Genomic DNA, 260,462 nt, shown 5'->3' with positions numbered 1-260,462 from the left:
AACCGGGGTGGGGATAATGATGCTGTAACAGGAGTAAGTGCGACAGGAGGTAGGATTGTATCAGGTCGGGAGGACAGTGGGCCTCCAACACAGTTGGGAAGCCCCAGCCTGTCTGCTGAGTCACAGCCCTCCAGGGATCTTTCAGGAAATCTGTCAGGTGTCCTTGGGCTGTCTGGGACGCCCACCAGAGCGTGGTCAGGCAGGCCGTTGGCTCAAGGGCCCACAGACCCTGCATGGACACTGCCCAGACTAGATCCCGAAAGCTACGTAGTGTCCCTATAGGGTAGGAATCATGTTGCTTACACAATGGCCCGAGCTCCCTTCGAAATCCCTTAAAAGGGCCCGGGATTTAGGTCAGTGATTCTGCCGCCTGCCTCGCAAGCCCAGGGTCCTGAGTTCGATCCCCAGTACCAAAACAAAAGAAAACAAAACAAAACAACCGCCCACCCCACCACCACGAAATCCCTTAACAATCCCTAGCCAAAGAGCCCTGGGGGGTATCCTGCTCAGAACCCCCTCCTGGCTAGCGGGAGCTTTCTTGCCTTTATTTCTTTTCCTTCCATGCCTTTATTTCTTTTCCTTCCATGCCTTCCTGTCTTTTCAGTAAAATTTCTTACACCCTGCCTCCTCCGTTTGTCAGTTTCATTCTCTGTCTCCGTGGGACACGACTCCAGCGTTCCATAACAAGAACGCCCCTGTAAAGAGGTCACTTAGGAAGCTGCGCAGGGACGTGTAAAGCATATAGGAATGCCTTCAGTGCGCGCTAGAGAAAGCCAGTTCTCATCTGTAACAAATCTCTGCTTCACGGTGTTGGGAAGAGGAGTCCTGCCCACCCTGCGCATTCCTGCTTCATGTCCACTTCACCTGGCTTTTTCTCCATTACCATTTAGCATCCTGTGGCATAGACACAGATGTACAGACACGCGGGTATATAGACGTGTTCACAAATACGTGTTTTATTGTTTGTTTTCCATCTTCACGGTTGAGATTTTGTCTGGTGCTCTATGGTGCTCATTCTCTGGCGCGTACTTTATAGTTAATGGATATCCGCTGAATAAATGAGGGTCAAAGGGGACAATGCATAGGATGTGCTGAGTCCACTTGCCATGAGTCGAGGCTTCCCCCAGCCGGTGAGCTCTGCTCCGTTTCCCAGTCCATCTCCTGCTCGCTCATTTGCTTTCCCCTGAGAAGAGGGTGTTCTGCATTTCGGGTATGAGGGTGCTGGTTAGTGGAAAGGAGTATCTCTCCGCCTCTCCCGGGGAACACAACGATCTTCTTAATGAAGAACACGTTTTTGTCTTTGGTTATCTTTTTGTGTGTGTGTGTGTGTGTGTGTGTGTGTGTGTGTGTGTGTTGATGGTGGCAGTGGAATCCAGGGCCTTGCCAGACAAGTGCTCTGCAGTTGAGCCACACCAGGAGCTTGCTGTACTTCGTAGAAAATGTAGTCAAATCAATTACTTTTTTCTCTTATGGATTCTAAGTGTGGAGACGGAAGCCCGACACATGTGTCCACGTGGGCCAAGCCTAGGATTATGTGCAGCCACACGCCCCCTCATCTGGCATCCAGTCCACCGCCTCTTGGTCAAGATTCCTCGAAGGCCACGGGCACCTCTAGTAGCCAGAGCCGAAAGGCCTCCCCGACCCTCATTCCCTGACACCCTGGGCTGTTCCAGACCTTAGAGTGGGCCCCACGTCTCGGAAAGGATGAGGGTCACAGAAATCTAGACCAAAAGGTGTTAGGTGGAATTGATAGCCGACGGGACTGGTTTCCCTTGGCGGTGGGGTTGGTTTTTCTTCAAGAGGTTTGAAGAGAAACCTCTCGGTATGCTTGGTGCTTCCCCTTGCTTGCCTCACATGTGTTTTCATTCTCTCCAAGAGCATCCTTTAAAAAAATTCTTAAAATTCATTTATTTGTACCCCATTCCCCTCCTCAAGCCCCCTTCCCTCCCTATGTACATTTGTTCCTTCTAGTTTCACTCTTTTTCTTGTCCCTTCCTTCCTTTCTCCCTCCTTCCTCCCCTTTTCCCCTTCCAAGGGCATCCTTTTCAAAGCAGAATTATTCCCGAGTATGAAGTTGTCCAGAGAAGGTTCTCCACTCAGTGTTTTTTAAGGCTAAAATAAATTTTTATTAAGTGTTTAAGAGGTGTACACACAATTCACAAATTCTTTACAAAACAGTCGGCAGTCCTGTAATTTTTGTGAGTTTCTGTACAGGGTTGATAATTTTGCTAGGAAATCAGGTTTATCAAATATTTCACTTAGCACTGAAATGCTTATTTCAGGCAAAATAATGTTTGCAGCTGAACTCTGCATGGAAGTAAGCGCTCAAACACCCTCATTCTTTATCCCAGTGAACAATAATGGGAAAATGAACATTAAGGTGTTTTCTCCACTGACTTTTAATGAGAACGGAATGGCTTGTCCCTTGAAACCGAAGAATGAACAAAGACCACCATTATGAAGGGTTTCTCAGAGTGTCTGTGGGGGTTGGGGCGGGCGGGAGTGAAGGTGAATGTGGCCGGCAGGCAGCACTGAAGAAAAATGGTGTGAAAATCTAGAAAATATTTTGCATCACAGGAAGCCCACAGAGTGACGGATGCTCACATGGCAGATGTGGTCCCTTTCTCTTCAAAGCGGAGAAGCTAGGCAGAAAACGGAAATAAATCTCACCTGGCTAAACCTAACTGTGCTGCTTTATATGTGGCCCAAAGGAGAGTCCAGCTCTTTCCCGATTAGCTTCCTTCCTCCCAGTCACAATGACCCTCTTTCTGCCTCTTTACTTCAGTGCGAGCGTGAGAGATGAGTTCTGAAAGCGACAGAAACTTGACTCTGGTTAACTTAAAGGAAAATAGAAAAGTGGTGGCGATTGACGGTAACAGGGTGACCCACCGAACGAACATCCTCTAGAAGGTTCTGGAGAACTAGAACAAGCTGGCCTTGGGAGACCTAGGAGCAGGAAAGCTCCAGGCAGCTACCCAGCAGTGCCCTCGTGAAGGTGCTGTCCTAAAGCCATTCATGTCTCAACTGCAGCCTTGTTCCATCTGTGAGTCCTTGCCATTAAGATGCAAATTGTGGAAGGAGTGTTTGCTTGGCCCATTTTGGTCAGCGTCCATCCCTCGCAAAGGGCTAGGGGTGATGGATTGGAGTACCTTCCTTGTCAGGCCCCACTCATGGGTTTCGGGGGTGTTCTTGGAGGGAAAACCAAATGCTTCTACCAAAGGGAGGCGCGAGAGACCCCGCGGGGGACCTTTGGGTGGCTTCTGCTTTGGTGACATCATCATGCATGCCACTCCCCCGTGTGACTTCTCCGAAGATGTGAGGCATGCCGGGTTCTCCATCGAGGGTGCCTCGGGCTGGGCTGAGAGACGCCGGGGAAGTTGGTTCAGGGTCCTGGCTCCTTTAGAAGATCTTTGTTTTCTCGGAGGAAAACAGCACTTTTTAGCTCTTCTCTACTGGATTTGGCCAGCTCCTAAAAATACCTTTCAGAAGTTAAACATAAATGTCCAAGCAAACACTCGATAGCTCTTTTTCTAGTGTCTTACACTTACCAAACTCACTTCTTATGTGCCCGCTCTGTACCTGCTCTGTTGTAGGTGTTGCCATCCAGCATCTCTCTCTCTCTATTTATCGAGTCTTTACCGTGGGTGCCGGGGACACTGCAAAGAACAAGACAGAGTCCCTGGCTTCACGAATGGAACCCACATGCTAGTGTATCCCCAGTACCTGGCTCAGTAGGTAATTGTTGAGCCAACAGTTGCATGACACCAGCTCATGCGATGTTGATTCGAGCAGGGTTGGTTGGTTGTGGTTTTTTTTTTTTTTTTTTTTTTTGTGTGTGTGAAATGCATCTTCGATGTGGCATTGGATTAAATATCTTGAATTTCTAATTTTTCCCCTCTATATGTGCTTTTCCCTCCAACACGTAGAAGTTGTCAGTAAAGTTTAAAAAGCGGTGGTGTTCCAAGGTACACTAGTTGTTTTCAAAACAGACTGTAGAGTTTTCCCTATCGTGGAGAAATCTAAAAAGAGAGGCCAGGGCCGGGGATGTAGCTCAGTGGTTCTGCCGCCTGGCGCAAGTTCCCGAGTTTGATCCACGGTGGTGGTGGTGGGGAACAAACAAACAAACGTAAAAAGAGAGGCCCACCTGTTTCCTAGTTCTGCCTTGAAAACGGGCAGCTGAGGAGTCTGTCAGTCACCGGTTGCCCCAGGGGACTGCCCACTGCCCCGACATCAAGTACCCAGGGGTGTTCTGAAAAATGTCACATGCTGCTGTGTGTGGCTCATGGTGCTGGTGTCAGTTCAGGCGGCAGAAGCACTCTGGCACCTTTCTAAAAATGGAGTCGCTCATTGCCCTCCTGTGAATGATGTCTGAAGTAGGAACTAGGGAAGCTGAAATATGGTCTCAACTACCTAGAAAGCTGAAGCTAGAGGGCCTGGTAGCCCTACCTAAGGTCGGCTTTATGAAAAACAGGAAGGGGAGGAAGGCATTCAACAACTGGGAAGAAGAACGCTATGCAAAACGCTCGTATGACAGTCCTTTCTGACGTAATACATAGAACACTTAAAAAGAATGAGATAGTGTTATGTGTACTAACAAGGATACGTTCCAAGACACATTATTAAATGGAACAAGCACTCATACCTTTTATTAAACAAACAAACAAACAAACAAAACACCTCACCATTAATAACCCATGCAGCGAAAAAAACCCAAAAACCAAACCAAGAAAAACCCCACGCAGCGATGCTGTATCACAGGGGACGCATGTGTATAGTCATGTCCCGAAAAAGGTTTGCACCATACTGGTGCTGATGTTTACCCTGGAGAGTGCAGGAAATAAATCAGAGTTGTAGGTAGTGATCAAAGAGAACTTGACCGTAGTATTTCAGGTTATTTTTTCGGGGGAATATCTCATTTATAAAACTCATTTTAAAAGCAAATTAATTTAGAAAGAAACATAGTAGTTGTTCAAGTGAGCATATGCTAGACCTGATCCTTGGTGAGGCAAGGCATTAACCTCTAGATCAGGTACATTAAACAGACATGGTTCTATGGCTTTCTGTAAATATCCTGTCTGAGACGGACCACAGAAAAGATGCCCACGGGTTGCAGAGGTACGAATGTGAAAGGAAATGCCTCCATGTGCAAGCTGAGTGCCGATTCCCCCAACGGGCCTGGATTACTGGGATCGGGTCAATACTGTTGGATTCTGATGTTTCTGAGGCTTTGTGGGTTTTAAGTGATTTCATTTGAGTCTCAGAACTGTGCCCGGGAGGGGCAGATTTGTCCTTTCCACTTCACAGGTTAGAAGGCTCAGCTTGAGAAAAACTGGCATCTACAAACCAAAGTTAGTAAGAGGAAAAGCCTCGGATGTCCCGGGAGCCGCATGCTTTTTCTAATTTCTCCATTCTCAACAGATCCAACTCTAGCAGTTTACAGCAGCTGTCAGACCCCAGACTTCATCCTCTTGCTGGCTGAGTTCACATTTTGGCGGCATCCTTTACCCACTGTCTACTTGAACCTAGGCACGGTACCTCAAAATCCAAATCCAACACCCAATTTCAGAACATGGTTGTTACTACCCGGGGGATTTTCCAGCCAGTGGGAAGTTTGCTCTTGAGAACAGCACTCCGCCTCCAATCCGGCACCAGTTCTGAGTGCTAAGTGAGCGTGCTGGGCTTGATACCACAGCTCTGGTGACAGCTGGTACTCTGTCCCATGTTGTTAACATTTCGTGATGGACCCAGGGCCTGCCTCTCCGAGTAAGAGGCTGCAGAGACCTTCGGTTCCTTTTGCTTATCCTTCAGTAGCCTCGGAATGATCGTGTGCTTGGTAAGTCCCTCCAGCCTCATAAGGGTGCCAGAAGAGGACGAACCTATGTGTAGTAACGCTTTTAGAAATAGTAAGTCTCCCGTGAGCTTTGACACTTCTAAAAATAAATTCTCACCCCTCTGCCTCAGCCCTCCAAACCTGCTCTTCCACACTCCTGCCTCGCTCAACTGCAATTTAGCCTTCACACCTTAGAAACCCCAAGCCTTAAAGTCACTCTTCTCATTTTTGCGCTTTACTTGCAATCTTTGACCAGATCTTGTCGGCTTGACATTCCCATTTCATCCGGAGTCCGACCATTTCTTACCACTACGACTGCCGTCATCATGTTGTGAGCCACTGCCCTGTGTCACTCACGTCATCAGCACGGCCGGTACGTGCACCTCCCCACGACACATCTTGGCACCGAGTTTCTCCTCAAGACAGCAGCCAGGGCCGGGGATTTAGCTCAGCGGTTCTGCCGCCTGTCTCAAGACAGCAGCCAAAGGCGCCCGCTTCCATCCAGCTCAGTCCATGTCACTCCTATCCAAAAACCTCCAAGGGTTTCATCTGCTGACGAGGAGTGAAACCAGAGCCCTTTCTGATGCCCTACAAGATCCACCTTCCCCCGTCTCCTACTACTGTCCCTATAGCCCCCTTGTCTCCAGGGCCTCCGGGGTCCACGCTCTTTCTCAAACACCCTGCAGTTTCTTCTCTGGGTTATGACACGTTGCCTTCACTCTGCCCGAGAAGCACTTTTTTCCTGGTGTCCTGGCTAGCTTGCTCATCATCAGGTCTTTGTCGAAATGCCTCAGTCTCGGGGAGGCCTCTTCTCTGGCCACCTCATTTAAAACTATGTACTCCCTCCCCCGTCTGCCTGCCTCCAACACACACACACACACACACACACCCCTCCCTGGCGCTTCTCGTCTCTCTCCCTGCTTTCGTTTTTTCCATAGTACATGCCACTTTCTAAATGCCAAATAAATTTACTTATTTATCTAACTCCCCACGTAGAATGTTTATTTCTTCAGAGCAATGACTGTGTGTTTGTTTTCTTCGCTGCTATATTGCTATCTCCTAAAACATGCCTGGCACGTGACTGATGCTCAGTACATATTTTTCACCTAAATCAATTTGGCAAAGACAAAATACTAACTTGCACCCTGCGCTGATGGGAGAGGGGGTTTCATATTTCAGAACGTACACTGGGATTATCAGTTGGAGAGCAATTTGGCAAGATCCATCAAAATTAAAAGGGCATCTTACCCAGCAAATCAACTGCCAAGCATTCATCCAGTAGATAGTCTTACAGATACGTCTATGTACGCTGGTTCGAGGATGTTCACTGCAGCCTTAGTAACAAAAGGCTGGAGTTAATCTGAATGCCTGTCGATGAGGGTCTGGTTAAATAACATCTGAGCATCCAAAAGAATGGGTGACACGCGACTGTTACAATGTAGACACGCGCCCTGATACCGTGGTTCCCAACATACTCCGTGAAACACGCCAGAGGCAGAAACGTGTGGAGTGCGCTGCTGTTTGGGCAGAAAAGGAGGTGGATATGTATATGTATGTGTATATGCATGTAAGTATATGTGTATGTACTTTACAATTTCTACACCCGTGAAAAGCACCTATATGCCTAACTCCACCCATACGTGAACATGGAATAAATAGCTCTGGAAACTCACAAGTTGTTGCACATTTTGAGGCGACAATTTAAGGTCTGAATGTCTGAAAACATTTATTTTTAAACCATATATTGTGAACATATTACTTCAAAAGACCTCCCCTCCACGATGCATCAGTTCTAGTCTTTTCCTAACTAGTACTCAGCGTGGGGCTGGCAGGTGGGTGGCGAAAACGTCTACTTCCTTCCGCAGTGAAGCCAATAAAAAGTATGAATAGATTCAGCCGGCCTCGTGCTCGCCGGTTCCGGGCTTTCCCCTGGCCGCCCACCCCGAGACCCGGCTGCCCGCGGATTTTGCGCTCTGCTTGGAGTCCCAGCTTTCTCCTTAGAGGGCAGCAGCGGGGCGTCTCCGGGACGCATGCGCTCCGATTTGCGCCCGGGGAATTAAAAGAAAGGGAGAAAAAAAGCTGTACCGAAACACAAGCTCCAAACAAAACCTAAGTGGCGGGGAGGCGCGCGGCCTGCACCCCCGGGCCGTGGAGCGCCTCCTCCCTCGTCCGCGTCCCCGGCCTCGGCGTGATGCGCACTGACTGGCCCGACACGCAGTGGCCGCCACTGTCCCGGCACCTGGACGCTGGGGTGACCGCGTCCCAGGCTCCCGCGCGCGCAAGGACCCTCACTCTCCATGGGGCTGAGGACCTGGCTGCGGAACGCCTGCTGCTTCTGCCCCTGCCCGTGCCTGGAGGAGCCCTCCCTGCCCGAGAAGGAGCCCTTGGTCAGGTGGGTTCGCCGAGATCTGTGGTCACCTGGCCGCAGCCTGGCAGCGCCGGCGTGGATCCCTGTGTGCCCCTCTGAACTGGGTCGGTGGGCTTGCTGTAAGGTCACACTGAGATTAGCTCAGCCTCGTGGTCCCTTACCGGGTATCTTGGATGAGAGTTTTTAGACTTAGAGAGACCTTGGGCAAGATTGTTTTCCCCAAAAGTACAAATCCTCGGAGGCATCTGAGACCCGGGCGGATGCCTTTGTGGGAAGTGCCAAAGAATCGGGGACAGTTGCCTTGGACAGGGAAGACGAGGTTTCCAGGGGGATTTCATAAAACACAAATGTGACTGGGTATTCGGGAGGCGTATTACAGCAAAGTAGGCAACTGTGGATATCTGTGACACTCGGCAGAAAAGTTGAATACTTGGTCATTCATTGTATTACTAAAAGAAGACAATTTCAGCGACTGAGCACGAGGAAATCTTTTTCACATGAGAAAATGCATATTGTGTCAGAGACAGCCTGTTCAATAGGATGTTGATTCATTATAGGTTAAACTATGAAATGTGAGGAAATGTAATTCATGCTTATTAGCTTCGAGCTAAGAGGCTTTGTGAAGAAATCCTACACTACAGTTTTGTTTAGTGCAGTGATTTTTAAGCCCTGATTTTATATCTTGAGTTTTCTAAAATGAAGACTCTACTAGGTCATTCCTTGGGGGTAGATATGATGGAAACAGATTATTTAAAATGAAATTAGGAGAGTCCACAAGGTGAAATTCGAGGTTTGGGTAAGCAAATAGTGAAGCCAGAGTTTCTTTCTTATGAAGTGTTCCGCTCACGTAATAATGCTTTCACAACTTTTTCTAAAGCATGACTTAGCTTTTTTTACTCTATCAAGTCCAAACACTTCCCTCAGTTTTCGAGATCTTACATGACCCCTTCCTGGCTGTCCACTCGAATTTTCCAATGCATTAAACACTCTGTGCTCCTTGCCGTGTGGGAACAATCCACTCTTAGTCTCTCCACGCATGCCTCTAGAGGTGACCTTCTGCCTCGCTGGCCTTCTCAAGCAGTCTTCTTTGATTACGTTGCCCTTTGTTCATCTTCCTCTCCTGTGATTTAGGACTTGGAATTTATCATTTGTTCTGAGTTTACTCTTTAGTGAGCACACATGTGTGTCATGTGTAATATATATATATATACATACAATAGGTAATTTTTTTTATTGTTTTTGCCGATGGTACTTGGATTTCTAGATTACTGTGGGTAGGGAGAAAATGAGTCCTCTACTCTTAGTTTAAAAGGTAGTGGGTGGGCCGGGGATTCAGCTCAGTGGTTCCGCCGCCTGCCTTGCAAGCACAAGGTCCTGAGTTCGATCTCTGGTACCAAAAAAGAAAGGTACTGGGTAAGAATCTAGAACTTACTGCTTTGAATTATAGTCTCGACTTGCAATGCTTTTAGTTACCTTGAATTTCAGTCTTCTGCTTAGTTTCATCCTTAGAGCCTTGGGTTCTTCCAGTGTTCTGTCTAGAATTGCTATTTCAGTTAATAATTTTGGCTCTTTAAAAATCTCGACCCTTTCCTATCTTGGCTTATAGGTAGTGGATGTAAATCAGTGAGTTGGGTAAGTGATTTTGAGAAGACAGGGCCAGTTTGAGCAACATAGCATAGTATAATGAATCAGATTGCCCGGAATGAGTCACCTAACCGGGTGAATGGGCATAACTTATTAAAGTTATTTGTGCCTCATTTTCCTCATCTGTAAAATGGGGATGATAATAGTCTGTACCTCAAAGGATTGCAGTGAGAAATGAAAGGAGATAATATGTGTCAAGTGCTTAATACAGTGTCTTAGACATAATAAACAATAAATTTCAGTTATTATTAATTATTATTGTTATTCTTCTGAGCATGTGAATATGAGTGCCCTGGTTTCATGTGGCTTAGTGTCCAGTCTGGCATAATTTCAAGACAACTACTTATAAGAGCAGCTTTTTTTTTTTTTTTTTTTGGTACCGGGGATCGAACTTGGGTCCGTGTGCTTGCACAGCTGGCAGCAAAACCACTGAGCTAGATCCCAGGCCCTAGGGCAATTTATTAATGGGCAAGTGGAACAATGCTATGTGTGTATATGGTGCCTGCATGTTTTTTCTAGTACAAGCCATTTGAAGGTCTGGTTTGAAATCTTTCTGTTGTTTACTTTTAATTTTTAAGATATACAATACAGTGGTTTTTGGTGTGTGCTCAAAGTGTATACATTAATTCAGTGCATTTTCTTCAACCTGAAAAGAAACACTATACCCTTTAGCAGTCACTCCTTTCTCTCCTTCCAGTCCTCACCACACCACCATTAATCTATTTTTTGGCAGTATGGATTTCCTCATTCTGAACATTTGGTATAAATGGAATCATACAATACGTGGCCTTTTATGTCTGGCTTCTTGCACTTAGTGTAATGTTTTCAAGAGTTGCATTGTAGCACATATCAGCATGGCGCCTCTTTTTTATGCCCGGATGATAATCCATTATATGGCTATATCACATTTTCTTTATCTGTTCACTCGTTGATGGACATTTGGGTGGTTTTCACTTTATGGTCATTCTGAATAATGCTGCTGTGAACATGTGCAGGTTTCTGTGTGGCCATGGTTTCGGTTCCCATGGATAAAGTCCTGGGTGTGGAATCGATGGGTCATATAGTACCTGTCTGTTTAATTTTGAGGATTTTCTGTATTGTTTCCAAAAGAGACTGGTTTGAAATATCGATGTGGTGAAGTCACGTGGCCAGATGGTCTGAATTATTATTTATCGAGAGCTTCATTCTTTGTGCCCCCCCATCTAAAAAATATAACCTAATCCTTTGTTGTCTACAAGAATGGTTTTCAAGTTTTATACCCCCCAGGGCAGGGCTGCTAGAAGAGGTGCCGTCAGGGCGAACAACACTTGTCATGTGTGCCTGGTCACCTCCGGTCCTTTCTCAAAACACACGAGGGACTCTTATTTTGGGAAAAGCGGCTCTGGGTCTTAGCTCCTTTGCCGGGCTGACAATGCCGCTTACATTTTTGCCCTTAGTCCTTTTGCTTTTTCTGGCACCTTGAACCTGTGGGGGAAAGCTTGTACCTTCTCTCATGTACATCTGTGCTTCCCTCACCCACTAGATTGTTTTCCTTTCCCTTTTATCTAGAAATATTCTGAAGGGTGCCCGACTAACAATTCATCTTGATGTCGCCATGGCTTTCAATGACCATTCTCTGCTGTCCTTTGCTCACGCAATGTCTTTAAAGAGTTGGCAACTGTATCCCCCATCTCCTTCTTCACCGCTGTTATTTTTTCTATAACCACCTGGTGAACCTGGTAAAATTGCAGCCTCTGGGACCCATCCCAAAGAGGTGACTTGGTCGGAATGGGGCCTGGGAATCTTCCTTTTAGTAAAAACACCAGGTGGTTTGGCTGTGATGTGCCATGGTGAGTGCCATGGAAGAGCATAGCTCTAGAAGCTCACTCTTGAGATGGGATCGAGGGATTAGCTGGCCTTCGTGGGGCAAGCCCATTTAGGGAGTTTCTACTGTTTGCCAAACCCTGAAATCTGGTTTCTGCCCCTGTATAAGTCCATGAAAACTGCTCCACGAGGAAGACATTGGATTGTTTTCTCAGTGCATGTGCAGTATTTCTGTGCCGACCGTTCATCCCTTCTTTTCATCGCCTCCTCTCTGGACTCCTCTGAGTTCGCATTCTCTGTCTCTGCCTGTGATCAGGCTCATAGAACCGTGATGTCTTTGCCCATGCCATCACTGTGAGTAGAAACAGGTTTTTATTTTCTTGACTTCTTCAAACTCTCCTCCGAACTGAGAGTGGCAATCCTAGCTACTCAGGAAGCTGAGGCAGGACGCCCCCATGTTTAAGGCCAGACCGAGCAATTTAGTAGGACCTTGTGTCAAAGTTTAAAAAAAAAAAAAAAAAAAAAGGACTCAGTGGTCCCTGGGTTCAATCAATCCCCAGTACCACAAAAACAAAACCAAACCTCTGCCCAGTGTTAGAGGTCCATGACAGTTGTTCCCTTTCTGATGAAACATTGGAGCATCTCCCTTAAAAGTATGGTGTCTCTTTTCTTGCTTGTTACTCTTCAGGTCCCTTCTGCCACCTGTCTAGTATCAGTGTCATAAGGTGGGTGCTGTAACCATCGCAAGATCAGAGCTCTCAGCTGGGATTACAGAGGCTGAATCTTCCCCACCTTCGTATCCCCTCTAGTGTCCAGACCGTGCACCCAGAGAGCAAGAACGGAATACCTTTTCATGAATAATAATTATCATAAAAACATTCACTTAAGGGCCAGGGATTTAGCTCAGTGGTTCTGCTGCCTGCCTCGCAAGCATAAGGACCTGAGTTCGGTCCCCGGTACCAAAAAAAAAAAAAAAGAAAAAAACCCCCAAAACCCCCACATTCACTTATTAATTCTTACTATGAGTACATATCAAAATTATTTAAAGGCAAATACTATGAAGAATAACGAGACACTCACAAGCCTAGCACCCACCTTAAGAAAGAAATTATTAATGACAGAGTTGAAGTTTCCCACACATATCCCACAGTATCATCCTCCTCCTACTGCCAAAGGGGACTTTTAACCTCCATGTGCTTGTCATTCTTAAACTTTATACACGTGGTGGATCCTGCATGTAGGCTTTTGCAGAGGTGTTCTCCTCCCTCCTTTCCAACTTCCCTCCCTCCCTCCTTTCTTTCTTTTTTGCAGAGCTTAGAATTGACCCTATAGGGCTTTGGTTGTGCTAGTCATGTACCCTGACATTGAGCTACCCTCCAGCCCTTTTCATTTTTTATTTTTGAGACAGTGTCTCAAAAAGTTGCCCAGGCTGGCCTTGAATTTGCAATCTTCCTGCTTCAGTCTCCCCAGTAGCTGGGATTACAAGTGTGGGCCAACACGTTGGGCTTAAAATTTCTTCACGTGTGTCCATTTTCATTTATTTATCACTATGAGCAAATTAGATAGAAGTTAGTTATTTTCATTTATAGATGAGAAACCCAGGACTTACAGAATTTCAATAATAAAATCAAAGTCACAGCTAATATGTCAGAGAGCCAGTATTTAAATCCATAATTGTATAATGTCAAAGTCCATGCCTTGTAAAAAATTCAGAAAATTACCAACCTTTTTCCAAATGTAACATATTTATGTTCTAAAAATTATTGGATATCACTTCCTTAGCCTTCCTTCGCCTGGTTTGTATGTTCCTTTTATCAAAATTCTTCCAGTTAGATGTCGGAGTAACCTGGCCCTGTGAACCCAACCCAGTGGGAGGTAGGAGACCTGCGTCCTAGTCCTAGCTGTTAGCCCACTGTGGGATTTGGAGGAAATCTCTTTCTTCTGTAAAATGGGGAGATCTGAAGGGCCACTGCAGGCTTGACTGTCGTCTTTCTGTTTTCTTTCTTTTTTTTTTTTTTTAAATAAAAAAAACTGTATTTACTTAGAAGCATTCAGAATGTCAACAAAACAGCTGCAACTTTTTTTTTTGCAATTACAGAGTGGTATTCAGTTAATAGAACAACATTTCGTATAAGCTGCATCAGAGACAACTGAAGATGAACAACTACCATCCCCATGTATAACTAATTTGTGCTGTGCACCAACAAGAACCTGCTTTAAATTTCTATCCCAATTTACAACCCCCATACTGTACCAGGCAAGGTTAGTGGCTATTGAAATACCACCAGGACAGGGCTATCGAAAGACACATTCGGTAGTGTGTTAACGATACAAAAAAAAGACACTGTACAGTTTAAAAACAAATCTTACACAGCCTTACATTTCAGTTTTTTTCTTTAAAAGGAGTGGGCTGTGGACAGGGGGGTTAAATGCTTTATAGACAAGAAAAAACCCCCGCTAGAACCCACTTAGTCATCATCATCATCTTCTTCATCTTCATCCTCTTCATCTTCCGCACCTTCTTCCTCTTCCTTCTTTCTCTTGCTTTTTTCAGCCTTGACAACTCCCTTTTTGCTGCATCAGGTTTTCCTTTAGCTCGGTAGGCAGCGATGTCCTTTTCATACTTTTCCTTCAGCTTGGCGGCCTTCTTCTCGTAAGGCTGCTTGTCATCTGCTGCAGTATTATTCCACATTTCTCCCAGTTTCTTTGCAACATCACCAATGGAAAGGCCAGGATGTCCTCCTTTGATTTTTGGGCGATACTCAGAACAGAACAAGAAGAAGGCCGAAGGAGGCCTCTTGGGTGCATTGGGATCCTTGAACTTCTTTTTTGTTTCTCCTTTGGGAGGAATATAGGTTTTCATTTCTCTTTCATAACGGGCCTTGTCCGCCTTTGCCATGTCTTCAAATTTTCCTTTCTCTTTAGCAGACACGGTCTTCCACCTCTCTGAGCACTTCTTAGAAAACTCTGAGAAGTTAACGGAAGCATCTGGGTGCTTCTTCTTGTGCTCCTCTCGGCAAGTTTGCACAAAGAATGCATATGATGACATCCTGCCTCTCGGCTTCTTAGGCTCTCCTTTGCCCATGTTGACTTGTTTTCCTCAGCGAGGCACAGAGTCGCCCAATGCCCGTCCGGCTCTCACTTGCCCCGGCGCTGTCTCTGTGGAGCTCAGTGGACTGCAGTGGCTGTGAGAGCGGGAGCCAGACTCAGCCACCTCACTCTCTCCGCTCTGTAACATTACTCTCTTGACTGTCCTCTTTCTTAAGGACTCATACTGACTGACATTCTGTGTGAGCTGATGTGGAGTATACAATAAGGATGTCTGTAGTACCAGGAAGGAATCCGAAGTCCCAGGAAATGTGAATCTTACTCATTTCTCCTACTCTTCAGCTGCCCAGGGCTGGTTCATAAGTGACTAGTTGAGTAGGCATTCCTTTTTTTTTGTTTTTTTCTTTTTTTCCTTTGCAATGCTGGGGATGGAACCCAGGGCCTCATACATGTTAGGCAAGGGCTCTACCACTGAATTACACCTCCAGGGCCACAGTCAGCATTTCTAACACAAGGAGGCTTGAGAACAAGTCCAGGCCTGGAGGAAGGACTCGCGGCCTGATCCTATCCTAAGCTTCAGTCCCAAAGAAAGCAAAAGGTTTGTTCAATCTTTGAACCATATACTCACTGTTTGCTCACCTTCCGTGGGACTGAAGTCATGTAAGGACTGAGTCATATAAGATTCATCCTGTCCACCATCTCTATATGGCTTGAGGTTCTGTGTGTCATGCTTCCCTACACTGATCCTAAAATCGGGTAAACAGTGATCAAAACAACAGTAACGATGCTCCAGTTTGCATTGAGGAGAGGCTAATAGTGAAAATGGATGTTTTCGAATGGCCATATCACTGATGATTTCTCTATAAAAGTTGAGTGACCTTTTGGTTCAAGATTTTGTTACTAACTGAAAGAAACATTTTGGGCATGTGTTATCACTTCCTTAGGGCTAACACGGAAAATTACTTCAAACTCGCTTAGTTTAAAACAGCAGAAACTTATTCTTTCTTGGTTCTCTAAGTCAGTAAGTCTGAAATCAAGGTATTGACAAACCACGGTCCCTCCCAAGCTCTAGGGATTGTGAAATGCCCTCTCCCTAACTCCCCAGTACTGGGGATTGAGTTCAGGGCCTCACACGTGCTAGGCAAGCACTCTGCCATTGAGCTACATCCTAGGGCCAACCACCCGCCTTGGTGACACTGAGGCGCCAATCCAGGTGTGTTCTGCCACTGAGGCACATCCCCAGCCTTTTTTTTTTTTTTTTTTTAAAAAGGAAGTGTGATCAGAAGCTACAGGGAATGTTGCTGCTGAGTGCCAGCTGACGTGTTATGGCTCAGGTCTAAATTGTCCCCCCAGATTCTCATGCGTGTGGAAGGTGAGGGTGCTGTACTCATCAGTGGACTCATCCGTTGATGAGTTTAGTAGCTGAATGTGCTAATAGGAGGTGGAGCCTGGATGGAAGTGGGTCACTGGAGGTGTGACCTGGAAGGGTGTATACTTGTCCCAGTTCCTGCCCTGTCTCTCTTCTTCCCTGCTGCCATGGATTGAGCACTCTTTTCCTCCTTCTTGGTCCTCTGCCATCACGTTTCTGCTTTGGAGCCACCTGACCAACGAGTGAAACCATGAGCCCAAATAAACCTCTCCTCCTTAAAGTTGTGGGTGTCTGGTGTTGTGTTCCAGTGATGTTGAGAGTAACTAAGATATAAAGGAAAGGGGGAGATCATCAGTGTGAGAAGAGGTGTATCGAACACTAGTAACAGTGTGAGCTGGAGTTGAGAGAGGGTGCTTCTGGTTTTTCTTGTCGTTTCTTTTTGAGACAGGGTCTTTCTATGTAGTTCAGGCTGGCCTTGAACTCATTGTGAGAAAGTGTGTTTTAAAGCGTGTGGCAAATCATGGGTCATGAACAACGAATTAACGTGAAATTTTGTCAATTTCATTGGAGTGGTGTAACCATGCTGCTTCAGACTTCACCTTTTAAATTCATATAATCATGCGAAATGAAACTTGAGTCTATGGTTATGTTTTTGTTTTTTTTTCCGTGGTATGAGGCTCAAACACAGGACCTTGGGCTTGGGAGGCAGGCAGGCAGTGAGCCACTGACCCTGGCCCAAGTCTATGGTTATGATCTGGAGACCGAGGTTTAGGGTTCTCAATGGAAATCACCCAGTTCTCCTCCTGTGAAAAAAATCGTGTCGGTCAAGATTCAACATCAAAGTGATGTTGCTTTTTGACCTTGATGGAATTGTGTGAGCTGAGTTTGTACCCAGGAACACTACAGTAGACTCTGAATATTAAAAGAGCTTATTAGAGTATTTAAGAAACCACGTGTATAGGAAACAGCCAGAGAAATGGGCCAGTGTTGTCATCCTGCAGTATGACATTACTCCGCCATGACAATTACTTCTGGTATGGGAATTTCTATAAAAATTTTACAGAGTGTCCTCATCCTCCTTATTCATAGGATCTGGCACCGTGTGACTTCTGGTTGTTTTCCAAAGTCAAAAGGACCATGAAAAGTAAATTTTTTGAATTGAATTAGGATATCAAGGCAGCCATGACAGCAGAACTGAAGACTCTCCCAAAAGAGAACTTCCAGAACTGCCTCAGAGAGTACCAAGAATAAGTGTGTTCAAAGCGAGAGGATTATTCTGAGAGGGATTAAGGGCAATGTATCTTTTACTATGATACATTTTAAAATCTAAATGTTCACTAGTAGTTTCTGATCATATTTTTAGACAAAGTCTCACTGTGTTGCTCAGGCTGGTCTTGAATTTGTGATCCTCCTGTCTCAGCCTCTCAAGTAGCTGGGGTTATAGGCATGAGCCACCATGCTGATGTGAACCATTTCTTGCCTGATTTTGGGGGCTTCTGTTGTTCCCTGGCTTGTGGTAGAACAGCTTCAGCCCGTGCCTCTGTCTTCTGTGTGTCTCTTGTCTTTTGAGTCCCAAATCTCTCTCTCTTTCTACTCGTGAAGTCATCAAACATTGGATTTAATGTCTCTAAAATCCAGAATGATCTCATCTCAAGATCCTTAACTTACTTATATATGCAAAGCCCCTGTTTCTAAATAAGGCCACATTCATAGGTACCAAGGTTTAGCACTTGGGTATATCTTTTCAGGGGACACTATTCAAACCATTACAGAGTACTTTTGGAAAAACGGTTGAACTCAAAGCATTGGTTTTTGTTGCACCATTGTAGCATGGGTTTCTTTCATCAGTGATAAAAGCAGGTTCTTGCCCTCTGAAAATCCACCTGAGCATGAGTTGTTTTCCTGGATGCCCAGTTGTAGTCACCTGTAAGCAGAGAGAGGCCCAAATCTTCTGACACCATAGAGCCGACTGCCACATAGCATCCAGGACAAACATCAGAGGCCTGCAGGAGGCTGAAATGGAGCATAAGGGAGCTGGTGCAGTATAAATTCCATGAACTACAAAGTTACTTTGAGCCTCTTCAAGGAAGTATAATTATTATCCTTTTTCATTGGCTATTAGTAAGTGATAAGTGTCATCATCACTGTTGGGTTGTTCAAAGGCCAAAGAAGAAATAGAAAGAATGGACGTCTGTGAATAAGTTGTAAACTACTGGTGACTCGCTTAAGCTACCTAAGTGGCCTGTACAACCAGATTCTTAATTTTTTTTTTTTTTTTTTGTACCAGGGATCGAACTCAGGACCTTGCGGTTGTAAGGCAGGTGGTGGAACCACTGAGCTCAATCCCTGGCCCCAGATTCTTACTATTTTGTCCTCTGTCTCGGTGCTCACCTGCGGCATGGTAACAGGATCATTGCATACACCTGTGGGCAGTGAGGAGCGAATAGAGGTCAGGGTTTTACACTTCTACAGAACCTGGATTCCTGTTAGGGAAAAATAATATCTAGTTCGTGTAAGAAGATTCTACATATAACAGTTGTTCTAAGAAGGAATTTAGCGTCTTGGAATGGCCCACAGGTCCTAAAGGAATGGCGCAGTTTGAGTCATCCTGCTTCTCGATGCAGACGAGAGGAGAGCTAAGGCTGGGGAGGAGGCATCTCTGACACTGGGTCTTCCCTGTCTTGCCCTCCTGGCCCTTCGCAGCTTTCACTAAGTGCTCGCGGTATAGCAGGCACCATCGTAAGTGCTTTAGATCTGTTGATTGCATCCTCGCTGTACCTCTATGAGGTGCAGTTGGGGCTTGTTACTTGTAGCAGTTATGCTCTGTAAAGCCACCTTGAGCGCTGGCTGTGTGAATACTGAGCCACTGCTCCCAAGGGAGCTACAGGAAGTGTTAGGCTCTTGCCAGCTGATTCACCAAATGATCAATATGTGATCTTGTTTTATGTATTTCTTCTTCAAGCCACTTTATTTAACATGTACTTTTGGTTCATTAACATTGAACTCATGGTCAACAGCTGCTATGTGTCACATCTGAATGAAGCTTATCTAACACATGTGTTTTAGCATTTCAGCACCACACTTAGGGGACATTCTAAACAGTGAAATCACCAATGAGAGTATAAAAATGCACAATATTCCACTAACCATACCACAAAAAAGTCAGTTGTTTCAGTATGAGAGCTGAGACAGGAAGGCAGACTACTGCTTGTTCAGCTGCAGTTGGGAATGTTTACCTTGGTTATCACTGCCCAGCCCATATCCACCGGGGACCTTGAAACGATCGCTAGTATTTTTTTTTTTGTACTGGGAATCGAACTCAGGACCTTGCACTTGCCAGGCAGGCAGGGCGCCACTGAGCCAAATCCCCTGCCCCCAAATTTTAGGTTTACTGGGTGAATTTTAGTGGGTAGGGTGATCTGCAAAGATGAGATCTGTGGCTAATGAGGATTCACCGTCATGATGTCTGTGATTACTACCGGACAGTGGAAGAAACTGAGGCACAGAGAACTTCAGTAGCTGGTTCAAAGGCACATCTAGCTGAGCTGGGATTCATGGCCTGTTATATTTCAAAGCCATAGAAAGAGCAGAGCCCTTCCAAAATGCAGGGTGTGGTGTCATTAGCTGCTTATATGGTGTGTGCTAGAAAATGTGGTTGCGATATGACACTCCCTGAATTGTGCTTGCTAGGGGTTCAGAAACACTGGGCCCATTTTCCCCTACTGAGGCTATATACCAGGTGCCAGTAGGAAGGAAGGGAGGGGAGGGATAAGTGAGGGCTCAAGACATTTGAATGGGAATCACCACTAACTCCAGAAGTACAATCATCTTTCACATGTGTGGGGTTTTTCTTTTACCATGTGGACTCATGTGACCTTTGAGCATCTTCCACCCTTGGATGGGCTTTCAAAAAGTGTTGGCAAATGTACGTTGGACCCTTGACTTACCAACTCCATCGGCTCCCGAGGGCTGGTTGTAAGTTAATACAGCTGAGATCTGGATGTTTACCTGGGTACGTGCCGTAGATAACAAGAGGCAGATGAATCTTTCACGAACCAAATTAACCCAAGTTGCTTGCATGTCAGGCTGGTCTTAACTTGAGGGTCCACTGTAGTAGTGTCAGTAAGGTCTCTTAGAACAGGGTCCAGATGGGCTGATTTTTTTTCCCCCACAGCATGCTGTCAGATTCCTGGAGCCCAGCCTCTGAGCAGATTGTGAAGAGTTGACACATTTCATCCCTGGCTTCCCACAGCAGCCTGCAATTTATAGCCAGTAGCCCTGGGGGCAGGTGATGATTCACAGGAGGTACCTGCAGAGGCTTGAAGGTCTCTGTGCAGGACCTGCTCAGGCTCCAGGAATCCCGCTCTAGGGCTGGGGATTTAGCTCAGTGGCACCACACCTGCCTCCGGAGTGAAAGGCCTGAGTTCGATCCCCGATCCCCGGCACCACAAAAAACAAACAACAAAAGAAAACAAGTATCTCACTCGAAGGCTGGCATTTTAACCTCCTTGAGAGACAAAGGAGAGATGGGGCTGTTCCTGGGGCAGGGCCTCGGGCCCGATAAGTAGGAGGTTGACCTTTTGTAGGAAGTCAGCTGCTCACAGTTCACAAGGGTGACTTTTGAATTCTTTTTTTTTTTTTGGTTCCGGGGATCAAACTCGGGTCCTTGCGCTTGCGCAGCAGGTGGCGAAACCACTGAGCTAAATCCCCGGCCCACAAGGGTGACTTTTAAAGGCGTTATTTCCTGGCAACACACAGCATCCCTCTTCTGCTTTTGTGACTTATACTTGTTAATCTTAGTGACATTGGAAGTTCCCTAGAAGACGAAATTTCTTTCTCTTACACATCATGTGATCCAAGTTTCCTGGAACTTTCTAGATATCTTTTTAAATTAGTCCATATTAGGTATGCAGCATAATAGGTATACAGAACAATGAACAGTAAACAGAAAAAGTAAACTAGGAGAAGTAAACTAATAAGTGTGTAGGAAAAAGAAAAGAGTCAGGGAGGGAGGCATGTTTGCAATTTCAAATAGATTGTCAGGGCAGGCGTCACGGAGAAGGTGGTTTGAAGAAGGGGCAGGAGGAAGGCATGTGGGCGTCTGGAGGAAAATAGCATAGGCAGATGGATCAGCCGGGGTCGGGCCCTGAAGCAGGAGTGTGACTGATGGGTTCAGAGAAGAGCAAAGAGGCCAGAGTGGTTGGTACCGTGTCAGGCCTATGGACCATTGCCCGACTTTGGCTTGGACTCTTAGGCAAAGGAGGTTTCTGAAAGGTTTTGAGCAGAGGGCTGACATGATCTGATTTACATATTTAAAGGCTCATGTTGGCTGTTAAGAACAGAGTTTGTGGGAGGCAGTGGTAGAAGGAAGTGGATCTCAGTGAAAAAACTACTGTGGGAAGTCTTATGCAAGATGTAAGAAGCCTTGGCTCAGGGCATAGTGGTGGGTATCTTTTGAAGGTAGAGCAGTAAGATTTTCTGAGGGTTTGTAGGGCTGTAGGGGATGAGAGAGTTGGGATGACTTTGAGGGTCTTGGCCTGAGCAAGGGGAAGGGTGGAGCTACCATCACGGGAGTGAGGAGCCTACGGGTGGTCAGAGGAAGCGGGAAATCAGCTGCTTGTTTTGGTCCATGTTGAGCTTGTGCTGCCCATCAGACATCCAGGTGGAGAGAAAATCTGAAACATGGGAGAGAGGTCTGCACTGGAAGTTCAGGCAGAGGTCTGGGGCTCTTGCTCAGGTGGGTGGTCAGATGAATTGACCAAGAGTGAGTGCAATTAGATGAGAGGCTGGGGACAGAGTATCACCTTCCTCAGCCCCAGAATATCCTTAGCTGCCCGCGGCGCCACCTTGAAAGCAGGGTGCACGTGCCTGAAACATGACCTTGAAAGCAAGGCGCACATGCCTGAAACACACTAGAAAGGGCTGCACCACAGCTGTGGAAATGAAAAGCCCAAGGGGAAGGAGCACTTAGAGAGGGGCCGGAAAACACATGCTGGGGGTGAAGGTGACTTAGTGTGAGAACAGCTGCAGAATGCATGGAATAAAGGTTCAACTTGGGGTTGAAGACTAAACATTGGATCAGTAGGTTAAAAAAACGGAGCCAGAATATCTGCTCTGGAAACAGTAAAGGAAGAAGGAAAGAATGAAATAAGGAGAGTGAGAGAGGGAAAGAGAGTAGGAGAGAAAGACAGAGAGGAGGAGGAGGAGGAGGAGGAGGAAGAGGAAGAAGGAAAGGGAAGAGGAGGAGCAGGAGAGGACAGGGAGGAGAAAGGGACGAGGAGGAGGATTGCAGATGCACTTGCTCCACAGAAGGAGGCAGGGAAAGGATCAAAAGCCAGGGGTCTCTAGGCTGCCACTTCCTCAGAGGGAATCACACAAGGAGGCCTGAAGTAGTGAGATCTGAGTCTCCTGAGATCTGTCCTTCTAGACACTGGTGGCTCCATCTCGGCACTATTTTCAGAGCTCAGTCTTCCGTCCGTGCTGACTGACATGCTGCCCTTGGGCAGAGCGGTCAGGTCACTGGAGCTCTTGTCGTCAGCAGCCAGCTCGTATGTATGATATTTTGTGAGATCTTCCCAAAATCTTTTACACACAGGTTTTTCTGTAGTAGAGAGGAATCCCAGCAGTAGAGTAGAAGTGGAGAGGGATCCTGGCTTTCTCGGTAAACACTTTCATGTAGGGTAGCACTTTACAGTCTGGTCCCCTGGCGGAGATTAGCATTTATTAATCCCTCCCCCCTTTGCCACAGACCCGGTTGAAGGAAGACACCAGGTTTTTGGGTTTTATGCCCTCAGGTGGGGTTAGGGTGAAATCTGAGACATTTCTCTTCCTGTCTTCTGGGAGTGAAAGTGGCCTGTGCTTTGGATGTAACATCAGAGCAGCCTCTCAAATGGCCCAAGTTAATAAAATATTGATCATCAGCACATGGTGGCCAGGGGCAAAGCAACCTCTCTTTCTTTCCTCAAAACCTCTTAAAAATCATTACGTGGAGGAAGAGAGAGAAGTGAGCTTGTGACCTGCAGCCTCCTTCTTTTCTTCCTTCTGTCCTCCCAGGGCGCCCGGGGCCCAGACTTCAGGTCCTTTGCACTGAATTCTGTATCCATGCACCCAGAGCTCTTCCTGCTCACAGATTCACAGAGGTTCCCAGGCTGCTTCTCTTCTGGCTCTTTGCTTTAGGCTTTGCTCTGTCCTGGTCTCTCTGTCCCGTGGTTCCAGAGTTTTTGAACACAGTGGGTTGATGCCTTGGCTGGGTAGCAGTGCAGGAGTAAAAGGAGTGCTTGGGACCTGTGAGCCTGCTCAATCCAAGAGCCAATTCTGATGCTGTCCAGTGAGCTTGTAGCCCTTGTTCATTTTCCTCTTCACCCCTCTTTTGAAAGAAATTATTGGTGTAATTATTTAATAGAGGTAAAACCCCGTCTTCCCAACGCCCCCAGGAAACCTGCTTGTCATTACTGGGTAAGAAGAACGCATTGGTATGAGATCCCCATGGAGGAGGCCATGCAAGGAGCTGGGGAGGTGGCCCCACAGGGAGCAGCAGCTCAGGAGGGCAGCTGGAGTTCTCTGCCAACCCCGCAGGAGAGGCCCTGGTCCTTCTGGGCAGCGACTGCTGGTTCTCATCCCCGGTTCACATTGTCCCCTGAGTATCGGTGAGTAGGCAGGGTCCGAGGCTCCTAGGAGACATCAGGGACACTGTTTTGTTTGTTTGTTTTGGTGCTGGGGATCAAACTCAGGACCTTGTGCTTGCCAGGCAGGCACTGTGGTGCTGAGCTACATCCTCGGTCCCCAGGGGACACTGTTTCTAATTAGGGCAGGGCTGGCTGTGCAGAGGACTTGGGAGGGGCTGTCTGGAGGAGGAGCTCTTCTAAACAGTCTGAGTGTTGACCTTCCTCATCCCTCTACTCCCTGGGTAAGAATGAATGGCCAGGGGCCAGGGATTTAGCTCAGTGGTTCCGGCACCTGCCTTGAAAGCCTGAGTTCCATCCCCGGTACCAAAAAAAAAAAAGAATGAATGGCCAGTGTTGGACACTAACTGGCTGAAGGTGTGTGTGTGCGTGTGTTTGTGCGTGCGTGTGTGTGTGTGTGTGTGAGAGAGAGAGAGAGAGAGAGAGAGAGATGGTGGGGGGGAGAGAAAGAGAGAGAGAGAAATTGACTGAGGGTAGCCAGGGTGGCAGCCATGGTAAACTTCTCAAAACAGGAAAAGAATTTGTGGCTTAGTAAAGCAAAAGATAGCTAGACTATATTCATTGTCAAATGTTTTTACTGATTAGTCAAGCAGATGCTGTCTAATTTCTAAACTTCCCTCTTTGGGAGGCTTTTAAAAAGTGGTCATAGGACCGGGGATTTAGCTCAGAAAGCACAAGGTCCTGAGTTCCATCCCTGGTACCGGAAAAAAAAAAAAAAAAAAAAAAGTGGTCACAGTTAGTGATGCCTGGGGTTTCCTCTAGCAGGTTGGAATCAAAGCTGTTTGTTCCACTCAACAAATACTTATAAAGCAATCACTCTGTGCTGGACCCTGCTAAGTGACATGGGGCATAGAAGAGTGACTGGATACAATCCCACCTCTTGAGGAACTTACCAACTTGGTAGGAGATAAGAGTTACGGAAATAAAACAAATTTGGGGAAATACAGGGCTGGTGTCAGGAAAGTACAAGGCTTCGATCGCCCTGAGGTGTGTTTTCTGTTCCACGGTGGCTTCCCCTGGTGGAAGCTGTGCATCAGGGCTGTCTGACTTTAGCACCGCGGCCCTGGAGAGAAGCCCAGTACTGGGAGCATGGACACATACGGCTGTTACTTGAGCTACTGTGTTTGTGGGTGCACCTGAGCCACAGCATTTGGGGGTCCAGTCATAGGATGCTCAGTGACACCCTAAAGGGCCTCATCTGGGAGAAGTCAAGCAACCCCGTATTCCTGATCTGATCTGCAAAGTGGGATAAGGCCTCTCACTCTTCCTGCCCCAGACGGTAGTATAACACGAGGGTTGGAATGTGGGAGCCTTTGGCACAGAGGCTGACTATAATGCAGTGGCTTAGCATCGGCCACAAGAGCTAGGTAGGCAGAAAGAAATGGGGTCAGTGCCTTTCGTGGCTTGACACCTCTCTGATGTCTACCTGTTCTTTTGGACCCCTCTTTGCCCCAGCCGTCTCTTACTGGGCTCTCCCATTCTCTCCAATGAGTCATTCCTAGGAGATCCTTCCTTACTCCTACTACTCCACTGATCCCATAGCTTCCATGGTAACATGCGATGCATGTGCTCTTGTCCCATCTTATGGTTTGGACATGAAATGGCCTGGAAAGCCTCATGTATTTGGATTATGATCTTCTAGCTAAGTGTGCTGTTGGAGGCGGGGCCTGCTTGGAAGAGGCAGATCACGGAGGGGGTGACTTGAAGGGTGCCTCTCCCCCCAGGCTCCTCCTATCTCTCTGCTTCCTGGCTGCTGTGATATGAGGAGTTTTCCTCTGCCAGATCCTTCCACCATGAGTTTCTGCCTTGCAGCCAGCTAACCAAGGCCTGTAACGGTGAGCCAAAACAGACCTCTCCTTTCTGTTGTGGATACTGGGTATTGTGTCCCACGAATGAGAAAGCGACTAAGATATCTCACATCTATTTTTTTTTTTGGTACCAGGGATCGAACTCAGATCCTTGCGCTTGGGGAGCAGGCAGCGGAACCACTGAGCTAAATCCCCAGCCCGATATCTCACATGTCTGTCTCTGCCCTGTCCTGTGCCCAGACCCTCCATACCTCCTGAGCGTCCTGTGGCTCACCAACTCCACCTTGGATTCCACCCTGAGTCTCAGCTGAAGCTGTCACCCTCACACAGTTGCCACCTGAAGGCATTTGTGCTGCCCACCATGGCAGCCGTGGTCTCCCTCAGATGAGGCTGGGACCGGTCCTCTCATTTCCTCTCTTGCTGGCGTTTTGCTGGCTCATATGCTCATTCATTTTCATCTCAACCATTATTTCAAAACGTTTAAAATTATATATGTATTTATTTGTTTAGCAATAAGATGCTTTTCCTTGTTACTATACCGGAGATTTGAGTAGAATGACTGCTCTGGCTGTGATTGGTTTGCACAGTTCACAGAACAAAGCCTAGACTAGCACTATCTTCAGTCTGACTCCAGATTACCTTTTCATCTTCATGCCCGTGGTTTCCCTGGATCCATGCATCACTGTAGTGGGCATGCAGGAGCCCTTCCAATGCGCCAGCCTGGGGCAAACGAAGGCTCTACTGGCTGTTCCTGCTCCAGCCATGCCCTCTGCTGACCTCCAGCCTCATTCAGAGTTCAACATCCTCCTTAAAGCCTGTAAGTACAGAGCACCAGGCATTACCCGTCACCCCTTTCACTGGCTCATCATCCCTAAGAAGAGCCAGGATGTGGGGGCTCTCTCTGTTTTAGAACCAAGTGGTTTTGAGAAGAGTGTGAGTCTTTCTCCTCTCCCCATAGTGCAGATGAGCCTGTCCAGTCTCAGGGCCTGAGCTTCGAGGGCACAGCCAGAAGCCAGAGGGATTTCAGGAACACTGTTCAGCACCCAGCTCCCAGCCCTGTGCTGGTTAGGTGGCTGATCTCCTGCTGGCCTTGGCTCCAACATCCTGTTCCCACCTCTGCCCCAGTCTTCCCGTGTGGGCCCTGAATGTCTTTTCTAAGTCTGAGGCCTTGATTGTCTTCATGCCTAATCTGCACCCCGTCGCTCCAGCACTGGAGCCCCTTTTTTGCTGTGTGATTTGTGCTGTTGAACTCCAATCTGGTGACTGGTACTTGTGAGATTTCCTTAGTGCTGACTTCTGAGTACATCACATGGGTGGACATCTTAATAGTTACCTGTGCCTGTCTGTCAGGTACTCGCTTTCTTTTTGGTACTGGGGATCGAACTTGGGCCCTTGCGCTTGTGAGGCAGGTGGCGGAACCACTGAGCTAAATTCTCGGCCCTTGTCAGGTACTCTGGTTCCACCTTCCCAGGTGCCATCTGGACGTCTTCTGTCTGTCTTCCTTTGCCCCGCCCTCATGGCACACCTGCAGATGTGTGTGCCGGTCCACATCCCTGATGGGGGGGAGTGGGGATCTTAGGCCTGCTTCAGAGAATGGCATCACTCACCATCCAGGTGAAGAAGCCGGAAGCCAGGAGCCTTGGAGTGGTCTTTAGCTCTTCCCCCTCCCTGTGGCGCTCTCCCACCGAGTTTACCTCCAGGTCCCTTTCATTCTACCATAGTCCTGCCTAGTGCAGTGTTCTCCAGCTTCACACGGCATGGTTCTCACGCCAGTCCCGATCCCTGTCACCTCTCACCTGACTTACTGCAGGTGCACCTTCATGACTCTCCTAAATCCTCTCCGGACATCTGTCCAGCAGTCTGCACACTTTAGCTGGAAAGTGAAAATGTAATACTGTTTAAATAGCATCAGAATTCTGCTGAAAACTCGTCCAGATCTTGCCTTGCTTTTAGGAATAAACACTGACGTGGAAAAATGTTACAAAAAGGACCTACAAAGCCATGTGTTTCTAGCCCCAAGCTAACTCCCAGCGTCCTCTTATTCTCTGACCAAGGCTCCCTTTCTTCTATGCACCCACCCTGTTTCCTCCCACCTGCTTTTCAGCATGCTGCCTCCTTTCTTGCACCTCTGTTCTCATCTGTCACCTTACAGCCCAAGCATGCCTGTCTGTGCCCACCTCCACTGGGATCTTCTGTTAGCATCTTTCACGTGCTCTTGCAGCTCCCTGCACACCCCCTTTATAGCACTTAGCACAGTTTTAAATTACAGAGCCATGTGATCTTTCATAGATGTTTTCTCATACTTGGCTCCAGTGAGGTCCACAGACAGGAACCGTGTCTGTTTTGCTCACAGTTTTATGGAGCCCTGTGATTAGCATGTAGTCAGTGCTTCATACATATTATTAGACGAAGTGAATAGCCCCTGTGTGCCCTGTTCTGTCTCACAGAAGTTAACTGAGGCTATGTACAGGCGTGTCCTAGATGTGATGCTCCATCACTGATATTTCCCCTAAGCCCAAACATGGGAACCTCTTTATTTAGGAAAAATCATGAAACACATGTACAGAAGGGAGCTCCTGAAATTCTTAGTCCATATCCTGCATTGTTTATAAAAATATTTACATATGCATATTTCTTGCTTAATTTTCTTGGTGTAATGATTTTCATAGATACTGCGTATCATTATATTCTAAGTTTACTGTGCTTCTTTGAACTCAGAGCCAACAAAAAATACATTTCTTCATGTTAATTGCATGCTTCTTTTAATCTATTAACAATTCCATTCCGTATGGGATTCCTTTTTGGTCTTAACTTCTGGGGTACTCGGTGCAGAATTTCATGTTTGACTGTAGTGAGTGCCTCTTCCCACGTATCTGGTTCCATTTCTTTTCTGCTCTTTTTCAATTGATTTATTTTTTGTCTGTTTTTATTGTTGTATTGTGTTATATTTAATTATTAAAGACAATTTAGACCTTTTTGTTATAAATATATATTACATTATCTATCTATCTATCTATCTATCTATCTATCTATCTATCTATCTCAAAGTCCTTGTCCTTTGTCTTTTTTTTGGTACTACAGTGGTAATAATCCGCATTCTTCATTTGGAGCAACTCTGGTGAGGGATGATGAAGAGAATTGTGGAGCCTACCTCATGATGTGTCCCACACAGAGGCGGATGAGACAAAATCTTGTACAATTTGATAGTCATTTGTAATCAGCAAGCCAAAGACTCAGAGGTAAGCACTTTTTGACATCTTGCAGATGATACTGGACAGCAAATATAGCAGTTACAAGAAGACCAGCTTGAAATAAAGAATGAGCTGTTTGATGTTTTTGTTGTTGTTATTTCTAAAAGTAATTTTATTGGTATACTTTTGATATACATAATGATCACATTTATTGTAGAGAATTTGTACCTGTACATAACATATCTCTATTCTTCTTTTTTCCCCATTCTGTTGTTTGTTTTTGAGAGTGGGTCTCACTATGTTGCTTAAGCTGGTGTGAAATTCCTAGGGTTCAGACACCACCTCAGGCTCCTGAATATCTAGGACTATAGCTATGCACCACAGTGCCTGGCTTATGCATGAGATACTTGAGACAAACAGCAGGGATAGCAGACATTTTTGTTAGTTGCTAATTATAGCTAGTCTTGATAGACCTGCTTGATACCACAGATCAGACCTATTTCTAATTATTACCTTAATGCTACAAATTACATGCGAGGCAATGCTGGAAGATAGATCATCGTAAGTAGTCCATCTCTAATCTTTTCAGTTGTTTAACAAGCCCTGGTTAGATGGTTCACCCTGAAATTTGAAGGATTCTTTACATTATTAGTAATTCTGAATTAATGGGGTCTGAATTAATGTTATATTTCCTGTTTAAAGCTTCTTAAATTGTGCCCATTGTTTAGACAGTAATAGATCTGCTATATTTGGGATGGTTTTTGTGATAAAGCTTCCCAGTGACTGCAAATTCAAAGAATTCTAAATTAAAACAGCAAAAGGATTGTGCTTTTTTTCTCCTTTCAAAATTAGTATTAGAGTACTGTAGTGAATGGTATATAAAGTCCTTTTCCAAATAATGCAGCCTATGTTTTTTGACTGCTGTGTTATCAGCTCCAAGTAGACTTCTGTATTAAATACACACTCCATGTTTCTTTGTGTCTTGCAGAAGTTCAGGAAAATAGCTCTGAAGAAAAGCCCTAGAGTGTGTGGTGGGGGTGGGAGCTGTGTATGTTATTTATCCCTTATCAAGATTTCTCTATTTTTTTTGTTTTGTTTTGTTTTGTTTGGTACCGGGGATCAAACTCAGGTCCTTGCGCTTGCAAGACAGGCGGCGGAACCACTGAGCTAAATCCCCGGCTGTCTATTTTTTTTGTATATCCTTTTATTGGTACACTTTAGATGTACAATATAATGACATTTATCATTGGAGGTATGCACCTTTACATACTCTCTTGGTTCTTATTTTTTTCCTCCTTCACCTGCCCTCCCTTCAACCCCTCCATCCCTCCCTATTTACAAAGACTTTGTTTCCTTTTTTCATTTTCTCATATTAATTCCATTCCCTTCTTTCCTTTCCCCTGCCTCTCCTACTTCTCCTTCTCCTTTGCCCCTTTGCTTTTGAGATTTCTCTATTTTTGCAAATCAACTAGCTTCAGAAGGAATCAAAGCAATGTGAACAACTTCACCCTCCACTGCAATGTTATTCAGGAATCAGAAATGACCTGAGATTTCAACACACTATGAGAATGGCATAGATTTTTAAAACTTTTGAATTATTTCTGAAATTTTATGTTTTATATTTCAGACCATAGTTGACCCTGGATAACTGAATCAGTGGAAACTAAAACTGCAGATAAAGGGAGGGGGCTGCTATAAATGCTCACTCTTTTTCTTCTTCTCTACTACAACCTAGAGAGGCATGCAAAGAAGATAAGAGCCACCAGATTAAATGCTTAAATGGTTAAGACTGAGGGTATTCAGAAAGGACATTGAGACAGCACTAGAATTAGTCACTTGTGGGATGGAGAGGGTGGAGCAAGAGCCACAGCACTTTCCAGAGGGAGCAGATTCTGACGAAAGCTGACTGCCAGAGGCTGGGCTGAGGGGATGAGGTGGCAGGAGACACATTTTACTCATTAATAGTATTATTTGTGTTTCCTTCTGAGATTGGGACTTAAAAGTTGTTTGTTTGTTTGTTTGTTTTAAAGTGACTTTTCACTTAGGCCTATTGATGTCTAGTAATAGCTAAAAGTAGAAAAAAGTTTGACATTCGTTTTGTAAAAACTGGATCATGGGCCGGGGATTTAGCTCAGTGGTTCCGCTGCCTGCCTTGCAATCTCAAGGACCCGAGTTCGATCCCCGGTACCAAAAATCCCCACAAAACTCTGGATCACATCCTCAGCTAGTCATTTAGGAAGTGTCTGCCTAAAAGTTGGCAAAACAGGGTTTATTAGACCTAAATTTACCTGACTTTTCTCATTACTCGAAGACTGAGAACACCCACATCAAGAAATTTTCCTTGCACTATACCTCTGGTGACTTTGGATTACAACAGAGGCTCAAATGACTGAGATTGCCCTTGAAGCCATGAAGCATTACCTACAGGGAAGCCAAATTACCCCTCAAGTCATGGGGATTCCTCAGGACGTATGAAACTAGGACTGAGATAATGATCAACTAGATCCCAGCCTGACATAGGAGAGATATAACTCCCAACCTGCTAGATGTCAAATGTGCCAAGTTCATGTCCCCCAGATATTGAAGAAAGAATTCCAAGGGACAATGGAGATTAAGAGTAGGAAAGGTTTACTGATAGCTCCTGAGAGACAGGAGGGGTCTCAAAAGTAGATTGCCACTGAGACCCCTTGTCAGGGGTAATTTATACAGCAAAGTCACAATACAGGTACAGCGTGGGTCAAACTACAATCAAATCTATAGGATTTTAGATATAACCACTTAGCTAATATTGATGCAATAGGGAAATGAGTCACATAGCCAGGCTACATGGAAAGAACAAAGACATTTTGGGAAGGCATGAGTCCAGATGCTCTGGCCACCCACCTGGGTGACTGATGCCTGTCTAGACTTACTGGACCAAATGGTGCTAATTACAGTACAATTTCTAGTTATTATTTATCCCTTAGACAGGCATGTATGCCTGGCCATTGCATATCTTTCTTGAGGTCTGGCCTTCTTCAAATGTGCCTCCAGCCAAAATTCTCGTGTCTTTATTTTTGTGCTGACTTCCTTGACAGCCCAGTCCCTCTCTGATTATATATTAATTTTGATATAACTTAGCTACCTATATTAAGCCCATTAAAAGCACCCCATAACACCTGTCCCTTTGCTTCATTAGTGGGCCAATCTGATGCTCTTTATCAGACTGTGCCTGCCCCCTGTCCTTTTTCTATCCTTATTTTCCAATTAAAGCTTTTACCTATAAATTCACATTGTTGCTTTAGTTTTAATTTCCATTATCACTAAAGCAAGGACTCATGCTAGTTGGTAACATCAGCTTCCCTTTCAAGCCATTTAGCAGCATAGGAAACATGGGAAATGGAGCTTGGTGAGGTCAAGGGGTTAATGGAAGGGCACTATGACTGCTTGCATCAGTGAAACTGGTACAGGGATGATATAGAAGATGAAATAGGACCTCTAAATGATATAAGAGAAATATAATTTTAACATGTTAGCTGTCTGATACTCTAAGTGTGTGTACTCTAAAATCGAAGAATGAATTCTAGGAACAATGGAGGTTAAGAGTAGGAAATGTTTATTGAGAGGATAGCTCTTGAAAGGCAGGAGGGGGTCCCGAATGGGTAGCCGAGGACCCCATTTTTCAGAGGAAGTTTTATAGAGCAAAACCCATGTTGGTGCAATGTTGGTTAAAGCTATGAACAACCAATAAGGTTACAAGTAAAATTGCTTAGGTAACAGTGATCCAATGGAGAAACAGTTCACATAACAAGAGTGCATGGAAAGAATAAAGACTTTTTCTAGAAAATGATAAGTCCAGAGGTCACCCACCAGGGTGATGGCTGTCTGTCTAGACTTCGTTAGGCCCAGTGTTTGTCGTTTGAGGAAGTATGCAGGCCTGGTCATTTCCTCTTTATCTTGAGGTCCAGTCTCCATTACATGTGTCTCTGGCCACAGTTGTGATGTGTTTGTCTTGACTCTCTTGAGGACCAAGGCCTATCTGACTGCCTGTAATATTGTTATCTAACTTAGCTGTCTGTAATGATCTCTTGCAATCTTTTATTTTGATTAAAGCCTCTGGAGAAAATCTGGCTTCTTACATATCTACAGTTAGAAAATGAAGGGGCATTTTAATACCCTTTTCAGATAATTGTGGCTATTTTTTATTTTATAAAAACCCCAAATTTATAATAAAATAATAAGAGAATAATAACAGTTAATACACTGTGTATCATTATCGTCAAGTTAGTTACTCAGAGTACAAGACATAAACCAAAAAGATGCTTACAAAAAAGAAACATGATAACACAAAACTTTCTTTACTATAAGGACAGGTGGCACTGTAGGTAGGGAAAAGACAGGATAAAGGCCTTATTGAACTTTACTAAGATCAATAGAGAAACTTACTAAAAGCAATTTCTGCCCTCACGGGTAAACTCTGCAGTTAGGGTAATTAGAAAGACAAAGGAGGGAAGAGCTAGCTAGACTTGGGAGAGGCACCAAGCAAAAGTTATCAGGAAAGCCAGCTCCCCCTGCCACCTGACAAAATTCAAGGGCAGTAAAAGTCAGCCACCTAAGGACTCATTTAATATATAAGACATGCACATGCACGCACGCGTGCACACACACACACACCTATGCATATACACATGTATGTTCTCACTTTAACATCAGTATAATATTGCACCAGATACACACATGTACACATGTCCCCTTTATTTAATAATTAAATAAGCTGCCTTCCCCTTCATTTATTCATTACGAAGCAGCAAAAAGAAAACAAATGGCCTCGGTTAGGATCCAAAGCAGTCAAGGAAACAGATCAGATATGGACAAGTGCCCACCTGGGGGATGGGAAATACACTAGTCCCCAATAAAAGGAGCCAGGGATAAGAACACATGGGCTTTCAGCTCTGAAGCCTCCTGCTACCTCATGGTGCCTGTCTATTCTCTTTCTTTTCCATTTCCATCTTTTTTCCCCAAATAAGCCATCATTTGTTATGCTAGACTTTCCCTTTTTTTAGTTTTTTATTGGTACTGGGTTTAGGATCATGGAAAGCTGCATTTTCAGCAGAGCAGTGGCATGGCATGGCATGACTTGGTGAGCTGTCCACCTCGGGATGTAACAATATGCTTGCTCTTTGCTGATGCCAAAATCTGAGGATATTTAAGTACCTTATATAAAATGAATATTTGCATATAATCTCAAGTATTGGGGCTGACTCTCACAAAAGCCTAGAGGAGGGTGTTATTATTAGAGACAGCTAAATTCGGTAGAAATAGTATAGGCAGTCAGACAGGGCTAGGCCCGGGGAAGTCAATACAGAGCATTAAAACATTACAACTGTGGCTGGAGGTGCATCTGTTAGAGGCCAGGCCTCAAGATAAAGACAAAATGACCAGGCCTGTATACCTCCCTCAGAGATAAACAGTAAATTAACATTAACATCAGTCACCCTGGTGGGTGACCACGATCCCCTGATTCATCCCTTTCTAAAAAGGTCCTTGTTCTTTACAGGTACAGTGAACCCTCAATTTACGACCAGCCTCATATGAACAACTTGGATTAGAACCAGAATTTTATTTTTAATTTATGACCAAATTCTTCAGTTACAACCCGAATGCTGGCTACTTGTTCGGTTGTAAACAAAGACTTGCAATGCCAGAGAAGCATATGTAAGCATACGTAAGTGTCAGTCTGAGCCCAGACACACGTGTTCGTGGATGTGATTTTGGTCAGTGTTTTATATAATCACTATGATTACTGCTAACAAAATGGCCCCCAAAAAGCTAGAAAAGAAACTAGGAAAGGAAGGGAAGGTAAAGAAAGCAATCACAATCGAAACGAAGAAGGAAATTGTGGAGAAATATGAGAGTGGTGTTCGTGTGACTGATCTTGCTAATATGTACAGCATGTCGAAATCCACCATCTCCACAATCTTACAGAGAAAAGATTTGTATAAGAAAGCTAGTGTTGCTAAAGGTGTTACTCAAATTAGTAAGTCACGATCAACAGTGTTAGATGAGGTAGAAAGGCTATTATTAGTATGGATAAATGAAAGGCAAATGGCAGGTTATAGCCTGTCTGAGTCTATAATTTGTGAGAAAGCTAGGGCTATAAATGCAGATCTCATAAAGGATAATCCATCAATGAGTGATAATGCTGAAACATTTTGTGCCAGTAAGGGGTGGTTTCACAATTTTAAAGCAAGGACTGGGACTCATAGCGTAACCAAGCATGGTGAAGCAGCCAGTGCTGATAAAAGGGCTGCTGAAAATTACATACACTACTTTGAAATGATGACACAGAGAAATGGCTTTTGCTCTCATCAAGTTTTCAATTGTGATGAAACTGGCCTTTTCTGGAAGAAAATGCCCAGGAGAACATACATTACCCAGGAAGAGAAGAAAATGCCAGGCCACAAGCCTATGAAGGATAGGCTAACCATACTGCTATGTGCCAATGCGAGTGGTGACCTCAAGATAAAGCCTCTCTTAGTTTATCACTCTGAGACCCCTATAGTGTTCAGAAAACATAAAGTCATGAAGAATAGGTTAGGGGTCATGTGGAGATCTAATGTAAAAGCCTGGGTAACAACAGTACTTTTTCTTGAGTGGATCAGGGAGGCTTTTTGTCCTACTGTTAAGAAATATTTAGAGGACAGAGGTTTACCACTCAAGGCTCTCCTCATCATGGACAGTGCTCCTGCTCACCCACGAGATTTGGAAGAAGAATTGGCTGAAGAATTCCCATGGCTCTCAGTGGAGGTCCTCCCACCTAATACAACTTCTCTACTGCAGCCTATGGACCAGCAGATTACAGTTAACTTTAAGAAGCTATACACCAAGGAGCTGTTCCTGAAGTGCTTTCAGATGGTCTCAGATACAGATTTAACCCTTACAGAGTTCTGGAAGGAACATTACAACATCCTTTCCTGTGTGGGGTTAATTGAGAAATCATGGGCCAATGTCTCTCTAAGAACACTGAGATCTGCCTGGAAGAAAGTGTGGCCTAGAATTGTACAGGAGAGAGACTTAGAAGGCTGTGTAGAGGAGCCTGAGCCTTCAGTTGACCCTGTGGTTGATGACATTGTCGCTATAGCAGAATCCATAGGTTTGCAGATAGACAGTAGTGATGTTGAGGAACTAATGGAGGAACATTCAGAGGAACTGTCTACAGAGGAACTTCAGCAACTTTTGGTTGAGAAACAGAGAATGGCAGCTGAGGAGCTTTTTGAAGAGGAAGGGGAGTATCAACAATCAGTGCAGCAAAGTTCTTCTGAAATAAAGGAAATCCTGAAAAAATGGACAGAGCTACAAACATTTGTAGAGAAGACCCACCCAGACAGAGAAAAAGCCAATTGTTGCATTCACTTGCTTAATGACAATGTCATGTCATACTATAGAGCAGTGTTAAAGAAGAGACAGAAACAGACAACCTTAGACCAATTTTTAGTTCTGAAAAGGTTGAGACTCAGTAAGCCAGAAGCAGGTCCTACTGGGCTACAGACTCTCCCAAGGAGAGAAAGGAGACCAGAGAGCCAGGTTTCTGATGTTATGGAAGGGGACTCTCCTTCCAAACAGTAACCACCTTCCATTTCATCCTCCCTGCAAGCCAAAGATATCAACTTGAATGGTGAGTATAGCATGAAATTATGCTTTCTGGTAAACTAGGCATATTTTATAACTTTTTGGTGAATACACTAGGAAAGTTATGGTGTTTCTAGTAAAGTATGTACATTTTACAACCCTTTTTTCATTAAGTTTATTGGTACATTTTAGGTATACAATATGATGACGTTCATCATTGAGAACTTGTACCTTTACATGACATATCTTGGTTCTTATTTTTTCCCCATTCCCCTACCCTCTCCCTTCTACCCCTATACCCCTTCCTATTTATAGAGACTTTGTTTCCGTTTTTTCCTTTTCTCATATTTTTTCTTTTCCCTTCTTTCCTTTCCCCTACCTCTTCCACTTCCCCTTCCCCTTTAGACCTTTTCTTCCTGTTTGACATTATCAGTTATACATTTTGATCCTTATTTACACTCTCAGTTTCTCACACCAGAGAAACTATTCGGTATTTACACGTGTGTCCTATTTATTTCACTTAAGAGTATGGCTTCAATGTGCATCCATTTAGCTATAAATGACTCTAGTTTCTCATTCTTTATGGCTGAGTAGTACTCCATTTTATAAACAAACCACATCTTTTTTATCCAGTCTCCAGTTGATGGGCAATTGGGCTGTCTCCAAGTTTTAGCTATTACAAACTGTGCTGCTATAAACATGGGTGCACATATATCGCTGTGGTATGATTCTTTTAATTCTTTTGGGAAGATACCCAGCAGGGGAATAGCTGAGTCAAATGGAACCTCTAATCCTAGATTTCTGAGGTTTCTCCTTATTGATTTCCACAGTGGTTGCACCAGTCTGCTCTCCCACCAACAATGGAGAAGGGTTCCTTTCTCCCAACAATCCTGCCAGTATTCGTTATTGGTTGATTTCTTGATAGCAGCCATTCTTTCTGGGGTGAGGTAGAATCTCAGTGTTGTTTTCATCTACATCTCTCGAATGACCAGTGATGTTGAACATTTTTTCATATGTTTATTTGCTGCTTTTACTTCTTTGTCTGAGAAAAGTCTGTTCATTTCAGATGGCTTCAGTCTTTAAATTTGGGGTGGGGGGATCTTATTTTTTTAAATTCTTTATATATTTTAGATAGTAGTCCTTTGTCTGAGGAACAGCTGGTAAAAATGTTTTCCCTCATTGTAGGTTGTCTCTTAGCTATGCAACCCTTTTTCATTATGAAAAGGTTAGTTAATGGGTGCTTTGGGAGATTTGGAATGCATTATGGGTAATTTCCATTATTTCTTATGGGAAAAATAGTCTTGACTTACAACCAACTTGAGTTACAACCAACCCTTGTGGATGAATTGAGTTTGTAAGTCAAGGGTCCACTGTACGTGACCTGCTTTCCCATTGGATTAATATTACCTAAGCGGCTAAACTTGTAATCTTATTGGTTGGTCATAGTTTTGTCCTGTGTGTACCCACCTCGTAATTTTGCATCTATCTTGTGATTTTGCTCTGTAAAGTTTCCTCTGTAAAGTGGGGTCCATGGCAACCCATTTTCTGGGTCCCCTCCTGTCTCTCAGGAGCCCTCTCTCTCTCCCTCAATAAATATTTTTTATTCTTAACCTCTATTCTCTAGGATTCATTCTTCAGTTTTGGAGAAAATGAACTTGAAGTGTCGGACTTCTATGAGGTTGGGAATTACATGTATTTCCTCTATATTATGTCACAGGCCTCAAGGAAAATTAACTACTTAAGCTAAAACGACCCTAGAATTTCCTGAAAGTCTCTGATTAACACATTTGTTGACATTTCCCCACCCTTTTCTAGTTGTTATAGACACATGAATGACTCCTTCCCAAGCCAATTGGGAAGCTGCCTATGAGTCCTAAATTTAGCAGCTGTACTGTTTTTAAGACCTCTGCCTTTTCAGTCATCTGCCTGCTTCCTTATCAACACGGTAGGCTTCCATTAATTCAAACAAAACCTTTAAAACAATGCCCGTGGGTTTAAAATGCCAGAATGTAGAGAGAAGAGTGGTGTGGCTGTAATCTAAGACAGGGTATACTTTAACATATTTGAAACCATTTTTTAAAAACTGTGGAGTGATCTTACATAAGAGATCATTGTATAGTTGTTTTCCAAAAGAAAAGAAACGGGGCTGGGGATTTAGCTCACTGGTTCCGGCACCTGCCTCACAAGCACAAGGTCCCAGGTTCGATCCCTGGCACCAAAAAAAAAAAAAGAAAAAAACCTGTAGATGAAAATATTTCATACCTATAAATGAAAAAGCTAGAAGATACTCAGGATTTTTTTCTTTTCTTTGGTACCAGGGATTGAACTCAGGACCTTGTTTGTGCTTGCAAGTGTGGTGCCACTGAGCTAAATCCCTGGCCCTGGTTTTGGTTTTTTTTTTTGAGATAGGGTCTTGCTTATAGTTCAGGCCGGCCTTGAACTCAGTATGTAGCCCAGGCTGGCCTCGAACTCACAGCAGTCCTCCTGCCTTAGCCTCCTGGTTTGCTGGGATTACAGGCATGTGACACCATGTATTCACTTACAACCAATTTGAGTTACAACCAGCCCTGAGGAACTGATCGAGTTTGTAAATCAAGGGTCCACTGTGCAAGTATAGCTGCTTAGTGAGTATTGATCCAATAGGGAAGTGAGTCACAAAGCAAGGGAATGTGGAAAGAACAAAGGCATTTTTGGAAAGGGATGGGGTTCAGATGCTTTAGTCACCTACCTGGGTGACTGATGCCTATCTGGACTTTACTGGACCAGGTGATACCAATCACAGTACAATCTTAAATTATTGCTTATCCCTCAGGGAGGCATGTAGGCCTGGTCATTGGATCTTTATCTTGAGGCCTGCCAGTGAGAGCGAGTGAGTGAGAGACTCCCTTCAAGAGTATCACTGGTGACTCACCTCCATCACTTGGGCTCCACTTCCCAATAGCACATTCAGCTACAAACTCATCAATGGATTAATCCACTGATGAGTGAGATGCCCCCATGGTCCAATCACCTTCCAAAACCCCCACAAGACTTCTAGGGGACATTTTAGACCCCAGAAACTACAGGATCATTATCCTTACCTATTTTTAAATCCTGAGATCCCATGTATGGGTCACTTGGATTCAAATCCTGACCTTCATATTAGCTGTGTAACCTTGGAAAATTGCTTAGCCTCCCTGAGTGGTTTATATCGAGACTGTCCCCCAAAGGCCTCAGGCTTTTTTGGAAGAGGATTGGATCATGGAGGTTGCTATAGCTAACTTGCTGATAGGTGAGGCCTGATGGGAAGAGGCACATCACGGGGTGAGACCTGTATGGGTATATCTTTCTCCCTACCTCCTCCCTTCTCTCTTTGCTTACTGGTCACCATGACATGAGCAGCTTTCCTCTGCCAAGACCTTGCCAGTATACTGAATATGGACTAAAACTTCTGAAATGTGAGTCAAAATAAACCTGTCCTTCCTTAAGTTGTATCAGTGTCCAATGAGGAAGTGACTAAGACATTGAGTTTTAGCCTGCAGTGCTGCACCCTAGAAATATGTGATTCATGTAGGTAATTTTTTAGTAGCCACATTTCAAAAAAGAAAATAAAGAAAAAGGTGAAAATTAAGGTTACTGCAGTATTTATTTAAATTAGTATGTCCAAAACATTGCTTCAACATGCAATTGATACAAAATTATTGATTTTTTTATATACTAATACTTCAGTTCATGAATGCTTTTGATTGCAAACAATTTGGTTTCTGAACAGAAGTTAGTGTTCAGGAAAATTGTGCTTCCATTCGGGAACATTGCATTGTGTGACAAACATGACCGTGGCCATCTTCCCCAGAATCATGGAATGAATTAAGTTCATGGACCGAGGTACCACTGTATTTGAATACCATGTTCAGAGTCCATGTGTATTTTACACTTACAGCACAGCTAAATTAGAATTAAACATTACGAGTGTCACAGGTGGCCAGTGGTTGCCACTAGACAATACAGGTGAGTAGGATGGAGGTGATAATAGCAAGGTAAATGTTACTGTTGAATGAAATAAAACTCCCACCTTGAGAAAACAAATATATTTGTGTTTGGTCTCCCAAAACTTGGTAATCAAGAGAATATCTCTATCATCTTGATAATACATATCACATTAAAATATTATTTACCTTGGTTACTGAAAGGCTGGGGGGGGACTTTGCACTTTGTCCTATAAGACTCATCTCAACTAGTCCTGACTCTGGATAATAATAAAACCCACCTTGTTAGACTGTTGAGTGAATTAAATGAGAAAGTTCCTGGAGATCATTTTGCCTAGGTGAAAGCATTTAGGGCTAGTTTTTATTATCCCTCCCTAGTTATCAGACAATAGTATTAGGCTTTCTGTTGCATAGGGGAAATATGATTGCTTGAGTTTCTTTTTCTTTTTTTGTACCGGGGAGCAAACTCAGGACCTTGTGCTTGCAAGGCAGGCGAAGTACCACTGAGCTAAATCCCTGGCCCTAGTTTCAGTCTTAATCTATGATTGCTTTTTGTTTTCTGAGATCAAATAAAAGAAATACAAACCCAAGTAAACTGAAATTCTGTAGAAGAGTGGGGAAGGTACATACTGCTTCTGAGGCAGAGAAACTTTATCCAAGGGGCCTGGACCCCTGTGCTCCACCAAGGCCACCATAGCAGTCACTTCTGTGGTCCTGCCAATTCTTGCCAGATCGTCCCACTTCGCCCCTGCACTAGGCCAGTAGCCACCTAAATGCTTCTATTCTGATTCAGTCCATTGTGCCCATCATGAACTATCCATGTTTTAGACACTCAACAGACCTTACCCCATGCTGGGCACATGATAAAAGCTGGCATAGAGACATAATTCCTGATGAGGGCCACAGGATTAGATGACTTCTAGCAGACCAAAAAATCAGCCTGCCCAAAAGGGCAGTGAAGATAGAGTTGCTATTTATAGGGGGTGTGGAATATAATGCACAGTTAGGTCGCTGATCAGATGTGGGGTAGGGTGCAGGGGCCCTTAAGAGGGCATCCTGGAGGAGATGACACCTACGCAGGATTTCATCTGCTCAAGAGGTGACCAGTGAGGAGGAGGGAGTATAACGTCTAGGGACCTAGGATTTCCGGTAGCACGACCCCCATTATTCGGGTTCTTGCCTTCACTCTGGCGAGGAAATGGGGGGGGGGGGCGGTGACTTAAAGCCAAAGATCCCCCAGGTGCTGAACGAGGAACTCAGAAATAAAAGTAATGCAGGAGCATAGGTTTATTCACGAGAACGAAGGTGGAGAAAAAAGTTAAACTGCCACAAAGAGGGGAGAGCCTGACGGCTTCTCAACAAATTTTGCCCCGCCCATTCTTATAGGGATTCTAAGCCAATCAGGGTTTCAGCCTTTGTGTTGTGGGCTAAGGAACGTGGGTTTTTTAGGTTTCCAGGGTATGCAAGTGGGTCCTTAAAAATAACTGTTTTACACTTGCAAAGGTTTCACAAAGGGCAATTTTTCCCAGTAAGCAGGCGGTTATCTCGGACTGCCACATCAGCCATGTTTTGTGAGCCATTTCGGTTTATGTCCCTATCTCCTATCTGTCCCTGCAGCAGGAAACCATGTGAGCGGGGTCAGCTGCACCCACCAATCCCGGAGATAGTTCTGCAGACTCGTCAAGGCAGCGAGGGTCGCAGCTGGAAACCTCTCGGGGCTCGCAACGCCATCCCTCCCCACCTTCCCTCCCGCCGTCCACCAGCTCCCCAGCCTCGCGAAGAAGCCGCCCCGGGGCCCGCGCAGGTGACAAGTGTCTCGCGACCTGCTTTCTCTTCAGGGAAACCGGGACACTTCCCCCGCCCGCTCCCCATTTCCGGGTCCCCCACATCCCGCCTCCTCACTCCAGAGGGAAACAGCAGGAAGCGGCTCCCAACCCCACCCTGGCGCCAGGCGCAGAGGCCGCCGGGAGAGCGGAGTCCGCCCGCCGAGCCACGCCTCCTCGCGGACGGGCGGGGAATGCAGATTAGCGGTGGCGTCCAACGGGAGGGACCCCGGGACCAAGAAGTTCGGGTGGAGTTGGTCCTGAAAACCGCGAAGAAGAAGAAATGGGCAGCGAAGGCTGATGAGGTCCGCCTGGGAGTGAATGAGGAGCGGGAGAGGGCAGAAAGACTAGGGGTCCGTATTGTGACCGCGCGTTGAATGTGAAGGCAGGGAGGGCGGCTAGGCTGCGGGTGGAGTAGTGGGTTGGTTTTTATCCCGTTTATTTGTCAAGTTAGTGTAGCCTTTGTTGTAAATTTAGTATGTAGGGGGTTTTTTTGTTGTTACTGTGGGGGCGGGGGCGTTGAGCTGTATTCTTTTCGCTCGTGAGGTAGGGGGTGTAACCACTGAGCTAAGTTTTTCGCTCCTAACTTGTTTTTTTTTTTTTTTTTTCCTTTGGACCTGCAGGCTATGTATGAGGTGGGACTTTGTAGCTGAGAAGTTAAGTAGGAGCGTGTTTCGTCTGCTCTTTGTACTGAGTTGGTGTTGAAATAGTGTCAGGAACAGTATTTTTTTTGAGTCTGATTGTATTAAAAGAACTGTTTCGTGTTTTACTCTCAGGATGTGGGGTTAAGTTGGTGAACCGTTGTTTTGATTTGTAAGTGTTTAGTAGTATTTTGCTTGTGCAGTTTGTTAGGTTAACCCTGTTCCTGCTTTTGTTAAGGAATGGGTCTATTTTCCGCAGGTCTATGTTTTGGTTAGGAGGTTCATTGAAAAAGTTTTGGATAAAGTTACTGTTTCCTACGGAGGTTTTTTGGAAGGAAGCTCACACTTAATAGAGGTCTCTGCTGAGACTGCACTTATATTTGGGAGTAGGTGGGGTCAATCCGTTATAGATTAGGTTCATAAGTTTTTTTGTTTTTGGGTACCAGGCATTGAACTCCGGTCTTTTCGGTTGCCAGGCAGGAGGCGGGACCGCTGAGCTAAATCCCCGGCTCCAAGATTAATACATTTCTGTTAATCAGTATCACCCACATTAAATTGTGGTATCCACCACATTAAATTGAGAAAGGCCTTCCTGGAAGTACTGATATATGCTACGTGGGTCTTTCCTAGTGGAAATGAACATTAAAACACAAATATGCAGAAAATTACTTGGTTGGAACATAAAAGGATAAGAAAAGATTTTAAGGAGCTGAGAAGCTCCTTAGACAACGGAAGTAAGAGAAAATGAGGGAATGATCAGATGAGGTTCAAACCAGGTACCAGCTTGAGGTGATTTAGTTTCCAGGAAAGGATTGTTTATGGCAGTTTCAGTCATGTAAGGCTCTGTTTTTCCTGGGACTCACGTGGACGCAGGTGTGGGAAAATGGCTGGAAAGTTCAAAGCATTACCCTAGAGGGGTCTGCAACTGGACGCTGTCAAAAGATGTCCATATCCCCAAGAATCCTGAATATTACTTTAGTTATTTTGTTGTCCTTTGTCTTGAAGAGGATGAGATAGGCTAGGTAAATTTAGGGGTAATAAAAATAATTGACTTTTTCTAAATGATTAACCTATTAAAAGATACAGAATGGGGCCGGGGTTTTAGCTCAGTGGTTCTGCCACCTGCCTCACAAGCTCAAGGTCCAGAGGTCGATCCTTTGTACCAAAAAAAAAAAAAAAAAAAGATACAGAGTGAAGGTCAAACTTTGTTTTGCTTTTAGTTGCCTATGAGGGGGATCTGTAGGTTCAAATGAAGAGTTATGGGATTTAGCAAAAACTGCTTTAAAGTCCCTGACTGCTTCAGAAAGAAACCTAAATCATGGGGTTTAGTGGGGAGGAGGCATACTTGGAAATGAACCTAGGTTCTTCATGCTGAGCCTACATTCCCAGCAAGTTCTTGGTAAATCACTAAATTGACCAAGCTCGGATAGAACTTGTGATCCTCCTGCCTCAGGCTTCTGGACTGGTGGAATTACAGTATTTGGCACCACTGCCAAGTCATGTGTTTAATGAGTAACAGGTTAAAGACCCAGGAGTTTGTTCTTTGCCCCTATGTATCCCGGTGGTGGCCTCTTGACAGTGTCTTGTGACAAAAACATCATGCTTACTGGAAAGAAAGGTCATATATTGTGTCATCCAATTTACATGCAATATCTAGAACAGATTAAATCCAGAGTCAGAATGCTTATCCCCAAGAAAGGAAATGGGGAGCAACTGTTTTAATGCACATGGAGTTTCGTTTTGGGGTGAAGAAAACGTTTGGAGCAGGGAAGATGGTTGTGCACCACTGAGAATGCACTAAATGTATTTCATTTAAAAATGGTTAATTTTATGTTATGACAATTTCACTGTAATTAAATAAAATGAGGTAACACACAAACTTCCTTGGAAGCAAATTCATTATATTGAAAATAACCCACTTTTAGAGGAGCCTTCATTTTTTTTTTTTTTTTTTTTTTTTTGGTACCAGGAATCAAACTTGGGTCCTTACGCTTGCACAGCAGGCAGCGAAACCACTGAGCTAAATCTCCGGCCCTAAGCCTTAATTTTTGAGTAAATGGAAATTATTTTGTTGTTACCCTGTCCTCAAAGTAAACTTATATTGCATGTTGAGTCAGAACTACTTGTACTTATAATTGGGCACTTTATTCATGTAGTAGACACTCAATACATAGCAAAAGCATGTAAAACTGTAAGCAAGTCATTTAAACATGGGAGATAATTTGTGTTTGCAAGTAAGTAATATTGTCCTTTATTAAATTGGAGAATTGTGATTCATACATATTTAAAAATCTGTTGAAATAAAAAAGTTTTTTTTTTTTTTTTGGGTACTGGGGATCGAACTTGGGTGCTTGTGCTTGCGCAGCAAGCGGCGAAACCACTGAGCTAAATCCCCAGCCCTGTTGAAATAAAAATGATGTTCAGAGATTTCAGGGTCTCTAAGATGATTATTTATTTATTTGGAAAGGCACACTCCAAGCAAATATTTAGAATTACTTGATGAAAATTATTCATCTGTTATTAGTAAAATGTGATGACCTGCACATGAATATTTTGTTTTAATGTGTTTGGTGACAGAAACAGAATAACACTGCAAGTTTATTTTTCAAGCTAAACATTAAATTGAGTTGAGTTATATTTAAACAAATTACTCCATCAGTATTACCCAGCATAGTGAGCTCCAAAAATTTATTTTTAATTTTTTTTTTGAGACAGGATCTCGCTGTGTAGTGCAGACTAGCCTTGAACTCAGTTTGTAGCCCAGGCTGGCCTGGAACTCACAGTAATCCTCCTGCCTCAGCCTCTCAAGTGCTAGGATTACAGGTGTGTGGCACCACTCTCGGCACCATCAGTGACTTTTATTTTTTATGTATTTTTTCGTTTATTTATGCATTTATTCACCATTCAGCCAACTAAAACTTTCCCAGTTTTTTCATACTCATTTCTGTGCTTACAGTGAGTTTGCAGTCTAGTAAGAGGAAGATGGTAACTAGTTACAAGACCTTTGTGGAGGGTGGAGAAGGGGAGAAGTTCTTTTTTTATTAATAAATTTTATTTTATCCCATTCCCTCCTAAGCCTCTCTCCTCCCTATGTACAAAAGCATTGTTTCCATTTTTTCCTTCTCTTTTCTATTTAGGTCCTGCAAACAAGTAGCACAGAAGAGAAATTAAAAGACAAACTGAAGCTCTAGTTAAATCTTTGCAGGCAGGACCTAGAATCCCAGGAAGGCCCGGCCTGGACAGGCTGGTGTTCCATGATTAACCACAAGAGGGAATTTGTTGAATCACATCAGTATGTTAGGAATGCATGAGGCCCATAGTGATTGTATGGTTACAGGATGTAGTCATGTAGCAGTGTGAAAATGTGCCCTTTAGGCCCCCTACCAATGTGGAACATATTTGATGTCAATCAGCCCAGCTGTTATCTCTCAGGGATCCCCTTGTGTCTTCCCTCCTGGGCGGGTCCCAGCCAGTGCCTGGTCACAGCCAAGCTGTTCATCCAGGTCCTGTCTCCATAGGTGGAGTTGTTACAATGGTTGACTCCTGGTTGCATGCTTCCCATCACCCAGGTTCATCCTTTTTTGGACTGTGGTGCTCTTATAGCCAGCTAAGTTAAACAGGAATTAATATACAGTGAGAGAGGAACTGGGCCCTCAAGGAAGTCAGCATAACAAATAAAAACAGAATTGTGGCGAGAGGCAGATACAAAGAGAGCTAAGGGTCAGGATGGAAAACCAATAACCAGAGCTGCATACCTTCCTAGAGATAAGTAACAATTTGAGATTATACTTTAATTAGCACCACCTGGTCCAGTGGGGCCAGATACATAGATGGGTGACCAGAACATCCAGACCTATCTTCCCCACCCTTCCCAAAAATGCCTTTGTTCTTTCCATGCACTCTTGCTAAGCGATTTGTTTCCCTATTGGATCAATATTAGCAAAGTGGTTATACTTGTAATCCTATAGATTGATTGTAATTGGAGCCATGTTGTACCCACATTGTGACTTTGCTGGGTAAATTACTCCTGACAAAGGGTATTGGTGGCCATCCCAGTTGGGACCCCTCCTGGAAATCCAGGAGCTATTCTTCTTCCCCTTATTTTCAATAAAACTCTCCTAACTTCTTCCTTTGGTTCACAACTTCATCCTTCCATGTTGTGGGACCACATACTCAGCCCATTTGACATCTAACAAGTTGGGAGTTATATTTCTCCTATATCACTGCCATCAGAGATTTTGCCTACTCAATCCTCCTTCCTTGACTTTCTACTTCACAGTTGTCAGAACTTTTTAAAAATTTTACTTTTATTAGTAAATGTTTGTAGTACATAATGATCATATTCATTATGGAGAGATGGTACATGTATATGACACATCTTAATTCTTTTTATGTTCCTTTTTCTTCCCCTTTGCCTTTTCCCTTTACATTTCTTGCTCCTCTACACGTTTGCAAAAGACCTACCTCCTTGTTTCCTATTATCTATTTTATTTTTCTCTTTAATTTATTTATATGAGAAATGATGTGATAGTTAAGCTTGGTGTGGATTTATTTTATTTGGGGGGGGGGTTCTGGGGATCAGACTTGGGTCCTTGTGCTTGTGCAGCAGGCAGCAAAACCGCTGAGCTAAATCCCCGGCCCTGGATTTATTTTACTTAACATTATGATCTCAAGGTGCATCCATTTTCCTACTAATGACTCAAGTTTATCCTGTGTGATAGCACAGTAGTACTCCATTGTGTATAAATACCACATTTTCTTTATCTATTCATCTGTTAATGGACATATAGGTAGGCTGCTTCCAAGATTTAACTATAAAGAGTTGTGCTGCTATAAATATGCGTATGCATGTATCATTTTGGTATGATGTCTTAACTATTTTGGGAAAATACCTAGAAGGGGAATAGCTGGGTTGAATGGGATTTCTATTTTTAGTTTTTGAGGAGTCTCTATACTGCTTATCACAGTAGTTGTACTACGTAGTTTACATTTCCACCAGGTAAAAAAAGCTCTGAAGGACATGAAGCAAAGCCAGAGAAAGTAAGAAATTTTACAAGGGCACAAATTTTAGCTAATTGATAACTGTATCTGTGTTTCAGTTTGAGTTGATGTTTAATTGGTGTGCTTAAAGTATTTCTAGTACATTGCAAATTCTTCAATTGTAATTATAAAGTTAACTTGCTCTTTTCTGTACTTTGTTGATTAAAAAGAAAAACCTCAAGGTTACTACTGTTCTATTGGCAGCCTACCAAATTTAGTGTAACAATCTGAGAACGAAAAAAGGGACACTTTAAAGTTTTAACAGCTAAAGACTAATTTGTGATAAAAGGTCTATAGTAAGATAAAAAAATATATATTTAAAATCTATAAGTAAAAGAGATATAATTTTGATATAAAAAATTTTGTACGTTTGTCTTGTTAAAAATATAAAAAACATACAAGACCAGAAGGCCTAGGTATGTCAAATGATGCACAAAAGTGATTTATCAAAAAATATGTATGTTTGCTGGTTTCAAGTATGTTATAAAAAGTTTAAATATGTTTACATTAGTTGTCATCAAAGGGTTAAATTCTAAATATGTTACTATAATATGTGTACATTGGTCATCTTCAAAGGATTTAAGAGGCAACAGGTTACAATATGACCTTCTGCTTTGTAGTGAGTTAGAAAAAAAACTGTTGGAAAAGGCACAAATATGTCAGACCAAGGTGCGATATTTGAGATTTGACTTTAAAAAGGATAAAAAGAGGCTTGGTCCAGAGAAAAAAGTCATTTATTCTCTGCCAAGACCCCTCCAAAATGCTTCAATTATTTGATTCCATCTTTGCTATCCATTGTCCTAATTGGGAGGACTGTGAAAAACTTTGTAGAACTTTGTTAACCTCTAAAAAATACAGAGTTTTAGGAAAAATTAAAAAGTTAATGCCACTAGAATGCTGGGTGCTATGCAGAATCCAGATGCTTGATATGAACAGCAATTCCCAGTAAATATGTGGCCCAATTGGGATCCCAATACCCAAGCAGAACAGGAAAATTTGAGAAATTATTGGACAGCCTTTTTAGCAGGAATGCAGGCTGCAAGTAAAAGACCCACTAATATAATTAAAGTGTCAGAGACTCAGCACAAGCCAAACGAGAGCCCTGAGAAATTTTATGAGCAGCTTTGTGAGGTTTACAGAATGTACACACCATTTGACCCAGCAGTTTCAGAAAACCATCAGCTAATTAATACAACTTTTGTAACCCAGTCAGCACCAGACATTAGAAGGAAAATCCAAAGGCAGGAGACTTGGGAAGGCATGAATATAACGCAAGTGTTGCAATTAGCTGGGAAAGTGTATGTGAATAGAGAGATAGTGAAAGAGAAAGAGAGCCAGGAAGGAAGATAGCAGTAGCTATGGGAGCCAAAGAAGAGAAGGAAAAAGAAAGACAAGGCTCAAGGAAAAGAAAAAGCAGAACTTGAAGGAAAGGAAGGATACTGGCACATTGTTGCCTGTGATGGAGGACAGTGACGGACACAGACTGGGCTCAATGCAGCTAGGCCCCCATGAGCCCATGGTGGATATATAGATAGGGGGCCAAAATATGTCCTTAATGGTAGATAGTGGTGCAGAACATTCAGTAGTAACAGCTCCAGTTGCCCCTCTGAGCGGAGACCACATCCAAGTGATTAGTGCCACTGGAATTTCAGAAAAGCGCCAGTTTTGCTATGAAAGGACATGTGAAATTGGAGGACATAAAGTGAAACATGAATTCTTGTATATGCCAGAATGTCCTATTCCCTTACTAGGAAGAGATTTATTATCTAAATTGGGAGCTACAATAACTTTCACCCAATGAGGAAATGCATCTCTACATTTAGACCCAGGAAGAGATCTCATCATGATGGTAACAACTAAAAGCGAGGGTGAATGGCAGTGTTACAATGTGGATGATGTTTTCCAGGCTCCACATGAATTAAGAACTATGTTTCCTGGAGTATGGGCAGAGGAATCGCCCCCAGACTTAGCTAAAAAATCATCCACCCATAGTTATAAAATTAAAAGATAATTTGGCCCCATTGGTGTAAAACAATACCCAATGTCCAGGCAAACCCAAATTGGAATTAAACCCCATATCATGAGACTAAAGGAATTTGGGCTTATTAGAGAATGTATGTCACCTTGGAACACCCCTTTGCTGCCTGTTCGGAAACCAGATGGGGACTATAGGCCAGTGCAAGATCCACAGGCTGTAAATGACAAAACAGTAACGCTGCACCCAGTGGTCCCTAACCCCCCTATACTTTGTTGGGTCTGATACCCCCAGAAGCAGCATGGCTTACTTGTTTGGATTTAAAAGATGCCTTCTTTTGCCTTTGCATTGCTCCCCTTAGTCAACCCATCTTTGCATTTGAATGGGAAGACCGGAGTGATGGGAAACATACTCAGTTTACTTGGACCAGATTGCCACAGGGATTTAAAACTCACCCACACTTTTTGGGGAAGCCCAAGCCAAGGACTTGCTTGCCTTCCCCGTGGAACAATATAGCTGTGTCCTACTGCAGTATGTGGCTGACTTACTGTTATGTAGCTCAACCCAAGAGCGGTGCTGGGAAGACACCAAAAAGTTGTTGCTGGACTTACAAGAAAACTGGATGTAAGGTATCATGGGAAAAAGCCCAGATTTGTGTACAGCATGTTAAATATTTAGGATTTCAAATAACACAGGGCATGCATTGCCTAGGAAATGAAAGGTTACTGGTGCCATCCCTAAGGCCCAAACGAAGAAGCAGCTGAGAGAGTTTCTTGGGGCAGCAGGCTTCTGTAAAATTTGGATTCCAGGTTTTACAGAAATCTCTAAACTCCTCTATGAAGCCCTAAAGGGACAAGAGGAGAATCATCTGCATTGGACTGTAGAACAGGAGGAAGCTTTAAAAAAATTAAAATTGACTTAGGCAGCTGCCCCAGCCCTAGGCATACCACATGTAAAGTGGCCTTTTACTCTATATGTGACTGAAAAAAACCATGTGGCCCTTGGAGTGTTGACCCAAGAAGTAGGCCCACGGAATCAACCGGTGGCATATTTGTCTAAGAATTTAGATTCAGTAGCAAAAGGATGGCCTCATAGTTTTGGGGCCTTAGCAACTTCAGTTCTGTTGATTCAAGAAACAGACAAGCTGACTTTAGGTCAGGAACTGACTGTGCAGGTTCCACACCTGGTCCTAGAACTGCTAAACACAAGGGAGCATCATTGGCTCTCAAATAATTGGGTTACTCAGTATCAAGCCCTTCTCTGTAAGAATCCTCACTTGCAGTTTATTCTTATAAAAACTTTAAATCCTGCTACCTTTTTGACCACGGAGAGAGGCCCTCCTGATCATGACTGCTTGAGTGTCACCCATGAGCTCTTTTCTAGCTGCCCTGACCTACAAATGACACCCTTATCCAATACTGACCTTGTTCTGTTCACGGATGGGAGCAGCTTTGTGGAAGATGGGGTTCATCATGCTGGATATGTGGTAACCATGAAGGATGAGGTGATCCTAGCCAGGGCCCCTTCCTTAGTCGGTGCAGTGTGCTAAACTCTGGGCACTCATACAGGCACTCCAATGGGCAAAGGGTAAAAAGGTAAATACATATACGGACTGTCGCTATGCATTTGCTACATTACACATCATTGGCATGATTTATGGAGAGCGAGGTCTTATGGCAGAATGGAAGCTAATTAAAAATAAACAGGAAATTATACAGTTGCTAGAGGCAGTGTGGGAACCTAGCAAAGTCGCAGTAATATATTGTTCAGGACATCAGAAAGGCAAAGACTTCATTGTACAAGGTAACAGTAAAGCTGATGCTGAAAGCCGAGAAAGACAACGCACTCAAAGCCCTGCTCTCACCACTCTGGAGGCTGGTGAGTCAACGCACAGCTGAAGAATGGAAGCACCAACAAGGCCGACATGGATTATTGTGCTGTGCCAGATCACCACTGCCTTAAGTTTGTTTGTTTTCGAACTGTGGGTGTTTAGGCCCAGTAATGAAAAGTTTGATGAACAATATGTGACTTTTAAAATGGTAAAATGGGAACTGGAAGGCTATCCATTTACAATATTCTTTGATAAAAAACATTATGGGGGACCTGGGGTAACTTCTGACTGTGGGGGGCTATTCTAATGAAAAATTATACTGCAAAGAGAAAACACAAGTTTGGATCAATGGCTCCCTTGTTGGACCAGCCACTGGTAATTGTAACAATTGTAAAAAAGGTCAATGTAATCCTATATCTATGTATATGCCAGCCCCATGGGATCTTATTTGGCTACAAGGAGTAATATACTTCATTAGGATAAGAAATTTAAAAAGATCTTGAGGAAATTTGAGACACACTTCAGCCTTTAGAAACCCAACTAGATTGACTGGCCAATGTCATTACAGAATAGGCATGCTCTCGATTTGCTCACAGCCCTGAAAGGAGGGACTTACTTATTTCTTGGTGAAGAGAGTTGTTAATATGCTAATAAATCTGGTGTAGTACAAGAATCACTAGACCAACTAAAAGATCAGATCAAGGCTCTTGATGAGAAAATTTGATATAGGAGAGCTGTCCTATGGGATTAATTTTACTTGGGCAGGATGAAAAAACTTGGATAGGACCTCTTCTGAGTCCCCTTCTTGTTATAATATTAATATTAATGTTTGGTCCTATGTCATCCAATGGATTTCAAAATTTATACAGTAGTGCAGTGCTGCAGCTCAGGACTACCAAATGCTAGTGTTAAGAAAGGTAGATAAACTGGATAGAACTTATAATGGATAGAAGAATTATCCCAAAGTAAACAGAGGGAGGAATGATACAGAAAAGTTTTAGATAACTTAATAGATTGAATATTAAGGTAGTTGTAGAAGCAAAATAAGTAATGTGTTCTTTTTAAGATTTGCTTTTCCCATAACTCCTTGTTTAAGGTGACTATTATCTGATTAACGAGGTGACTTCATTAACCTAACAAAGTTACCATGCCAGGGTGAATTTACAATGTATATGTGCCTATCTTGTGTCTGTGACTTGTAAATAGGAATTGGAATTGTATTTATACATCAAAGACCACTAGGGATGAGATAGTGGCTAAAAGGGATATAAAAAGGGAAACACTGAACAAAGCGGGTACGGATACTAGCCAGACTGGTTTCTGGCTTTCCTGACTGCTCGCAAGAAGAAATTTTATTATTTTGTCCGAATTCTGTGTCTCCATGTATTTCTTTCCGAGATTTCTGCAACAACATTCATCATTGGAAATTTGCACTTTTACATAATCTCTCTTAGTTCTTATTCCTCCTTCCCCTGACCTCCCTTCAACCCCTCCATCCCTCCCTATTTACAAAGACTTTGTTTCCATTTTGTCATTTTCTCATATTAATTCCATTCCCTTCTTTTCTTTCCCCTACCCCTCCTACTTCTCCTTCCCATTTGCCCCTTTTCTTCCTATTTCACATTATCTGTTATACCTTTTAGTCCTTATTTACACTTCCAGTTTCTCACACTAGAGAAACTATTTGGTATTTGCACATGTGTGTCCTGTTTATTTAACTTAAGAGTATCACCGCAATGTGCATCCATTTAGCAATAAATGTCTCTAATTTATCATTTTTTATGGCTGAGTGGTACTCCATTTTATTTTAAAAAACCACATTTTCTTTATCCAGTCTCCAGTTGATGGGCAATTGGACTGCTTCCAAGTTTTAGCTATTACAAATTGTGGTGCTATGAACATGGGTGTACATGTATCACTGTAGTATGATTCTTTTAATTCTTTGGGGAAGATACCCAGCAGGGGAATAGCTGGGTCAAATGGGACATCCAGTCCTAATTCTTTGAGGTATCTCCATACTGATTTCCACAGTGATTGCACGTCTACACTCCCACCAGCAGTGGTGCAGGGTTCCTCTTTCCCCACATCCCTGCCAGCATTTGTTATTGGTTGATTTCATGACAGCAGCCATTCTTTCTGGAGTGAGGTGGAACCTCAGTGCTGTTTTCATTTGCATCTCTCGAATGACCAGTGATGTTGAACATTTTTTCATATGTTTATTGCTATTTCTACTTCTTTGTCTGAGAAATGTCTGTTCATTTCAGATGCCCATTTTAGGATTGGATCTTTAAATTTGGGAGGTCTGATTTTTCTAAGTTCTTTATAGATTCTAGATAGTAGAACTTTGACGAACAGCAGGTGAAGATTTTTTCCCACATTTTGGGTTGTCTCTTCACACTGCTGATGGTTTCTCATGCTGTGCAGAAGCTTTTTTTTTTGTATCGGGGATTGAACTTGGGACCTTGCACTTGTGAGGCAGGCAGCGGATCCACTGAGCTAAATCTCTGGGCCCAGAAGCTTTTTAATAAGAAGAGATCCCACTTGTTAATTGTTTGTGCTAGTTCTCAGGCAACTGAGGTTTTGTTCATAAAATGTTTTCCTACACCAGTGTCTTCAAGAGTTCTACCTAACCTCTGTTCCAGCCGGTTCAGTGTTTCTATTTTAATATTTAGATCTTTAATCCATTTTGATTTTAGTTTAGTGCATGGTGAGAGATATAGGTCTAGTTTTAATCTTTGGCAAGTTGAAACCCAATTTTTCCAGCACCATTTATTAAAGAGGCTATCTTTCCTCCCGTGAGGGTGTTTGGCTCCTTTGTCGAAGATGAGGTGGCTGAGTGTGTCTGGAGTTGTTTCTGCATCTTCTAATCTTTTCTACTGGTCCTCAGGTCTGTTTCTTTGCCAGTGCCGTGCTGTTTTTATCACAGTAGCTTTGTAGTATAGTTTCAAGTTGGGGGTTGTGATACCCCTTACCATGTCTCTGTTGCCTAGAATTGCTTTTGATATTCTTGGTCTCTTTTTGTTCCAAATGAATTTTTGGATTGTTTTCTCAAGGTCTGTGAAGTTTGCTGCTGGGGTTTCAATTGGTATTGCATTGAATCTATATAGCAGTTTTAGAAGTATGGCCATTTTCACTATGTTGATCCTTCCTGCCCAGGAGCAGGGGATGTCTTTCCATTTTCTGATATCCTCTTCAATGTCTTTTTTCAGAGTGCTATAGTTTTCAGAGTAGAGGTCTTTGATTTTTTGTTGTTGTTGTTAGGTTGATTCCTAGGTATTTCAGTTTTTTGTATGCTATTGTGAAAGGAATTATTTGCCCTATTTCTGTCTCAGAGAGTCTGTTGTTCATGTAGAGGAAAGCTATTGACTTTTGTGTGTTGACCTTGTATCCAGCTACTTTACTGAATTTGGTTATTAAATCTAGAAGACTTTTGGTGGAGTTCTTGGGGTCTTCTATATAGAGTATCATGTCATGTGCAAATAATGACAATTTGACTTCTCATTTCCTATCTTTATTCCTTTTATTTCTTTCTCTTGTCTAATTGCCATGGCTAATGTTTCCAGAACTATATTGAACAAGAGTGGTGATAGTGGACATCCTTGTCTTGTTCCTGACTTGAGTGTGAAGGATTTCAGTTTTTGACCATTTAGTATGATATTGGCTGTTGGTTTTTCATAGATGGCTTCTATCAGTTTGAGGCAGAGACCATCTATTCCATTTTTTTGTAGAGTTTTTTATCATAAATGCATGTTGGATTTTGTCAAATGCTTTTTCTGCATCTATGGAGATAATCATATGGTTTTTGTCCTTGGCTCTATTGATATAGTATATTACATTTATTGATTTGTGTATGTTGAATCATCCCTGCATCTCTGGGATGAATCCCACTTGGTCAGGGTGTATGATCTTCTTGATGTTCTTCTGCATTCTATTTGCCAGTATCTCATTAAGGATTTTTGCATCTATGTTGATTAGTGAGATTGGCCTATAGTTCTTTTTCAGTTGGGTCTTTCTCTGTTTTGGGGATCAAGGTGATGCTTGCTTCCAGGAATGAATTTGGGAGTATTGCTTCCCTTTCAATTTCATTGAAGAGTTTAAAGAGTAGTGGCAGGGGTTCCTCTCTAAATGTCTTGTAGAATTCAGCAGTGAAGCCATCAGGACCCAGGCTTTTCTTAGTTGGTAAGTTTTAAATTATGGTTTCAATTTCATTGATTGGTATTAGGTCATTTAGAATTTTTAGGTCTTCTTCATTCAACTTTGGTAATTCATATATATCTAGGAATCTGTCAATTTCTTCTGTGTTTTCCATCTTATTGGTGTATAGGTTCTCAAGGTAGGTATTGATGATCCTCTGGATTTCTGCTGGGTCCATTGTAATTTCACCCTTTTCATTCCTAATTGCATGGATTTGGGCCTTTTCTTTCCTTTTTTTGATAAGGTTGGCTAAGGGTTTGTCAATTTTTTTTTTTTATTCTTTCAAAGAACCAACTCTTGGCTTCATTGATTTTTTGTATCTTTCTCTTAGTCTCCATTGCATTGATTTCTGCTCTGATCTTTATAATTTCCTCCCTTGTATGAGCTTTTGGCTTGTCCTCTTCTTTTTCTAGAAGCTCGACGTTCAACATCAGGTTGTTTAATTGGACTCGCTCTGTTTTCCTAATATGAGTATTCACTGCTATGAATTACCCTTGTAAGACTGGTTTCATTGTGTCCCATAGAATCCTATATGTTGTACTGTCAACTTTGAAGGAACTTTCTGATTTCTTCTTTAATTTCCTCTGTTGCCCATTGGCTATTCAGAAGTGTGTTGTTCAATTTCCATGTGTTTATGAAGTTTTGTGGTTTCTTTTGCTGTTGATCTCCAATTTCATCATACTATGGTCTGATAATATACAGGGGATAACGTCAATTCCTTTGAACTTACTTAAACATGTTCTATGAGCAAGTATGTGCTCTATTTTGGAGAACGACCTGTGTACAGCTGAAAAGAATGTGTATTCTGGGCCGGGGATTTAGCTCAGTGGTTTTGCTGCCTGCTGAGCAAGCACAAGGACCTGAGTTTGATCCCTGGTACCAAAAAAAAAAAAAAAAAAAAAAGAATGTGTATTCTGATTTTGTGGGCTCGAACACTCTGTAAACATCTGTTAAGTTCATTTGTTCAAGAGTTCAATTGAGTTCTAGTATTTCATTACTTATTTTTTGTCTAGTTGATTTATATATTTGTGACTGTAGGTCCTCCACTACTTTTGTATTAGTGCATATATGACTTTGCATGTCTATTAGTATTTGTTTTATATAGTTGGGTGCACTAGTGTTTGGTGCATATATATTTATGATTGTCATCTCTTCCTGTTGGATTGTTCCCTTTACAAGGATGTAGTGTCCTTCTTTGTCTCTCTTAGTGTTGGCTTGAAATCCACTCGATCTGCAAAGAGGATAGCTATTTCTGCTTTTTTTTCTGGTTCCTGTGGCATGGAGTATTGTTTTCCACCCTTTAACTTTCAGTCTATGAGTTTCTTTTTGAATTAAGTCTGTTTCTTGTATGCAGCATATTGTTGGAATTTGCTTCTTGACCCATTCTGCCTGTTTATTTCTTTTGATTGGTGAATTGAGACCATTAACATTGATGGTTGGGGTGGGGGATTTAGCTCAGTGTTTTTGCTGCCTGCCTCAGAAGCACAAGGACCCGAGTTCAATCCCCGGTACCAAAAAAACAAAAACAAAAAAACCAAAAAAAAATTGATGGTTGTAACTGATACATATTGAGTTATCCATGACTTTTTCTTTTTGTTGGCTTCTCCCCTTTACATTTAATTTCTTGTCAGGTCCAACAGATTCATTCTGCTGTGCTTCCTGGGGTTGTGATCCTCATTGTCTTTTCCTAGGATAGTGTCTAAAATTTTTTGGAGTGCTGGTTTGGTATTTATGAAGTTCCTCAGGTGCTCTTTGTCATGAAAGTATCTTATTTCTCCATCAATTTTGAAAGATAGTTTTGCAGGGTACATCAATCTGGGTTGGAGGCTGTTTTACTTTAGGGCTTGAAATATGTCACTCCAAGTCCTTCTAGCCTTGAGGGTTTGAGTTGAGAAGTCTGCTGTGATTCTGATGGGCTTTCCTTTGTATGTGATTTGTTTCTTTTCTCTAACTGCTTGTAGAACTTTGTTCTTCTGTTGGGTTTCTGGAATCTTAACAATTATATGCCTATGTGTAGTTCTTTTTGATCAAGGCTAGTTGGAGTCCTATATGCCGCACTTATCTGTATGTCAAGTTCTTTTCCCCTGCTTGGGAAGTTTTCTGCCATTACTTCAGTTTTCTTATGTAATTTGCACTCTCTCCTGTTTCTTCATTGACTCCGATCAGTCTTATGTTATCCTTCTTTGCATTGTCTAGCAGCTGCTGGATTGATTTCTCATGGTTCCTTACAATTTTAAAGCAATTTTTCTTTTCCTGTTCACTAATTGCAATCTTATCTTCTATGTCTGAAATTCTGTCCTCACATTGACTCATTCTGCTGTGTAGACTTTCAATGGAGTTTTTAATCTCCTGGAAATCTGTTTGTATCTGGTTTATGGATTCCATTTGTTTCCTATGTTGGGATTCCATCTTGTTCCTCAGCTCTCTCTAGATTTATTCATTTATATTTTTTGGTACCGGGGATCGAACTTGGGTCCTTGCGCTTAGATTTATTAATCATGTCTTTCACTATGAGCACAATCTCTGCTGTTATCTGAGAAGTTATTTCTGATTTTATTTTTTCCAGATCCTCTTTTGTTGGTAGCTCAGGGAGTCCAGGTGTTTGAGTATCAGAGTGTTCCATCTAGTTTCCCTTTGGGGTTGCTGTAGGTGATCTGGAAGTCTGGTTTTGAGACTAATGTCCATGTGTATGGGAGTGTGCTGCTGGTGCCCATGTGGCTCACCTCCTCTGCACTGGGAGCAGTGGTACAGGGGCCCGGAAGCCTCCTCTGCTCTGGGAATGGTCGATCCACATTTCCTTTTTGTGCTGGTACCATGGTGTTTTGTTTTTTTTTTAATCTCTGTAGCTTTATAACATAACTTGAAGTCTGGGGTTGTGATGCCTCTTGTTTTGCTTTTGTGGCCCAGGATTGCTTTTTCTATTCTGGGTCCCTTTTGGTTCCATATGAGTTGTATAGGATTTTCTCCAGTTCTGTGAGGAATATTGGTATTTTAATTGGGATTCCATTAAATCTGTGTATCAGTTTTACATTTATGCCATTTTGACAATATTGGTTATGCATACCCAGGAACAGAGGCTATCTTCCCATTTTGTGATATTCTCTGCAATCTCCTTTTTCAGAAAATTATAGTTTTTATTATGGAGGTCTTTCATTACCTTTGTTAGGTTCATTCCCAAGAATTAATTTCTCTTGAAGCTATTGTGTTGGTATTGTTTTCCCACTTTTTTCTTGGTGGGTTCATTATGGATGTACAGGAACAGTATTTTTTTGTGTTGCTTTTGTATGGTGCTACTCTGGTGAATTTATTTATTAGTTCTACGAGTTTTTGGTGAATTTTTTTGTGTCTTCAATTATTATGGATAGCTAAGTTAGGTAGGAATATTATAGGCAATCAGACAAGGATAGGCCTTCAAGGGATTCAGTGCAGAAGATGAAAACACATCAAAACTGGCTAAAGGCACATCTGAAGATTAAAGTCACAATGGCCAGATTTACATACTTCCCTAAGAGATAAGTGAAAGATTGAGATTATTGGTACCACCTGTGTGAGATTTCCTGTGGGAGACCACCCCATTGATTATGCCCAAGGCAATGCAGGCTGTGAAGAGTTAACCCTGCAATTATCCTGTTTATAGAAGTGGGTCTGGCTAAAGCCTATATGCTGAGGTCAGAGTGACTCTTACCCAATTCTGTTCCCAGAATTAAAACCTTCTTTACTAAAAAAGAAAAGGTTAGCTATTAACTACTTATATTTTGTCTGTTCTGTTTCTTTTCTTTTTCTTTTTTTGTACTGGGGATCAAACTTGGGACCTTGGACTTGTGAGGCATGTGGTGGAACCACTGAGCTAAATCCCTGGCCCCTGTCTGTTTTGTTTCTAATTCAAGAATGCTTTGTCTCTCCTTTACAAGCCTTGCCTGCATCAGCAACATATCTAGGGCAATTACACATAGTCCCTTCACGTGGTCCCTTTACCTCATTCTAACTGTGATGTCACCAATGAATACTGACAGCTCTGGGTGTTCAGGGCCTTTGTTTGTTAAGCCTTGCTTGTAGGAGCATTGATCATCTCATTTCTCTGTCTCTTTAATTCTGTCTTTGAGTTTTTCTTTTAACATTGCATCAATCATATCACTAAGCTTGAGGTCAGAACCCACCATGGGGGTCTCCAATAACTTTCCATATAAATAAACTATTATCTCATTATGGGTAGGCCTTTCTCTCCCACCCACTAAGACTGAGAGTAAGATTACTAAGTCTAAGACTAAAGACAAGACTAAGACTATAGATTATCAACCAAGGTCAATAATGTCATCCATATGCCCTTGCTACTATTGGATCAATAAAGCGACTATACTTGTAATCCTATTGGTTGAGTATAGTTTTGACCCACATTGTACCAATCTCATGATTTTGCTCTATAAAACTTTCTCAGAGAAGTGGGCTTATTGGCAACCCATTTGGTGTTTCTCCTGTCTCTCAAGAGCTATTCCTCTTCCCCATTCCTATTCCCCAATAAATTTTCCTACTCTTAACTTTTGTTGTTCCTTAGAATTCATTCTTCAGCTTCTGGCAACATGAACTCAGCATATCTAACATCCAGCAGGTTGAGAGTTACATATTTTCCCCCTGTATCAGTATTTAAAGGACCATGTCATCTAAAAATATAGTTTGCCTTCTTTCCTGTACATATCCCTTTTGTTTCTCTTGCTTGATTGCTCTGGTTAAAGTTTTGAGTACTGTAGTGAACAGGAGTGGTGATAGTGGACATCCTTGTCTTGTTCCTGATTTTGGAGGAAAAGCTTACAGTTTTTCTCCATTTAATATGATGTTGGCAGATTTGTCACAAATGGTCCACAATACCTATTTTTTTCAGAGTTTTTTTTTTTTTTATCATGAATGGATGTTGGATTTTCTCAGACTTTTTCTGTGTCTATTGAGATGATCACATGATTTTTGTTTTTGCTTTTGTTTATGTGGTGTATTACAGGTATTGATTTGTGTATATTGAATCATTCTTGCATCCTAGGCAGAAGCCTACTTGGTCATGTTATATGATCTTTTTGATGATTCAGTGCATTCTGTTTGCCAGTATCTTGTCAAGAATTTGAGGCTCCCAGTGCCCAGGAGGAGGCTTCTGGGCCACCATACCACCCCCTCCCCCAGCACACAGGAGGTGAGCTGCTCCTAGCACCAAGGAGGAGGCTTCCAGGTTGCCATACCACCCCTCTCAGTGCCCAGGAGGTGAGCTGCATGGGTGCCATCAACACCCACCCACCGCCTGTCAAAATGAAAAGACACTTAAATAAGTCTCAAAACCAGACTTTCAAATCACCTAAAACAACCCCAAAGGGAAACGAGATGGAACACTTTGATACCCAACCACCTGGACTCCCTGAACTGGCAACAAAAGAGGATCTGGAAAAAATAAAATCAGAAATAATTACTCAGATAACTGTGGAGATTGTGCCCATAGTGCAAGACATGATTAATAAATCTAGAGAAAATACAGATAAAAAATAGAAGAACTGAGGAACATGATGGAATCCCAACATAGGAAACAAATGGAATCCATAAAACAGATACAAACAGATTTCCAGGAGATTAAAAACTCCATTGAAAGTCTACACAGCAGAATGAGCCAATGTAAGGACAGAATTTCAGACATAGAAGATAAGATTGCAATTAGTGAGGAGGAAAAGAAAAATTGCTTTAAAATTGTAAGGGACCACAAGAAATCAATCCAGCAGCTGCTAGACAATGCAAAGAAGAATAACATAAGACTGATTGGAGTCAATGAAGAAACAGGAGAGTGCAGATGACATGAAAAACTTCACAGAAGTGATGGCAGAAAACTTCCCAAGCAGGGGAAGAGAACTTGACACACCGATAAGTGAGGCATATAGGACTCCAAATAGCCTCGATCAAAAAAAATCTACACATAGGCATATAATAGGATTCCAGAAATCCAACAGAAGAACAAGATTCTACAAGCAGTTAGAGAAAAGAAACAAATCACATACAAAGGAAAGCCCATCAGAATCACAGCAGACTTCTCAACTCAAACCCTCAAGGCAAGAAGAGCTTGGAGTGATGTATTTCAAGCCCTAAAGGAAAACAGCCTCCAACCCAGATCGATGTACCTGCAAAACTGTCTTTCAAAATTGATGGAGAAATAAGATACTTTCATGACAAAGAGCACCTTAGGAACTTCATGAATATCAAACCAGCACTCCAAAAAATTTTAAACACTATCCTAGGAAAAGACAATGAGGATCACAACCCCAGGAAGCACAGCAGAATGAATCTGTTGGACCTGACAAGAAATTAAATGTAAAGGGGAGAATCCAACAAAAAGAAAAAGTCATGATAATGATAAGTCAATACATATCTGTACTGGCTGTTTATCATCTTGTGTCTACTTTTTCATTGGGTTGTCTCTTAATGAGCTGTAAGAGTTCTTTATATATTGTGGTCTTAGGTTATATCTATTATAAATATGGTCTGTTTCAGGGCCACTTTTCATTTTCTTTCTTTTTTTTTTTTTTGGTACTGGGGATCAAACTTGGGACCTTGCCCTTTCCAGGCAGCCGGTCGAACCACTGAGCTAAATCCCTGTCCCACTTTTCATTTTCTTAACAATGTCATTTAAAGTTCTAAATTTTGATGGAACCTCATTTATCAATTTCTTTCTTTTATACATCATGTTTTTTGTATCCTAGGAAATTCTTGCCTACCCTAAATTTATGAACATTTTCCCTTATAATTTCTTCTTAAAGTTTTATAGTTTTAGTCTCTCATATTTAGGTTTGTAGATCCTTTCAAGTTATTTTTATGCATGGAAATAAAGGGTTGAAGTTAATTTTTTACATATGGATACCAGGTGTTCTAGTACCATTTGCTGAAAACACTATCTTTTCCTCTGGTCTTGAATTGAGTTTATGTCCTATAAAATGTTAATTGTAAATAATCTTTCAAAACTTAGTGGACCGTATATGTGTGGTTCTGTTTCTGGATTCTCTGTTTTATTCCATTGATCTATATGCCTTTCCTTACACCAACACTGCCTTGATTACTGTAGCTTTAGAGGAAGTCTTAAAATTAGGTAATAAATGTCTTCCAACACTGTTTTGTTTTGTTTTTTCTTTTTACTTTTCTTGGTCCTTTGTGCTCCTGCATAACTTTTAAATTTCAATATCCAATTCTTCATTTATGGCAAGTATATATAGACCTGAATTTTTATATATACCTTGTGTCTTCTAATCCTGCTAAATTCAATTACAAGTTCTAAGGGCTCCTAGAGATTTATTAGTGTTTTCTCTAGATGATCATTTCACCTACATATAAAGATTTTACTTCTACCTTGCCAATTGTATGCTGATTGTGTCTTTTTATTGCCAGACTAATTTGGTTTGGGCCTCTGTTTCAAAGTTGAATGGAGAGATGAAGAATAGGCATAACTGCCCTTGTTCCCCACCTTAGGGAGAAAGCATTGTATCATTTCCATTTATATAAGGCTAGAAGTATGTTGGAAGCATGGAGTACATGGCTTATCTGTTGAGAAGGTTCTGTTCTACTTCTAGTCTCCTGATAGCTTTTACCATGAACAGCTGTAGAATTTAGTCCAATACTTTTTCTCCAACTAGTGACAGGATCATATGGCTTTTTCCTTTCCTCTGATAAAATGATAACTTGGGGCCGGAGATTTAGCTCAGTGGTTCCCCCACCTGCCCTGCAAGTGCAGGGACCCGAGTTTGATCCCCAGTACCAAAAACTAAATAAATAGATAAAATGATAACTTATGGGGGTGATCTTCCAATGCTGAATCAACACTGCCATTCCTATAATAAAACCACTTTCCACATACTGCCAGATCTGACTTCTAAGAGTTTGTTTTGTTAAACAAATTTTTATCTATGTTCATACTTTTTTCTTCTATTATCTTTATCTAGTTTTAGTATTAGCACAATGTTGATTTCCTAAAATGAGGGGAGAAGTGTTCCTTCTTTCTTCTGCTTTAAATGTTTGATATAATTTATCAGTTAAAATGTATATGAGCCTGCTGTTGTCATATAGGTAGGTTTTCAAACTAGGAATATATTTTCTTTAATAGGTGCTATTCAAATTTTATATTTCCTCCAGAGTTAGTTTCATTAATTTGTCTTCCAAGGTACTTCTTAGATGTTGTCAAATTTATTTCAGAACAGATTTTTGAAATATGCTTTCTATATCCTTTTAAATTCTGTAAAATCTGTGGTAATGTCCTCTAAATTTTGATAGTATAATTAAAAAATGTATAATTGATATTGTGTAATAAGAAGAAAAGGTCTAAAGGAGTAGGGGAAGTGGGAGGGGTAGGGAAAAGAAAAAATATGAAAAAAGGAAAAAAATGGAAACAAAGACTTTGCAAATAGGGAAGGGTGGAGGGGGTGAAGGAAGGGCAGGGGAAGGGGAAAAAAATAAGAACCAAGATATGTCATGTAAAGGTACAAGATTCCAATGATGATAACTGTATTTTGTACCTAAAATGTACCAATAAGCTTAAAGAAAAAAAAAAGAATTTGACCTGTAGTTTTATTTTTCAGTTGAGTGTTTGTCTGGTTTTGAAATCAAGATAGTGCTAGCTTCCAGGAATGAGTTTGGCAGTATCTTTTCGTTTCAACTTAATTGAAGAGTTTGAGACATATGAGTGTTAGATCTTCTCTGACTTTCTTGTAAAAATCAGGGTCAATCTATTGTGTCCTGAATTTTTCTTAGTAGGTAGGTTTTGTTTTTATTTATCTATTTATTTACTTGGTACTTGGGATTGAACTCAGGACCTTGAGCTTGTGAGGCAGGTAGTAGCACCACTAAGTAAATCCCCAGTCCTGTTTTGTTTTAAATTATCTCTTCAACTTTGTTAACTGTTAATGGATTATTCAGTGTTTTTTTATCTTTTTATTTGGTTTTGGTAATTTATAGGTATCTAGAAATCTATCCATTTCTTCTAGATTCTCCAATTTACTGAAGTACAGCTTTTTGAAGTAGTTTCTAATAATTTGGATTTCAGTCTTGTTCATTGTGATTTTGTTTGTTTGAGACAGGGATTTGCTTCTTGCTATATGTAGTTCAGGCTGGCTTTAAACTCAGTACAAAGCTAAGGTTGGTCTCAAATTCTCAGAGATTTCCCTGCTTCAGCTTCCTGAGTGCTGGGATCACAGGTGTGTGCCACCATGCCTGATCTTCTCTTTTCCATTTCTATTTGTATGGATATGGGTCTTTTCTTTCTTGTTTTTGGTAGGATTGGCTTAGGGCATATTTGTTTTGTTTATTGTTTTTTGGGGGGTTTTTTGGGTACTGGGGATCGAACTTGGGCCCTTGCACTTGCGAGGCAGGCGGCGGAACCACTGAGCTCCCCAGCTTGTTTATTGTTTTGAAAGAACAGCCCATCAATTCATTGATTTTTGTAATTTTTTAGTCTCAATTTCATTAATTTCTGCTCTAATCTTTATAATTTCTTTCCTTGTAATAGATTCAGATTTAGATTTTTCTTGTTTTTCTAGGACCTTGAGGTGCATAATTAGGTTTTCATTTGGTATTACTCTGTTTATGTGATATGGGCATTCACAGCTATAAACTTTTCTCTTAGGACTGCTTGCATTGTGCCTCATAGGTTCTGATATGTTGTACTGGCATTATCATTTGTAGGAACTGTCTAATCTCTTCCTTGGTTTATTCTGTGACCCATTGATTATTCAAGAGTGTTTTATTTAATCTCCACATGCTTGCATAACTTTGTGGGTTTTTTAAAAAAAGATCATTGATTTCTAGTTTCATTGCTCAGTGATCTTTTTTTTTTGGTACTGGAGATCGAACTTGGGTCCTTCCACTTGTGGAGCAGGTGGCAAAACCACTGAGCTAAATCCCTGGCCCATTGATCTGATAATATGCATGGGATAATTTAAATTCTTTTATATTTATTTAAACATGCTTTATGTTTTGGAAAAAGCTTTGTGTGCTTCTCTGCTGATCTTCATTTATCTTTGGGACTATTCAGGGTTAACAGCCCTTTTTAATGCAACTTATTCTGCCCACACTACTCAAGATAAGAACTACAGGTAGATTTATAGGATAATTCAAGGGAGCTTTTGTTGGAAAATGTACTGTGGGACCAAGATGAACCTAAAAAAATGCCATCTTGGCCTGAAGATGAACTCCCCTCATACCCCTCCTCTTACAGAGTGCATTTTTGTAACTGCTTGTGCTGCTTCTGTAAACTTGCTTCATCACTTCTCGGAAAGGGATGGTGCCTGGTGCCTCCCTTTACTGTGAATTGCCCTAACCTGACAAGGCAGCAAGATAGCTGAGTGGTGAAAAATGTTTTGCAACTGAGTAAGAAAACATGTAGACCCCCGCCTTGAACTTCTTTAAATAACCATCTATAAAAGCTGTGCTGTTATAACACCCTATAAAAACTGTGCTATTCCTGAACTTGGCACTTCACTCTATTAGAGGGTGGAGTCCACATGCGTGAATAAACTCCTTTCAGTTTTAACTTTGTCATTTGTCCCAGTGTTTGGTGATTTACAAGCTCGCTTGGTACAACATGTACCATGGCATAGTAGTAGTATATTGGCAAAAGCCTTCCTCAACTGATTGAGAAGTATCAGAGTTCTGCTTATAATGAGTACCAGTGGGCCATACATCTGCACTTTTGTACCTTTCAAGGACCTGCTTGACCACTTTCATAGTGATGAGGACATGGTGGGGGCAGATAAGTATGGAATCATCAGGATTGTCTGTAGGGTGGGATCATCTGGGATAGGTCTGAGTTTCAATCCCACTATGACCAAGGAATATATCTCCTGGAGCAGCAGAGGATATGAGATATTTGTAGTTGTCATGGCAATAGTTGGGGGGCACTTTGCATTGTGCACCTAGCTGCTTGATTAACAACGCTGACATCTTCCTAAAAATGGCAGGGATGAAATCTTGACTGCCACTGCTTTTGAATATTTAGGCCTGGCACAAATGATCATGAAGCCTTGGGTTTAGAGATTTGCAGGATATCAACAGTGAGCCCCAGTCCTTCCCACATCTTTGCCCTATCAAGTATGGTTTCCCAACTGCTCTTTAGAGAGAAATCATCAGCATCTGTAATGGCCTGGAGAGGGTAAGGGTAATAGCTCCTGTTAGAATGACCTGGAGGATGCCCTGAAGTAACCCCTGGGTTGCTGGGAAGGCCCTTGAGCTAGTGACCCTAGGCCACCCCTGAGGAGGCAAGAATGTAATGCATGGGAGGGGCTTAACAGCTGCCAATCAAGTCACTTTTGGCTGTAAGAAAATAGTAGGTGTCTCAGTTGCTTTTCTTGTTGTGTCAGCAAATACGTGACACCCAAAGTTAAAAGAAGAAAGGTTTATTATAGCTCAGAACTTGTAGAAGTTCCAGTCCTGGCTCCAAGGCAGGGTGCCATGGCAGAGAAGAAAAAGTTCATGGCAAAGAATGGCAGGCAGAAGGCAGCAAGCAGCAAGTGCTGGCAGTGGCCCTCTTTTTGTCCCTTATATTCCATCCAGGCTACCCACCCTTGTGGGGGTAGTACTCACTCCCAGGGTGGTGCACCTTTAATCTCAGCATCATACTATTAATCCCAGCATCACATTCTTAATTCCAATATAACACACCCTAGATCCAGCCACCTTCAAAAAGTCCCACCTATGACCACATGATACTTTGGGGGGATGTCTAGATGCAAGCTTAACTTTCTACCCTTGGCCCCTAAAACACTCATGTATATCTTTCTATGCTTAAAGCATTAGTCCATCTCTAAGAGTTGCCAAAGTCCTAACAGTTTTAGCACTGCTGAAAAATCCAAGTCCAAAGTCTCCTCTGAGATCTAAGGCTTCAAGCCCCTATACAAATGAAAAGAGAAACACTTCTAACATATAGTTGCACAAGATAAACATTACATTCCAAAAGGTACAAATAGAGGGATAGAAAGAAACAGATCCAACACAAGCCCAAAATCCAGCAGGACAAATAAGTCCTGTAATTTCATGTGTAATCTTTTCTTGTATAATCTTTGCCAAGATCTGAACTCCAAAGGGCTTGTTAGAACCATCTGCCCCTGTGGCACTGCCAATAGTTGTAGTTCCCATGGCTTCTATTTTGGGCTGACTTTGTTCACTCCTTGCAGCTTTCCTCAGACCATGTTCCTGGCTTCTCCAAACTTCTGGCCATACCTTCAGCTTTATACTCACAGCTTCAAAAACTGTCCTCTCAGGAGCACACTGCCTATCCTCCCAGGTCTAATGAAATCTGGGTGGAAGCCTTCCTGACCCCACAACTCTTACATTCTCCATACACTTAAAACCAGCACCACAGGGATGATGCCAAGGTCTGCTGCCAGCTGGAGCAGTAGCTAGGCTTTCTTCTCTCTTGGCTGTAGGAGTCAAGTGCCTGGATCACTGAGCACTCTGAATGAAATTCTGAGGAACAAATTCTCTAGACCACCACCATTCTGGAACTTAGTGCTCTGGGGCTCTCTTCTCAAAGCAGTCTTTCACCTTTGTAACTTTGAGGCTGCAAAGGCCAGAGACGTGCTGTTTCTTATGATGTCTTCAGGCTGTCTTTCTCACTGTTCTGTTCCTTCTCAGCAACCAAGTTCTCCTCTGTTCTATCTCTGCAGTCCACAGCTATACTGGAGCTTCCTTTCTGGTCAAACTCACAATGTTTTAAATCATTCTGCTGGTCTTTTTGCTCAGATCAACATAGATATGGCTAAAAGCCCCAGTAGTAGCCCTGCCACCGCCTCAACATTAGACTGTCTTGAAATTTCTTCTGTAAGATTTATTAGTCCACTGCCTTTAATTTCAGTTACAGGCAAAGTCGCTGGACAAGAGAAAAATGCAGATGAACTTTCTGCCAAAGGATAATATACATGGTCTGGAGTTCAACAGCCAATGCACTCCTTGTCTTTTTTTGTATGTGTGTGGTACTGGGGATCAAACTCAGGACCTTGTATTTGTCAGGTAGGTATAGTGCCACTGAGCTAAATCCCCAGTCCTGCACTCCTTGTTCTTAACTGAAACCTCTTGAGTCTGGTCTTTGCCAGTTGCATTTCTATCAGCATTCTGGTCTTCTGAATTCTCATCAGAATCTCATTAAGTACAGTTTAAAGCACTCCAGGGCTGCTTCTTCAGCATCTCTAAACCTTTCCAAACTCTTTCCACAAGCCAGTTCCAAAGACTCCTGAACCACGTGGCCATGTAACATCACAGCAATGATCCCACTCCTGGTACCAAAATCTGTTTCAATTACTTTTCTCATTGGTGAGACAAAATACCTGACATTCAAAGTTAAAGGAGGAAAGGTTTATTATAGCCCAGAGTTTGTAGAGATTTCAGCCCTGGCTCCAAGGCAGGGTGGCATGGCAGAGAAGTAACAGTTTATGGCAAAGTAGGACAGACAGAATGCTGGGAGCGATGCATTGTAGATTACTATAGCCAGGTCTAACTCACCTCCTCCCACTGATGAGGCAGGGCCCCCAAAAGAAGAGAACAGCAACAAGAGGGCATGGTGGAGCAAGGCCTGGCAGAGAAGAGGACTATCTTCCTTCCCACCCATTTGCTAGAGAAACATCAAGCATTATCTCCTGCAGATCCCAGCAGTTTTCCCTGCTCCAATCAGGCGTCCCCTTTCGTTTTCCTTATCTATGCTATAAATAAAGGTGCTGAGGATGCAAGCCAAGCCTTTTGTCTCATAGGACAAAGGGTGTCCACCTGGCCTTAGCTTTATAAACTTTACTGTCATCTTTGTCTTCTTTCTTTGACTTTCTTAATCTCCCACCATCGTTTCTCACTCTGTGAACCCTTCAGCTATGTGGGTCGTCCCTGACACTCAAAGTTAAAGGAGAAAAGGTTTATTATAGCTCAGAGTTTGTAGAGATTTCAATCCTTGCTCCAAGGCAGGGTGGCATGGCAGAAAAGTAACAGTTCATGGCAAAGCAGGGCAGGCAGAAGGCATCAAGCAGCAAGTGCCAGCAGAAGCCTTCTTTTTATTCCATCCAGGCTGCCTGGCCTTAGGGCAGGTAGCTCTCACATCCAGGGTGGGGCACCTTTAATCCCAGCATTATACCATTAATCCCAGCATCACATCCTTAATCCCAGCATCACACCCTAGATTAGATTCAGCCACCTTGGAAAAGCCCCATCTATGACTGCATGAGGCTTTGGGGGGACATCTAGATACAAACTGTAACAATTGGGTTAGATATCTTTTCTGTCTTACGAGTCACTACCATGGCCACCTTACTAGATCTGGGCATAGAGGTTCTGGAGTTGTTTTTTTTTTTTTTAATGCGCCTTCTCAAACCTATTGGTGCCAACTTACAACTTATGTATTCATTAAAGTTCTCTTTACTCCTTACTGGCCAACCCCTCATTAGAAAAATCCCTTGTTATAGTTAATAATTCTTTATATTAAGCATTCTACTGTTCAAATTACCATGTGGCATCTGTGCCACTCCTCACAGTAATAGTTACGTATTTCAGGTAATAGTTTGTCTTCCTTGTCCACAGGGACTCAGTACCACCACTACCTGCCTCATCCATGGGCACAGCATCACAACTCCATAGCATCTCACCAGGTGACCCACATCCTAGAGAAGGAGATGCCATATGAGGGAGGTGCCCAATCATGGAGCCACTGACGTATCATGTCTTTAAGGTTTATGCAGATTTGACTTTATGAGTAAAACAAGCTACACATTGATAATTACCATAAGGCTTTATTGATCCAAAAGTATTTTTCACCAAAAATAAGATGTTATATAACTCTAGTTGTAATAATCACCATTATGTGACAAGTTAAATACATATTCTCCCATTATTTTCATACTAAAACCTTCTGAGAGTGATGATTCTTCTAATTATTTTTCATTTAAATTATTTCATTTTTCACATCTTTCTTAGAAATAAGAAGTATGATCATTTAACTGCGTTAATCTCCATTCCTTAAAAAATTAATCTTTAACATGTTAAAAGACGGTGATGAGGACATAAAAGTGCACATATTTAAGGAATCATTTTTGCATAGATATAATTCATCATATCATAAAACCAGAAGTGATTTTTTCCCCCCATACAAATTATAAGTGCTTTTAAAGTACACATGTGCTTTCTCAAGATGCTAAGGCACTCTGGAACAAATGTAGTGGTTGTTTCTTTGGCTTAGAGCTTTGCTTTCTCTTTAAAAGATTCCTTGAGCTTCTTGACAGTGGAAACATCCCAAACTCCCTCAGGCCAGTTGTCATGATCTGTTAGGTGGAAAACATCATGTCACTTGAAAATGTTGTTAACCTCCTTTGTCCTTAGTTTCCACTCAGTCCTCTAGTTGTTGACCCTGACTCATACAGGCAAGAAAAGAAAGAAATCCTTAGGACAAATGGCAAAGGTTTTGTGAAGGGGCCTGGATTTGAATCACTAACTTTTCCTAATTTTTTTTTTTTTTTTTGGTACCGGGGATTGAACTCAGGTCCTTCTGCTTGTGAGGCAGGTGGCGGAACCACTGAGCTAAATTCCCAGCCCACTTTTCCTAATTTTGGGAAGCTACTCTTTTAAGCCTCAATCTTCTCATCTACTGAAGGGAATAGTAGCTATCTTTAAAAGTTGCAAGAGTTAAATGTAACACCATTTCTATAGAGCCTGGCATACTGTAAACATTCAATAAATAGTATCTCTTTTGGGCTGGGGATTTAGCTCAGTGGTTCCGTCGCCTGCCTTGAAAGTGCTAGGTCCTGAGTTCAATCCTTGGTACCAAAAATAAATAAATAAATAAATAAATAAATAAATAAATAAATAAATAGTCTCTCTTAACCCTTCAATTCCTAGTGTTCCAATTTTGGAACACCTATAACAATGGAACATAATAAAATTTCTTTCCTCTTCAAATTCTTGTTCCTTGAATTTTTCTAGGTATAATACATGAATTTCACACACACACAAAAATTGCAATCTTTGGCATAAAAGGGTTAATAATTTTTAAATAATCTGCTAACTTCACATGAGGCTCGGTTCGGTGTTCCCCAGCATACAGTCCTCATCTCCTTTTCCCAACATCCTCCATTTCCACTGGAGAATTCAAGAACATCTGGGGAAGTGACTCCCCCACCAGGGGAGGGGAGTGAGGGCACAGGTGAGGCAAACTGTTGGTCAGTGCTCTGCAGTGCCCTGGCTGTGGTTATTGGATGAGCACTAGTATTGATACTAGTATCAATACCTAGTATTGATCAAAAGTGTATTAAAAAAAAAGTCATTTCACAGAGACCCAGGAAGCAGCTATCTGAAATTTCTTTTTTTTCTTTTCTCTTTTCTTTTTAAAAGAAAAACAATGCAACTCACCATAACAAAATACTGGCTCAGGAAGTAGAAAAGCTCTGTCCTACCCTCACTCTTTTAAATACTTCTTAAACAATACTGCATGTCCATTTTGGGGCATTTTTGCCAAATGGGCATTTTTGTCTTTCCAATCTGAGTTCTTATAACTATATCAATGTTATCAGTAAACAAATATATAAGGGAGGGAAAATAAGTAAAATTAAAGTGCTATCGGGCCAGGGATTTAGCTCAGTGGCACTGTGCTTGCCTCAAAAGTGCAAGGTCCTGAGTTGGATCCCTGTCTCCCCCCGCCCCCAGTGCTATACTAATCATTTACTAAGGCATAGAGGATCTCACACTTTGATCAGACTGTCAGCACAGAGTAGGCTCAATCTGGGTTCCTAATATAAAATTCAGATACACAAGGGTGATATCAACCATGCAATTATTTAGTGGTAGCTACTTAATCAACTATCTTTAGCAATAGAAGGTTAAAAACATTTTTATTTTATATCATTTTTCTTAGTTTTCTAAGAAAACTGATTCAGCATTTTTAGCATAGTTTTTAGCTTCTGTGGATTTGTTTTGTCATATGTAAAATTAGGATGTAAAGGCTGGACATGGTGGCACATGCCTGTAATCCCAGCCCTTGGGAGGCCAAGGCAGGAGGATTGTTGAGAGTTCAAGGCCGTCTTAGACTACATAGTGAGTGCAAAGCCGGCTCAAACTACATAGCTAGACCCTGTCTCTAAAAAAAAAAAAAAAAAAAAATTAGGATGTAGGAATGTTGGAAGTTTTAGGACTCTTCCAGCCTCAAAGGACTCCAGTTGAGCTATGACATAAGAGCACACACACACACATCATACAAAGAAATACATTTGTGTGTAATATCAATATCTGATGAAAACTATAAGATTACATTTTATACATTAAAAAAGTTTAAATTTGGCAGTTTCATATTATTAAACTTAATATATATCCCCCAAAGAGGGCAAAGTACAAGCATACTACTCCTCACCTAGCAGTTCTATTCTTCTGTCCAGATATACAAGGCACTTATTGGAGGAAAAAAAGAGGACTTAAATATATGGCAACCTCTTGCCCTTTTCTATGATTCTTTCTACATATACATTAATAGAGCTATGGTTTTAAAGTTTCAAATTCCAACAACTTATGCACATAAAAATCCTTTCTAAATATATAAATCTAAGAAAATAATAATAAATATATTTATATGCTTTCTGTGACTAGAAATGTTTCCTTCAAAATCCTATCATCAAGCTAAACATTTAGCTCCTAAGGAGATACATAAGAAATTTTGGGCACCTAAATATGAAAGGCATACACTGAGTGACTTGTCATTCCCTGCTCACCTGGTATGTTGTAAGTTTGAATGTACCCAGACTGGCCCCCATCCACATTCACCAACTGTCCAGTGACAAAGGAAGCTGCAGGCGACAGCAGGAAGCAAACCACAGAGGAGACCTGGAGGCAGGAGCACACACACACATATGAAAGCAAAGGGTCCTCTCCATTTCTAGGAGCTCCGTGTTCCCAAGTAAACACATCTCATATCCTACAGCTGTGATGTGAATCCTAATTTGTGCACCATAATCTGACAGCACATGGACAACTTTTCTATTTGAACCTGATTGAAATTTGGCGGTGATCAGGGTAAACATGGCAAGATGTGAAGAGGCTTTATACAGTGCCAATGCAAAAGGCCAAAAGTGAACAGGGTGCTAAATCTCTGCTGTTTCCTACTTCAAACAGTTCACTTCTTTCCATACCTTCCATCATCCAATGCAATCCCATTTCCATCACTGCTATGTGCCTTTTATATTTTTGTCCATGAAATAGCAGGTCTGTGTAGCAATAATTGGCATGCTGATTTAGCCAGTCTAAGGTCCAGCTGGGCCCAGCAACATGGATGGCAGTTTTCTACAAGGACGACTTTGGAATCCCACTGTATCCTCTAAAAACTTATTTATTGATGAATTCAGCAACATTTACCGTCAAAACTATACAGAAACAGAGAATTTCTTTTACTGACCCTAAAGGAACAGAAGCAGTTTTTTTGGATGGTGATGATTCTAAGTACCTGATCCTTCTGACTCTCTCTGGGACTGTCACTTAACAGAAGGCAACCCCCTGATAAACAGGCCAGCCAATGGCCTGGTGTGAGATTTTCCCCCACCTACACACAGACCCAGGATACAATGTGGTAGGGGTCAAACTCTCTTTGTTCTGCACTTCACTGTAGCTACTATTATCTGTCCTTCCCTTCCTTTTCAGACTTGGAAGAAATCACCTACATTAGCACTTGTCAAAATGTAGCTGGCCAAAGTCTGTGTGTTCCTAAGAGCTTTTCAAGGTCAAGACTATTTTCATGATAATGCTAAAGGCTAATTTGTCTTTTTCACTGTGGATATTTGTACTGATGGTGCCAAAGCAATGACTGGAAAAACTGCCTAATCCTTGGCATGAATCATGACAGATATACAAAACTGTGGTAGCTTTCATACAGCTGGGGTGGGGGTGGGAGTAGCAATTTCCCTTTGTCATGTCCTTGATGAAGTAGCAAAAAGCATTTATTGTAAGAAGTCTCAACCATGAAGGGCACATCTTTTTACTATTCTGTTTGATAAAATGGGAAGCACATTGTCTTAATTACTTTCTCATTGCTGAGACAATACCCAACACCTGCAACTGTAAGGAGGAAAGGTTTATTTTGGTTCACAGTTTGTAGAGATTTCTACTGGCTCCAAGGCAGGGTGGCATGGCAGAGGGCCATGGCAGAGGAGAAAATGGCTTAAGGCATGGGACTGGGAGCAGAGAGATCAAGGGAGGAGGGAAGGAGATATATGCTTCCAGTCCATGCCCCCAGTGACCTACTTCCTCTGACCAGGTTTTAACTCCCAACACCACATTTAGATATAAATTCATCACTGGACTAATACACTGATAAGTATCACACCCTCACGATCCAGTCATGTTCCCAAAGCCCTACCTGTGAGCGCATGAGGCTTTGGGTAGGGGGGGAACATCTAGATATAAACCATAACATAAAGCTCTTCCATTGTGCAGAGTATAGTGGTTGTCTCAGGAAAATGAATGTGCCATTAAACTGTGGACTGAACTTGCTACCTTTTCATGAAATAATATTTTTTTACTTGACAGAATGGCACTGTGTCTGTTCACATTTGGGTATTAGGTAGATGTTTTTTTCAAAAACAAACAACGTGAGATTATCACTTCAAAGAAAAATAAGTGGCAGTATTTGTTGTCAATGAGAAGATGTGAACTTTGTAGTGAAAATCAGGATTTTGAAAAACTTGCACCTGCAACCATGAGCTTGCCAGTTTCCTGATACATAAACTTTTTTGAAGAGGTGAGTGGAGGTATTAACAAATGTGATCTTTCCACAGTGGACAGTTAATTGTGCCAACATTTAGAAGATCCATATAACTCAGAATCAGTATTTTTCAATGTACCAACCCTGATATTCCAAAATCATACACGGGTGAAAGATCTAACATTTGAAAAAGAGAATAATACAATGGGACAAAAAGTTCACTGACATGGTTTCAGATTCCACCTTGCAACTAATCCTTATGAAACTACTACTTCTTGAATTTCAAAAAAGAATAGCATGATTATCTGAAAAGGCTATTAAAATGCTCCTTCCCTTTCCAACTGTAGAGCTTCAGAAAGTCAAATTATATGCTTTAATCGGGCCCAGGATTTAGCTCAGTGGTTCTGCCGCCTGCCCTGCAAGCTCAAGGACCCAAGTTTGATCCCCGGTACCAACAAAACTTGCCAAATTATATGCTTTAATCAAAATAACAGATTGCAAGAAATTGAATGCAGAAGCAAAAGTGAGAATCCACCCATTTAGTATAAAGCTGTACATTGAAAATATTTGGAAAGGTGTCAAATATTAAAAATATGCCTTGGAAGGGTAGCTATTTTTATTTAAAATGTTATTAATGTTAATGTGTAATGTCTGTAGTCTTATTTATAAATGAATTAATAAAGATTTCTTACATCTCTTTTAATTTCTAACATGGCAACTACAGATCATATAATTCATATAAATAAAAAGTATTCTATGAGAATAAAAATTAACAATATTATATCTTTGGTTAAAATCACTTAAAATCTACATTTAGTTTTCAGAATAAAAATTTAAACATCTCCTTTAATGGGTTAAGTATATGATTGAACAATAGCTTATATTATGTTTTGGGTTTTTTTTCTGAGCAGAGAACAAGGTTTATTGAGCAGACACAGAAGGGTACATTTTTCCACACATGGGGAAGGGTATAGCATCTATAAAAGGCCTTTTACCCTTTAAGAAAACCTACAGTGAAGTTGCTTTGGGAGAGGAACCACCACAGAACATGCTTAAAATGAGCTCCTGTCACCCCACAGTGAATATAAGTACGTATAGAGATGGCAGAGAATGGCACAAATGACCAGAGTCGGGACTGTGGTGTAGGTGCCAGGTGAGGACAGCAGTGTTGTAGGAGACCAAGCTGGGAAGGGAAACATCTCAGACATCAAAATCTGCCCCAAGACAGCAGGTTGAAATGGTTGAGGGTGAAATTATAAGAAACATCTCTTCCTTTGTTCGGACAACACCAAAAATAGGAGACCAGAGAGAGGAGAGGGGTGAAAGCACTTCAGTCTTACCAAAGGGGGAGACTGTTGAAAAGTGAAGCAAACAGCAGGGTGGCTATTCTGCCTCACTGATTCATGGGCTGTGATGCAGAAATCATTTTCAGTCACTTTCAACTTCTCCCAGAAAGCTCTCTCCCAGAATGCTTCTCCCAGAAGCATCCATGTAATTTATGTGGAAGTATAGGGTTTTGCAGTATGGCTAATGAGTAACAAGTAGCATGAAAAGGAGAACTGGAAATTATTTTGGCACCTGAAAAAGTAAAAAGGGCCAAGCAGTAAAGAGAAAACAAACGCTGCTGGGCACATTTTCAGTGAGGCAAAAAGAAGTATCCATTCTCTTCCACCAAGACTCTGCCCACTGCCTAAGGTGAACACAGATCAAAATACAGAATAACTACCTCTTATTCCTCTTGCCATCATCTCATTCAGATGGATTATGTGTTGTTACCAAGACTAAGCCCTGGGAAGCTCTTCCCAAGTGTCTGGCTCTGGTCAGCCCCATACAGATCAAAAATAGGTCTTTGGATAAAAATGGAGGAAAAAGACAAAGGGGTGTAAAATCTGAGATGAATGGACCCTTCCCAACACACACACATTCCCAGGTGCTGCCCCTTCTTCCCTGCCTCTCCCCAAGACACACATGGAAGGAGCAATTGCAAAGGTCCCAACTATGGCAACCATACTAGAGGTCTAGTGGCCAGGCAGCAAGAAGCACTAGACCAAAGCTCAGAGGACACTGAACACCTCATGGAGCAGAAAACATGAGGTGGGAACTAGTGACTGCAGATTTAATATCCTAGCAGAACTCCTTGGGTCAATGCTACAAGGGAGACCCACTAGAATCTGATGTGGGTCCCATCCAGGCAACCTTGCTAAGGCCAAAATAACAGTCCCTCATGCCAGTAAAAGAGTAACAGAAATGACAGATCCCTAGAGGGTAGATTCCTTCAGCTAGGGTTCACTGCCTCAGAATGACAGGTCACTAAAGTACCCCTGGGAGGGATCCTTTTTTCTCCAGTACCGAGGATTGAACTCAGGACTTGCACTTGCCAGGCAGGCGGGGCGCCACTGAGTTGCATCCCTTGCCCAACTTGAGACCTTGTGCTTGCAAAGCAGGCAGAGGAACCACTGAGCTAAATCCCCAGCCCCAGGAGGGATCCACTTTTAAGCAGCCTGGATCCATGTTTTTTTGGGAATTGGACCTTTTAGCCTCTTTGGCTATCCAGTCATCAATCAGGTCTTGTCTCTTTAAAACTAGGTGTTTTCCTTTCCAGAGAAGCACTTCTTTCCAGTAACTGTGATAGGTTATAAGCCCAGATCCAAGAGTTCTGAGGAGCCAAGTTTTTCTTCCACTTTGGAGAGTAAATAGCTGAAGTCAACGAGCATCTTGCCATATAGCCCTGTTTCACGTACTGAGGCATGGTAAGGCACTCAATATATTATAATTGCAGAATGAATTCTTTTCTTTGGAAAAATACTTATCAAGCGACAGCCAGTGTTGTCTGCTTCTACCATAACATAGAACAGGAGAGGTTCTACAGTGTAATATAATGTCTTGTGGTCCAGAAAAGGCTTGGCCAACAGGCACAGGTTTTCAGAGTTGATCTTGTTTTTCTTGCCATCTACTTCAAACTCTGTGATTGAGCCTTGTGATATTCTTCATCACCAGGTGGAAGATTGCACACATGCTTGGTCATGTGCCAATGGAGTATTATTTGGCTCTTCATATACTGTAAAGAATTCACACATGTAAAGATGTCCTAGCCATGCATACTCTTCAAGATAGGGAAGGGCCAGAGATTTAGCTCAGTGGCACGGCACCTGCCTTGCAAGTGCAAGGTCCTGAGTTCAATCCCTGGTACCAAAAAAAAAGGAAAATGGTACCAAGTATCAAGCTCATAGAAGCCAAAAGCAATTGTCTTAATCATGTTGCTCTCCTCTATGATTTGGACTTGTGGCCTTAGCTCCTCTGAATCCTCTAAAGCTTGGGCTTTTGCTCTGTGGAAAAAGATCCAAGTCATACTTGCTCATCAGGTTTTCCTGAGTGTTCCCATAAGGTCTGTCTGTGTTCCATGGCCATCACTCCAAGTGTCCTTTCCCTGGAAGGGTATATTATGTTTTATATTAAATGTCCCCCTAAAGCCTCATGTGACCTTTGGAAGGTGGGACCCTGAGAAGGTGTATGGATTATAGGGGCATTTAAGCCATCTTAGGTGTTAGGAAGGGGGGATGTGTTAGAAGAGGCAGGTCACTGTATGACCTGGAGGTATGTATCTCTTCCCAGCTCCTCCCTTGTTTCCTGTTTGGCATGCCCTGAGCAACTCTCCTCCACCATGCCCCTCTGCCTTGAAGCTAGCTGACCATACAAGGATTGACACTTCTAAAACGTGAGCCAAAATAAACCTCCTCTCTTTTAAATTGTATCTCACCTCCAAGAAAGACAGCTTACAAAATTTAATATATAACCATCTTTTCCTTCAGGCATTTTACTTTTAGAAATTAACCCCTCACACTATAGTGCATGACTATGTTTAAGGATGTTTACTTCTAGATTATTGCAATTGCAAAAATATAAACAGAAGCCAAATGTAGAACAATAGGGTCTGATTAACTATATTATGGCATATCCATAGCAAGGTGCAGAAACAAACATGAAGCAGGATCCTGTTTTTGTAAAAAAGAAAGCCAATATAAATATTTTTAGGTATATATATATATATATATATATATATATATATATAGTAAATTTGTGGGAAGATATTAAGCATTTGCTAGTTCTAGAAACTAGAACCACATTTTCTTTTAAGAGTTTTATGGTTTTGCTTTATAGACATGATAGGTTACATAACCGAGTGCCCTTTCTGCTCCACAAGTATCAAAAGAAGGAGCAGACCACCGTGGAAGAAATGTTGCACATTGTGTCCCATGATTACTGTAAGCACTTCCTTCTGAACTTTAGGGAATTCTGTGAGTCGGTGCCTCTGGGCTTAGGTATTGAGATGGGGAGTGGATCCCTCTGGGGACACCTATGTCCTTGTGCCCATCTTGGGCCTCACTTTCAGTGGCACACTGGATGATGATGAAAAGACCATTCCCAAAGTCGACCGCCTGATGTATATCCTGACTGTAATCTTCATAAATGGCAATAGTGTCAGTGTGGAAAAACTAAGGAAACAAATTACAAGTTGGGAGTCGTTAGTTCTGAGGGAACGAGTTGTTATTGGGGATCCCTGGAAATTTATCACAGAGGATTTGGTATGGGATTTGGTATGGGAACAGTACCTGGTATATAGGCAGGTTCCTAATAGTGGTCCTGCTAGCTATGAGTTCCTGTGGGGGTCCAAGAGCCCACGCTGAAACCAGCAAGATGAAAGTTCTGGAGCATTTGGCCAAGCTTCACAGGTCAGATCCCAGGTCTTACCCACATCTATGTGAGTGGGCTTTGAGAGAGGAAAACGTTATAGTCAGGGTCCCTGAGGGGCAAGATGTGTGAAAGAGACAGGGGCAGGGAGTGTCCTGCAACCTCTTCACTGGCTTAGTCCCCACCCCATGTGAAATGAGCCCCATTCTGTCTGTGTTTGTGGAGTGCAGGCAGTTTTCTAAGTAGTGTAGGACCAGGAAAGGAGGTAAAATACTGTGCATAGCATCTTTCTGTCTCTTCTGTTAGGGATACTTGGAAATGGACAGGGCTTTTTGAAGTATTGTTCTTTTTTTGGGATACTAAAGTAGCTTCCAAATTTATTTGAAAAATGGTATTGATCTCCCATGTATTTTTAGTTTTTTGATGTTGATGTTTGTGTTTTCTGATGGGAATGTGATTTTGTGTGACACTGAACACAAATGGAGTGCCTTTTCCATTTCAAATGTAACAGTATTTCCTGTTTTATCATACAAACAGAAAAACCATTCAATTTATTTATGATAAAATGGGAGTGAAATAGGAATTTCCTTGGAAATTATAAGTTTACATCAAGTTAGAGGGGCCCTAGAAAAAGTGATAAGGATGAAAATCATATATTGGCTGCTTATTTCTTTTCCCCTGTTCATCTATACTATTAAACTTTATTTGTTGCATACCTGAAAAAAAATTCATTGAGTTCCATTAATTTTAGTCTGTGCCAGGGCTAGCACCAGGCATTGTAACTAATACAGCTCTAAACTATGTTTTGGGGGGCTGAGTCACGTGTCAGCCAAAGATAGCTGCCCTGGGGAATCAGCAAAAGTTGAGCTCCAGCCTGGTGGAAGAACAGGAAGTACTGGCTGCTGGGAGGTGAGTCTAAGGCTCAAGATGGAAGATCATAAACCAGATAATACAAGGAAAACTTACTTGATACCATAGCCAGAAACATTAACCAACTTCCAGAAACAAACAGGAATCTACCTGATAAACAAACATATCCTGGACTTAATACTGCTTTCTGTGGCCTAATAGTCTGTTTTCGCATGTGACAGACTTGTATAGTTGCTGGTTTACAAATGGCAGTAATCCCATTTTTGTCAGCAAATCTCTCTCATACAAGTTTTGGAAGTTTACTTCTGAGTGCATGTGATTTGAACTGTGAAACCTGAACCATGACACAGGATGGACTGGTTGGTTTAGTTTTTGGTGGTCAGTACCCTGGCTTTCATGGCCATACCTGTGAATGGTGCCCTAGCAGCCAGGAATGAATCAACCTGCTACCAGAGAAAGGAAACATCTTAACATACTGGATTGGAATTTCCAAGTCTGTCTTTAGAAAAATATTATCCCCCTCCCCTTTTTGTGGTATTGGGGATCGAACTTAGGACCCTGCGCCTGCAAGGCAGATGGCAGAACCACTGAGCCAAACCCCTGGCCCTTATTTCCCCTTTTACTTCACACTGTTTACAACATACCCTGGGTCTATACAATATAAACTACTCATTAAACTTCTTCAGTTACTTGAGCTGGGCCTAGAAATTCACTGATTTTTTAACCAAATATGTATGCAAAAATAAAACAGTGAAAATAACCTGTCTCTAATGTTAAAAATAAACATACCCTTGTAATTTAGCACATTAAGAACAAGGCTACCCAGGGCAACAAAAGGCTAAACCCCAGTAAAGACTACCTTGTTAAACAAGAGTCAAGGCAGGGGTTGTACTCAGTAGTAAAGTGCTTGCCTGGCATGCATGAGGCCCTGGGTTCAGTCTCTGGCACTGTGCCCCCCCAAAGCATAATTTCTCTATAAAGTTTGCTCAACATTGCCTTTTCCAACTAGCTTGTGTCACTCCTTTACTTTAGGCATTGAGTCTGGTCTGTAACCCAAAAGGAAAAGCTAATCATACAGTAGTTTTTAGTGAAGATTTCACAAAGCCAGACAGAAAGGAAAAAGTTTAAAAAGATTTATCAATATAGCAAATGTTACACTTGCATCATTTTCTCAGTTCAGTGTTTACATAGGATTGTTAACCCATAAAATCTTAGAATGCATTCGGATAGATTTCCCTCCAATTTAGGGTGGCTGCTGTATATAATAGCTACCTTTTTCTCAACATGCCCCTACTCCCATCAAAAGAGTAACCTAGGTAGGTAGGTTTTCAAGTTAGGAATATACTTTCTTTAATAGGTGCTATTCAAATTTTGTATTTCTTCCAGAGTTAGTTTCATTAATTTGTCTTCCAAGGTACTTCTTAGAAGTTGTCAAATTTATTTCAAAATAGATTTTTGAAATATACTTTCTATATCCTTTTAAATTCTGTAAAATCTGTGGCAATGTCTCCTAGGTCTTGATATTTTAATTTTAAAAATGTATAATTGATATTGTGTAATAGGAAGAAAAGGTCTAAAGGAGCAGGGGAAGTGGGAGGGGTAGGGGAAAGGAAAGAAGGGAAAAAAATATGAGAAAAGGAAAAATATGGAAACAAAATCTTTGCAAGTAGGGAAGTGTGGAGGGGGTGAAGGGAGGGCAGGGGAAGGCGGGGAAAAAAAGAACCAAGATACTCATGTAAAGGTACAAGATCCCAATGATGAATGTAACTGTATTTTATACCGAAAATGTACCAATAAACTTAATGGGGGAAAAACAAAAAAAATAAAAGCAACAAATAATATGTAAAAATTAAAAAAAAAAAAAGAGTAACCTGATACTTGCTCTCCTTCTAGCAACTAGTGACACCACAGGCTCCTCCAGTCCCTAGCCACTACCTCACTCAACCCCACCTCAGCTCCTACAAGACCCACCCCCACTCCTATAAAAGGCACTTCCTGTCCTGGCCATATTGCTTTTGTCTCTCTTTTGTTCAGAGACAGCCCGGCAGATTGTCCCAACAATAAAGGCTTGTTGTGGCCTGGTCTGGTCTTAGTTTTCGGTCTTTTACCTGACACATTTAATAACTTTCCTCACAACCTTCCTCACAGTCCCAATCTATATCCTTGGAAAGGTCTATTTTTATAAGATTTAGGCAAAATCTCTTTTGAAGGTTCCAAATATTTTGGGATAGTTCTTTAGAATCACAGACTTGAGCCTTTTTCAGTGTATGATGCTAATAACCCTTTGAACCCTCGTCAGTAACCTCACTCAAGGCTGGTATTGCATATGTAAGTTGCCTAACATAGCACCTGATAAATCAAGCACTAAAATGATATCCATATCCCTTGCATTGCTCCTTTTTTGCTTCCTGAAGTATGCTATGGATTCATTTCCTTAGATCTTCTAAATTTTTGAAGTGGTCTGCTGTATCCTCTTTCCAAACATTTCTCATCCGAGTTCTTTAAACTATTTTTTGTGACAGCATCCAAATCAGCTCAACAGTACTTTCTGTGACAGAAATGTTTTGTAGCTACACTGTCAATGTTAGTCACTAACAGTATACTTTTTGAACAACTGAAATGGAGTTATATAGCTACAGTATCAGACAAGGCACTGATCTAGACCAACACTTTAAGAAGAAAGCCATTCATCACAGAAGAGTACAAAGCAAAATCTTAGGTGTCATCCTAGATCATATTCATGAACACATCTTCCCTAGTCCTTCCAAATACAGTGATTTATCTTAAGTAATATTATGTTAAAGTTATATAAAGGAGAATTTTAAAAAGCCAGCTTTGCAAGTGAAATAGTCTTTCTGTCTGTTTAGAAAAAAATAAAGGAGTGCTGCCAGAGACTTAAAATTCAAGTAAAATTAACAAAGTAATTTTTCAGTTTTTCTGAAAATAAAGATTTATTTTTTCAACAGGCGCATAACGTGTATTCTCTACCAAACTTATATATGCACAAAGAGAAAGGTAATATGCCAAAATGTTTACTGTGGATATCCTCTGTTGTTGGGAGCAATGCTACATAATTCTAGGGAAAAATCATTTGGTTAGCCTAGTTCTCTTGCCTACAGCCCAGCTACAGAATAACTCCAGTTTGGCCTCCGGTCACAACTGAGACTTCAGTGATCCAGTAATGCTGTGATTCTCCAGGACAAGAAACATCCTGGGAGAACAAACATCTGCTCAGTTCCTCATTGTTCTTGGACTGTTAACATCTTGTTTGCCGGAGATGTACTGAACTCTCTGCAAGCCTTCCGTTACACCTTGTTTATCCCAATGTGAACTATTGAACTCTCTGCAAGTCATTTGTTACATTTGTTTCTCCCGATGTACTGAATAAAAGGTGTGGTAAGCTGGGGGCTTTGTCTTTGCTGCCCAGAGCAGCACTGATCAGACCCAAAGCTCAGCTTCTTCTCAGTCTCATTTTTCTACCTTTCCTGTAATTCGCCGTGTGCTGCCGTGGCTCGCAGGAGACCAGGACTCACTGCAGAGGTTCTGGTAACGTCCCCTTCCCCTGTCCCCTACACTCTGTATTATAGTTTTTTTGTTTTTTGAGACAGAGTCTCACTATGTAGTTCAGGCTGGTCTTGAACTCACTATGTAGGGCCAAGGATTTAGCTCAGTGGTTCCTCTGCCTGCCTTGCAAGCCCAAGGTCCCAAGTTCGATCCCCGGTACCAAGAAAAAAAAAAGGAACTCACTATGTAGCCCAAGCTGGCCTCAAACTCACAGCAATCCTCCTGCCTCAGCCTCCCCAGTGCTGGGATTACAGGTGTGCTCTACCATGCCCGGCTTGGATTATAGTTATGAGTGATTTTTCTTTTGCCTTTATTTCTGACTTCCCAAGTTTTCTATAATGAATGTGCTTGAACCTCACAACGAGAAAAAAAAAAAAATCTATGTTTTGATTATTTGGAAGAGCAAATCCTCTGAGTATTCTGTTTCAAAACACTTTTGGTAATTTTGCATAGATTTTTTATTTTTTGAGACAAAGTCTCATTATGTAGTCCAGACTGGCCTTGCACTCACTATGTAGTCCAGTCTGGCCTCGAACTCATGGCAATCCTTCTGCCTTAGCCTTCCGAGGGGTAGGATTCAGGCATGTGACATGATGCCTGGCAAATTTTTGCATAAATATTTTTCTAAACAAACTTTAGAACTAGCATGTTACCTTTAAAAATGTATTAAATTTATAGATTAAAGAAACTTGAATTTTGTAATAAAATTGGCTTTCCCCCCTAATGAACATGATACCTCTCCATTTATTCTGGCCTTTTTTCTGTTCTTCAGTAAAAAGTTGTTTTTGTTTTTTATTTAGAGCTAATTTTGTTCCTAGATATTCTAGTTTTTATTATTATCATGGAAAAGATACTCCTTTAAATTTTAAGATTTATATTGCTGGCATTTGAGAAAGCTATTAATATTTACATACTTCAATCGGGCCACCTTACCTAAAGCCACAACCATTTGACTTGCTTTCAGGCCTATGTACTGACAAGTTATCTTGCGATAAAACTATGTAGCTGAAAAGTAAAATGAAACAATAAAACCACGCTGTTCTTAATTCACATTGCATTCACTCTTATGTTAAAGCCTGTTACCAGTGGTCAAAGAACCACCAGGATATTCTCAAGAGCCAAAAAGCCCAGGAGAAATGTTTTGGTGGCAGCGACAGAAACAATCTCAATCAGCTAACCAGATTCCTGAAAAGTGCTCAGAATGTTATGACTCTCCAAAGCATAAAATGTGATCATTGTCATCAATTCTAGAAATATACAGCACCTCTTCAGGAACTCCCATTCGTTTAGCTGGGATTTTCTGAAAGGAACTTGTAAAAATGTCTTCAGGATAGTTGTCCATAGCAGTCTGGGAATAAATTAATCCCTGTGATTAAAAACAAAACAAGAAAAGATAAAGTATAAAAACTCAAAGTTTAAAAAAAACAAACCTCAAAGTTTAATTGTAAATACATCAAGGCAGTTCATCAATCAATACCAAAAATTAAGTGGTTTAACTCTAATAGAAATGTTAACATTTCCAACACTAATTTTTCCCATTACTGTAAAAAGGTATACAGTCAAGTACTAGCCACGTGTGGATTATTTAAATGCTATTTTGTGATTGCCTCTCCCTCAGTAGCCAGCCAAGTTCTGGATGTTTTGGCTATTTTCATGAAAGACTTGGTTTTAACTGTCAGTTTAACAGGGAATAACCAGTCCATTAGGTACCTGTGCTTTATAAGGGGTAAAGAACTGATCAAGGGCTTAAAAATGCAACATTTTTCATCCAGAGAGAAATCACAAGTAAAACATGTCAATCGGCTCTAAATAAATTAATTTTAATTGTTTAAAAATACTTTCATAACCGAGGTATGGTAGAGCACACTTAGAATCTCAGCACTTGGCAGGCTGAGATGGGAGGGTCATGAATTTGAGCCAGCCTGAGCTATCTAGCATGCTCAAGGCTAACCTGGACCACATATATGGCAAGACTGCCTCAAAGCAAAACAAAACAATCTTTCATTTATCTTTTCCTAGCTTTCAAGGGCTTACAGGTCATGAAAATTACTTGAAAACTGTTTGACACAAGATAAAACTGTTTGTAATTGATTCTGACTAGGAGTAATGCAGAGACAGGGAAGAAAAAGAAATAGAAGTCAAATGAAGAAATCTGTCAGTATTACTTACCCTGAAGGACACTAGAAAGATATACTGGTTTCCAACTAAACAATTCATGCATATGTTAAAGAGGATGAAACCTTTTTAGAAGTATTACAGTGTAGGGCTGGGGATTTAGTTCAGTGGCACTGCACCTGCCTTGCAAGCACAAGTTCCTAAGTTGGATCCCCAGTACTGCAAAAACAAACAAAACAAAAGTATTGAAGTATAAACAGTAAACTTCAAAAAATCTCTGAAGGACAGACATGAATTTGTATCAGGTTTATCATACTGATACACCATCAAAGGTTTTTTTTGTTTGTTTTTTGGTACCGGGGATTGAACTTGGGTCCTTGCGCTTGTGAGACAGGCGGCGGAACCACTGAGCTAAATCCCCGGCCCTACCATCAAAGGTTTTTTTAAAAAATACTCTTTTGGAGGCCGGAATTCCAAGGTATCAACATTAAGAATGTAACTACTGGCTGGGGATTTAGCTTAGTGGTTTTGCTGCCTGTTGCGCAAGTGCAAGGACCCGAGTTTGACCCCCCCCCCCCCCGCAATAAAAGAACTATAGGGGGCGGGGATTTAGCTCAGTGGTGCCGCTGCCGCTTGCAAGGTCGAGGATGTAGCTCAGTGGCACCATGCCTGCCTCGCAAGTACCAGGTCCTGAGTTTGATCCCCGGTACCGCAAAATGAAACAAAAAAGAATGGAAGTGTAATTAATTTGTGTTAAAAAATAGTTGAGTATAATACAGATAAGTTAATATACCATGAAAGGCAGAAGATAGTTTTGGCAAAAGAAGTTTTGGGGTAGGAAACTGTAGTTTTGTTAGACTTCAACCAGTCTGGTGCTTAGCTCTCACTGAGTAGTGTGGATAATAGATCCAGAGCCAATGTATAGTAAATCTATACATAATATCTAAAGGTAGTATAGCATTTCAGATAGACTACTGTCATCTAAACAATAACCAGAGAACATCACTGACAAAGTAGAAATTAAGCTTAGTTGTACAAGGTAAGTTACTTCACCTAACGTCTCTCTTGTAAGATGTGGCCAGTATGTAATACCAAGGAGGTCAATGCTACAGCTTATTTCACAAAAATGAGTTTTTCAAGTTGAGTGTATTGTGATTTTCCCCTTATTTTACACTCTGATTCAGTCAAATTTTGTCTTGACTTCTGGTTAATCTATAGCGGGTAGTTCCTTTCTGGAATACTGACATTCAAATTCTCTCCTAAAAAAGGATTAATGATAAAACAAGAAACAACAAAATGATACTGAAAATTATTCTTTGAGGTTTCTAGGCTGCTTTTTAAAATACAGGCTCCTGGACCCCCTGATCTGAAGTGAAGCTCATATATCACAACTGTTTAAAAGATCACATTAATATATAGCCGGCATTGAGAATCACTGTCTGAATTTAACCTTCCTGACAATCTGTCAACCAAAGAATACTTCTATCCTGCAGGTTGGACTTTCTAGTTTCATCTATTTATTAAAGCCAATCTTTCATCATATACTTGCACATTTAAGCTGCTAGAATACTCCCCACAGAACAGTGACTTACAGGAGCAACACAGTTGATTCTTACTCCACTGCTGGCCCATTCCAAAGCTAGGGACCTGGTGAGATTGTAAACACCTGCCCTCGCAGCGCCACTGTGACTTCAAAGACAAAATACAAACAATACAATTAGCTTCTGTTGAATTTATTTATTAACATTCTTCATATGAGTCTCTGTCTTGTTGAGTCTCTGCTAAATGATAGGGAAAGAACTGGGTCTTTCAATGTTAAAGCCAAACCGTAGTGCTCTGATCTCAATGCATCCACAGAGTCCCCTGAATCACCATGTGCATAAGAGGAATATGCTAATGAACTTTTTATGACAGAAGAAAACAAATCAATAATTTTAAGAGTTACTAGTGAGTAGTCATTATTAAGTTGATTTTAAATATGTAATATGAAATCCGTGTATCTGGTTAGAAATATTATGATAGCATTTCTAGGTATATCAAAATCTAAATAAACATTACTGCCCTTCCAGGTAGGAGGTTCAAATTATTTAGGTGTGCATCTGTGATGGAGTCTACCGCAGAAGGTAAAGAGATACAATGATCCAGAATTTCTAAATATACCATAGTAGAGCACACTAAGAACCAAAGGGAGAATGATTTAACAGGGAAAAATTAGCCTCCGAAGCTAATTAGGAACCAACTTCATCCAAGAATATCTGAAATCAGCTGAGGAAAGACAGATTATTTAGTAAATGTTGAAGGACTTACTGTTAAGATTTGTTTTTGTTCAGGTCTGCTGGTGATAAATTGTTTCTGATGGAGAACATTTGAAAAAGACTTTATTCCACCTTTTCTTTTCTTTTCTATTTTGGTACTGGGGATTGAACTTGGGACCTTGTACTTGCGAGGCAGGCACCAGAACCACTGAGGTAAATCACCGGCCCAATTCCACCTCTTCTTAAAAGACATTTTATTGGGCATAGAATTCTGGTTGGTGTGGTTTTTCCCTGCCAGTACTTAAACACTATATTCTACTATCTTTTTTTTTTTGTACCAGGGATCGAACTCGGGACCTTCTGCTTGCGAGGCAGGTGGCGGAACCACTGAGCTAAATCCCTGGCCCCACTATCTTCTAATCTGCATTTTTTTTTCTTCTGGTACCGGGGATTGAACTCAGTCCTTGCGCTTGCACAGCAGGCGGCAAAACTACTGAGCTAAATCTCCGGCCCCAGAACCATGTTTTAGGAAATCATAAACCTCAAATTCATTTCTAACACCCGACCAGGACAATTGTAGTAGACAATACTGATATTTAAGTGAAGTTCAACAGTGTACTATTCTTTTTTTGTTTTTTGGTACTGGGGATCGAACTCGGGACCTTGGGCTTGCACGGCAGGCGCCGGAACCACTGAGCTAAATCCCCGGCCCCCATAATCTGCATTGTTTTTAATGACATCTGCTTCTGTGCAGAGTACACCTTTTTATTTTGGGTGGATTTATTTATTTGTGGTATGGGAATTGAACTCAGGACCTTGTGCTTGGCAGGCAGGAGGGGTGCCACTGAGCTACATCCCCAGCCCACTTTGGCTGCTTTTAACAGCTTCTCTCCCACTGGTTTTGAGCAATACGATTATGATAAACTATGCAGTTTTTCATGTTCTTGTGCTTAGGGTGTTGAACTTCTTAGATCTATATAGGGTTTTAGTTTTCATCAAATTTGAAAAAGTTTTGGCAAAAGGTCTTCAAAAAATGTTTTTCTGTCCCTGTTTCTTTTTTCTCTTTTTTGAAGACTATCTCTCAGCTCACTGATGCTCTGTAATTTTTTTTTTCTTCTCTGTGTGATTAATTTTTGAATAGTTTCTATTTCTATAGGTTCAGGTTCACTATTTTTTCTGAAATGTCTAATCTGTCATTAATCCCATCCACTGCATTTTTTCACTGTAGTTTCTATCTGTAGATATTTGATTTAGGCCTTTTAAAATCTCTTCTGTTGCTAGTTAGCATTTTCCAGTTTCCATTAGCTTCTTGAACATACAGAATACAGTCACCATAATTCTCTCAAGGTTCTGCCTATTTTTTTTTCAGTACCAGGGATCGAACTCAGGACCTTGTGCTTCCGAGAAAGGTGCAGTGCCACTGAACTAAATCCCCAGCCCTATCTGCCTATTAATTCTAACATCTGTTCACATCAGAATCTCTTTGGATTGACTTTTCTTCTCAACAGTAGTTGTATTTTCCTGCTTATTTTCATACCTAGTAATTTTTTATTGGATGTCAGATACCTTTATAGTCCTTCAAATATTGTTGAGGTTTGTTCTGACCTCTGTTTAGTAGGTACAGAGCTGCATTTAATTTAGGGATATTTTTCCCCACTATTGAAACAAAACCTTTTTTTGTACCAGCTTTTTCAGCATTCTTTTATCTGGTTGTGAGGTTTTCCTGTTTCCTGTTGGGAAGAGGCACTATGCTAGGTCCCAAGAGAGTGCTGGACACTGTTTCAGGTGGTTCTTTCCCCAGCTCCGTGTATTTTGTCAGACACCTGTGCTGACCTGACCTCTACACATTTACAGGCTGCTCTTTTATCACAGCTCTCTGCTCTCTCACTTTAACCTCTGGAGCTTTTTTGATCCCCTGGTCCTTTCTCTTGACACAGGGAGATTGCCAGTCTCTGGTTCAGTTCCTTTGCTCTAAGTCACGATCCAGAAATGTTCTTCAGGCAATAAACTGGGATAAACACACAGCTTACCTCTTTTGCTTCCTGTGTTTCACAGACTACTCTGCTTTGCTGCCAATGTCTAGTGTCTCAAATGTCATCGCTTCATGTATTTTGTCTGTTTTATAGTTGTTTCAAGTAAAAGCATAAATCCTGTCCTTGTGACACCACCTTGCCATGAAGCAGAACTTTTGATACATTTTGCTTAAAAATTGGTTCATAAATTAATGTTAAGTTAAAAAGGAAGCAGAAGAAGGGTATTTAAAACAACCCACGTTTGCTTTTTAAAAAGTGTATAAATATCCTCATACATGTATGTCATTTCTTTTATTTGTCCACCTGACTTGCACATTTTAACTTAAGAGATTAAGATGTACTAGGATGTGTTAAGCATAAACAGGAGACTTTTTTGCATATCTGTATTTCCTTTGTTGAAAACATGTAACATTAAAAAATCAACAAAAACATCCACCAGACTAAATCCTCTTTAAATAACTTTTTAGAGATTATCTTCAAGTGATATTTTAGAAATTTTTTTCAGTTTTAAAAACTACTGCTATTTTATGTCTTCTTTCAAATCACTATATTATTCATATAATATTTTTTTCAGTACCTTATATCTTAGGGTATGGAATAAAGCTTTTTCTACTGCCTTTTATGCAGTCTCTGGCTTCCTAAAAAAATCCAAGAGATCAGAATTTACAAAAGATCCCAAGAAATCATCAAAAACTACATTTTTAGATTACACTTTTCAATCACTACACGTATGATTTTCAAGTAGATTTCTTACATGTTGTTGTTTTTCCAGCTGTGGTATTTCGATAAACTTTTAGACTATTATGAGAGAGCTAAGCCAGTATATTAAATGGGTATTTCACTTCTGTTATTAAAAAAGCATCCATGGGCCGGGGATGTAGCTCAATGGCGCCGCATCTGGCTGGCAAGTGCAAGGTCTTAAATTTGATCGCCAGTACCACACACACACACACACACACACACACACACACAAAATCCATTGTCATGTAAAAACTTATCAAAATCAGAATAAGAGTAATATATAATATATTCTATGAAGTTGAATTTCAAGAGATAATCCAAATTCTTTAGTTTCAGATCTTATACAATATTTACTAGCCAACAAACATATTTTAATTATTTGAAGATACTTGGTGTAAAAAAAAGTGATAGAACTAAAGTGAATGCCTAAATGTTCCCCCCAAACAAGTAGATGATGCTCCCCAAATTATTACTTCCTTGATCCGCACCATTCTTCATTTTTTATTTATAATACATATTTTAACATAAAAATCTTGCTACTCAGCTTTTCATTACTTTATATAGTAAGTACACAGATAATCAACTTATAAAGGGAATGGGTTTATTTTGGCTCACAGTTTTAGAGGATTCAGTCCATGATTAATTGGCCCCCTTGTTTTCTGCAAAATCACTCACTTCATGGTCAGGAAACAAAAGCAAAAGAGAGGAAGAAAACATTGGGTCCCAGAATCCTCTTCAAGGGCACACCCTTGCCTCTATTCTTGTGTTTTTTTGTTTTTTGTTTTTTTTTTTTGGTACCAGGGATTGAACTCAGGTCCTTGTGCTTTCGAGGCAGGTGGCGGAATCACTGAGCTAAATCCCCAGCCCTTGCCTCTATTCTTTACTCTGCTTTTGATAAAACACTTTAATTTCCACTTGAGGAAATCACCTCAAGTCCATGTCTGAGTGGACTTTGTTGTTCTCAGTTCCTCAGGCTGGCTGTGTACAGCAGAGCAACCCCATTCCCATAGCATTTGTTTGATGGCTGCACACATGACCCCGTCACAGTCAGCTCATGAATATCCTCTCTGGGAACTGCTGGCACTGGCATTACCATTATTATTTTTCAGGCAGTACTTGAAAAGTTCTCTCAAATTTCAGAGTTAGGTAGAATTTAGATGTTGACCTCCATGTCACAGATACTCTCTTTTGGCCACATGTACAGAGAGCCTGCCTAAGAAGGAAGGTGAGCCTGGGGCCAAACCAGAAGGAGGCAGGTTCCTGCCACTATGGTTGCCTGAGCCCACCATACCCTGGTTCAGTGGTTCTGCCTGACCAGCACCACCTGGGGACTTGGGCACATGGGCTGCTGGGCACTGTTCCCACAGCTCTTGATGCAGGAGACCTGAGGGGCTGGAGGACAAACAGTTCTGACACATATCCCCATAAGCTCATCTTGCTGGTCTAGAACCCACACTTGGAGAAACACTGACATCAATTTTTAAGCCAGATTAAAATTTTTTTTCCATCCCACATAACTGAGGGAGTCCTGTAATACAAGAAGCAAGCAGATTGTTGGAATTTGTATAAAGAAGCAAGCACTTTACTTGTCGACTGGCCAATTAGAAGTACACAACCTCATAGACTATTGGTAAATAATTCTGCCTTTCAGTTGGGAGTAACAATTTTGCATTCCTTCTAAGATCAAACAGGTATATTCAAAGTAGTTGTCTAAATTAACATAGATTTTGTGTCCACTGGACCTTAACAAAGGAGCTCTCCCCCAGTGGTGACAGTTTAATAACATCCAGATTAGAGTTGCCAGATGAAATATGGGACATACAGTTCTATATGAATTTGAGGTAAACAAGAAATAACTTTCTAACACAATTATCCTCCACACAATATCCTACAGATATTTATACTAAAAAATTAAATCTCTGGGTACCTTGTGTTTTGCCACCTTTCTCACTCAATATAGTAACCTTACTCTGAGTGATTTAGGACAATCTGGCATGTTTGAGAAAGACAGTTTTAAGGTTCAAATAAAAGGAAATGCTAAGTATTGAGGTCTCAGCTCATTAAAGGCATTAATCATATTGACTTAAGCAATTTTTCCTTTACTTTTTTTTTTTTTTTGGTACCGGGGATTGAACTCGGGTCCTTGAGCTTGCGAGGCAGGTGGCAGAACCACTGAGCTAAATCCCCGGCCCTTTTCCTCTACTCTTAACCTCATTCAGAGACAAAACTCAAGGACATAGCAAGAAAAAAATATATAAAACTGCTTACACCATTAATGGTTGTCCACTAAGAAGGATAATGATATTAACAATAGATCCTCCATGTGCTTTCATCCAGGAATTGTAAACTGCAAAATACAAACAAACAAAAATCATACTAAATAGTCTGCTTCCCTAATATCCTGTTCCAGTAGCTGCTTGTTTGTTATGGTTTACTTTTTTTTTTTTTTCCAGTACTTAGGATTGAATGTAGGGAATGCTGATCTACATCCCAGCTCCTCTGTTTGTTTGATTTGAGAAAAAGTCTAAGTTTTCCAAGCTGGGCTCAAATTTGCAATCTTTCTGTCTTAGGCTTCTGGGTAGCTGCTATTACAGGCATGTGCCACCATGTCTGGCTTAATTTATAAATTTTTTTTATAAAAAGCCTGACTGTGATACAATTTATACATCACACACAGGTTCAGACATTTGGTGTATGTGCTTGGCTGAGGAGCCAATGGGGCAAAACTACCATCTGTGGGATTATGTCTGAACATCTCTAAGCCAGAATCCCGACCAGGCAGAATGATACGGCTGCGTCGAAGGAGCCTCAGTTGGCCTCGTATAGAAAAAAAAAAATTGTACGTCACAGAATTCATCCACTGTAAATGCACAGATTAGTCATTTTTAACAATATACAGAATTTTGCAACCATCATCCCAATTCTATTTATGAACATATTAACCATCCTAAAAAGTTCCTTTGTACTTATTTGAAGCCAAATCTATTTCTGGAAATCATTTATTTTTCCATTTCTGTAGATTTTGCATTTCACTTTTCTGTACACTTTATGTAAATTGAACCACACAGTATGTGATCTTTTGTGTCTGGCATTTTCCACTTAGAATAATACACGTGAGGTTCCTCCATAATGTGTTAACAGTTCCTTCTTATTGCTCAGAAATACTTGTAGAGATATATTCTGTTTATCCATTTGCTAGCTGATAAACTTTTGGATTGTTTGCACTAAGAGTGATTATGAATACATATCTTAGTGTGCCAAATAACAAACTCACTGAGAGAGAAATGAGGGAAACAACACCTTTCACAAGAGCATCCCCCAAAAAAGAAATATGTAGGAATCAATCTAATGAAGGAAGTAAAAGACCTTTACATGGAAAAGTACAGAACTCTGAAAAAGGAAATTGAAGAAGATATCAGAAAATGAAAAGCTATCCCTTGTTCTTGGGTAGGAAGAACCAATATAGTGAAAATGGCCATACTTCCAAAATTGTTATACAGATTTAATACAATTCCAATCAAAATTCCATAGCATATCTCACAGAATTAGAGAAAACAATTCTAAAATTCATTTGGAACCAGAAGAGAACTAGAAATACCAAAAGCAATACTGGCAACCAAGACAAGACAGGGGCATCACAATCCCTGATTTGAAATTATACTATAAAGCTACTCTGATAAAAACAGCATGGTAGGGCTGGGCATTTAGCTCAGTGGTTCCACTGCCTGCCTTGAAAGTGCAAGGTTCCAAGTTCGATCTCCGGTACCAAAAAAGCAAAAAACAAAACAAAACAGTGTGGTAACAGCAAAAAAACAAAAACAAAAACAGACTTGAGGATCAATGGAACAGATTAGAAGATGCAGAAATAACTCCAGACATACTCAGCCACCTTATCTTTGACAAAGGAGCCAAACACCTTCACTAGAAGAAAGATAGCCTTTTTAATAAATGGTGCTGGAAAAACTGGGTTTCAACTTGCCAAAGATTAGACCCATACCTTTAACCATCCACTAAACTAAAACTGAAATGGTTCAAAGATCTAAACATCAAAACAGAAACACTAAATCTTCTGGAAGAGAGATTAGGTGTCTTGAAGACATTGGTATAGGCAAAGACTTTCTGAACAAAACCTGACCACACAGGAAATATCACAAAGAATCAACAACTAGGATCTCATCTTATTAAAAAGCTTTTGCACAGCACAAAAAAAGAAAAAAAACAAACAAACAGAGTGAAGAGAAAACCCGCAGTGTGGGAAAAAACTTTTGCCAGCTGTTCCTCAGACAAAACAGATGTTTGTGGGCCAGGGATTTAGCTCAGTGGTTCCACCACCTGCTTTGCAAGTGCAAGGACCTGAGTTCGATCCCTGGTACCAAAAACCAAACAAACAAACAAAAAACTGCCCCCAAAAGCAGACACTTGTCAGATGAAGAAGTAGAAATAGCAGATATATGAAAAAAATGTTCGGGCCGGGGATTTAGCCCAGTGGTTCCGCCGCCTGCCTCGAAAGCAGCGCAAGGTCCTGAGTTCAATCCACAGTACCAAAAAAAAATGTTCAACAGCATTGGTCATTTGTAAAATGCAAATTACTTTTTTTTTTGGTACCAGGGATCGAACTTGGGACTTTGTGCTTGTGAGGCAGGTGCTGGAACCACTGAGCTAAATCCTTGGCCTGTAAAATGCAAATTAAAATGACTATGAGATTTCATCTCACTCCAGAAAGAATGGCTGTTATCAAAAAAATCAACTAATAACAAATGCTTGCAGGGCTGTGGGAAAAAAAGAAACCCTTCTCTACTGTTGGTGTGAGTGTAGACTGGTGCAACCACTGTGGAAATCAGTGTGAAAATTCCTCAAAAAACTAAAACTAGAGGTTCCATTTGACCCAGCTATTCCCCTTCTTGGTATCTTTCTGAAAGAATTAAAAGCACCATAACACAGTGATATATGCACTTTCATGTTTATAGCAATACAGCTTATAATAGCTAAATCTTGGAAACAGCCCAAATGCCCAGCAAGTAATGAGTGGATAAAGAAGATGTAATTTTTTTATACAATGGAGTACTACTCTGCCATAAAGAAGGATAAGCTTGAGACATTTATAGCTAAATGGATGCACCTTGAGACCATACTCTTAAGTGAGATAAATCGGACACACATGTTTAAATACCACATTCTCTGGTATGAAAAACTGAAAGTGGAAATAAGGACCAAAATATATAATAGATATTGGGAAATAGGATGAAAATATTCAAATGAGAAGGGAACAAGGGAGGGGGAGGGGGAAAGGAAAGAAGGGACAAGGTAAAAAAGAGAATAGAAGGAAAAAATGGAAACAAAGCTTTTGTAAATAAGCAGGGGAAGATGAGTGAGGGAAGGGGAAAAAAGAGGCAGGATGTGTCATATGTACAGGTACAATTACTTTATGATGAATGTTATCATTATGTATACTAAAATGTACCAATAAAGGTTTTGCTTAAAAAAAATCTTAGTCTGGACATATCTTATATATTTTTATTTTTCTTGGATATAAAGCTATGAGAGAATTTACTGGGTCATATGTCAACTCTGTATTTAACTTTTTTTTTTTTTTTGGTACCAGGGATCAAACTTGGGTCCTTGTACTTGCAAGGCAGGTTCAGTGCCGCTGAGCTAAATCCCTGGCCCCCTATATTTAATTTTTGAAGAAAGTGCCAAACTGTTCTAAAGTGGGTCCATCATTTTAAACGCCTACTAGAAATGTATGCAGGTTCTGGTTTCTCTGCACTATTACTGTCTGACTTTTTGATAGTTCCTATAGTAGGTATACAGATGTACCTCACTGGGGTTTTGATTTCCATAATGACTAATGGTGTTGATTATCTACACTTATGCCAAAACCACACTGTCTTCAAGAAGTAGCTTTGAAAGCAAGAAGTATATGCCCAAATGGTTTTTCATTACTGTATCTGGGTTGTATTTCCATATATATTTTAAGATAAGCTAGGCAATGTCTGAAAAAATTCATAAGGGTTATACTGAACCTACAGATCAATTTGGGAAGAACTACCATCTTAACAATATTGAGCCTGACATTCCAGAAACATAGAATGACTGTACATTGTTTAAACCTTCTATAATTTCTCTCAGCATTGTTTTGTATTTTTTGGCATACAAGTCTTATAGTTCTTTAGTTAATTGCATTCCTTCTTTTTTTTTGGTACCAGGGATCAAACTTGGGACCTTGTGCTTGCAAGGAAGGTGGAGGAACTACTGAGCTAAATCCATGGCCCTTTCTCTCTCTCTTCCTTCCTTCTCTCCCTCTGTTCTTTTTTTCTTTCTTGTAATACTGAGATTTGAACCCAGAGCCTTGTGCATGCTAGGCAAGTGCTCTACTACTGAATTACATCCCCAGCCCCTTATTAAAATTTTTCTGAAACAGTCTCTCATTGAGCTGCTGAAGCTGGCCTTGAAGTTGGGATCCTCCTGCCTCAGACTCCCAAGTAACCCGGGATATAACCCTGGTTATATGTGCTACCATGCCATGCTCAGCTATCTTTCTTAATGATACATAGAATGCTGGTGCATTTCACAATTGATTTTGTCTTTAACACAACAAAATACAATGATCATTTTTAGACAATGTGCTCTGTATACAGAATGCTCAGAGGCTAATTGAAAAATCATTAGATAAAGATGGAAATCATCAAGTAAAGTTACAAGATGAGCTTTAAAAGAAATTCTTCAATAAACCAACAGTAATAAACCCAGCTGAAAAATAATTAAAATGAGCCCATTCAAAATAGTCATAGTCATAAAAGTACCTAGGTATAACTTGAAAAATGTGAGATCTGTATGATAACAAACACAAACCTCTGTCAAAGGATATGAAAGAATAATTCATTAATAAAAGGACACACAACAGTGGGGAGACTGGACATTTAAATGTGTCGATTATTTTAAAATTAAATTCAACACAATTTCAATCAAATTCCCTAACATGATTTTGGAGGTAGAAAGTTTAATATAAAATTCATCTGAAAAAATACATGGTGGTGGGCCGGGGATTTAGCTCAGTGGTTTCACCGCCTGCTGCGCAAGCACAAGGACCCGAGTTCGATCCCCGGTACCAAAAAAAAAAAATACATGGTGGTGAACTGTCAAGGTAAGTTTGGAGCTGAAAAGATACAAAACACTGTTTCTCAAATCAAATATTAAAAACTAGTAAAATCATTTGATTCCAGTATAAGAAAGGAGAAAACATTTATTTCAATTACCCAATGTAGATTTCCTCCTTATGGATAAATACCACCATATAGTTCACAGCTCTGAAACTGCCTTTGTTTGACAAGTTCCCAGGGCTCAGATGGAGTTATATCTTCAGATAATCAAGAGAGAGGCCAAACAACCCCCAGGAACAAATGGAGAAGAAAGACAGACATGTAAGAAGAACTTTTCCTAATGGAAGGTTCATAAGCCACTGCAAAGATGAGAAGAAATCACAGCAATTGTAACATGAAATAATTTGGAGAAAGCTAGAATGTCATTTTTCTAATGTATAAAAAGGATGAACCCCACAGTCTAAGTTGATTAAGCATTCTTTGTTCTTCCAATTTTCTTTTATTGTGGTAAATACACACAGTATCAACCATTTCAAGTGAACAATTCAGTGCTAAAATTTTAAGAACATTCATATTATTATACACAATCACCACCATCCACCTCCAGAACTCTTTTCATCTCACAAAATGAAAGCTGCCCACAAAGCAATTATTTTTCATTCTCCCATTCCTAGCAATTTGCAACCTCCATTCTACTTTCTGGATCAACAGTTCTTTTACAAAGTTTGAAATTATTGTTTGGTGGGTTCTGAAGTAGCATGATGTATATAACAGAAAGCAGATGTGGCTTTAGAAGAGTAGGGTCTAAGGCTTGCTTTGAGGTTATCTTGATCTAGTTGTCCTGAGTCTCAGCTATAATAGTAATAGGATACTTTTCATCTTGCATATATGAAACATCTGCTATGACATGACATGACAGATTACCTGCTATGTACGGCCACAGCATTTGCCTCTCTGCCTTATGAGGATACAGTAGTGTGGCCCACAATACACAGTGAGTGACCTTGGACTTCCCAGCCAACAAATCAACTACTGATGGTGAAATATGCCATGGTTCAAGCCAGGCAGATCCAGACCAGGTACCAAGCCCAGAAGTGCTAAATCTAAAGTTGACATAAAGGGGACATAGCTCAGAGGCACAGCACCTGCTTGGCAAGTGCAAGGCCCTGAGTTTGATTCCTGGTACAAATAAAAAAGTTGAAATAAATTTTTATTGGTTTTTTTTTTGGTACCGGGGATTGAACTTGGATCCTTGAGCTTGCGAGGCAGGCGGTGGAACCACTAAACTAAATCCCCGGCATAAATTATTTAGTCTAATGTGTTTTCTTACAGCAGCTCAAACAACTGTAGAAGAAACATTTTCAGGTGAGAGGAAATGTAATCTAGAACATATAGATAGGATTTAACCCAGAATAGAGATAGTTTAGTATGAGAAAAGGCAGTGGAACAGGTTCAGATGTAAATAAGCTAGTGAACTGTTGGTGGAAAGAACAGGAAGTTGTCCTGTGATGGATTTCATTTTCTCAATAAAGACAAGTTCTAAGAATGCAGTAAAGGGAGTTTAAACTGGGGGTGTAAGGGAAAAGGTTTAAAATACTGATTTCCAAGAGCAAACCTACTAGGGAGTTATAGGAATGTTAGTATTCAGTGTGTATTTGAGATTGAGATTGGTACTTAAAATGAGACTAACAACAAAAAAATACATATGCATGTATTTCCTATACGAAACTCACCTCATCCAAGAAGTACATAGACTGAAAGGGAAAACATTTGTTAGGGTTAGATAGGTTGGGCTTTTGAGAGGTGATTGGATTATGAGGCTTATAGCTGATTGGCTGTTAAGAGGTGGCGTCTGTTCAAAAGATGGGGGTTATTGTGACGATGGAGCCAGCAGCAGACCTTGGCATCATCCAAGTGGTGCTGATTTTACAAGCATGAAGATCTGAGGAAAGCCACAAGGAGCGAGCAAAGCCAGCCCAAGAAAGAAGCCATGAGGGTTACAATCACCAACAATGCTGCCCAAGCACTTTGGAGTTCTCATCTCAGTACACTTTGCCCTGGGTGCAGAATATAGAGCTATAGGATTTAATGTTTGCCCTGTTGGGTTTGGGTCTTGCTTTGGTCCCATTGGTTTCTGTGCTTCTACTCCTACCTTTTGGAATGGGAATTCTTACCCTGGGCCTTTGTATGTCAGCAGTGTTAAACAGTTTTTTTTATTTTCACAGGGCTCACAGCTAAGAGTTTGCTTTGAGTCTCGGAAGACTTGTGGACTAAATGCATTTTGCATAAAGAGATGCACATAAGTCTTTTGGGGGCTAGGGGCGAAATGCTATGGCTTATGCTCCTGAAAGCCTCATGCAATCTTAGGTGGGTCTTTTTGGGAAATGATGGATTATGAAGGCATTACAGCTGGTTTGCTGGTAAGAGGTGCGGTTGCTCAGAAGAGGCATATCACTGTAGGCATGACCCAGAGGGTATATGTGCCTTCCAGGCTCCTCTTGTGACTCTCTGCTTCCTGTCTTCTATGCCTCTGTGTCATGCTGTCCTATCTTGGAGCCACCCAACTATAGTCTGAAATACAAGCCAAAAGAAACACTTCTCCTTTAAGTTGTGGTTGTTGAGTATTGTCTCTCAGAAACAAGAAAGTAATTGAGACAGTGCCCCCAATAGTCTCTTTTTCTGTATTCTCTATAGTGTCTCAGTAAAGACACGAAGATTTGGTAGATATTATGATACTTACCTGCTTTGCACATATAGAAGGTACCTGTCAGGTTGGTTTCAATCACAGCATTCCATCCCTTTGAACTGATGTTTTCAGTAGGAGACAAGAACTGGCCACCACCATTGTTTACTAAGAAATCAATCTTACCATAAAGAGCTAAGGTAGATTTCACCAAATTATTCACCTAAAGAAAAACATTAAAGCAGGGGATTTAGCTCAGTGGTTTCGCCGCCTGCTGTGCAAGTGCAAGGACCTGAGTTCGATCCCCGGTACGAAAAAAAAAAAAAAGAAAAAAAAGAAACACATTAAATGTTTAATAACCTAACTTGCTAGTTAGACCCATCACATGTTCTATCGGGTGGACTGAGCTTGCAGTACTACAACCATACTACAAGTACTACAAGTACTACAACTGAGCTTGCAGTAACTCAGTACTACAACCATAAATATGAAGTCAACATGAATAAACCTAAAAAATTTATACCAATGAGTAATTTCCTAATGTTCAATACCCACTGGTCATGAGGCTAAAATTGTACTTTTGATGACATGCTACATCCAAGAGTCTAGAACTCTTCTAAGTGTATTAATTTGCAAGTACCAACCTCAAATAATGGATAATGATGAATCAGGTCAAAATGAACATTAAGAAATCTCTTATAGCCGGGGATTTAGCTCAGTGGTTCTGCTGCCTGTGAAGGTGCAAGGTCCCAAGTTCATTCCCCGGTACCAAAAAAAACCCAAAACAAACCAAGAAATGTCTTATAGGGCAAAAGACACAGAAAGAAGTCTCTAGCTGAGATCTCGTCCTTGCTTGTTGCTTCTGTCTTCCTTCCCTCCCTCCTCTTCTCCTTAAGCCACTTGCTCAATAAATCATTAGCACAACAGTCTGCATACAGTCTGTTTCTAGTGATTCTCATCTAAGACAGCTACCCCAGAAGAACCTGAGGCCCAACCAGGTTCTATAAATGAGCTTGAGTAGTAAATGGTACAGCTATGTGGATTACCTCCTCTTCTTTCCGGATGTTGCACTGTATGGGACTGACTTGAGCCTTGTTGCTGGGAGGCAGAGTGGCTTTTAGTTCTTCTGCAGCAGATTTTAGTCTGTCAAATTTACGGGATGCAATGACCACATTACACCCTGTGAAGCAAAGAGGCAGAAAACAAGTATCATTCAGGAATTGTGCAAATTGCAACAATAATATTGTATAGACAGTATTTTGTGTGTTCTTGTATTCAGACTATTCTTGCTAAGTTTTTCACATAGAAATAAAATATTTTAATACTTAATATTGATAACATTTTAATTACAGTGTAGTGAAGATATTATTTTACTATTTTTATTTATTTATTTTTATTTTTGGTACTGGAGATCGAACTCAGGACCTTACACTTGTGAGGCAGGCGCTGGAACCACTGAGCTAAACCCCCAGCCCTATTTTACTATTTTTAAATTTTATTTTCATTTAATAAATAATTATACATCCTTTATGAGGTACAATATGATATTTTTATACATGTACACACTGTGGAATGATCAAATCAAGCTATGTAACATATCTCACCTTCCATACCACTTCATTCTAGTAAGAACATTCAAAATCCACTCTTTTAGTAATTTTGAAATATATAATAAATTACCTTTCATTATAGTCACCATGCTGTGTAACAGATCATCAGAACTTACTCCTTCTAAGTGAAACTTTGTACCCTTTTCAACAATCTCTCCTCACCAAACTGCTTTGGTCTAGTTTTACTAGTTTTTGTTTCATTTCCTCATACATTTATAACTGATAGTATAAGAATTTCTAACGCTCTGACAAAAATTCTTAAAAATCATGAAACAGTTGTAATTTCCCCCACTGATTACTAAGTTTGCTTTGCATGGTTTCAATTTGAACTAATTATTGTCTGGTTTTACAAATGCCATGCAAAGCCAGGAATACCTATAAACTGTTTAGTGGCTTTTACATTCTGTGTAAAGTAGAAGATACACTCTGATAAGCCTAATAAGTATACAATAAAGCCCTAACCCACATCTTAAAAATAAAGATGCTTTATAGGTCAAAAGTTTAAAAAAAGGAGATAATGGTAAAACTAAAAATACTAAATATTGCACAAGAAAGCAGAAAACAAGGGAAACGAAATGGGAACAAAGAACAGATGGGAGAAATAGAATAAAAATAACAATATCATAGATTTAAATTCAACTATACTGAAACTCACATGGCATAAATATTGTCTAAACACCCAACTTAACAACACAAACTTTAAGAATGAAAAAGCAAGATCCAACTATGTATTGCCTACAAGAAACACACCAAAAGTTAAAGAAACACATAGATTTAGAAGTAAAAGATTGAAAAAAAGATGAACCCTGCTAACACCAGTCAAAAGCAAGCTCAAGTGGGTATATTAATGCTGGACAAAGTAGACTTCAGATCAAAGAATTTCCCCAGGGATAAAAAGGTATATTCCATAGACAGGAGTCAATTCCCCAAGGATATATTGGTACAGACTATTTGGTAGTTTCTTAAAAGGTTAAACATTGGGCCAGGGATTTAGCTCAGTGGTTCCACCAACTGCCTCGAAAGAGCAAGGTCCTGAGTTTGATCCCTGGTACCAAAAAAAAGGTTAAACATTCATGTCTTATATATGCCAGATGTTACACTGCAGATGTTCAGTCAGCCTTGAAGTAGAGAGATGGAAGAGCTCACTGCCTCTGAAAACCCTGCTAACCCTCTTCCCTCTCCCTTAGGTTCTCTGATCCTTCTACATGCTCCTATATCTCTGTCTTCACCCTCATACAGCATTTAACCCCGAGCTGTCTCATCCTGTACTTACCTGTTTACTTAACAGTCCTTGCTGTAACTGTTATGCTATCATACAGTCTACTCCAACAGTCACATGCTGAAGGCATAAATGACGTTAACGAAGGCCATCAAGAACATGGCTCTTCATTTGGCCAGAACTATTTTAGTGGTGTAGGATGAGGTGGCCACTGCATCTTGAAATAAAGCACTTTTTTTTTCTTTCTTTTTTTGGTACCAGGGATCAAACTTGGGACCTTGTGCTTGTGAGGCAGGTGGCAGAACCACTGAGCTAAATCCCTGGCCCAAAAATAAAGCACTTTTAAAACTACTTTTTTTTAGCTAGGCAAGGTGAGGCATGTGTAGTCCCAGCTACTCAGGAGGCTGAGGCAGGAAGACTGAGACCAGCCTGGGCAACAGAGTGAGACCCTATCTCAAAAAACAAAGAAACGGGGCCAGGGATTTAGCTCAGTGGTCCTGTGGCCAGCACAAGGTCCTGAGTTTGATCCCTGGTACCAAAAAAAAAAAAGAAAGAAAAAAACAATAAAAAAACCCCCGCCAAAAACCAAAACTAAACCAAACAGTCTCAGTCTTTTGGGCTGGGAATTTAGCTGAGTGGCGCCATACCTGCCTCACAAGTGCAAGGTCCTGAGATTGATCCCAGTAAAAACAAAAACAAAAACAAAAAAACCCCCGAAACATACACACCAACCCCCCCAAAAAACAAACAAAAAAACAAAACAAAAAACCTCGAAAATTAAAATTTTTAAATTAAAAAACTATTTTTCAAGTTTAGGTTACAACTTAATAAACTCCAAATGGTGATAACTCCAGAATTCTAATGGGTGATCTGAGAGGGTTTTTTAAGGCAAGCATGAGAAACATTGCCTTGATTTCCTAATAAGATAAGGCTAACTTCAAAAAATAATTCAATATGCCAGATTTACCTATAATTTTTAGCAACTCTATTGCTTTCTTTTGTTTCTAGAACATGTTTACCTAAAAAATATTTGAGCCATGCAAGGTGGCACAGACCCATAATCCAAGGTATTCAGAGACTGAAGCAGGAAGATCTTAAGTTCAAGGTCAGCCTGGACAAAATAACAAGATCCTATCTCAAAATAAAAAAAATTTTTAAGAGCCAAAGCTGTATCTTAGTGGTAGAGCACTTTTCTAGCATACAGAAGTCCTTGGGTTCAATCCCCAGTGGCACGAACAAAAGAAAGAAAAACAGAATTAATTTTAGAAAGATTGTTAATGTTATAAACTTTCTTCCAGTCCTTTTCTCCATATATATATATTTTCATTAGCAAAATAAAGTATTATTTTTTTAGAATCTCACTTTTTTCAATTACAGGATATGCATTTCTCCACATAAAGTCTCCAGGAGCAAGATATTGAAATGTGTGCATAATATTTCATTGTTATTGATTTAACTGTTTCCCTCATAATGGATATTTAGGTTATTTCTGTTTTCACTACTCAAATAACACTATGTTCTTGTATACAAATCTTTGCTTGTCCATTCTCTTAGAGTAAGTAACATCTTGAAAAAGGTCATAGAACATGAACACTGTAAAGGATTCTGGATTTTTTTTTTTCCAATTTGCCCATCAGGCAGGTAATAATTTATATTCCTTTCTGCCTTTTTCATTCTCTTATCAGCACTTAAATTTCCCCCAATGTTTTTAAGTTGTGTTATAAAAACAATGATATCTTATTTGTATTTATCACCAATAAAGTTGATTGTTTTCTTAAAAATTTATTGTCTATATGTAGTTAGTCTTTTGGGATGTTTTATACACACACACACACACACACACACACACACACACACATATTTTTTTTTCGGTACCGGGGATCGAACTCAGGACCTTGTGCTTGCAAGGCAGGTGGTGGGGCAACTGAGCTAAATCCCCGGCCCCAGCCTATATTTATATTGGTACATATCGTGGTTCTTTGATTTATTTGCGAAAGCTTTTTATGTAATAAGACTACTTTTCTTTTTCTTATTTTTTGGTACTGGGGATCGAACTCGGGTCATTGAGCTTGCACAGCAGACGGCGAAACCACTGAGCTAAATCCCCGGCCCTAAGACTACTTTTCTTATGTTGTAAATATTTTTCTTCATATACCTTCAAATGTCATTCTTTTTTTTAACTCATTGAAGATTTATATTTTCATAGAGGTAAATTTAACTATGTTCCCCTCTGTGGCTTTCTTCCTTGTGTATGTTTTCGAAGCTCCTTCCTCCACCCGCCGGAAGGTAAATATTCACTCTATTTTCTTGCTGGTTTTAACAAGAGATGAGAAGATAGTAAGATTCGAGTCTCCCGGGGCGGGGTGGTGGTGGTGGGGTAACAGTCTCTTCTAGGTAAAGGAAGTCTCCACGTGTTTCCTAATTTGTAGGTCTGGGCAGCATTTAGAATGGACTAATTTCAATAAGAGCCTGCAATTCCCGGCGTGTTTCCGGGCACAGTATCTTTGGCTCTCAGCCCCTTGACCTTCTATTCAGTGGCTCATCTGCCAAAGTGTGAGACCAAAGCGACTCCATTTTGCTAAAATGCACCACTCCCCTAGTGTCTCACAAATTAATGGTTAAAATGTGCTTGCTCTGGGACAAAAGACACAATCTGTAACGAAGCAAAGTTCCTAAATTAATTACTCAACCAACTGTTTGCCCAGGAAATGAACGTTCCGGGTCCACTATCTATAGAACAATCTGTCAATGTGCTGACCACCAGTATGCGACAGTCGACCACCTTTGTCCCTCTTTTCCCCCGTAAAACCTACATGTAACCGCCCCTCAAACCCCGCGATGGGCCTAGCCAATCAGAAACATACACTTCATGCTTGCTAAATGCCAACCAATCATGTAACTGCTAAGTGAAAAATCTCCAAACCTTGCTGTAACCACAATAAAAATCCCGCTAATTTGAAATTCGGGGCTCTCAATTCTGATCCGCTGCGTCGGTGGCGGTTGGGAGCCCCTGCTCGAGCTTGAATAAACGGCCCTCGTGTGCTTACATCGGAATCGGCTTCCTGGTAGTCTTTGGGACTTCGCGATCTGGGCATAACAAAAGCTTCTGTAGGATTTCTGATTTCCCCTTTGCTCCGCATCCCACTTTACTTTAGCCTCGCCAGCACCCCTAAACGGGAACCCACGTGACCACAGCCAGCCCTCTGCGGACTCTGGTCCCCCGCCTAAGTCTGCTTCGTACCCAGGTGCAGGAGCTCCTTGGCGATGGCTTTTCCGATTCCTGTGGCCCCGCCGGTCACAATGGCCGCATGGTTCTGCAGCAAGCCGGGAACCAAGCAGCTCTGGCCTTTCTCCCAAGAGCCCATCGCCTTGCGCTTCAGAGTGAGCAGACCGAGGCTGGTGGAGGTCTAAAGAGTCTGCAGATGTGGGCGGGGCTACGGGTCTGCGCCCACGTGACCGGCTGGGCCGCCCTGTTCTCGGCCCTGCCCCCCGAGGCGGCAGCGCTGCCTCTTCCCAGGCTAGACAGCTCCCTGGTGGCCGCCTCTCCTAGTCTGCATCCTCCGTGGGCGTCGGTTCCTTGGCACGTGTGAGTGAGACTCCTCCTTCATTAAAAATTTTGTTTTTAATGTAAAAAATTTCCGATATCATTTGGGGAAGGGAAAAGGACATGCAAAAAATAAATAATACAAAGTGAGCATTGCTCTATTTAAAAAATTCAATCCTCTGGGCCATAGCTCTTAGGGTTAATCAAAATTAAATCTCTAGTGCATTTGGATAAAGAAAGGCTCCAGGTCTTGGCCCTTGCTGCTCCCGCCCGGAGTATGGGCCATGTTTGGGCTCCAGCTGCTGTGTTGCTGCCTGGGAAGGGGAGTAGGGGCAGGATTAGGTGAGGGGGAAAATGTCCAGCTTCCAGACCCCTTCATTCTCAGAGAGGCAGTGCCAGGAAGGGTTTTAAGAGGTAGAGGAGGTGCAGTGGTAGCTATCCACAGAACCAAGATAATAAATGATTTAAAAAATAAAAGCTGGCCCACCTCCACCTTGTCGCCTGTGCCCCACCCGGATATATTAGAAGAAACAACCTTGGGCAGATTTGTGATCTGATCCGCTTCAGCTGGGACAGAGCAGGTCAAAAAGGTTATCTTTCATTGGAGGGTATATGCTTCCTGCAAGATTCGTCTGTAGGTTTATGTGTGAGCTTGTCTTCTAGTTCATTTCTTAAACAGACTGCTTAGCCTGCTGAGGATGAGGGAAATTTCTCATCTTCGTGTTACTGCCCAGTAACAGGGATTTATTATGCAGATTCTGCTTCTTATTCTTACTTTAAGAACTTTACAGAACTAGAGAATGTACCAGGTGCAGTGATCTTAATCCAGGCAGGATGCTATTTCTAAGTCTTAAATTTCTATTTCTAAGTCTGTTACTTGCTAGATATTAAAATAATGTAAAGGCCAAAAGGTTTTTTGTTGTTGTTGTTGTTGTTAGGTCCACCACTTACAATTCATTAAGCAAATTGGAAATGGATCTGGTTGCAAGTGGAACCAGACATCGCTTTCTCCATGGTGTTGCTCCCACCAGCAAGGCTGCAGTTCTTGGCCAGCCACATTTTCCCCCTGTTGCTCTATGCCTATGCCCTTGTCCGTCCTGTTTTTAGAAACACTTCTTCTATCTTTGCTGCTGAAGAATTCTGATCTACACTCATTAAAGAAAGAAAGAAAGCTCTTCTGGTTCCTGCCATCTAGCATAGTGGAATCATACCGCTTTCTGCTTAACTCAGTTATGACCAACAACATCATCATCTTAAAAAAAGTAAATTTGAATGAGAAAGTTCAAAGTATTGTTTCAGAAAAATATAACTTCTGGTGCTTTGTTACCAATGACAAAAGGTTTTTTGTTTTGTTTCAGGCCTTGCACATGCTAGGTAAGCACTCCGTCCCCAGCCCCCAAAGTATGTGTGTGTGTGTGTGTATATATATATATATATATATATATATATATATATATATATATATATATTGTACCAGCACCACTGAGCTAAATCCCTGGCCCCCAAAGTATATATTTTTAAACAGGAAAAGAAATAGTGACTCAATTCTGAGTGGTATCTTATTCTAGAAAATACCAGGCTTTCTTTCCCGGAAGGTAAGAGAACATTTAAAATTTCATTCAAAGATAATTGTAGTGAAGATGTAATTTATTGTGCTTGTGTCCAGGTCTGGACCTGTGGATTATCAGAGTTGTGCCAGGGCGGGGGGTGAGTATGGAGCTGGCTGTACCTCTGTGTGACCACTGCATGGACTGAGACAGGGACTCTGGTGTCTTTCAGTGACAAAGTGACTGTGCCTGTGAGCCAGTGATGTCCATGAGGATGACAAGGTGCCATTCCTCAGTAGCATAAGCAGCCAGAATACTCATTGTCATAATTTGGGCATGACCTGTGATTAAATGGTCTTAAGGGATCTCTTCTAGGAATTTTTTGTTAAAAACAAGGAGTCACTGATCTCTTTGCCTATGCCTCTGACCTCAGAGTTTGAAAGTCTGCTAAGCTCCTAAAGCCTGCAGGTAAAGCACTTCTGCTGCTTGGATGAGCTTTGTTTTCAGATTTAATTCTGGCTTTACTTGAGCCTTCTTTTCCCAGGGCCAGCATGCCATGCTGTGTGGACCACTGCTTCGGCTGACTCAAATGGTGCTCTTTCCCGTGCTCTGCATCACTGCTCTCTTTGTCCTGGAGAAAAAGGCATCGCTGTATCCATGTTCCTCCCACACCCCCTGCTCTGTCATACCCCATTAGCAACCACTCCCTTCCTTTTATGTGATGCTTTTGCTGCTCACCAGCTCCCTGCCCCTCCCCCACCCCATCTGCCCAGTAATTTCCTTTTCTCCCTTCTGCAAAGCAGCTGCCAGCTCAGACTAACATGAGTCTCAACATGTGGACTCCCAGAATCTTGATGCCGAAGAAATGCCAATGAGGCCTCAGCCCTGCCCCTGCCTTGAAGCAAGACACTGGCTGAGCCAGCTCATATGAGTAAGACTCTTCACCAGTTCACAGTATTCAGCCAGTATTTATTGAGCACTTGCCATGTGCCAGGAAATATTCTAGGCACTGGGATACAGTGCAGCAGTGAGAAAATGAGGTTTCGCTGTCTTTGTATGGTTTATATTCTAGCATGTAGGAATGGTGGGAGTGGGAGGTTGAGAGTATATGTGTGCCATGAGAGGTAAGACAGCCAAAAAAAGGAAAAAAGAAAAAAATTAGAGAACAGATCAGCTCCTACAGCTCTCACAGTAAGGAGATGCTCAAGGTCCTTGTAACCAACAACCTTCACTACCTGGAACTATCCCCCTTTAGACAGTCAGATATACCGAACCTGCCTCAGTATGAGAGCCTTTCAGCATCAGTTAGGAAATGACAAGAGAAATGCTGCTCAGAAGACCAGGAAGGAGGGGCCGGGGATTTAGCTCAGTGGTTCTGGGGCCTGCCTCCCAAGCGCAAGAACCCGAGTTCAATCCTTGGTACCAAAAAAAAAAAAAGACCAGGAAGGAGCAAGCCTGACTGTGGGCACAGCCTAATCACAGCAATTGGCTGGGGTCTGGGAATTTGAAGGTGCTGCCGCATGCGGTTCCAATCACTTAATGCATGCCTGAGCCAAATTCCTTTCCACCTTCTAGCTCCTTCTCTCCAGGAGGGACTAGTGGTGATTTTTCAGTGGTGCCATGGTAATGTTTTATTGCCTAGTCAGTGGTAAACCTAATGGTGGTAAATTAAGATGTAATTGGCAGAGCCTGGTCATCCCACATAGTTTATTTGTGATCCTTTGAGTGACAGATACACAAATCAGGGAATAGTTTAAAGAACAGTAGGACTGGGCAGGGCACAATTCATGATAGTAGTGGTAACCTAACTTCAAAATTCCTTGGGCTGGGGATGTAGCTCAGCGGCACAGAGCCTGCCTGGTAAGCACAAGGTACTGAGTTCCATCCCCAGTACCAAAACAAAAAACAAAACAAAACAAAACACCAATTAAAAAAAACGCAAATAAACAAATGATAATATCCCATTTCCTTTTTCCTTTTCCTGTTAGGCTAATAAGTACATATTGACTTTAGCTACATGTCCAGCCCCAGAGTCTTCCCATTGGTGATAAAGAAGAAATCTAAGACAGTTCCTGGTCTGTAGAAGTTTGAAGCTATCTAGGAGGATGAATAATTATGACTGCGGGAAGTTGTTGATTCACTGAGTAGGTTTAAAGCTGGTTCTCACGTCTGATTTTTACCATGATTTCAAAAATAGTTCACCCTTTTTCTACGTTAGTGGGAACATTTTGTGTTCTCAAAAGGTACTGTTCTAATTATAGGGCATTTGTGAATCATGTTTCCAGGTGAATCGGGGTGGTGTCTGAATTGTGAGCAGATACTGGCTAAGCACCTATGTAAAAGTATCTGTGTCGGTAGGAAAGGATGGTTTCCTAAGGGAAATTACTATGAGCTCACCAATCCTTTGCATTTCATATTTCCCATCAAATGTTTTTAGTAGGACCCCAAAAGGTCATGTCTCTCTTCCCCTGCATACTGGATTGTGTCCCCAACAGGATTAGTTGACAGGTTGGGCAAATTTCTGTCTATACCCCCAAGAGACTTCAAATCTCTTAACTTCTGTTGTCTATATTTTTCTGTCTTTGGGCTCAGGAAGCTTTTTCTTTTACTTAACACTGGTCTTTCCCTTTGTGGCCACTCAAGACAGTAGTATTAGATAGAGAGGCACACATTTTCATGTGTATGATGCCCATCAACAATGGTTGTCACCTCCATGCATGTATTTACTATACCACACTACATCTTCCTAGAGCACCTCTCCTTTAACATAAGAGAGAACAAGAGGATTGCAACTTGCCTTCTCACTGCACTCTTTGGTATTTATCTGAACATCTTGGCACATCTTAAAAGAAAGGGAGGAGGTATAGCAGATGAACTCTGTTTCAGCTCCTTTAATCTGCTCAAAGCTTCACAACTCCTAGTTTGAAAACTCACGCTGTATAGAAAAGCCAGGGAAGGAAACTACAGAGGAAAGCAGAAAGTCTAAGCAAGAAAACACTGTGGGTCACCGTATAACCTCCCAAGCTCTGATATCTGTACCCCCTAAAAGAGTTTGCTCAGAGGTCGTCTATACCCAGGATTACCAGAGTTTCCATTTTACTAGAGGAATTAGACCAGGGAAAACATTTTGTATTAAACACAGACACTTAGTAGAATTTAAAATTCACAAAAAATTTTTAACAAGGAAACTTGAAACTTTTAACCTGGAGGAGGACAATGTCCTCCCAGTCTTTACCTCCAGTTGTCCTGGGTAGACATCCACTGCTCTCTGTTGGGGCTACTTTGGTGAGGAGCCCAGGGTGAGTTCATTAATACTTAAAATCTACTCAATATTCTGATAGTTGAGTTCTTTGTCTTCTGGAGGTTTTTGCCTTGGGTAATTCCTCTGCCCTGACTCTTCTTGCATGTAGCTTTACGTTTATAGACACCTTAGTCAAATGAACTCTGTGGCCCCACAACCTCCTCGGAGGTCAGCTGAATTTCAGAATCATAGCTGTTAATCCATTTGTAGAAAAATAGATGCACCTTGAGACCATAATGTTAAGTGAAATAAATCAGGCACACAAGCTTAAATATGTGGTTTCTCTTATATAAGAAACCCAAAATATAAATAAAAGATAATAGGAAGTAGATGTTTCTCAAATTGGGAAGGGATCAAGAGATGGGAGGAGGGGAGGGGAGGGGAAGAGAACAAAAAAGAATTAAGATGTCCGGGGTGGGGATTTAGCTCAGTGGGCCGCCTGCTGTGCAAGCGCAAGGACCTGAGTTCGATCCCCGATACCTAAAAAAAAAAAAAAGAAAAAAAGATGTGTTATGTACGTGTACCAAGTCCCCACAAGTAGTGTAATCATTATGTACAGCAAACATGATTAATAAAAATGAAAAAGAATCAGAGCTTCTCAGTCTTCTCAAATTTGTCTGCTTTGCTTAAAATTTCAAACTACAATTAAGGCTCTTTAAATTTTCTCTAGACATGCAATATTAATCCAAGATTTATTTTTTTCAAGCACAGACAATGCACTGAGAACACAGGGCCTTCTTTAAAAGACATAAAAAGAATTTAAAGATAATTGTGCTCATTCTGTTTAGAGAGGCGACCAAGGCAAAGTCAGGTGATGAGAAGATAGTGAAACCTGCTAATTTCTTCCTGAAGAAATTATATCTTTCCAATCAGAATTATATCACTGGGCCCAGGATTTAGCTCAGTGGCGCCACTGAGCCTGCCTGGAAAATGCAAGGTCCTGAGTTCGATCCCTGGTACAGGGGTGGGGAGTGGGGGCAGAATTCTGTCATTAAGCGCCTAATTTATTTCAGGCACTGGACTAAATGCCTAGGGTACAAAGTAGATTAAAACTCAACAACCTTTTCTTATCTAGTGGAGAATTAGATAAGAAAATCAGTAATTAAGGATAGTGGAAGCACGGGTGAGAGGGCAGGAGATAGCTTTGTTTGCTCAGTAGGTCAAAAATAGTTGTTCCTTTGGGCATAAAATGCATCCAAATTTCCAAAACATTGAAGTGACACAAAGAGGTGTATTTTGACATTTGAAGAAATATAATTTAGATTCTTCCCTGTTACATAGTAATATAAAAATGCATAATTTTAAATTATGAGAGTTACTTCAAATTGAACAGCATTTAGAGCATAGTTGAACTATTCTTTCTGTCCACCCTCTGTCCCCATTCCAGTTATGCCCATTGGGCCAGGCCACTAAATACTGGAACTATTGGATATAAATTAGAGAAGAGGACCAGGGATTTAGCTCAGCAGCACAGTGCCTACCTGGCAAGCGTAAGGTCTTGAGTTCGATCCCTGGTACAAAAAAAAAAAAAAAAAAAAAATTAGAGAAGAAACTTTACTATTGAGAATATAGAGACACCAAGTGGTGTACATGTGGTACTGACAGAAAGGATATATTCAGATCTGAAAGAAGTAAGGAATTTGGGAAATGATAACAAACAGCAGAAAGCCAGAAACATGGAGTTGGGAATACACAGTTTTGGGGACTCTGAGGTGCAGGGTTGTGAGTAGAATGTAGCAATTCTCAATAATAAATACAGTTATTTGAAAACTGGAACTTCTTTAGTAAACAGTTTGACAAATTTTGTATCAGTAGAAGCTACCGATGTAATTCATAAGCTATTTTTCACAGTATCATGCCAGTAATATTGTATAATGACAGGGCTGTTTGCCTTTTTTACCAAGTTTAAAACTGAGGTTTTTAAAAATGCTTGAGAGTATTCAGCTAAGAAACGAAGAAGTGAGAGAAATAGAATGTCATCATTTTGTGACCCCTTAATGAATTAGTGGGTATAATCCCACCAGAAATCAGGTGCCTTCTGATAGAAAAATAAACCACTATCCATAAAACTATCTTGCCAGAACAACCAACCAACTAAAAATTCCAGTCAGAATCTGACCAAGCATCTTTATTTAGCTATCAACTTACAGCACCAGTATGGCTGAGAGGAGCACATTGTGGGGATACCGTCAGCAAAAATCCAGCTACAGGAACCTGCAAGATAAATAACCTGCTTTCTTTAACAAATTACAAGTAATAAAATCAGAGGGCAGACATATAGACCTGCACCATCCAATATAATAGCCAGTAGCTTTATGTGGCTATTTAAATGTAAATTAGTCAAAATTCAATAAAATTAAAAACGCTGTTCCTCAGTTGCACCAACCTCATTTCAGGGCTAAAGGCAGAAAGTTCCATTGGTCAGCACTGCTATAGATGCAAAAAGTGTAGGACCCACTCAAATTCTGTAGACCTTATTTGGATCCTTATTCAAGAAAATTCTCCTAAAAATACTAAGCTAACAGGGGAAGTTGAGCCAACTGGATAGCTGATGGTATTAAAAAATTATTTAAAAAAACTAATAGAATTTTTTGGGGGTGTGATAATGCTATTATGATTTTTTAAAAAGGAAATTCTAACAGGTAAGAGATGCATATTGAAATGAAATGATATATGTCTGTGATTTGCTTCTAAATACAAGGAGATGAAGCAAGATTGACTTTGAATATTTTGATTATTGTTGAAAGTAGGCAGTGAATACCAGGAAGATTCACTAAAATAATTCTTCCTTCTACCTAGATTTGTCATTTTCCATAACAATGGCTCTCTTTTTATACATGTTTAAAACTTTCTATAATATCATGTCTGGGGTTTTGCATGTTTACTTTATAAGACACATGAATAACTAGCAACCTAGATATTACAGGCTGGGTATTTGCTGATTTATATGTCAGGAACAGCATTCAGACCAGCCTTCTGAATAGCTCAAGCTCAGACATGGACTGTAGCCTCTTGAGAGATCAGCTGGATGGATTTAAGAGTCAGAGCTTCTTAGTGCTCTTCATTCTCTTTGTGCACCTTGGCTTAAAATTTCAAACTCCAGATAAAGTTTTTTATTCCTTCTCTATAAAATCAATATTAGGTGAAGATTGTTTTACAGACATAAACAGTGCACCAAGAACACAACATCTTCCCTAAAAGATACTACATAGATTCTCTCTTCTTGCCTGTATTTACTTGGAGAAGAAAAAGAGAAGATAGAATATTAGTAGTGAAAGTACATCCTCTCTACTGCTTTCTCACCATGTGATAGCACAGATTTCCTGCAACTTTCTGAGGTCTTGGATCAACAAAAACCAGGAGATTAGTTTCCTTTACAGAATAGCAAGGTAGATGCAGTTGGAGAACTTGCACCATCTTTGAGTGGCTTTCTCAAAGTTGCTTTCCTTCACTTGGGTATAGTTGGAATGTATGATTCAATAGCCAAAAGTTCCCAGTTCTGATCCTAGCTATCTCTGTCTCCATCTGTCATGGGAGTAAGACTGGTTTTAACTCTCACCTGCCTGAAGTCTTCCTCATCACCTTCTTATACTCGAAATCCCCCAATAAAACTGACAGGTTTCTTGTAATATTACACATTTGTATAAATGACAACATTGTAACACAAATAAAATTTTATTCACAATAAATTCTTAGAATTTCTAGTGGACTCCCAAAATAAAGTGTTAAGATCAGACGAGACTGGGAGTGTTCAGGGTGGTATGGCCATAATAAAGTGTTAAGAGAAGTGAAGGGAGGGGAAGGCTTCTGCCAAGTTGAGGATGATTCCCCAAGTCTCTTTCCATGTCCTCCCATTCGCTCTGCATTGATGGCTTTGCTTTCCTGTCCTTCAGCAAGGTTGGGACATCTTTACCTAGCTCCTTCCAGGAAGAAGCAATGTGATGTGTGGATCGTGAGCTTTCTCAAGCAAGTTATACTCTTTTTTGGGGGGGGGTACCAGGGATCGAACTCAGATCCTTGCGCTTGCAAGGCAGGCGGTGGCACCACTGAGCTAATCCCTGGCCCTCAAGCAAGTTATACTCTTTTATAAGGCACAACTAGACATCAAGACTGGGATGGAAGAACCGGTGCCAGTGGAAGGCCAGGGCCAGCTCCCAAGTGCTCCCCAGGGCTCTCTGAGGAGGGCTGTGGCTGCTGCCCTGGCCCTGGATGGGGAATCCACCATGGGTCGAAAGAAAAAGAAGAAAGAGTCCCGCCCAGAATCTATCATCATCTACCGGTCTGATAATGAGAACATGGAGGAGGAGCCCGAGGAATCAGAAGGTGGAGATCAGCCTAAAGAGGAGGAGGGAGAGGATTTCCTAGACTATCCCATGGATGATGGTGAGTCTCTCTAGGGACCCCTTCAAAACCATAGAAAGGAAACCAAAAGAGGATCTTCTCTTCCGGAGACAGATAGAGATCTGCTCACTCACCTATTTCTTAGTGATGCATTTCTCACCTTGCTGTTGTCATTCAGCAAACCAATAGTATATACTTAGCATCTATTGTGTTCTATTTTAGGTGATAGGAAGGAGATCTAACTCTTGTAGAACTTCTAATCAAAGAAGCTGATTTTTACACAAAAATTAGTAACGAGAACAGACCATGATAATCATTTAATGTAAAATAAAGAAACAATAATAATTGGCTTTCATAATAGGAAAATGCAAATTATGTTAACAATGAGATGTAGTATTCCTTCGCATGCATGATTGCCAAAAACTGGGTAAAATATTAATATGAGGAAATGCATTTACTCTCATAGACCTCAAGTGGAAGTGGAAGCTGCTTCAGCCACTTTGTAGGGAATTTGTTAATATTTATTAAAATTCAAAATATGCATTCCTGAGACCCAGAAATCCTCAGTATCTCCCACCTCAGGAAACTTAGGCAGAAGTTTTGCATGTATAAGAATATTTGTTGTTGCTCATGAAGCTGTGGAGTGTCTGTACTAAGAATTATTGTGCAGCAGTCGAGAGATGAGATAGGTCTATTTATGTAGACGGGCACATGTCTGAGACATGCCTTCAGTGAACAAGCAACATGAATAGACTTCATGTTCTAGTCAGGGGAAATCTGACAGTGAAGGAGTCAACAAATGAAAGATAATTTCAGGTAGTGGTATGCGTTCCAAAGGCAATAAAACCATGGTGATGGGAAGATGAGTATGGTGAAGGGGAGATTCAGTGGTCATGGAAGGCCTCTCTGAAGAAATGACATCTAAGCTGTTCCAAATGACATAAAGGAACCAGTAAAGAAAAGATGGGGAGAGTGTTGAAAAGCAGGAACTACAAGGGCAAAAGCCTTGACAGAGAGCAGCATTGGCTGTTTATGGACTGGGGTTGTTTCTGGTAGGGAGTATAGAGAGCAAGGGGAAGGATGGTGATGAGATTAGGAGGTGGAGGCTGGATCATGGTGAGCCATGCAGGTCATAGTAAAGGGTTTAGAATTTGTTATAAATGGAGGGGAAGCCAATGAAGGACTCTATGCAGCAGAGACATGTTGTCTCATATTTTTAAAAGCTCCCTCTGGCTCCTCTATAAAGAATGGACTGCAAAAAGCAGAGCGGATGGTGATAGGACCCTGCTGTGTCAGTGCAGCTGCAGTGGCACTCATGCAGAAGCTGGGACTAAGGTGACAACAGGGGACAGTTAGTGAGCAGAGGTGAGATTCAAAATGCACCATAGAACTTGATGATGAGTTAGAGGTAGGGAGAGAGAAGAGAGGACTTGATAATGACTTCTGGGTCCTTGACAGGAATAACAGAGAGGACAGATAGTGGTATTATTTGCTGAGATGAAAGAGTCTGGGAAACCATTAGGTTTGGGGGGACAACAAACCCTCCTATTGCATAGTCAGAACCCCTGTCATGGTCCTGGGCCCTGAAAAAGAGGTAGAATGCACACACCAGCCAAAAGCACACAGATACAATGTTAACACACAGATTGACACTGATAAACAATATATTCTTAGCACTTGTTAACTAGCAATAGGATCATTATAAAGCGGGGTCTGCAGTAAAGTTCTTCACCCCTTCCATGTCACAGAGATCATGCCAAGAGTAATATCCTCCAAAATGGAGATAGAATAAGAAAAACAAGTTTAACCTGTCTCACAGGTTTATCAGGGAGAAGAGCGAGGAGACCTATTTATTTGGTCCACCACTGAGTCACTGATTTCAACCACTGCTATGCCAGATACTATAAAAAAAGACATTGCCATGCTCAGCCCCAGCCTCAGGCGATGACAATATGCTGAAATGTTCTCTGTTTAGATATTGAGCTCAGCTCCTTTGTGCCCTGCAGGTATGTGGAACATGCCTGTGGACAGCCGCTATGTCACATTAACTGGGACCATCACTCGAGGGAAGAAAAAAGGGCAGATGGTGGACATCCATGTCACATTGACAGAAAAGGAGCTGCAGGAACTAACCAAGCCCCAAGAGTCATCAAAGGAAACAGCACCTGAAGGAAGAAAGGCCTGCCAGGTGGGAGCAGACCAGGGCCCCCACGTGGTCCTCTGGACACTGGTCTGCTTGCCTGTAGTTTTCATCCTCTCTTTCATTGTCTCTTTCTACTATGGTACTATCACCTGGTACAACATCTTCCTTGTGTACAATGAGGAGAGGACCTTTTGGCACAAGGTCTCCTATTGTCCCTGTCTCATTCTCTTCTATCCAGTGCTCATCATGGCCATGGCTTCTTCCTTGGGCCTCTATGCTGCTGTGGTCCAGCTCTCATGGTCCTGGGGAGCATGGTGGCAAGCTGCCCGGGACATGGAGAAAGGCTTCTGTGGCTGGCTCTGCAGCAAGCTGGGTCTAGAGGATTGTTCTCCCTACAGCATTGTGGAACTACTTGAATCTGACAATATCTCAGGCAATCTCTCCAACAAGGACCCCACCCAGGAAGTAGAAACCTCTACTGTCTAAACTGCCAACAACTTTCTTCTTTCTTTGGCCTCAGTAGGCTGCATACTTCGTCCAGAATTTTTCTTCAAATCATGCCCTACCCACTTACAGTTGTGGAAAACGCTGGCTCATGCTGACCTATCCTACCATCTTGATGGTTCTAGGAGGGCAGGGAATAGAAAAGTATATAAGTTGTGCCAAAGTGGTCCATCCAACAGACAAACTTTTTGATTCGTTACCCTAAAATGATCATTTACCTGGGACAGGGAGATCCATATATATTACTTTGGGAGCGTGGTAGCTATAACCCAAGGAAGTGCGTGACTAAATATGACAGGGAGAACAAAGAGGCTCAGGAGTGACCACGCCTTCCAAGCAAATACATATACACGGAGCAAAACATTGTGGGGGCGAGGCTTGCAGTGTGATAGAAAGTAAAGATTTGTATGCGTGCCGGGGATTTAGCTCAGTGGTTCCGCTGGCTGCTCCACAAGCCCAAGGACCCGAGTTCAATCCCCGGTACCAAAAAAAAAAGATTTGTATGCATTACTTAGATTTAGATTGACCTGCATAAAATTAAATCTCTAAAATATCAGTGGTTTTAAACAAGATAGGAGTTACTTTCTTTCTTGTATGGAAGTCTGGAAGCAGACTAACAGAGGACCCTGTGAAGTCACGGGGGTCCTTGTCCTACCATTAGTAGGAAGTGGCGCTCATTGTCCTTGTCTTCAGTGTCCCAGTGCTGACTGCCTCTTGAGCCATCACAGCCATGTTTCTGGCAAAACAGAAGAAGGAGCAAAGAAATGCACATCCTTCCTGTTTAAGGCAACTTCCCAGAAGTCTCCTCTTCACATTTCTTATCTCTCACTAGCCAGACCTTAGTAACATGACTTTACAGTGGAAACAGGCTGGGAAATGTAATCTTTTATCTGTGTAGCTATATTCTTAGCTATTGAGCTTATGCTAAATTGAGAGAAAAAGGGAGAATGGCTATTTTGGTAGGCAAGTAATTGGAATCTCTGCCTTAAAATAACTATTTTAATATGTCCAAAACCCCAAACTGCTAATACAGCTATTTATTTATTTATTTATTTATTTATTCATTCATTCATTCATTTCTTCATTTCTTCATTTCTTCATTCATTCATTCTGGCCTGAATCTTATGTAGATATGAGCTAGATGCACTATATATACAGTATACATAGATATTAGCATCTCATGTACCTTGTATTAAACTTCTGTCATGTCATGTGGTTTCTTTGGAAAGAAATAGTGGATAAGAGAGTACAGTAACATAGTGGTAGCATAACTCTTCTTCCTGGTAGTGGAGATTGAACAGGGGTTGGTGATATTTAATCTAATCTGTGATTAAAGACTGGCAAGGGAAAACGGGTTGCATCTGCCAAATATACCCCCAGCAGAGATCAGCCCCGAACATGAACTAGCCAGATTTAACTTTCTATGGTTTGGCAAAACCTCATTCAGAGCCTTACTTACTCAGACCTTTTTCGCATAACAGCAAAATGGTCCTCCTGGCCTCATGGGTATACACCAGGTTAATTCAGATGAAAAGATTCTGATTTTTTTTTTTTTTTTTTGTACCGGGGATTGAACTCGGGTCCTTGCACTAGCACAGCAGGCAGTAAAAGAAAAGATTCTGATTTTAAAGAATTCCTAAGAGTGTCCTAATTTCAAAATATCAAACCCTAAGAGATCAGCAGATTTTGGAGTCTTCCTTACAAGAAAAGCTGGTGCTTATTATTGTCCATGCCTCAGAAAGAAGCTGTTACAAAGAACTGCTATGAACCAAACCAGAGGGGTTGTTGGCTGTGTCCCTGAAGAAAACAAGGGACACTTGCTTTAATGTATGGTGCTCTACTCCACCTTCAGAGGAACCATATTTTTAAATTAACTGTTTTTAGTTTGAACAGAGGGGGGAAAGGTGCCCAGCATTTTTTAAGGTAACCTTGGTGCTTTCTGGTATATGAAGAACTGAAATGAAGATAAAGAAAATAAAAAAAATCTAATTAACATTTGTTTGATTTGTCACTGAGGCTCTCCAAACTAGTTTTGAATGCTGCAGTTTGTTTCTGGTAAGCCTGGTGGCTGTCCTATATGTAATTAACCTATGTAATAATGTTAATATGGATCCTTATGTCTTGATTCTTTCTATGCACTACTAAGTTTCTATTTTAGATGAACTATTTCCACAAGTCACATTTTTATCTAAGCCCACATTAAAAATATCACAGCCACATTTGTCACATTTTTCTGTCACACTGGATGGGGAAACCAATGGTCAAAGACAATAGTCATGATTAGGAGAAGGGTATGGTGGACAGTGGAATAGAGAGATGGGAGTGTGGGTGAAACCATGCCCAAAGGATATCTAGATGAAGTTAGCGTAATCTTTGCCCTCATTAGACTCACTACATAATGGAAGAAAGAGGCTTTTAAAGTCATTTTACAAGGGCCCTAGAGAGATATGTCAATGCCTAGATTTGAGGAATAAAAACGGAGCCCAACAGAACTGGTGCAATCTAAACTTTGCTCTCACTAAACACCTATAGAACATTAGAGAAGAAAGTGAAGCATCAGATACCATATTTTATTTTATTATTATTTTTTGGTACCGGGGATCGAATTCAGGACCTTGCGCTTGCGAGGCAGGCAACGGAACAGATACTATATTTTAATAATTCTGTTAGTTCACAGTTAATCTTCATGGAAATACTGAGGAGGAGAAGGAGGTGCAGGATATTTTTAATTGCATAGCAAACAATATGCTGAGCTGGATAAATGACATCTGACCCAGTATAATGATACTGATACTTAAAAGTCATATTGTCTTTTGGCATTAGGTAGCCAATTCAATTCATGGCTGAGGGGGAATAAACTCTTGTTCCTATGAAGCAAGGTTCTAAATCTTAAAAAGAACTAAGTTCAGGCGCTTTGTACGTATTGTTTCACCATTTTGCAATGGCCACCCAGAGCTTAATTTTTGCAGTATTAAAAAATATTAGTGGCCAATATCAAAAAGCTTTTCTTCCTCCCATTAATTAGTTAATTAATTAATTATTTTGTTTTTTTGAGACAGGGTCTCACTTTGTAGTTCAGGTTGGACCTGGAGCCTGGGCTAGCCTCAAACTTTCAGTGATCCTCCTGCCTCTGCCTCCCGAGTGCTGGGATTACAGGTGTGCATCAACATTCCCGGCACCATCAATTAATTTATATGGATTTAAAAATGGTATTTGAGGGGCCAGGGATTTAGCTCAGTGGCACTGAGCCTGCCCCGAAAGCGTAAGATTGTGAGTTCAATCCCCGGTACCAAAATAAATAAATAAAATAAATAAATAAATAAATAAATAAATAAATAATGGTATTTGATGGGACTGGTGGGACATAGAACCATTACTTGTCACATCTGTTTGGGATATAAATTCTTATTTCATATCTATGCCCTATTAAGATTTTAATCAAATTTCCTAATGTTCTATATAATCATTGTTTCAGCTCTCCATTGGAGTACAAAGGCTGTACATCTTTGTTTTGTATCCAGCTCATGAAGTCGAAGTCATCACTCATGTAGTTCACTCTCAAAGTGATATTAAATTCAAACATATCCCAGCAACTTAAATTGAAATTTCAAAATAATTCAAATTCTTTACTTTTCCTTATTCATTACCCCAAAGGGAACAAATAGTCTACAATATAGCAATAGTTTTTTGTTTTTGTTTTTTAAAAACCTCTGCTGTCTCAGTTGTCTATTGCTCTTGTAACACCTAAAATATAGTGGCTTAAAATAACCAGAACCATTGGATTTCTCTGCTCATAATTCTGCGATTTGGGCAGAGATCAATGGAAATAACAGTCTCTGCTCAGTGTTTCCAATACTGGGATGGTTTCCTAGGGACTAGAGTATCTACGCCCTAGACCAGTGATGGCAAACCTTTTAGAACTTTCAGTAATAAAAATAATAATAACAAATAGCTCACTGTGGCACACACAGGTTTGCCACCACTTATTGGCATGGCTGCCAGGTATGTTTTGGGTGCTATGTGGACACACCCCTGTGGCTATTGGTGCTCAGTGCTTGCATTGGTCTGCTCAGGTTGCCATAACACACCACAGACTACGTGAAAGAAATTTATTTTCTCATAGTTTTAGAGGCCAGAAGTCCAAGATCATAGTAGCAGCCTAGTTAGTTTCTGGTGAGAGCTGTCCTCTTGGGTTGCAATTGGCTGCCTTTTTGCTAATGTTCACATGACCTCTTTTTGTTTGAAGGAAGGGGGGAGGGGGAGAGAGGAGAGAGGGGGGAAAGGGGAGAGGGACAGGGACAGGGCAAATTCTCTAGTGTCTCCTTGTATAAGGTGAGAGTAGCACTATAAAGGCCCCTATTCTTGTGCTTCATCCAAATCTAATCACCTCAAAGGCCCCAACTTCAAATAGCATCACATTGGGGGTTAGGACTTCAGCAAATGAATTTTGAGGAGACACAAATACTCAGTCCATAATAATGTCCATCTGTGTAGCTTTGTTAGGCTTTCATAATATGACAGTCACACAAGGGCCGGGGATTTAGCTCAGTGGTGCTGCTCCCTGCTTCACAAGCACAAGGTCCTGAGTTTGATCCCAGGTACCACAAAAAGAAAAACAAAAACAAAAAGAGACAGTCACAAGGCAGTTGGTCTGATGTCTGTGTGCTAAAGACATATCTGCCAGGTGTTCTGAAATCTTTGGCTCAGAGGTGATCCGGTGTCACTTCTGCCACATATTACTGGTTACAGCAAGTCATAAGGCTAGTTCAGATTCAAGAGGAAGGGACTACATAAGGCTGTAAATGCTGGGAGGCATGGCTCATGGGGGCTACTGAGGTAACACTTGGTCATCCCCTTTTCAAATCCTATCCATTTCCTTCCTATGTCAGAGTAGCTCCCATGTAACTCACTTTCCAACACTTCCCATACACACCATTACTACCACTAGCCATAGCCCATTGACCTCTCATGTACCTCTTTACAATTTGATAGCATATAAATCCAAACAACCTCACACTGGCAGGTAGAAATGGAACCAACAAAACCAGAATACTTTTGTTGTGGACGAGGAAGGGAGTAGCCATATAAGATGTCACACTGATGTTTGCCCCATTTATCCTGGATTAAGGGAGATTTACTGCCAGGGAAAGCAATGCTTAAAATCTATATCCATTTACAATACAATGGCTGCCTAACTGCCTGGAAGTGGATGGTTCTAAAGAGTTGTGCAATGACAGCTGAGATGCTGACAAACACAGCTACTAGAAACTCTGTTCTTTTCTCCAGAGAATAGAGTTAAGGGGGAGGGAGAGAGAGAGATAGAGAGAGAAGGGGTGAGGGGAGAGGGACAGGAGGAGGAAGAGGAAAAAGAAAGACATGACAGCTGGGTGTGGTGGCACACGCCTGTAACCCCAGCACTTGGGAGGCCGAAGCAGGAGGATTGCTGCAAGTTCGAGGCCAGCCTGGGCTACATAGTGAGTTCTAGGCCAGTCTGAACTATAGAGCAAGACTCTGTCTCAGAAACAAAACAAAACAAAACCCAAAACAAATGAAAAACGAGAGATGAAATCATGGACATAAAGCATATTTCCTTCATTGCAGTGAGTCCAGTAAAGTAATTCCTTTTACCAATTATAGTAGAACTGTTATTAAAAATAGTATTTCAGCTTTGAGAGAACTGCGTTTGAATTTAAAAAACACAAAACAAAACTGGAAAAATGCTGGGCTCTATGAGCAGTCTGAAAGATCTGACTCTATAACTTTGGCTACCTCAAGGCCCCTCTCTTTTCGTGGATTCTCTACACCTTTTCAGCGTTAGTTCCTAATTTCCCAAGGTCCAACACCCCCCCCCCCCCCCCCCCCCCGCCTCTTCCTTCTTTCCTTCTTGGCACTGACCTAAATCCCCAGCCCCAAGGTCCAATTTTCAAGAGGAAGAAAATCTGATTGGATTTTGTTCTACCAGACTGGGGCAAGATCTGCAGACACTTTGCAGCAGAGGCTGCTTCATTCCTCCTGGCATTCATACACCATGTTTTCTTGGCAAAGTAGAAGGCCCCTCCCACTTATTTGCTTGAAAAACTCTTCTCTTTGGGAGCTGGAGCTAAGGCCATTGTATCTGTAAGCCTTCCATTAGCACCCTTTCTAGGAGAGGAAACAGACCAGTAGTGGAGACAAGTGGTTCTCTGGGATTATACTCAAGGGAGTCTAGAGGCTGACACCCAACGCAGAAAGGGTTACTGGCAAAGGCAGCAAAGAGAAGTCCGCCTTTCGGAAAAATGATAATATTAATCCAGTACTAGCGTTTCATAAACTCAAACACCACAAGCTCCTCACCAGGGCGGAATGGAGAAAACCTGCGCCTGCTCAGAGTTCTGGCACGGTTTCCCCGCCCCTTGCTGGTCCAGCCGGAAGCTGCTTTTCTTTGGGAAGGCGCGCCAGTAGGCCAGAACCTAGTTTTGCAGTCGCTGCTGTTTCCCGCCCGGAAGACTCATCTAAAGCGCCAGCGGTCGGCAACATGGCGCGGTCGGGAAAGGTAGTGAGAGCCGTGGGCTCGGGTCTTACCCATGCTGGGATCTGAAGAGGGTGGTTCGGTGGCAGGGATTGTGGGTTGACAGCGGTGCCAAATGGTGAGGCGAGAGGGAAGGTCACGGTAGTGGGCTGGATACGGAGGGCCGGGACCGAGGACCTATCAAAAAAGCTGGGAATTTGGGGTCCAGAATTTGACCCTGCTCACCTGGCACCCCTCGCATTTCCTTCTTCCTCATTCCTTCCCTATCCACTTCTTTATAGCTCTTAATCCTACTCTGCTCCCTAACCCACCTCTGTTGCTTCGGAGCCCACAGGCTTGATCTAAAAGGTCAGGGAGGGATTTTGTGAGTAAAATAACTTGAAATGTAAAGCATCATATTACAACCTCTATACTAATTTAATATTCTGAATTTATTAAAAGCATACTCTGTATGAGGCACAGATCTAAACTTTATTCCTATCATGTAATCTTCAGAACAACCTGGTGAGGTTCATACTGTCTCCAAGTTTGCAAGTGGGAAGAGGTAAGACTGTGGTATGGAGAAACACCCAGTACTTAAGTGGTGCAAGCTGGATTTGAACCCAAGACGTTTTGTTTTCCAAACCTTGGAGAATTCTGTTTTGTTAAGAATATGTGACCCTTGGTGTTCCAGATTAATAACAAATTACAATGAATTAAAAAATTTTGTGTCACCAAAGGGAGGTGTGATTCCAGCAACGGATTCATCTGTCCATTGATTTATTCTTACTCATTCAACACAGATAAACAAGACAGAAGTTTGAGCAGCAGAACTCTAGTCTCTTTAACTTCCTGTTGGAAAATGCTAATTGAAGTTATGAACTCATAATGATTCTGCTCACCTGCTTTCTTATTTCCACTGAAAAGTTTGTAGCTCCAGTGGAGTTGCTATTTGTAGCAGTGGAACTTGTAGTAAAATCCTAACAGCCTATGTTCCTTCAGTGTAGAAATGAAAAGTTGCTCCCCTGTTTCTTTCCTGGTTTTCTTACTGTTTTCAGAGAGGAACTTAAAGTACTTTATTGTCATTCTTCTTTCAGATAAGTTCCATATTGCGAACACACTTGCCCCCTTCCTGTATTGGAAATTGAACCAGGGCCTTTCCACTGAGCTATGTACATTCCCACCCCTAAATAATTTTAAAAAGTTTGAGGCAGGATCTAGCTAAATCGCTCAGGCTGGGCTTAGAACTTGTGATCCTCCTGGCTCACTCTCCCAGAGTGCTGGAATTACAGGCATGCATCATCATGTTGGGCTGTGAAACTCTGATGCCATTTTCTGGATACCTGATTTCTGCAAAAGATCTTTAGTCCTCAAGTTTCCTAGTTTAAAAGTAGGTTTTGTAAACATGTATTAAATGAATTTAGCAGTATATTTTCTAACTTTTTTTTTTAGGCTTTTATGCTTGGGGCATTGAAACTATGGGAGGTAAATTTTATTGCTGTCCAAGGAATTTTTTTTTTTGGTACTGGGGATTGAACTTGGGACCTTATGTTTGCGAGGCAGGTGGCAGAACCACTGAGCTGAATCCTTGGCCCAGGAATTCTTTCTTTACTACTTTTTTTTCCATATAAGCTATCTGTGCTCCAGAAATTTCTTAATATTGGTGCATTATTTCCAATTCTTTATAAGCTAGGTGAAAATAGTCTTTCCTTTTCATGTGTTGCAAAAGGTATAGGCAAATTTGGAAATCATCTATAACTTCCCTGACAGGATCTTGTCTAGGCTTTTCAAACACTTCTAGGGTCAGGTGATCACTGCTTCAGGAAACAGTAATTCCTTTATTATTTGCTTGTAAATGCCCCCCTTCTCCATATGAAGTCAAATGAATCCACTGTAACTTCCATCTAGTGAGCATATTACTCTCCAGGAGTCCTTTTATAATACAGCTGTCAAATATTTAGGTGAGTACTGTCATATTCCTCTTAAGCTTCTCATCTGGATCAACCACTAGTTTTTTCATCTGTTCTTTATGTCACATAGTCTCCAGACCCTTCCCAAACCTCATTCATATTCAGTTGTAATTAATCTTGGTCTTGTGATACCTGGAATTGGTCAGAATTTGATCAGTATAAATCACAGGCGAGACTGGAACTTGGGGTCCAGGAATTTTTTTTTTTTTTGAATGTTAACTCTGAAAACAAACTTAAATCTCATCTCGTCTAAGGGTTTCCTGCCTCCTTGAATTAACAGTAAGGTTAAGTAACAACATTACCAAGGACTCAGAGCTAATTAGTAGTAGAGATAGGACTAGAACACAAGTCTCAGTATTACTAATCTAGTCTTTTTTATTGTAAAAAAACCTCTTTTCTTGAATTCATTATACTATTGATACAACCTAAACTGTCTGAAGGAATGCAGTGAGATAGGGGTGGAAAATGTAATGCTGAAACCATATCATATTTACTCACTTTATAATCCACTCTGAAATTATGAGTTGCTATTAGTTCAGATCTCCTGCAACTTGCATTCAGTTAAATTTTGGATGCCATAACTTCATTTGTATCCCCCCCCCACTTTTTTTTGTACTGGGGATCGAACTCAGGACCTTGTGCTTTCGAGGCAGGCAGTGGAACCACTGAGCTAGATCCCCAGCCCTACTTGTATCCCTTTTATTTTTAGCCTGTTTCTCTTATTTCATTAGTCTCCTACATATGTGATTGCTATCTAATGAGTGGTGCTTCGCTTATGAGGTTCCCTTTGTAACTTCTTTGTTCACGATTGACTCATACTCATTCTTTAAGGATTGCATCCTTCCAAGCATTAGATTCAAAAAGCATTTTCTGCCTTACCCTTCTTTTGTCTCCACTACCAGTATTGGGCAGATGTTTCTCCTGTGTGTCTTACTGCCTACTGCAAACTTCTTGTCATGTAGCATTATCCTGGCATTGTTATGTGTCTGGGTTCTTTGCTAGAATAGATTTACTGTCTTAGTCTTTATTTCAGTCCCCAGTTTACAAACTGATTCAAATTGTTGGGGTATACCATTTTAGCATATATAGATTGAAGTAGTAACCTATTGCCACAAATATACTTTATAACAAACCATGCCCTATTTGGTGACTTATAACAAAAGTGTCTACTTTCATGCTGGTAGGTCTGCAGTTCATCCTGATGCCTGTTGGCTCAGTGGGACCGGACTTAGCTATAGCCTGCTGGTTCATTTCAGGTCTACTCACTTCAGGTCCATTCTGGAACTCAGGTGCAGAAATGCCAGCTCCCTCGAGCATGTTCCTCTCCTAATGGTTGCTTTCTTTGAGAGAGTATTAGAACTATTTAAGCCTTCTCCAAAGTGAAACTTTATAACTTGCATACGTTCTCTGTGTAGAACATAGCCCCTCCCTTTATCATGCCTCCCCTGAATCCCAGTACAGGTTCTTTGAGTGCAGGAAGCAAGGAGCATATCTCAGAATATTTTTTTAATGACTGTTATTTTCTCAAATACTCTTTGCGATTTTGTTTCTAGGCAGCTGTTGTGCTATGTATGGATGTGAGCTTTGCCATGAGTAACTCCTTTCCTGGTGAAGAATCTCCATTTGAACAAGCAAAGAAGGTGATGACCATGTTTGTCCAGCGACAGGTAAGTTTCAGGTTGACCTTCATTGTGGAATCCATGTTTTAACTCCATGTTCTCTCTACCGGGTAGTGAAATATACCAACCTCCTTACAATGTAACTCAGTGTTTTGGGAAATCTGGGGGAATTTCTTACATGTACTCCCATACAAGTCCACTTACCACTAGAGCGTAATATTATATGCCCCTCCCCATTCTGGTCCCTGTACTGCATATTCGTTTTTATCAGAAATGAGAGGCAGTATAAAGTAATGTTTAAAAGCAGACTCTAAAGCCAGCTGGGTTTGAATCTTTGCTCTGCCATGTCATATTTTTTTTGGTACCGGGGATCAAACTTGGGACCTTGCATTTTCAAGGCAGGCGGCGGAACCACTCAGGTAAATCCCCGGCCCTATGCCATGTCATTTCTAGCCCCATGGTTTTTTGGGTTTTTTTTTGGTACCAGGCATGGAACTCAGGACCTTGCACTTGGAACACAGGTGGCGGAACCACTGAGCTAAATCCCTGGCCCTTTTAGATTTTTTTTTTTTTGGTACCGGGGATCAAACTCAGGTCCTTCTGCTTGCGCAGCAGGCGGTGTAACCACTGAGCTAAATCCCTGCCCTCTAGCCTCATGGTTTTGAGCAAGTCCTTCAACTTCTTCATGCCTAGTCCAGTTTTTTTTTTTTTTGGAGGGCGGCAGTACTGAAGATTGGACCCAGGACTTCACATGTGCTAGGCAGGTGCTCTATGACTGAGCTACAGCCCCAGCCCTATCTTTTGCTGTATAACAAACTACCCTAAAATTTAGCATCTTAAATGACATTTTAAAAAAGATCATCATTATGGTTCTGTGGGAGGACTAGGTGGGCTGGGTTGAGTGATTCTCTTGAGGCCTCTCATACAATTACTTTCAGATAGAGGCAGAGGCTAGTGTCATCTGTAAGCTCAGCTGGGCTGGCTGACCGAGACAGCGCACTCACATGGCCAGGAGATACATGATGGCAGCTGTGAACTCAACTGGGGCTGATTCATTAGAACCCCTACATGTAGCCTCTTCATGTGGCTTGGGATTCGCTTAGTGTGGTGGCTGGTTCTGAGAAGGAGTGTCCCAAGAATGAGTACTCATTTTAAGGGACCTTCCCTATGTGGCTTCTTATGGCCTAGCTTTAGAAATCTCAGAAAGCCATTTTGATTTTTTTCTATTAATCAAGTACATCACTAAGGCCAGCTTACAGGTAAGGGTGAAGAATTAGACTCCCTTTCTTTAATCAGGAGTCATCTGAAGATATAAAAAGAGGAATAGATGGTGGCTATCCTGGAGATATCTGCTCCAGTGCCTCAGTGGCCTGTGTGTAAAGTAAGGAAAATAACGATGTCTCTCATGTAGAGTTGTTTTGAGGAATAACAGAATTATTGTAGATGAAATGCTTAGAACAGTACTTGGCATATTGTAAATATTATGAAATTGTTGCTATTATTATTTCTTCTACTTTTACTTGGTGTGACTCACTTTTTCTAAGTCCAAAAGGTCCTGCTTCTTTCTCTGGTACTGTAGCTCTTTGTGGACACCTCTACTATTTTTCTGGATATTGCTACTTCCATAGGGCCCTACTGCTTCCTACTTGTTGTTCCCAATTTTTATAAATTCTGATGGCTTGAAGTCCTTGAGGAGTCAAAGAAGAGAGTGCTATAATCCTGACCCTGGGGTAAAGATGTGTTGGTATAGGTTTTTTTTTTTTGTTTGTGTGTGTGTGTGTGTGTGTGTGTGTGTGTGTGTGTTCTGGGGATTGAACCTAGGATCTTACGCATACCAACGTACCAAGCAAGCATTCAGCCAATGAGCTACATCCTCAGCTGCTAGGTTTTCTGGTGTTGTTTATGTTGTTTATTTATTTTTTAAGAGTAGCAGTTTTATTTTTGGCTCTTGTGCCTTCGATAAGAATAAGTGACTCTGGAAGCCTGGGATATAAACCAAGTGCTAGTCTCATACCTTACTCAGAATTTCCTCCGCACTGGCCATGGTGGCATACACTGTACTCCCAGCATTTGGGAGGCTGAGGCAGGAGGATTGCCATGAGTTTGAGGCTAGCCTGGACTATACAAGACCCTGTCTCAGAAAAAACTTTAAAAAGCTGGGCATTTAGTTTAGTGGCACCATGCCTGCCTCATAAGCAGGAGGTCCTAAGTTTGATTCCCGGTATCAAAAAAAAAGAAAAAGAAACTTAAAAAAAAAAAGAATTTCTTCCCTTCCATAACAGAGGTTTTGCCATTGGAATATGCTTACCTTTCCTCAAGATGAATTCTTATTCTGGAGGCAGGTACCTGCACAGGCAGTAGTAGACATTCTTTTTTTGGGTACCAGGGATCGAACTTGGGAACTTGCACTTGTGAGGCAGGTGCTAGAACCACTGAGCTAAATCCTGGGCCTCTAGTGTTAGACACTCCTAAACTCTACTAGCAGGGCCCTTCGCTCTAGGTACAACTGGGAATTGGAGTTTTGGGGAATTTAACTGACTAAACAAAAATGAAGAATGACAGAATTCCATTCTCTCCCCATAGAGCACTCCTGCCTACCAATGTGAAAAGCCTACGTTAATAGTTAGGTGAGGACAGGGCTGCCTTTTGTGTCCGATACAACTTTTCATTTTTACATTTTATTATGAAAATATAGAGAAGATAAGGACACCTTTTTCTTCCATTGTCTCATGCTATATAGTCCTAATGCTTTAATATATTTGTTTCTTTTTTTAAAAAATGGAAGTATCTGGTCTGGGGATTTAGCTCAGTGGTTCCACCACCTGCCTCAAAAGCACAAGGCCCTGAGTTCGATCCCTGATACGGGGGTGGGGGGGGAGTATCTTATATGATAAATAAACTTGAAGCCCTTCCCATTGATTTCCTCCCTTTTCTTCCTTACGTTAGAACTTTAGTAGTTATTATCATGCATATTTCATGCTATTGGATGTAAGTATGTATTTGTAAATAACATTTAGTATTGTATCAAGCCGTCAAAAGTCTAGGGAAGTGGTTTTATGTGGTACATAGCTTTATGCTTTTGCGATTAAATGTACACATTTATTCATTTTTACTGAGGTATATTATTCCATTGTACAAATATTCTGCAGTGTATTTTTGTGTTCTCCTGTTGATAGTTTGCTTGTAGTTTGTGCACCATTATAAATAATACCAAACTTTCTTGTCCACTGTCTTCTTGTGTACATGTGCAAGCATTTCTCTAGAGTATGTATTTCTGTCAATGGAATTGCTGAGGTGTAGGATATGAGCATGCAAATTTCTTTTTAACCTCTGAAAAATTTTAACTTTGAATAGACATTCCAGAAAGACAAAGATTTTTCAAATTTTGTATGATTGACTTTCACGAAGAATTAGATTCTGATTTGGCTGGAAGGCATAAGAACAGTTAGCACCTTTCCATCCCCTCACTCAAACTTGTGCTGAAATGACGGGTGGATTTACCATCAAAAAAAATCTGCTTAGAACCTAAAGATTGTCATTATCAGTAAAGTAAGTCCCATGTTTTTTTCCCCCATTCCCCTGCCCTTCCTTCAACTCTTCCATCCCTCCCTACATATAAAACCTTTGTGTTCGTTTTTTCATTTTCTCATATTAATTCCATTCCCTTCTTTCCTTTGCCCTACCCCTCCCACTTCCCCTTTGCCCCTTTTCTTCCTGTTTCACATTATCTATTATACCTTTTAGTCCTTATTTACACTTTCAGTTTCTCACACTAGAGAAACTATTTGGTATTTACACATGTGTGTCCTATTTATTTCACTTAAGAATATGGCCTCAGTGTGCATCCATTTAGCTATAAATGTCTCTAATTTCTCATTTTTTATGGCTGAGTAGTACTCCATTTTATAAAAAAACCCACATTTTCTTTTTTTGTTTTGTTTCGTTTTTTGGTACTGGGGATTGAACTCGGGTCCTTGCGCTTGCACAGCAGGCGGCCAAACCACTGAGCTAAATCCCCGGCTAACCCACATTTTCTTTATCCAGTCTCCAGTTGATGGGCAGTTGGGCTTCTTCCAAGTTTTAGCTATTACAAATTGTGCTGCTATGAACATGGGTGCACATATATCACTGTGGTATGATTCTTTTAATTCTTTGGGGAAGATCCCCAGCAGGGGAATAGCTGGGTCAAATGGGACTTCCAGTCCTAGTTCTTTGAGGTATCTCCATACTGATTTCCGAAGTGCTTGCACCAGTCTACACTCCCAACAGCAGTGGAGCAGGGTTCCTCTTTCCCCACAGCCCCGCCAGCATTTGTTATTGGTTGATTTCATGATAGCAGCCATTCTTTCTGGGGTGAGGTGAAATCTCAGCATTGTTTTCATTTGCATCTCTCAAATAACCAGTGATGTTGAACATTTTTTCATAAGTTTCTTTATGTTTTTCATATATTTCTAGAAGTATTTCTACTTCTTTGAGAAATTCTGTTCATTTCAGATGCCTGTTTTTAGATTGGGCCTTTAAATTTGGGAGGTCTGATTTTTTTAAGTTCTTTATCGTTTGTAGATAGTAGACCTTTGTCTGAAGAAGTCCCATGTTTTTTGGATTTTTTTGAGACAAGATCTCACTATGTAGTTCAGGCTGGTCTTGAACTCACTGTGTAGCTCAGGCTGATTTTGAACTGTGGCAATCCTCCTGCCTCTGCCTCCTGAGTGCTAAAATTATAGGTGTGTATCTCCACAACCCCGGCTAAGTCCCGTGTTTTATCAAGCCTAGTATTTTATGGCTCTAGAGACCTGCCATAGAGAGGTATGATTGTCCTGTTGTCCAAAGGTTAGGCATCTTACTGCTTCCATGTTGTTCTAATATTGTTTTCAGCCTTCTGACATTCTTCTCTAGGTGTTTGCTGAGAGCAAAGATGAGATTGCTTTAGTCTTATTTGGTACAGACAGCACTGACAATGCCCTTGCTGTTGGGGACCAGTACCAGAACATCACAGTGCACAGACACCTGAAGCTGCCAGATTTTGATTTGCTGGAGGACATTGACAGCAGAATCCAACTAGGTTCTCAACAAGCTGACTGTATCCTTTTTTGGCTGTAGGAGATTTAAGAAATTTCTTTTAATCTAGGAAATCATAATGTAGTTGGTAGGGCTGTCTCAGAGTCCCACTGCTGAGTATCTGGGGATGTTTTACTCTGAGGACAGAGAGGTGATATGTGTTAGGATTTAATGTGAAATTAATCAGGTTGAGTGCCTGGGCTGTGGGTCTTTCAGTCACTTGTCCCTTTTCTGCATTAGTGACATTAAGAGTTGGGAGGCATAGGAAGGGAAAGCTATTAGTCTGTGTGGCATTGACTGTATATAGCAGGGATGGTTAAAAATGTTTGGAGGCAGAGAAAGTATATTTTTAGAAGAGTATAGCATTAGCATTCCCCACCCTGTCCTGGATAGAAGGTATTTTTGTGCCAAAAATCAGATTGGTATTCAAACTGAGAGATTCTCCATTTCTTCTATGGGAACCCTAATTTTAAGGGTTTCCTTTTACTTTTCCAGTTAGTTCCACTTGTGATCACTGGGAGGTGCTGCTGTACTGGGAGTCACTTTGAAATGCTATGTTATGGCTCACTGTGTATTTAAGAATGGACTATGATCACCCAAAATGTGTCGTAGATACTAACAAATGTCATCAAAAGTTTTGCTTAAAAGAATGTAACATGTTAGATTACCTTTTATTATTTATTTTATTACACATTGTGTGTCAGGATGCATACTTTGATATATAACATTTGTGAATATATATTAATGAAATTAGAGGGTACTTGGGCATGTGCTTTTAAGTTCTTGTATATTCCAATGTCTACAATTTCCAGCACTGTGCACTTCGCTGGGAAAAAAGTTGCACGTTCATGGGATGAAGTACTGTTTCTGTCCTTAACTGGCTGAGTCCTGGATGCACTGATCGTGTGCATGGATGTGATTCAGCGTGAAACTGTGTAAGTGTCTCACCTGAGAAAAACTGGAAATCAGCCTTTCTGTAAAAATTGTGGCTTGATGTATTCAATGAACTGTATGATTTTTTTTGTCAATCAGGTTGCATGTTTTTGTGGCTAAAGGAACATCTGATAGAATTCAGTGGTTCAACCTCTTTGTTTTTTAAAAGTTTAAAAACAGGAAGGGCTATATTTGTTGTGAATTTCTCTGGGAGAAATAAATGTTTCCTTCTTTCTTAATTATCAGTAATTTAAAAAAATACTAAGTGGGGACTGGGGATGTAGCTCAGTGGTAGAGCACTCACCTAGAATGCATGAGACCCTCTCTGGATTTGATCCCTAGCACTGTAGAAATAAAAATAAAGTAATAAAAATAAAATAAAATTAAAAAATAAAAATACTAAGTGATACGATCCATAAATAGTTGCTATTAACTGCATAGTATTGTGGCCAAATTCCTAATCCATTATTCATTTAATTATTTTGCTGTGAAAATGTATGTCTTTGAACATACATGCATACACATACTACTGAGTAACCAAGTGTATTTGACTTTTTAGAAAACAATTCAGGACAATGTTTTTCTTTTTTTTCTTTTTGTGGTATTGAGGATTAAATAGCCCAGAGCCTTCTCACTGAGCTGTATCTCCTGCTTTGTATTTTTATTTATTTATTTATTTATTTTTGCTACTGGGGATTGAACTCAGGTCCTTGCACTTGCAAGGCAGGCAGCGGAACCACTGAGCTAATCCCTGGTCCCCTCCAGCTTTTTAAACAATTTTTAATTTGAGACATAGTCTCACTAAGTTGCCCAGTCTGGGCTTCAATTTGCAATCCTGCCCCAGCCTCCCTAGAGTGCTAGGATTACAGGTGTGTGTTACACTTGGCTTTAAGAGAATGATTTCTTAATGTGATAATTCTCTCTTTTAGGGGAAAGAAGTTTGAGAAGAGGCATATTGAAGTGTTCACTGACCTCAGCAGCCCATTCAGCAAAGATCAGCTGGATATTATAATTCATAATGTAAAGAAAAATAGCATCTCCCTACAATTCTTGTAAGATCTTGCAAATAATGTATATAGATAAAGCCTGTTATCTTTAATGTGAGTGGACCCTTTACAGAGTGATTGGTTCATAGAAGTCTTCTTTTTCAGTTGAATCAGAATCTGTCACATGGCTGACTACTGATGTACTGATTGTTCTCTGCTTTCTAGAAACTCTTCTGAGTTTTGGTGACAAGGGGATGATAGAGAGATACAAAAGAATTGAGCTCAATGTCAGATTTTTTTTTGTTGTTACCGGGGATCGAACTCAGGACCTTGAGCTTGTGAGGCAGGCGACAGCACCACTGAGCTAAATCCCCCACCCATTATCAGATCTTTTTTGTATGCTGTTTTTAAACTCAAAAATTGAAGAATTAGAAGAGTCTTTGAGGACATTCAGGTTCTCTCTTGTCTGCATAGAAGACTTTATACAAACAATTATCAGATTGGTTGTTTTCTTACATAGCTCAGAGAACTGCTCTACAGACAGTAGATGCTTACAGGTAGACAAAAATGTCAACTTGGGAATCATTTTATAACACGTCTGATATTTATGTTTAACACTTTCTAAGATCTATAGGCTGCAGGCACCTATATAAAATGTAATTTAAAAATGTAATTTGCTTATGTTTATTTAGAGACGGTATACAAATTTAGGGGAAAATGTGTATTTCATAATTTACTAGAGGTGTCCCTCCTCCCCTAATATCTTGAATTTCCCCTCCAACATTTACTTTTCTTCATCTTACACCCCTAGCAAAAAATTCTTTTTACTATACTAATCCTTGATGTATTTAAAACCCTTTTTTTTCCTTGTCCTATTTTTACTGAAAGCAGAGTGATAGTATAGGATGTTGAATTATTAATCTGGGGACACTCATTTCTCAAATTGAGAGCTCTACCAAGAAGTCTGTATCTCATTGTGGTAAGCCTTTGGCTTTTTAAAATGCCTGCTATGAGGAATTAAGAATCTCTTTTGCATGTGTGTGCCTCTTAGGACTGCTGAGGGACATCTCCTTTCTGTAGAACTGTAGAAAAAGGGTACAGAGTAACCCATCAGACTGGTACTTGTTAAAATGGTGCTTCAGAGAAATTAAGTGCTTCTTAAGTGACACTTCTTATTGAGTTGAGATTTTCTCAGTACTTCAGAAGCCCGGCTCACCTTCTATTCCGTTTGTGATCTCAGGATGTCTCCACATAGTTGAAGCATACTATACTGAGCTGTCAGTGTCATTTGAAAGGGCTGCTGCTGCTTCTTTTTTTTTTTAATAAGTAAGTGCAGAAAAGAGAATGTAGCCTTTTCTTCTTTTTGCTTGTTATTTGACTGGTTTTATTTTTTTCTTGGGTAATATGTTTTCTTCTTGTGCTATAAACTGCCAGCATACAGAATTTATACTTTTATTGTTCAGTATATTCTAAGTGTGTTTGAGTGTTCTAGTTGCATTAAAACAAGGACTAGCAGCACAAAGAACCACTGTATTCTGAGTAGGCTTGTTCCTTAGACTTGTTCTGGTCCTCAGACTCCTGGTTTTAGTTGAATTTGAGAACAGGATTAAACATGGAATCCCTATTAGGTTGTAGAGTTAGACATTGTGAGCTTGTCTTGATCCATCACTATTGCTATAACAAAATACCTTAGACTGAGTAATTTATGAACAAAAGAAATATATTTCTCACATTTCTGGAGCTAGAAAGTCCGGGATCAAGTGCCAAAGCAGATTTGGTTTCTGGTGAGGGAATCTCTGCTTCTAGGATGCTGCCTGTTGCTGTGTCCCCAGATGGCAGAAAGGCAGAAGGGTGCTCTCTTCAACCTCTCTTGTAAGGCCACTGTTCAGAATTCTGAGACTCTACCATCATGACTTAATCACCTCCTAAAGGTCCTGCCTCATAATATCACATTAATGATTAACTTTTAATCTGTGCATTTTGGGGGTCATATAGCACAGCTTGAGTGTGTTCGGAGGCGATAGGGAGGAGGCTACTCTGAGAGTGAAGCCATTGTATGGACAAATGAAGGCACAGTACTCAGAGATAGTGAAAGGGTCAGACAGACATCATGGCATTTGACACCCTGGGCCTGGTTACCCTAAGTCCATATATAACCCTGCTTTTTCAATTATTTGATTATGTAAGCCAATAAATTTCCCCTTTTTACCAAATCAAAGAGGTTTCAGTCACCTGGAACTGAGGGAATACAGTATTGGCTAAGGTAGGTAGGTGTTATTTGACAGATGAGAAATACGAAGCTTTGTGAAATTGCCTGATGTGTTCATTTTCTCATAGCTAGTGAGTGACAGTCACAGGATTGGGACCTAGTTTATTATTTGCCTCAGAGCCCGTCTTCTTAACAACTGCTGGTCTTTTCCTGATAGTTTGCCTTTCCCTATTGGCAAGAAAGATGGAACTGGAGACAGAGGAGATGGCAACTTGCACTTGAGTGACCATGGGCCCTCTTTTCTTCAAAAAGGAGTCACTGAGCAGCAAAAAGAAGGTATACAGATAGTGAAAAAGATGATGCTGTCTTTAGAGGGAGTCAATGGGCTGGATGAAATTTATTCCTTCAGGTAAGAAGTGAAAACATAACTTTTAATTGTACCCACATAAATTTTTTTCAAGTTTCAGAGATCTGTGGAATAAACTCCAGCAAATCAACATGATTTCATGCATTTAGAGAAGTATTTCCTGGTTAAGTGGAAAATTATACAGATGGCTTCTGAAAGACCTTCATTCTAAGCAGCTTTATAATGAAACATTTCACTTAGAAGTTTGGACTTCCTTCAGTTTGCTATAATCCATATTCACTGAGTAGAACTTGTATTGCTCATGGGGACCCAGTTTGTTCTAGGGTTCTGAGTTATTCTTTCTGTCCCAGCTGACATCTGGATTGAACAATGCCAGACATGTCAAATATAGTGCTGCTCTAGTATGTCCTGCTCTACTAAACATGAAAAAGGGATCAAGCTAGGATGCTTCTTGGCCTGACCAATGATCTGGTGGAGCATGTTTGCAGCAGAGGCCTACATCCCAAAATGGAGAAAAACAAGTCTCCATAAATTTGTTTTGATTGGAGGGCCCCACTAATGCTTTTAAATCAGTTGAATTACTAGTGATTTTTATTTATTTATTGAAAAAAAATTTTTTTTTTTCTTTTTTTAAATTAATTTTTTCTTTCTCTTTTCTTGATTTTTGAGGCAGGGTTTCGCTTTGTAGTTCAGGCTGGCCCTGAACTTGCGGCAATCCTCCTGCCTCAGGCTCCCAACTGCTGGGATTACAGGCATGCGCTACCATGCCTGGCCTACTTTTTAAATTAATTTATTGTTACATTTTAGATATACATAATGATCTCATTCATCATAGGGAATTTGTATCTGTACATGATATATATCGATTCTTCTTTTTTCCCTACTTCCCTTCCCTCCTTTCAACCTTTCTTTCCTTCTGTAATTACAAAGTTTTGTTTCCATTTTTTTCCTTCTATTTTCTTCCTTTCTTTCCCTCTCCCCGCTCCCTTGCTCCCATTTGAACATTTTCTTCTTACCTCCCAATATCTATCATCCATTTGGTCTTTATGCTTTCAGTTTCTCATGCAAGAGAAACTGCAATATTTAAGCATGTGTGTCCAATTTATTTCATTTAAAAGTGTGGTCTCAAGTTGCATATATTTACCTAAAAATGTCCTTCTTTATCCTTCTTTATGACAGAATAGTACTCCATTGTATACAAAACCAAACTCAAAATGTAAAGAGTTTATAGCCAGTTCATTTCACATAGGTGTTGTAAAGGCAAAATTATTTTCTTTTTCCTTTTTTTTTGAGACAGGGTCTTGCTATGTAGTTAAGGCTGGCCTTGAACTCACTATGTAGCCCAGGCTGGCTTTGAACTCTTGGCAACCCTCCTGCCTCACCCTCCTGCATGCTGTGATTATAGGTGTGTGCCCCCATGCCACGCTAGCCAAATTATTTTTAAAAAGTGAAATCCCTGAAGTACCATATAACAATAAAGCAAACTGTTTTATCTATCTGTAGAGACAAGAGACTTTCTCTTTTGTTAGTCTTATTATTAATTAGATTAGACACATTTATTTTGAGCAGAGAACCTGAGAGGGCCCAAAAGCGCTATGTGTTAGCTTTTTATCGCTGTGACAAAATACCTGAGAAAATGAACTTATAGGAGGAAAGGTTTATTTTGGTTCAGTTTCCATTCTGTGGTCTGCCAGCTCCATTGTTTTAGGTCTGCCATGAGGCAGAAATCTCATGGCTGAAGAGGGTGGTGGAGGAAAGCTACTTATCTTGAAGCAATTGAGAAGCAGAGGCAGAGGGAAAGAGCTTTAGCGAAAAGGACCTGGGGCCAGGTATAGTCCCCAGCATTGCACCCCTTTCAACTGGGACACACCTCCTGTTTCCAGCCCCTCCCCAAAATGACCTCAAATTATGATCTCATCAGTGGATTGGCCCACCGATGAAGTTAGAACCTTCATGATCCAGTCACTTCTGAAAAGCCCATGAGCAACCAATCTTCCAACTCAGCAAGCCTTTTGTGGGACATCTAAGACCTAAACCATAACAATAGCATCTAGAATAGTGTGTGTTTGAGATCCCTGATTTGGCAAAAGTGGCAAATACTTTATCAAGCAGAATGGCTTGTGTGAATTCAGATTTTCTGAGATAATACTGCTTGATGTTCATGAATTCTGATTTGTCTAACAGTATACAAAAGATAGTTTAAGCAAAGTTCTCAATTGAAGGAAAGATTCAACAACTAGAGCTTTTTGAGTAGGTATGGTATATATCTGCTCTAATTTTTTTGCAACCACTGTTTGAAGTATTTCTGGTGAGCTGTAATTGACAGATAATACATCCTGATTTTCTAAGTATAGACATGCTTGAAAAATTATATTTAAAATTTGGAAATAGAATTGTAATTTCCCAAAAGGTTGCCAACAAAATCAGTGAGGAATCCTAATGAAGTAAATCTTCTTAGCATAATATATGTTCTTGTCACAATATGTACAGATAAATGTTCCTAAGTTATTTCTTTTTCTAATTAGGAATACATACCTTAAACTAACGTACTAGTCATGGTAATGTAAAGAAAAATTATATGCCAGTGTAAATTACTATTTAAAAGGGGTTTCCCCCCATAATGTATGTGCTAGTTAGGATGGAGTATCAACTTGATTGGATTTGATATCCACCTGGGTAATTGGAGGAACAAATTTCTGGGTGTGTCTAGGTAGGCCATAGAGTTGTAGCCTTGAGGTCTGTCTTGTCCCTTGCCCCTTCCTTTCTGCTTCCTAGCTACCATGAACTAAGCAGTTTGCTTCCATGCACCCTTCTGCTATGATGTTCCTGTCTTGGAGTCTGCTGACCATGTACTGAATCCCATGAAGCTGTAGGCTAAATTAAGTCTCTCCTCCCTAAGTTGTGGGTGTTGAGATTGTGTCCCAGCAATGGGAAAGCTAATATAGTATAACAAGTGGGTAAATTATTGACCAAGCGTTGTCCTCGCAATTTGAAGCTACTTTGATTTTAGGTCTACTATGAAGATGTAGAACAGAACTTTCCCATTGAAATACAATAACCATTAGCTACATATGGCTGTTTACATTTAAGTGAATTAAAATTAAGTAGATTTTGACATTTTGTCCTTTAATGACAGTAACCACATTTCAAGTGCTCAATTTCCTGTGGGCCATTTCTTGTTGTGCAGCTCTACTGGACAATGCTGAGCTGGACTTAAATCATGTAGAAGATTTTAGGAAGCTGACTTGTACTTGGAAGATTTAATGCTATTGCAGAACTGATGTAGTTATTAAGTCTTATATAGGAGACAGTGGTCCTAAGAATTTCTCCTGGAACAGAACCTGTACATTGTGATGGTTTTGGGCCTGACTCATCACTTGGACTAGTAATGTCTTGTAAGACAGGTTCAGACTCATTCATTTCCCAACAACCCAAGGGAAGGTGTGCTACAAACTTTGGAAGCAAGTTAACAGGTAGAATATTTATTATTTATTATAAACTAGTTATGAGAATTGGGGTCTCTTGAGGTCTCTCTGTCCGTAACTGTGGATAATGTAAGATAATTCTCTTTACCTCTTTGTAGATCTGCTTTTCATCTGTACCAAGGAGATCAGTCATAATGTCTGGTCTGTAAAGTTTTTGTATATTTAGTAACTAATTCCTTTGCTCTCTATCTGAATCAATATCAAAGGACAGGAATAACCTGTCTTATAATCTTCTCTGTTATGTTTAATGAAGGGCAGGTAAAATAGAATTGATCATTTTTGGTTAAATGAGGCAGCACTTTACACTGTATTTGTCCCCTTCTTTCAGCCCTTCTCATCAGTAAAATACCAAGAGTTACCTACTTTACCTTAAGACTAACTAGAGACTACTGATTTCCTTTACCCTTTGGATAGTCTTTATTTAATTATTGTATATGTATACAAACAGATCATTTCTTCTATTGAAGAAAGTTGGCATCAACTAATGAATTATAACATTGTGAGCAGTGAAGTTACAGAATGGTGCCCATCCTTTGATATCCCAGAGCAGGAATTTTTATCCTCAGGTTCATTGTTTTCAGACATTGCTGAATCCTTTCTGCAGACTCATTTGTGAATATAGTTTTATCATATCCTCAAAGGTATCCTTGTTCCTGAAAAAATGTTGAGAACCAGTGGCAGAGTTGAAAGAAATGATTGGATGAGGAAAGAGAACTGTTCACTTCCACCTGTCAGTGAAGTGATTCAAGTCATACTTCCTTCTCAGCCAACACACTTGTGTTCTGGCTCTCTCCCAACTTGTGGTTGTCATTTTCCTGCCATTCTCTACTGTTCCTCTCTTTATAAAAGTAAACAATAGCTCACTTCTCATTCTAGAAAACTGAATCATGTAGTACAAGTTAACATTTTTAAATTGTTACTTTCATCGTATGTTTTTCTTTATTAAGTGAGAGTCTGAGACAACTGTGCATTTTCAAGAAAATTGAAAGGCATTCCATGCCCTGGCCCTGCCAACTGACCATTGGCTCCAACCTATCTATAAAGATTGTGGCCTATAAATCGGTAAGTGGTAGTTATATATTTTTAAAATACATGTTACCAGGCAGATAAAAACACTTATGTAAGGAGCTGACAATTCATGTGCGGGTTATTCAGAGCATAATTACTGCTTCTCTAGCTGCTCTCCCTTTATTCATTTAATCATTAAGCTTTATGTAGAAGGCATTCTAGGAGAGAAGTTTTAAGAATTGTGTATAATAGAGTTTAATTCCCCCCTCTTTCTCTGCATTGATAATTGACTGTTAATCATGAGTTCAGATCTTTCTTTTAAGAAAAAAAATGCAGTGCATTAAGTTGTCATTGTAATATTATTGCAGAATTGTAGACAATGGAGCAGAGTTAAGTTCAGAGTTTTGGAGGTTCAGTCATACCTGATTCAGTTATTAATGATCTGATAGTAACAACATCTGTGAAATGTCAAAAACTGATGAGTTGCTACTGTAAAATTGTATTTCATAATATATGTACATTTGTGCATATTAGTGCACTGTCAACAGTGAGTTGCTTCTGGTGATTATTTGATGAATATCCAGTCTGAGTAGGAGTCTCTGATTCATGCCTGCACATGTGCTTCCTTGCTTTTTTCTTTAAATGTACAAAAAATAAAAATATTCTAAGTACATAAAATTTTTGTGTATTCAAAACTTAATTCTGAAACACATGATATGTCATAAGAACCTGTAAGGGAGTACTTTTATTTATTTATTTATTTATTTATTTATTAGTTCTTTTATTGGTACATTTTAGGTATACAATTCATTTACATTTATCATTGGGTGTTTGTGCCTGGACATGATATATCTTGGTTCTTGTTTTTTCCCCCATTACCCGTGCACCCTTCACCCCCTCTGCCCTTCCCTATTTACATAGATTTCATTTCCTTTTTTTTTTTTCTTTTCTCATAGTTTTTCCTTTCCCTCTTTTCTTTTCCCCTTCCCCTCCCTTCACTCCTTTGTGTTTGGACCTTTTTTCCTATTTCAAATTATCAATTCATTTTAATCACTTTAACCCTTGTTTACACTATCAGTTTCTCACACTAGAGAAACTATTCGGTATTTACACGTGTGTCCTATTTATTTCACTTAAGAGTATGGCCTCCATATACATCCATTTAGTTATAAATGCCTCTAGTTTTTTGTTCTTTATGGCTGAGTAGTACTCCATTTTATAAAAAAACCACATTTTCTTTATCCACTTTACAGTTGATGGACACTTGGGCTATTTCCAAGCATTAGCTATTACAAACTGTGCTGCTATGAACATGGGTGCACATATATCACTGTGGTATGATTCTTTTAATTCTTTTGGGAAGATACCCAGCAGGGGACTAGCTGGGTTAAATGGGACCTCTAGTCCTAGTTCTTTGAGGTATCTCCATACTGACTTCCACCAGTCTGCACTCCCACCAACAATGGAGAAGGGTTCCTTTCTCCCCACACCCCCGCCAGCATTTGTTATTGGTGGATTTCTTGATAGAAGCCATTCTTTGTGGAGTGAGGTGGAATCTCAGTGTTGTTTTCATTTGCATCTCTGGAATGACCAGTGATGTTGAACATTTTTTCATCTATTTGTTTGCTGCTTTTACTTCTTTGTCTGAGAAATGTCTGTTCATTTCAGATGCCCATTTTTGAATGGGGTCTTTGAATTTGGGGGGTCTGATTTTTTTCAATTCTTTATATATTCTAGATAGTAGTCCTTTGTCTGAGGTGCAGCTGCTAAAAATTTTTTCCCATATTGTAGGTTGTCTATTAGCTCTGTTGGTGGTTTCTTTTGCAGTGCAGAAGCTTTTTAATAAGATGAGATCCCAGTTGTTGATTCTTTCTGCTAGTTCCCGTGCTGCTGAGGTTTTGTTCATGAAGTCTTTTCCTATGCCAATGTCTTCAAGAGTTCTACCTAACTTATCTTCCAGCAAATTTAGTGTTTCTGTCTTAATATTTATATCTTTAATCCACTACAATCTTAGTTTAGTGCATGGTGATAGTTATGGGTCTAGTTTTAATCTTTGGCAGGTTGAAATCCAGTTTTTCCAGCACCATTTATTGAACAGGCTATCTTTCCTCCAATGATGATGGTTGGCTCCTTTGTCAAAGATGAGGTGGCTGAGCATGTCTGGAGTTGCTTCTGCATCTTCTAATCTATTCCACTGATTCTCAGGTCTGTTCCTTTGCCAGTACCATGCTGATTTTATCACAGTAGCTTTGTAGTATAGTTTGAAGTTGGGGATTGTGATACCCCCAGCCATGTCTCTGTTGCTTAGAATTGCTTTAGCTATTCTAGGTCTCTTATGGTTCCAAATGAATTTTTGGATTGTTTTCTCTAGTTCTGTGAAGTATATTGTTGGAATTTCAATTGGCATTGCATTGAATCTATATAGTAGTTTTGGAAGTATGGCCATTTTCACTATATTGGTTCTTCCTCCCCAGGAGCAAGGGATGTCTTTCCATTATCTTGTATCCTCTTCGATCTCTTTTTTCAGAGTGCTGTTGTTTTCATTGTAGAGGTCTTTTGCTTCCTTTGTTAGATTGATTCCTAGATATTTCATTTTTTTGGATGCTATTGTAAAAGGAATTGTTTACCTAATTTCTCTTTCAGTGAGTCTGTTATTTGTGTACAAGAAGGCTATTGTTTTTTGAGTGTTTACCTTGTATCCAGCTATTCTCCTGAATCTGTCAATTAAGTCTAGAAGTCTTCTGGCAGAGTTTTTTGGGTCTTCTATGTAAAGTATCATATGGTCAGCAAATAATGACAGTTTAACTTCTTCTTTGCCTATTGTTATTCCTGTTATTTCTTTCTCTTTTCTAATTGCTGTGGCTAATGTTTCCAGAAGTATATTGAACGGGAGTGGTGATGGTGGGCATCCTTGTCTTGTTCCTGATTTTAGTGTGAAAGTTTTCAGTTGTTGACCATTTAGTATGATGTTGGCTGTTGGCTTTTCATAGATAGCCTTAATCAGTTTAAGATAAAGACCTTCTATTCCAATTTTCTGTAGGGTTTTTATCATGAATGGTTACTGGATTTTGTCGAATGCTTTTTCTGCATCTATTGAGATGATCACATGGTTTTTGTCCTTGACTCTGTTAATATGGTGTATTACATTTATTGATTTACGAATGTTGAACCATCCTTACATCCCTGGGATAAATCCCACTTGATCAGGGTGTATGATCTTCTTGATGACGCTCTGTATTCTGTTTGCCAGTATCTTGTTGAGGATTTTTGCATCTATGTTCATTAGGGAGATTGGCCTGTAGTTCTCTTTTTGGGTTGGGTCTTTCCCTGGTTTTGGAATCAAAGTAACACTTGCTTCCAGGAATGAATTTGGAAGTATTGCTTCCCTTTCAATTTCCTTGATGAGTTTAAAGAGTAATGGTGATAGTTCTTCTTTAAATGTCTTGTAAAATTCAGCAGTGAAGCCATCCGGACCTGGACTTTTCTTTGTTGGTAAATATTTTATTACATTTTCAATTTCACTCATTGTATTTGGGGTGTTTAGAATTTGTATATCTTCTTCATTTAACTTTGGCAATTCGTATGTATCTAGGAATCTGCCCATTTCTTCTCTGTTTTCCATTTTATTGGAGTAGAGGTTCTCAAAGTAGGTATTGATGATCCTCTGGATTTCTGTTGGATCTGTTGTGACTTCACCTTTTTCATTCTTAATTGCATGTATTTATGCCTTTTCTTTCCTTTTTTTGATAAGATTGGCTAAAGGTTTATCGATTTTATTTATTCTTTCAAAAAACCAACTCTTTGATTCATTGATTTTTTGTGTTGTTCTCTTAGTCTGCATTGCATTGATTTCTGCCCTGATCTATATAATGTCCTCTCTTGTATGAGCTTTGGATTTGTTATGCTCTTCTTTTTCTAGGAGCTTGAGGTTCTGCATTAGGTTGTTTATCTGAGTTTTCTCTGTTTTCCTAATGTGGGCATTCACTGCTATGAATTTCCCGTGTAGAACTGCTTTCATTGTGTCCCATAGATTCCTGTATGTTGTACTGGCATTTTCATTTACTTGTAGAAACTGTTTAATTTCTTCTTTAATTACTTCTGTGACCCATTGGTTGTTCAAGAGGATGTTACTCAGTTTCCATGTGTTTGTTGGGGTTTTGTGGTTTCTTATGTTATTGATCTCCAATTTTATTGCACTATGGTCTGATAATATACAGGGGGTAACTTCATTTCTTTTACATTTACTTAGACATGTCCTATGAGCTAGCATGTGGTCTATTCTGGAGAATGACCCGTGTGCAGCCGAAAAAAATGTATATTCTGATTTTGTGGGGTGGAACACTCTGTAAACATCTATTAAGTCCATTTGTTCAATAGCTTGGTTCAGTTCTAGAATTTCCTTGTTAACTTTTTGTCTAGATGATCTGTCTATTTGTGATAGTGGAGTATTGAGGTCCCCGACCACAATTGTGTTAGTGTTTATTTGGTTTTTCATGTCTATTAATATTTGTTTTGTATAGTTGGGGGCATTCGTATTTGGTGCATATATATTTAGGACTGTCATCTCTTCCTCTTGGATTGTTCCCTTCACAAGGACGTAGTGACCATCTTTGTCTCTCTTAATTAGTTTTGATTTGATCTGCTTTGTCTGCAAATAAGATTGCTACCCCTGCTTTCTTCTGGGTTCCTGTGGCATGGAGAGCTGTTTTCCATCCTTTTACTTTCAGTCTATGAGTTTCTTTCTGAGTTAGGTGTGTTTCTTGTATACAGCATATTGTTGCATTTTTCTTTTTAATCCATTCTGCCAGTCTGTTTCTTTTGATTGGTGAATTGAGGCCATTAACATTGAGGTTTATAATTGATAGATATTGATTTATCCTTGTCATGTTTTACTTTTGTTGGCTCTTTTATTTCTTATTTTTTTCCCCTTTCCCTTTAGTGTCTTACCTTGCCTGGTGGCTTCCCTCCGTTGAGCCTCATGGAGTTGTGACCTTCATTGCTTTTTTCTAGGATATTGTTTAGAATTGCTCGTAGTGCTGGTTTGGCATTCATGAAATTTCTCAGGTGTTCCTTTGTCATGGAAGTATCTAATTTCCCCATCGATTTTGAAAGATAATTTTGCAGGATACAACAGTCTAGGTTGGAAGTTATTTTCTTTTAGGGCTTGAAATACTTCACTCCAGGCTCTCCTTGATTTGAGGGTTTGTGTTGAGAAGTCTGCTGTGATTCTGATGGGCTTTCCTTTGTAGATGATTTGTTTCTTTTCTCTGACTGCTTGTAGGATTTTGTTTTTCTGTTGCGTTTCTGGGATCTTGACTATTATATGTCTAGATGTAGATTTTTTTTGATCATGGCTAGTTGGAGTTCTATATGCCTCACTTATCTGTATGTCCAATTCTCTACCTCTGTCTGGGAAGTTTTCCACTATTACTTCTGTCAACAGTTTTTTTATGTCAATTGTGCTTTCTCCTGTTTTTTCATGGACTCCTATCAGTCTTATGTTATTCTTCTTTGCATCGTCTAGCAGTTGTTGGATAGATTTCTCGTGGTCCCTTACTATTTTTAAGAAATCTCTATTTTCATGGTCCCTAACCGCGATCCTGTCTTCTATATCTGATATTCTATCTTCAGATTCCCTTAATCTTCTGTGGATACTTTCAATGGAGTTTTTGATCTCCTGAATATCTGTTTGAATCTGTTTCATGGATTCCATTTCTTTCTTACGTTGGGCGATCATGGTTTCCATTTCTTTCTTATGCTGTGTATTCATGGCTTCCAGGATGTTTCTGAGCTCATCTATTTTTTTTATCTGTTTCTGTTCTAGATCCTCTAAACATGTCTTTCACTCTGCTCACCATCTCTATAGATATCTGGGAGATTATTTCTGCGTTGAATTTTTCTAGAGCCTCATTCATCTGTTTTGTTACTTCCTGTGCTATCAGTTCAGGGTATCCAGGTTTGGGGACTTTACCATCTCATTTCCCCCAGGATTTACCCTTGGTGGGGTGGAAGTCTGAGTTTGTGCCTTGCTTAAATGTCTTCTCATTTTTGTTTTTGGTACTGTCCTTGGTTTAACTCCTGGGTTGATAGTTTGAAATTGCTTATTGTAGGTAACTTTGTTGCTTGTAATTAGAACCCTTATGGACTGATTGCTTCTCAGAGGTGTCTTCCAGATATAGCTGGTCTTTAAGTTTTTGAGTCTCTAATGACTCTAAGGCTATCTCATTTTCCTTATACTAGGAAGGTTCATTGACTAGATCAATACCAACACCTTAGCCCAAGTGATACAATCAGCAACACCATTGCATCAAGTACATCTTTGAAAATGACATTTTGTGGTAGTTATTAATCTATCACCTTTAGCTGTGTGAATTAAATCAAGATCAAGGACCAACCCAACATATAGTGAATAAACTCTTCAATATAACAACTGTAGCCATTGGGATGGGGAGTTAGAAGGGGTTGGGGAGGGAGGGACAGATGGGAAGAAGGATAGCGGAAGGTTAGCAGTGTTGCCAGAGGACACAGTTGAGAAGGAAAAAGAGAATAATGGGAAAATAAAGAACTCCGAATGAGGACCAAAACAGGGACAAAAAGGGAAGATGAGCGATGTGGGAGAGCAAGAGAGTGAGTGTAAGAGAGAGAGAAAGGAAAAAGAAAAGAAAAAAAGGAGAGAAAAACAAATATTTGCAAAGAGTAGGAAAAAAATTAAAGATAAGAGGAGCAAAAGAAAAGAAAAGAGAAAAAAACCAAACTAATAATACTAATTTTGGGAATAAAAAATAACAATGAAGATGAAGGGCCTCTTTCAGGGTGTGTCTCTGCTGTCACAATAGACAACGTGGGTCTCAGTGTGCAAATATAAGTCAATGAGTCTCAGCGAGCTAGTCGCAGACCTGTGAGATTCAGGCAGATTTCTGGCTTCAAGTCCCAGGTTGAGCTCCTTGTCCTCCTGTAGGGTTGAACTCTGCAGAGTTGTATTGCAGGTTACAGCTGCCTCTCCCCTGAAGATAGGCCCGGTCCTGATGGGAGGTGAAGATGACTCCAATTTACCCAGTACAGTGGTCTGGTGGTCCGGTGTCCTCTGGGTCGTTGTAGTGTGGAACCAGATGGCTGTACAGAGAAGAGGCCAGAGAAGCGGGGTGGGGGGTGTCCAGTGTATTGCTGCAGGGGCGCGGGCTGATTCAGCGTGTTCTGCGCGACTCGTGACCAAGGGAGTACTTTGAAATTTATATTTATTTTTTAGCTCATCAAGGCCTAGAATTGTGTCCTTAGGAATGAGAGGACAGTCTTCTCTTTTTCTTCTTTATGTAGGTTTCCATTTTATTGATTTCTGACTTATTTATTCTTTTTTTATTGGAAAACTGTGATAAAATATGTTGGTCCCCCTTTATTAGGCAATCTGAGGGTATAGTATATTCAGATAGTCATATTTATCTGTTGATTTCTCTAGGGGAAAAATAGACTGTAGGAGAGTTATAAAGTATTTCTTTTTATGAAATAAACTAAGATTTCCATAAAAGGCAAGAGCAACCACAACATTGTAGTTAGAGTAATTGTTCTGGATTCTTTTTCATGTGAACCAGAAAATGTATTAGGTTTTTTTTTGGTATCGGGGATCGAACTCGGGTCCTTGCTGTATTAGGTTTTTGTCTTTATTTTCCCTTTATTTGTCTTTTGGAAATAAGATTCTGCAGGAGAAAGTTAAAAAGACTTGGATAGTTGTGGATGCACGAACCCTGAAGAAAGAAGATATACAAAAAGAAACAGTTTATTGCTTAAATGATGATGATGAAACTGAAGTGTCCAAAGAAGACACTATTCAAGGTATGTTAGTAAGAGTTTGTGCTTTTGTCTAAAATACATTTTCTTCAAGGTGATATGAGGCAGGCTAGGGTTTGTATTGGTGTTCACTTAGAGACGCTTCTCTGAGTTCACAGATGCAACTCTCTGAAGGGACACAGGTCCTTTAGCTCCTCTGTTGAGTTTAGGCAGGATGCATCCTAGGAAGACAATTGAGAATTTCATTTGTCTGAATTTTAAATGTTTCAAGTGATAAGACATAATACTTAGCCTTCCATTATAGGAAACTGACTAGCTAGGAGAATGCTAGTATTAAGTCAAGTGGCTAAAGAATTAAAAAAATTTTTTCCTTCCTTCATAATTTTTTTTTTTTTTTTGGTACCGGGGATTGAACTCGGGTTCTTGCGCTTGCGCAGCAGGCGGCGAAACCACTGAGCTAAATCCCCGGCCCCTCCTTCATAATTCTTTATATGCCAGTTTCAGGTTTTATATCCTACCAGATATGGTCCTTTAAGTTAATTTAGGGTATAAGAAAAATTATGCTTATTATATTGCTTTACATTCACTAGGATCTTTAAAGTTCAACTCATATATCATACCCATTTGGCTTGAATAGTATGTGTAGATAGTATCTCTACCTAGAGGACTTGGAAACTAGCTAAAAATATCCAAATGTTCAAGAGCTAAAATGATAAAATATCAAAGAATGGTTAGGGTAGCATCTCCTAGGGTCCTTAAGTACATTTCTTGCCAGGGTGTGCACTGTCCAGTACATTTTTGATTTGTAACTCTTGAAAACAGTTTCATCTGTGGTGCTGTAACTCATTGCATATAATTATATGTTGCAGAATAGGGTAGTTCAAGAGTGGTGGTAGTTATCAGTCTTTCTCCTGATACGTTGTGTATAGAATGTAATTAATATCCTACTAGTTCTTTAGTTCAATCAGCAACATAGAACATGAATTTTGGAATCAGTCTTAGATTAGAATCATAATTCTATGGCTAATCATTTTATCCTGGTGGCATAACTAGCTATAGTAGAAAGAGTAGCACGATGAAAGGACAAGACCAGGAAAGTAGGCATAGGTGGTATCTAATAGACAGTGCACTTGCCTTTGTGATTGTCACAACAGCCTATTATAGCAGGTACTTCTACCATTTCCATTTTACAGATAAGAGAACAAAGGCTGAAAGACATTCATTAATGTGTTCGAAGTCACACAGCAACAGGTGCAGCTTGAATCTCCTTCAGAGATTGCTCCTACATATTATTCTGAATCAGGACCGACTAATGAAGGGCTTTGAATGATAGGCTAAGAATTTATGGATAATTTTTAAAGCAAAATGGAGCCATTTACAATTTTTAGGAGCAGGATGTCATTGGAACTGAATTTTAGGATGATGAATACGACAACCAGATATGGAATGGATTGGGAGAAGCAGGGGCTAGAAATAAGGGTGCTAATTTTTTTGATGGTTAGCCAAGGAAGTTGTGATTATCTTAGGCAAAAAGAAAATTTATAGTGGGGGTGATTATGATGGAAGGTGAAAGGTTAAAAACTGGGTTCAAAATGCATAGGAATACATTATTTTTCCTTTATTTTTGCAGCTATGCATCAACATCTTTTGTCTGTCTATTCTCCATAGCCTAGCATGTAGAGTTCTCTTTGCCCACAGGACTAGTATGCATATGTGGGCAAAGGAATATGGCTATATGAGGTGTGATTAAAAAATATGGAGCATATTTACTTTTTTTTAAAGTTTATTACAATAAAAGACACATTGCCATTAATACCCCACAAAATATCGTGTCTCAGTTCAAATACACGTATCCCACCATTCTTTTTGTTTGTTTGTTTTTGGTTTTTTGAGACAGGGTCTCACCATGTAGTCCAGGCTGGCTTTGAATTCACTATGTAGCCCAGGCTGGCTTCAAACTCATGGCAACCCTCCTGCCTCAGCCTCCCAAGTTCTGGGATTACAAGCGTGACCACCACACCTGGCCATCCTACCATTCTTGACAATATCTGAAGCAGTTTTGGAAGTCCTCTTTTGCGTCTTTCATTGTGCTGTCATGGCTGCCTTAATGTCCTAAATTTATTGAAAATGTTAACCTTTTTATTTGATGGAAATTGCCCTAAATGTTTGATTAACTTGGCATGATTGAAACATAAGAGTGAATGTTTAAATTAAAAAATTTATTATAGTAAAAGACACATTGCCATTAATCCCCTTCAGAATACTAAGAGTACTTTCCCATTGCTTCAACACACTTTTCCCATCATTACAATAAGGCAATGTGACTTACTGTAATATGTTTTTTAAAATTTAAACATTCACTATATTTGTACCTGTTGTAATGTTATAGTCTGTTCTACACTTTCTGCCATATAGAAAAAGATAGAGATATTTGCCCTTTAAGTAGAAGAATCAGAAAACACAAGACAGTTTTAATTAAAACTTTCAAGTTACTGTTAAACAATTTAAGTAGAAAGATAATTGACACAGGGAAAAGTTAAGAAAATCAATCCTGTACCTGGGCCGGGGATTTAGCTCAATGGTTCTGGTGCCTGCCTTGCAAGCGCAAGGTCCCAAGTTCGATCCCCGGTACCAAAAAAAAAAAAAAAAAAAAATCATGTACCATATATTTCTGTTAATATTTTGTTGGATTTTGTTTTTGCCAGTTTTTAAAAAAAGACATAGGAAGATAGAAATATGTGTCTTTTTACTTAAATGCATGGTATCAACAGACTAACAGGAACAAATAAACATTGGATCACAGAATCTGCTCCTGAAAACTCAGGATTTTTGTTTTTTAGATTAAAGATGAATGGTTTTTCCCTTGCATTTACCCAAGGCCAGAATCCTGGAGTTTTGATAACTCTTCTGCTTACCACATATAAAGATGCTGTGTGCTGAAAGAGCATGGTCTTTTATGGAGTGGTGGCAGTGAACGGAGTTGAGGTTTTGTCTTTTTTTTTTTTTTTTTAATCAGAGGCAATATTTGCATAAAGAGAAAAAAACAAAATTCCAAATATAAAATAAATTTAAATGAAGAAAAACATGCAACTTATCAGTTGAATATTTCTAAATGGAAGAATTTTGTCATCCCTTAGGTATTTGTATGTCTCTAGTGTACATTTTTCAGAACATTTTGTTCTGAAAATTTCCTATGGGTGGTTTTCTCTGTGGATCTCCATGTTTTTGAATAAATGTGTTCTTGTTATTATGTTTACAAACCACGCTTGTACTTTAGTCAACCATGGTTTATCTTGGGAGGATAGCTAATACGTTGCATTTGCTCTGTTCTTTATTCCAGGCTGGATAACCACTAAGGTAACTATATTGAAGAAGATGCTACTTTAAAAATGTAATTAGATTTTAATTTTTATATTGTGTGTATAGTTTGGTATCTGCTACTGCTTTTTCTCTGTTGGTCACAAGGGGCAGTAATTTGGTTCCAGGGAATAGAAGATGGAGGCAGACTCTGGAGTATGTGTGTGTTGTTAATATATGCATAGAGCACATTTCAGCTTGGAGAAAATGAGGCCCCATGTACTTAACAGATGTTCTTCTCTTGTTCTCTAGGGTTCCGCTATGGAAGTGACATAATTCCTTTCTCTAAAGTGGATGAGGAACAAATGAAATATAAATCGGAGGGGAAGTGCTTTTCTGTTTTGGGATTTTGTAGATCTTCTCAGGTACAGCAATTACTTTGCAATTTTGAGCAAAATACATGACCCTTTTTCCACCTATTGCTTGAGATGGTGTACTTTTGATTGGCCATTTTATTTACAATATTTATTTATTTTACCTTAGTCTTCTAAAATGTGGTCTGAGGTTTAGTGTTGCCACCTTTAGTTTTTGAAGAGGAAAACAAAGATGTAGAAGAGTCTTAGTACAAATCTGAATGATAAATTCAATTAAATCACTTTTTTTTTTTTGCCTTACTAACCATTATAGCTCATAGTAACCATAAAAAAACAGTATCCAATTCTTTGCTTTTCTGTTGTTTTCTGTAAACTGCTATGTATAATGGAATATTTTAGACCTTTGAGGATCTGGCTGGGTATGTATGTATGTATGTATGTATGTATTTATTTATTTTTGTGGAACTGGGGATCGAACTCAGGACCTTGTGCTTGCCAGGCAGGCGCTGGTGCCAGTGAGCTAAACCTCCGGCCCTGGCTGGGTTTTAAATGACCATTCATTGTGCTGATCACCTTTCTTCTTTTTTTTTTGGTACTGGGAATCGAACTTGGGACCTTGTATGCTTTCGAGGCAAGTGGTGGAACCACCGAGCTAAATCCCCAGCCCCGATCACCTTTCTTTTTGTCAGTGTCCAATGTTGAGTTCTAGGATGTGAAACTTAATCTAAGTTACATGTGTTTGAGGCACTGAAGCAGAGATGCCCAAAATGGACCCAATGGGGAATTCACCATTGGATACCACAGACAATGTTAGAAAGAATTGTTAAAAGATTTCCAGAGATCTTAGGTTAAGTGTTCTTGAAGTAGGCAGTTAGAGATCAGTTATTATTTATAAATGTAAAGTGTATCTTTTTATGTGTATTTTACCCAAGTTTTATAGGGACAAAGAGAATTTTACTAACAAACTCAAATGAAAACTAGTGTTCTCTATTTCACAGTATCTATTACACATTTTGGTCCTCATTTACACCTTCAGTTTCTCACACCTGAGGAACAATTCGGTATTTACACAGGTGTGTCAAATTTATTTCACTTAAGAGTATGGCTTCAAGGTGCATCCATATTTAGCTATAAATGTCTCAAGTTTATCTTTCTTTATGGCTGAGTACTACTCCATTTTATTAAAAACCCCACATCTTCATCCACTCACCAGTTGCTGGGCTTTTGGACTGTTTAGAGGGGGTGGGGGAAAGGAAAGAAGGGAAAGAAAAAAAAATTGAAGAAAAGAAGGAAAAAAAGAAACAAAGGTTATGTATATAGGAAGGGGTGGAGAGGTTGAAGGGAGGGCAGAGGAATGGGAAAAAATAAGAACCAAGGGGCCGGGAATTTAGCTCAGTGGTTTCGCCACCTGCTGCGCAAGCGCAAGGCAAGTTCAATCCCTGGTACAAAAAAAAAAAAAAAAAGAACCAAGATCTATCATGTACAGGTTCAAATTCCCAATGATGAATGTGATCATAGGTATACCTAAAATGTACCAATAAACTCAATAGATAAATAAAAATATAATATTTATACATATATATAAAAGAGAATTAGAGTGAAGATAAATGTTACCCTGTATTCTATTTTATTTTGTTTTGTTTTTTTGAGACAGGGTCTTGCTATGCAGTTCAGGCTGACCTTGAACTCACTGTGTAGCAGAGGCTGGGCTTGAACTTCCCTCGATGCTTCTGCCTCAGCCTCCCAAGTGCTGGGATTACAGGCCTGCGCCAGGGGCCCAGCTACTCTATTCTAGATTTGAAATTCTTCATGTTGCTCTAGCATATGATCCCTGTCCATGTGTGTGTTAGAATAATTCAATGACATTGAGAAGAACTGTTGTCATGATTGCCTAAGCTGTTAATAGGTGCCTTCAAAACTTAAAAGCCTTGTGCTTGCGAGGCAGGTGCAGCATGACTGAGCTGTATCCCTGGCCCTATTTTCACCTTTTTTTTTTCATGTCTCTTCCTTCCTTTCTCCCTTCCTTGTTCCCCTTCCCAGTTGAACATTTTCTTCTCATCTCCCAGTATCTATTATACATTTTAATCGTTATTTCCACTTTGATTTCTTTATCTTTCCCCATATTCACTGGCCCTGCTCTACTCTAAAAGCAGTTTCTCAGATTTACTATGCTTTTATATCACTCTACTTTTTTATTCACTCTGTTAATTCTGCCTGGGATCTTGTGCCCAGAGTTCCCTAGGTTAATTCCTACGTAGTCTTTTAAGTCCAGCACATGATGATGTTAAGCCTAGATGTCACCATTTGCATACACATTCCCTAAACCCTTATGACAAAGCTTAGTGCCCTTATGTGCTCTTACAGCACTATAATATTGCATTGCAGTTAATTTCATGTTTATCTACCTAAGTTCCTTAAGGACAAGATTATATCCTATTCACTATTGTGTTTGTAGTATCCACAATGAAACACACATACTAGGTGTTCAGTTTGTTGTGTTGAATTGAATTGGGCCTCAAGTAATAAATTGTTCCTAGTAATTGTGAATGTTTCCCAGTAAGAATGGTTTGAATAGACTTTCTTAGCAACATGGGACCACGGGACATAGTAATTATATATATTTCTTATTTTAGATCAAAAGCAATTTTTTTTCCCTCTCTTATTCTTATAGGTCCAGAGAAAATTCTATATGGGAAATCAAGTTTTAAAGGTCTTTCCAGCACATGATGATGAGGTAAGTTGACTGTGATCTTTGAGGTAGTACTATAGAACTGAACTGTCATTTTATGAAAGTGGCCTGAGGCTTTGTTTAAAATGACATGAATTCTTGTAATAGCAGTGGGAATTTTCACTGACTTTTGACTTTGAAAGTGGAGAAATGATAAACAAGTTTGTCTTAGCATAACGAAAAGACCTGAGAACATAGTTCTGCAATTGGAGAACAAGTGCATTTGGGTGTGGAAATTTCACGGCCAAATGTTAAGGAGGTTTGGGGTCAGGATGACATTTTTTTTTGGTACCAGGGATTGAACTCAGGACCTCGCGCTTGCCAGGCAGGGTCTATGCCGCGGAGCTAAATGTCTGGCCCTGCATTGACATTTTGATTTTTATAAACACTGAATATTTAGTGTTAGCATAAGCATCCTAGAGAGGTGCTTCAGAGACTCACTGGACTACCTGTATCACTGAGGAAATTTGTCTTTTACCCTCTCCCTTTCTCTTTGCACTCTCTTTACCACATTCCTCAAGTACTCTGTTTCCAGGCTAGTTTCTGCCTGGCTAACAGTGCTTTTTGCATCCTACATTCACATTTACCTCTTATTAAGTTTTTTTTCTTACTGCCAAGTCAGAACTCATTATTTCCTCCGAGATATTAATCTTAACTGGAAGATTGCAGTCTAGTATCTGTTTAAGGCAATTTAAGTAAGTTTCCAAATTTCTGAAGCATTTGCATTTGAAATTAGGGATAGGAGTAGGGTGTTGGTATAACAGGTATAGTTTTCTTTTTTCCTCACTTCTGGAAGATAACTGGCTGCTGGTCTAGTGGATGAGTATGCCAGTATTCTGTGAGAACAGTTAAAATTAGGAGAAGAAAATGCTTGGCTTCTACACTGCACCGAACAGATTCATTAGTGCACAGTAGACATATGTGAATCTTCAAATTTGAGGACTCTAGTTCGTGGGTTTCTTCTGAATCAAATCCTCTAAGTACATGCATGTTTTTTTTGTGTACCGCCAAACCAGGACTTCTTTTTAACTTCTGCTGGGGTTTTAGGCCCTATTTGTCCCTTTACACAGAAAATTCTGATCACTTCATGAGAATTGTGGAAATGCAGTGAGGGATGTCATATCATAAAGTTGAGTTGACACATGTGTTGGGTGATTATCTAGACTTGCTAGTTGAGAGCAGCCTTAAGAATTGCATGATTTGAATCTGGCCTAGTATAGGTTAACTAATTTTTGTTGTCAGTGTGAAATAAAAATAGACAAAGCTCCTATAAAAGAACTTGTATTTGGGAATAAAGAATAGGATTCCAACTTGGGACACACATGTAGAGATCTGGTTGCCTCTGGTTTGTTTGAAAAACAGAAGAGTTTGGGGGTTTCACTAGGACAGAAATCTATGCAACTTATCACAAAAGAAGAGTGTCAATTGACACTTTTGGTACTTGAGGGAGCTGGCATGCTCTACTTGGTGAGTGTCTTAGTTACTTTTCTCTTGTTGAGACAAAATACCCAACACCCAAAGTTGAAGGAGAAAAGGTTTATTTGGCTTACAGTTTGTAGAGATTTCAGCCCATAATTGGCTGGCTCCAAGATAGGGTGGCAGAGCGGCAACAGTTCATGGTGACAGAAGCAGCAAAAAGCAGCAAGAGAGATGGGAGGGGCATCACAGAGGAGAAACAGTTCTTGGCAGTGGAAGACAGCAAAATCAACAAGGGACCCTAACAATGTCTTTCTGCTCCTTTTATCTTATTCAGACTACTGGGATTACGGTGGTGCCAAACCAATCACTTACGTGTAGTGATTTAGTAATCACACACCCTTAATCCTAGCATAACACATTCCAGACTTAGCTACCTTCGAAAAAGACTGCCTGAGGCTTTGGGGGAACATCGAGACATAAGCCACACAGGTTTATTGAGCTTACAGTTTGTCAAGGTTTCAGTCAATAATTGGCTGGCTCTAAGGCAGAGTGGCAGAAGGACAACAGTTCATGGTGGTGGAAGACAGCAAAAAGCAACAAGAGAACCTTAAAGGCGTCTTTCTGCCCCTTTTATCTTATCCAGACTACCAGGGTAAGGTCCTGCCAAACCCATCAGTGTACTGGTTTAGTAATCACAGGCCCTTAATCCCTGCACCATACACTCTAGATTCAGCCACTTCTGAAGCCACCTGTGACTGAATGAGGCTTTGGGAGGACATCTAGACTCAAACCATAAGTGACTTATGACAGTTACTGTATAAAGCTAGTCTTAAGATTACAGTTGGGAGTTAGTTTGGTCATCATTGGATAAATATAGATATTCTTAAAGACAGGACAGGCTGTCTTACTGGATTGATTCTGTGAGATGATTCCTGGAGCAGGTGTCAGTGACCTGAGTGTATCCACTTCCTTTCCATGGCTCCTAGATTCTTTGTAGGTTTCAACAGGAATGGCTCCATTTGGTGTAATGGATTTGCATACTGCATAGCTTAAGGTCACTTCAAGGTCATTCAAGAAAAGACATTTTCATCTTCTAAATGGCAAAGGACTACCTTTTAGTGTCACTTTTTGTTGTAGAAGTCAAAAAATGCTATTATCTAATTGGAGTTTATAAAATAAACAGGAGAGTCAGGGAACTCTGACATATGAGTACTTCCAGTAAAAAATTGCAGAGAGAAGCCAGGCCTGGTGTTGCATCCCTGTGATCCCAGCTACTTGTGAGGCCGAGGCAGGAGCATCACAATTTCAAGGCCACCGGCCAACTTAGTGAGACCATGTCTCAAAATAAAAAATTAAAAGGTCTAGAGATGTAGCTCATGATACAGTGATTGCCTTGCATACCCAAAAGCCTCATTTCAATGCCTAGTATAGGAAAAAAACAGCACGTGGGGAAGAAGATGTGTGGGTAGATGGGGAATAGGAGGGATGACAGATTTAATAGTATGCCGCATACATCTAGAGGATGATTGTGTGGAATTGGAATTTTTCTTCGTGTCAGAGGGGTGAACTGAGACCAACATGTAGTGGGTTTTTTTCCAGATGAAGAATTACTTTGTCAACAAAAATTAGGATCTCCAAATGAATTTTTTGTGAGATAGTCAGATCCCCTTCTCTATAAGTTTCTAAGCAGAATCTTCAGTACCACCAGTCTAATGAATCTGTATGTACATTGTTAAACGAAATCAATACTATTATTTTAACTCAAATATTCTGTGATGCTGTGAATAACTCCTTTAAAATTTGTTTCTGTGGTTATGAGCATATAATTATTTTTGGTATAGAAAATCTGTACTTTTATATGCTTATTTGTTCTGTGTATGGAGGAGAAGTGGAGAAGGGAAAGGGAGGGAAATGGAGCTTCAATTGAGTTGAATGCAGGTGTAGTATGGTGTTATAATGAGACAGTCATTCATGACCCCCATCTTGCCTTTAAATACCCTAATTACCCCTGTCCAAGACATGAAAGTGAAAACTTCCAAACAAACTAGAAGTAATCTTTTCCTCAGACTGGTCCTTTCATGTGGGACTTATTATTAGAGCATAGACATCTTATATTTGCTACATCTCTTATTTTTGCTAGTGGAGACTGTATTAGCTCAGTGAGGTCAGGGACACATCTTTGTTTTCTGACGGAGCCTAAGAGAGCACCTAACAAAGAATAGGCACCAAGTAAATATTCTTTCCATTGAGCTGAAAACAGAATTTGTCTATGATGAAATCTTTAGAGAATTTTGATGGAAAAGTATTGAGAACATAGGTTTTTAGTGGAGGAAATAGAAATACAATTAGCTAACTTTGACACAGGTTATCTGTGATACTAGAAAAGTGTGTAATGTTTAGGGAGTTTAAGAAAGGGAGAGAATTGAGTAAAGCAAATCTGAAATGGAGAGGGTGTCAATTTAATAGGTCTTGAAAATGGGTTAGAAGCTAGAGAACCAGAGATGTGGAGGGGGCAGTCTAGCTTGGAGGAAGTTATGTAAGCAGAAGCTACAGGGGAGAGAAGGTACAAGACACACCCACAATCACTGATCATCTCAATTAAATTGGAACAGGAGCCATTGGAAGTTTTTATGGAAGGGAGTGATATGCTCAGCTCCGTGAACAGGGGTGGCAGTGATGGATTTGAGAGACAGTCTAGAGTTAGTTAAGTTGAGGGATGAGAAAGGTGGCATTATCAAAGACGTGGGGCTCTAGTTTTAGTGAGTGGAAGGTGATATTGATGGAAATAGAGAACATAGGAGGAGACTGGGGAAAGATAATAAATGTGGTTTTAGTCATGGATATCTTCAGGTACCTGAAAATGCAATACTAGTTACTGCATGAGATATTTACCAATTAGTAGGCAATCTAAGTCTCAATCTTAGGAAAGTTTTAAAGCTAACCTCACAGATTTTTGACTTGTCAACTCACGGGACTGGAAAGTAATCCCAAAGTAGAATTTTAGAGTGATAGGACAGAAAGGCCAACAGTAGAATTTAAGAATCAGCTGGGAGAAGAGAAAAGCGTGGGGAAGGACAGCCTACAAAACAGAATAATTAAGGGAGAGTGTTACTTCTGAAGCCAGAGAAGGAGAATGTGCAGATCCGGGGTGGGCAAGGTGGGCTGGGTGTCCAGCAACTGCAATCGGAACCAAGGACTTGGCATGGAGGAATCATGTGTGACTCCAGAAGATGGTTTTATTAAGGAAGGGGAAGGGCAGTAGCTGGATTAGATTGAAGACTGACTGTGTTCAAAGCAGGGCAAATAGCAAGATTATTATTTCATGAAATTTCCAGGGGAAGAGAATGAAAGATACACGTGTAGTAATTTATGGAGAGAGAAACACAGAAATACTTTGTTTAGGAAGGCTGAGAATTGAGTTAATTTGTAGGGTGAGGATATGAATTTGGAGTAGAAAGAAAGTTGAAACAACATGTAGTTTAAGAAGTTCCAGAAAAAGTGCACTCTGTTTATAGTTTGGCCTTGAAGTTTATTTTATTTATTTATTTTGGTGGTGCTGAGGGTCAAACCCAGAACCTTGTGCCTGCTGAGCAGGTGCTGTACCACTGAGCTATATCCCCACCTCCAGTGGGCACTTAGAAAAAAATCTGAAATAGAAAGGAAGTGGATGATATTTTTAAAAATATATAGTATTTGTGGAAATTCTCGCATATTCGGCATATGATAACACTTGCATCTTTCTTAACAGGCAGCAACAGTCGCACTTTCCTCCCTGATTCATGCTTTGGATGAATTAGACATGGTGGCCATAGTTCGATATGCTTATGACAGAAGAGCTAATCCTCAAGTTGGTGTGGCTTTTCCTTTTATCAAGGATGCCTATGAGGTAAAACCCATAGGTCTTTTTTATTCATTTTTTTCTTCCTCTCCTTTATTCTAAGCCATACTTCTCAACTGTTAGTGTGCATGAAAATTACTTGGAAGTGTTGTTTAAATGCAGGTTCTAACTCTGCAGATCTAGGGTTGGGTCCAGATTCTGCATTTCTTTTCTTTTTTTTTTAAGAGTAGGAAAAATTTATTGGGAGAAAGAAATCTTCTGCCTAAGAGAGACAGAAGAGGGTAGATTCTGCATTTCTTGTAAACTCCCAAGTAACGTTGACATTGCTGATCTGTGATCCGTGCTTTCAGTTGTAAGAAAACTATGAACTACTAAAGTATTTAAGGAGCTTTTTATGAAATCAGTAAAGGTGAACCATGACCCTCCCTCAGTTCTCATCCTGCTTGACTTCTCAGAACCAAATGGGAACAGAACTTGCCCCCATTTTAACAAATAAGGACCGTGAATAAAGGTTGAAGATGTGATTTGATTGTGACCCTTGTGAAGTTCGGTTTATTTGGGGCTTTTCTATTTAAAATACAGGTCTAGATTCCTTTCAGTTCCTGTTTCTGAGGAAACCTACCATGGCACAACTGTAAAGAGAGGGCAGATTCCCTTGGCTTCCAGGTCAGCCTTCCAGGCACCCTGACTTCTCTCATTTGTTCTACTTGGTCATGCATTTCATAGTTATCATTTAATAATCTTTCTTTTAAGCGTTTCTTTTATGTGTAATATCCTTCATACTGTTTGCAGTTTTAAATAGTTGATAGCAGAAGTCAAAACACTTTTCATGTATTAGATTTAAGCTAATTTTTGAAATATTTCAGTTGTGCCGGTTTCACAGCATTTGGGACCATTTTTATATTTTTCCATTAATTTGGTGTTTCTGCTTTTTCTCTGTTCTATTTCCCATTAGTGTTTAGTGTATGTGCAACTGCCTTTCATGGAAGACTTGCGGCAATACATGTTTTCATCCCTGAAAAATAATAAGAAATACACTCCCACAGGTGAGTTTATTTCTGTTCAGCTCATTAATGGCTCTACATGTAAACTGCTCTGAGGAAATCACCTGGCTGCAGTCATAAGTCAGGGCCAGGCTTTCACAGAGTGGAGTTAGTTGGATTCTAACCATAACACTCACACTCAGTGATGATGAAGATGGTCATCAGGTGTTTTTCCAGTGGTAAGGATAGGTTTGCCCTAAACTCTCCAAACACAGTCTCGTTCTGCCTTCTGACTTTGAGCATGTATCTAGAAAACAGCTTGTTGAAGCTGGCTCTTCATTCTCCAGTTGTAAGCAAAAGGTTTGTCCCTGCTGAAGTGGAATGGTGTGCAGTGTCAAACCTGTGACTTCAGGGTTCTGTGTATGTTCTTATATAACTTTGAAGTGAAGATGACAATGCTAGAGATGAACTTTGCTCCTTGTCCTTCCTATGTAGTTTACAGTGGCAATCCAAGTCCTGTTATTTATTTCCTGTTGCTAGGAGTTACTCCATGCTTGATGAGAAAGGCTGTTATTAAGCATCTGGCTGCAAATGTCAGAGTGTTACACTGAGTAATTCTCACAGCCACAAGTCCTGTCTCCCAGAGAGCTCACTGTTTTAAGACGGTCATGATAAAGTGTAATGGGGCAGAATGAAAATAACAATGACTGATAATAGATGTTTTAATTTATAAGTTTAAAGCTATTATCTTTGTCAGTGTAGGATTAGGGAATTGCGAGGTGAGTCTCCAAATGGTATTCTCCTTGTGTGTTATTTATTTATGTTTTTTGTACTGGGGATCGAACTTGGGACCTTGCGCTTTTGAGGCAGGCGCTGGAACCACTGAGCTAAATCCCTGGCCTCCCTGTGTGTTATTTTGGCTAGACCCTTTGGAAACAGTGTGCTGTGGAAAGGCCAAGAATAAAATGGGTCTTTAGGGCCTGTATCTTCCTTTTAGGGATGAATCCCTATCACAGTGGAGGGAGATACGGGTCTAAATGTATAGTAGTTGTCACCATGTTACAGTCTGTCTCTTTCTTGACCATTCCAGACTTTAAATGAGTAGAATGCTTTAAAAGGAGAACTTTGTTGAGAAAGTATCTTTTAGATGTAACTCATTCAGGATCTAAAAAAACTGAGCATCTCTTAATTAGTTGATCTGTGTTCAGTGAGTTAACGTATTTCTCTTTGCATTTTCTCTAGTGGAAAGTAGATCCTTAAAGCTGTTTGGCATATTTCATAAGTCAGTGTTTATGTAGGGATTTTCAGTGCCAGAGTTATTTCGCCTCATAGTAGCTGGTGGCAGCAGGTGGAAATCACTGAATGTGCACATGTTCAAGACCAGGCATACTCTGTGCTAGTCATCTTAAGAAGGTGATGGCTATCCTATTGCCTGAAGTCTACACAGGAAAGTTCAAAACAGGAAAGAAATGTTGCATGATAAATACTGTATTTTATTTTGTTGTAGCTGTACAAAAGAGATATCTAAAAAAGTGAAAATAGAAATGTAAGGTACTTTTCAGAAACTGCTTGCCCTTTACCCTTTTGCCTGGTAAATGTAAATCCAAAAACAGTCCTTTAGCTTGATAGCTGAACAGTTTATGAGTCAGAAGAATGAAAGTTACACATGGTAGCTTAGTTGGAAGCGTTTTTGAGAGGTGTTGCCTTTCATCCACATTGCTTTGAGCAGTGCCATTTTTGCTGACTTGATAGATTTTTATTGAGGAGCGCTCACCTTCTGTTAGGGTTTAGGAAAGACATAAAATGGATAATGTTGTATTTCTGCTGTCACAGAGCTTTAGAGTTTGAACAGAGACATGTACGCAGGTGTACATATGTACAAGGTACCTAGTGTCATGAGGCTTTGCAGGAGGAAAGCCTGATCCTGACAGGAGCTTATAAAGGCATCAGCTCACTTATCCAATGGTGTGTTCCTGTTAAGGCTCTGCACTCTGATAAAAATTATAGTAAGTCTTTAGAAAGCTAATGCTTCATTACTAGATGGGTTTTCTTTTTCCTCGTCAATGTTTTTCTTTTAGCTGATTACTAACTTTTAAAGTACCAACTCATTGAATACAAAATATTTTGTATGAATCTCCATGGGGGTGTTGAGTTTTGTATGGCTATAGTGCATTTTTCTGGAACAAACTCATTGCTTTTGATATGATACTCCATTGTCAAAGGTCTACTGAATGGTAGCACAGAAAGGGACCTAAGAGATCAGCTATTCTCATTAGCTCTTTTCACAGATAAGCAAACCAAGACTCAGGTTAAGTACTTGCATAACTAGAGTTTATTTTTGGCAGAGCCAGGCTATATAACCTGCCAGTGTTGCTGTATTTATAAATGGAAAACATTTATTATTTATTGTAGTGAAGGATAATGGAAATAATCATTTTTTCTTTCTGCTTTTCCTTGTTTTAAGAGGCACAGTTGAATGCTGTTGATGCTTTCATTGAATCTATGAGTTTAATAAAGAAAGATGAAGAGGAAGACACCATCAAAGACTTGTTTCCAACTACCAAAATCCCAAATCCTGAATTTCAGAGATTATTTCAGGTGAGAAGGGAAAGATGAACCACTCATAAAGCTGTGAGAAAAAAAGCTGTGGTCATTGGCCAGTCCCAAATAAACTTTTTTATCCTCTGAGGTTCTGAGGGCCTCATTTGTTCTACTTAGTGGAAAAATAAAGTTTCTCCTTTTTACTTGAAAAGAGAAAAATATTCTGAGCTTGTAGAAAGAAAATTTAGAATCCTTTTTTTCTTTTCTTTGAAGAAGCCTAGTTGAAAAAAAAATATAGGAGGGCTTAATAAAAAGCAGGTTCTTCTTTTGTGTCTTTTCAGGCTTTTCTCGTATATTTCTATGTGAATGACTTTAAAGTCAATAGCAAGGAAGCTTACATGAACTGTATAGTAATATAACCATGATTAGGGAGAAAGTATTGCAGTGTCATGTTTGTCAAAAATTTCATAATTAAATATAGAATAGAGGTCAGATAAGGAGATTATAATATGAAATTATTCAAGAGTAATTAAAATACAGAAAAATATAAAATACAGTATGTGTTTCTGAATCTTTTTTTTTTTTTTTTTGGTACTGGGGATTGAACTCGGGAACTTGAGCTTGCAAGGCAGTCGGCGGAACCACTGAGCTAAGTCCCTAGCCCTGTGTTTCTGAATCTTAAGCCAGAAGAATTAGAAAGTGGGAGGATTAAGGTAAATTAGAAGAGTTGATAAGAAATCCGATTTATGCCGAGAAAAGGGAGAGATAGATCAGAGTTAAAGAGGAGGGAGTATTCCAGCCCTGTACTAAGCTGATGACAGCAAGGCATAGACTCCTCTGACCCGCACAAAATTGCAGAATACCCAGGCAGCTTTTTCAGGCAAACTGTTCCCCACAGAGGAATGGTGGGCCCACTCCTGGTGGGTGAGTATTATGCAGGACATCATGGACTGTCTGTGTTGACTCACTTCATAAAATACCTGTAACTCACCCAAGGCCATATTGGGTCCTGCTGTGATTCAAGGGATCTTCTACTTGAAAGAAATTTCCTGGGGTTTTTTTGGTACTGGGAATCAAACTCAGGGCCTCACGCTTGCCAGACAGGCGCTGTGCTGCTGAGCTGTATCCCTACTCCTGGGTTTTTTGATGCTTGAAATGTCTTTAAGTGGTTAAAAGAAATCTTTAGTTCTAAACTTAGCAATATGAAATTTAACACATGAATTTGCCTCAGTAAATACTTTAATATTCTAAGTGTAGTCAAGTATAGATGGCAGATAGATCCTTTGGTGCTTTTGATGAGTGGTATTAAAGACCTGAAGATTGTGCCATTGACAGGCAAGTGAAGAGCAGAGCAATGAGAAATCCTTCCAGAACAAAAGAAACTTCTACTACATGGAAGATTTGTCTAGAATGGGCTCTGTTTATGTTCAATGAGTCTTTGTTGGAAGACCCAACAGATACAAGTCATAAATGCAGCCATTTTCATCTTTCAAGGCTGTGAGCACTGATAACCTTGATTTTTACAGCATTTTGGGGGGAGAATTTTTAAAGTGGCTTGTTTGGAAAAAGTACATTCAAATTATGTATTTTCACTAGGGCATGTATATATTGAATGTTTTTTTTTTAAAAAAATCAAATACTTAGCATTAAGAATATACGTTGTGCTCAAGATACTATAACTACTTTAAGGACCCCTTTAGAGGAAACAGGAGTGGAGAGATACAAAGCCTGAAGTTTCCAGTGATCAGAAAACACCATGACAGTAAGAAGAAAAAGAGATTCTTGCTAATAGGTAGTTGAAGAAGGCTGCCCTGAGGAATTAACATTTGGACAGGGACCTAAAAAAATGATGTGATGAGGACTTGCCGTATAAAAGGAGTAGCATATGCCGGAGGCCCCTGCAGTCAGGTTCCAGTCCCCACCTGCCCAGTGTGTGACGCAGGTCTGAGAAAAAGAATACACTAAGAGACAGAACTGAGAGAGAGAGAGAGAGCAGGGTGCCAGGACGACCAGTGCCGGTGCAACCGACAAAGGCGCTGGACAGTCCCAGGCACTGACTTTTATTGACAATCAGTTGGGGTAAAGGTGATGTGTGGTTTCTATGGAAATTAATGTAAACAAGGCTCAGAAAGGACAAGAAAAGCATTCTCAAATTAGGAACAGAATAGACAAAATATATGGTTGTAATTAGAACATTGTCCTCATAGTCTGAAGGTTTGGTTGTGGGAATGGAATTTGGGCGCAAGTTACTCTGACTTTGGCATGTAGGCTTCAGCTAGATTCACTTCTCAAAACAAGCCAATTGTGAGGTTAACTCTTTACAGCCTGCCTTGGGCATAATCTATATTACAGTCCTCTACAAGCATATACAAAAGTGTGACAGTATGAAGTGCCACCTGTTAAAGGATCCATAGACACAGCAAAGAATGTGGGAAATGATGGGAAAGGTGGCAGGTAGGTTGTGAAGAAGCTTGTGTGTTTGGGAGTTGGGATTTCATGGCAGTGGGTCATCATTAAAAGATTTTGTCAGCAGATGGATAACATAGTTTAAGAAAAATAGCTTTGTTGGTGGCAGAGGAGGTGGTCTGTATACCAGTTAAGAAACCTGCAGCGACCTGCATGGAGGCTTGAGTTGGAGCAGTGATGAAGAGATTAGAGGGGAGTAGATTTTGAAGGGATGTAGAAGGTAAAGGAGATAGGATTTGAGAGATTAGATGGTGGTTGATGAGAGACGGAGAGAAATGAAAGATAATTGGATCCTAGCTGGGGTTACTGAAAGGATTGTGTACTGAAAGGATTCCAAATTGTGATAAGGAATATAGAATGAGGAGATGGAAAGGGTAATTTATTTTTATAAATGTTAAATTTGAATTATCTGTTGACTAACCCAGTATAGACACTAGAAGTTGGTAATGCAGAACCCAGAAGAGAAGTCAGTCTAACATATAGTTTTGAGAGGCTTCCTCTTTTAGGTAAAAAGTGAATGAAATGGCCTGGGAGAGCACATTGAGTGATAAAGAAAAGGACAGACAGCTGAACCTAAACTTTGAGTGAACAAGCAGGGATAGACATCAAAAGAACTATGAAAAAACAAAACCAAGCACTTCTGCCTCTACCCCCCAACAAAGGTCAGAGAAGTAGAAAGAAGTAGGAGAAACCAGTGTCTTAGAAGGCATGGGAGAAGTGTTCCATAGAGAATCCCAGGGGCAGTTTTGCACAATGGGGAACAATGGCGAGCATGACAGAGGCCTTTGGGTGGGAGGTGAACCTTTAATGACTGGAGGCCGTGTCAGCTGAGCGCTGAGCTGGAAGCCAGGCCAGAATGCCTGGAGAGCACGCCCAAGAGAGGGAAAGAGGATGTCAGGGTGCCTGGGGCCCAGGACACTTTCTTGTTTTCTTTTTAAGTATAGCCGAGAGTGATTAATAATCTGTTGGTAAGAAGGTAATTCTAATTTTGGAACAAAATGCAGAAAAATATATCTTGTTTCAAGAGTACAGTTAAAATCACCTTTTAAATAATTGATACAATGTTCCTAAAATCAATGTTAGTACCCTCTGAGCTAGCCTTCTTCCTCTAATCTTTTTCAAAATTTAAAAATCACAGTAAGTAGTAACAGTTACTTAGAAGAAGTAAATAGATGAAGGATTGAGATCTCAGCTTCCAGCTACTAAAAACTGTCACTTCCTCAGAACCTCATTTTGGAGTTAGGGGGTGGGAGATGAACTAGGATTTTTTTTGCTTGGATGAGTTTTATATGTATCTCACTTAGCTTTATTTACCTAAAGTATGACTTAAGAAAATATGAGAGAGAAGTTGTTGCTCCAGAACGTCTCTTATAGATCCTTTATTATTATTTTTATAGGTCCTTTATTATTGATATATTGATAATAACACTGTTTGAAATTGCCCAAAATTCATACTGAAAATGTGAGATGTTGTCAGTGGGAAGATTGGGTAGAACATTTGTTCCAGCTCTTTCCAAAATATGCCAGTTGGATAGCACAGATAGATATTCTTCAAGAATACCTGAGAGGAAACCTACCGGGTTCTTTAGGATTTTGTAAGTTGAGCTATTTTAATGAACTGAGGGAGAACACTGAATTTAAGGATTATGCACAAGAAGGTTATGGGTAGATTCAGAGGGCTTGTGAGTATTAGATTTCTCCTTTTGCTTTTCCTGAAAAGACCTGACTTTCAGGGAAAGTTAAGTAATTAGGAAAGAGGAAAACAAGAGTCAAACTCTGAAATGAACAAATCTACCACAATATAGTATAGTATACGTCCTACACTTTGTGATAAGAAATAGTAGTTTGAAATTACAGAGTTTGAAATTCTGAAACTTAGTTTGAAACTAAGAGCTACTTAGTTTTTCTTCAAAATTACTAATGTATGAGTTGTTTAAAATTGAGAATAGGCAGGGATGTAGCTCAGTGATAGAGCACTCGCCTAGCATGCATGAATGACAACATCAGTAACAATGACAAAACAATATCAGTAACAATAACAAAAAGTGGAATAGTTGCAGCCTTATTCTCCAACCCAATTTGGAATTAATCTCTGTCACAGGAAGGAAACATCAGTAAACTGTTCTTTTTCTTTTCTTTCTCTTAATGGCATCTCATAGCTTACCTTCCTATGCTTCTTTTTTTGGTACTGGGGATTGAACTCGAGACCTTGCGTTTGCAAGGCAGGCGGCGGAACCACTGAGCTAAATCCCTGGCCCCTCCTATACTTCTTTTAGCGTATTTACTCTTCTGGGTAGACACAAGTGTCGCCAAGGCCTGGCTTAGTGGACTGAGACACTCCAGGTGATGTAGTGCAAGTGGCTTGCTGTCCGGTTCCACTCATACGAGGAGTGGAGTACCTGGCCTGGCCTTGAACCTGGGCCCACTCTTGGTGCTGCCTCCTGATACCTCTGTCAATAAAAAGAATGGTGGGAAAGAGGACTTTATTCTTTCAATCATTGTCTGTTAGGCACTTATTACATCCCAGGCATAATTTTTTGTGCTTTGAATTTAACAGTAAACAAGACAAGATCTTTACATTCAAGCAGGGCTAAAAAAATTGATCAGGTTATTTTAGATAGTCATAAATGCTGTGAAAACATCAAATAGGAGAAAGGATAGACTGTGACTGGGTGATAGGAGGAGCTACTTCATACTTAGTATCAGGGAAAGTTTTCTGAGGAAATAATATCTGGGTCTTCAAGTAAAGACCAGAACCATTAAAAATAAATAAATAAAAGACCAACTGTGTAGAGGACTAGGGGAGGCAGAAGAGGCACAAAGTATGAAGCCCAGGATCCAAAGGCAGGAGTGATCTTGGCAAGTAGTTAAAGCCACAGCTTCTTTTATAAAGCTCTCTTATAAAGACCGGGCTCCCTTCTCAGAGGTCTGCAGAAGGAATAGCTGCTGGGCATGGGTCTGTTTTCACAGTAGGCTTTAGACACCCGCAATGTCCTGCTAACGAAGGTGGTTCTGGACCAACACTCTGTTGTATCTTACATATGGTGAGTCACACAGCCCTCTCAAACTGAAGATGCAGGATCCCTGACTAGAAAATAGAAAGAAGCCATACATCATATCTCTATTTGTTTTAAAACCCTTATACTTTTCCTTATAGTGTCTGCTGCACAGAGCTTTACACCCCCAGGAGCCTCTGCCCCCAATCCAGCAGCATATTTTGAATATGCTGGATCCCCCAGCAGAGGTGACAGCAAAATCTCAGATTCCTCTCTCCAAAATAAAGACCCTTTTCCCTCTGACCGAAGCCATCAAGAGAAAAGATCAAGTAACTGCTCAGGACATTTTCCAAGACAAGTAAGTACTGGATGTAGTTGTATTTAAGATTTGCAGAAGTCTTGGAGGAGCTCTGGAGTTAAAGCATTGCCTGGGGGATTGTGGAATTACAAAGGTAGAGGAAGAAGCCTTTTGATGTTTGACTCTTGCATTGAAATATTGATTTTTCATATCTGCCCATTAGTCATGTTTTATCCTTGCTGTTCACTTGAGATTTGGGATTCCCTTCTGGGTTGTTGACTTTTGGGTTAGGATGGGAGGAGTGGGCTGAAGGTTATGAGGTTCTTTTGGTGGAGAGTTTAAGTGTCAGTGAGATTTTTGGAGAAAAAGTTGGAAGGAGAATGAAAAATCCAACCCTTCTTTAGTTACTCTATTAGTATGTTAGTGATGTACTTGCTTGTGCTGTTAGGGAAGTATTATACCATTAGGGAGGCATTTGTTGCAAAATGCTTTTCATATGATCTTTCAATCAAGCTTACAAGTGGCTATTAAGGTTTTTCCTCATCAGATTCTGTTTTAGAATTTGTATTACTTTCCATTGGAAAAAAACAAAAATAAACTAGGAGAAATTGTTCTTGATTATCTAGAATCATTTTAGGTATATAACATTGATTTTACCAAGTCAACTGTTTTTTTTCTCAAACCAGAATAATCTGTTCACGTCTTCTTGCTGCCCTTAAGATCTGGCTTTAGATCATTATTATTTTTTCTTTAATTTCCTTCCCTCAGCTGTATCTTCACTGACAAAGTAAAGGATACTATAATAACCCAAGTGAAAGAATATTGAATAATTTCCAGAAACTTTCTCTGGTTTCTATAATTCATTGCTGGAAGTATCATCCAAGTTGGATAGAAAGATTTGCGTATTTTGTGACTTTCCAGAGGTTAAAACCCCAAGCTTTGTCAGAATTGGAAAAAAAAAATCATGTACTTGGCCAGGTGTGGTTAGCACATGTCTGTAATCCCAGCACTGGGGAGGCTGAGGCAGGAGCATTGCCATGAGTTCGAGGCCACCCTGGGCTACATAGTGAGTTCAAGCCAGCCTGAGCTACATAGCAAGAACCTGTCTCAAAAAATAAAAAACAAAAATCATGCACTCAGTAGATTCGATCGTGTACATTCCTAATATATCCTTGGAGGTATTCACAGCTCTGTTTTGTCTATCCTGCCTTCCACACAGGAAGACTGTCCCTAAAAATCCACTTTCCCTCCACTGTCCTCACCTAGCTATATGCCTCTGGATCCATAGTTCCGAGCAGTTCCATGCAAGTCTGCAGCCTTTTCTTCCCTTGACGCCTTGCTGTAGGCTCACTGCAATCACCGGTCTATTCTCTCTCTCTATTAAAGCTCCAGTTCATGATCTTGATTACCTTCTGATGCTGTGGGAAAGAAGTGGGCCATTTTCTCTTCTTCCTTTGATTAAAATGTAAATTAGCCGGTTAAAAACACACCACCGAGCCCCAGAAGGCTGTTGTTCAGTGATTTGATCCCTGCTGTGGTTATACCTTCAGCTGTAGTCCTATCGCTCTTCTGGAAGCTGCTGTATGCTGGGCTTCCATAATGGCGTGTGACAGAGCCAAGTTATCTGCCTACGGCCTGGAAATTATCAGTCATATACACCTACTCATTCTCCTATTCTGCCCTTATTTCTAAATATTAGGTTTTAAGAACTGCAAAAATGATGCATTTAGCATATATTTATCAAGTACCTCATATATTGAGGAAGAACGATTCAGTCTCTTCTTCATAGTTCTTAAAATCTTCCATTTTTTATGAGAAGTCTCCAATTACCTTTAGAGATAATTTCTCTAAGGGGAAAAAAATTGTTATTGCTGAGCTATATCATATACATATATATATATATATTTTTTTTTTTTTTTTTTTTTTTTTTCTTCCCTATCATCCCTGTACCCAGGGCACAAATTTCCTGGAGTGGGGTGGAGGAACTAAGATTGAGGAAAGGCAAATGTCCAATACTAAGATAACACTAAGTCGTGTTTTTTATTTCCTTTGGTACCAGGGAGCAAACTAAAGACCTTGCACTTGCGAGGCAGGCACAGTGCCACTGAGCTAAATCCCCAGCTCTAAGCTCTGTTTTTATAGATATTTATCATCCTTGTATCCAGAGTACATATTTCCAGTGGAGGAGAGTGGATTGGGGAGTGGCATGTGTCTACAAAGAAAGTTTCATAATCAAAGACAAAAGTCCTGAGGGTGGGACTCACTAATTTTCATTCCAGCTTTGTTACTGAGTTTGGTTAAATAATTTTACCTTTATGAGCTTTTCTCCACCTGAAAACAGCCTTACCTCAAGAGATATTATAATAATGAAATCACATATATTAAATCACTTCAGTCTATTTGAAGGAAAGGCAATAGTCAAAACCCACACAATAATTGTATCATTATCAGTGAAAACAGTGAACATCTGAGAAGGTCTGATACACATCTTGGACTTGGTGAATACCTAATGTTAAAAGTGATTTCTTTATTTCAAGAGACAAAGAGCACCATTTGATACATTAGTCCCACCATGTACTAAATATTACCCATATCATATAAATGCATTACTTCCTATAATGTAGACATACACTCTTGAAATGAAATTGTCAGAATTAAGACATCTGAGGTCTAATCCTACTTGTGCAAATGATGAGGTCTGTGAGTAAAAATTTTTTAAAATCCTAATTATGTCTGTAGTATTTAGTAACAGTGATGACAATGATAATAATAGCAGAAATGTTTTCATAGAGAACACAGAGACAAATTGATGGGAAAACCTCAGTTTTCTGGCCCATCTTATCTAAAAGCATATATCTGTTTTACATCTCCCTTTACTTCTTTCCAGTCTCAGTGGTGTAGGGCACCTCATCCTGTCTGAAGTTCATCCCTTCACCTGTGCCCTGAGCTCCTATCTTCTGTCTTATCTGGTACCTTAGTCCACTAATAAAGGCTTCTATCTGGCTGTATTTTCAGCTTTTCCCTTTACCAGCTTCTTTCCTTCCTTACCTAAGACAAAATAATCCCCCCAGCTTCTTCCTTCCAATTACTGCCTGGTACTAATTACTAATCTAATTATTATCTTTCCTTCCACAAGCCAGGCTTATGAGGAGAAAAGTCTACAATGCTGCTTCTCTCAGCTCTCGTCCTCTGCCCCCACCACCTCTCAGAAACTCATCTTCCAAGACATGCCCTGCTCAGTTCCCTTCAGCTTTGCAGTCCTTTTCTTTTATGACCTCTTTCTTTGTGGCGCTTGACAAGGTGAAGTGCTACCCACGTATCTTCCTTAACTTCAGATGATACCCTCTCAGAATGGGGGTGCATTTCCTTCCCCGCTGACCTTAAATGTTGATGTTCTGTAGGACTTGTCCTCAGACAAGCTTACATTTATTGAACGCAGGTATAATTCTGAGTGCTTTACTTGCATTATCTGTTTGGATCCACTTGGCCATCCTATGAAGTAGATTGTTGGATGGACAACACTTTAAAGCTGAGGAGACTGAGGATTAGGGAAGATCCCAGTTGGCAAATGTTGGAGCAAGGATTTAAATGCAGGGAGTCTGACTCCAGAGCTTATACTCTTAGCTGTAATTCCATTTTGCCTTAGCAATGCATGTGCCAGGAACTTTTATTATTGCGCATACAGAGATTCAAAATCCATTGAATATTTCTCTGCAGCCTAAATTTTCATCCTATCTGCAGGAGAGCTTAAGTTTCTAAAGTTACTTCAAGTTTAGTGTGTCCAGAAATACAACTGCATGGTCTTTCTCTTTCCATGCCCCTTTCAAAGTGTACTTAATGCTGATACAATCTGTTTCAGTGAATAACACCTGATTTCCTGGAGGTCTTCTCTTTCTTTAACTTTTTATATCTAATTGGTTTGCCAAGCTATATTAAACTTACCTCAAATCCTCTTTTTTCACTTCAGGTCAGTATAGTGTCTAATTGATTTTGGAGTCAGATTTGGATCTAAACCAAAACGTTCCTCCTTAAAGTGGTTAAAATTGGCAAGTTGCTGTTACTGTCAATGGGAGTAACAAATACCTGCCTTTGATGAGCCTTTATTTGCTCTTCTATAAAAGGACAGTGATAATAGCTAACTCATGGGGTTGCTGGAAAGTTTAACTGAGATAGTTTACGTGTGCCTAGATAGTGACTAGCACGTTAGCTCTCACTAGCATCACCCACTTGTATTTTATGTATGCCTCCTTATTTTAGCCTGCTTCACTAAGATAAATAGCCTCATAACTATTTTTTCCTCTTTCCCATCCATTCTTCTCCGGAATGGTTTATTTTCATGTTTGTCAGTTTATTATGAAAGATATTACAAAGGAGATGCATAGGGTGAGGCGTCCAGAAAGGGCCACAGAGCTTCCATGCCTTTTCTGCGAGTGCTGTCCTCTAGGAACCTTCATGTGTTCAGCTGTCTGGAAGCTGTCTGAACCCTGTCCATTGAGTTTTTTTGGAGACTTCACAACATAGGGAAGACTGATTAAATCAGTAGCCACTGGTGATCAATTTAATTTTTAGCCCCTGTTCCCCAGAGGAGGGAGACAGGACTAAAATTCTTAGCCTTCTAATCCTGCCTTGGTCTTTCAGGTGACCAGCACTCACCTCCCCTGCTACCCTACCTGTTCTGAAGCTACCTAGACCTGTCAGCCAACCTGATTTGCTTGTTTGTTTTGGTAGTGATGGGAATTGAACCCAGGGTTTTGTGCAACCTAGGCTGAGTGATTTTCTTTTTTCTTTCTTTTTAAAAATCTGATCACATCATTCTTGCTTAAAATTCTTTAATGCCATGATTCTTAACCTTCTCTCTCCTCTTGATGGACTCATGATATAAAAATTATAAACTCTCTCCCCAGAAAGATGCCATTACTACCAAGTTTTGAATATACTTTCATAGTTCACAGACTCTTAGACTGCTAATTTTAAAACCCTTGCTTTAAATGACTTCCCATTACCATCAGCGTAAGATTATCAGGCTCGATACACAAATGAGAAAACCCAGATAAGCAGAAAGAATAAAAAATCCAGCTACCTAGAGAAAACCATTTTTTCCTCCCTTTGGGGTTAGAGCTTTTGGAGATTGAATTCCAGGGCCTCATGCATGCTAAAAGTGTGGTCAACTGCTGTGCTACATCCCAGCCCTTCCTCATATTTTCTTTATTTGGTACCAGGGATCGAACTCAGAACCTTGTGCTTACGCGTCAGGCGCCGGAACCACTGAGCTAAATCCCTGGCCCCGATTTACATATTTCCTACCCTCTGTTCTCATTACTTCCCAGGTTACACCTCATATTGTAGCCTCATAAAATTGCTTGCTAGTTATAAAAGATAAGCTGCTTATCACAGTATTTTATTGTCTGTTTACATTTATTTGTCTGAACTTCTTGACAATGATGTGTATTAATTTTTGTGTGATGAGAGTTTAGAATCTAGCTTAGTGTCTGACACATAGTAAGTATTCATCCAATGCTTGGCCAAATAAGTGAACTACAAAATTTATACATATTTATGAAAGAGAATAAGAAAAAAAGGAACAAATCACTTGTGGTCCCATCATCTAAATGCAGCAAATGTTAACATTTGTATGTCTACTGTGATTTTGTATGGGTAATTTCTACTTTCTAGGATTTAGTGTCTTTGTAGATAATTTGGGGGTGAGAGTCAGTGCCCTTTCCCACCTTACACAGATATTATGAGTCTAATATATATAACATTTCTAATAATACTATTAAATGATTTCACCTTGAGACTGTTAGTCATAGTAAAGTTTCACTACTTTCTGCTTATTCCTGGGGCTATTTTTATCTGCCTGGTACTGGTGATTGGTATATACAGTGGTACCTTGGTTCACAAACTTAATTTTTTCCACAATTCTGTTTGCAATGATCTATGCTTGCAATTTGGTTGTGACTAGAAGCATGGAACAAATTTTGTGACCAGAATTGTGGAAAGAATTAAGTTTGTGAACCAAGGTACCATTGTAAGTCTCTTTACCCTTCCTTTTTAGAATCTTTGGAGAGTTTAAGAAATTCTTCATGTGATTCAACCATATGTTTCTATAGAACTTAACCTAGGGTTAAGTTGTATGTGTAATGCTTCTTGATATTACTATATAAGTTAGTATTTTTGGAAGACATTAGTTGATAGACTAATGATACTTTTTACCATGTGTTTCCCTGAGGAGCAAACTGAAGCTCAGCAAGATAAGAACTTACTAAAATCTAAACTCTGGATATACAGAAATGATGTGTAATGAACACCTCCAGGAAAGTAAAGATTTCAGGGCTAGTCAATGGCAAAACAGAAAGTATAATCCTGGTCTTTTTTTCTCCAAATCTTCCGCCTTACCCTAGTGTCTTTCTCATGGGAAGAACTGGCAAAGGTTAACTGAACTGGCTGGCTGTAGTCATTTTTTTTTTTTTTTCTAATTGATTCAACTTCTAATGGAATTTTATTAATCCTGGGTTTGTGCATTTTTCTTTCATTGTTGCCATTAAGGGTTTATGTGTTTATTTTTTATTTTACTTGCAAGGAAGGAACTCTGGATGACTTACCCCTTATGTTTCTTGGTCCCTGTCCTGTCTCCTCTTCCCTACTCTCTGCTTCTTAGAGGGAAAAGGACAGTGGTAAATGAAAAAGACATCAAGTGATAGAACTTTTCGTTCATGTGTGAATGGCTATGACGCTTGTGGTGATGACTTTATTCTTTTGCCTACCTGTGAGAGGAGATTTGGTATTGAAACACCACCGAGGGAGCCAATTTCTGTTTTATTTTTTCTTTACTTCATTTCTAAGACAACCTTTATTTTTCAAAACTCATTAACTTAACGTTGGGGTTTTGAACAACACACAGAACTACTAGTGTTAAAAATCACTAAGAGTAGATTTTAACTGTTCTCACCACAAAAGACAACTGTGAGGTAACCTGTATGTTAAATAGCTCAGTTTAGCCATCCTACAATGTATACATCTTTCAAAACATCATATTATCAGATCATAGTTACTAATTTCTTACTCATTTCATTCAGCCATTTCTTAATGGCTTATTTTGTCTTAGACTGATTACTTTTCTGGGAGAAAAATCTCTGTATCTTTATGTTCTGTAGTGTATGGGAAATCATGGCAGAATCTTTGGATTGGATTTTCTTTTTCTTTTCAGTTAACTTGCCTAAGTCACACTGTTAAGCCAGCATGTTACTTGAGGCAAGATGTTTGATAAACTTTTTGGAGTTGTCTTCTCTTAGTACACAGATGCTGTTGAATTGTGTTAATATATTGCCCAAAACTTTTATAAAAGAACGAATTAAATGGGTTTTGGGGAAAACATTTAGAAATAGTTTAAAAATTCTTTTAAGAAGCTCTTGTATATTTATTTATTTTTTGCTCTTGTATATTTAATTAAAGATTATCTAGTAGTTTTGACAGTTACAAGTAGAAGCTTATAAAGCTCTCACATATATGATGTGAGATAAGAAGTTCTGTGTACATAGAAAGCTATTAGCTATCAACTCCGAGGCAGGGACTGCAAGTAATATCTGAAGAGCAGACAAATTTCTTATTTAAATGTTGTATTTCCATTACCTGTGCTTGCAGTTTCATCTTCTGTGAGGACTTTATGATATACCTTCTAATTATGACTTGTATACTGCCGGAGGGAAACACCAGCTGGCTCCAGGTCAGGCTGCCGGGGATCCTGCAGCGGGGAGGGTGAGACGAGGTGTTCGTAAAGACAGAGTGCTGTGACTATTTGGTTTTGATGCTAGGAAACAAGTTTATACTGTTCACATAAAAAATTCTGGGTTTTGTTTGTTTTAAAGAGAAAAAAAACCCATTTCTTTTCTAGCCATGAAGAGGGACCTACTGTTAAAAAACACAAAACTGAGGAGGGAGAAGCCCACTTCAGTGTCTCTAGCCTGGCTGAAGGAAGTGTCACCAAGGTTAGCAGGGCTTTTCCAGTGTGTGCTCCCCTGTGCAGGGAAGCTGGGGCTTGGGGCGGGTGGTACCAACTTTCGTGGTCTGTTAACTTGCCACTTCAGGGCCATCTTACATGTCTTTCTTTCTAAATAACTTATAGAACATGGAAAATCTTAGTAGTAGTAGCCCCCCCCCCCCCCCCCATTACTGAGGATTGGATCCCGGGCCTTTGCACTGAGCTATACCCTCAGCCCTTTTTTATTTTTTATTTTGAGACAGGGTCTTGCTAAGTTACTAAGTTACCCAGGCTGAGCTTGAACTTGAGAACTTGAGATCCTTCTGCCTCAGCCTCCCAATGTACTGGGATTATAGGCATGTGCTACCACCCCTGTAGTGGTAGCACTTTCTCTACAGATTTTTTTGTTGGTTTCATTTTGCAGGTTTCCCTTTAGTCAGAAAGACAGGATAAGTGAAGGTTAATGATTGAGTCTTACTTTTTAAGTACTTAAAATTTAAGTTAGTATAACTTTCCTATGTCCAAGCTGGGTAACTTAGTGAGAGCCTGTCTCAAAATTAAAATAAATAAATAAATAAATTGAATTAAATTAAAAGGAATGAGGATGTAGCTTAGTGAGAAGGCTCTGGGTTCAATCCCCATTACTAAGAAAAAAAAGGTGAACAGAAAAATGTTGATAGTGATTTGGATTTTGTTTTGGTATTTTATAATGTAGGAAAAACTCATGATCTTTTTTGTTCCAGGAGCTTTTCTGCTGCTTGCTATTGCAAAGCAAAATGGAAACAGTACATTTTGTACTGTTTGTTCTCCACCCCTAGTAGGAACCCCATTGTTTTCTTCCCTGTGAGCTGAGTGATACTCAGGCTCTGTTAGGGTTGGGACCAGCAGATTAAAGACATAGTCAGTGATCAGAAAGTTCCATATACTATGGCTGAGGGTTGCATCTTTGAAACTTTCCCCTGTAGCACTTTTCCCTCTAGACTGCAGTAAGCCTTTGATCTTCTTTTGCTTGTTGGGAACATGTTCTGTTTGGGTATATTTGTGTATTTTACTGAAACTTCAATTATTATGGGCCAGCAGCAGTCCCCTAAAAGGAGCTGTTGAGTGAATTGAGCATTATGCTGTTACTCATGTCATCATAGTGGGACAAGTATATTTAGTGTGACCCCACGCTAGAGCATCCTCCTATTCCTGATTGGTTGGGTATCAGGATATATAGGCCATCTGTACCATATAGAGCCTTCAAGCTGAGGTGGCTGGTGCCTAGCATTTTAGTACTTCTGACTTCTGGAAACAAGTCAGTTTGCATAAAGAAAGGTGAATTAAAGTAGACAGGGCAACTATCTGATCACTTAATTCTGCTAGCTTTTAACAAAGCCCTGGAAATGACAATGTCACAGATGGCCTTCTCTTTGTCTTTAAGAGTACACTTACTACCTTAAGCCATATTGTATTGTTTGGGGCGCTGACAATAAGAGAAGTAACCTGCAGGTTCATTGTCTGTGATATTCTAGGTTGGAAGTGTGAATCCTGCTGAAAACTTCCGTGCACTAGTGAGACAGAAGAATGCCAGCTTTGAGGAAGGTGAGTGGTGTGCCATTGGCTTGGGGTTCAAGAGAGAGTACTTATTTAAGCTTACTGGTTTAAAGTCTAGGTTAATAACTGTAGCCTTTTATTACAGTTTCTGTATATGACATTTATCTTTACTGGCAGAGCTTGGTGATTTCTCTTGTTAAGAAATGTTAACAAGTTGTTCACTGGGGCAACATTATGAGCACACGAGGGTAAATGCAGTACAGGCCTGCCCAAAGAAAGAACTAACTTATAGGTCTCCCTGTTACAGAAACTTTGGACCAGAACCATGGGACTTTTAATTCTACCTGGTTGAAGTTCTCTGGCGTCTTACAAATGAACTTGGATTGTATCATCTATTTTCAGAAACACACAAGTCTTGCTCTAGTCCTGAGAGTTTAGGCCCCATTTGTAATAGTCCCTGAAAGACCTTGTTGCTGCCCCTAGATCTGATCCTTCTCAAATTTACTGCCTCCTCACATTTTTCTTAGCAGATATAACCTATAATTCCATTTAAGCTGGGGTTAATATCAAAACAGCTTTTGGTGATGAATGGAGGGTCTGGGACCAACGTTCATTCACTTGACTATACTCGGGTTCCTCTTCATTCACCCTTTGGAAAGGGCAGCCGGCAGTGGTTCATCCTGCAGGTTTTTGTGTACCACATATTGCATTCAATTTTGGTGCTCAAAGTAAGGCCTGTTGGTGAACTGCCTTCTATGTGTGTGTGTGTGTGTGTGTGTGTGTGTGTGTGGGGTTATGTTCATGTATGCACAGAACTTTCTCCTCCAGACTGGTGGTATTTAAGGAGGAATACTGACTCTTAAATGCTTAGAAAGGCTGCTGCTTGGCATAGGTTTAAGGCACCTTGCTACTTATGCTCCACGAATCTGGCAAGGTGCCCAGACTTACTATGCTGTTGCTCAAAGGCAATCATCACCAGCTGAGCCTCAGAGAGAGCAAACCATCTACCAGGCCAGTTCCTTTTGGCAGGAACCAAAGGCCAAGCCCATGAGAATTTCCTGAGTAAGATCAGGTTTGTCATCATAGTAATCTGCAGTCTTAATTGAGCTGTATATGTTTTGAGTTTTGAGATGCAGGAAGAGCTTTTTGTCTTGCCAGCAGTTGCCATATAGGAGAAAAGATTTTTAGTTGTAACACAAAACAAAAACTTTATGTAATTAGCAGAAGGAAATCCAAAATTCAAAGTGAATTTTCCAAAAAGATTGGTGACAGCAGTGCTTCAGAATTTCCTTCTTTCATGAATTGGAATGATCAGAAGAGACTTTTATTGTGTAGTAGCTGAGTGTTGTCTGTTTGGCTGAATATTGTGACTCCATTTGGAAGAAGGCAGACAAGCCATTGTACCCTTGTCTGTCATGATCATTGTGTTTTTGAAGAAAGATTTAGAGCTTCTTAGCTTTAAGTGCTTGTTGTCAGTTACTTCCATCAATCAGGGCCCAAGGTCCTCTCCCTGTAAGTGACCAGTCTCCTGGGTGGTGTAGGCATGTTTTTTTTCAGGGATTAAATCCAGCTGTGAGGGTCATTATGCGGTATCCAGTATTTATTTTGTGTTTGCCATGTGCAGAGCATTGTGCTAGCAGTTTGTTATTTTGTTTCATTTACCCTGCCTAACAATCCTCCAAAGTCCCATGAGGAAGTGGAGAAAATGTTAGCACTTTAATAGCTAGTGAATTTTCTGAAAGAGAGAATTGTTTTTATTGGAAAAATACTTTGATGGGTTCCTAGCAGAGAAAATGAATCTCTGTCCATGGGCTTGGTGGTCAGCCAGTGCTGAGGCTTGAGAGGAAGGGGAATCGCCTCACCTTCATAGATGGAGAAAACCTGGAGCTAGTTCAGGAAAAGGGTGGGAGAAGGGAAGAAGAGGGACCGGAAGGGAGTTTGCACAGGAGCACAGCCTTCTGTACAGGTCCCCAACTTGTGCCAAGTTATGACCACAAATCCTAGTACCTTTAAAACTAGATTTGTACTCTGTCTAGGGGGAAACTGGTGGAGAGGCAATTTGGTGTTTGGAATTTTTTCAGGCTTGGCAGCGAAAGCACCTGTGAACACAGGAGGCCAGAATCTTAAGGGACCATGAGAGAATAAATTCCTGGGAATTTGTTCAGTCTTAGGAAAATATGGTTCTTTCAAGCCAGGAAATTGAGGATTTGAAGCAGTCCTGTAAAATTAACAAGGGCAATGTCATTTAGGTTGCAGTAGGTTATTATTGCCATTTTATCAATGAAAAAACTTAAAATTGGAAGACATGGACTTTCCCTAAACCACACAGGAATCCAAACGCATGTCTCTTTAACATACTGGATTGTTGTTCTTAGCCAGACTATTTCTTCTGTTTCCTGATGGCCTCCTTTCTTATACTAAAGAAGATCATAAGGTTATGTATCTAAAACCTTGTTCCTAGGTATAGGTGAGACTTTGACTAGTTCTGTCCTTTCACTTTGAATGTGACTTTGAGTCTTAGCACATTGTTACTGTGATAGTGGATGTCTTCTGTATCTCCATCTAGGTCTTGGTGGATCTGAGCTCTCCAGTGATGCCACAAAACCCACACTTTCACAGGGCTGTCAGAAAAGTGGGACTATCTAGTTCTGGTTTTGTTTTGTTTTTTTGTTTGTTTTGTTACAGGGGATTGAACTCAGGACCTTGCACTTTCGAGGCAGCACCACTGAGCTAAATCCCCAGCCCTGAGACTACCTACTTCTTGTCCACTAATTTTGCTTTATGGCTCTCAAGGCTTCCCTTTTTATCCATTCCTCTGTTTCCAGCTCCAGAAATTTTGTATCTTAATTGCTAGTCCTGCTTTTTTTCTTCTGATTGGGTATGTCTTTACTATACCCTTTTATGAGCCAAGACTCACTTTCCTTGCCCACCAAAGGGTACTTTGTCCAGAATTTAAGTGGTCTTCCTGGTAGTGATCTCCTTTATCCCTCCTTACAATAGACCTCTGTCTAGGGAGGGAAGAGACATCCAGATTCTTTTGATTCAGTTGCCAGAAGGGTGACTAACAATACATAGTTGCTAAGATTGTTTTACTCTTGGGTAGAACTTGGCTATTGTACCTGTTGATGAAAACTAAAACATGGGTGTAGTTATTTTCTCTTGGCCCCCACTGTAGCATAGTCATACTGAAAGTATGGCAATACCATCTCCTGGTTCCAGCAGTCTGCAGTCCTCAGCTACCACCTATACAGTTTCTTACCTTCTGGTTTTTAGTGTGAGTGTTGTTCTAACTTTGTTGGCAGAGGAGATAGCTCACATTCTGAACCCCAGACAACATGGTCTTCCAGGCTGCTTGTGCTTCTGGGCACTGTCTTTGGCACCATCTCAAGTGCTTTTCTTTTTCCAGTCCCTTTCCTCTTCCATCCCTACCTTCCCAGTTGTTCTGTCACTGTAGTTTTCAGTGGAGACGTTCTTGGCCATGGCTGTGTAGACAGTGATCATCTATCAGTTGTGAAAGTAGATCATTTCTCCACGCTCACTATTCATAAGTGACAGTGTCTCCATCATCTGTGATCTGTTATATATGGTTGTGGGTTCCACTCAGTTCTCAGAAGCTCCTCAACTCCAGTCTGTCTGCTTGTTTGAATGTACTCCTCCAGCCAGCTCATCAGCAGAGCTGCTGAAAAAGTACACCATGGATTTCTAACTCCTTGCCCTTTTCCTACTTTACTTAGGAAGAGTGCTAAAATGATCAAAAGTTAGAGAGCAAATTGGAGAAGAAAAAGCATTATTTCAGCCCTCCACACAATTCCTGTGTGATTGAGATATGTCTGAATTTATAAATTCTCACCGAGTATGGGGCATTATGTAAAATAGATAGAATGTTCCTGGTGTGTCAGAAACAAGTTTCTGGGAGCCTGTCGGAAAAAATGGATATATGGAGACAGCTAATAGGATGGCATGGAACTTATTTTACTTTCTCTTTTTTTCTTTTTTTTTTTGGTACCAGGGATCGAACTTGGGTCCTTGTGCTTGCAAGGCAGGTGGTGGAACCACTGAGCTAAATCCCCGGCCCTGGAACTTATTTTTTAATGAGATGGTTCTCTTTTTTGTAGATCTTTGTTTTGCATCTCATAGAATCTATATTAGGCTTCTTGGTAGTAACTGGTAGAGCTCCATTCTACCAAGTTGAATTCACAAGAGCATGACTAGTTTCAAACAAACAAACAAATGAACAAACAAACAAATTGCAAAGACATCCTGCAGAAGAATGGCACAGACCCCCAAACAGCTGCTGTTTAGCATTATATTTACCATTACGTACAAGTGAGTAGTAGTTTGCACCTCTCTATTTGATTAGAAGATGATCAGTTTATTCTGTGGCTGCTGGGGTATTTCTGTCATTTTTCTTTCCCTTCCCTTTGGTTTAGATTTCATCCCCAAGTCTGTTTGCACTATCCCATGTGCAGAGCAGTTTACTTATATAGATTATGTGATTTTATGTAACCCTAAATTGTGAATCCTTTAGCATTACAGTCTAGGAGAAATTTCCTCTGTGAATGGTGTGTGTGTGTATGTGTGTGTGTGTGTGTGTGTGTTTGTAATTGGCCTGGATTTATGTGATCTTGAGTATGAATTATCTATCATATCTCTGTCCAGATAAGCAGATAAAAATGTGGCCTTTATCTATACAGAGTTGGTGAATTTAAGAAAAACAAATTCTGAGCATTTTAAAAGAATGCTATTAAATACAATAACTAAAATTTTAAACCTCTTCAGACCTATAAAAGGTGTTTTTTTAAAAAAACAGTTTGACATACTTTTCTTAATCCTTTTTCAAAATAGCATCAGTGCATCTAGTCATGAAGGAGAAAATACAGTACATGATTACTGATTCTAGAGGTTGAGTCTATACTTTATATTTTTTTATTAACTGTTTTTACTTGTTCTTCACTGATTACTTTTTTATTCATTTTAAATTGTTAAACCCAGAACTTGAAGAGCCAGCCTTATTTTCCGCCTCATTGATTAAGACAAGTCATCTCATTCTGACTCAAAAATCAGTCTGTTTAGAATCCTGGAGGACACCTGCTGAAAGGATGTATTATTATTTGACATGGTGATTACACGTCAGTGGCCCCTAGGGTCTTGTTCATCTTGCATGTGGGTGGACGGAGGCCCAGAATAGTTAGGATGACTTTCCACAGATTATGGCAAGTGTATAAAGACACTGGATCAAATCCAGAGAGCTCATTCTTGGCCTCTTGTGGCTAAATGCCTTCATTGGTTGCACACCTATCATTAGATGGCACACAGCAGTACCTTGAAATGTACATTTTAATATAAAACTCATCAGCCAGATAATTAAAATGAAATCATTGAAATAAAAAAAGATATGACATAGAAACCAAGACCATAATACACACATAACCATTGTGTAAGTATTTTAATTTTTCAGCTCTCCACAAAAGGCTGCCATCTCTTCTTATTCTGTTTCTAAAATCACTTCAATTTCCTGTCAATCCGTGTATCAGAATATCCCTAATTATAGGGTATGGCTTTTGGAAAATGTGGCCTGCCTATCCCTTAAGAAAGAAAGATTACTGGTATCGTAAAAATGAAAGCATGTGTGTGATTGTTATTTTCTCAGTGAACATTTAGATTTCTCCTGAGAGCATTCAAGGAAGTCTGTATGTAATATACCACAGCGATCCTGTTTCCTCCCAGTGTTTTAGTTTTCTAATGCTATGTAATAAAGTGGTTTGCCTTAAACCTGCTGAGTAATTTTTCTCTTTTTATGTTGAAAATGGGAAAGATATCTTTCCCTCTGGCTGAAAATGTGAATCTTATGAACACTTTCCCTTGTTAAAACAACCAGAAGAGCCCAGAGTCCATTTAAACCTTGATTTCACATTCTGAACCACAAGGTTGTGTCGATGACCTGCACCGTCAGTATAATAAGGCACAAAGCCCACAGGCAACTCTCATGGAAATGCAGGATTCCGGGATGCTTATAAGAAAAGGATATGTCATCCAACTTTCTTTTGGTTTACCCTTGCAGTAAGTGCACATGAGTGTGATTTGTGAGTCAGAAAGCTTCACAAAATACTTACTCATGGCAATTTGGGTTTGTCTCTTAACGCCTCGAAATTCTGTGATTCTTCCTTCCATGGTAGATCATTGTCATTCAGGCACTGCTCTTGGTTCTCCTTAAGTTGGGCTGTCTTCAGGATTGCTTCTTAAGCCCAGCTGGTTGAAAAGGAAACTGATTTCAGATTGTGCTCATGTGCAGACTGCTTTAATCAATGACTTAAAGTGACTGCTTGTGGCAAACAACAGAAGCTCTTAACCAATTAAGATGTTTAGGAAAGGATAGTAGGCTTTTGTTAAAATAGGCACTAATCAGCTGGAATGTGTTAAGAGGAGCCTAGAAACAGCTTGGAGTCCCACTTAAATGTAATAAAAGTGTTTTGGTTCTCTCCTTTCAAATTGCAAGCCCAAGGCCAAAAATATGCTGACACAGAAAGAAATGGCAAGAATAATTTGGCATAGTTAGTCTTTACTCTTGTCTATGGATGTCTACATAAAACTTAAAAAAAATAGCCCTTGCATGGAGCACAACATCTTGGGTTCAGTGGGCCACCTGGCTCTACCCACTGCAAGTAGGGACACAGGAGGAGAGGTCTGGTTGGAGACCTGTCACATGCTGAACATGTTCTCTGGGGAGGACGCAGGGCCAAAACAGGCCCCTGCCCCTGTACAGCTCCACAATCTAGTGGAAGAGGAATGCTATTATAATTGTTGTTAGAAATGGCTTGTATTATAAATAACAAGAATGGATGAACTTCATTAATTTTCTATTTATTATGATATCATTCATGCAAAAAATATTTTATATACGAACAATTATTGAAGAATAAAACCTATTTGCTCTTCAGGTCACCTGAAGAAAAAAATTTACTAATAAAAAAATAGATAGATCTGCTTGCTTCTTTGGCCAGAAGAGGGATTGATTCAGATATAGAACATAGTTTTAATAGGGATTAAGAATATTATTGGCATAGATGTCTTTGGAAATGGGAGAAAAATTAATTTTTTAAAAAGAATCAGAGCCATTCTTCATATAAGAGCCATCTTTTAATACTTTCTTGGAATCTAGTGGTGTTTTCTTGCACATTGAGGATAAAATTTACAGATTGAGCTTTGTTATTCTGTAGTAGAAATATCTAGTATTTCCCTACTATCCATGGTATATCTCTACAGATTTCTTTGATAAATTACACTAATTTATTGACAGTTTTTAATAGCTTTATTGAAGTAAAATTTGCTACTATGAAGTATACTTATAAGTACAATTTTGTGATCTTTATAAATTTAAAGAGTTGTGTAATTATCACCACAATCCAGTTAAATAATATTTCCCTCATCCTGTACAGTTCCCCATGCCTGTTTGTATCAACTCTGGCTTCATCCTCATATGATCCCTCACTGTTTCTACAGATTTGCTTTTTTAGGAACTTTTACGTAAATGGAATCAGTCAAAACAGTATTTTGCATCTGGCTTCTTTCAGCATGTTTTTTGAGGTTTGTCAGTCTATTAATAGTTCATTTCTTTTTATGGCTGAATAATATTCCATTGTATGAATGTGCTACACTTTTTTTATCCATTCACCAGTTGATGGATATTTGGATTGTTTCTAGTTTAGAACTATTAAAAATGGTGGTTCTGTGAACACTTATATACATGTATGTTTGCATGTTTTTGTTTTTTGTTGGGCAGGAGTAGAATTGCTGGGCCACATGGAATATTTATGTTTAACTTTTTAAGCTCAGCCAGTCTTTAAAAGTAGCTTATCATTTTCTAGCCCCACCAGCAAAACATGAGGGCTTCACTTTCTTCATATACAGTCCCTGATACCACTTCTATTGCCAGTCATTTCAGTTACAGATAACTGAAACTAACCAAAACTGGCTGTGCTTTTGTGTTTCATTGTCATATTCATTTGTAGTTCTTTGAAAAACTAAAGATTTTACAAATATACTTATTTAGCCATTCATATATCTTTTTGTGAAATGTCTATTTGAATGTTTTGAACACTTTTATTAGGATTTCTTTTATTTAATTAATTTATTTTTGCATGACTTTCTTTTTTTTCTTTTTTTTTTTTTTTTTTTTTGGTACCAGGGATTGAACTCGGGTCCTTGCGCTTGTGAGGCAGGCAGCTGAACCACTGAGCTAAATCCCTGGCCCTAATTAATTTATTTTTCAGACAGGGTCTCACTCTGTAGTTCAAGCTGGCCTTGAACTCACTATGTAGCCCAGGCTGGCCTCGTACTTGTGGCCTCAGCCTCCCAAGTGTGGGATTACAGGTGTGTGCCACCGTGCCTGGCTCCTTTATTACTGAGATGTGGAGAGTCCTGTGTATATTCTAAATATAAGCCCCTTATCAGATAATAGGATTTGCACATATTTTTTGTCAGTCGGTGGCTTGACTCTTTTAAAACTAGTGTCTTTGGGCCAGGGATTTAGCTCAGTGGTTCTGGCGCCTGCCTCTAAAGCACAAGGTCCCAAGTTCGATCCCCAGTATCAAAAATAAATAAATAAATAAATAAATAATAAATAAAATAGTGTCTTTTGAAGTGTAAAGTTCTTAATTTGGATTAAGTCCATTTCACCGTTTTTTTCTTTGTGGATTGTTATTTTGACATCATGTGTAAGAAATCTTTGCCTAACCCAAATCACAAAGATTTTTCTTCTATGTTTTCTTCTGAAAGTTTTAGATTTTTAAAATTAGGTCTATATTTAGTTGATTTTTGTGAACTGGTAAAAGATAAGGGTCTAGGTTTATTGTTTTACTTGGGAATAACCAATTGTAGCACAATTTGTAAAAAAAAAAAATCTCTGTTCCCACCAGATTACCCTTGCATATTTGTTTAAAAATCAATTGACTATAGATTTAAGGATTTAGTTCTGTATTCTTCAATGTATTACATTGATTTACATGTCTGCATTTCATTAGTATACTGCTTTGATTATTATATATTGATTGTAAAATCATGAAGTGAAGTCTTTCAGCTTTGTTCTTTTGTAAAATTATGTTGGTTATTCTCTTAAAAAAATGTTTTTTGTTAGTACATGTTTGCAGTGATAATGATTTTAATCATTGTAGGGTAGTTGGCACATATACCAATTTAACACATTTAATTCTTTTTACATCCTCTTTCCTCTCCTTCACCTCTCCCTCTATCTCTTGGTCTGCTTCCCATTTGAGAAATATCTATCTCTCTGATTACTATTATCTGCCCTTTATTTTGCTTTTCAATTTATTTATACTTTGGATTTCTGATGTAAGGGAAACCATGCAATATTTAAGCTTGTGTATCTGATGTTTTTCCCTTAACATTATGGTCTCAAATTTCATCCGTTTTCTTAAAAATGACTAAAATTTACCCTTCTTTATAACAGAATACTACTCCATTGTGTAGAAATACCACATTTTTTTTTACCATTTGTCTGTTGATGGATATGTAGGCCATTTCCAAGATTTAGCTATAATGATTCGTGCTGCTATAAACATGGGTATCCATGTATCACCTGTAATATGATGTCTTTAATTCTTTTGGGAGGATCCGTAAAAGGGGACTAGCTGGGTCAAATGGAATTTGTATATATAATTTTATTTGGAATCTCCATGTTGATTTCCGTAATAGTTGTACTAGTTTACATTCCCACCCACAATGTAGACGGGTTCCTTTTTCCATGGAGCCTTACCAGCATTTGCTATTACTTGATTTCTTGATGGTAGCCATTCTTTCTGGACTAAGATGGGATTTCAGTGTTGTTTTAGTTTGTATTTCTCTAATAGCAAGAGATGTTGAACATTTTTTCATGTATTTATTGGCCATTTGTATTTCTGAGAAGTGTCTGATCATTTCAGTTGTCCATTTTTTTTTTTTTTGGTACCGGGGCTCAAACTCGGGTCCTTGCACTTGCGCAGCAGGTGGCGAAACCACTGAGCTAAATCCCCGGCCCCTAGTTGCCCATTTTTTGATTGGGTGTTTTATTTGGGGAGGACTGATTTTTTTCTTTTAGTTCATTATATATTCTAAATATGTTTTTTCCTTAAATTCTTTTATTGCTACATTTTAGGTATATAAAACATTTACGTTTATCATTGGGTACTTGTACCTGTACATGATGTATCTTGGTTCTTATTTTTTCTCCATTCCCTGTCCTCCCTTCACCCCCTCCACCCTTCCCTATTTACAAACACTTTGTTTCCATTTTTTCCTTTTCTTATAATTTTTCCTTCCCTTTCTTTCCTCTTCCCCTTCCACTCCCACTTCCCCTACCTCTTTGGACCTTTTCTTCCTATTTCAAATTATTAATAATTCATTTTAATCATTTTAATCCTTATTTACACTTTCAGTTTCTCACACCAGAGAAACTATTTGGTATATACACATGTGTGTCTTATTTATTTCACTTAAGAGTATGGCCTCAATATGCATCCATTTAGCTATAAATGTCTCTAGTTTGTCATTCTTATGGCTGAGTAGTACTCCATTTTATAAAAAACACATTTTCTTTATCCAGTTTCCAGTTAATGGGCACTTGGGCTGTTTCCAAACTTTAGCTATTATGAACTGTGCCACTATAAACATGGGTGCACATATATCACTGTGGTATGATTCTTTTAATTCTTTTGGGAAGATACCAAGCAGCGGAATAGTTGGGTCAAATGGGACCTCTAGTCCTAGTTCTTTGAGGTATCACCATACTGATTTCCACAGTGGTTGCACCAGTCTGCACTCCCACTAACAATGGAGAAGGGTTCCTTTCTCCCATACCCCTGCCAGCGTTTGTTATTGGTTGATTTCATGATAGCAACCATTCTTTCTGGGGTGAAGTGGAATCTCAGCGTTGTTTTCATTTGCATCTCTCAAATGACCAGTGATGTTGAACATTTTTTCATATGTTTATTTGCTATTTCTACTTCCTTGTCTGAGAAATATCTGTTCATTTCAGATGCCCATTTTTGGATTGGGTCTTTAAATTTGGGAGGTCTGATTTTTTTTAAGCTCTTTATAGATTCTAGATAGTAGACCTTTGTCTGAGGAACAGCAGGTGAAAATTTTTTCCCACTTTGTGGGTTGTCTCTTCACACTGTTGGTGGTTTCTCTTGCTGTGCGAAAGCTTTTTTTTGGTACCAGGGATTGAACTCGGGACCTTGTGCTTGCGAGGCAGGCGGCAGAACCACTAAACTAAATCCCCGGCCCTAGAAGCTTTTTATTAAGAAGAGATCCCACTTGTTGATTGTTTGATTGTTTGTTCATAAAATCTTTTCCTACACCATTGTCTTCAAGAGTTCTACCTAACCTCTATTCTAGCTGGTTCAGCGTTTCTGTTTTGATATTTAGATTTTTAATCCATTTCGATTTTAGTTTAGTGCATGGTGAGAGATATAGGTCTAGTTTTAATCTTTGGCAAATTGAAACCCAGTTTTTCCAGCACCATTTGTTAAAGAGGCTATCTTTTCTCCAGTGAGGGTGTTTGGCTCCTTTGTCGAAGATGAGGTGGCCGAGTGTGTCTGGAGTTGTTTCTCCATCTTCTAATCTGTTCCACTGGTCCTCAGATCGGTTTCTTTGCCAGTACCAAAGCATTTGTTTAATTTGTTCATTATTTCATACACTGAGAAGAAAATACATATGGAATAATTAAGGTCCACTTATCCAATTATTTGCGGCATTTCTTTTTTCACTATTTAAAAAAATTTATATATAACTTAAAATGGAACATATTAATGTAACGTAATGTTTTGATACATTGTGCCATCTTTAAATCAGCTTAACCGTATCTACTTTCTTAAACATTTTTATTTTTTTATGGCAAAAACTTTCAAAATCCTTTCTTCTAGCCTTTGAAATATATAGTACGTTATTGTTATCTATAGTCACCCTACTGTGTAAGAGCATACCTGAACATCCTACTTCTACCTAACAACTATAACTTAGCCCCCTTTCTCATTACTCTTAGGTGAGCTGCAGTGAAACCAGCAAGACTTATCCATTGGAATTTTAAATGTATGAGATGATAAGGAAAGCAGAATTCATAAACCAAAGATAGGATTTGCCTGTAGCCAATCTGGTTCAAATCAGTAAACTTTGAGGGCAGCACATGGAAGAAAACATTTCCAAAAGTCCCTTTTACTACTATCTTTAATTATATGAGTAATAAACAGAAAGACTGAAGTATACCGTATAGGAAGAATAAAACAAAAAGGAAATAAAAGCATCAATCAAATAGAAGTATTCTGAGTGTCACCCATGAAAAATGTGTTCCCCTTTAGAACTCACTGGAAATAGAAACATTGTTTATATGATAATCTCATATATGTTTCAAGGTGATTTAATTGCTCCTTAGGCTTCTCCTTAAAAAGATAAGTATAGATTGATTGGAAAAAGTGCAAATAGTAATATAGTAGGATATGAAGTTAAAAAGTGAACATCTAGGGTGGGGGATTTAGCTCAGTGGTGCTGCACCTGCCTTGCAAGCTCAAGGTCCTGAGTTTGATCTCTGGTACCAGGAAAAAAAAAAAAGAAGGAAACATCTTGACATTGTCCTCTCCCTTCAAAACTCTCCCCATTCCCACAATTACTGTCTTGTTTTCTTACTGTCCTCATAGGAATAACCCTGTTAATCCCTGTGATTGCTCTATATTGTGATCAAGATATTTGTTTTAGGGTATAGTAATTCATAGCCATAGTCTGTCTGTCTGTCTGTCCCCTTCATGTGTGCACGTGTGTGCACGCGTGCACACACACACACACGCCCAGTGGGATCAAGCAGCTTTTTCTAAAAGAAGGAAAAGTTCTTACAACATGGGATATTTCCCCCTTCCATGGAGCTTCATTGTAACCATTCTCATCTTTGTGAAATCAAGGGAGAGGTGAATAAAAGAAGACCTCGAGACTCTACTCCTCTAAGTGATGGCAGGCACTGAATATACTGAGTATGTGTTTAAAGTGAAAAAACAACAAAAAGCCATCTTTATTCCATTTAGAAGAGCAGGCTAGTGAGTCCCAGGCTATTTGTTCATTCACTCAGCAAATGTTTGGGGGCTTTTCCTGCTTTTGTAATGATTCATGCATTAAGGGGCGTTAGTACATGTACAAAACATGTCTTAATTCTTTTTATGTCCCCTTTCCTTCTTCCCCTTCCTCTGTCTCTTGGTTCCTTTACCATTTGCAAAAGATCTATCTCCTTGTTTCCTATTGTCTTTTATTTTGCTCTTAAATTTATTTATACTTTGGGTTTTTCATATAAGAGAAACCATGCAATATTTAAGCTTTTGTGTGTCTGATTTATTTCACTTAACATTATAATCTCGTTTCATCCTTTTTCCTACAAATGACTCAAATTTATCCTTCTTTATATCAGAATACTACTCCATTATGTATAAATACCACATTTTCATTATCCATTCATCTATTGATGAACATGTAAGCTGCTTCCAAAATTTAGCTATTATGAATTTTTTAGCAAATGCTTGTTAAATGCCTTCAATGAGCCAGTGATTATAGCAAGATCCAAAGAGCAAACAAATAAGACAATAGTGTGTCTATCAAATGGTAAGAAGTATTTATTCTTTGGATTTAAGGAGCACTGTAACAGTAGCACAAATTGAGTGGCTTAAAACAACAAATGTTTATTCTCACAGTTTGGGAGACCAGAAGTCCAAAATCAAGGTTTGGCAGGATTGATTCCTTATGAGAACTCTGAGGAGTTTCTGTTCACTGGCTCTCTTGTGGCTTTTGATGACATCTGGCTATCCTTGGCATTTCTTGACTTGTAGGTATGTTACTTCAGTCTCTGCCTCTTTTTTTTTTTTGGTACTGAGGATCGAACTCAGGTCCTTGTGCTTGCGAGGCCGGAGACAGAACCACTGAGCTAAATCCCCGGCCCCTCTGCCTCACTCTTCACATGGAGTTCTTTCTGTCTGTATCTGGGTTTGCCTCTTTATAAACAGGGCCGTTGGATTAGGGTCCACTCTAATGACCTCATCTTGATTACATCTGCAAAGATCCTACTTCGAAATTAGATCACATTCTGAGATTCTGGGAATTTGCAGAGAATACTATTCAATCCATGGCAGCACTGTAGAGAAAAATTAAAGTAGGGCGGTGAGATGTGGAATGCTGGGGTGAGATAGGCTTGTGATTTTATGCAGGAGACCAGGGAAAGGCTCACTGTTGAGGTGTCAGTTGTCAATTGAACAGAGGTGGGAGAGAGCCCAGTGAATGTCTGTGGGGAGAGCTTTGCAGACAGAAGGAGCAGCATGTTCTTGTCAAGGGCTTGTGCTTGCTTCCCCATCAAGAAAGCCATCGTGGGTGGAAGAAAGAAGTCAGAGAAGAAATCAGAGAGGTAGTTGGGGCACACATCACAGAGAGCCTCCGAGACCTTCAGCTTATACTCTGAATGAAATGGGAAGCCATTGAAGAGAATAATCTGATTTATGTTTTATGTCACATTGAGGAAGGGCAAGGCTGAAGTAGTTAGATGAGTTAGAAGGCTAGCATTAATCCCACTGTGGGAGGCAATGGGGAAATAATGAGAAGAGGTCAGATTCTTGATATTTTTTGAAAGTACTATTGATAATTTTGCTGATCTTTTGAATGTAGGGTAAGGGAGAAAGAAAACGTCAGGGTTGACTCCTCAGTGTTGTGGCCTGAGCTACTGAAGGAATTGCCATTGACTGAGAGGGAAAGATCTTTCAGTAGAAGAGAGTGGGATCTAGGGCAGAGATGGCAGGGTGACAGCTACAGAGTGTAAGAGGGAAAGCAGAGTCTCTGAGTACAAGAAGAAAGTGAGTGAATTTTAGGAGGAATTCATGGAATTGGAAGTTGAGATAACCTGGGCTGGATAAGAGGGGGCCTAAAAAGGAACCCCAAGAGAGGCAGCAGCCTAAGTGATGTCTTCGTCTTCAGAATGTTACTGGGACTTAAGTAGCTCTTGTTATTTCTCCTTTCAATTACTGTTGATCATTTCTGACTACTTTGTATCCATTTCTAATCCTCTTCTATTTTCTCATAGTTTCTAATTTTGTTCTCTCAGATCCATCTCTTCCCATTCTAACTACTGCTATGCTAATTTGGATTTTCCTTATTTCACCATTGGTCATTTCCAGCATCCTATATTAATTATCCTGAAGGTACTGCTTCAATGCAGACATGTGCTTGCATAGACTTAGCTTCTTATAGTACAGAGTTGGTTGTGGGTCAGCCCTTCTTAGTCATTCTTCATGTCTTTGAAACCAGGTCACCATTTCTGGCATCCCACAATCCCACTCTGCAACTCCTGACCCATTCATGGACAGGATCCTGTGTGTTCCTACTAATACCTTTGTGGCATTGGCATTTCCCTCTTTGTTCACGATACTCTTTCCATACACATGCACAAAAATATCTATTCTTCTCTCTTACCTTCAGGCCCCACTCTAAAGAATTGCCCATGATTTGTCAACCAATGTATCTTTGGTACCAATGCTTGGTTATAGTTTTCTTTTAGAATAATTCATTATCATAGAAGATGCTGTTGGTGGTTCAACATTAGTGAGACAAAATGTTCTCCATGTATTTTTGTTTTCTAAGTACTCCTGGCTAGTGGTGTCGTAGTTATTTTTCTTGGTGCTAAGACAAAAGACATGACACTCAAAGTTAAAAGAGGAAACCTTTATTGTAGCTCACGGTTTGTAGAGGTTTCGTTCAAAGTTCGCTGGCTCCAAGGCAGGGTGACATGGCAGAGGGACATTACAGAGGAGAAACAGTTCATGGCAGACAGAAAGCAGAAGACAGCAGTCAGTGAAGTAGTGAAGAAGCAGCAGCAGCCTTCCTCTCCCTTTTATCCCTTTCAGGCTACTTGATCATTTAGTAGTGCCACCCACACTCAGATTAGGCCTTCCCATTATCCATACTCAGAACTATGCCAGACCAATCAGTAGACTAGTTTAGTAATCACACACCCACAATCCCAGAACCACACACTTAATCCTAACATCACACGCTTAATCACATCGTCACACACTCTAGATCCAGCCACCTCTGAAAAGCCCAACTATGTCTGCATGAAGCTTTGGGGAGACATCTAGACAAAAACTGTAACAGGTGGTAAATTATTGTTTCCACTGTTGACTTTAACAAAGCTGTGTTTGGGAGTAACAAGCACTTGAATTTGTGAATTACAGCAGACTTACTTCTCTGGTTCTTTGGATCATTTCCTCAGTCTTAGCCTTATCTTAGCTACTCGCAAAATATAATATTTCTGTATTTTGAGCTCTAGAATATTATAAAACCATTTTCATGAAATCATAAAAAATATAGTGGGAAAGAAAACTTGAGAGGTGCTTAGGAAAGATGTCATATAAACACAGGGTAGCAGTATTTACCGATTTTTAGAAGGATTTGCCACATAGAATAAGATTGTACTAAAATTTCTGGTATTTATTTCCTTTCAAGAATGACTTAAATTCTTGATGCATTGTAAAGCACTTGAGCTGCCTCCCCCTGCAACATTCACAAAAGCACATTCAACCACTGGCTGCCTGTTTCTTTCCTTGATGAGAAGTCTGACTCATTACTCACTGTATCTCTTCAACTGATACATGAATTTTAATTCCATTCTATTACCAACTTTTAATTGGATCCCATTGCCAGAATGGCCTCCTGTTCCACACCATTAACTCTTGGCTGCATTGTTACTATGGCTACTTGATTCTTTCTGCTTACTTCCTGCATTAGTTTGATGACATCTTCTCAGGTATGAAACTAGACAGATACTACAAAATTGCTGGAGTAGCAAACACTGTCATCTTACATCCTGGCTTCCTCCTACTGCCCATCCAGAATAGGATCAAATTGAGATGCTAAAGTTTTTATTTCTTCAATATCACTTTTATTTTAGTAAGCTTGGCCAAATTTTAGAATGCTAGGACCTTGGAAATTTATGGAAACACCTGTTTCTCTGATCTTCCTATTCTTTGCCCCTACCCACACCACTTTCTTCCAGGAGTATGGTATATACATTACATAAATGAGCCAAAGAAATCACTTCCTTGTTTAATGAGAAAATCTTCCTTTAGTTTTTTATGTTAGCATGTCTTGATTTTGTACTTTAAATCTCTTTCTGGAATTAGAGAAAATTACTTATACTAGAGAGTGGTGTACTTTGTTCTGTATCTAACTGTTATATTTCCTATAAATATTAACTTATGGCCTTTAGGCTTTGTGGTACATGTTTAGTGGGTCTCTAGTGGTTAAATTGCATGTTTTTAATAAAATGTTATAAGACTATAGAATGTCATGAAACTCATCCATCTATCATGAAAGTTAAAATTTTTCACCTGATTGACATGAAAATGGATCTGGTCTTATGACCAACCAATTTAAGATGAGAAATTTTATTCACCCAGAATAAAAATGATTAAAGTGGCTTACTGGCAGTGGGCTGCTAACTAGATGTCATCTTTCTAGTTTATTGCTAGCTCACACTATCGTTTTTATGAGCTAAGTCCAAGAGGCCTTACAGTATCATTCTTTCTATGGCTACAAAGTAGGACTCACACTTAGTTCACATAAAAACAGGACTAAAATGAGAGCGATCTCATAGTCTGCTGGAATGGATTCTGACGATAAAGACTTTGCATTTACTCTGCTCTTTGTGCCTGGGGTTTTAATTTAACACATCAATGAAAAGACAGCATTTTTTAAAAGAGGGAAAACACCCAGCAGGGCTTACTTTTATTAGTGCAATTTGTAAGAAATTACTGGATTTAATGAGAAAATCGTTAAGCATGAAAAAATGGGCTGTGACGGAACTTGTAGAGCTTAAATGGTGAGGTTTTAATTTAGTTTTGTAGTTATTGGAAAGAAAAATAATACTGTAATAATAAAAACCCAGGGTTCCATCTGTACTATTGAGGGGGTCAGTATGTTGTAATACTTTAGTTCAATTTCCTGTGCCACTGGTCATGGATAATATTATGGCTCTGGTATTCTCCTGTATCATTTGTACTGACCTTTTCTCTTCTGAGGAAGGCAGACTACTTTTGCTAGCTGAGGAACCGTGGAGCAAAGAGCCTAGCAGAACAGTCTCTGAAAGAGGGAAGTACAGAAAGGCAAAGTACAGAGTAGAGGTCGGCTGCTGCAAAGAGAAGACAACTCTTGAAGGACATTGCCAGATTCATAAGTCTTTTTTCATAGTTCTCACATTCTTTTGTTGCCATCCAGTGATTTTTTTTTTTCTAATAAGAATGTTTCATTAAAGACTGCAAAAACTAAAGAATACCAGAGCAAGGGATACCAACATTCAGGAAAAATTCTTCCTGGAATCTTAGATTTGAACTCTTGGAAGGAAGCTGAAAGGATATTTAAGAAATAACTTAGCATATCTTTTGCCCTTTAGGGGAAAAATATTTAGGATACCTTCTTTTTGTGTTTAAATATTCAGAAGTACATTTGACTTCTGAGAGGACATGTACGCCATAGGACGTCTAGTTCTTACCATTTATTGTCATGATCCACCTTGTTATGCAGTAGCTGTTTGGTACATTTTACCATGTTAAACTTAAAGGAAATAAATGTACAAAACTCTGAAGTTGTTACTGGTAGAAATGAAAGTAATTTTTTTTTTTTTTACGCAACTCTGTTTTTGCAGAAAAACAACTTCAAAAAATTTAAATGGCTTGGAAGTTTTAAATGTGCTTAAAAACCTTTATAATAACTTCATTGAATTTCATTTTATCCCACCTCACTAGAAAGAAGAAAAGACTATAAAATTTATCTTCCCTTATTTAAATTAAATAATCCCTTATTGGTTCTATCTCCTGGAAATGTCCAGTTTATAAAGGGGGGGCCAGTCCTTTTTTGAGTTCATAATAATACACTGTGCCAGGTGGCCCTTAGATCTCTCCTCATGCCTGCTTTGTGTGCACTGCATCTGAGAGGGGGAGTGTGGGGCACACCTGGTCCCTACAGTTTGCCTTTCCCAAGCTCCCATGTCTAAAGACTTCCTGTTGAGTTCAGCCAATGGGAGACTGGTGGGAGATTGGTGGGAGGAGGGAGAAACCCAGGTATCTCCTTGGCCCTTGTTGGGTTGGCCAGTATCTCCTGTTTTCCATGGCTTTGCCTCCTGTAGGACAGGTCTGTGGGCTCTAGTTACATCTCCTCTTTTTCCCACATGCCACAGCACTGGGCTAGGGGAAGGATAGTGGGCTGGGGGATTCTTGCTGTTGCTGGTCTCTGGGTTATAACCCCATTCTCTATTGGCCTTACAGCTCTTCATTAGCTGGGAAACAACTGCCTGCATTGTCCCTTTGTTAAGTATTCAGAGTAATTTCTATTCTTCTGGTTGTACCCGGACTGATAAACATACAATCTTTGCCCACAGTGGCCATTGTGTATCCTGAAGGGACATAGAGGAAGACTTTTCTGACCCACTTCTGGTTTAGTTGTCTCTATTGAAACTACAAACTCCTTTTCTTATCAGATAAATGTCTCTTTTAAGTTTCTGTCTTGAAACATTGATTGTAACTTACATGTGGATTTGGTTCATGGTAAACTGGACTACTTGCCTAGAGTTTTTGCTGATGAATCTTTATTTCTTTTTATTTTCTTAATAATGAGTGCCCTGGCCTTATGTTTGTTTGACTTAAACACTTGATTTTTGTTGTTGCCTTTTACTTTTGATTTATAAAGATACCATTGTCATTGGGTATATAAATTTGTTAACATTTAAAAGTTAAATATTTAACTGCAGACATCTGTAAAATGTATAGCTTGTCAGTAAGTAAAATTCACATGAGGCATTGAGATAGTGAGAATTAAATTGGGAAACATCCTGAATGTTGCCTGAGTTCAGCAAAAATCCTTTGAGATGTCTCTAGCAGTCCTTTATATATAATGTGTGACAGATAAGTGAACCTACTGCTTTTCTGTCTCTGTCATATAAAGGGAAAAACCTCACAATAGATGACTTGCTGTCACTATACTGGAAACATGAGCACTTGCTGTCACTATACTGGAAACCACAGAGCACCGTGGAAGTGAGCAAATATAAAGTCAGAGACAGTCAAGCCCATGACCCTGCGTGTTTTGGTCCTTGTTACCACGTACCACGGAGGGAGATGGTCCATTGTACAGGGTTTTGGGTGGCTTTGAATATTTTCTATAGAGAGGGAGAACATGTATTTCAGATTAAACAAGGAAATTCTACTGCCTTCCTCTTATGTAACATTTCTGAATCTGTAACTTTCTGAATATGATACTAAGATTTTAACTATGTGACTAATTTTGTGTATCAACATCTGCACTCATGTAAGATACGGGACAAAATAATGTCCATATATAAAACTTAAAATTCCAGAACAAACATTTTTGAAGAATCCCTTGAGATAAATGACAGCCCTTTCCTCAGTTAGTACCCTAAGATGGATGGCCCTTCCAATGGTCATTTCTTATATTAGCAACTAAAGAGTATTACTGAGTCACTGACTAATTCTGAAGAACATTTTGGTGAATTATAATTGGGGCTGTGATTTACTGAGTATGAAGACTGACAGGCCATTCCTTAGGCCCGTAATTGCTATAGAAGCAGAGAAAAGCACCCTGATGATCAGCATTTCCTTTTTGCAGGGGAGTCAAAAGCATAATTCAGCCAAAATAGATTATTTTTGTCAGCCATTTCTGCATTTTACTTTTATTAAAAATGGCAGGGTAATGGGAAGTTCCACCAAACTTTGGAAAGGAAATCTCTTATCTACATCTCATTCTAGTATTTAGTACAGTATATAAAGCATCATTCATCATAGATATTACCTGATGTTAAATGGTCATTATAGTCAATGAATCACAAAGTAGTCTAGGTTGAGGTACAGATGAATCATGGGCCACAATAAAAAGAAAAAAAAAATCATGGGACAGATGCACTGACTGTATAACTTGCTGTTCCTAGAAGTACAAAACCTGGCTTTTTGTATTCATCAAGTTTATTGGGTGTTCGGTTGTGTTTATCTGCTTATGTTTCTGAACCCTTTGGAGAAAAGGATAGAACAGTCTGATATGTAAATAAAAAAAATAAATCCAAATAGTTCTACGGGTACACGAGGGCTTCATTCTTAAATAGAAACGGTATTGATACTCCTACTTACTTTTCTTTACCATATTTTAAATGGATTGTTGGCTTTGACATTTGCTTATTTTAATTTATCTTGAATACTTTTCTTTGTAAGATGGTAATGTAAGATGGCAACTCTATGTATGTGTGTTTTCTAACATAGCCGATAAAATGGGTCAGGAAGGTATGGTTTTTTAAAAAAGCAGTTCAGCGCTTTCTAGTTTACTTCTAGCCTACAGGACTACCTAAGCATCAGCCCTTAATCCTTTGTGTTCTTTGTACTTTTCCTCTTGTTGTCTTTTTATAAAAGTTTGAACATACTAGACCACTAATTGTTTTCTTTAAACAGTCTCTTCATATGTGCTTTTCTGTCTCCATGACACTTTTTGTTAAAGCTCCTCCTTCAGCTCCTGTTCATCTATCCAACCTCTAAATGTTATAGTTCTTAAAAGACTTGGTCCTAAAAGACTTGGTCCTGAATGTCTTTTTTTGCCTCTTATACTTTCTAAGGACCTCTCTCTCTCTCTCTCTGTTTTTTTTTTTTCTCCTCTACTTTCTCAGGAGCCAAGCTGGACCTTGCCTCAGGAACCACACACACAGTATTCTCTCTTTTTGGAATATCTTCCCTCTAACCTTTCTCTGTCTAACTCTTACTCCTTTTTCTTCCCCTGTTCTTATCCAGGTACTGGGTCTTCTGCTTTTTTCCCCTAAACATACTCTGTTCTTCATTCTGTTGCTTGTTCTGTTTCCTGCTGCATGATGGCTAAAGTCTGTTGGTTATGGTCCAGCTAAAAAGCCATGTTAGTTCACGAAGCTTTCTGTAACCACCAAAATTTTTTAAAAATTCAGACCAATAGGTTAAAAAAAATCAGACCAATTAGTATGTTCCTATCATACATAGCTCTCTTTACATTTACCTCCTATTGTTTTTGTATACATGTATTATGTCCCCTAGTATACAATAAATTCCTCAGAGGCAAAGGTCTTAGCTTCAACTTAATGGTATCTACCACAGAACACAGCATAATATCTTATATATAGTAGTTACACAATAAATACTTACTACAATAAATTAATGAAAATAGTCGCTAAGTCAAAGAGAAACATTTCCATTATAGCTTTCAGAGTTTCTTCATTCACATTTCAGGAGCAATGGGAGCCATGGAGTCTCTGGTATTATTGCCCTTGCCCTGTAAAGGTTTATATTTGTGGTCAGATATGTAATGCTGGGTGAACTTTATATCAAACTGCCTGAGAAAGTAGGCTTTTTTCTCAGGGGTATGAGAAATATCAAACATTTGTGTTACTTTACCTTTCTAAGCTGAAAAGTGGAGGGTAGCTTCTGTTTGCTTTGAGCTTCTTGTTGGTGATTTTTTGCTCTGCTTGTTAATCAGGGTAGTATTATTTGCCTTGTTAAAAAAGACCATCTGAATATTCTCTCCTTTGAATTGTAGTTGGATATTAATTCACTGCTGGAGGATATATTGGTAAAGATTTCTAAAATTGCAGGGAAGTGTTTCTTTAATCCTTCAAGTTTGTTAAATGCTTTGTTGTAATGGAAATCATAATCTCCTAGTTGGTAGAAGAGAAATAGTTGGTGGGGATATTTTTCCCATCCTGCAAAATTGCTATAATAGAAAATGCTTCATCTAGTTTTTTTTTAAATCCTTTCCACATGCTGTAAGATCCTTAGGGAATAAGTAGATGACCAATTTCATGTCTTTCCTAAGGCATTGAACAATGTTAAGGTCACCAGTTCATAGAATTAGTGCCCTTGAGCCTTTACAGGTGAATAGTAAGGTACTTGACTTTAGTATTGTGCGCCTAAACATTTTTAACTACTAGAATACTCAAATGAGGTCAAGAATTTCTGACTCATGGCACACTTAGAATATCTTGACCATTCAGCATGAATTGTCAAATAGTCAGCTAATGAGTGGTTTCAGGGGACAAAGCAGAGAATCTCCTTGATTTGTTCTTCCTCACAGATTGAAAGGGTCAATTTTGATCTGCTCAGCAGATTAAGTTCCCTGATAACTTTCACATTTCTATTTTCCTTTGATTTTTTTCATACTGAGGAATTTCGTTTCTTTGTGAGGCAGCCTCAAGTTGTAACCTGCTTTGGAAATGATAATGTTATTAATGTACTTCTTCATTCTGTAACATTTATAACATTGCTTGTTGACTGTGTTTATTAAGTATTCATAGCTTGGGGAGTGCTGAGCAACATGGGGAATATTTAGGTCCAGCTAAGAGCGTAAGACATGTAGTAATGATTTCTCATCTCATGGGATTCTATGTTCAGACTGGGGTTGGGGCCAGGGATTTAGCTCAATGGTGCTGTGCCTGCCTTGCAAGTGCAAAGTCCTGAGTTCAATCCCCAGTACTGGGGGAAAAAAAAGACTGGGGCTGTTCTTTTCTAATGTAATCTGAGATTGGTAGAAGATGGGGTGTCCATGGTTCATTACTTTTCATTGCCTTGTACTGTTTGACAATTATCCCAAGAGGGGTTGGGGAGGAACTAGAAGATCTGTTTTCTATGAATATATTAGAAAAGGTAGTTTTGAATTGTTCAAATGGTGCCTGAATTTGGGGTGGGGGGTAGTAAAAAAGCAACAACAAGATTTTAAAAAACAACTACAATTTAGTGTTGAATATCCCCAAAGGAATACTTAGCACTAAGCATTGCAGAAGTGAACTTTTATTTCTTGATGAATAGCAGTATTACCCATGTTTCTCAAATATGACTTTTGAAATCAGAATTTTATACCCCCCACAAAGAAGTCGTGCTGTTGTGTATACTGATCATGAGGGTCTTCTTCCATACTTTATTCTATAGCCACACACCAGGAAGCATACTCTGCATCTAACAAGCATCAGTCACAGCTAGGAAAATAAATTTATTCTTTTATGTTCTAGCAAGTCACCAGCTAATAAACCACATTGAGCAGTTTTTGGATACGAATGAAACACCCTATTTTATGAAGAGCTTGGACTGCATCAAAGCCTTCCGAGACGAAGCCATTAAGGTAACTCTGACCTTGCCTATCTTTTCTTCCCAAACAGCTAGTGGCCATTACAAGGGAGAGACACACAGCTTTCCACAAATAAGTCTGGGCTTTGGAAATCATTATTTTCACCGTGAGTAGCAGTGTATGCCAAGAGAAGTGGAAATGATGAAACTCATGTTATTGTCATTTCTGAGGAAGAATTCAGGTGGACAGGTGGGAGGAATGTCTTATCTCTCTTGCTTTTTATGACATCAAAGCCCACTTTATGTTCCTGCTTAGAGAACGATGGAAATTTCCATTGTAAGCTCTGGCAGCCCTGTTGTTATTATAAAAGCTAACTATTGTATTAGAACTCTTATGTTGGGCTATATGAAGGAAATTGATGGAAAATATATATTGGTGTAATTACTGAGGATTTTATAAAGACAAGAGTAGAGATTTAAGTGCCAGGAAAAAAAGAACACTGTTTCATTGTTCTTTAATAGTTACTCAGCTTCCCCTCACCATTTGTTAGTTATTTGTTTGTTTGTTTTATTAGGATGTTTTAGAAAACACTTCTAAAAATCTGTAGATTATTTATAGGCCTTTAAACTGCTAGACAAGAGGTAAGCAAATTTCAATTTAGAAAATGTATTTTTTCTTTTTTTTTTTTTTGGTACTGGGGATTGAACTCACGACCTTGCACTTTTGAGGCGGGCACAGTGCCACTGAGCTAAATCCCCAGCCTTAGAAAATGTATTTTTAAAGTAGGCACAGTTGTATGTTTTTGTGTAGGTGCTTATTAAATATTTGCTGAATAAATCAACAAATCAATGCTTGAATAATTTAAGTACTTATAAAAAATGACAAGAAAATGAGAAAATAGTTAAAATTAGATAGAATAAAAGAAGGAGATGCCCCAAATACCTTACAGATAAAAAACAAAATTTTGCAAAAGTAGAATTAAGACTATGCCTGAGTCAGTTGAGTAGAGAAAGATGTGGTTAGGTGGGAAAAGGCCATAAAACATGTTGATTTTTTTTTTTTTTAAACACTATCCTAAGTTGTATAGGGCATCTGATAACAATGTACACTGTGGCCACTGCATGTCCTTAGAAGCACCAAGTCACTAGGTTCTCATAAAGAGAGAAAGAGCTGGGACCATAGCTGTAGGTCAGTGCGAGAGCACTTGGCTTGCATGTGTGAAGACCTTGGGTTCAATCCCCAGCACTGTTTAAAAAAAAATTTATAAATAAATAAAAATAAAACAGATGGGAGAGGAACAAAACATATTTTAGAGACATATCAGTCGATCTTAATTTAGATTATTTAAAAAAAGTGGATCATTTTTAAATGTAACGTTATTTTTTTAAAAAGGAAGAAACTTATAGAATAATTAAGAAAATATGAATACTAACTGGTTATTTGCTTTTACTAAGAAATGAATAATTTTTATGTGATATGTAATGACACTTGAGTATGTTTTCTCACCCTCATTTATATATCTACAATATCTAAATGCACATTAATATATTTATAAAGAATAGGTGTTTTAGATATTGAATACTGAAATATTTGTAAATGAAATAAAATTACTAAAATTTGCTTTAAAACAACCAAGAGTTCTGAGAGAAGGTAAGGATACAGATGAAACAAGATTGGTTGCATTGATAATTATTGAAGCTGAGTGATCAGCATAGGAGCATTCACTAAATTACTCTGTTTTTGGGCAGGGGATTTAGCTCAGTGGTTTTGCCGCCTGCTGCGCAAACACAAGGATCCAAGTTCGATCCCTGGTACCAAAAAAAAAAAAAATGTGTCTGTCTATTCTGTTTTTGTTTGAAATTGTCTGTATTAAAAGTTAAAAGTAACACTCCAGGCTACTAAAAACAATGAGTGACTGTGGGAAGCCTGTGCCTTCTGGTTGTGGTTCTCAGCAAACAAAGCTAAGTTTGAATTGCCAGCTGCAATTTACCAAAGAAGGACAGTTTATTTCTTTATAAATATGGTAGATTCAAAATATATATTACTTTGGTCTAGGGAAGAATTTGGTTTTGTATTTGCTCTGAATGTCACTTTCTCTTCCTCTCTTGGCCTCCAGTTTTCAGAAGAACAGTGCTTTAACAGTTTCCTGAAATCCCTTCGAGAGAAAGTAGAAGTTAAGCAGTTAAATCATTTCTGGGAAATTGTTGTTCAAGGTAAAGGGTCATTTTTCTCCCAAGTGTTTATGCTATTTTGAAAAATATACACGTAGCCTCTAAGTATAAATAATATTGTGTAATGTCTTACATGGGACCTGATGACTTTCCATTTTGCCTTGGGAAATGCCTGGGATTTGTTGAACTTAATAAGCATAAATATAGAGTGATAAATAACAAGTAAAAATAGATATCTTGTCTTCCAATGTTTACAGCCTGACCCATTTCCAAGATTGTGCCTCAGTTTGTTGTCTGAAGCCATCATGCATGCAAATGTTGACCCTCCTTCCATTCCTAGGCCATTTCAGATTAGTGAGTCTGCAGCACGTGGACTGACTCCCCCACACTTGTTTCCTGTTACCTGCCGTGGCCATGCTCTTGGGCTATCTCTATCAGCAGCCTGCCACCGTCACGTGCCAGAACCACTCAATTTCTCACTTCCTCACAGTAGCCCACGCAATTTAAACCCAGAGGGAAGGGAACACACATTGTTTCAGTATTATCAGGCTTGATGTTTGATTTCCTTCATGCCCTTTTCCCATTTTTTTGAAACATGACCCAGTTTTCTTTCAGAACCCAAGTGTAAGATGTTATTTATTAAAAATACCTATTATCAACATTTAAGAGATAGTATGAAGTGTTTTCACTTATAATAGGAAACAAAATTAGTTTCAATCCATCTTTTATGTAAATTTTGTGTAAAAGGAGTTGCATACCCTCTAACAGTATTTTATCACATAGGCAACTCTTTCCTGACAGCTGTTTTTTCAGCCCTTTCACCTTTACACTGAGGAGCAAAAGCAATTAGGATGCCTGGTGAAAGGGCTTATTCAATCACTTTTGTGTCTCTCCTGCTGACCCAGTAAATGAAAGAGGTTGATATGGATATTCACTGAATGCCTATCACATATTATTTACTGGGAAAAAAAAATCTTACGGGACATTTACAATACACATATTTTCTGAGAGCTTGCATGCTATTGAGAGAATATATACAACCTATGCCATTTCTAGATACAAATGTATGTTAAATATGTGTGATTTTCTGAAAGTATATCATGCACTGGCCATTTGAGATATGAAAAAAATCTTACGAAGAAGAAAAACCTAAAGAGTAGATCTTCTTTGATTTGCCCTCATGGAAATAAAAGTGATGTGCTTTGTTGAATGATAAACATGCCAATTGTAAAAGCATGTTTCCTTGTGACCTGTCCACTGGCCATTTTGTTTTTATTTTATTTTTATGGTCAGTAATACTACTAGGAGTCAAAATGCATGCAGAGTCTAGCATTGTGCACCTGGTAGGTTTGGACAGACGTATACAGTAATTCAGACATTTATTTTTTGAGCTTTTCATGTGTACTGCATGGAGGGGAGTATGAAGATGAATAAGACTTAGTCCTTGTCCTTGAGGAAAATGCAGTCTATGAGGATAGATAACATGTACAGACAGTTACATAAGATGTGATAAGAGCTATTTGAAAGGGATAGACAAAGTGATCTGAGAGTTTTAGAAAAGGGGAAATTTTCTTTCTGGAATGGACCAAAGAAGACTTCATGGAGTGGGTAGAACTTGAAATGCAGCCTTTTTCTTATTGTATTAGTAAGAATGAGAGAAAGGATAACAATGTAAAATGAAACAAAAACTGTACATTAATTGCTATTATACAGTTTTGTGTTATTTCTAGGATGGATCACCTTTACAGTTGTACAGGTCTCCAGAGCAAAGATGGGTAGAGGTGTGGAAAGGAAAGTGGGGCTGAGACTGACTTCCTTGTTTGGGTTTTATTCTGTGAATTCTTTTTTAGATGGAATTACTCTGATCACCAATGATGAAGCCTCTGGAAGCTCTGTCACAGCTGAGGAAGCCAAAAAGGTATTGAGAGATGATTCCCTGTTTTTAGATGAATTAGGGAACTGGACATTATTTTCTTTGATGTCCTCAACAGAAGGTGAATTTTAAGAGTAAGTAAAGTGTACACCCTCTCTTTATTCAGCCAATAAGCAAATTGCTTCAATTGTATCTTCCTCATAGCAGACATTGTAATTTACTTAGTTTTCTATAGGCCATGGTTATGTTTCTAGAACTCAACTGTAATCCCAGTTTACAAGTGCTACTAAACTCCATAGTGTATACCAAGCTTATCCTACACCCTGGTAAAGGCTATGAAATCCTTCTAGCCCAATGATTCCCACCCTGGCCACATATTAGTCACCTGAGGTCTGTGTCTCTCTCTCTCTCTCTCTCCCTCCCCTCTATCTCTGTCTCCCCCCCCCCCAATAAAAATCAGCATCAGCTGGATGTGGCACATGCCTGTAATCCCAGCACGCTGGGAGGCTGAGGAAGGTGGATCGAAAATTCAAGTCTAACTGAGACAACTTAGCGAGTTAACAAGACCTTACCTCAAAATAAAAAATTCAGAGGGCTAGGGACATAGCTCAGTGCTAAGGTCCCCAGTACACCCCTGCCCCCCTAAATCAGAATCACCCTAGAGATTCTGTTCTGTGGGTCTGAGATGGTTCCTAGACATGATTTGTCCTCAGTATTGTAAAGAGCAGCAAGTAGCCAAACAGCTAAAACACTCACAGTCTAGGGTAAAGTTTATTCAAGTGTTTTCTGTAAAGGCCCCATGAGAGTTGGGGGTAACCAGGGATCAAACCCAGGACCTTGTGCTTGCAAGGCAGGCGCAGTACCACTGAGCTAAATCCCCAGCCCTACCCCATGAGCTTTTGATTGACATAATTGTTAGGTCAAGGCCTCCCTTCTTTATCTATGAGTATTGTATTGAATCTGATTCAGTTATGAATCACATACAGTATTTCATTCTGTAATCATTGTATACTCAAGGTTGTGATGAAGTGTGAATGAAATTACATCAAATAGCTCAGAAGTGTACAGTTCATAACACTGCTCACTGATCTCACCCGACTGACCCAATCCTGGCAGTTACTGAGCTGCTGCTGTGTCCACGGTGCTCAGCATTCTTGCCCTTGAGAATCTCACACAGGGTGGTGGTGGGGACCCAAAACTATGTGCTTAAGGAGAGCTTGGCCTGGAGCAGATGGATAGGAATCTGTTAAGGAATTGTCAGGAACAAGGATGAAAATGTTCCTCACGTGTCTCAATGCAGGCCATATTGAAAACACCTTGAATTAACTCTGAGAGAAGTTAGTGTACAAGAATTTTTATTGAATACTGTGCCTGGTAAAATTTTTCTTAAAGAACAAATATGGCCCCTACTTTAGAGAGTAAGATCCTGGAATTTTAGATGCATACTTCAAGGTGCTTACTGTTGTCTCTGGGTGTTCCACAGTATCTGTACTCCTTTTTGCCAGTACTGAGTACCATGAGCTTGAGCGTGGCACTTAACTGCTGGGTTTTATTTCTCTTTGTCACTTTATACAATGTTATAATTGCCCCCTTGCCCCACCTGGAGTGTATCAGCCAGGGTTCTCCAGAGAAATAGAATACACAAACACGTACATACACAACTCATTTGACTGACTTTATGGAGTTGACTCATGTTATTGTGGGGGCTGGCAAGTCTGAAGTTTATAGGACAGGCTGAGGATTTCTGGGTGATGGGATGAGGCCTACTAGCATTATCAAGGGTAATTGTCTTAAGACAGGTGATTGTAAATGTTAATCTCATCTACAACAACTTCTAGAGTAGTGGTTTTTATTTTTGTTTCTTTGGTGGTGCTGGTGAATGAACCTAGAGCCTTCACACTGAGCTCCATCCCCACCTTTTTATTTTTTATTTTGAGATACTGTTGTCCAGACAAGACTTGAACTTGCAGTCTTCCTGCCTCAGCCTCCCAAGCACTGGGTACGTGGATGATGAACAGCTGGGTACCATAGACTAACCAGACTGACACATGATGTTAACCATCACATACAGTGAAGGCTTATCAGTTTTCTTAAACAAGAAAAATAGGTCAAGACATATAATTTAATTTTAGTCATTATTACCTGTCAAAATCTGTCATCCAGGTTAGAGTTGGGTACATATTACATTTTGGGGACGAAATGGGGAGCACTGATCTATAAAAGATGATGTTTCCCCCCATCAGTACATCTTAACCAAGAGTGTCACAGCTCAGTGAATCCAGAATATTAGCGAGAAAAGAAATCTAAAAAGGGATAATGTGCTTTCAAATTGTGAGGTTTGTTCTATATTGCAAATGTGATATCTTCTTTGGAATTGAGGGGCACAGAGCCTAAGCATTAGGAATTTTAATGTCTGATAATTAAGCTAGAGAGAGAAATTTCAGTTAATTGCTGGGTATGAGGTGTATTTTTAGTTGTTTCTAATATCACCAGAACAGACGTCAGTTATAGTTTAAGACAACTCTAGGAACTTCATATCTTTGAATAGAGAGAACATCATAAAAAACAAGTGGAACGAATCTTTTCTCCCACTCCTGGTTGCCTTACTATGACAGGCATCTTCTTCCTTTGGGGGCAGGGTTTTCAGTCGAGGCACAGTAAGCAGGCTTCCAGTAAACCAGCAACACCTCCCTGTCATGGAAGATGAGAAATCGGGAAATTCAACTTAAGTTTACAGTGTACTAACTTTACGCTAGGCAGTTTGACGTATAGTATCTCACAGTCTCTGAAAAAGTCTTTGCACAGTTACTATGCAGCTATGCAGACTGTCTTTTATGTCTTAGAAAATTCCATTTTCTTTTTTTTCATATTTACCAGTGCTTAAGCTCCATTTAATATTTATACTAAATGTTTATATAACATTTTTGCCATTTGTATTACCTGATGTTCATATATTAATGATAGACATTAATGGTAATAAAATTTTGTATGTATTTAACTCCAGAACCAAAGTACCCAGTACCATCTCTCTGATCCTTGCAGTGACCTGCTAAGAATTGACAGGAGCAGAATACCATCCCTTTTACCACTAGGAAGCCAAGCCCCAGAAAGATTAGGTGGGTTTACACCGTGGGCACCCAGGCAAGGATGAAAATACTGCTTCCTGTGCACTGCATTGGCCTTTCATTCCTAAGTGGATGCTCTTACAAGTGGAACCTTAACCAACAATCTCCAAAATACAATAGTCTCTGCTTCCTTCATCTCAACAGATACTGCGTGACCCACAGGCAGGTGGTGATTAGAAAACCCCTAGGACCACAGGCTAGAGCTTGAATTCTGACTCACCTTCAGCATATACTCTATCCTGTCTGGCTTGCAAAACTTATACTTTTGTGTCTGGTTTAATCAGATGAGGCCAGGCATGGTCTCCAGTGGTATTAAAGCCAACACAAAAGCATAATTATGTGTTACATGCCTGTAATCCCAACACTCTGGGAAGCTGTGGCAGGAGGATTCCAAGTTCAAGCCTAGCCTGGGGAATTAGCAACTTAGCAAGACCCTGTGTCCAAAAAAAAAAGGCTGGGGATGTACATAGCTCAGTGGAGAGGCCGTGGGTTCAATCTGAAGTAACCCCACCCCAATCACGTGACTCCTTTATTTTGATTTTCAGAGTGAAATCTTGATCTTTTTATTAAAAATGTTTTTTGAATGGCATTAGTTTTTTTTGTTTGGTTGGTTTTTTGGTACCAGGGATTGAACTCAGGACCTTACACTTGCAAGGCAGGTGGTGGAACCACTGAGTTAAATCCCCGACCTGGCATTAGTTTTTAGAAGTGTAGAAGGGGCAGTACACATATACTTGATAATAGGAAGAATTGCAGACTAAGAATTGGGCTCAAGAAAGCTGATTCCTTGTGGTACTAATAGGAGAGACGTCCATGCTTCAGCTGTTTTTCTTAGCCAGGTTAGAAAAGTGTAATCACTTCTGACCATGCACTGAAGTATTCATTTACATTGTGTTCACGTGTTGAGTTTGGTCACTTCTCAAATGATCACTTAAGGAAAGTTGACTGTAATCAGAGAGATGGAAGAACAGTCCTCACAGTCCATTTAAATTCTTTCAAAGAATACCATATGTAATTTAAAGTTAGCAAGCTTTTGAGTTCTTGTTATTAAATGTTGACATTTGAAAGGAAATAATTATCTAGAGGTGTCAGTTTCAAGTGAAAATTAAATTATGATTTTCCAGTTGTATAACATCTGAAGGAGAGCCATTTCTCTCCATTGTGTTTTAGAAAACAGTGTGGATTTTATGATTTTTTTTAGAAATAGAGATAAGTCAGGCCTACAGCAGTCAGTTCTTCCATAATTCTAGATAATCTCTTTTGTTAAGTTTCTTGGTACCTCTCATTTCACTGAAACCCAAGCATGAACATTGCCCTTCTTTTATAACTCATCTTTATTGTCATTATAACCGGTCAGTTCTTTCACCTGACGTTTTCTGTTTCTAGGTGGTTGTGTTAGACATGCTGCTAGCATTTGATGTTGGGTAGAGTCATTGTGTAGCCTTGTGCCTTCACCTATCACCACCACCCTCAGTGGTTGGTAGAGATAAAGTGATGTGTCCAAGATCTCACAGGAAGTCCCTGGCCAGGAGTCCAGTTCTAGGAATAACACCCAGTTCTCTGTCCTTTTTATTCCATTTAAGAACACAGGGAGAAAGAGGATTTATCCCCATAGCATTGGGATAATATTTTTGTGGGTGTCCGAAAGGCTCAGCTGGGTAAATAACCATTGGATACAAGCTTGGTGGGGTTGGGGGAGAGTTTTAGCACTTGATTTCCTTCTAACCGCCTCATCTGGCCTTCCTTGTTGTTGATATTTGATGATTTTCTGCTTTAGCATCATAGAGGCTCAGAGCTTAGTGATCTGGTTATTTCACCTACAACGCTATAGAGAGAGGTGAAGCTGACTAGCTCAGCATCTCCTAGCAAGCTAGTGCCTAAAAGAATTGACTGGAACTTAAACCCCTGGACTTTTGTCCAGCCACCCTCCTGTCACACCACTGTGCCACCTCACTGACTCCACCCGCCGAGTGCACCTAGAGAGGAGACACGCATGTGCTCTCTTTCAAGAGTACAACTGGTTTTGTGCATAATTGTGTAAGAGATCGCTAAAACCTTGTGAGGAGTTCTGAGACAAAGTTTCATACTTTCATTTCTCTAGCTGCTGGCCCCGGTTGCACCCTGTAATATTTTCCTTTGCTCTTTTCTGCTTTAAATCTCTGTAGTTTTTCTGTGTGCTAGTATAAAAAAAGCAGTAGTGGATATCACAATGTTACCTATTTGTTTAGAACTCAATAATTTTAAGATAGAGTTTCAAAGTTTGAATTAAGGTAGAACATTCATATAGTAAATGTACACATCATATGGCATACAACTTGCTGGATTTTTTGTGGGGGGGTTACTGGGAATTGAACTTGGGACCTTGCGCTTGCGAGGCAGGCAGCAGAACCACTGAGCTAAATCCCTGGCCCTGCTTGCTGGATTTTTACACATTCATATTCCTGGGTGCCTAACACTCGAGAGTGTCCCTGGTACCTTTCAAGATAGAACCCTCCTGTCCCCCTAGATAATGTCTAGTGACTTAGGGTTAGGGTTAGGGTTAGGAGAGTAGTATTGCTGGTTATTGATCATTCAAATAATTGGAATCAGGCCTTTTGTGACCCATCCGTGTTATAAATTATTTGTTATTGTAACTATGTAGTATCTCTTTTATGAGTATATTTACTCATCCATTATGCTGATGATAGATATTGGTTTCCATACTTTGGCAATTATGAATGAAGATATGGTAGATATTCTTGTACATATCATGTTGTGGACATATATAGGGGTATCTTCCTAATAATTAGTGTAATAAAACTTACACTATTCCAAAGTATTTTTGCATACTTTATTTCATCTGGTACTCACCATAACCCATAAGATAGATAGGGTAAACAGTAGTGTTTCCATTTATTTTTGAGGAAGATTAGTTGTAAAATGGTCAGGTGGCTTTGCCCAGGGTCCCTGAGAAACTAACAGAGCTAAGGTTATGGCTCTCTTTTCCACACTAGCCTGCAGGATTTCTCTACTGCACTCTCTCTGCCTTTGTTGCATGAAATAAGCTACCAGTGACTTTAATGAAAGCCACATTTATGCCATTTTATGTAAACTTTTGTTTGTCTTTGCTTTTTATTTATTTTTTCCCATTAAGTTTATTGGTACATTTTAGGTATAAAATACAGTTACATTCATCATTGGGATCTTGTACCATTACATGAGTATCTTGGGTCTTATTTTTTTTCCCCTTCCCCTGCCCTCCCTTCACCCCCTCCACCCTTCCCTATTTTCAAAGACTTTGTTTCCATTTTTTTCCTTTTCTCATATTTTTTCTTTTCCCTTCTTCCCTTTCCTCTACCCCTCCCACTTCCCTTGCTCCTTTAGACCTTTTCTTCCTATTACACAGTATCAATTATACATTTTTAAAATTACAATATCAAGATCTAGGAGACATTACCACAGATTTTACAGAATTTAAAAGGATACAAAAAGCATATTACAACAATCCTTTTTGAAATAAATTTGACAACTTCTAAGAAGTGCCTTGGAAGACAAATTAATGAAACTAACTCTGGAGGAAATATAAAATTTGAATAGCGCCTATTAAAGAAAGTATATTCCTAGCTTGAAAACCTACCTATATGACAACACGCTCATATACATTTTAACGATAAATTATATCAAACATTTGAAGCAGAAAAAAAGGAACACTTCTCCCCTCATTTCAGGAAATCAACATTGTGCTAATCCTAAAACTGGATACAGATAATAGAAGAAAAAAGTATGAACATACATAGAAGTTTGTTTAACAAAACAAACTCTTAGAAGTCAGATCTGGCAGTATGTAGAAAGTGGTTTTATTATAGGGATGGCAGTGTTGGTTCAGCACTGGAAGATCCACCCCCAAAAGTCATCATTTTAACAGAGGAAAGGAGAAAGCCATATGATCCTGTTTCTAATTGGAGAAAAAGTATTGGACTAAATTCTGTAGTTGTTCATGGTAAAAGCTATCAGGACACTAGAAGTGGAACAGAACCTTCTAAACAGATCAAAGACATGTACTCCATGCTTCTAGCAAAAATGCCTTATATGAATGGAGAAGATACAGTGCTTTCTCCGTAAGGTGGGGAACAAGAGCAGATATGCTTAATCTTTATCTGTCCATTAAACTTTGAAACATAGTCCTAAACCAAAATAGTCTGGCAATAAAATGACACAATTAGGATAGGATTGGCAAGGTAGAAGCAAAATCTTTATATGCAGATGAAATGATCATCTACAGAGAAAATACTAAGAAATCTCTAGGAGCCCCTAGAACTTGTATTTGAATTTAGCAGGATTAGAAAACACAAGGTATATATAAAAATTCAGGTCTATGTATACATGCTATAAATGAAGAATTGGTTATTGAAATTTAAAAATTATGTAGGAGTACAAAGGACCTAGGAAAGTAAAAAGAAAAAGAAAACCAGTGTTGGAAGACATTTAGTACCTAATTTTAAGACTCCCCCTAAAGCTACAGTAATCAAGGCAGTGTTGGTGTAAGGAAAGACAGATAGATCATTGGAATACAACAGAGAATCTAGAAATAGAACCACACATATATGGTCCACTGAGTTTTGAAAGATTATTAAACGTTAACATTTTATAGAATATAAACTCATTTCAAGAGCAGAGGAAAAGATAGTATTTTCAGCAAATGGCACTAGAACACCTGGTATCCATATAGAAAAAATTAACCTCAGGGGCCGGAGATTTAGCTCGGTTTTGCTGCCTGCTGCACAAGCGCAAGGACCTGAGTTCAATCCACCCCCCAAAATTAACCTCAACCCTTTATTTCCATACATAAAAATAACTTGAAAGGATCTATGAACCTAAATATGAAAGACTAAAACTATAAAATTTTAAGAAGAAATTATAAGGGAAAATATTTATGAATTTAGGGTAGGCAAGAACTTCCTAGGATACAAAAAACATGATGTATAAAAGAAAAAAATTGAGAAATGAGATTCCATCAAAATTTAGAACTTTAAATGACATCGTTAAAATGAAAAGTAGTCCTTCAACAGACCATATTTACAGTGCATATAACCTGTGACCAGAATATATAAAGAATTCTTAGAGCTCATTAATAGACAACCCAATTAAAAAGTAGACACAAGAAGATGATAAATAGCCAGTACAGCACAAGGAAAGGTGTGCAACTCTAGAATCAGAAAAATACTAATCAGTACAATATAACAAGGTTGAATTATACACTCATCAGGGAGATGAAGTTAAAAGTTTTAGAAAGCCTTGTCATGACTTTTCCCTTTTGTTGGATTCTCCCCCTTTGCGTTTAATTTGTCACGCCCAACGGGTTCATTCTGCTGGGCTTCCTGGGGTTGTGATCCTCATTGTCTTTTCCTAGGATATTGTCTAAAATTTTTTGGAGTGCTGGTTTGGTATTCATGAAGTTCCTGAGGTGCTCTTTATCATGAAAGTATCTTATTTCTCCATCAATTTTGAAAAATAGTTTTGCAGGGTACATCAATCTGGGTTGGAGGCTGTTTTCCTTTAGGGCTTGAAATACATCACTCTAAGCTCTTCTTGCCTTGTGGGTTTGCATTGAGAAGTCTGCTGTGATTTTGATGGGCTTTCCTTTGTATGTGGTTTGTTTCTTTTCTCTCACTGCTGGTAGAATTTTGTTCTTCTGTTGGGTTTCTGGAATCCTAACTATTATATGCCTATGTGTAGATTGTTTTTGATCAAGGCTAATTGGAGTCCTATATGCCTCACTTATTGGTGTGTCAAGTTCTTTTCCCCTGCTTGGGAAGTTTTCTGCCATCACTTCTGTGAACAGTTTTTTTTATGTCATCTGCACTCTCTCCTATTTCTTCATTGACTCTGATCAGTCTTATGTTATTCTTCTTTGCATCGTCTAGCAGCTGCTGGATTGATTTCTCGTGTTCCCTTACAATTTTAAAGCAATTTTTGTTTTCCTGGTACTAATTGCAATCTGAAATTCTGTCCTCACATTGGTTTATTCTACTGTGTAGACTTTCAGTGGAGTTTTTAATTTCCTGGAAATCTGTTTGTATCTGCTTTGTGGATTCCATTTCTTTCCTGTGTTGGGATTCCATCATGTTCCTCAGATCCTCTAGTTTTTTATCTGTGTCCTCTCTAGATTTATTAATCATGTCTTGCACTATGGGCACAATCTGTGCTGTTATCTGAGAAATTATTTCTGATTTCATTTTTCCCAGATCCTCTTTTGTTGCCAGTTCAGGGAGTCCAGGTGGTTGAGTATCAGATTGTTCCATCTTGTTTCCCTTTGGGGTTGCTGTAGATGATCTGGAAGTCTGTTTTTGAGGCTTGTTTACATGTCTTCTCATTTCCACGGGGCAGGGGTGGGAGTGCTGCTGGCACCCATGTGGCTCACCTCCACCGCCCTGGGAGCAATGGAATGGCAGCCAGGGAGCCTCCTCCTGGGCACTGGGATTGTCTCACCTCCTCTGCCCTGGGAGCGGTGGAATGGCGGCCAGGGAGCCTCCTCTTGGGCGCTGGGATTGGCTTACCTCCTTTGCCCTGGGTGTGGTGGAATGGCAGCCAATGAGGCTCCACCTGGGTGCTGGGATTGGCTCACCTCCTCTGCCGTTCGAGTGGTGGAATGACAGCTGGGGAGCCTCCTAGGTGCTGGAATTGGCTCACCTCCCCTGCCCTGGGAGCGGTGGAATGGCGGCCGGGGAGCCTTCTCCTGGGCGCTGGGATTGGCTCACCTCCTCTGCCCTGGGAGTGGTGGAATGGTGCCCGGGGAGCCTCCTGTCTTAAAGCTTTTTAATACAGTTGAATCATCTGGTTGGAACCAGCTTGATGGAAGCTGTGTTTTTAACGTGGGCATTGAAAAGGGTCTGAGCACAAGCTGATTGTTGGTTTTTAGCCTTCTGGTGGGATAAGACTGGCAGCTCCTACATAGAACTTATTGATTCCACTTCTTTGCATGTGGCAGAATTCTATTTCATTGTACTTAAAAAAGTAGTAGTTTATTTATTTCATAAAGATCTCCAGGTAAGGAGGATCTTTGTGGTAACCCCAAGTAAATGATGGTTTGAGGAAGGAAAAGTGTGTCACAGAAGTGTCCTTTATATTTATTCTCTACCTTTTCAGCACATTTCAGAGGGAAAGAATCAGAGAAAAGATGAGAGTTGACTCCTGACCCTTTCTGCTGCACTCAAAGAATCTTTTTCTTTTATTGAGAAAGCAGGCCAATCCTTGAATTCTATCTCTAGCTTCCCTGTCACCACACAGCCTGGAAATCACTAGCAGTTAAAAACTCTGATGAGGAGGAGTGATATGTGTAAGAGATCAGCCTGGCCTGGAGCTGTAAGAAGGATAATGGATGGCAGCCCAGCTTTTACCCATAATTTGCATACACAGAAATGTGAAGCAGATCTGTCAGGGAAATCAGCTGCAGATGTTTAGCTTAGCACTTGATGGAAATGCAGTGCTTTTTCTTCTGCTGCTCCTCTTGTCCTAGGAAGGCAGCCTTGTGTTAGAGATGTGCCATTTGTGTTTAATTATATACCATGGTCGTACTGTGCACACAGTGCTATCCTAGTTTTCCCTTTAATTGTACCATGAAAAGGGCTTTGCAGGTTGAGGAGGGAATAAGAATTGGAGCTTTTAAAGGCTGAGTGCACAAAATATGAAGGATTTTCTAGATTCATCAATAACTACCTGCCATGTTTCAGGCTACCAAGGTAAACAATGTAGTGACTTGCTCCACTGAGCCTGTGGTGTTTGTCATTTGGGAGATGCTGGTCATTTGTGGCTCCATAGAAGTTTATGGCAGCATACAGTTGTATCTTTTATTGTTTTCACCCCAACTAAGTCTTTTCTGGGTGGGGTAGGGGAGTAGAGATGGGGTTGGGGGGATTGAGCCCAGGGCCTCATGCAGGCTGACAGTTACATCTCCAGCCCTCACCCTGACTAGAAAAAATCTTATCCATTAGCTATGTTCCTGATACAAAGAAAATCATGCAGTAGTTAATGATAATGAGGAGGAGAGGCAAGGTACAGAATAAAAATTATTTTTAGGAGTAATAATAATCAGGAGAACCATAAAGATTAATTTGAGAATCTAGGGTAGCATAGTTAACCATGTGCAATTGTATGTATTTTTTACGCACTTATCTGTAATTCGCCCTCAGATATCTTTATTAATAATCACCTGGAGTAAATAGAATTAATGATATGGAAGCTGTATCACAGTTCTATTCCAGATTGTCTGCCCCTATTGTCAGGATTTCCTCATTCTTAAGAGTGTTGATTCCCAGCCCAGTCCAGTTTGAGGTAAAGAAAGGGCTGTGGATGTCCTTAATAGAAGATAAATTCCTGAATCATTCAGTCAAAATGGAGGTCAGTGAATAGTAAGAAAGAAAGTACAGGGGAGAGGTTGAGTCAACAAACCATTGTGGTCCTGTCCATGATGTTGATGAAGGCAGTGTCCACTTAGACAGGAATACCCTTTGCTGTCACCATCATGTTAGCTGTGTGTGAATTGTGTGGGAGGTTGGAAAGACAGGCAGAAGAATGCTGAGACAGCCCTGCCCCACCTTTCCCCACGGGCTTTCAAATGCTCACTCCTCTGGGCTTGTCTCTGCCACCAGGTATGGGGCTGATGTTACCAGGAAATCACTTCCCGTTAGAATAGAGCTATATCAGTCAGACCTAGTTCTTACATACAGCGGCCATACGCCTTGAAGTTTGAAAAGACTCCCCACCATTATGTCTTGGAGGAAAAGGTTGGGAAAAGTGCTCAAATAATTTTCAGGGGCACTCATTACTTTTTAAAAGTCTGAATTCATCCTAGATCCCTGTAGACTTGACTTCAGGGCCTTTGCTTTTCTGTATCTCTGTCTTAGAAGCTCCAGGTCTAGAACACTGGTGCTCAACAGAAATTTTCTCATCCTTTTCTTATTGGCCTGCTTTCAAACAATTTCTAATACAAATGGAAAGATTTCCATAAAAGAGATTAAACAACCTCCCAAGCTCACTCTTTTTTGTGTTTCACATTTCTCATAAGATGTCCTCCTTTTACTTCTTTTGTCCTAAGTGAGGTTCAGGAATAGATAATTATAATCTTCATTCTTATTCTCCTTTCAAAAGAATCCAAGTCATATTGGCTTGGGGTGCTTGGTTGCTTTCCTAACCTTAACATGCCAGCTTATTCCCTGTGGAATCAGAAATGAAATACTGTATCATGTGTCCACTACGCTGATGTGGGACCCTTCTCAAAGTTAACATCTTAACAAGCCCTGTCATTTCCTCATTTTTCAGAAGAACTTTCTCTGGTGACTAATTAGCCTGGTCTGTTGAAACTCGAATTGATCCTTTTGTCCAGAGCCAGAGGAAGGAGAATATGCCAAGATGGTGTTTCTTTGGACCATTTACAGTGAGGCTTTGCTAAGGAGGCCCTCCTAGATTTGTCCTTGGGAATGCTAGCAGACTGTTCCTCCATCCAAAGAGGCAAAAATGCCATTTAGTATCATGACTTGACTTTCTATTCACAGTTTCTGGCTCCCAAAGAAAAACCAGATGAAGACTCAGCAGCTGTATTGGAAGAAGGTGGTGATGTGGACGATTTAGTAAGTACTTTTAATGTATATCAGGTACTCTACAGACCCATGCAGCCACAAAAGCTGCTTATCATAGACTTGTTTCTTATTTGTGTTTTAATTTCTAACACACCAGAAGCTCCTTACACTATTATTTATTGCCATTATAAATTTAACCAGACAGGTAATTTTGTAATGGAAATCTTTGTATTCTGTGGTTTCAACTACATTGTTCATTCAGATTAATCCTTACTATTGAAGGGCTAAAAAGAGCTAGAAGGGCTAGTACCAAAATGTTATAATTTACAGAAACTGCTCTTAATCAAAAATAAGCAATACATCATGCAATTTGTGTGGGTTGGCAAATAAAAATAGCTTTTAAAAAGCCAGTTTGGTTTAAGCGTTCTCAATTAATATAAACAAACTAAACTGATAGGCATTTGAGGATTTCTGGGTTCGTTATACCATGTGTAAGTACCTGGGAAACTGTGTGAACGTTGGCTTTCTCATCCATCTTTCTGTTTGGAAACTTCTTCCCTTTAAGCCTGATAACTGTGCAGCAAAAACTACATGCTGTACTTTTACCCTTTTTGTGGAGAAGTTCTTAGTACTGAAATGAGGAAATATTTGGTATTTAATTCCTAAAATAGCAGTGAGTAGTGTGCAAGTCCATACATACTTGCTTTTCAGCACACTCTCTGTCATCAGAGCAGCATTGGTCTGCAGGTGCCCTGGTTTCTTTCTAAATATGTTCTTGTTTGCAGCTGGACATGATGTAGGTCACGGACATGTGTCGAATCAGAGTTGCTATATCCTTGGCACTGAGAGCTCCGATAGAACAACCTGGAGGAGGCTGCCCCGGGAACCAGAAGCTTTGGAGATCATCCCAGAAGTGAATCACCCTGAGTCTCTGGGAAGGGAATGCACATATGTTTAGACCCTGTACAAGTTTATAAAGTTATTGTTATTTTCTGATTGGCATGTTATTTCTTTTTGGTCTTATTCTTCTTCATATATTATGAACATGCTTTGAAATTTCTAGAAAATAGATTTCATCCTGAGCTGCTGTATTGGTGAGGATTGCAGCCCTTGTGAAGTGATTAGTGTCTCATCTGGAGCCCTGGCATGGTCATTGGTGAATTTCTTACCCCTTCCCAGGAGCCCTTTGTCTGATCCTCTAGTGACAATACCAGTTTATGCTGATGGAGCAATAGTGTTTATTTCCTACCAACAGGTAGCTGAGTTAGGGAAATCATGGGTAAGGGCTGACCCATTTCTCTTTTTAGTTAAGTCTTTTAATCATCACATTACCTTTGTCCATATACAGGTGATTTTCTTTCACCAGAGTAGGAAGAGGAAGAGTTTCCCAGCATAAGCATTTTAAGCAGGGAGTAGTGATAATGCTTTAATGAAAAAAAGTCCTCTATTGGCGCAACCTCTACCATACCAGTGTACCTTGGAGAAAAAACTAAAACAGAAATTCACTCCCAGTGATTAAGATTATATCATCCTACTACTCTCTATGTACAGACCTCAGAAAGTTTGGTAATGTTAAAAGACTTCTTCCTTAATTTTCCAGTCTTTCCCATTGCTACCTAAGTTAGATTTCATATCTCTCTTGATAATGTTTTCTTTCTGAAAATGAGAAAACAGTAAAGCCCTTATTTTCTTTTTTCCTGTTCTTAAACTTCTTATTGCCCAATTGCTTATATCCCCAGCATCCCTATAAATGGTTACAGAGAGACTTGACTTCATCTTGCAGATGTCATGTTAAAGAGGTTAAAGGCATAAATAATTCATTCCTCTGTGAATTGCTATTGACTGTCTTAAAAACAAACAAACAAGCTTTCAGTGTGTGCAAGGAATGAAAGACCCTCCTTGCATTGATTGAAAATGGATCTCCAAGATGGAGCATCATTTCTGCTGAGGGGAGATGAGTGATTTACTTTGGACCTCTAAGATCTTCCCCTCGATGTTCTATACTCTTGAATCAAACTTGCCATGCAGGCATCCAGTTAAAGCAACCCCAACAAAGGATGCCATGTCAGACTGTCCAATTGGATAGCTAAAGCCCAGGGGATGTTTGTGACTTGAACAAAATGAAGGCATTCTGAGAATCACAGAGTGAAAACTTTGTTCTCTAAATTGTGCCATATTTTTGTTGGATCCTCCTGGCAGTATGTATCACCTCAGTAAGTATGGCCACAATAAACACGCCCTGTCTTTGGCAATTTAAGGAATTCCCTTTGAAAGCATGAATCTTTTAAAAAAGTCAGGTTAGACCTACTGATACTTTCTGATTTAGGTTGTATGTGGCAAGAAGAAATGAGAAAGAAAAAGGACTAATTGGCTATGTAATTTCCATATCCATTGCATATAGACCCAGTATATGTGCTCTGTAGACTTCATCATAGCATAATATTGATGAAGGAATTTTGAATGACTATATCAGGGTCCCATTTCCTTGAAATGGGATATGCAGATCTACAGAAGTCCCAGATATTCTACTGATATCTTGCCTTGGAAAGCAGCAAGCCCTGAGCTGTCATCAGTCAGCTACAGGTTAGTCCTTAGAAGTCCAGTAGGCCTGCACATGAGAAGTTTGTGTGTAGACAGACTCTAGTCTCTGTCCCCTTTGGTCTCCTACTGAAATTTATTGACTTAGAAGACATAGATAAAAGGAGGTGACTCACCTCCCAGTCATAAGGCATTTAGCCCTATGCATTTCCTCCTTGAGGGTAAGGGTTGTCTCATTGTTAACCCCTATTATAACTGGGTGTGATGGTGCATACCTGTAATCCCAGCTGCTCAGGAGGCAGCAGCAGGAGGATTGAAAGTTTGAGGCCAGCCTGCGAACTTAGCCAAACCTTGTCTCAAAATAATTTTTAAAAGGGCTACAGATGTACCCCAGTGGTAAAGTGCCTGCCTAGCATGTGCAAGGCCCTGGGTTCAATCCCCAGGACCGCCAACAACAACAGAAAGAACCATTGCTTTAAATATTGGCTTTTAATCCTTTACCAGTTAAATTACAAATAAAATTTACAATGTTGGAAAATTATTTAGAAAACCATGTTGGGGTTAGGCAATTTTTTGTTTTTGTTTTTTCTCCAATTCCAGGATGATTTTAGAAATAAATGGACACAGATCTATATTTGTATTTTGAACATGTGCAGTACTAATCAGTCTTTGCAGCCAATTTTGATTCAGCTAGGAGATACTCTGGTTTCACATCCTTCCTGCTTCTCTCCCTCAGGTATTCTAGGTTCAAAACACAAGGTGCTGGCCCATCAGAGAAGATAAAATGTGGGGACACACTGTGGGCGGCAGAGAGAAGACTAGGCTAGTCTAGATTCCAGGCTCAAGTTGCTTCGTGGCCTCTGTGAGGATGCTGTACCTCCCCAGCAGCGTCATAGGCTTATTATAAGCTACAGCACGGCCTGAAGTACCCTGTAGACTCTTAAGATGCTTTCCACCGATAAGCTGGTTTTATGAGTGCTACAAATAGAAAGTATTGGCAGGACATACAGACTTTTAAAATAGGTCTACTTTCTTCAGTATCTTTATTTCCCTCTTAGAACTTTGAGTCTTCCAGTGACAAGTTTCATAATTTTACCTATTGCTGTTAGACTTGCATTTGCTTATCTAGTTATTGCCTGAAAAATTAGTCTCTGTTTGATCAAAGGAAGTGGATTAGGACCTGGAGTTGGTTAGGGTGACCATGCATCCCTGCTTACCAGGGAATCGTCCTGGCATAATTAAATTAATATTGCTCTTTCACTCTCAGAAATATGCTTGAGCAGATTATAGATTATATGGCCACTCTAGGTTTTGAATATATTGTAAATATTGCATCCGGGACCCAAGGAATGGCTGTGTGCCACCATGCCCCTCTCTTGGTAACTCTGTAGAGCTAAATGCACAAGGATCAAATTACAAAATAGAAATCAGCATACTCCTCTCATATTAGCCTGTTATAAAGATCTTTGGAGCAGCTAGGTTGTAGTTTATGGCTTAGATTTTGAGTCTGCCTTCTACATCCAGACCTTATCACCAACCGCTGGCAAGCCTGAGATGGCAAAGGCTTCTTACTGAGCCTACCCAGAAGGAGTAGATCCTGGCTTCTTGCCTGCCTGGAAACATGGAGCAGAAGTGGAAATGTATGTAGTGTTTGACACACATATAACCTAACTTGGCCCAATCACCAGTCATATCTGTATGGTCTTGTAGCAGGTGGGGAATATTAGGTGGGGCTGGGGAAAGGGGCTTCCCCAGCTCACACTTTACCTCCATGTAAGTGTGTCTGCCTAATCAAAAGAAGAGTTACTAATCCCTGCTTAGTGTTGGTTTCCTGTAGTCATTTTGGAAAGGAAGGAAATGCTCCTTTTCTCCATCTAAACATCATCCAAGACTGGACTTCCTTTAGAGAGGCATAATGGCATAGTGTTTCAAAGCATCACCTGGATGTTAGATATGCCACGCTTTATTAAATCTCACTGTCAGTAGCACTTAACAGCTGCATGGTCTTATCAAGTCCTTTAACCTCTGTAAGCAACAAAATAATGAAATCTCTTGCATTTTGTCTGTGAATACAATGGCTTGGGAGAAGACAGAATCTTCTCAAAGGTGATTCAGAGATGGTTTTTCAGGAGCTGCTTGGATAGTGGGAACAGGTGCTTCCTAGAATGAAAAGGAAGCAGCCCTAGACACATGTCCCATCCTCAGCTCACGTTGCACATTTCCCAGGCCCACCTGCCTTGCACTGCAGCACTGTGGGGCAGTTGAGGGTACTGATGGGGGCTGTGGCAGACCTGAGATGGAGTCTTAGCATGGGTGAGTGTCTAGATTTCTCAGAGCCCCTCCCTGTTACCTTTTCAGTATGCTGGAGGTTGTAACCATCCCCACAGGGTTAACATTAAGATTAATGAGTGCATATTCTTAACAGCATAGTTTGTTGGTAAACCAGTATGGGAAATAAAGCTTACTTTGCAGCAGAATTCCTCCTTAAGAATGGATCTGGATTCTTGGGTAAATACTTCTGACTACTACTTGGAAGGTGGGGGAGGTGGCAAAGTAGGGAGAGGGTTTTGGAAGGAAAGACAGCAGGAGAAACCAAGTGGCCCCAGGGGTGGTCTGGCTGGTTTCCAGCCTTGAGTTGATGAAGTTTATATCATAAATGAAGGCAGAGCTGAAGGTGGGTGAAGAGAGAGAAGAGTGATGGGCTAGTGGCAGAGGACAACGTCTTTGGGGAGGTGAGAAGCCCAGATGTCGATGGACAGCCTATTCTTAATTTGTTCTGGGTGGGATGTGAATCTTTCTCTCCCCACTGAATATTCAGCACAACGTCCATTTCTCAGCAATATGTTTGGAGTTGGTTATTTTAGGGGATGTGTATCGGCGCTGGAAATTGAGACTTGTTTCAAGGAGGCCAAGAGTAAAAGCAGGCTGCATAGGGCGTCCAACCATCTCTGTGTTATGTGGATGCTTTGCTGGTTGAACCTGAAATTGGTCAAGGGTATTTGAACTCTGCTTTTCTGTAGAAGCCCCTGTGGTTCCATCTACAGCCAGAATCAAGCATCTTTGTAACTTACCTTTCACAGTTAAGAACAAAAATGAACTCTGTGAAGATAACAGCTCAGCCAGCAAAGCATAAAAGGTAGCATGTTTGGGACATTTGTCCTTGCTCAGAATTTTAAAATTGCATTCCAAGATATTGATTTGAGTTTGATTCAGTGAGCACAAACTGGGGCAAGATTGAATACTCTCCTAAATCACACGTATATTTCATGCAGCCATATTGTTTTTGTTATTTATTTCAAGGAAGCTGGATCTGTCAGTGGTGCTAAGATTACCCTGCTAAGGGATCTTCTCTGATAATTTTGAAACAGATTTCTCTCTGCCCTCCCACTGGAGTCAGAAACAGTCATCCTGCCCAGAAGCAGAGGGATAGACATAGTGAAATCCTGGCAAATCTAGATAATCTTAATAATTCATTCATTGCTTTTCTCTATCTCTGCCCTAGTAAGAATAGAATGTTGTGAAACTTGTTCTATTTCTTATCAATTTGCATTGATATTGCACAGAAATTACTAAAAGGTGGAAGAAAGAGACAGTCAGTTGATATTTTTGAAGCCAGACGGTGCAATTCCCCAACCCTACCTGGGGAATATCAAAGAGGGGTTGGAAAAACCCAGCAGAGTCTGTTTTGTTTCTCCAGCTTTAGCAACATTCATAAACCATCTACATCAATGCAGAGTTCCTGTATCCTGTGGCCCAGCGCTTGCCAGATGAGAAGAGTGGGGTTTGCCACCGTCCTGAGGTTTGTAAATGTGTTCATCTCAGAGAAGATTGGAGTTTATCTTGGGCTAGATGGAAAGTTGAAGGATGAGATCTGTGCAGAGTTACAGAAAGACCAGTCCACTCTTGGCTTTTTAAACATTTACGTCAAATGGACAGAACTGAGACAGGCATCTCCCCTGCCTCTGTCTGAAGGAGATGGGGAATGGGGGCTGGGGAACTCTGGCTGTTGGGAACATTCCACTTGCAGGTCATCCAGAGCTGATGGGAGGTAGAGGAATAAAATGGTTAGAGTCTTGGTGTTCTTCAAAGTGATCTTGGGAGTCAAGACACTCATTTTAGTCATCCTTTTAGAGCAACCCATATGCGTTTCTTGAATGATCATTATTTACAAGGTTTGACCAGAGGTGACCTTACACTGTTTTCAGATATATTCTCATAACTTGGAGACCACTGCAGATAACCAAAAGGATGTCTCATAGGCCCTACGGACAATTTGAGTGAAAGTTTTACTCAACAGCAACATAAACATGTCTGAGTACAAAAGACAAGTTTCCATTTCAAAGGGTGGTTGTTCTTTAACAGCAGGAGGGTCTAGGGCTTGTATTTATTTAAGTAGATCCCAGAGATGAAGGCCCCCCCTCCCATCTCTCTATTCGAATGGGTAAACAGGAGGCAGTGTGAAGGACAGCGTGACTTTTGGGAAATCCAGAACTCTAATAGGTCCGGTAATCTGTTTCATAGGCTCTTTCATTAATCATGTTAAGATGAACTCATTTATGCCAAAGATTGCAATTTTTAAATTTTCTGCATGAAATTTCATATGTATTACCTAAAAACATTCAAGGAACAAGAATTTGAAGAGAAGAATTTTTATTATGTTCTATTGTTTGTGTGGTTCCAAAAATGGAACAAAAGGCATAAATGGCTTAAAAAGCTGGTGGTCATTTAAATTTGCATCCTAACTTTTTAAAATTTAAAATGCTACAAAACATGTTCTTAGAAGGAATGAAATAGGCCCGGGGATTTAGCTCAGTGGTTTCGCCACCTGCTACGCAAGCGCAAAGACCCGAGTTCGATCCCCGGTACCAAAAAAAAAAAAGAAGGATTGAAATAAAGTGAGTACTTGCTGTCCTCATTGGTGTCATGGCATGAATGTGATGTTTGCAGTCAGAGATCAGCCAGCCAGGAGAGCGTTGGTTTAAATAATAGGAATGCCAGCTAACATTGCTGTAAATAAGGCCTTATTTTCTCCACAGTTCAAGAAATCTGGCATAGCTGCTGGTGATAGCATGGATTGATAATGTCATGAATGAAGACTCTGCAATTCTTTTGGCTTTCTCCTTATCCTGTTCCCTCTGTCAAAGCAGGAAAAGAGGAAAGGGCAGTATGATCTGTGGCTGCTCCCTGCTCAGGCCCAGCAGTGTTCCTAATTCAGCAGACCTCTCTGGGCAGAAATTTGCTATGTGTCCATTCCTAGCATAAAGTGTGGCTGGGAGAGTGGAAAAATCAAATATTATTTTGGCCATTGTAGTTGAAACAGTTCAAGAAATGAGAGAGTGGATATTGAGTTAGCCAACTGCCAGCTTCTTTTACACAGTCCCTTCACTTACTATGTGGTTTTAGTTACTTTTGTGCTGCTATAACAGAATACCCAAGACTGAGTAAATTATAAAAAAGAGAGACTCACTTCTTTTAGTTCTAGAGGCTGGAAAGCCAAAAGTAAAGGAAACTGCTTCTGGCAAGCACCTTGTGTCATCCTGTGGCAGAAGGCAGAAGGGCAAGAGTGGGAAGAAGGCTAGACTCATCCTTTTATCAGGAATTCACTCCCTCAGTAACTATCCCATTCATTAATCCATCCCTCCTGAGAGCAGGGCCCTCATGACCTAACCACTTCTTTTTTTTTTTTTTTGGTACTGGGGATCAAACTCGGGTCCTTGCGCTTGCGCAGCAGGCGACGAAACCACTGAGCTAAATCCCCAGCCCTCTAACCACTTCTTAAAGGACCCATCTGTCAACATGGTCATGGTGGGGTCAACTTTCTAATACATGAACCTTGGGGGATGCGTTCAAACCACAGCATTATGTACACTCAGAAGTTTCACTGGTCTTCTAGACTTTGGCTGTATATATGGCAATTGGTAGGTTTGTTTGAAGTTTAAACTCAGTTCATTGAAGTAACATTTCCCATGGAGTGAGCCAGTATCAGAAACTTCAGTCCCTCCTGCAACACCTGTCTTTCCTCATATCCTCTGTCGTTGCCAGAGATTCTGTAGACATAGAGCTGGAACAGTTCCTGCCATCTGTCAGAAGGCACTGGCTTCCTAGAAGGGACATGGAAAGGCTTACCAGATCCCATCCCTGGCCTTTTTCATTCTCCTTACACCAGAATGTAGGTGCTTTGAGATGTGGAGCTGTTCTGGCCGCTGTCACCAGTGGCCTCAGGGTGTTGCATCCTTGCCAAGTGAGAGATGGAGGAGCAGGCGGAGTAGGAACATGGAATTTTAGTTCTGCGATCTAGGGCTTCAGTGCCATTTAGTGATTCTGTAAGTCCTTTTACATCTGTCTTTTTTCCCAGAAGCCTGCTTTTTAATGTCCCCAAATACCAAGAAGATAAGACCAGCCTGAAGTCTGTATACATTTCAAATCCTGCCTGCTATGGATTGAATATGGTTTGTTCGCTCTTCTCATGCTGAAGTTTAATCCCCACTGAGGTATTAAAAGGTAACCTTTAAAAGGAGGATGAAAACAAACTATAGTTTCTAGAGATGAGACTGTGGGAAATGATTAGGATTAGATAAGATCATTATAGTGGAGCCCTTGTAAGTGAATCCTGTTGAATCTGTAAGAAGAGGGAGAGAGACCAGACATAGACACAGACATGCATGCTCCCTGTCCCTTGCCGTGTGATCCTCAGTGCCACCTCAGGACTCTGCAACCAGAAGACTGTCACCAGATACTGCTACTGGATCCTGTACCTCTAAAACCATGCAGCAAAATAAACTTCTTTATTTAAATAAAGAGTAGCCTGCCCCCGGTGTTTTGTTACAGTAATGAAAAATGGACTAATATACTGCCTCTACTATATCCTGGCTATGTGACCTCGGCTCAGTTAATCATTTTTAGCCTCTGTTTCTACAAACTGTCAGACTTTGTGTTGACCTAGCTTCCAGGGTTGTAGGATGAAATGAGGATATGAACCACATAAAATGCTTGCCACATGGTGCCCAGTATATATTTTCCATTATTATTGGCCTTTCCCATTCTATATTCTTTATCTACTCCAGCACCTGTTTGACTTTAAAACAACCTGATCTGCCAAGAATAGGTACCCCTTACCCTACCTGGATTAGCTGGCAAGTAATGACACTCAGAGTCCTAACTCCAACTTTGACAGTAACTTGTTGTGCGAAATGTGCATTTCTCACGTAGGCCAGCCATTTTCTTGGGCTAAATGGACAGCTGCCTCTTAGGCAAGGTTGGAGGCAGAAGAGGAATTGGAAACTGAGAACTAAAAGATACCTTGAGTTGTAGATGGGAGGAGCTCTGGGTGGGGGCAAGGCTCGGAATCTCAGCGGGTCAGTCACAGTGTATCCCTTTACCTGGCTCCTTTGTTGAAAGATTTTCCTGCCTTCATTCCAAGTCCCTGGGCCCTGGATCCTCCAACAGTGTCAGGGTTAGATGCCTTTTAGGGGCGACTTTGATTAGTGTCCTGATAGAGCCTTTATTACCACTCTTAAACTGCCATCCGCCTACTGGCAAAGGGAGGCAGGGAAAGTACATGGTTTAATTAATAATCCAAGCAGAGAGGACACTTGAAGTTTAGGCTGAAGGGTATAGTGAAGGCGGGGGAAGAGGGGTTGCTCAGGCATATAAATGTGTGATAGTAGAGGGACAAATATAATCCCTTGACTTCACATCTGTAATATTTGTACACGCACAGACTCAAACCCTCTAACGTACACGGTGGATACATTTTCATTCCACACCCATGGCATGATCTCTGTGACCCACATACATGCACATTTCTCTTACTGGGATACTGGTTGTGGCATTTATCTTGCAAGAACATGAGTCATATTGGATTAGAAGCCCACCCTGCTCCTATGTGACCACATCTTAATTACATCAGTAAAGACTAATAATTCCGTATAAGGTCACATTCTCAGTAGGGTATGGAGGGTTAGGACATGACTTCTGTGGGTGGGACATAAGTCAACACATGGATATGTGTATGTCAAGGGGAAATAGATTGAGCTGGGAACACAAAAACAGGCCTTTGGGGAGTGGTTTTGTATCTGACGCATACCAAAGTCAGCATCTGGAATATGGAGTGCAATAATTTTAGTCATTTTCTTCCTATAAATACAAGTGTGTGTGAGATGTTCTTGCTTTGTGAGGAGGTGATAAACACTTATCCATCTTGTATAAGTGGAAAATGTCAAGACTGGTAAACTGAGGCAATAGTCCTGTGTTTGCATTTATTAAGAATGTGATTATAAACAAGCCGAGTGTTCTGTCAATGTTAATTGCTGTTGGTATGTGTGTGCCTACATCCTTTTATTCATGCATTCTTGTACACTGTGAGGAGAGAGCACATGGTTAGGATCTTACCTGTCCCAGCAGGTGACCTTGTCCTTTTATGTTTGTCCTGTGGAATATTATGTGGGCTACTGGGATCTCCTCCAACACCAAGTATGGCAGGAAGGGCTGGCTCTTTGTTGATATCCCAGCTGCCCACACAGGTTCTTGTGCCTACCCATTCTCAGCCTATAAAATTCAATTTAATAAACAGATTGAGCACCTTTTACATTCAAAAGCCTCCTGGGCACTCCAGAAGATAAGAGTTTGAAGATCACACATTGCTTGTCCTCTAGAAGTTCATGGCCCAGTAGGGAGAGAAGTTCACAAAGAGCCAGAATCCACAAGAGGAGAGGGCTGTAAAAGGGACACGAGAAGAGTTTCAGAAGCATTTATTTCAGTCTTGCTGACTAGGGATGCTTTCTAGTGTTGGTGGTATTTAAATGACCATGAATTGAACATAATTTAATCGAAAGGAGCAGACTGTTTAAATAGAGGACACAGCAGAGGTCAGGGAGGCTCAGGAAAGGGTAAGTGGTGTGGTTTGCCCAGAGGTGAAGTGCACGATGGAAAGTGGAGATTAGTTAGCTGACAAAGACAGGGTGATTGTAAGGGAGAACCTCTGCTTCTGAAGAGAAAAGCAATCAGATGGGCACTTCCGTAAGGTCACACTGACAGCAAGCAAGGTGCCTGTAGGAAGGGAAAGCTTGCAAGAAGTAGGGTGCAGGAGAGCCACACAGACTGCTGAAACAGCCTCAGAGGGAGATAATGAGGGTCCAGACCAGGGCAGCCCCTGAGGGAGGTGATTCAGAGTGGCCTGAGAGTCACTCTGTGATATGGCCGTATTCTCTCCCCCTTGCAGACTGAGATCCTTGGGAAGAGGTGGCCCACGATCAATGGCATGTGTCCATAAGTCCCCTCAAGCCACTTGTTGGGCCAAGTTAGTGTCCTTAGCCTCTCCCCTCTTCTCTCAGAGCAAGCCGCTGGGCACGGTTACTGCTTCTCCTGGACACACCTATACCCCTCTGGCCTCGGTCACATCCCTCCCTGACCTTTTCCCTTTTTTCAGGAAAGGGCTCACACTTTGCCACCTTCTGTTTTCTGCAGCCTCCTTCTACAAAGCTCTCACTTCTATCGCCTTTGCCTGTGTACCCTGGGGAGGAGGAAACCAGAACAGGGCACTGTCCTCCCAGGGCTGCAGGTATGCCGGCTTTGACCTTGTACACTTGAGGAGCATTTACACCATGCACTCTGTCCTGCCTGGCTCTGGGCTCCTGTTCACAGATCCTCTACTTCAGAAGAAGGAGGGTAAGAAACACAGAGGCTGGCTGTTGGGAGATCCAGGCAGGCTGGAGATTGGCTCTTGGAGCAGAGGCTCCCTGTCTTTGCTGCCCATCTTTTCTAGAGCGCTTTGACAACTCCCAATGGCCAGCCACAGGCCCAGTTCGTTAAATCAGGGTAGGAGCCAAGTAGTAGTAGATCCCGGGTGATTTCATGTATAGCTGACTTTGGGAGCTGTGTCCTGGTACTTCTTGGCAACATGTAGCTCTAAATATTGGTGAGAAGTGAGTTTAGTTGCTCCTTCCTGTAGATATGGAAGCATTTGGACTCTGCATCTTAAGGCTAGATTGAACAAGGTAGGGATTCTTGAGTGTCCCCTTGAAACGGAACTCTTACATGATCTCTTGGTGTAAGTCAGTGTCCTGCAAAGATGTCTCCAATTTCCTGCCTGCCCTCTCCCCTCTTGGCTATAATGGTTCAATAGCCTCCAGCCTGAACCCTCCTATTCTGTCTCGAGCCTTCTGTTCATTTCATGGAACCAAAGAGCACAAAAGCCTGCTAGAGTAGAGATGGGTTAATTTAAGGTCCTACTCAGTCTAATTAAGACATCTCCATCTTCCTTCCTTTGAGTTGTAAGTCTCATATGACAAGCCCAGACAAAAGAAGAACTCTACACCCCACTTCTTCCTGGCAATAATATGGTGAAATGGTGCTAACTCCAGCAAGGGTTAGTGTTGAGGATACAAAAAAAGAGGGGATGGTCTAATGTGTTAATATAAAGGATCATTTCTAGGACATTACAAAGGCCCCAAAGCTCCCTCCTCAACTCCTTGTGTTTTTTTTGGTACCGGGGATTGAACTTGGGTCCTTGCATTTGTGCAGCAGGCGGCGAAACCACTGAGCTAAATCCCTGGCCCCTCAACCCCTTGTTTTGAAAATGCACTGTCTTGGTCCATTTTTGATGCTAAAACAATACCACAAAGTAGGTAATTTATAAACGAAAGTATATTTTGCTCACTATTCTAGGGGCAGGGAAGTTCAAAATCAAGAGTTGCATCTGGTGAAGACCTTGCTGCACTATGATGTGGTTCTTATGACAGTGTATGAGAGAGAGGAAAAGGGCCAACTCATCCTTTCTAAGGATGCCACTCCTATGATAATGCACCCACTTCCACTATAATGGCATGATCCATTGATAAGGACAGAGGACTTGTGACTTAGTCACCTCTTAAAGGTCTCACTTCAATGTGGTTGCACTGGGGCCTAAGTCTCCAACACATGAACTTTAGGAGAACACATTCAAACCATAGCTTTTACCTATTTCATTACCATAGCTTCTGGTTTGGGTCCTTGTTAAAATGAAGATTCTCCTAATAAAGGTAATAGCTTAAATTGGTAACAGCTGTTTGTGTCTTGCTGTGGGTCCTTACTATAGACTAAGTTTTGTTTTAGGAATAGTAAAAGAGCATTGAGGCTGAGATGTGGGGCAAGGGATAATACAGAAACAGTGCTGTATGTCAAGGCAAACTTGGTGGCTTTCTAAGTTGTGAGGGCACAACGAGACACCTAGTCATTTACTGTGGCTCCATTCAACTGAGAAACTCATGTCCCAGGGTCTCCTAATAAAGGTAACAGACTACACACACACACACACACACACACACACACACACAGACACACCAGAAAGAAATGTGCCTGTCTATCCTAGAGGTGTTAGGGTTCATTCTCAGAGTTTAAGACCTTCCTTCCACACTAGGTTCTGACGACATAAATAAATAGATAGACCATGATCATAGCCAGTTGGGGACCCATGTAGTAGCCCTATTTATGGCCAGGTACACACCCAACTTTCCCGCAAACACAAGGTTTCCCTAGCAACTTTTTACAGCTACTGACAGAGCATCTTTACATGGAGAACTGCAATGGTTATAATTTTATGTGTCAATTTGACTGAGTTAAAGGATACCCAGATAGCTGGTTAAACATTGTTTTTGGGTATGTCTGTTAGGGTGTGGAAGAGATTAGCATTTGAATTGGCAGCTTCAGTAAAGAAGATTTGCCTTCCTCGATGTGGATGGGCATTGCCTAATCCATTGAAGGCCTGGATAGAACAAAAATGTGGAGGGAGTGGACTTGTTCTCTTATCTGTTGGCGCTGTGACATCCAGCTTCTCTTGCCCTTGAACATCAGCACTCCTAGTTCTTAGGACTTTGGAGATTTATGGCACTGGCCTTCCTGATTCTCCAGCTTGCAGATGGCAGATGGTGGAACTTTTTGGCCTCCATAATTGTGTGAGCCAATTGCTATAAAGACTCTCTTCAATTTCTTAAGTGGCTCCCTGACTTAAAATGGTTCAACTTGAGGGGCCGGGGATTTAGCTCAGTGGTTTCGCTGCCTGCTGCGCAAGCGCAAGGACCTGAGTTCGATCCCTGGTACCAAAAAAAAAAAAATGGTTCAACTTGAAATGTCTAAACTACAATGGTGCAAAAGCAATATTCATTAAGTAGAAATTGTAATTTGAGTTTTGATCTTTTCTCAGGCTAGGCATATGTATTATGATACTCTATCTCAGTGCTGGTGAGTCAGCTGCATGATCACAGGGTAAATAATTTAATAGTCTACTGTGTTGCTAAGGTATGATGTTTGATAGGTGCATTAGTCAACTTTGCATTAACTATAACAAAATTCCTGAGATAATAAAAGGAGTAAAACATTTATTTTGGCTCACAGTTTTGAATGTTTTAGTCCATGGTTGGTTGGCTGATTGCTGTGGCCCTGTGGCAACACAGTTTATCATGGTGCAAGCATTTGGTGGGGGAAGTTGTTCCCCTCTTGGCAGCTGAGAAGAAAAGAGAGAGAGGAAGGGACTAGGATGTCAGGATGTCCCCTCAGGAACCTAACTTCCTTCCCCTGGGCCCCACTTCCCAGTAGCATTGTGGGCTTACAGTAAAGCCTTTAACACACGGACCTTTAGGGGACACTTATCCAAACCATAGCAAGAGGTTGTTAACTGTTTATTAAACTTTGTTAAACTGTTTCGGTATGATATTTTCAACTTATCAGGATATAACTCCATCCTAAGTTGAAGAACACCTCTATCTGTCTCAGTCTCTCTCTCTCTCTCTGTCTCTCTCTCTCTGTCTGTAGTCTTTTTTTTTTTTCTGGAGACCTTTGACAAATGCAGAGATAGAAAATGGGGAGTTCGCTGTGCTTTAGTCCAGAATCAAGAAAAGGTGAAACCTTCTTTTGAATTACAACACTCCCTGCTCCTGAGAGGAGTGGAAAATCCTCCTCTATGGAAATGTTCCCCTGCCCCATTGAGTGGATCTGAGGATCTGGTTCTTAGCACTCTGCTTCCACTTAAATAGAGTGAGCTTGCCTCAGGAAGGAGAACAAGCAGGGAATATAAAGGAGAGCAAGGCAAGGTGACCAACCTATGAAGACCCTTTCTGGCAGAGGTCTCTAGGATTCAGCGGAAATGAAGATGTGGAAGAAGCTCTGATTAATTGCTTTCCAGCCCTGAGATGGCACCTCTATTGCCAGTCAAAGTTTTAATTAATCATGCCAGCAGATGGGCTGTCATGGGCTCTGGCAGCCAGGGTAATGAACTCATTTATTATCCAGCTCCGTCAGTGGGAAACCATTGAAGCTTCTGGGAAAAGAAGAGACACTTCTGATGCCAGAACTCAGGATCTGTACAGTTCGGGAAAAATATCTAGAGATACCTTGATTTCAGGCCTTCCACTAACCCTTTAAAAGGCAAAGTATGGTGTGGAATGGGATTATGACTCAGGTATTTTTAGTTTTTTATTGCTGGGGAATCAAACCTATGGCCTTGCACATATTAGTTGAGCACTCTACCACTGAGCTGCATCCTCAGCCCTTGGAGGAAAAGGTCCTGATAATATGATACCTTAGCTGGAGCTAAAAATGGCCCTGCTTGCTGGTACCCTTTGGACTCACCTGACTGATGAAGTTAAGGTGACAGACGGTAAGCTGTGGCATGTATTCTTAGACACGAATGTGGTAGCAGCTTTCACCAGTTCTCTAGTAAAGAGTCATGCCTGTTCCTGGGTTGTCTCATTCTTAGTGCTAACACTGTGTTATAAGTGTTGCTGAATTAATGAAAGAATGGATGGATGAATGCATAAGCATTGAGTACCCAGCCTGGAAGCCATCTCCATGCAACAAAAAAAGCTTTTAATGAAGATAATTTGGGTCTTTGAGTCCAAGCAGGATTTGATATAAGAATCTGGAACTTACTGCAGACACAGTTCTTAGTTTGGGGCAATGTCATAAACCTCTAACAGCGCTGGACCAGACAATACACAATGAGCATGGCCACTGAAGTATGAGAGGCAGGCCAAGGAATGGCCACAGAAGGTCACAGTTAGCAGGGGCTATGGAGAATGTCTGGGTGAGTCCCTCCCTGACTGAGGAGTCTGAGGACCAAGAGGGTAAAGGGCTTGCCTAAGGCCCTTTTCTGGTCTGCAGCACAGGCGAGCCTGGGGCCCTGGTGAGTGTCTGACCTCTCAGTCCCTGTTCCTTCCATGTCTGCGCACCCCCACCCGCCCGCCTGGGTCACTCAATGCAGCCTTCCTTGTGTCTTTGTCCCTACTGTGCCATTCCCGCCTTTTTAGTTGGCATTTGGGTTTGCATCCATAGAACAGAATCCCACTTTTCTCCTTCTAGGGTTTATGGGAGGAGGATAATTTTGGCTACACCCCCATCTCCTGCGGTGGCCCGAGCCACAAGGATGTAATTGGCCAGAGCCAGGCTCTCCACTTGAAGCGTGTGCACAGGGGAGCAGGCCAGGGCCTCCTCACTGTGAAAAGGTCTGCATTTCTGCTGTACTCTGGTCAACACATCCCTGTCTTTGTTGAACAGTAAACAGAGTAAACAGGGTTTGTTTTCTTCAGCCTGTTTCCTGGTAGCATATCATCATGAATATTTACTAAGTGAAGTTACAAAGCACCCTTAACCCTACTTAAATCATAAATAAAACAAGTATGTCTCTTCCAGAGTTGACACTCTGGCCATGGTACGAAGAAAGAAAGCAGCTACCAATTTATCTATGCCTAGTAAGTACCAGTCAGATTAAGTGGGAGTGTATGACCTGTGGAAAACCTGGTTTGTGTTTTTGCAGAATGACAGCAATTGTTATACAGCATTAACTGCACCAAGAATTCAAAGAAGCACCTCATATACTTTGGGAAAATGAGGCATAGGAATACCAAGGAAACCTCCCAAGTTCACCCAAGTAGTGAATGGTGGAAGCCAGATTCAAATTTAGACATTTTACTGCATGGTCTTCTTATGAAGACAGTGTTTACCCAACCCCAGCAAAGGTGAAATGGATTCCTGGGGTTTTTAAGGTTTACCTCTTCAGAATCATGCTCACACACTCAACCTGTGGTCTCATAGGGCAGAATGAACATTCAGCATTTCAAAGTCTCTTCAGAGCTGGAAAGAGATGGGTTTCTCCAATTAGAAGCAATGGCAAACACGAAAACTATCATCTCAAGTGCCTGAGATGCAGTAGGGAATGGTGAGGACTGTGGCCAACTGTGATGTATACCCGTAACAGGGCATGCACCCATCTCTCTGTATGCATGCCTCCACCAGAAAGACCACACACAGATAGCTGTTTCCTAAGGCCAGTGGCTGTGCTGTCTGCTTACCTGGTCCCCTGCAACACCTGCTCAGCCATCATGTCCAATCCTTTAGCTCTACACACAGCCATTTTCACAGACCCACCTGGTCTGGCATCCATCTGCTGATCCTGCAACCTCCATGCTTCTTTCCAGCTGGCACTCAGTACCAGCTATTGGTAGCTACATGGGAACATGAACTTCACAGGATCAGATTTTAGACACTGTTTTTGAGAGAAATCTCAAATACAGATTTTTTTATATGAAATGTCTTTTCTTAACATGGACATTTTAAGTTTACTGTGTTACAACGTGAAGAGCCTACTGTGGGAGGGTGGTGTCCTGGGATGCCACTTCAGTCAACTTCCCTGTGAACAAGCAACTCCATCTGGGAGAGGCCCTGTGCCCGTGTGGACTTGCATGGCATGTAGGGACAGTGGCAGGTGGTTGTGAATCCAGGAAGATCACCTTTAGGACTCTGAAAGTCCCAGGGACAAAGAGGATCCCAAAAATATGAAACGGAATGCCTGCCAATTAGTTTATGGGTGGCTTTCATCTGAATTGGGGGAATCAAAAGGATGTGACCATTCTTGGCACCCTAGGTGTAGAGCAAGCAATTCACACACAACAGTTGCATTTTACCCCTTGCAAGAACCCTAACAGCTAAGAAACCACCACATGTTGTTAACAGATTCAGATGGCCTAACTCCCCCTCAGGAACAGTAAATGGAATAGTAAACACATGCCCGAGTGCATAGATTCGGGCAGACTGGGCTCCTTGGCTTACCACTCAGCGGCCATATGGTCTGGAGCAACTTATAGTTTCGAGGCCTCTATATTTTCTATCATAAAGGTAAAAATAATACCTATTAGTTGTGTTGTTGGCTGAAATTATTTAATGTGTGAAAAGTGCTTAGTACAATGCCCCTCTCCCAATGATACTCCATAAATATTAGGCATCAGCACTGTTATCCAAGTCATTTGTTGTCAAAGCCTAGGCAGCCACTATCTGAGCTGTGTTAAGGCCTGTGCTTATCACCATCATCCCCATTATTATCATGTGGTCTTTCAGACAGGCTTGCTCATCCGCATTGTTCCCAACAGGAAACATTCTGGAACTCTACGATTGCAGCTATCTGCATGGGACTGTTGAGTCCTGAGTGTGTGACTAGAACTGAGATGTGCTGTCACTGTAAAATCCACAGGCAATTTCAACATCTTAGCCTGAAAAGCAGCATAAAATATCTCACTAGCACTTTATACATTGATGATAATATTTTAGATATATTGGGTTAAATAAAGTCTATCATTAAAATTAATTTCACCTGTTTTCCTCTTACTCTTTAAATATGGCTAGTGGAAAGTTTAAAATTGCATATGTGAAAAAAATTGCATATGTGTCTTGCATTAAATTTCTGCTGGACAGCACTGGTCTAAAATCTAGAGCATTGCCTGAAACAGAGTAAGCCCTGGAGAAACAGATGAGTAAATGAATGAATGGAAGACTTCCATTGATTCTAGGCCTTTATCTTCTCTCCTGAGGCCTTTCTCCAGCTCCCTTCCCTACAATGAAAACCACTGCAGAATCTCAGCTTTTACCATAGTCAACCTCTCGGTCGTGCGATGGAGGGGGCTGGGGATTTAGCTCAGTGGTTCCACTGCCTGCCTTTCAAGCGCAAGGTCCTGAATTCGATTCCCAGTACCAAAAAAATAAAAGAGGGGATAAGAGGGGATGGAGGCCCCACAAGACAGAGGGCTGTGAGACCACACGTCAGATGAGAAGACAGCAGACAACGTCTATCCCCAAGCCTAGGCACTTACATACTGCATTATGTAGCCAGTCAAGCCCCAGATTTTTATAAACATGTCTTCATAAAGGCAAGCAGAAATCCTCAGGATAAGGCAGCATAAATGGTCATGTGCACACCAGTTGCAAAGTAAGTTCTCAAAAAGTCATCCCACCCCTCCTTCTGAAACCTTGATCCCAAGATTAAGGTCAAGCAAGCCTAACTTTACCATCCATCCTTGTAAGAAATGTTGGGGTTGCAGTCCTTGAAGACAGAAACCAACAGTATGACATTCTGTCGTTTCTTTAAGTAAAAGGGCCTTGGGGTGCCCTTGTAATAGTGATAATAGTATTGAAAAAGCCAAGAGAGTTGGCAGGAGCTCTTTTGTCTCTGAAATTGTTAATGTTATTGATCTAGAGAGGATACCAGCTGGCATTGGCTGGGTTGCCTTCTTTCAGTCAGTTCCACTAATACACACACACACCATCACCACCACCAAGTGCAGAGCCAGCACCTAGGGAACCTTGTGCCAGTCGGTAAAAGATTTTGGAACAATATACTTAGAATCAATTAAATCCAAATGTGACAGTTGCACAGTGTCATAAATACATGTAAGGAGGAGGTGGAGAAATCACAGAGCCAAATAAGAAGGTCCAGGTACCTAAGAGTGGTGAAAATTTAAGAAAAATATTAGGCAAAATTTCTCCCCAATATTGTTCATTTTCTGGAAACAGAAAACTCCCTCTGTCCTGTTTCTTCTGAGGACCTCAAAGCACTTTGGAGGTCATGCTCGTTGTACCCAAAGCCTGATCATGCAGGTGGGTGAGTGGAAGCTGCTCTTTTCATCGAGTACTGGCCAGAGACTTACAGCACAGCTAGAGTGAAATGAGAAGCAAGTCACAGACACATATGTTGCTCAATTACACAATGATAACATGCCATTCCTAGAGACTGGAGGCCCAAAGGGAGGGAGGAGACTTCATTCCAACTCTAAAAGATCTAAAAGTCTGTAGAAGATAGAATAGAAACTACAAATGTACACGGAAACTCTGATCAAAACAAACCAGAAAGGGCTGTAGAGTAAGTAACAAAGAATGATGGAGACCTTGCTTCTAGCAGAAAGTAGAGCTGAGTTCTATAGGTGGAAGGACGAATGATTAGGAAGAATAGAGCTTTTGGGATGGGGAAGCATTTGAGGCCTGGAGCATAGTGTGAGCAAATGGATAATCTGATTGTCTCTGCTGGTGACCAAACAGAATTCCGATACCAGAGCCCCTGGATGGCAAATGTCCTTGAAGCTGCTCTTTAGACTTGGTACTTGGGCAAGCTAAAAACAGAGGGGCTGGGAAGAAGGGAGTAATCTAGATCAGAAATGTAACCTCTTGGGCATGGTTATGATTGCTGTCCTCACTGTCTTGCCTACTCAATAGTGTTTTGCAAAGAAACTGTGTTTACTGCTTATTTTCAGGGCTCCCACTGCACACTGTTTTCCCAGAGCTGGAGAACTGAGCTGTGGGAAATGGTTTTGATTGGCTCCCTGAAAACATCTACCTGCTGAGAGCTGCAGTTGTCTTTCTGCCATTGTGATGAATGTGGTACAAAGTGCAAAACTGGGACACGTAAAAGAATGAATTGAAATAAAGGAAATAAAACAACCTATGAAAAAAACAGCAAACACGACAAAATCAGCAATGAAAGTCAATGAGGCAAACACCATCTGGCCCTGAAAATGAATGGAGCACAAAAGGATGGCCATACCACCTGGGAAGTTGTGCTCCAACAGGGTGCAGAGCTGCATTCATGCCAGCCTGAGACTAGCCTGGGATTGGGGCAAATTGATGCTTTTCTGCAGAGATCTCCATGAGAGAGGCACAAGTGGTTTGCATCTGACCACTTGCATTCACTCTTTCCACCCTATGCTCATCCACCCTTCTTTTCATTCATCCCTCTCCTTCTCTCCTTTTAGCCCACTCTGCAGTACCTCACTCCCAAATGCTTGCTAGGGTCTCCTATCCAACCTGTCAACCTTCATCCACATGGTTGCCAAGCATCTTTACAAGGTCAAATCTGAGGTTCGGCTCTTTTATGTCTCCCACGGCTCACATGCAATACTTACCACAATCAAGCTGCTACCAACCAGTGACCTGCAGGCACCCCAGCTTTCACTTGCAGGGCCTCTAATGAGCACCATTGTTTTCGTGCTTTGGTGTATCTGCTTAGACAGGTCCCTTATCCTGGAATTTTTTTTTTTGTGCCCTCCCACATTCCCTAATATGCCTGCTGACACGTATTTAAATATAAAGACCAGGTGTAGAAGCCATGAAAATGTGCCAATTGGGTTTCCTGCTGCAGACCGGATAACAGGATAACTGATAATTCCCCCAGCTGCTGCCACTCTGGTTTTGCCACTATGATCACTCCAAGGCCATAATTCCTATGAGCTGATCCTAACCAAAGACTGAGCACAGCAGGTTACTAATGAAGTCCCAACCAACAAGTATGAGATTCCTCCAAAGGACCACTTTGACTCAAGGATTCTCCATTGTTCTGGTCAACACTTTCTTGGAAATGCTGTCTAATCTGAGACTCTCCCTGCCCTAGCCTCCTTTTCCTCTCTTTCCTTCCATAGATGTCAAGCTGTGTTGTGGCCAGAGGGCTCTTTCTGCCTTTTCCTGCTCCCTCCCATGATGAATACATGTTCAATCCTATGCCTTATGTCCATTTTGTGCTGCTACAACAGAATATTATCGACTGAGTAATTTATAGAAAATAGAAATTTATTTTCTCACAGTTCTTGAGGCTGGAAAGTCCAAAGATCAAGTCACCAGCATCTGATGTGGGCTCCTTTCTAGGTCACAACATGGAAGAAGGCATTATATAGTGGAGGGGGCAGGATGGGAAGGGTATAATGCCATGCTTTTTCTTTTATAAGGAACTCACTCCCACTATAACAGCATTAGTCTACTCATGAGGGTGGTACCCTAGGACCTCCATTAGGGTCACTCACAAAACCACTGCATTGGTGATTAATCTCTAGCCTATGAATTTTAGAGGACACATTCAATCCATAGCACACTTTCTTTGCATCCGATTTTCATGAAGCTGAACTAATGTACTAAATTGGCATCACTTATTCTTAAAGGCATTCTTCCCTTTGGTAAAACTGAACCATTTCTCCACAGCATTCCCTCTACCTTGTACACACTTGCATGATGGCACCAAGAGCTACTTCTTGTGATAATCTGTTTAATAACTATCTCCATCTCTCAGACTGTAGACTCCATGGAGCCAAAGAGTTTGGTGTCTTATTCATCTTGTTAACATCACTACACAGTACAGTTGCTATATTCAGTACATATTCAGGTGTACCATAAATGTGTATGAATGGATAAACAGTTGACCCATTTATTCATTTATCAATTCTCATTGTGCTCAAATATATGTTAGGTACTGAAAATAGAGATTAATGAACCAGAATCCTTGCCTTAATACATTCTTAGGCTTCCCAGTAGGATTAGCATGCAGATAAGTACTTTCTCAGTGAGAATGGAATGACTTCTATCAAAATGGCACAAGCAAATTGAAGTGAGGGCCTAGAGCAGTGATGGCACACCTATGGCATGCATGTTATTTGTTTTTCTTTTAAGACAAAAGATGTTAATGTATGAGTAGTCTTTTCTAAACTAAAACCTCAGTATTCAGTTTTGTTTTGTTTTTTTGGTACCGGGGATCAAACTCTGGTCCTTGCACTTTTGAGGCAGGCAGCGGAACCACTGAGCTAAATCTCTGGCCCAAATATTCAGGTTTAATTGCAGTGTTGGCACTTGGTGATAAATAAGCGGTTTTGAGTTCAGTTTGGGCACTGGTCTCTAAAAAGTTCAGTATCACTGGCCTAGAGGAAGGTATGATCTTCATACTGGATGATGGGAGAGGGAGGAGGAATAATAGATACCTACCCAGAGAACATGGCATTTGGATTGTGGTGTGCAGGGTCTGTAGGATTTACAAAAGAGGATGAGGAGGAGAGAAGGGCCTTCTTTTCCAGCCAGAGAGACTGCATAAACAAGGGCACAGAAGGGTGATGCGATGAGGGATGTCATGTGAACTTCTATTATGAAGTGTTCCACACACAGTAAAAGAAGGTACTTTGCTTGTTTTACTTTCCTCTTTTGTTGTTTTAGCTAAAGAAGGCTTTATTTACTTGCTGTTTGTGTGTTTACTCTGCCTGATTCCCTAGAGTCTCCATCTGCCTCCAGCTCAGAAGCAGCTTTCGCCTTGTTTGTTTTCAGCAGCTCTGCACTGTCAATCTCCTTGACTGATTTTCCCCAGTCACATCTGGCAGGCTCTGAGGCCAGGACTGGGGCCTGGGAGCCTTCTGGCATTTGACTGGACAAACAGAGCCTTCAGTGACTGTCTCCAGCTGACATATCCCCAGGCAGGCAGGGGACTGACTGGCTCCTGTTGTCAGCTCCCAGTGGGTCCTGCGGGTGGTAGGCTGGAGTGGGGATAGGGCAAGGGCACTAGCATCACGCCTGGCTCCCATCATCTGCTGTTAGATGGAAACCGTAGCCTAAAGAAGACTTGGAAGGTGGGAGAAGAGAAAAAGAAGAGATTCAACTGTCTGTAGCCTGGATGATCCTGCATCTGTTTTTGCCAGCTTTGCCTGCAACTCTTTTGGGCCCAGACAGAGAGAGGCCAGCAAGTGGCCACTCAAAGATGCCTGGCTGCAAGTGCACTCAGTGCCTTTCCATGAAGCAGGCTTCTCTTTTGAGGGTGTGCTGGCAGCAAAAATGCCAGATCCGTAGTTGCTCTTAAAAACCTCTGATCTGGAAGTTTTCAGGACGAACTGAAGATGAAGAGGCAGCTCAAGTAACTCAATGTGAGATCCTCTTTTCGACTCCAAACGTTCATGAGGTCAGAAAATGAATTCCCAATTTCAAATTTCCTTGCTCTTAAACTTGCCTTACCACAGAAATTTGAAAGCTCAGGAATTCTCTACTCCAGACCCTTCAGGGAAGTCCCTCCTCCAAAGCAAGTTCTCAGGAAAGATGAGCAGGGACTTCCTCAAAGTACAAGGCAACTTGTGTTGTATGAAAGGAGAGAAGGTTAGCATTCCCCTTGACAAGGATGGAAGAGGCCCCTGGGCCTGACAACACGCATATGGTTAAGGCATTGCTACCTACTGTGTGGCATCTAACCACTGCTTTTTTTTGAAATAGGGAAAGGTCCAAAGGTATAGGGGTGGTGGGATGGAAGGGGAAAGGGAAGAAGGGAAAGGAAAAATTATGAGAAAAGAAAAAAAAAAGGAAACAAAATCTATGTAAATAGGGAAGGGTGGAGGGGGTGAAGGGTGCACAGGTAATGGGGAAAAAAATGAGAACCAAGATTCATCATGTACAGGTACAAGCACCCAATGATAAATGTAAACGTATTGTATACCTAAAATGTACCAATAAAAGAATTTAAAAAATAAGTACAAGGTAACTTTTTCTAAAAAGATCTTAAGTATCATTTTTAATAGTTACTATACTAACTCTTCCACTTTAATAGTTACTGTACTAACTCTTGTATAATAAAACATTACACAAATATTCCATGCATTTTCTTTTATTACTAAAATGTTAATGCACTCACATTACGTGGAAGTCGGCGGAGGACGGTTCCATCCGCTTCTGGGGCCTGGCAGCCGGCCTCCCTGGGTTGATCTGCGCCCTTCGATCCTGAGCCTGTGTTCCCTTAGAGGGTTCCTGGACAGATTGAAGCCATGGCCGTTCTTTTTGCTGTTGTTGCCAGGGGAACCACTATCCTTGCCAAACATGCTTGGTGTGGAGGAAACTTTCTGGAGGTGACAGAGCAGATTCTGGCCAAGATACCTTCTGAAAATAACAAACTAAAGTACTCACATGGCAATTATTTGTTTCATTACATCCACCAAGACAAGATTGTGTATCTTTGTATCACTGATGATGATTTTGAACGTTCCTGAGCCTTCAATTTTCTGAATGAAGTAAAGAAGAGATTTCAAACTACTTATGGTTCAAGAGCACAGACAGCACTTCCATATGCCACAAATAGCGAGTTCTCAAGTGTCTTGGCTGCACAGATGAAGCATCACTCTGAGAATAAGGGCCTAGACAAAGTGATGGAGACTCAAGCCCAAGTGGATGAACTGAAAGAAATCATGGTCAGAAATATAGTCTGTCACCTTCAAAACAACCAGCAGAAATCTTTGCGTGAGCCATGTGTATGAAGAACATCAAGTGGGCCAGGGATTTAGCTCAGTGGTTCCACTGCCTGTCTTGCAAGCACAAGTTCCCAAGTTTGATCCCTGGTACCAAAAAAAAAAACAAAAACGAAGAAGAACATCAAGCTTACCATCACTATCATCATTGTATCAATTGTGTTCATCTCTATCATTGTATCATTGCTCTATGATGGATTTACACGGCCAAGCTGTGTAAAGAAATAAGAAAAAATTATCATTAACCAAGGATATAAGAGACAAAGGAATTAAAAATAATCCATGTGAGGAAGCTCCCCGCTGCCATCCCAGGCTCCTAGGGCCAAGAAGGTGAGCCGGTCCCAGCACCCAGAAGGAAGCTCCCTGCCTCCATCCCAGGCTCCTAGGGCAGAGAAGCTCAGCTGGTCCCAGCACCCAGAAGGAAGCACCCCAGCTGCCATCTCAAGCTCCTAGGGCAGAGAAGCTGAGCTGCATGGGTGTCAGAAGCACCCTCCCCCCACCCCTGTGGAAATGAGAAGACACAAAAACAAGCCCCCAAAACAGACTTCCAGATCACCTACAGCAACCCCAAAGGGAAACGAGATGGAACACTCTGATACTCAACCACCTGGACTCTCTGAACTGGCAACAAAAGAGGATCTGGGAAAAATGACATCAGAAATAATTACTCAGATAACAGCAAAGATTTTGCTCATGGTGCAAGACATGATTAATAAATCTAGAGAGGACACAGATAAAAAAATAGAGGATCTGAGGAACATGACGGAATCCCAACATGGGAAACAAATGGAATCCATAAAACAGATACAAACAGATTTCCAAGAGATTAAAAACTCCATCGAAAGTCTGCATAGCAGAATGAACCAATGTGAGGATAGAATTTCACATATAGAAGATAAGATTGCAATTAGTGATCAGGAAAAGAAAAATTGCTTTAAAATTGTAAGGGAACATGAGAAATCAATCCAGCAGCTGCTAGATGATGCAAAGAAGAATAACGTAAGACTGATTGAAGTCAATGAAGAAAGAGAAGAGCGTGCAGATGACATAAAAAAACTGTTCACAGAAGTGATGGCAGAAAACTTCCCAAGGAGGGGAAAAGAACTTGACATACAGATAAGTGAGGCATATAGGACTCCAGCTAGCCTTGATCAAAAAAAATCTACACATAGGCATATAATAGTTAGGATTCCAGAAACCCAACAGAAGAACAAAATTCTACAAACAGTGAGAGAAAAGAAACAAACCACATACAAAGGAAAGCCCATCAAAATCACAGCAGACTTCTCAATGCAAACCCACAAGGCAAGAAGAGCTTAGAGTGATGTATTTCAAGCCCTAAAGGAAAACAGCCTCCAACCCAGATTGATGTACCCTGCAAAATTATTTTTCAAAATTGATGGAGAAATAAGATACTTTCATGATAAAGAGCACCTCAGGAACTTCATGAATACCAAACCAGCACTCCAAAACATTTTAGACAATACCCTAGGAAAAGACAATGAGGATCACAACCCCAGGAAACCCAGCAGAATGAATCCATTGGGCGTGACAAATTAAATGCAAAGGGGGAGAATCCAACAAAAAGAAAAAGTCATGACAAGGCTTTTAAAACTTTTAACTTCATCTCCCTAAGGAGTGTATAATTTAATCTTATTATTGTACTGATTAGTATTTTTCTGATTCTAGAGTAGCACACCATTCCTTGTGCTGTATTGGCTATTTATCATCTTCTTATGTCTACATTTTAATTGGGTTGTCTATTAATGAGCTCTAAGAATTCTTTATATATTCTGGTCATAGGTTATATGCATTGTAAATGTGGCCTGTTTAAGGACTACTTTTCATTTTAATGATGTCATTTAAAGTTCTAAATTTTGATGGAATCTCATTTCTCAATTTTTTTCTTTTATACATCATGTTTTTTGTATCCTAGGTAGTTCTTGCCTACCCTGAATTCATAAATATTTTCCCTTATAATTTCTTCTTAAAGTTTTACACTTTTAGACTTTCTTATTTAGGTTCATAGATCCCTTCAAGTTATTTTCATGTATGGAAATAAAGGGTTGAGGTTAATTTTTTATATACGGATACCAGGTGTTCTAGTGCCGTTTGCTGAAAACACTATCTCTTCCTTGGCTCTTGAATCGAGTTTATATTCCATAAAATGCTAATGTTAAATAATCTTTCAAAACTCAGTGGACCATATATGTGTGGTTCTATTTCTAGATTCTCTGTTTTATTCAAATGATCTATATGTCTTTCCTTACACCAACACTGTCTTGATTACTGTAGCTTTAGAAGAAGTCTTAAAATTGGGTGCTAAACGTCTTCCAACACTGTTTTTGTTTTTGTTTTTGGCTTTTCTGGGTCCTTTGTACTCCTAAATAACTTTTAAGTTCAATATCCAATTCTTCATTTATAGCAAGTATACACAGACCTGAATTTTTGTATATACCTCATGTTTTCTAATCCTGCTAAATTCAAGTACAAGTTCTAGGGGCTCCTAGAGATTTCTTAGTATTTTCTCTGTAGATGATCATTTCATCTACATATAAAGATTTTGCTTCTGCCGTGCCAATCCTATCCTAGTCGTGTCATTTTATTGCCAGACTATCTTGGTTTAGACCTCTGTTTCAAAGTCTAATGGACAGATGAAGAGTAGGCATATCTGCCCTTGTTCCCCACTTTAGAGAGAAAGCATTGTATCTTCTCCATTCATAGAAGGAGTTTTTGTTGGAAGTATGGAGTACATGTCTTTGATCTGTTGAGAAGGTTCTGTTCTACTTCTAGTCTCCTGATAGCTTTTACCATGAACAGCTGTAGAATTTAGTCCAATACTCTTTCTCCAACCAGTGACAGGATCATATGGCTTTCTCCTTTCCTCTGTTAAAAAGATTACTTTTGGGGGTGGATCTTCCAATGCTGAACCAACACTGCCATCCCTATAATAAAAACACTTTCTACATACTCCCAGATCTGACTTCTAAGAGTTTGTTTTGTTAAACAAATTTCTATGTTCATACTTTTTTTTTTGGTACTGGGGATCAAACTCGGGTCCTTGCACTTGTGCAGCAGGTGGTGAAACCACTGAGCTAAATCCCTGGCCCCTGTTCATACTTTTTTCTTCTATTATCTTTATCTGGTTTTAGGATTAGCACAATATTGATTTCCTAAAATGAGGGGAGAAGTGTTCCTTCTTTTTTCTGCTTTAAATGTTTGATATAATTTATCAGTTAAAATGTTTATGAGCCTGCTGTTGTCATATAGGTAGGTTTTCAAGCTAGGAATATACTTTCTTTAATAGGTGCTATTCAAATTTTATATTTCCTTCAGAGTTAGTTTCATTAATTTGTCTTAAGTTACTTCTTAGAAGTTGTCAAATTTATTTCAAAAAAGATTTTTGTAATATGCTTTCTATATCCTTTTAAATTCTGTAATATCTGTGGTAATGTCTTCTAGATCTTAATATTATAATTTAAAAAATGTATAAGTGATATTGTGTAACAGGAAGAAAAGGTCTAAAAGAGCAGGGGAATTGGGAGGGGTAGGGGAAGGGAAAAAAGGGAAAGGAAAAAATATGAGAAAAGGAAAAAAATGGAAACAAGGTCTTTGCAAATAGGGAAGGGTGGAGGGGGTGAAGGGAGGGCAAGGGAAGGGGGAAAAAAATAAGAACCAAGAGACTCATGTAATGGTACAAGATCCCAATGATGAATGTAACTGTATTTTATACCTAAAATGTACCAATAAACTTAATGGGGGAAAAAAAGAAAAAAATAATCCACGTGACTCAAGACTTTCACTACTCAAAAAATTGTCTGCCAGTCTCTTCAACCCTCTTTTCACTTTTTCTTGTTTCAATCTTGTTCTATGCCTTCAAGATTTCTCTTTGTTCCTATTAGCCAGTTTATTCCACTACTTCAGATTGAATCATTCATTATAGCAGTAGCCTTAAAAGGGCTTTTGTTTGTTTGTTTGGTTTGTTAACTGATGTCATCTGCTTTGAGAAACATTTTTGTTTTCAGTCACATACAGCTGTTGCCAAGTTGGAAACCACCAGGCTTAAAAGCTGTCTACTAGAAGTATATAGATGGCTGGAGATTTGGCTCAGTGGTTTTGCTGCCCGAAGTGCAAGCGCAAGAACCGGAGTTCGATCCCAGGTACCTAAATAAATAAATAAAACTATATAGAATCTTTGTATATGCACACAAAAGTATTAAAGCAACAAAAAGAATTGCTAATATCTTAATTCCTTTCGTTATTGAAGTTTCAGGTGCTTCAAAACAATGTAAACGGGGAATATTGTTATTTTGGGAACTGTAATTAAATTGTTGGCTCTGCTTATTTCCAGGAGCCCAAACAGGTAAAGCACTAAAAATTTTTATTTCAATCTGATGGGGAATATTTACTAGCCTGTTAGAAGCACACAGTATCATCCTTTGCCTCCTAGTATTCACTTTTGGGAATAAACTTCAGTGACAATATAGTGGATGCTTGATGTTTTGTTTCCTTATCAAATGATTTGAGAAGATGATCGTTTAAATATTGTTGAAAATTGTGATTTTTAATATATTCCTTTTTGTTCTGTGGATATTTAGGGCAATTGTATTGTTAAAGAATGTGTAATGGAGGGGTTGGGAGGCAACATCTCTGAATCATCAAAAAAAAAGGAGGGAACCACAGTGGATGTGCTAACATTTTAGCTGAACAAAAAGAGATTGTTTGGGAATATTTTTCCATTCTGGGAGAAACTGAATATAGTCAGCAGTCAACTCCAGAGTTTGGATTTGACTCCTGGTGAATAATAGTTTGAGGATCCTTTATTGTTTAAAAAATTCTTTACTTAATTGTGAAGTTTTAACAAAATCTGAGAGAATATGTAGAAACGATGTAAAAGAATTTAGTGTCAATTTTACTGTAGTGTAAGAAAAAGTAAGAAAATCATACTGCTTCAGCTACTCAGCATTTATCTAGTAGTTGTCATGTGTCTGAAAGAAAGATATTTGGTGCCCTAGATTAATTGCATTTATTTATCAATAAGTGCAATTAAATGGACATTTTCTTCCTTTCCCAATGAAAGAACAAATTAGTGTGTAGAATCTAGCCACCTGTTTAGCTTCATCCTGTGCCTTTAATATACATGTGTCCAATAATCTGGCTTATGGTACCTGTTCTTCCAACTAAACCATTTAAATGATGCTACTTGGTTCACATTTGACATGTACTGTAAGCCCACTGGAATTTCCCTTGCTGATCATGGATAGCACAAATGTTTTACCAGTTGTCTTTATCAACTATAATGTATTTTAATTATAGCAACATTTCCTATTAAAAATACATTTGTCAGGTTGGAGATTTAGCTCAGTAGTGCCACGCCTGCCTGCCAAGCACGAGGCCCTGAGTTCGATCCCCGGAACCAAAAAAAAAAAAAAAATTTATCCTAGAAAAAGATTTGGCATCCTAAATAATAATTTCCAAATATTTTTATTCCAAAGAAAAAGGCTTAAAATTTATTTCTCTTTCTTATACACACTTGAATAATATTGGCATGCATGTTGTAGGGATGAATTACTTAATGGTCCTTGACCTGTTTATGTATAAGAATGCTTTTAAAACACATGTCTGATTGTAAATGATGCGTAAACTTAAGACATTAATAAAATTTAAGAGTAATATAAAAAAATAAAATGTTAATGCAAACAACACAAACAGAGAGAAAGTTCTCCTTTCCCTATCCTCATCCTCTCCCCAAAATAAATAGCTTTAATCAGTTTTGGAATATTTTCATATCTTTTAGAGTGTGGCACCCCCTGCCCCCCAATACTCAGGATTGAACCCAAGGTTTTACAATGAGCACAGCTTTACATTTTTTTTTTTTATTGTGAGGCAGTGTCTTGCTAAGTAACTAAATTGTTCAGGCTAGGCTAGACCTTGCAATCTCCTTCCTCAGCCTCCCAAATGCTGTGATTACAGGCGTGTGCCACCATGCTGGGCTAAGTATGGCATTCCGAAATATAAAAGGTAGGTGTCCTCTTGTTGTTTGTTGTTGTTCTACAAATATGTGTGATCCTGTACATATTGTCCTACAGTTATGTTTTTCAATTAACAGTACAATTTTGAGATCTTTCCTTTTTGGCTTTTCCAGGTCTGTGACATTATTTCATATGCTGATGGTGTGCCAGGATCTCAGTATCTCATACTTCATCACCCCATGTTGAAAGATATTCTTATTTCCCAAGATCTTTGCAAATGTAACATCTGCTACTATCTATCTAGGAGAGTTCCAAAGGAATGGGATTCCTGGGTTGAAGAATATGTGCACTTTAAATTTAATAGAATGCTACCAAATGGCCCTCAAATATAGTACACTGATTTATCCTCCTACTCTCAATGTGGCAAAGATGCCCCCAGCTGGCCTACCCAGCATCCAGTCTCATATATTTTTCCTTGATGTATTATTCCATAATAGGAACTGAACAGAGTAAATAATCACTTTCCCCTCTCCTTCCTGTAGCTATAGTAGCTATGTGACATATTTCTGGACAAAATGATACACATTGGAGCATCCAAACATCAAAGCATGGTTCTGGTAAAATTCTAGTTTTTCCTGAAATAAAAGAGGAAAATGGGTGGGCCACCCCTTCTTTCTTACCTGCTTTTAGCTATAGTAACCCATTTGAGTCTATGCGGTTATAGCCATGAACATGCTAAAGATGTCAGAGCAGACAGACAGGAAGAGCCTGGGTTGCTAGTGGCACAGCCAAGCAGCTGAAACAATGCCAGCTGCCACTTACTCTGGACACCTCATTATAAAAGAAAACTAAACCCTTGTGTAAGCTCCTTCTAGGTAGGTATCTGTTACTTGTAGCTGAATGAAATTTTTAGTGAGAATATTGGTGCCAGGTTCCCACTTTTGCTTTGGTTTAATCTTGCTTTTTATATTCTATGATATTGATAAAATAAGAAGATAATAGCAATCATTTATTCACTACCTACTCTATATGAATTATTTCTGCTATTACAGAGACCCAGGGTAGAAAATCAATTAATTCAGAGATGAAGAAACCAGAGACCAAAAATACTGTTAATTGCCTACATTCACAAAGGATTCTGACCTAGTTGTGCTAGCTTTTATGGATCCCTATTAATAAAGTCAGGAACTCATCATGGTCGCTTACTTAATGTCATAAGAACAATATTAGTAATAGTAAGGTGACCTATGGCATTTTGAAGTATAAAATATGGGTGCAGGTTTTTAATTTGTTATTCTAAAAAGATGTGATCTTGTGCCTATTATCCTATAGGTTGTATTTTTCAATAAAAAATATGGATTGAGGGCACTGTGTAGGGCTATGCCATGATCAATACCGGGAATAATGGAGAAGCCCTTGGGCTTTGGGGAATGGATCAAAGCCTTACTCCCAGATTTGCCTCTTACCTTCTGCTCAGAATCCTGGCTTCTGTCCTGTGACTTCACAATTGGGTTCTATCTCTTCCTGAACCCTTAAATAAGAATTTGATCATAGATAGACCTGTTTACTTTTATTTTAGGTCCTTTTTGTCTCCTTTGATGTAATCTTAAGAACTCTTGTTGTTTAGTTTTGGTTTGGTTTGGTTTGTACTGGGGGTTGAACACAGAGTCTTTGCACTGATCTACATCCCCAGACCGCTTAAAATTTTATGTGTTTATTTATTGAGACAGGGCCTCACTAAGTCACTAGGTTACCCAGACTGGGCTCAAACTTGCAATAAAAGATATTTTTAAAAAAGTGTGTGTATATCTGTGCGTATTATCTTTCCCTTTAATATTTGATAACTTTGAGAAGATTGATAAAGAGAATTAATATGAAACACCAGTTGCATATTTACAAGCTCAGGTCTCTCATTCATAGCAGAGGGAGTCAACTCATCATGGCTTCTTTGGTCCTCCAACCAACACCATGGGTTTCACATGAAGCACTGTAGATATTTGGAAATCTTTGTATTCATAATAGATTTTTTGGTAGCAAATTATATACATCCAGTTCAGACTGGGAAAAATGGAATTTATTGACTTAGGCCCTGGGAAGTCAGTTGTAAGAGACTGAGGATAGGACCATCTCTTTCCTGTTATTTGCTCTGCATATTTCTACTTGACTTTAGTCTGAAGATGAGTGTTTTCCATGTGGTAGAAAATAGGGCTTTCCATTTTCCTGGACTCAAGAAATTCCAGTCAAGTTTTCTTGTAGAGGGAAACAGTGTTTCCCCACAGCTCTGATGGATAAGTCTGAGGAAGAAGTTGGGTTGGCTTTAGTCACATGCCCACTTCTGAACTAATCCGTAAGGTCAGAGAAATAAGATGTTTTAATTATCCAAGCTAGGATCACAGTCCCAGTTCTATGGTTGGAGTGGTTGTAAGGATTCAGCCCTACCAAAACCACATAGGATGGGTTTCCCATGGGAAAGGGAGTGTCTATGTGCTGAGTAGACAAAAGCAGTAGGTGTTCACTGAAATGATTTGAAGAGTGACGGGAGATATGAAATGATGCTCAGCTGTCAGGCTTTTGAAGGAAGGATGAGGGCTTAACAATAATGTCGCCATGATTTTCTGGACAGGTAGAGACTTAGCATGCTCAGGGCAGTGGCAGCTTCAGAATTTCTACACCTTTTCTTGGAAGAGATGCAGCAACCTGTATTTGAGGGTGCAGAGGGTTTCCCTCAATAAGTCACCCCTTGAGATATCCCAAATCTAACTTCTAGGTAAAGAAGCTGCTCAAACAAGTGGTATTACAGAGCTCAGAAGGCCTCCTTGCCTCTCTCCACCTGTTGCCCAGGGGTCTTGCTCTCCTAAGGAATACTGAAGAGCTGTTAGGGAATGCATTTGTCACTCACCCTCTCTGCGTATCCTCTATGTGTACCTGTGTGTCAGATGCTCATATGTGACCTCAATCTTCCTTGCTAAGAGAATACAACTCATCTTTCCACCTACTTGGGGATGATTAAAGTTCTACCACTTACACAGAGGGACTCCTCTGGCTTCCACATTATCTCCTTCTAAAAATGCAAATTTCCCAGGAGAGGAATGCTGTTAGTTTACTTATTTACAGTTAGTAAAAGTAAGTTACCAGGCAGTCTCTTTTGTGAGAAAAGCTTTTGACAAGAAATGCTGAGCTTCCTCCTAGAGTCTATTAACTAAGCAATGGGATCCTGGAAGGTGGTTATATTTCATTTATATTTGAGATATCCACCTGGCAAGAACCTTCCACCCAGCATTTTCTCACCACAGGTTTTTATATGAATAAACTTCAAGTTACTTCCAAATTCCAGTAAAACTGTTAAACACACTGCAAGTGGTAATATTAGGGGTGGCAGGGAGAATCAAGGTGGAGGCATCGTGTCTGACATTTGGGTAAATATGGGATCCAAATAAAGGAATTGCTGCAAGATAATGGAAACCCTGAGTTCAGAAAATTCTGGATATCAGAGCAGGAGGCAACAGGGGACATTTTTAGGGTCTAAATTAGTAGAAATCCTGATCAACCTTCTTGAAGATGGGGGATGGAGAGATCAGAGCTGACCTTAGCAGACCTTCAGCAGCATGTGACATAGATGGCATCTGGATTATATCCATCTGGTGAAAGGCTCATTTCTTTCCCTTATTGCCTCTGGAATCATGATACATCTCTTAAATGCCTTCCCACTTTTCTGAGTGACACTGTGATGCAGTGGTTAGCAGCCCAGCGTACGGCACCAGACTGCTGAGGTGTATGTTCTAGTGCTGCCATATATGGCTGCATGACCTTGGTTGGCTTACCTTCTCCGTGCCTCACTTTTCCCACTTGAGAAGTGGAAGTACTAGTAGTTCCTGACTTATGCAGTTGATTTTGAGAGTTAAATGAGTTAGGATGTGGTAGAAGGTTTGAGACAGAGCCTGGCAGATGGAAAGCACTGTATGTTTAGCTACTTTTATTATTTTGCCACGGTAGTTGGGGGAAGGACAAAATTATTAGAAGCAGATCCTGAGCATTCCACATTCTTGTGTAACAAATGCAAGAACAGGGGAAGGAGGTGCAAGGAGGAGGTATTTCATCTCTGCTCTAGGATCAGTCCCTTGCAGGTAAAATCATCCTCAGTTGTTTATTACTGATAAGCAGGATCATGTAAGGAGAAGTGATGAGGAATAATGCAAAATGTGTTTCTTCCTCCTCCTCTACCCACTCACCTCTACAATGTAACGAATTCTGTTTACTAAGCACATCAGTACTCTCAGGAATTGGTTATTTCAAACCAAATGATACCCCTACCCTCTGCTATGAATGTGGATCCAATGGACAAAACAAAGGAATAGCAGTACATTTTCTCACAGAGAGTGAAAAATTCCATGATTTTGGAGTTTCTGTGCCTTAAGATGGATGGTGACAGATCTGGTTTGTCCCAGAGATAGGGACATGGTCTCATATATGTGAAGTCTGGAGTATTACTGGAATCCCGAGCCTGCTACTGTGCACCAATTACTTGGAACCAGGGCAAAAATTCTAGTCCCCAAATAGGATAATTTTTACTTTTATTTAAAAGGAGAGGCTTCTGTGTACTCTAATAAAATCTGGCTGTTTGCTCATAAGAATGTGTTTTAACTTTCAGAGTCCCCCACTTCCCAGATACAGCCAAGTCTTCATTGTATAAGCTCCCATTTAACCAGGATATTATCTGGATAACAAGAAGTGATTTTTAGATAAACTCAGTGTTTTCCCATGGGGAACAGAAAGCTTATTTTTACTTAGCAATAGTTTCTCCAAACTTTAAAACTTTCATATAACTTCTATCACAGGACCTCCCTGAATTGGCCCTAACACAGGTTTTCTTTAAATTGGTGCAATGTCCTGAGGAAATGTGGTGGTTACGATCAAAGTCAGACGGCCTAAGAAGGAATTGTGGCCAGTTATCATGAGCAGGTTATCTTCTGCCCCAGTGCCCATGTCTGTAAAAGGAAGATAATCATGGTTTCTGTTTTATCGGGTTGTTGGAATATTAAGTGAGTTGATACGTATTAAGCATTTAATTTGGTGCTTTGCACATAGTAAGAATTTTAGGTGTCAGCTAGTATCTTGTCACATGCATGGTACCCACAAGCTCTATTTCCCAAGGCACAAGGAATCGACCATCCTGTTGGGTAGAGAAGTTGACCTTTCATTTTTGCTCTGTGATTGTCCTCAATAGCCAGAGTGTAAATTGGAAGAAGAGGAGGCATGCCTCCTTTATGCTGAAGGAACGTTTTCCTGTAGTCTTCTGGGAGTGTCTTATTCATTCAAAAATATTTACTGAGCACCTACTGTGTGTCAGACACTGACATAGTTCTGATTATATATCAGTAAACAAGAGAGATACATCTTGCTCTCTTGGACCTGTATTGTCCAATCCCACAAACTCTAGCATCCTACATTTTTCATTCATTATCTCTTCTTCAGTACAATATGTTCAGGATAATGGTCCTGAATGACCACAGAGTCTGAAGTGTCCTAGGAATCACCAATGAAAATGCCATGATGGTCACTATAGATCTGATGATGTGCATATTTCGATGCATTCCATTACTTTTTTTTCTTGAACTAGACAGT

General features: G+C 40.2%; 4 protein-coding genes, 1 non-coding gene and 4 pseudogenes across 5 annotated transcripts; 5 read left to right on the top strand and 4 right to left on the bottom strand.

Moving 5' to 3' along the window:
- Positions 1-13,667: 13,667 nt before the first annotated feature.
- On the bottom strand, positions 13,668-15,213 carry LOC147829343 (high mobility group protein B1 pseudogene; annotated as a pseudogene).
- A 55,352-nt stretch (positions 15,214-70,565) lies between these two features.
- Positions 70,566-101,795, bottom strand: Pecr (peroxisomal trans-2-enoyl-CoA reductase). Its single transcript, XM_004864620.4, has 6 exons — positions 101,636-101,795; positions 94,064-94,142; positions 88,359-88,455; positions 85,916-86,017; positions 73,547-73,658; positions 70,566-71,113 (listed from the first exon to the last, which is right to left on the bottom strand). Exons 1-6 carry the CDS (start codon positions 101,646-101,648, stop codon positions 71,028-71,030), a joined length of 489 nt encoding a protein of 162 aa, XP_004864677.2. The 5' UTR covers positions 101,649-101,795; the 3' UTR covers positions 70,566-71,027.
- Positions 77,890-81,491, bottom strand: LOC147829342 (histone acetyltransferase KAT7 pseudogene; annotated as a pseudogene).
- A 5,920-nt stretch (positions 101,796-107,715) lies between the features above and the next one.
- On the top strand, positions 107,716-114,366 carry LOC147829341 (uncharacterized). Its single transcript, XM_087206145.1, has 3 exons — positions 107,716-107,993; positions 109,618-109,658; positions 110,302-114,366. The coding sequence occupies exons 1-3, from the start codon at positions 107,716-107,718 to the stop codon at positions 110,316-110,318; spliced, it is 336 nt and encodes a 111-aa protein (XP_087062271.1). The 3' UTR covers positions 110,319-114,366.
- Tmem169 (transmembrane protein 169) lies at positions 109,423-121,785 on the top strand. Its single transcript, XM_087206142.1, has 3 exons — positions 109,423-110,429; positions 116,891-117,182; positions 119,147-121,785. Exons 2-3 carry the CDS (start codon positions 116,915-116,917, stop codon positions 119,767-119,769), a joined length of 891 nt encoding a protein of 296 aa, XP_087062268.1. The 5' UTR covers positions 109,423-110,429; positions 116,891-116,914; the 3' UTR covers positions 119,770-121,785.
- A 4,346-nt stretch (positions 121,786-126,131) lies between these two features.
- Positions 126,132-224,008, top strand: Xrcc5 (X-ray repair cross complementing 5). Its single transcript, XM_087206141.1, has 21 exons — positions 126,132-126,319; positions 129,798-129,911; positions 134,760-134,943; positions 135,808-135,856; positions 136,784-136,906; positions 139,267-139,458; positions 143,849-143,963; positions 151,598-151,736; positions 155,301-155,413; positions 158,034-158,096; positions 163,258-163,395; positions 164,303-164,393; positions 166,795-166,928; positions 172,495-172,691; positions 180,523-180,616; positions 182,124-182,193; positions 206,234-206,343; positions 208,406-208,502; positions 210,311-210,378; positions 222,989-223,063; positions 223,798-224,008. Exons 1-21 carry the CDS (start codon positions 126,302-126,304, stop codon positions 223,810-223,812), a joined length of 2,199 nt encoding a protein of 732 aa, XP_087062267.1. The 5' UTR covers positions 126,132-126,301; the 3' UTR covers positions 223,813-224,008.
- On the bottom strand, positions 139,639-140,427 carry LOC101718991 (cytochrome c oxidase subunit FA4 pseudogene; annotated as a pseudogene).
- Positions 224,009-247,710: 23,702 nt separating the features above from the next.
- On the top strand, positions 247,711-247,836 carry LOC147829339 (U6atac minor spliceosomal RNA). The gene has a single exon (XR_015449269.1). It is a non-coding gene; the product is annotated as a U6atac minor spliceosomal RNA (small nuclear RNA).
- Positions 247,837-248,382: 546 nt separating this feature from the next.
- Positions 248,383-249,096, top strand: LOC101702388 (vesicle-associated membrane protein 7 pseudogene; annotated as a pseudogene).
- The last annotated feature ends 11,366 nt before the right edge of the window (positions 249,097-260,462 follow it).

The sequence above is a fragment of the Heterocephalus glaber genome, unplaced genomic scaffold (assembly GCF_053883595.1).
Source record: "Heterocephalus glaber isolate CG9 unplaced genomic scaffold, H.glaber_assembly_v1.0 deba00000621, whole genome shotgun sequence".
NCBI classification, from domain to species: domain Eukaryota; kingdom Metazoa; phylum Chordata; class Mammalia; order Rodentia; family Bathyergidae; genus Heterocephalus; species Heterocephalus glaber.
The sequence above is the reverse complement of the archived record's forward strand: the minus strand, read 5'-3'. Positions and strand labels throughout refer to the sequence as shown.

Coding starts and splice junctions, on each gene's coding strand:
- Pecr (XM_004864620.4), bottom strand. Junction 88,456..94,063: donor AGTGGACAACCATTAATGGT/GTAAGCAGTTTT, acceptor TTGTCTTTGAAG/TCACAGTGGCGCTGCGAGGG. Junction 71,114..73,546: donor TCAAACTTACAACATACCAG/GTGAGCAGGGAA, acceptor TCCACCTAACAG/ATCATGACAACTGGCCTGAG.
- LOC147829341 (XM_087206145.1), top strand. CDS start 107,716: ATGGTTCTGCAGCAAGCCGGGAACCAAGCAGCTCTGGCCTTTCTCCCA. Junction 107,994..109,617: donor GCGTCGGTTCCTTGGCACGT/GTGAGTGAGACT, acceptor GCTTGTGTCCAG/GTCTGGACCTGTGGATTATC.
- Tmem169 (XM_087206142.1), top strand. CDS start 116,915: ATGGAAGAACCGGTGCCAGTGGAAGGCCAGGGCCAGCTCCCAAGTGCT. Junction 117,183..119,146: donor AGACTATCCCATGGATGATG/GTGAGTCTCTCT, acceptor TGTGCCCTGCAG/GTATGTGGAACATGCCTGTG.
- Xrcc5 (XM_087206141.1), top strand. Junction 206,344..208,405: donor TCCGAGACGAAGCCATTAAG/GTAACTCTGACC, acceptor CTTGGCCTCCAG/TTTTCAGAAGAACAGTGCTT. Junction 210,379..222,988: donor CAGCTGAGGAAGCCAAAAAG/GTATTGAGAGAT, acceptor TTCTATTCACAG/TTTCTGGCTCCCAAAGAAAA.